The sequence below is a fragment of the Callionymus lyra genome, chromosome 12 (assembly GCF_982586985.1).
Source record: "Callionymus lyra chromosome 12, fCalLyr1.hap1.1, whole genome shotgun sequence".
Lineage (NCBI taxonomy): Eukaryota > Metazoa > Chordata > Actinopteri > Syngnathiformes > Callionymidae > Callionymus > Callionymus lyra.
The window spans coordinates 23271106-23559463 of NC_141829.1; the positions used below are offsets into that span (position 1 = coordinate 23271106).

General features: G+C 38.7%; 10 protein-coding genes across 15 annotated transcripts in view; 4 read left to right on the plus strand and 6 right to left on the minus strand.

Moving 5' to 3' along the window:
- Positions 1 to 694: 694 nt before the first annotated feature.
- On the minus strand, positions 695 to 62024 carry hs6st3b (heparan sulfate 6-O-sulfotransferase 3b). The gene is made up of 2 exons (XM_087804137.1): positions 61355 to 62024; positions 695 to 2520 (listed from the first exon to the last, which is right to left on the minus strand). Exons 1-2 carry the CDS (start codon positions 61903 to 61905, stop codon positions 1761 to 1763), a joined length of 1311 nt encoding a protein of 436 aa, XP_087660263.1. The 5' UTR covers positions 61906 to 62024; the 3' UTR covers positions 695 to 1760.
- Positions 62025 to 66732: 4708 nt separating this feature from the next.
- uggt2 (UDP-glucose glycoprotein glucosyltransferase 2) lies at positions 66733 to 102778 on the plus strand. 5 transcript variants are annotated; one of them, XM_087804134.1, is made up of 41 exons: positions 66733 to 67248; positions 68687 to 68769; positions 68882 to 69012; positions 70260 to 70372; positions 70489 to 70666; positions 72451 to 72547; positions 72614 to 72686; positions 72828 to 72928; positions 73540 to 73639; positions 73954 to 74014; positions 74242 to 74333; positions 74498 to 74648; positions 76120 to 76239; positions 77923 to 78008; positions 78096 to 78231; positions 78402 to 78533; positions 78606 to 78770; positions 79525 to 79648; positions 79713 to 79811; positions 80928 to 81022; positions 81201 to 81407; positions 83948 to 84079; positions 84510 to 84640; positions 85134 to 85229; positions 85677 to 85779; positions 86747 to 86826; positions 87799 to 87988; positions 88080 to 88238; positions 89837 to 89922; positions 91998 to 92082; positions 92163 to 92245; positions 92371 to 92451; positions 92525 to 92548; positions 97025 to 97123; positions 97185 to 97269; positions 97333 to 97515; positions 98856 to 99016; positions 99388 to 99502; positions 99564 to 99680; positions 101420 to 101558; positions 101621 to 102778. In XM_087804134.1, the coding sequence occupies exons 1-41, from the start codon at positions 67130 to 67132 to the stop codon at positions 101641 to 101643; spliced, it is 4635 nt and encodes a 1544-aa protein (XP_087660260.1). In that variant the 5' UTR covers positions 66733 to 67129; the 3' UTR covers positions 101644 to 102778. The 5 variants fall into 5 exon arrangements, with proteins under 5 accessions (XP_087660260.1, XP_087660258.1, XP_087660256.1 ...); XM_087804132.1 differs by lacking the exon at positions 92371 to 92451; XM_087804130.1 differs by lacking the exon at positions 92371 to 92451 and having other exon boundaries at positions 72451 to 72686.
- A 31-nt stretch (positions 102779 to 102809) lies between these two features.
- dnajc3a (DnaJ (Hsp40) homolog, subfamily C, member 3a) lies at positions 102810 to 111524 on the minus strand. Its single transcript, XM_087804136.1, has 12 exons — positions 111359 to 111524; positions 111026 to 111136; positions 109918 to 110042; positions 109415 to 109489; positions 107528 to 107680; positions 107279 to 107460; positions 106652 to 106771; positions 106474 to 106579; positions 106292 to 106412; positions 103883 to 104015; positions 103184 to 103332; positions 102810 to 103106 (listed from the first exon to the last, which is right to left on the minus strand). The coding sequence occupies exons 1-12, from the start codon at positions 111438 to 111440 to the stop codon at positions 102961 to 102963; spliced, it is 1503 nt and encodes a 500-aa protein (XP_087660262.1). The 5' UTR covers positions 111441 to 111524; the 3' UTR covers positions 102810 to 102960.
- Positions 111525 to 112760: 1236 nt separating this feature from the next.
- On the minus strand, positions 112761 to 114173 carry LOC148068722 (claudin-10-like). The gene is made up of 5 exons (XM_087803817.1): positions 113911 to 114173; positions 113574 to 113735; positions 113317 to 113398; positions 113147 to 113254; positions 112761 to 113072 (listed from the first exon to the last, which is right to left on the minus strand). Exons 1-5 carry the CDS (start codon positions 114140 to 114142, stop codon positions 112877 to 112879), a joined length of 780 nt encoding a protein of 259 aa, XP_087659943.1. The 5' UTR covers positions 114143 to 114173; the 3' UTR covers positions 112761 to 112876.
- A 579-nt stretch (positions 114174 to 114752) lies between these two features.
- Positions 114753 to 117294, minus strand: LOC148068723 (claudin-10-like). The gene is made up of 5 exons (XM_087803816.1): positions 116999 to 117294; positions 115949 to 116110; positions 115782 to 115869; positions 115149 to 115256; positions 114753 to 115074 (listed from the first exon to the last, which is right to left on the minus strand). Exons 1-5 carry the CDS (start codon positions 117228 to 117230, stop codon positions 114879 to 114881), a joined length of 786 nt encoding a protein of 261 aa, XP_087659942.1. The 5' UTR covers positions 117231 to 117294; the 3' UTR covers positions 114753 to 114878.
- Positions 117295 to 119548: 2254 nt separating this feature from the next.
- Positions 119549 to 124419, minus strand: LOC148068724 (claudin-10-like). Of its 2 annotated transcripts, none has more exons than XM_087803818.1 (5): positions 124181 to 124419; positions 121199 to 121360; positions 120583 to 120664; positions 120416 to 120520; positions 119549 to 120354 (listed from the first exon to the last, which is right to left on the minus strand). In XM_087803818.1, exons 1-5 carry the CDS (start codon positions 124392 to 124394, stop codon positions 120204 to 120206), a joined length of 714 nt encoding a protein of 237 aa, XP_087659944.1. In that variant the 5' UTR covers positions 124395 to 124419; the 3' UTR covers positions 119549 to 120203. The 2 variants fall into 2 exon arrangements, with proteins under 2 accessions (XP_087659944.1, XP_087659945.1); XM_087803819.1 differs by lacking the exon at positions 124181 to 124419 and adding an exon at positions 121778 to 122090.
- Positions 124420 to 125366: 947 nt separating this feature from the next.
- LOC148068725 (ATP-binding cassette sub-family C member 4-like) lies at positions 125367 to 162767 on the plus strand. Its single transcript, XM_087803810.1, has 31 exons — positions 125367 to 125872; positions 126175 to 126285; positions 127052 to 127172; positions 127245 to 127463; positions 127525 to 127614; positions 127674 to 127837; positions 127925 to 128050; positions 129676 to 129925; positions 130000 to 130107; positions 130178 to 130267; positions 131501 to 131692; positions 131760 to 131854; positions 131915 to 132001; positions 132064 to 132160; positions 133137 to 133343; positions 133476 to 133607; positions 133700 to 133737; positions 134160 to 134254; positions 134642 to 134788; positions 139866 to 139945; positions 146591 to 146741; positions 147319 to 147438; positions 147521 to 147631; positions 147698 to 147798; positions 148845 to 149036; positions 151178 to 151333; positions 156015 to 156104; positions 156564 to 156736; positions 157274 to 157379; positions 159862 to 159996; positions 162347 to 162767. The coding sequence occupies exons 1-31, from the start codon at positions 125799 to 125801 to the stop codon at positions 162413 to 162415; spliced, it is 3927 nt and encodes a 1308-aa protein (XP_087659936.1). The 5' UTR covers positions 125367 to 125798; the 3' UTR covers positions 162416 to 162767.
- Positions 162768 to 201855: 39088 nt separating this feature from the next.
- On the plus strand, positions 201856 to 204841 carry sox21b (SRY-box transcription factor 21b). The gene is made up of 2 exons (XM_087804023.1): positions 201856 to 202571; positions 202662 to 204841. Exon 2 carries the CDS (start codon positions 202681 to 202683, stop codon positions 203410 to 203412), a length of 732 nt encoding a protein of 243 aa, XP_087660149.1. The 5' UTR covers positions 201856 to 202571; positions 202662 to 202680; the 3' UTR covers positions 203413 to 204841.
- Positions 204842 to 224877: 20036 nt separating this feature from the next.
- On the plus strand, positions 224878 to 229900 carry dct (dopachrome tautomerase). Its single transcript, XM_087803851.1, has 8 exons — positions 224878 to 225383; positions 225446 to 225745; positions 226644 to 226744; positions 226807 to 226973; positions 227038 to 227217; positions 228652 to 228787; positions 228862 to 229063; positions 229369 to 229900. Exons 1-8 carry the CDS (start codon positions 225098 to 225100, stop codon positions 229539 to 229541), a joined length of 1545 nt encoding a protein of 514 aa, XP_087659977.1. The 5' UTR covers positions 224878 to 225097; the 3' UTR covers positions 229542 to 229900.
- A 2274-nt stretch (positions 229901 to 232174) lies between these two features.
- The window catches only part of gpc6b (glypican 6b), a 102051-nt gene continuing 45867 nt past the window's right edge, over positions 232175 to 288358 (minus strand). Inside the window, exons 4-10 of the mRNA XM_087804420.1 lie at positions 285045 to 285210; positions 266701 to 266831; positions 264716 to 264859; positions 262660 to 262689; positions 234695 to 234831; positions 234008 to 234183; positions 232175 to 232417 (exon numbers count right to left, since the gene is read on the minus strand). Of these exons, the coding sequence (XP_087660546.1) occupies positions 232224 to 232417; positions 234008 to 234183; positions 234695 to 234831; positions 262660 to 262689; positions 264716 to 264859; positions 266701 to 266831; positions 285045 to 285210 (978 nt within the window). The 3' untranslated portion in view covers positions 232175 to 232223. The remainder of the gene's footprint in view (positions 232418 to 234007; positions 234184 to 234694; positions 234832 to 262659; positions 262690 to 264715; positions 264860 to 266700; positions 266832 to 285044; positions 285211 to 288358) is intronic.

The window sequence follows — 288358 nt, forward strand, 5'->3', positions numbered from 1 at the left end:
ACTTTTGTATTACTGTTGTATTTTTCACTGTTGTTTTTCAATCTGTCTGTATGGAGTCCTTGTGTGTTTTTTAAGTGCGCCTTACGAATACAATTAATTTTATTATTTATCAACGTGTACAACCTTTTTATAGTCGTAGTCGAACTAAGTAGAAATTTTTGTATTCTGTCAAATTTGTGAAGCGGTATTAATCTGTCCATCATAAAGTATCTTTGAATTTACCATTGATAAAATGTAAAACTACTTTAATATTTTATACTCATCTGATTTTTCCCCCTCACTACTTTTTATAAATTATCCATTAAAATGATCATTTATCTTTTCCTTCCTTTGCCTAATTCAAAATCTTGAGTTAAAATATATTTTCTGTACTTTAATTACTACTCACTACTTTTGATAATCATAATATGTCATTTCATAATACATTATTCTTTTAGCTCCCGTTTTTAATAGCATTATAATAATCCATTTCCTTACAAATACTAAACATTATAATACAATTTGTATTGTCTGTATTTCTTTACTTTTTTATCATGTTCTTTGATAGTAATTACAGATAATAATCAGAATTTGTGTATTTATTGAATGGACCCTCATGACACTCCTAATATATAATGTCAAGACTGATGTGAAAAAAAGTTTATTTCAGCCGGAAAACGTGGTTGTCAGCAAAAAAACAGCCTCAAGATCAAACTGGTCATCTTTGACATCTTTACTTGCAGGATAACAGACAAACAGCTTAGAGAACTTCAACGTTGACATCGCGCTCATGTTCACTCGCATAGCAAAAAGGATTTGCGAAAAGGTCAGATGAATGCGGCACAACAACAAAAAGATTTGCATCATTGTGTATTCCTGCCTCGACTGGATATCTGGAACAATTTCGCGGAGTAGTTTCTGCAGCGTCAGAGTCTTCTCTTCTGTCCCGTAGAAGCTCCACAAAAACATGTCAATGAAATTAAAAACAAAAACACATTGATCATTGATTTAATTGAAACATTCTGCCAAAATGTGTTAAGAACACAAGCTGATACTTTTAAGGACTCAATCACGTAAGGGTGCAAATCATAAACATTTATTTTTAAATTCAAAATATATTCTTGTGCCAAAAACAATCCATAGACATTTTCCTTGAAGCAAAACATACATTTGTCATCTTTGTCAAATTCATTTACATCCATAAAGATTTATTTTTTTGTAGTTGAAAGAACATTTTACGGTAATCTCTGCCTGCTATTTCAGTTGAACCCTTGTGTTGTCTCTGGGTCAAGACGAACAACCTCCCTGACTTTGGGTCACTTTGACCCTGAGACAATACAAAGGGTTAAACACTGGGATCTTCATCAGTCACAATATCCACATTGAGTTCAATAGAATCCTCTCACAGGCAACATAACATGACAAGAATGAATTGATAATTAACTTTAATACATGATTTGGTCAAATGTTTGGCTACATGCATATAATCTGCAGAAGGTTAAGTAGCAGACGATGAATCAACTCATAAATCTTTTGCTTTGGCAATCACTGCTTGGACTTCGACGTGGTCATGTGACATGCAACCATCAGCTCATCTACATCTACTGCTCTCAGAACAAACATGTTTCTACAACAAAGACATTCAGGTTTGCAGTGAATGTGAAACAAAGTCCACGGCAGGTTTTTTTTTTTTTTTTTTTTAATCCATTCAGTGGCAGAAGTTAAACGGTCAAGAGAGTTTAAGACAACGACGTGCGCTCCAAGGCCCCGAACTGAGAGTCTCACCAACGGGCGACCTGACTCGTGTAGTCTTCCGTGGTGGTGGGGAAATCACCGTCTTTCTGAAGCTTGGCGTCCGCCTTCCCGTCTCTCTGCTCCCCTCTGTGTTTGGGCGACCACGGCCAGGTCTGCTCCCGCTGCTCCTTCAGCCAGCGCCGCTCCTCGCGCCTCTTTAGCCGGACCTCCTGGTGCTCCCTCTGGCGGCTGGCCTGGAAGCGCTGCAGGAAGAGATCCTTGGCGTACTCGTAGAGCTGCACGTCCAGGAAGTTGAGCTCCTCGATGCGCCGGCGTATGGCCTCGCTCAGGTCCACGTTGGCCGCCCGCGTGCTATTGATCTGCGTGAAGGCGGAGATGAAGCGAAGGCTGAACGTCCGCTCGAACAGGTACTGGGTTTTCCGCTGGAACTCGGTCAGGCCGTAGAAGGCCATGTTCTTGAGGTTGTTCATGGCGCTGCTGAGGAGGATGTGGTTGCGCTGGCTCTGGTTCATGGAGGACATGTTGTAGCAGCCCACCAGGCTGAGGTCGGACAGCATGCGCACCTGCCGGTTATTGGCCAGGTTCGACGGGCAGTTCATGAAGTCCGTCAGGGTGACCCCGGACCAGTCGTCGCCGCTGTAGCAGGTGGGCAGTTCGTCCTGGGTCGGCGAGCGTCCGTCACACATGTGGAGGGCTGTCTTCCACGTGGCCCCTCGCTGGACGTGCTTCCACTCGCTCAGGTAGCGAGAGACGGGGTCACGCAGCATCGTGATGTAGTAGAAGTTTCTGCAGCCAAAACAAAAGACAGATGGTGACTTTGAGTAACTTAAGTGAGGGTGACAGCTTCAACCGCTTTTCTGCCCTCTTGTAAAAATAAGGAATTATAAGAGAATCTTTTTCAGTAATAAAATGTAAAGATATGCAATATTTAGACAAGAGGTTTAAATGAATAAATACATAAGTATATACACTTAAACATTTTTTCATCTTTATGTTGTATAACTTTTTAAATGAACAATTAACATGTAAATATTCACTTCATTTAGCTTGCATTTCTTCTCTTGTAAAAAACAAATACAGATCCTTCTGTTTCAATTTAGTAAACTGATGTTAAGCATTTAACAGTATAGTATATTTTATTATTATTATTATTTCCTACAATTAAATTGTTGTTCTAACAGTATTGCTGTGTATTAGCAATACGTTTAATTGCCAATACACAACCCTAAAACAAACACAAAAAATAATGGTGTTTATCGTGTGACTAACAGACACAAACTGAAAAGCACTATCACAGCTATTTATGTAGGAACTGAAGTGATTTTTTTTTGTTATTTAGAAAACAGAAAATAGATAGAATAGATATCAGCTCCTAAATTAAAGCTTTTAGAGATATTTTTTATTTTATTTGTCCAAGCGAATGCACCTTTAATATTATCAGCCATTGAAATGAACACGATAGTATAGTATCTAGATTCCCTAATTTATTCTGAAACTTCCCGCATTCAACAAAATCCACAAAGTTGTAAATATTAAGATGTTCTCTTGTTTAACTTAACATCATAAATCTGACAACATGCATTTTAATTTGCAAACTTAACATCGGTTCCATCCCTCTCAGTAAAAGTGACCTGTAAAGACAAACAATCACAGCTGTCGTTCTTTACGTAGCTTTAACGTAACTTTAACTTAGCTACATAGATGTAGAATTTAAATGAATTATTGCTGTGACTATCTGTCATTAAATAGAGGATTGTGTAGAAAGGCATCATAGGAGTTCACAGCTTTGTTGGCTCGATAAGTTTAGTGTGTGCAGTAGTTATTCTGCTGCTTAAATAAATCACCTATAGGGGGGAACAATGACAAGGAGCTTGATACAACAGTTTTGAAAATGAAAAAAGAATCCATGAAACAGCCAGACCGCTTAATGTAAAGCGTGCTATGGCGAGGGACGACTGCATATGTGACCTTTACCCATTTAAATCTGCTTTTTACTTTGCGCGCTATTACCTTCCCTGTTTGCTGCACTTTCAACACTTTGGTGGTTCAGATTCTCTTCACACTCAGCTGCCTCTGCTGGAGAGTTTGTCATTGCAAGAGGACGATGAATGGGCAGGATCGCTGCCATTAATCATTTCTTTCTGGGGCCTCAGCATCGACAAGTTGACATAAAAAAAGCGACAAAACTCCACTTAGAGTGAAGCCTCACATCTTGTCCACATGAAACCCTTTTGCTATCTTTTCTTTCCCCCCTCATGTTGTAAGTGAATGTGTCCACCTTGCTGTTCCCCTAATTTAAAGTCCACAGGCGGCTATGATAAGAGTTCTAGTGGCATCAGCTGCATCCTGGCACAAGTTCCCGGAGTTGACAGCCTGCAGATTCATGCGGGTTCGGACCGTCTCTGGGACGTATACACATGCAGGGAGTGTTGTCTGAGAGCACTCGGCAGCCCAAAGGTCAGATGTGTGCACCATCAGTGTCAGGAAGCATCAAGATCAGCGGATCAGCACAACTGTCGAGGAGAGACTTTCCCTGAGTGATTAAGATCTCTGGGGGGGTCCGCCGGTGCAGGGAGAGGTTGGGGTGGACTCCTTTATATTAGCAGAGACCTCCACTATCATTACAGTCAAGCTATAAAAGCCATTTCCTATCCATTAATGTTTAAATACACCATTAAAAATACTCAAAAGCAGAAGAGAGAGCGCAGTTATTAACTTTCTGATGACTCCATTTTGTAGCTGAATGCTGCAACAAGCCTTGACCAGCACTTGTTAGCGGCGGGAACCCCGCTGAAATCAAGTTAATCACAGATCAATAATGGATAAGGCCGCACGTCGCAGCGGCAGAATTCTCCATATTTAAAGCAGACGTCGATGAATCACTAAGCAGCTATTAAGAGAAGATGGAGAGTGATTAAAGGAACATATGATCTGTGGTAGTTGGAGTTAGCCGAATGGAAAGAAGGACGCTGTTCATAATGAAATGTTAAAGTGAAATCCAGCTGCTCGGGGGTCAGATCGCATGACTCCAACATTATTCTTCGACCACTGGGACCTTACAATTTCTCATACTAATGAACGTCTACATTATACTGTTATTAACATTCTTGAAGTTCAACTCATTCCAAAACGCTTTGTATGTAAAACAAAACCTTGAGGAGATCAAATAAATAATGTAAGTTTCATCTTTCAAGGATGAAACCAAAACAGGTGAAAATTAAAAAAAAGTACTGGGGACAAGAGACCTCCTCCAAGCCTTCATAAACCATTAATACTTTTGATTAATATTGTTTATTATTATTGTTTATTGTATATATATATTAGAAATTAATAGCAATGTGTTGAATAAATGGATAAATTGTAATGATCACACGACATTCTTGGCTGATGTAACCATGACATGGTTCTTGGCATCCTGCTGTTAAGAGTATCAGGTCAAGGGGATCAAGAATTCTTTTGGTCTTACTCCAAGATTTCTATCCTTTTTTCTTTTCCCTGTTGCAATTGGGGTTCGATCTTACCACTGAACTCAAACGCCTACACCAAACCACAACATATATCCTCGTAGTTTCCTTCCACTTATACAAAGTCTGGTTGTGGGTGCAACACATTCATCAAGGTCCAGACACTCCCCTCCTAATCTATATCTTTCAGGAGAATTTCGAGGTACGCTGGGTCTCGCTGTGGCCTCCTACCATTGCCCGGGACACATCACTAGTGAGGCTATAAGGAGGCATACGAATGACTGAGCTCATAAAATGATGATGCTGAAAAACTCATCAACTGTTTTATTAAACATCATCCACCCATTATTACAGTATCTCTAACCTTTACACTGACTCCCTTACCCCATCTGAAGTCTAACCTTCAACAACCAAGCCACAGACCCTAGCACTAATACTTTACTCTAACCCTAATAAACAAACCCTGAACCTGTTTTTAACCCGAACGTTAACCCGACCACAGCTTTCACCTCAAACTGTAAATCCTAAACCTAGCCGAGCACATACACTTAAATGATCTGAGCTTCGCCTTGTTAATTCTTATAACCCTGACTCCCAAACACCACCATCGCCCCAGCTCACCCTTTTCCTGCCCGACCCTAACTCCATTAACTGTAAATCTCCAAACGTAACCCATAATTCTGTATATTCCCCTCAGTAGGAGGAAATGATTGTTCTGCTTCCAAATTAAGAGCATCGTATCAGCTGCGTCTTCCTTGTAATCCTTTAATATCTCAGTCATACTCTATACTGTTTAAAACCCACGTTTGCTAATCCTTTTAAAATTATTTAATAGTTAATTATTTTTTTCTATATCTATAATTTAGATTTATACTTCCAGCCAATTGAAAGGTCTCAGATCATTGAATATGGTTAAATATTTTGAAAATAGAATTTTGAATAAATTGATAATTAAAACATAATATTTGAGCCATGACACTCATGTCAATGCAATACATGACATGAAGCTATAAATCAATATTTATCCACAAACGATGACTGCCGTAGATGTAGATCTAGTAATGTCGACTAACATCCCACAAAATATCACAACAATTCAATATTGACTTGTTGTGAAATTATTAGTTAAATCATATTTATTTTAAACAATCGTAGTCATATGATATTGTCAAAGATGACAGATGTATGCTATAACTGACTGAAATTTTTACCCAAAACCATGCTTGTGCGTGTGTGTGTGCATGTGTGTGTGAAGTATGCTGTCGAGATATGAACTAACCAGTAGCCAATTGGATAAGTTACCCTTTTGCTTTAATACACTTTTAAATGTGAGACACTAAAGGAGTCAGTGCCTCACCAACCATGAACCTCACCGCAGTTACTGCCATGCACACTTTTCTAAGGTTCAAAGTCAAAAGTTTGAAGGTAAAAAACGACAAAAATACATTCCCGAGGGACTGAAGACAAAGAACTTGAACTTGAATCATGTCAGAAAATGAACAAGTTAAAGTTAAGTGATGATTTGCTTATAATTATCCATGTTGTTTGTATTTTGGGTCAAGGTGTCACATTGAGGAGAGGAAGTCAAAGTCAAAGTTTCTCGGTCAACTATGGAAGAGATTCGATGATTCAGCCGTTCGAGCAGAATAACTCACCGAAATAATAACCTTGAATTCAAGCGTTGTCTCTTATCTCTGATTTGTAGCGCTGCTGTGTCTGTGACTCAAAGAAAACACTTCACTAAGTGGAAATTATTATGGAAAATAAATAATAATAACTGCACCCCTGATGGAAAATGGCGATATCATTTCCCCAAACAAGACGCTAAGAACTTTCTCAGCTCATTAAAAGGACGGTGATACATCTGTGTTAGCGGCTCTAAGTGGCCTCAAATGACAAGCACTGAAGTGACACATTTTTAATTACCTAATTGCTTCTTTCCTGTCTCTGTAGGTCAAGTGGCATCCTTATTACTCAGTGCTGGTCAAGTGTCACTGAAAGGGGGAGATCTGGCTGAGATGGGAGGAAACTGTCTCAGTTTGTAATGAAATTATCGTTTACAAACTTTCGAGAACTAGAGATGCACATGAACGTAGACCACACATACCTCCACCAAGGAGCTCATGTCACATGACTTCATATAAAAAAACAAAATAAGCATTCAGGTTAAAAAAATAACTCCTGATTCTAAAATTGTTCTGGGTTTCGGAAAGTTTCACATCGTCTTTTCCAGTTCACCAGCGTGTAGTTTGTTCAGCTGTATGCTTGAGTTTCATATGATAAGATAAAATAAGATAAGATGTTCTTTTATTCTTCCCACATTGGGTAAAGTCAGGTTCCAAAAAAAAAGATTAACCATACAACACGAATACGATACATTTACACATGTTAAAAATTATAAGAAAAACGGTTATGAATCAAAAATAACAAACAATAACAATAGCAAAAATAATAAACAAAAGTGGCAATAATAATGAATAATAATAATCACACTAAATAGATAATGATGAAGATAATAATAATCAATAATAAAAGGAAATGAATCAATCAAAATAAGCTAAATAATGAATATAGTAATAATACATATATAAACAACAATAAACATTAGAACCATTTTAGCAAACAGATTGTCCACTTGACTTACAATATTTTGTTTACAAGGAATTTTTCCTTTCACTCCTCCTCTAAAAGAACTACTAAAACATGACTTATTTTGATGCAACAGGATGTCTTTCCTCCTCCAGTATGGCTCAGAGCTGTAAGAACCCACATTAGACAGACTCACAGATCCTCCACTGAAACATGGGAGGTGGAAGGACCTCGCGTGGTCCAAGGCCAACTACCCAGAAAACACACCTTCAGGTGGGAATTCTGCTGGATTTGGTGTCTCACTCTAGTCGTGCCCTTTGCTCTCTCCCATGTCTCCTCCATGTTCTACAGACATGAGTGCTCCCCCCGGATCCATAACCTTTCCTTAAAGGATGTCACGTTAATAACGCTGATGATTTCACAAGTCAAGCTCCATGTCCTGCGTTGTCTCTCGCTGCCTGGTGTCTCACTCGTGTGTCTCACTCATGTGCACCCCTCATCTTCAACTTGAGTTTGAGGGCCTTTCCCGGTACTTTTCCTTCACAAGGCTTCAACACTGAACTCTGTTGAGGAAGTGTGTCACATGAATATCGTTCATCACACAATTATTCAAACATAGATGAGTGATTAGAGAGTTTAACTAAACAACCTGGTTTGAATCCACAGTCTAATAACAAACAGAGGTTATTTGATGCCTGTCCACGGTGTCCCTCCCCCGTTTCCCTATGTAGCTGGGATTAACTCACTGAACCAATAAAAGGTACATTAGAAAATAGTTAGAAAATCAATAAATTTGTTTCCTTTCTTTGTGTTTAATTTCAATTTTTGTTGTCATTGTTTTTACTTTTTTAAATATTTATCATTGTGTTCTTTGCTCTGTTCTATAATCACATATTGTGTTTCTACTTTAAATGGAATTACCATTTTTATGCATGTACAAAAAATATCTAAACGTTGAAATAAATATATAACACAATTAAAAAACTTTATCACCCAGGAAGAAAAAAAGTGCGTAAATAATTTAAGACTAATAAACTATACGATACATCAGATGAAAAGATGTTAAAAATATTTATTGTTCCTCTCATTCTAGGCATTTCTTTAAATAATATTTCAAATTATAATTTTTCAAAATTCAAGATGTCATTGTGCACTTAGCAAATAATTGTATTGCTCATTCTCTTTTATTTATTTAAATTTGTTAATATTGATCTTATTAAAATGCATTTAGGTGTACGCCTCACAACAAGAAGGTCAACTTGTTACCTTTCTGTGTGGAGTTTTTATGTTCTCCCTGTGTTGTGTGGGTTTACTCTGGGAACTCTGGTTTCCTCCCACAGTCCAAAACCATACAGAGGAATGGGAACAATGGGAAATTGTCTGTAGGCATAAGTGTGTGTGTGTGAATGGTTGTCTGTCTTTGTGTGACCTGTTACAGACTGGCGACCTGTCCAGGGTGTGCCCTGCCTCTAGCCTGTGGAATTTATGATAAGCTTCGATTTGAAATATATGTTTGTATTCATTTTTTAAATCATATCTTTGCAGCCATTTACAAATAAAAAGGTTGAATAATACTTTTACCGACTCAAAGAGAGAACAAAAGTGTCTCCCACAGAACCACATAAAAAACTTCACGCAGTAATAACGACTGATATATATTGATTCATGAAGGCGGTTGTAACTATGCGCTGTTAAACATTCGTGAAAAGGCTGACAGTTAACTTTAAAACTTCCCAAGGCTATGTTATATATTGCATATCCTCATTCAGACTAACTGCCGCCTCTTATTCCTGCGAGACAAGAGAAACCAGGCGGATTCTTTAAATTACAGCCACCTTTGTGTGAAATCTTCTCCGGTTCGTCCTCGCTGCGGCAAGTTTTTTCAGGTCAGAACACAGCAAAGATAATAACTTCTCTTAAAATAAAACGGCATGACTCCGACTCTGACTCTATGAAAGGTCTCCCGACGCTTACATCAGAATCACTTTTTACAGTCTGACTCATAAAGATGCAGCAGGAAAACACAATATAATGGCCAATCAGTGGGTCTGAGAAAAAACTGCAGGGTTAGATTGTTTACGGTCCGGTCATGTTCCGGAAGTAGTGATGTTCTTATCATCGTTAACCATGGTTGTGGTGTTGCTATGGGAACCATTTCAGACCATCGTTTTAACCCGTTTCCTGGAACCAGAGGACCAAATGTTCATCTTCAATCTTTTTTAGTTGGTACCTATTTTTATTGGTTATAATTTAAAGCAGCAATATGTAACATTTGGACCATATTGTTTTTGTTTTATATGTGCAATTATTGTTATTGTTATTCGTTTAATTTTGAACTTGTGACTCATAGAAGTACAACTTTTTTAACAAACCTCTTCAACTTTGTCTGAATGTCACATGACTGACAGTACAGCAGTAGGTCAAAAAAAAGTTGTATCCAATTTTTTCTATTTTTACTTTTTTTTTTATTGAAAAACATTTTCTTGATTGATTTCTTTATTGGGATTGATTAATTAAAAATGTTCTACCGAAGTAACTTAAAAAATGATTAATGAAGGAAAATATGTTGTATATTTTGCCCTCCACAAAAAAGTTCTCAAAAAGAAGCAAGGAAGTTTTTTTTCTCTTAATATCATACTAAGTTTTTTCTCTTCTGTTACGTCATTAATATTCCTGAATATTCTATTAATTTAATTTTGGTTTGTTTTTTGCATGTGATGGTTGTTTTGTTTTTTTCATTTTTTATTAAGATACCTTCACCAGTGACAAACAGACAAAAGAAAAATACAATCACAGAGAAAATGATTTCGTATAATTTAAAAATTTGATTTAACAAAAAATGTAAATTTCATGAGCTTCAGTTGAGGAGATGCACTGTAACTGGAACATTTAATTATGTTACCAAGGCTGATACAAAATGTGAATGTCTGGTTATAATATTCAATTAGCAAGGACAGTTTTCATGTCTTGTGCTGTGATTTAATGTGTCATGTTTAACTGAAAAAATATTTTGTTTTTAACTTTTCTAACACAAAGATAAATGAAACGAAAATGCACATTTGCGTCCTAATGAAAATTTGGCGGCAGAATTTTTGCTACATCCCTACTGGTTATGACAAAAAAGAAACAAAAAGTTGTCTGGTTTTTCTTGTCAGAATACATCATGGGTGTCTCATTGTGGTGCTACTGGATGGAAGCCCCGGGGCAGACCCAGAACACCATTAAAGTCTATCATTAAGTCAACAGTTTGGTGGAGGAGGTATCTGAGTGAGGAGGAAGAACATAGAGATTCACTTGCTAAACACACGGCATCATTAGAATCCCAAAGGTCACTCCAGCTGTAAAATAAACTTAGAAGTGTTATTTTTAACTTAATAAGTCCCAAATAGCAGCATTTGTAAAGGTGGTGACACCTAAAAATTATACTTTCCTCCCTATTGCACTTCAAATGTCATGCTTGTTACTGTCTTCACTCCCTGAGCTGCTCCACAAACAACTGAGGGCACCAATCTGAACAAAAATGAAGTAGCGAAGATTTAACAATTTATACATTCACATATTAGTGAGCCAAGATTTGAAGTCAACATGAGTGTTAATGGGATTTTTGCGACATCCATTATAATAAAAAAAGAATTAAATTTGAATTTCTTGAAGAACAGCCTGCTTCCATACGCGAGTGGAAACTCTGTGACTCACAATATTCCACAGAAACATTAAGTCGTCTGGTCGCCATCCATCGTCTGCGGTTTAATTTGCACAAAATCATTGAATTTCAGGCAATTAAGTTTTCTCATTAAAAAGACATGAGTGCTCCAGAGTTTAATGACGTCTCTCGATGAACGATGGAGCCTTTAGAGTGTGCAGATCCTGAACGCTCACGAGACGACACAAGCTGACGAGAGTCTTCTCTGAAGAAGGAATAATCTTTTGAGATGTTGTTTGTTCTGCTCGTGGACTTCACGAAAGTGTTTCTGACTGAAACTAGAAAACTATTAGGAATAACAATCAACTGTACAAACAACATGTATCAATGATAGTCTGTGTTGTTCCAGGTGAAGAAGAGAGTGCAGGCGAGGAGGGAGAACACTGTGGCTTTCATAAGTGATGAAGATAAATGAGATTAAATATAGATCACAATGACTACATAAGAAAAACAAACAAAATTAAATAATTAAGTAAATATGGGTTTTTACTCTTATTTTTCAGTGAAAACCGGATTATGTTATTCATTCTGTTTTTTTACTGATGATTCATCACATGGTCTGGACCCTTTCCCAGCTGCCTAGGGCAAGAGGCAGGGGATAGAAATACAAACAAACATTCAAACCATACGACAATTTGAAGAACTAAGTTGAGTCGAAAACTAGACAGGTATCATGAAAAACAATGGATAAACTAAAGTGTCTTTGTGATTATATTTCTGAATTAATTTGATCTCAATATAAGGAGAAAATAAATGATTTCTAGAACAATAACTTTACCTATAACCCAGTAGCTAAATTAAAGTCCTAAATAAAGTCCATGTAAATTCAAAACTAAAAATAATTTCACCAAACATTCTACCAAACAAAAAGCATAGCATTAGTGTCAAAAATGTTTTGTTAGTAATTCAAGGAGTACTTTTCCTATTGTATTTTAGGTGTTTTTATGTTCTCCATTTTAACGACCATTAAACATACCAATGATTTGTAGTGCAACATAAAAGTGTATACATTTTTTACACAATATTTCCTATATGTCATTCATTTTTGTGTGCGGAATGTGTGCATCAGAGATGGACAAATAGTGTTCAAAAGTTATTTTAACTATATAAATGAACTGCAAATTGACGATGTCTTCACACAAATTGCAACACAAACCTTTGATGTAGTAAACGTGAAAACATGTCAGACTTTGCTGGAGCATATCCCAGCTACAAAGGGTCATAGGCAGAGGACACCTCTCAAGTCTGTTGATGGACACCTTCAGACCTTCATTATGAACCACATCAACCTACAGAAGAGGAAACTAGAGTACCTCTTTCCCTTTGTAGCGGCAAAAGACTGCAGAGCACCTACAAAACTGTTTGTGGATAAATAAAACAGAATGAACGATAGAACCAGAAATGTGTTTCTTCTCTCTCCGTCATATTTCCTGCACAAACCATGGTGGTCCCTCCCAACATCTCCACAACTCCCAGTTTCTCGCAGACGAGACGCAAACGAGACTGCAGACATGCATTATTCGTAACCGATACCATCCCTTAATGGCATCTTCGCTCCCCACGGCAGACCATAATGGACCGTTTTTGAGGAACTCAGCATCTTCTTCGGCTCTTTGACGGAATGGGGACAGCGGGTGTCACCTGGGGAACGACACGAAGAACGAGGGGACCTTTTATTTACTTGTCAAGAAGCTGGCACTTCACATGGTGAGCAAACACAAGGTGCTCGTCGCCGGAGTGCTAGAAAACAAGAGGAGAAACTGTTCTTCTATCCAAAGTGTTTCGGCGTCAGACACGCAGCACTTCATGGACTCCAGGCAGGTACTCTGCGGCTGTCTCCAACAATAATTGTGAGGAACGTGGAGAATCACATCCGACACTTAACAGCTACGACATCATTACACCGTCCACAAGAAACCACTTCATGCCTTACGAAGGGCAGGACGGTTCACCTTTGAATTACTTTGAGATAACCTGAACAAAAATGTTCTTTCTCTCCCTGGTGTTGGAACTAAACATGAAAACTGAAGCTGTGTATCTTCCATTGTAATACCAGTTTCAACTGTTGCACTGCATTATGAGACTTAAATAGTATTAGTGATGGTATACAATATGATCGAAACTAGCTTGTGGGTCTTGAATCGGAACATTCCCTCTGAGTGTATTCACATACTACATACATGGGTTATTTCCTGGATTGCTGTCAATTTTCCTTTCCAGGATGTCCTTCTCTGATATACCCTATGTTGCTGGGAAGGACCTCAGATGGAGAATAAGTACCAGCAAATTAATAACTATAGATCAATGCATCTATCTGGCTTCTAAAAACGTCCAAGTCTTCCTCCAAAAAACTTGACTGGACTGGATTGCAACTTTGGTTGTGTCATGTTCACTTATCCTGGTGTTTTTTGGTGTCTTTGACAACAACTTAATCGATGAACACCAGACTCTTCTGGCAGGCGTGTGATATTTTGCCCAAAGAAAATCAAGCAACCTTCCACATCCAGTGAATCCAATTGACTGACAAAGTTTCAGCCACATCAATGAGCATCGATGAGACAGATGACTGCTTGTTGATCTAGATCGTTAATGATCATTTTTAGCATAGCACCCCCAGCTGGCCAGTGTGACAGGTTAAAAAAAAGCTCTGCACTTCAATGAGTCAAACCAAAAAATATTCTTGAGGCATGACCTGACACCCACTTGTGGACTCTGATTGAAATTTGAAATAGAATAGTCAACTTCCAGAGCTTTGGCTGATCATTTTAGGGGCAAAGGGTTTTGCACAAGTGAGGCCATATGTTTCTAAATCCTGGGCTTACAAACAGCAGTTATTGCATACATTGTCAAAAGGCAGACAAGAATCATTCATTCATTTTATGAGAGTTATTCGTTCATTTTCTGCCAGTTATTCCTTGATTCCTTGATTAATGAGGGTTGCTGGTAGCTAACCCTAACCCTAACCCTAACCCTAACCCCTATCTTCGGACCAGAGGCGGGGGACACCCTGGACAAGAGGCCAGTATGTCACAGGAGAAGAAGTTCCCAATCAACCTCTGTATGTTTTTGGACTGTGGGAGGAAACCGGAGTGCCCGGAGTAAACCCACGCGACACGGGGAGAACATATAAACTCCAAATACATGTAACCAGAAACATTTATTGCCACTGTTCTATACACAACATGTGATTTTCTTCGTGGTGACAGTACAAAATAAAACTTAAATAAACATGGACACAAACAATGCTAATTGCGATGCTATTCCCTAAACGCTAAAATCTTGTCTGTTCCTTTTTGTGTGTATCAGACCCGAAAGTTTTTCCGAAGGCGATAATGAGTTGGAAATAAAGCTGAGATGTATATGCAACTTCCCGGGAGTTTAATTTGCTCCTCTGAAGGAACAGCTGGGAAGCATGAGTGTACCTCTGGTGGTCTCTGACAGCGGCGGGGAGGGTCCGCCGTAAATAAAGCCTGTCATCTCCTCTCAGGAAGTTGGATGAGGTGAACAAACATGTTCCCAGAAAATTGATCAGTGTGTATAGATATCGTTGTTTGTATGAAGCAGCTACTTTTCAGCAGACAAACGAGAGGATTTGACAGCACGACGTCAATTACTTGGAAACACACACTCGCAGTCTAATTATACCGTCTTCCTCGCATCTCCTCGGACATCTCTCCGAGTGACAGTGAAGGAGGAGACAACACTGAATTAATAAAACACCCAGGGATGAGAAACACAAGTACACAAGCCGGCAGGAGAAAATCACAGGACGTGTCACATCACATCAAGTCTAGCCCACGACACTGAGAGCTTTTGTCTGCTGCCATGAGACCCCCACGTCTCGGCCCGGGACCTCCGCCACATTCAACATCCAGCATGCAGCAGGAAAATAGAACGAAACGAAGGTTGAGTTCGAAAAGTTCTCTTAGAACCTGATAAAAGCAGTTTTCTCCAAGAAGAAATGACCAGACTAGATACACAAATATTCCACTACTACTAATTATTGATCATAACTAAGTAGCTATAATAAGATTTTTAACCTCTGGGTCAAGGTGAAAAACGTATAATTATAAATTAATTAATCTTCAAATGAAGGACTTGAGCATAGCTACTACCAAATGGAAATGTATACTAAAAAGACAATACTTTTGAGTCTTATTTCTTCTAAGCTTCTCGTCCGCTATTAATCAAGATAACAGTCATAATAATTAAATAATTTGTTAATATAACTCGGTAGGTATGATATGATTTTTGAAGAACTTCTTTATAAATGAATGACACTTTAAATTTAGGATACTTTCTACCACACATATAAATTATATGTATAACAAAGGAAAAATCTTTGTCAGTTCTTTTGTCGGGCCTACTTCCTGGTCCATAATCAATCGCAAATATCAAATTATTCATTTACTCATCTATTCATTTTCACCATTCTTCTATTCACCCTCATCAAGTCAATTAAGGGTAAGGATTATTTTAGGAGTAATCCGTGTGTTTTTGGAATTAAAGGCAAAAAGGTGTGTCCTTGCTAATGGAGCGACCAAGGCTATTTTATTTGTTAAAAAACAAACTAAAAAAAACAACCAAAAACGGTGTCATTCAACCCAGGAAACTGTATCACAACACAATCTGGAGCTTCTAATCCATGCGGGTTTTAATTTATTGGCATTGTTTAGGCCCAACTCCACAGTAGCACGAAAAGTTCATTGGCACTTTCACCAGGTTTCCACCGTGTCCTAATACTAGCAAGCGGCTGCTGACGATGTCACCCCATCAATCATATGTACATCACACAAGACCAGGAGGTCAACAAGCTGCCCACCCATTTCAGAGGAAGAAATAGTGATATCTGGGAAAGTACAAGGCAGACCGACAAGCATCACAACATCATTGCGTTCTCCAAAAAAAACAAACATTTACAGTATCTTATTGCAATTTATCTTAGTTTTTCCAGTGGATTTGAAGTACTTGACCTCCACTTGTATTTTTGTACATACAGAGTAACATGTCTTTTTTTTTTAACCCTGTGAAACAAGCTATTTCTCTGTTCTTCTTCTTGAATCTCTGAGGATTATTTGTTTTTTAAATTAACTGTTTGGATTAAACAGTACAATTTTTTAAACTACCTTATTCCTCCTTGTGTTTACTTTGGCTTCTGGGTCTCCTGTAACGTAGTATTTAAAAATAAGGTTGTTTGAAGTTAGCAGAAGAGGTTGTTATTTTAGTGAATGGTAAATATGACGGAATGGTAAGGAGATGAGCTGCTTGGTGGAGGTCTGCGATCCCTTAGTGCTTTTCTAGTTTTATATTTATTCAGTTAAGCAATAGTTATTATCAAACAACTTAAAGTTGATTCATTTTAGACAGAAATATGAGCATTTACATGGGAATCCTCAAAAATATTCAATAGTTTATCATGTCATTAGGTTATAATAATTTAAATTTGCAGCGTTTCCAACATGGATTACAATAAATATTAATTATATTAATTAAAAATAGAACGGAGGGTTTTATCTGATTGTTTGTGGGACTGATTCCTCTCTTGTCAAATGTATTTTACCTGGTAAAATAAAGGTTATTGATTGATTGATTCATACAGTAGTTGAAATATTCAACAGTCACTATCTTGTCACAAAAGACAAAAGTGAAAGATGCAGAAACAGACAGTTCAGTCTCAGGACAATTCATTCAATATCATCTACACAGACTTGAAATAGATCTTTTTCATCAAAGATCTGCTGCTGCTTTATGAAAATAAATAGAAATAGAAATACATATATTTTATTGCAATATTCTTCACAGATATCAGGCACCTCCACACTGTTCATTCCACTTCCGTCAGGTTCCTCCAGGTTTCTGAGAAAACAACTGGAGGTCCTGATCCCAGCCGAGCGCGTGGCACTGGGGGCGAGCGTGTCATGTGTTTTATTAAGGAGCTCTGAGCCATGAGCGTCCTGTGGTTGTCATCTGTCACAGTAAAGTGGAGCACAGCAGCAGCATCTGTAATCACGGATACAGCCGCTAATCTAATGAGCGCCGGCGTCGATGAGATAGTGGAGTCGCTGCCGTACATCACTGCCATGCTAACCCGGGTCCCCAGCAGTGGCTTCATGGTTCATGCCATCGTTGCTTCGCTCTCAATAACGGTGCGGCTGCTGCGGGGATGATTCACGGAAGCAGCCGGTGTCTTTGATTGAGCTGTGATGATGGCAGGATGTGGAGCGAGTGTCGATGCAAATGTTCGCTCCAGAATCAAATGACGGCCTGACCTTCGCCTCGTTCCACTTCTGCTGATGGGTCAGAGGTGAGAAAAATATATTTTCTGTAGAGGATTAAAAGCTTTAATTCAAACTAGAAACATTTTTATTTCGGTTGTATTTTTTATCCTCTATTTATTCAGGTTTCAATATTTTACACATTTAAAACTACTCTTTTTCACCATTTTCCCCCCACACAGTATTACACATTTTTCTAGTGAGAAATTTTTAACTTCTTGTAGATTTTATTGAATTCATTTCTTTCTACTATATTTAACCCTTGTGTGGTCTCTGGGTCAAAGTGACCCACAGGCCCGAAAACAGGTTAAAACATGTGGGTTTTTTGGGCAACATCCAAGATTGTAACAGATACTTTCTTCAAATTTTCTTCAAACACAGGTAGAGTTTTACACCTTGGATAGATGATTGTTTTTTTCTTTTCTTTTTCTTGTAGAGGATTAACCCAAGGGTTAAACGCTTTTTATTCAGATTTCATTTTGATTTTGTTTCTCATTTTTTTAGGTTAAGAACTTCCATGGAATTTAAATTACTCTTTATCATTTCATTTTCCATTCATTTTTACACTCATATTTACAATATGTTTTATTGGGGGGTGGGGTGGGATTCTAAACCTTTTCTGTATTAACATTTTTTAATAAATTAATATCTTAGATTTATTTTATTTCTCTTTCTCTTTCTCTAATTTCTGATCAAAATAGTTTTTCCGATCAAAAACCTTTTTTTTTTTGTTTATTGAAAAGCTTTTTAAACTTTTCTTTCTGATTCTGAGACACTTTAATACACAATTATTCTACTGGCTCTGTGTGAGTTTCCATCATGGGAGTGATCTTGAGCAAAAGAGATGTTGGTGTGTTGGAAGGCAAGACAAACATTTTGGGCCCAGTATCAACACACCGGATCTGAACGTCAACTCAAACAGGACACGACTTGCGCTGGAAGTGGGAAATTGAAGAATGAATTATAAATGGTGAACATCAGCGTTAGTTTCGTGTTTATCTTGGGTAGATGAGATCCCTGCAGCGTAGCTTCTAAATAAAAACTCCTGCAGGAAACGAGTAAGAAAAGCAACAAAAGTGACCAGAAGTCTGAAACGGGTAACTAAGGTGACACAGGCTTTCATTGATAGAAGGTCTAGTCCTGATGTAAATCACGTTGAATCTCAAGACATTCAAGAGCCAGAGTGGAGGTTTATTAATCTGCTAAACATACGCTTTGGTCACATCAAAGACGAGAACCTACACAGGGGGCGCTATAGAGGTTGAGATCCAGGTCATATCATTTAGTGAAAGTAAAAGAAGTCTGTTGTCAGACACAAGAAGGTGCTGCATTAAAGAATGAATCAAATGAAGGAACTTTAATTTAAGTTTATTAAAGCAGAAGATTATATCAATATTTTTTAAAAACTTGTTTTTAATTGGATCTTGGATTTAACTATTCATCCAATTTCGTTTGGAGTCAATGTTGTTTTTTTATGTACTGTGTTTCAATAACATGCATTTATTTTTATTCAACAGCGCAAATTTGTATTCCAAACATTTTTCTCGTTAAAATAATTGTTTTTTTTAGACGTCAAACCATTCTTCTGATTTGTAACTTTTTTTTTCTCTTGAGTTTAAATTGAATTTTTTAATATGTTTGGATATTTATTTTCGCATTTCAATGTGCAAACTTTCTTCCAGCTGTCAGCGTCTCCAGAAGATGACAGTCGGCAGAACCTTCAACCATTTAGAGCTGAATTTTAATCAGCGTCTGAGTGACGGCGCGAAGAAGCTCGTGCAAAAAGTTGCTCCTTAAATTGAGAAGAGCTTTCTGCACTGGATCTCTTTGATAGGTCATTTGTTAAAGCAGAAACGCTGATCTTGACAACTTCTGCCACATTAGGCAATTATTCACATCGCAGGTTGACATGCGGTGTCAAGTCTTTTCCTGCAGCAATCCTCAGCTCACCAGCCTTGAGTGTTCGACAGAGGCAAGATATGAGCTGCTGCAACCATTTATGTTTGAAAACACTTGAAGTACGACAAGAATTGACCAGTTCCAGAAAGTTTCATTGCTACAGGTAACCACATCAAATACTGGGAGAGTTTCGTGGCTCAGAAAAACATCTGAAGTTAAAGCCAACGTCGAAAAAAATGTTGGTAATGTTAAAATACTTGTTAATCTCAGGGAATATTCCAAAGGTGAGGATTTTTTAAATATATATCTCAGAAAAAAAAAAGTATTTTGCATATTATAAGTTGTAAAATGAATTAATATGGAAGAATTGTTAATGAAAAAGAACAGATTCAATTTATTATTTATTTTAAAGATAAATAAACCTTATAAAGAAACTTGTAATTTGAAGTGTAATTTGTAAAAAGAAGAAATAAATAAATTGTAGTTTAATTATTAATAAATGTTCCATTAAACCTTGTCCGAAAACAAATTTGTTTGTGGTATCCCTCATGTTGTCTCTGGGTCAAGGTGGACGACCTCCCTGGGTCCATAAATACATATGAAGTGAATTAACACATTTGTTTTTGGGACTTCGGGTCACCTTGACCCAGATATAATACAAGGTTTGAATAGCTATAAAACAATAATATTGAGTCACAATGAGGCATAGTTGAATTCTCAACTCTTATTTTGATTTGATTCCATTCATTTTAAAGATGTTTCCCGTCATCTTTTCTTTCTCCAAATAATGAAAGAAACAACTTCATTGAAACTATTCAGCAGAATTCTTAACGTGGACATTTATTTGCATCACATTTGTTCGTCTGCTTAATGAAAAGCTCAGGTACGACGAAAAGGTTGAACACGACAAAATGGCTTCGTCAACAATTACATAAAAGTCTTTGTATTCAATTGAAGGTCTTAATTAACACGCACACGCTTTCTGCTGCTGCCGACGGTAAAATGAGTCTAAATGAGAGGAATTAATATCAGTCAGCCGTGCTAATGCTGCCAAAGACTGAATTAATTTTAGACACTTGAGAGGGATTTACAAATGGGCTTCATTAAAATGGGCTTTGGTGAGTGAGCCGGCTGTTTTCATGTGCACGCGTAATAAGATATTTCTGAGTGCAAATGAGCCACTTATTGATCCATCAATTACAGGAAGAAGTGGAAATATTGACAAATAATGATAGAAAACGTATCAGTTTGCAGGAATCCTCCTCTATCCTCTTATCGTATCCTCCCTCACTTCTTCTTTATGCTTGAGCTGCTCTTTTTTATTTAAAATATTAGGTTGGAATATTGATTAAAGAGAAAATTCTACACTAAAATAATAGCATAAATATAGTAAGCAAAAATAGGTTAATGTATAGATTTTTTTTATTTTATCTAAAGATTTCCTGCATCAGTTTAATCATCATAATAAAAAAAACACTTAACTTAAATAATTAATTTAAAAATAAAAAGAATAAATGAAAGAAAGACAATTTTCAGTAATGTTCTCATATGTGATTTTGGCTAATTTAAAATATTTTTTAATAAATATATTTAAATAAATAAAGCAAATTAAGTAAGTAAGTAAGTAAGTAAGTAAGTAATATTTATTTATATAGCGCTTTTCGAGACCAGGGTCACAAAGCGCTTTAACAATCAAAACAATACTCAAAACAGTACATACTTCAAAGATCAAGATAATACTGAGAACAACACAGGAGTTCGAGAAATTCAAGGAAAAGCCTGAACAAATAGAAACGTCTTAAGATGTTTCTTAAAGGAGTCAGTAGACTCCATCAAGCGCAAAGAGAGAGGAAGATTGTTCCAAAGCTTAGGAGCAACAGCCTGAAAAGATTTCTCTCCTCTGGTCCTGAGCCGTGTGCGTGGAACCATAAGTAGATTCTGATCCACAGACCTCAGAGACCGAGCTGGGGTGTAAGGCTGGATCAGATCAGTGATGTAAGGAGGAGCCTGACCATGAATAGCTCTGAAAGTAAGAACCAGAATTTTAAAGTTGATCCTGAAAGAAACTGGAAGCCAGTGAAGAGTTTTAAGGATCGGAGAAATGTGAGTTCTCCTACTTGAGCGGGTCAGAATTCTCGCTGCAGAGTTCTGAATCAACTGCAGACGAGACAACTCCTTCTTGTTAAGACATGAAAACAAACTGTTACAAAAGTCCAGACGAGAAGAAACAAACGCATGGATTACAAGCTCCAGATCATGTTGTGACAACATTTTCCTAAGTTTAGAGATTTTTCTCAGTTGAAGGAAACAGTTTCTGGTCAGTTTTCTGCAGTGTTGAACTAGAGACATGTCTTTATCAAATACAACACCCAGGTTTCTCAGGCTCAGTTTGACAGACTGACCTAAGTCACCCAAGTACTGACTCAACCCTGGAATCTTATCATCAGGAGCAATCACCAGAGTTTCAGTTTTGTCCACATTTAGCTGTAGAGTGTTTTCACTCAGCCATTGTTTGATTTCTAGCAAACAATTGACTAAGCTGTTCAGCCTTTGGGGCTCAGTTGGGTCAAAAGAGCAGTAGAGCTGGATGTCATCAGCAAAAATGTGATAAGAAACATCTGGAAATCTCTGAATGATTTTACCAAGGGGAATCAAGTACAGCAAAAACAATAAAGGACCCAGAACAGAACCTTGAGGGACTCCACACAACAGATCTGCCGATTCCGACCTCATTTGATTGGCAGATACACTAAAACTGCGCCCAGAAAGGTAAGATGAGAACCATTCTAACACAGACCCAGACAGTCCCACTTCATCCCTTAGTCTTCTCAGCAGGATCTGGTGATCAACTGTGTCAAAGGCTGAGGACAGATCCAAGAGAACCAGAACAGTGAATTTACCAGAGTCAGCCGACATCATGATGTCACTGGACACTTTCAATAAAGCTGTCTCCGTAGAGTGATGTTTACGGAAGCCAGACTGAAACTTCTCATGGATGTCGCTCTGATCCAGGAACAAAGACAGCTGCTCGGACACCACCTTCTCCAAGATCTTGGACAAGAAAGGGAGCTTAGAAATAGGCCTGAAATTACTGAGGTCAGTTGGGTCTAAGCCTGTTTTTTTGAGCAGAGGCTCCACAATGGCATGTTTAAATGCATTGGGAAAAACCCCCGTGGAAAGGGAGAGGTTCACCGTATTGGTAACCCAGGGGCCAATTACATCAAAAAATTAAAATTAAAATTAAAACATTATTATGAATTCAAAACATATAATTTAATGAAAATTATAACAAAAATCATAATCCTGACTTTAATTTTTTTTTTAGAAAGAATAAATATTCTTGATTATTGCATCTAAAAGACAAAAAGAAAATAACGGAATATAAAATGATAAAATGATTGATTTTATAATGGTCAATGTTGTAAAAAACATACATATTAAAGATAGAAAAAAATGGTTACTTTGGATTCTAAGGGGCTTTTTAATCAGTAAACTAAAATATTTAAAATATTGGAGAAAGACGATTTATTATTTCTATTACACATGTAAAATATGAGTTTAAAAATGAATAGAAAATAGGAAAAAAAAAAATTTTTTAAATCTATTAAAATATTTTTTTTAAAATAAAACTGATTTTAATCTGAATAAAAATCTTAGAATCCTTCTTTTAATTAAAGAAAGAAATTGCATCTGTAACACAAAATATTCTGATATTCTAAATTAATAACAGCTAAAAGCAAAGAGACTCATTGAACTAGTATTGAATTATACATTTATTCAAAAATAAATATGTTCTGGTGGTTGGTCCAGATGTTGCAGCTCGTTCTGGCTGCAGCGGAAGAAAGACTGGGAGCAGCAGCAGGTACGACCCCTCACAGAGGAACAGGTTGCCGGGTTCGCACTATAATGAGAGTTGATGAGTCCAATAAGCCGGCGCCGACTCGCTTCTCGCTGTTTCACTGATGTCACGAAGATAGTTCCGACATGGTGCGACTTAACAAGCCACGTGAGACTCTTGTCACAGCACAGCTTCCCAAGAGTCGGTCTCATCAAGCGGCGGCAGATTGAAGCCAGTAAGAACCATCTCCATTCCTCAAACTCTACTCTAATCTCATTTTACTTCTCGTAAAAGGTGTGAAACATGCCACGACTTCAGATGGATCAATACAAAACAAGCTGCTGCATGACATCGGCAAAACGAGGTGAACCAAGAGGTGCGAGGGAAATGTGTAAATTGCACTTATCTGAGTGTGAGATTGGAGAATTGGAAAATTGTATACGTTCGGTGTCATATAGGCTGCTTCACCCGCATAAAGAGGTGCCAGCTTTGTTGTGGCAGCCACATCATATTTCTGTCTTTTGCAAAAAAGTTGTTGCTTGAATGTGAAAGTACAAGATTGCCAGCTACTATGTTTAACACTTGTGGTTATAGCAATTAGTGGGTTCAATAGAAGGAAAGTTGGCTCTTTTACCGTGTTATCATATGCAGGGTCCATAGTCAATGTCCACCTTGCCTTGAACTGTAGTAGAACCAGCCTCTGCTACTTTTCCATCCATGTCAAGCCAACTGCCAAACTGGAACTTTACAAATGAACGACAAAATTCCAGATGTTCTACACGTTCACGGACCTGTGTAAAGTTTTTTTTTTTTTTTACATTCAATACACATATATAAAAATAACTTGGGCACAGAAATGTCTAGTTAAGAACACCCAATAGAGTCAAGATTCAAGAGTCAAGAGTCAAGAGTCAAGAGTCAAGAGTCAAGAGTCAAGATTTAAGATTTAAGCTTTAAGATTTAAGATTTAAGATTTAAGATTTTAAATTTAAGATTACTTAAGATTACATTACTTATATTTTTTCGTGGCTGCTGATGTCTTCAGAATTGGTTGAACAAAAATTAGAAGAGGATTATAGATAAGGAAGAAAAAAAACACAGTAAACCCCCCCCCCCCTGTCAAACCAGTGCAATAAATGGAGTATAAATGGCATGTTCATGAGTGAGACTGCAGAGGGGAAAGACGTTAATGTTATCTGGAGACTGTTGGTGAAGGGTCATCTTCTTCGTTATGACCACAGAAAACAATTGTGTGAAATGCCAAAATGACCAAGAGAACAGCAAGGGGAGAGATGTGAAGTGACCCTGTGGACTGATATACTGTAGCTTCTGGGCCTGGAGTATGAAAGTGGTCTAAAGCCATGAGGCAAACCAGTGTCTCACTGAATCCCAATGAAATGGAGGTTCAACCCCTCAATTTCATTTACCACACACACCCTTTCTCATTTTTGTGATATCTTTACTTAATCCAAAGCCAGTGTCTGTTTTTTCACTGCCAGATAATGTGTTGCGAGAAGTGAAACCACACCTGCAAATATAGCAACTGGTAATAGATGTGACAACAAGTCCCCTGAATCTATCATACACTGGGAAGATGAAAAACTTACAGCCATTCTGGGATGCTTTAGATTTTAGATGGTTATATGTCTTTCAAAAGCCTCTTTAACGCCATCTTCCATCAGGGTGGTCAACCATTCGTAGCTGAGGGTGAAGGAGCTCAGATGAGGATTAAAACCCAACTCAAGGTATCTCAGGATCTCTCTGCCTGGCTGTCTTGTCAGGACGTCTCCTGGACTAGGTGAGGATCTCAATTAGAAGGGAAACTTTCGAAAATCTTTCAGTACAGTCTCGATATATCTGGTTTGACTTTATATAAATAGAAGATCTTGTGAAACTGTTGAGCGTCTATGAATCCTTAGGGATTTGACAGTCACTTCGAAGGATACATTTGTGTCGTGGAATTCTATGTTACTGTGACAGAAAAGCATTTACATATATCCATGAGCATGAATAAATGAAACTGTGTGTATGAATTAATGAACTAAGGAAATGTCTGTATGCAATAGTAACTAGGAGGGCGTGGTGTGTGACCTAAATATCCATCTTTATTTCCCACTGTAATTTCAAGGATCATTTGTTGGTTCTCCCTGACATTGAAACCTTTTGGGAGTGTTTCAAAGTGAAGATGTTTGGTTTACCTTCAAGTCGTTTTATTTCTCAGGTGAGTTTAAATATTGAGAAGAACAGATTAAAATTAAATTACCTCATAAATGAGACAGTCTAGACGACACTTAATAGCTCAAAGAAAGAGACACAGAAAGAGTGGCCGCAGTTGCACTTCTACTATTCACAGATTCAATATGTCAGGCCGTAAAGAAAAGAACATGGGGTTCAGGTCTTAAGAGACTCGCTGGGATTTGGATGAGTCACAGAGTCCAAACTAGGGAAACAACAACCTAATGCATTTGAAATGGTCGTTAAACAATTTGTCGATCAATGCAAATTGAATTGACCTTATGTTTGCATTTAATAAAAGACTCAACATTGTGGCGACTCAAAACAGGCTGCACGATATTTGTGGAGGTCTGATTTTGTTAGGACCATTTCTTTACTATTTTTGAAAATAATTAATTATATATTTATACATTGAGCCCAAATTAATCAATTGTTCCTCAACTTGAGTGTCCCTTTAAAATCCTGCACTTTTCTTGAAATTGGTGTTTAGAGTCAGTACCAATTACTTTACTGTGGTGATATTTTTTTTGGTGCATACAGTGGTTTATGTCACATGTTGCCTCCTGGTCCAATAGGAAAACTTTTACAATCTAACATGGCTGGAGCCAAGATGCCGACTATGAGCAGTTCTGAGGAGGTAAAAACTAAAATAAGTTAGATCTAAACATGCTATATTCACCTGGTATCTGGGACGAAGGAACGTATAGAGGATGTTTCGGAAAATGATGCCTGAAATCTTCATGTCTTTCATCCCTTACATAACCCTGTTTGCAACACTGAGCTAATTGTTAAAGACAAGTGGACTGTCCAACTAAAAAAAGGAAATGGATGTATTAACATTGCTTGTAACCAAGAGCAAACTTCAACAGAGCTTCTAAAAGAAAAGAAGTCGAACAGGGATAACACAATTTCAAGCTGCATTGTCTTTATTTTATCAAAAGATGAACTGGCTGCCGTAACAAGCTAATGTGAATCCATGGCAGGTAAATCATAAGAACGAAAAGACCTTGAAAAACCATAGATTCAGGCTGATGAAAAGGTTCCGACCGGAGCAGTGTTCACCATTGAGTCTATGCTGAACTCTGACACACACCATGATGGCAGCTCAGAAAGAATCTTATCTGAAGAAATAAAAAAAGCATTTGCTCAGAGGTTCAGAAAAGGTTTGTAATCACAGTCTTTTGACATATTCACCCCCATTAAGGCACAAATACTGTTGACCTTCAGTGACCAAAGAAAACCAAAGACTAAACCTGCAGCAGGGAATTATTTGTCAAATTGTCAAAGTAGACAATTAGACCTGTGCTACTTCCTGATAACAGTTTTATACCTTTAGCCTGTACGGAAAAAATGAAAAAAAATGTTTTATATAGTTTGTCCTTGTTCACTGCTATGGTTATGTTATGTTATGGTTGAAAATAAAGTCTTCTTAAAGGGCAACTAATGTGAAAACCCAACTCTCCTGACTTACTCGCTTGTTTCAAAATGTGTGTCAAAAGTTTTCCTCTCCAAAGGTTATTACTTTATAAAGTTCTCCCCCGTCTGAAATCTCGGCAAACAAGTTACGAGAGTGGAGTCCATTATTTCGTAGCAATGGTCTTGACTCTACCTCAAGCCAGCTCTAATCACGGCAGCTTTGTTTATATAACGAGTCCCTTGGAGGTGGAGACTTCCGGGATTGATGACGTTGCATGACAAATGCCAATGTTTGACCAATCACAGCAGAGTGGGTTGGCTATGGTAAACAAAATGGTAGATAATAGTTAGAAAGAGTTAGTATGCAAACATAGAAATGCATAAATTATCTTTATATTAGAGTTAAATTTTGTCTCATTTAAAAAAAATAATGTCCAGCTATAGAACGGCATCATTTTAAAATCTGTGGATTAAGTTTTTGAGTGAACAATTTGTTGATGATTCTTCGTTGTATCTCCAGAGATGGAGAAATGCCATGTTTTTGAACGGCCCAACACTTTTCTGTTGTTGTCAACGGACGGCTTTCATTTCAGATCCAGATTTTCAGTATTTGGCTAAGACTCATTAGCCATCGCCACCAGTGACCTAAAAAAAAAAAGAGAAATCACTTTCATATTCTTCTTTTTGATCCATCCAAATCTATTCTGGGACTTCATAAATGAAATTTCGCTTCTTTTTTTTTTTTACTTCGGATTACGAACAAAGATTGGGCTGAAAAAAAGTGGGTCAACCTGTTGAGTTGAAAGGAAACACACACGGCTGCGGTTTTATAGGAACTGAAAGGATGCGTCGGAGACGCTTCACAGTGCAGACGAGCGTCTGATGAAAAAAAAAGGCCAAATCTGGCAAAAAAACTACTCTGGTCCAATTCACAGCTTCAAGCCTCTGACCACAATGGGATAAGAGGCAGTGGCGGCTGGATATCTCTGATTCAGTCTTTTTCCTCTATCTGTTTCCCGCCCCGGCCGAGCTGAACCCCAGCAGCTCTCGGAAAGCTCCACTTTGCCACGAATTAAGCCTTAATGCGACTCTTCTGTCTATTGATTTGTTAGCCGTGCGTTTCCTGTCCCGCTTTGATGTCATTGTGGTGTCAGTGTGTGGAAGATTCCAGATAAAATTATAGAAGGGTTTTAGCTTTTAAGCTTGTTATTTCAGGGGATTATTCGGCCGCAGTTGAATTAACATTTTTATTCTTTTTTTGGCCACAAACTGGATTATGTGACTCTGCTCAGCAGAGGCGATATCTAATGCCCATCACTGATATGCCGCTGCCATGAATCTCTCTGTGCAGAGGATTTCAGCCGCTTGGCTTACCCGCTCTGCAGGACAGCACTGGAGAAAGTGCCCATTAGAGGCAGGGATCGGAACAACATAAAGCATGCTCACTAAATGCAGTACAAAAGGATCATGGTGCATTAAAACGGGGAATATTAACTGACGATCTCCTGCTCTCTGGCTAATACAACCCGAATATGTTGTTTTGTTTAATTTCCTCGGTGATAATTGTGATCACAAAAGACTCACAGAAATTATGAGAAAAAACTCAAACTGCTTCTCTGGTGTGTTCAGATCTCCGGTGTCTCGGCAGACTTGATAGATTTCATGGAAACAATGAGCTTTGTAGGAAACAAAAGGCAGATGAATGGCTGTTGTGATGTTCACTTGGAGACGTGCCACAACACTTTGAGAAGTTCAGGAGAGGACTAGTGAAGATGAGGGAGGAAGACAAAGTGAAATAAGTGCATGTTGTTAATCATTCAAGAGCAGGGGTGCCCAAACTTTTCCCTTCTCTGACGGGGGGGGCGGTCAGTTTGTCCATCCATCCCTCGTCATCTGCCGGGTCGCGGGCACAGCAGCTAGAACTGGGAGCACCAAACGCCCTTCTCCCGAGCAACATCTGCCAGCTCTGACTGGGAGATCCCAAGACGCTCCCATGCCAGTGAAGAGATATAATCTCTCCACCTGGTCCTGGTTCTACCCCTTGGTCTCCTCCCAGCTGGACGCTCCAGGAACACCTCCAAAGGAAGGCGCCCAGGGGGCATCCTCAAGAGATGCCTGAACCACCTCATTTGACTCCTTTCATGCAGAGAAGTAGCGGCTCTACTCGGAGTCTCTCCCAAGTTACAGAACTTCTCACCCTATCTCTAAGGGAGATGCCCGCCACCCGTTGAAGAAAACTAATTTCAGTCGCTTGTATCTGAGATCTCGTTCTCTCCATCATGACCCAAAGCTCATGACCGTAGGTGTCCGGAAATCAAAAGTAAAACTATTAATGAAATAAAAGAATAAGGAAATACCCTTTCTGGCTTATTAAAGGAAAAGGTAAGGAAATAAACAATTATTTATAAAATCAATAATAATCAAATTACCCTTTCCGGGTCCTTCACAGAAAATAAAAGTCAGGAAATGAAAAACAACAATATTAATGGAATGCATAATAACCTAATAACCCTCTCTGGGTTCTTCAGGTACATTTTGATATCTTTCAGAACAGATCTTCTTCCTTAATTCTTGTGTTATCTCAGGGTCAAGGTGATCCGAAGGCCCGAAAACAAGTATAATTGATTCATCCCTTGGGTTGACTCTGGGTCAACGCCTCTCTGGCGTCCATAAATGAATATGCAGTGGTGGTCTTTCATCTTCATCCAAAAGCAACACAAGGGATAAAACACATCACATACTGTATTTAAAAAAGATAGACAATCAAAACGCGGTTCTGGTGTTGTGCAGGGGGCCAGGCCAAATGTGGAGGCAGGCCATATCCGGCTCACAATAGTTTGAGGACCACTGATTCAAAATGATGGATGGAGATGAAGAAGAGAGTAAATAAAGGGTGGAATGGTTGGAGATAATACTTTGGCATCAGGAGCAAAAGTGAACAAGAAGCTTGAAACGACAGTAGTCTTCACTGGTGTAGTTAAGTAGTATTATCTCTATCGGAAAGAAGTGCCATGCTTTAGTTTTCAAACTCTAGTTGAGTAGGCAGCTCGGTCAACTTCCCGACATTATAGGGATTTTTTTCTTGACCTGGGACCACCTTCTTGATTTCCCAGAAGAGCTGTAAGATGGTTTGAGGGAGAAGAACATTCTTGATGTGGTTCAAATATTTTTTACAAAAAAAAAAAAAAATCCCTTCCAGATGAATCTTGTAAAAAGAGATCACCAGAGGAAAGATAACATATCAGGACACATTTACAAATGTATTTTCATCTTGAAGAACAGATGAGGAAGGGCGGGAAAAGAGTTACCATATTTTTTGGATTAAAAAGAGTAATATCAATAAACGGGTCTGTTTTCATACATAAGGCATAGCTTATCAAAGTAGTACCACAACATTTTTGACAGATTTTGAGCGTCTTGTATGGCTTGAATTGGGTTTGAGGTAAGTAAGCAGAACCAGGATTAAAACGGATGAATCCTGTCAATGTGCAAGTCCTGATATATGAGTTATTCCTCTGGTGATCTCTTTGAATTAAAGCTGCCATAATAACCAGCTCTAAATTTTATCACACAAAAGTTTATATATCAAATTAATTCTCTAAGAATTTTTTTTTCATCTATTTTTCTATTTTCGTCCACCCATGAAAGTGTCATTACGCTCTGTGTAACAATGTTTTTCTGTACTTTTGAAAAAAATAATTTTGAGCGTGTGGTGTTAAGGGTCGTTCAGTGAAAATATGTGCATGCCAAAGTGACCTTTTCCCCAAAACTCGCAAGGACTTCTCTAATTGGCACTTTTTATTGTCATCTGCAGAGGCAAAATAATCCCCCTGCGAGCAGCCATCTGCGAGTAAAAATATCTTAAAGATGGAACGTAATATTCCGAGTATTGATTCAGTGATAAAAATCGGAGTATTCGGTGCTAAGCTGTGATCAATACTGAGGGGGGAAATTCATGAAATCCAATGTGTGGAGAAGTAATCAATGACATCATGCAACATTATATGTGAGGTCATACCTGGAAGCGCAGAGGCTTCTCCGCGATGACTGGATCAATGCAGACACATTATCCACAGAAGTCACGTCTGAGGCTTTCAGAGTGTTTATCACAGGTTAGGGATGGAAAACACACTTAGGGCTTACAACTCAATCATTGCCACCATGTTTACGACCCATGTTTCTCCGTTGAAGGGTTCTACTCTATGCTGAAGCACATGTTCAGCAATGAAGCTAAATTTGTGGTAGTTTGGAAGATGAATTCAACACAAGGATCTAATCCAGCGCTATTCAATTTACGTGCCATATATCTGATTTGAGCAATTTGGAAGCCGATAAGAGCAACAAATGTGTTGATTTTAGTGTCACTTTTAATTGAAATATAAACATTAGAAAATGTGTTTAAGCCCCACCCACTGTAAATGCTTCATTTTTCTGGAGCTAAAATCTTGTTCACCATAACCACACTCACTCTAGTGTGAATCACCACACAATCAAGGTTTGTCACACAGCATCATCAATCCAGAAAATCTAATAATGGACTTCTCTCTCGTAACTTCTGGTTTCGACAACATTTCAGACGGGGGAGAACTTTATAAAGTAATTACTTTTAAACATCGTCATGATGAGAGACTTACTGCACCTTGGAGAGGGAGAGTAAGTCAAGAGAGTTAGAGTTTCACATTAGTTGCCTTTTAATAAAGAATGGACTGAAAAATATATACTCAGAGATCAGGCCAAAGAACGTGACACAAGACTTGATTCTTGAATACTAATATCCGCATGAAAAGTTTTATATTTTATGTTATTATTTATGAGCATCAATCACAACTTCGTCTTCTTTACCACTTTTAATTGAATTCATGGATATCATTTGTGGATGTTTACAATGTTATCTTTCCAGAAAAAAAGCCTGGTCGAACTCTAATTTCCTCCTTATAAAATCAGTTGGCAGGCAGGATTTGGGCCCCAGGATTTAAGTTAGACACATCTCTTTTAAAAACAAGAGACTAAATTTCTTCTGAATAGTGTTCTCTGGCGATGTCATTTACGTAAACTGAGTTTTCAGGTTAGATTTTTTTCATTAGGATAACGACATTGAGCTTAGCAGCGACAGAACCACCAGATGGACCCCCAGATGGACAGAGGGATGTACCATTCGTCCTCCAGCAACCAGCAGTCTATCATGGCTCTTAAATTAGATTTTCATTTTCATCTGCATATCACATATTAAACGCAATTTGAATTATGAAAGTAGCGGAGATGAGAGGCTGCTGTGATGCGCAGCAGATGTCCGACACTGTCGGCACGGAGCGCAACAGCCACGCACAGATCCTTGTTTGGAAGCTTCAGCTTGTTAGTGGAGGACGTCAAGAGCTCTGACAGGGTCAGGCAGATCTGCCTCGTGGCTTTGTTTGAAGCGATGCCGGTGTCAGACCCCCTCGTGTTTTCAACAGCACGTCGGACATTTGGCATCCCTCTGAATGACTCAAGAAACACTCCCCTTTTTTCCCCGTCGAGGGCTGAATAATTGCGGCGAAGGTGCAGACTTGCATATCAGCGGCTAATGTATTCTCCTGGTTATCAGTTAGAGGCATCTCTGGAGAGACGAGCTGTTCGACTTCCCTGATCACCATGAGAGCCGAGGAGCTCTGGCAAAGCTCTGAATCTTAACCTGATAACATCTGTGATTTATCTTCTTTGTGTCAAGCTGCTGGAAACACTGTCCGGTGGGAAAGCCCGGAGGCCGACAGCCCAGTGGCGCTGCCGGGTGATTGAGCCCCGAAGAGCATCGTGGACATGTAACCGACACGGCTTGACATGGAAATCTTAGCCTTTACACTTGAACTTTCACTTCGTGGAATCAATATCAGGAATAATTTATTGGGTTCTAAACAAGGAGAAATTATCTCGGTATCAGGTGCTGGGAGGGACAATAACCGGAGATGCCTTTATCTTGGAGAAGTCCTCTAACAGAACATTTGATATTTCTGTTTAATACCCCCTCCTTTTGTCTTGACAGGTAGGAATTCATGAATTACAACACGTTCATTTTTATTCACCTTTAAGAACAGAGGAGGAAGGGAGGGTATTATTAGGATTATAAAGCGTAATATCAATGATAGACTCTATTTTCCTACACAGGGCGCATCAGATGCACGAAGCACTACAACATATTGACACGTTTTTATCGTGTACGACATAAATTTGGTTCAAGGTCAGTCAGCTCAACCAGAATTAAAAAGAAAGGTGCACATAATATGGACTGCTGTCGATTTTTTAGTGAAAATATTTTATGGTTCCTTATAGTCCATCAAATATAGTAAACTATTTTTGGTCAGTGGTCTGCAAAAGATGGAAGCGAAGAATAAAGTGCAGGCAGGATGGAGACGAGAGCAGCAAGACTGACCGTGGAGCTTCACAGGACGGTTCAACATGATGTATGTCGGTAAGCGGAAGAGTCATAGATAAAGACACTGACATTGGAAGTGACTGGAAAGGACAAGATCAGAGGGGCAGCTCATGTAGAGACTGACAAAAGTACCATTAACATAACTTTTAAATGTATTTGAGGATCAACAGATGCATTAAAATAACGTTGAATTATTCATTTGTCACATCAATGGAGTTAAAGAGATTCATGCTCCGGCTGTCATGATTCTACGATCATCTTATAATCCATCATTCCGTCACATGACACAGTGAAAGTCATCCCTCTTGAGGAAATGAGTTGTTCCCAACCACTGGTTTCTCCTCTGCGCTGAAGAATGTCCTGAGCGCGTCATGATGGAAGGGAACTGACAACAACACCGTGTTTATTACCACTACTGCGCTCGTTTTCTTAATCTTCTGCTCGGTTCATCGTCCACCCGCTTGCTAACCTTTAAAAGGAAAATGTCGCGTAATCACACCGACTCTTCCAAAGTTCAAATCAAATATATGTATCTTAGTAGCTCTGCTGGCCCAGCACCATCAGTCACACCCAACGTCTCCTGAATATGAAACAGGCGGCCTCTCACTATCGTACAGGCGATGGATGAGGCCACTTTTTCTCCGACTCGCTCACACAGTGAGTATGTTCACATGCACGCAGAGTGGCACTAACTCGATATCGTCTGTTGCTCCGGTTCCCATCTTGTGTCTAAATATACAGTACATGAGTGATGTCATGTCGCCCCGTGATGTCGTCAGTGTCACTCTTTTATTCCTGCAGATGAGACTGACCATGTGTCTTGATGCATGAAGAAGTACAAGAAAGAACTTTAACTTTTTATTTTGGGCGAAAAATAAGAATCCTACTGTTTGTATAACTAAATGCAAACCTGAAGCTAATATTGCTAATGGAGGTTTTGTGAAATAAATGCTTTTTTTATTAACCTTTGTGCTGCCCAGGGATCAAGATAAAAACAAAAGTGTTTGTGGTATCCCTTGTGTTGTCTCTCAGTCAAGGTGAACAACCTCCACTCACATATGTATTAATGGAAGCCGGGGAGGTCGTTCACCTAGAGACAACACAAGGGATATCACAAACGCATTTGTTTTACGGCAAATGGGTCACCTTGACCCACAGGCCGCAAAAAGGTTCAACCAATACACCAATTCTATATTATGGTTATCAGAAGTGTTACCTAAAAATTTGACTTTGAGAGGGTACTGGAAGCCGCCGATTCCATTCTGCTAAAACTCGACATTCACCCAATGACCAAAGCTAGTTATACACATACTACTTTTCTACTATATATACAGTTATTCGATCTTGTTTGGTACTTCCTTTTGAAGTTGAAACTTCTTAGTTTACTTCAGTTATGCTGCAGACGATTGCGCTAATGCAGAATGACTTTTCCAACTATCGAGTAAGAGGTGCGCTCAGGCCAGGCGTGACTCCACAGAACTTGTACTACTGTTGATGGGTACCAGGAGAAAAGAAGGATGGAAAACAAGAAGCTGAAACTGCTTGGGGGTCTAGGGCTGGTGGGATGTGAAAATGACAGGCAGTATTGTACCTTTATCCAATGAAGTAGTATCATGCTTTTCCAGAACACAGTTCTAGCTCCACACGACTCGGCACGACTCGACTTGACTTGGCTCAACATTAGTCGTGTTGTGATCACACCGGTCCATACCATAGGGCTGCAAACTTGGGAGCCAAAGGTGAACTTTCCAGACACAAAAAGGTTTGGATCTTGTCCACGGACCAAGGAAACCTTTCGGATAGACATACATTGATTTTAAAACGTTGATCTTTGTCAATCAATCTGTTTTTCTGAGCTCTCTTGTAACTGTAGTCCATATTTAACTGCCAAGTCGAATTACCAGCTGAGAAGCTGCTCACGAGGCCGCGAGGACAAGGCTCAGGAGCAGAGAACAATAAAAAGAGAAGGGTGTGAAATATGGCCGGCTGATGGGACTTTGTCAGCGCCATCATAAGAGTCGATGTCTTTTTGTGAGAGCGGCGAGGGAACACTGACACTGGTTATATCAGCGCCATCACACGGCCGTCTCCACGCCTCCGCTGTAAACTTCTTGTTGTTCCATGTGAAGCCCAGAAGTCAGATGTGTGCCCGAGAGTGCAGAACAAACTGCCAGACTGACAGAAACGCTGCTGCAGAGGGGGCATCAAATCATCTTTGTAGCTGTGACACACACAGAGCCGGATCAACTCTGCCTCACCGAGATTTCTTGTCCTCCCTGGTTTATCTCCTCACTGAGAGCATAAACAAGAATCACCACAACCTGCGGTGAAATTTAATCAAAAATATTCACATGTTGCACCTTTATTACTCTCATATGCTTTTCCTGCGACTCAGCGAAAAACTGCTTTTTTTTACTAGTCCACTATGTGCCGCTGATAAAAGTGCGAGCAGAAAGGATGAGCTCCGGCTTCCCTGCAGAGTTGTGACTACAGAGAAAATTGTTGCATCGAGAAGATCATACACATGGGAAAATCAAAAGTCTCTCCAAGTGCACCCTGGTATAAAATCACTGTCCTTTCTCAAGAGTCACACTTTTGTGTTTCTCTTATTCACAAAAAATATATATATTTTATAACTAATTTTAACATTTATTTGATCAAAAAAGTCCTTTCATTAAAAAAGTTTGGCTTTTTTTTATTTAGGTAACTAAATAAGTCAATGTCTGCTGGCAGCTCTATTGATCTTTCTATTGATTACTTATTTTGGAAAATTGCTTTGTTTTACATTTACTTATATTTACTTGTTTGCTATATATATAATTATTCAATAACTGATGACGCACAAACATTACATTCTTTAATAATTATTATTATAATAATTGGGTTTTTTTTCAGGTTGCCTTTTATTTTTATTTTATTGATTTGTACATATAAATAATCAATAGATAGATAGATAGAACTTTATTGATCCCTCAGGAGGTCCCCTTCGGGAAATTGTTTACATTTTTTAATTAAAATTTTGTTAAAGTAATATGTAGTGTGCTCGATATTAACTCACCATCCTTTGTCAAGATCCACACTTCTCTTCATAAACATCATATATTCCCACATTTTCCTCACAAAGGCAGACAAAAAATATGTACAATAAATAAATATATCTTGCAGAACCATTTTCATTTTGTATAATTTATTTTAATTTTAATAGTTAAATTCAAGTTGAATTGAACTATAAGAAGGTGAAATTGTTATCTAAAATAAACTATTCAATATGCAGTGACGCATAGACATTAAAGTCTAAGTAAAATGATTTAAAGAAAAGACAATTTGATTCGATTATTTCATTACCAGGTTAACTTAATTGAACTAATCCTGTCTTTATTGTATTGATTTGTTCATAATACGATTCAGTGATAATAGATGTGTCACAGATATTAAATGAATGAAAGCATAAAAAGGTTAAATAAAAGAAAGATTAAAGTTATTCAAACGTTGAGATCAGAGGTTGGTTAATTCTTGTTAAAGTCGTTCCCATGTTGTCCGGAATATACTGTTTTTGGCATATTCTTGGTCTTTTTTCCCCTAAAAAAATCTGAATCAGGCTGCAGAATACATCAAATGAAGGCACTCCAATTATTAATGCACATTTGTCAATGTCATAATTTTCATTACAGAGCTCTGTACAGGCATTTCCTCCCATTCTTGACTTTTACTTTCAGGTTAGCGATTATTGACAACCTTTTGCTCCTCGTAGATCAGGGAAATTAAACCTCCGACTGGCTGCGAGTCACAACACTACAGGCTCAGAGGAGGTGAACTTGTGGACAGTGAGAGTCAGATTTACTGTAGTACACTAGTCTCCCGCCGTTCGTCCATGTCTCCAGCGTCAGACAGCAAGGCCCGGCTGCTCCGACAACAACGGCGTCAGTAATAGCTCAGCGGGGCGTGAAATTGATTTTGTATTAGCAAACAAGAGGGTCCGTCACTGCTGCGCCGTTAATCAAATTATTTGGAGGAATGAGGGGACGATGAGAGTCAAATCATTCGGTTGCAACAGTAAATCAGGTTCACGGCCAACCTGTTGTCCCATTTACCCTAAAACCTGTTCAATAGCTAATGAAAGCAATTACTTCAGCCATGACACGCCAGTTAATCACCACAGCAGCGGTGCTTGTTGCTGTGGCTTCATTAGCAGTGACAGTCCTCATTGATGGTCAGCTGAACACACGTGTGGAGGTGCACACACACACACACACACACACACACACACACACACACACACACTAAACACACACCTACCACCCCACTCACACACGTAGCCTCACAGTAGTATTGGCAATACTTCTACAAAAAATATTACTTCTACCGCAACACTTCTAGGAAACTATTACTTTTACTTTCACTAATACTACTACAACAACTATTACTTTTACCGCGAGCAGTACTTCTTCAACAACTATTGCTTTTACTCTCACAAATACTTATACGAAGCTATTACTTTTAATTTCACTAATACTGCTGCAACAACTATTGCTTCTACTGTTACTAATACTTCTAGAACAGCAAATACTTTTACTTTCACTAATACTGCTACAACAACTATTGCTCCTACTGCTACTAATACTTCTAGAACAGCTAATACTTTTACTTTCACTAATACTGCTTCAACAACTATTGCTCCTACTGCTAGCAACACTTCAACAATTATTACTTCTACTGCTACCAATACTTCTACAATAACTATGACTTTTAATTTTACTAATAGCGCTACAACAACTATTATTTCTACTGCTACTATTTCTACTACTACTGCAAACAATAAGATGACTTCCATTAGTTGCAATCACTGCTACTAATAGGGCTTAAAAAAACTACTACTACTACTGCAGCTATTACAACTCCTGTTATCATTTTGTTGACTATTAATACTACAAATATAATTTTTACTTCACAGTACAAAAAAAGTTTACTTTCAGTTCAACTACTTCAACTAATACTGCTGCAATGTTTTTTAATAATACTAAAATAACCAATACGATTTTCAATACAGCTGCAGCTTTTACTACAATTACTTTTATAAATATTGCCTTTACTACTATAAACACAGTTAATCCTGTTACAACAGTTCAACTTATACAATACTAATCACTTTTACGAAAGGGATTATTACTATAACAGAACAACTACTATTACTAAATCAAATACCAGAACTGCAACCTCATTCGTACTATGACTACAACTACATCTACTTACCCCACTGCCAAAAACTACTACTTTGACACTTATAGCGACCAATACTGCAGCAACAAAAACAACCACTAAAAAGTTGTTATGTTGTTTGAGCCGTATGATTAAATAACAGTAAACATATTCATAACCAAGTGAGTGAAAAAGTCGTTATGCTGCAGAATAATAGAATAACACAGAACAAAATCCCAGGAGATAGCGAGTGTAATACAAACTTCTCTGACAAGACTGGAGAATCATTTTAGGTTGTAGTTATTTCAATAAAATGTGAGCCGTATTAGTGTATTAAATGTCTAACACAAAGCTCAGAGTGTTTCAGGGCTGCAGCACTGGATGATAAAAACACTCATTATTCTCTCATTAGTTGCTGGAAATTGACCTTGTACAGCAGAGTGGATCAATTGAAGTGACCCGGTGCTCTTGTGTCCTTATAAAGGGACGGTCCGTCTGGTTGACGTCTGGAACAGTCAAGCTGCAATATGACTGACGGGAGCTGTCGGACGAACAACTCTTCTCTACTTCTGGTTCTGTCTGAGGTGCTGAACATGGGATGTTTACTCAGAGTGACTAGTGCGACCTGACACATCAGAGGCGTCCACCTCGATGCCGTGATGGACAGAACGCTGGTTCTGAACTCAATGGACTGTCGGTGTTATTACACACTCTATGCTTTGTAATGTGGTTTGAATTATTTAGCAGCAGCTCACAACATCTTTAGTGTTACTTTTTCTTTCTTACATGTCAATGTTTATTTTATTGATTAAAGTATTTTTTTTATAAATGTGTTTTTTTAATCGTTCCTTTGTGATTAAATTCAGATTTTTTTTGTTTAAATATTGAGAAAAAACAACAACTTCAATCTTTTCTTTACTTCAATTAATTGCATTTAGAAGAATATGACAGCAAGAGCTTTCTTTAATTAGTTGGAGAAAATACTAATAACATCCTTAAATCCTAATTATAACACCATAACTACATAAATAATTTTACATTTTTACTCTCAGGATTTTTTACTCGCAATGTTGACGATTATTTTCAATTATTTCCTTTCTTTTCTGTTGAATATATTGTTTTGTCATGTCATTGTAATGTAATTGGGATTTCATTTTTATGCCAAAAAAGTTCCTTAACAACCATTTACTTTTAACTTTCCAGGTATTTCTTCTACTTAATGCAGACTTACTTTTCCCCTCAGTTCCGATTTCTCTCTTGACTGATCTCATATCTTTGTGCTGTGAAGCATCCATGGTCACTCGGGTAAATGTCACACTGCCCTTACCTCACATCAAGCCTCACACTCACCTAGTTTGTTGCCGCGTGCTCTTTCTAGAATATATATTTCTGGATGACCTGTCCTGACTTGTCGGGCGAGTCATTCGCGGATCCTTCAAACAGTGTTCGGCTGCAGGAGAAGGGAAAACGTGACTCGCCGCCAGAGAGAAACAGTATTCAGAGGTTGCCGGTGCTCACGCACACCTCTGACATGTGAGGATTTATTTTCAGAGCCGTGGACGAGTCTAAAGACAGAATGCATGGTAACAATGAAGGCAGTTGTCACCTTCAGTGTTTGTCTGGTTAACAAGCCAAAACGAAAGAGAAGGCATTGAACACAACTGGAACTGTTCTACAAGGGAACACAAAATCAATCTTTCTTTTGATTACTTAAACGAAAATCTCTATTTTTGCTGTCCAATATTTCAGTTGTCCTCCTCCAACACTGGGTCTTGAAATCCACAAGGAGAGACCCAATAATCCATAACAACCAGAACCCGGAACCAGGATGTAGACATCCAAATACACAGGACTTCGGGTTGTTGACTCTGAACACAAAGCACATACACACATAAAAAAGGACCAAGAAACTCTGAGAAGAACAAGAAAACTAGGAATCAAATGACCCAGTGCCTTGGGGTTAGGACCTAAGAACCAGAAAATCAGGACCCTGGATAACATTAACCCAGACATCAAGGAACAAGGAATCAGGAGGTAGACATCTAGATACACATGAAAACAGAACAGACACAAACATGAAAAATGACCAAGAAACCTTGAGAAGGAGCTAGAAAATCTTGGAACCAAGCGAACAAAAACTCCCTCGATCGCAAATTGAGGCAACAATAACCAGGACTAAAAATCTCCTTAACCTAGGAGACGGACTCCAACACATTAAGCAACATGAAATCCAGGTCCCTGGGCTGTAGACCTGGGACCAAGCCCAGCAACAAATGGTAAATGTAAACATAGGATTGAGAAAAAGCTTGAGCTCAGAACTTGAGAGGCCCTTAACCTAAAGTTTAGGCCAAGAACTAGGACTGAGGCAGGAACCAGATACTTTTACCCAGACATCCATAATCTAGGACCAAGAAACCCAGGACCAAGGACTGGGAACTATAGGAACCCAGGACACAATTTTAACCAAGACCAAGTAACACAGGATCACTCTACACTCTCTAAACACTGCCATCTAATGGCAGGAGGCCATCATTCTGTGTGTAAAATGTTTTGTTACATGGCTTTACTATAACAAATGTAAGATTTTTTTTAGGGTTAAAAGGATCCTGGTTTAGGGGCTGCAACAACAATTGGCTTTTACATTTCTCCTCTAGTGGAAACACTTATTCCGTGATTAATCCAGAAAAGACGACTCAGCAGAAGTCACCTCTTCATCCAACACAAACATTTGATCAAGCATAATCCGAATCAAAGACTTTTTTAAAAGTAAGGCGAAATAAACTCAAACGCCATCGCTTTGATCTGAGACACGATTATAAAATTAACATCTGACACCTCTTCAAAGAGAATACACAGATGAACGTTATCTCACAGCCTTAAAAAGCCCCATCCCTCCCTCCATGCTGCGAAAACCATTATCAAGGCTAATGTCAGGGTGTGAGTGCAGATGGTACACTCGCGTCCTGTAGAGCTCAGCTGAGGAGGACTGTGGAGCTCAGCTCAGGATCTTCTGCTGTGTTCTTTTTATAAATATAGATTAATGATGGCCCCAGGAAAACTGACAGCCAGGATTAAAGATGCATACATTGTAGTTGAATCAATAGACAGTTTGTACAGTTAGAATTACACTTTACATCATCAAAGCGGATTGAAAACACCATTTTAGCTAGCCGTCAATGTCCGGCTAGTTATTCGTCATCCTTTAGTTCACGATGATTAAAGTAGATAGCTAACATGCTATCCACTCAAAGTAGTATGCTAAATACACCTCATGATACATGAACATGAAACAGAGGGGCTCAAATGCACCAACATTGAAGTTTTTGAGAGCAGTTTTTGTCCGCTCCAATAAATCATCCATGAAAAAATGTAAAAGCAACAACAATCAACCAATCAAATAAATAAACAAATAAAATCAAATAAATACATACAAATGTTATAAAAAGACATGAACAAATCATTCAAAAGTTGCAAAAGCATGAGGGAGAGATCTGTTGTGGCACCTTATGGCAGAAGGAACTATGGCCGTCTTAAAGCGTTCCTTTCTGCAGTGCATGGAAAGGAGCCTGTTGCATGTTTACTGATATGGTAGAGTGGTTGACTCGTGGTCTGAGAGGTTGCGGGTACAATCCCAGTTCCGGACGAGATTGTGGCGTTGTGTCCCTGAGCAAGACACTTTACCCTGATTGCTCCTGATGGTTGAGCTGGTGCGCTGCGTCGCATCCTACTCCCATCAGTGTGTGATTGTGTGTGTGAATGGGTGAATTTGTAATTTAGTGTAAAGCGCTTTGAGTGCAGAATAAGCATAGAAAGCGCTATATAAGTAAGAGCCATTTACCATTTACCATTCACAAAATAAACTACTGAATTAAAGTACACAGGATAAAAAGACCAGATTTCACTAAGAACAGATCCACTCTTGGTGTGCACATCTGCAATCGTGACTGCTTTTGGTGTGAGTCGGTAGTTAGTTTTTCTTATTTTATTTGAACAGGACTACACATGAAAATATACTATAATTGATCACCTGCCCAGCATCAACAGACCGCACAAAAGAAGCCGAGGACTAGTTGGAACACAACCTGAGGGATAGGAGATATAAAGGTGTGTCCTTGCAAAGTGATTTTTAGGTTATTCCGGGTTACTAGAGCTCAGCCATTGTTCCTACGGGCACTCGGTTGTTATTGGTCTGAACAGATGCTCTTTTAATTTCATCATGTGCATCACTGGGATGAGTGCGATGAGTGATTCTCACAGTTAGTAGCAGCCGAGGAAAAGCAATGAAAATGTAGTCAAGTGGTTTTTAGACAAACACCTTGATATCATCTATGGAAAACTCATGTTCTGAAAGCATGTGAAAACAAAAAGCGCATCTACAATGGTCTTTTTTTGCTGGATGGCCTCCACCATTCATTATGAAGTACGTCCTTTTCCCAGCTAAATAATGCAGTCGACTAATTATGTGCAACACACTGCTGTTGTGGTGCCTAACAAACCCGCGTGCCCCACCCTGCTGTGACTTACACACCAAGTTGTGACGCTGGGAAGGGTAAAAATAGGACTATCCCAAGTCAACCCACTTTCTACATTCTCTACTTTAGATTTTCAGAGCCCCTCCTCTCTCTCTCTTTTTCTCTTTCTTTCAGCAGATGAATGAGCGAGCGCTCACTAATGCTGGTTTTTTCGAGGAGCAGGATGAATTTCATGTAAGCGACGAGATTGGTTCCAGTGTTTCCTCAGCCTTTGGTGTTGGTGATAAATGCGTCCTGTGTGGGAATACAGTGTGATTAACGGACACAGCCCGGAGCCTGATCCCTCCCTTCCCTCCTCTCCTCACCTGAATCAATCATCTGCATTGAAAGGCCACCGTCTCACACTGGAACAGCTGCTCAGAGCTCCACGCTCGCCTTTCTCAACTCGAGCCGAAAACGACTTGCTTTGTTAGGCACTAAATATTAATGAACGGAACAGAAATGAGCTTCCCGTGGAGCCGAGTACTTAACTGGAGAACAAGGAGTCCACACTATTTTAATAAAAATACAGCCACAGATTTTAATAATCATTTCGTTTTTTTGTTTGATGTTTTCTACCCTTTACTAATGAGGAGTTGTTAATTGCAAAGTTGCCGGGCAGCAGCTTGAATAGAGAGGTCCAGACTTAATCATTCCAGTGTGTACAGGGTCTGCTTCAGGTCCTCCTTCCAGTTGCCTGTAACACTTTCCTAAGGAGGCACCTGAAATATACTGAAATGTTGGCCTAACAAGCTGGTTTGGTTTCAATTAGCCTTGCAGTGATTCACACCAAAGGCACCCAAGTGGTCACTAGACCTTTGTCAAAAACGATAAGCCATTATCCCTTAAAATTACATCGTAGAAAGTAGGTAAACCTGCTAGGAGGTCTAAAGTTAGAGGAATTTTACCTTTATGTAATGTGAAAGTATGAAAAAAATGATGTCTCAGCTACATCAGACGAGCACCTGGTGTAAATGTTAAATACGTGGTTATTAATGAGAATACTAGTATCCTCGGATGAAGTTTAACTTTAATAAAACTGTAAATAAAAAATGAATCATCACATCATTATCACTACTGAGTGCTTTGTCTGATCATTTCTGAGCGTCATTAGAATTTGCGGCTCACCTGCACAACACAAGTGCATATTCTTATCATATTCATAGGATAAAAACTTTCTTTTGTTTACAAAAAGATTTCAAGTGATCAAACGGGCATGATTTTATTACTTATATTATGAAAACAAGCTAATAATTCCTTCTCGTTTATTGAAATTGCAACCGGTAGATCAACGATCAACGTATCGGCACCCCTGCTTACAGCAATGGTTCCTAACCCCTTGGTTAGTCAATCCCAGTTTGTTCTGGGGCGAGGCAGGGGACACCCTGGACAGGACCCCAGTCTCAGGGCACACAAAGACAACCATTCAAACTAAACACTCATACCTACGGACAATTTCCCAAAGTTAACCCACGCAACATGGGGAGAACATACAAACTCCACATAGCAATTCACAAGTCACCTCACTCCCATCCGGAAAGCGAACCAGCGACCTTCTTGCTAACCACTGCGTCACTGTGCACCCCTGTCCTCCGCCCTTCTCCCAAGGTGCAGAGGGATAGACTGCAGACCCCCATGAGCCCATCAGGGACTAAGTGGAAGCAAATGGATGAGCAGACATCTTATTAAAGAAAGAAAGTGAGCTCCACATTTTCATTTATCTTCATTCCACAAGTAAACTGCTTTAAAAGACGCCTCGAGGCAATCGCAGCATTTGAGGTAACATGCCCCGAAAAACAGGTCACCGGGTGCAGTTAAGAAGTCAATGAAAGTGTGCGGAATATTACAGTGGCATAAGCAATCATTTTGCACCTCGAGTATTTCTGTGTGCAAGTCGATAGAGGATCCTGGTTGGACTCATTAGTCATGTTGGCACCTCCCTCTCCACTCCCAGGCCTAAAATGACCCTGCCATGGTCTGAGCACAATGCTGCTCCGACTCCTCCTGGTGTCGTGCCGGCCATTACAGCTGACTACCAGGAATAAAGCATCATTATAAATGCTTTTGACATTAATAGGCAAACGTGCATTCTCAATATTTAATGACTCAAAACAGAGTTATGTAGATTCATTGGCTTTAAAAATCAATTTGCATTTTCTTCCACACATAGGCAGACATGACTGGCATAGCAAGGAGCCTAAAGTAGCTCCATGGCGAGGACGATTTACACCCGCCACCCGCAACACTATGTAAACAAACTCACGTTTGAGATTCTAAACATGAGATGGAGGCTGACGCAGAATGATGAATGAAGTCTTGCTCTCTCCCGCAGAAGGTGCGCCGAGGAGCGCCGGGCCGATCCCGGGATGTCTGAGTGGGCTCTAAAGCTTTTTTTGCAGACTGAAAACTTTGTCTCACGAACCAGCGGTTAGGGGTCGGACTCACACGGCGAGCAGAGAGTCAGCAGTCACAGAAACAGTTTGTAGCGTCGCCGTTTTCTTCTGCTGCCACCGAGTCACTGGATTAAAGCAGGTGGGTGAAGAAACCCATGACGAGATTAAACGCGGGCAGAAAACTGGTCTTAAAACCTTCTCTCAATTCTGGTTCACATATGTCCTCGCAATTTTGAACGTTGAGCTAGGAATGTTTAATCAAAAATACGAATTTACAGTTGAATAGTTTGGCCTTGCCTGCTTTAAGAACATCATATATTGCAGTGCATTATTGAACTTTTAGTGTGACTGCTTGGAGAGCCCGTAGCAGTGGATAATAATGACACACTCTAAATATACTAATGTTAAATCAGATTGATAAACCCTATTATTTCTAACTTGTCACTGTAATAATGGCTCCACATCTCCTCCAGGCAACTGTAATAATATCCTGCTTTGTTCCTACAACGAGTCTCTTGGAGGTCGAGACTTTTGGGATTGAGGTGAAAAAGTTTGATGTTTGACCAATCACAGCAGAGTGGATGTGGTTATGGTAAGCAAGATTTAATCTCTAGAAATAACAAGTGGTTTCAGTGGGCGGGGCTTAAGCACATTTTCTAATATCAATATTCCAATGAGAAAAGAGTTTTGTACAAACAGACACATACTGAGTCTGAGTACATCTATTTAAGAAACACTTAAATTAACATATTAGTTTTAAAGTTCAAGTTAGAAGTGAGCCTGAAAGTGATTATATTTGAGTTATAAGACTCAGTACTGTTTTTTACAAGTTTGAGTCTCACTCAAAACCCTCATAAAGAAATTTTTGTTTATTTTCAGTTCAGGAAGTTATACCACTGCAGCTAAACACTGACTTTTCACCAAGAGAATAATTAAAGTTCATGAGGAAAATTTTCTTTTATTGTTAAAATGTCATATAGTTAAAATGTTTTAGCTCAGTTGTGTTTTTTTTTGTTGTTTTTTTTCACTATATAGGAATGTTATACAAGTGAACTCACCCAACGTTCATAATGATATTCATATGTCATTACTATCTAATATTAAAAGATATTAAAAATGTGACTTTTGTGGAACCAGAGAAAAAACACTTGTTTTAAAATGAATCCTGACATAGAATCAAAGTCAACTCAGGCTGACAGTCCTTCCACAAACTCAACAAAGTAGTAGAAGCACGTACGACAAGCAGCTCTACTCGCTGCGGGACAGATTGTGATGGATAGGCAGGAGGTGACAAGGCCGAGGATGTGTGTGTGTGTGTGTGTGTGCAGTTTGTTGCAGTGGTGGACCTTGAGCTGTTGTTTACCAACAGCGATGTTTAAAAAAAAAAAAAAGAATTCCACTGACTTGATCTGAACTTTTGTCCACAACTAATGTCCACTCATAGACCAACATTCACTTCATCAACCCTTCTGTGAGAAAAATACAGTGACCAAGTGTCAACACAACACAGGAAGGAAACTTTAAGCAAAACATAAAATGCGCTGCGTAAACATCACACTCCTCTCTGACACCGTAATATAGTCTAAGGGGAAGGACGTGTGAAGAGATTGGCAGGGAAAGTACTTTTCCAGAGGGAAATAATGGCTTTCCTTCCCTGTCGGAGTCATCTGTCAGCCAAGAATATTACCTCACAAAAAAACTCTATAACACCTGACAGGGGACATAAAGATGTGTATGAATGAAGGAGTGTATAATTATGTCATCTTTATCTTTAGAACTGTATTTATATCTTCATAAGCAGCAAAAGAAATCCTCCAGAACAAGACGCTTATTCATCATATATTACTTTATAGTGTCCTGAAATCACGTCAGTGGACACAGCTTCTGTCCAAAACCAAACTTAAGTGTACCTGCTGGGGGTTAGTAGAGAGTCAAAATGGTGGATCAGAGGTAGATTTTTACCTTCATGGAAATAAGGAAAAAAAAGATGGATCGTATCCACACTGAGACTCTGTTATCACCATCTACAGATCATAACACAAGCGATACTCTTGGTGTTAAAAAATATTGAATAGGAATCCCCTTTTATTCTATCACAGTATTATGTTGTTTTATATTCGGAGGAAAAAATATTTGTTTTTCATGTATATTTACTTGATTAAAGACATGTCTGTGTCAGGATTTGGGTTATTATTTAGAGGTGATGGTTTTTAACCCAGTTTTAGATAATGTAGTCAGAGTATACTTGGACAGCTGAAATTGCCAAAGCAAACATATTCAACAAGATGTCTGAACTGAGCTTAGTATAAGAACACTTCCGCACATCGGGTGTTGAGGACATGCAAGGACAATGGTCTTTTAAATGCCTTTCCCTGTGAGTAACTTTCTGGCTGGAGAAATGTCTCTGATACAGCGTCGTATTGGCCCATGATCGCTGCGCATATAAAGGTGACTTTGTGCCTAAGTGTACTCGGTCATTGCTCAGTCAACCAGAATCCAAAGTGGGATCGCCTTTCGTAGACTAGAATTACCCACGTCAGCTTCCGACAGTCTACACAACGCCTCACTGCAAACTCTTTTTTAACCGTAACCAAGGCAACACGTTCAGCAGGAAGTCTTGAAAGAGCTTACGACTCGGCGGAATAAGAGACCCTCCGTGGTGGTTGTACAATCCCTTCACCCGAGACTCAGAGTGGCTGGCCACATCACATCGAGATGAAAAGTACATTTATTCAGAACATTTTTTCAACTGAAGACTCTTGAGTTCACTTCATAATAACAGGTTGATATTGTTGCCCTTTATCTATTTACAGATCAAAGGGAGCGAATCGGAGCACAGTGACTCATAAAATTACCCAAAGACTCTTGTCGTTGAAATATAAAATGTCATATATATTAAAAGCTGAATAACCCGACTGCTCGAATATAAAGAAGAAGTGCCTCGCTTTGTTCTCCCTTACATAGTTTTGTCATACATGTGGTTTAAATCTCATCAAATTGGATACATTTAAATTCCCATGGAGGTCTTCTTATTTTCCCTGAACCTGATAGAGTTGCCCCCCGACTCCTAAAACCATCACTGAGAGGCCAATAAATGCAGATTTTTGAGATTTGTTGAGCAGTGTGGGAGAATAAAAGACATTAAGATCAGGGGGAAAAAACACCAGAAAGTATTAATTCAAAGACATATTTCTGGTTTATGAAATGACAAATATTCTTATATATTAATTCATATAATTAAAAGGTTTTACAATATAAATGGCATCAGAAAAAAAAGGGAAATTAATTTGGCTTTTCTGTTCAATTTACAAACGATCACCACAGTCACCTCATAACTCACTAAATTAAAGCTGAATAGCTTAATAATAAGTGTATCAATATCAAAACATGGCAGGAACACCAACTGTCTCACTGTCTTGCCTCCAGTCAAGATCCTTAGAATGTTGCTTTTCTTTGAATTTATTTAAAACATTGTAACTTTCCTATACATATTTATTTGACTGTGCTTTATGTCGTTACTACAATAATAATTGCTTACCGGAAATCAAATTATTTTACATCTTATAAACTATTTCATACTTGTTTATTCATATAGTTTTTGAGTATATTGAGTCTGAGAAAATATTTTCATCTTTAGACTACTTAACAATGAAATGTACAGATCTTGGTTTAATCTTTTTTTCATTTCTAACTTACATTTTTTTTCTACTCATTGATTGATCATTTTGATTTGTCCCTTTAAAAAAAAAAAAAACATACTAAGTGAACATTTATAATAAGTTCCAGGAGAAGGAGGCTGAATCAGCACATTTTAAGGGGGAATATATTCACAAGAGACTTTCCATCAAGAGTTTTCTAATTAAAGTCATACATTCTTTGAGTACGAGATGAAAACGTTCCTCCCTCAATTAGAGGGCGAACACAGCCGCGATTAATTGGCCGTCTGATAATCACAGCGTTTGAGCGGTTGAGCCAGGAAAGAGACTTCACAGGGACATTAAACACAGATTTCCTCTCCGCAACAGCCGACTCGCTCTCCTCTCTCAGATGACCGCGGTTAACTAGATCAGCTCATTGTAGCGTCGTTACTGCTCCACGGCCATACCATCTGATCAGAACTTGTTTCCATCTGGAGAACGAACACACCAGACATCCATCTACACGCCATTAAATCCCAATCACCGCTCCTCAAAGACCTGGATTCTGCGTACGATTCTCTGAGTGTGACATCTGAGTGCAGCCACTCCACCACGTGCCACCTTTTTTAATCACACTATAAGAGCTGAATCAGACTGCTGGAGATGTGTATTTGCCTGAGCAGCAAATATTTGACAGCGGCATGAGAGGGGCTGCAGGCCATATCTGGCAAACGGCCCCACTTTCATTACCGAGAGTGGCTTTTAGAGGAAGCCCGCCAGCTCCGGCCAAACGGCACCTCAAAGTAAGCCAAATGGTCCCTGACGAGTAATATCCATAACACACCTGCACAGCTCTTCAATTTCCCTCGATGCTGAAACTGTAACTGACTCTGAAACAGTTTGATCTATGGAGACACACAAAACTATGTATATCTGGTTGGAAAATTGAATTAATAGATCGCCTTACAATTTAGAGCAGTGGTTACTTTTTGTAAAGCAAAAATGTACTGAATTTGTGGCAAAAAATACATTTTCAGAAAGTTGAAGCTTAGGGAGAAACAACTGTGTTGTGTTTAAAGACATTCAACAGCTAAGTCACAAATCATGGTTCATCACTTTTCATTCACATGATATATACGAGGATTATTACTGATGGAAAATGACGGAGCTACAGTGTGTTAAGTGTTTTCAACCACAGGTACTAACATGTTAATCAATGCTTGTGTTTTAAAGCATTACCTGGTTTGACTTGGGAATGGAATGTGTGTGATTGTCTCAAAAATACATATTCCAGGTTTACTTAGATAAGCCATCAGGAAATAACACAAACTTTGTTTTATTTAAGACCGGCTTTAATTACTTTTACCTTTTCAGCCAAATAACTTAAGATATAAAGGCGAGACCACAACAGTTCTTTCTTCAGAGTGAAATCGGACATTCAATGAGAAGGTTCTGTATTTTATCTCCTTTGTTGCAAGTAAAATTGTTGTGACTTCAAGCTCTAAGTCAGATTCCTGACCTGTTATTTCAGGGGCATGTTTTATTTAGCTGGCTAAATGTTGCCAATTATTTTCTTCTATTTCACGTCCACCATTGTTATCAGCACGCAATTCACATCGGAGCACAGACCACCTCGGGAACCACTAAGTTATGGCGCCTAAATTTGTGCCGTCTCTTTCATGCCTCTGTTATTGAGATGGTTTGTCAACTAGGGGGTGGGTCTCCGTCTGTCTCACAGTGTCTTTGAGACACATTTTTTTTAAATTTTGGGTCATAAAGCATCAGGTTACTGGCAACTATGAGGTTAACATCAATTTCAAATGTACCCTCTGTGCATATGTAAGTACATTCATAACTACAAGGCCCCTGATGTGACGTTTGTCAAGATCCTGCTTTAATGAATATAATCTTTTTGTGCCATAAGGTCTGTCCATTAAGTTTGAGCACTCAAATATTTCATTGGCTCAGCAGCTGTCAATTAAAGCGGCTAATTTAGTTTTCTGAAACTCTGGACTAATTCAATAAAATGTTCTGATTTCACCGAACACAGATGTGCAACTTCCAACCTGGCATTCACGCTAGTATTGTTGGGTTGATGGGGCCTCATGAAACAGCTTTTTAGTGAAACACTGTATCGTGATATAGTGTCTTTTTTTGAAAGGCCTCTAGATGGCACTTGAAAATGATGCCATGTTTCATTAAGTCAGTAGTTCAGATTATAAGCAGGGAGAGTATCATGATACAGCTGATAGTCAGCTGTTTCATGAGGCCTCATCAACCCACCACTAGCCTTTCATAACCAGCCCGAGTGCATACCAGTACCAGTACCAATAGTGTTTCATATAAGAAATTGAACCGCGAAACATCCTACAATCCACATCTGCACAGTGATGTGACGCGATGATGCCAAAAGATTAATAACTTGAACCCAAGGAACTCATATTTCCAATTTGTAATCATCATTTAAAATAAAATGACTTTTAATTGTACGTATTAGTGCAATTACCCAGCAATTATCGTTACATCATAATGCATACTTATTTTTATGGGGGGGCTTCTAGAACTTTTAACACATGAATGAACAAACTTCTCCACTTAAAGCAGAGACTGAGTAATCATTCAGTGAACATAATTCTTCCTTCACAGATTTAATCAGATGTATTAAGACCAATCCGGCATTAAGAATTCATGTCCACGCAGTAATAAATTACATCTTGTCAAACTCTCTCGAAGCTATGATAAAGGAAATAAATATTAGGAGTTTTTACTGCAGAACCTTCTGACTTATATTCAAATGGGAAAGCTGGGAAACTTTGTCTTAAACTTTAAAATAAAAATTAGTATGTAAAATACTGTTCTAAATCACTCCTTCGACTTTGCATTGTCATGACGGTTTACAAGAGTCGGACATATGCTGTTGCACTCCCTGCAGACATAACACGTAATTATCAGACCGACCGGATTACTGCTCGGGCTTGTCAGTGATGAAGACTTGAATTAATGACACATGAAAGCAATCTCCGCTCCCTGAAAGTCCACAGCCTGCAAGGACAATCTGAGCGTAATAAACATCCAGCGAACGGCTCTTCCTCCTACAACTAAAGACACCGCATTAATCTGTAAATCTGCCCGCTCATCTTTGTGTGTACGGCACAAGAATTCCTTAGATTTCCTGACCCAGTTGACTCCGTGGAAAGAGATTGATGACCTGAAGTAAACATATATGGCAAATTTTCTCATGGCAGGTTTGTATCTTGCTTTTAGTTGAGATTTTTGATTGTTTAGGCCTGTTAAGACCGAGATGGCCCCAAAAATGTAGCGTCCAAATCATGTTTTACTCTTTCTTTAATTGCTTTCATTATCGTAGTTTCAGACAATCATACTCATCACATCTGCCTCCTTACGTTCTTAAATCCCTGAAAGGGGTATCCAGATTATCTAATATACTTGCACTTTTTTCTGGTCGTCTTTCCTCGTCCTGTCTCTGAGCTATTCAGACTTCAAATTTTTTTTAAACTTTGTTTAATGTTCTTGTGAAGATGTTAATTTTCATCACTGTTTTTTTTTTTCTTTTTTTTTTTTTTTTTTAAAAAGCAGCTTAGTCAGGTTTTCTACCCTCTTTGTCCAGGTTCTGATTCATCTGTAGTGTTTAAAGAGTTATATTTTGTATGTCAATCATTTTCTGTAATAACAATAATAATAATAAGAAGAATATGAAGAATACGAAGAAGAAGAAAGATAAGAAGAAGACGACGAAGAAGAAGAAAGAGGAGAAAAAGAAGAAGAGGATAGAGAAAAAGATGAAGATGAAGACAAAGACGAAGGTTATTTAAAGGTGCCGCTTAAGTAACCTGACATTAAACAACAAGAATAAGCAGGCTTAAAAAAGCAATAAGATACACAAGAGTGATAAACGATTAAACCAATCAGATAAAACACAAAGAGTGTAATGGTAAAATAACAATACAAATAAAATAAAAAAAGTAATTAAGCAGAAGCTACTGTGACAGTGCATACCTTACCAAAGACATTACATATTATTTAGAGCTGGGAATGGCCTTGCTGTAAGAGAAACATTCATGTATTCATAAAATAAAGAACAAATACTTTTTTTTTTAAACAAAATTGTTATCTTGCGTTGTGAACTAAATTTAGGATCTTGGGAAATATTTCAAAGCTCAAAGAAATGTAATTTTCCCTCGTCACATGTTCATGTGCATCCTTGTGTGACAGTCAAAACACTCGGAGGATTTCACAGGTAGGCAGGATATCGGAAAAGGCATTCACGGTTCACGGGTTAGAGCAGTAAGTCGAAACAACGACACGGTAATTGCAGCTATCTCTTCCATCAATTATTATGAATAAAATATGACGTGGGATGTTATTTAGACAAAGATCAGGGCATGACATTGCCGCTCTGTGTTAGTAAAATGAGTCTATCAGCAATCAGGAACAATTATGACAGAGGAAGGTCACGCTAAAATGAAGTTTCTTCATCAAACTATGAATATTGATATTTATTTCAGACACAAATGTAATGTATATGTTAATTTATGAATCCTTAGCATTGATGGCATGAAGGACACTTAGCGATTTTTTAAAAACACAAAAGTCTCTTCAGCGTTGTTTTTTTCCTCTCACTCTTTGTTCCCACAGAAAAAAAAAACATTCATTATGCATAAGCGACAAGAAAACGGATAATTAAGATTTTATAATTGATCAAATTTGCAGCATCAGCAAATGCTCGAAGTGTCTTGAGGCTAGTGTGGGAGGAGGAAGTGAATTAATTCATAGATAAAGAAAAACACTTAACAAAACTAAATTTCAATTTTTACTCTGAAAAATGTTTGTCAAAATAATGCTTCAACATTAACTTGCTCTGAGCCAAAAATTACTAATACATGCCGTGTCCTAATGTGAGTGAAACATGGAAAAATTAGATTTAATATGAGTGGACATGAAGAGGAATTAAAAGAGAATAATTCATTGAAAAAATGTACTGATCCTCATTTGTTCTTAAACTTCAATAAAGGAATTCAACAGACGTGTTGTTCCCTTGAGCATGTCTTATTCCTGTTAAGTTAGCAACACAGTGATAAAGAGCTCGGTAATGCAGACTCACTGTGTCGTGAGTTTGATTCCAGGGTTTGGAGAAAACATTACCGCTCCAGCGAATGGGTACATATTCTACTGGCACTCTGGTTTCCTCCCGATATCCAAACACATAAATAAATGTAGGTGTGAGTTATTGTCTGGCTTTGTGACTGCTAGCCTTTCCAGTGTGTCCCCTAATTTTCAAACCAAGAAGCTCGGACTAGATGAATTCATCACCAACTTTAATTTACCTTATTTCTCTCAAAAAGTTTGATTTGGGTTATGTTTGTTCTATATATCACATTTGTCAAACTCAAGGCTCTGGGAGGAAATTTTTCCGGCTAAGCTACATTGTTTAGTCACCTGATGGTTGGCTCATACTATTCTAGTACAATGTTCACAATGTTGGTTTTCATGACCATTAAAGATTCCAGTGTTTAGGATAATAAATGTTACTGAGGTTGCTGATGTCAAAAACACAGGGAAAAACACAGAGATAATTGAAATAAATCAGCTAATTAGAGACAATATTGCAATCAGACTCATACTATTCAATTTCCCTTAAAAAAACAATTTCCCGAAGGAGACCTCCTGAAGGATCAATAAAGTTCTACCTAAACTACCTGGTAAATAATCCCTTTTTTTCAGCCCACAACTTCGACATCTAAAGAGTTTTGTTCCTGTCTTTGATTGGGTTTAACACCCTTGATATGTATTGTAAATATGTCGAAATCGGTTTCTATGTCGCCTTTTTTGTACTTCTTTTTGGTGAATTTAACACATCCTGAATTATTCTTTAAAAAAAAAAATCAAAATTCATAACCAGATACGGCCATTCAAGTCATTTCCTGTGCTCCGTAAGAGGTTTGAATGTCTTAATCTGGCTTTAATTAAATTAAGCACTGATTGAATCCAACACACCTGCAATATATGTTGACAACAATCTGCTATCTTGCTAACAGGGATATTAAATGTCAACTGGATTTGGATCTATGTTTGTGCTCCATTGAAAGTGTGAAGTTGTCTTACACATGCAGGAGCATGTCAGTTAAAACTAAATAGAAAATGATGTTGATGCTACACTTATTTGCTTCTTGAGTGTCAGCAAACTCAAATTAAATGGAGGTTTTATTCATATGTGTTAAGATGTGCTTTTTCCTCAGACTTCAAAGCCATATGTGTCTAAAAATAATGCAGAACTAATGAATATTTCCAACATTTTTTCCTGTAGAATTTTACTGAGACTGAAAAATTCAAATTTCGTCCGAATTCCTATGTTATCTTTGTGCACATTTATAAGCTTTCCACGTCAAAGATGTAAATACAGATATAAGAAATCAATCCACTAGCTGTCACATAGCTGTTGACAGGAAAAAACATTTTCCACAAAATAAATTATTCTGTTGGCCAAACATGACTTATAGAATCTTCAAACATTTCAACTGTTGATAGAAAAATAAGGAAGCAATATTTATGGGACTCTCTGAAAAAATGTTAAAAAATGCATTATGTCACTTTTTGTACAATGAATGTGGAGGTTAGAAATGTAACCTGCTTCAAATTCATACTAGTTGAGTTCAATACAAATATGTATCATTGAACTCTTAGTGGTAAAACCTTTGCTGTATGCATTCATTGTTCTTTCCTTTGTCAATAAAAGTATAATATGTTCCTTCTAAGGGTGACAAACAGGGAGAAGCGCCACAAACTGTAAGTGCTTGTATTATTCCTCCACCAGCCTCTGCAGAAAAACAGAGCAGTTGTTTTATTGCACTGACAGATGTCCTGACTGAACCCGGATTGAAACTGATGGCACAGTGTTTCAGATGAGCTTAAGTTTGACTCACTTGTGTCAGTCGTGTGCTGCACTGCTTTGTTGTCTGACAATCGTAAAGGAAAGAAAATAAAGAAAGAAAACAAGGAGTGACGATACTGGAATATTTTTTTAAATACATCTGAAGCATGATCGACATCTGGGTCATTCTTTCAAGTGGGAAAATGTGTAAAAAAAAGTGTAAAACTACGTATATATCTTAGCCTTTTTTACCAAAAACATGGAAAACTTCTCCATATCTGGAAAGTCCCAAATATATTATAAATATTTTATTTTAAACTTTAATGTAAAATGAATTTACTTGCTATCTTATCTTAAATTGCAACAGATTTTCATTCTGGAATTATATTGACTGTCCCTTTACACTTTAAAAAACCTTTAAATTAATTCTGAAATTAGTTTTAAGTTCCTATAAAATTTGTAATAATTGCATGCACTCTTGGTTTAATATGAAAGGGCAACAAATGTAAGTTTTTATTCAAGTGTCTATTTAATAGATCTTGGACTCTATTGTACTGATCAGTATGTGTCTGTTCGTACAAGACTCTCTTTTCATTGAAATATTTACAGTAGAAAATGTGCTTTAACCCCGCCCACTGAAAACACCTCGCATTATCAATCCAGGAAGTCTCCACCATGTAGGGACTCATTGTATAAACAAAGCAGGATATGAATACAGCTGGCTGGAGGAGGAGTGAATCCTATTATTACGTGATAATGGACGCCGCACTTGTAACTTCTCTTTGCCGAGATTTCAGACGGGGCAGAACTTTATAAAGTAATAAATTGCAGTGATTGTAAAGCTGAATGAATTTGCTCTATGAAAAAAAGACACCTGGGTCACACTATAAAAGGGAATAATGTTGGAGGTGAGACTTTTTTTTTTTGTCCTACTAAATGTGAATGCGTGTCCTCAATAATACAATGGGGAAATGGTACCGGCTTCATAGGATGATCCATCACTTGTCGACAAAATCTTCTCCACAGAAGTGAATTGCCCGTTCCGTTCCCTGTCCGACTTCTAGGACGACGCTGCAGGACAGGCTCTCTGATCTGCTCTGACTCGCTTGACCTTTTCGTGGGCCACCCAGCTAGATGATCCCGCAGTCAACGCTGTCGGCCCGGCTGAAAAGGCCATATGGTAGCACACAGGTCGAGCCAATGCCGCCGATTTTTCAACCTCAGGTAAACTTCAAAAGTGCAATCTGACAACCACTCAAACTAAAAACAAGGGCATCTGAAGCTGGCACTGTTGAACAACCGGGATTCCTTTGGGGAAAATATAAATGTCGATCGCTCAAGGTTGTTCTTCCATTTTTGTTATTTTTGACATCATATTACTTTTGATATTATAATTAAGACTCCTGCTCAGAATGATTACACTAATTTACATAACACCATTAGTCACTTCAGTCTGGGAATGTGGCGTCTCCGGTGTCTGGAGGTCTAACCCGGCGTCTTTGGTGGAGGCAGAACAATCTCAGAATAGATGCTGCAGGAGCCCATTAAAAAACAAGAGCTGCTAGGACTGTAAGTGCAGAATAGATGCTGCAACTGTGAAATGAAGAGCTGTCGCATCCAGTGAGCACTTTTCTGGGTAAAGGAAACACTTGGCACAGCAGAAATAAATCATGTGTTCATGTTCTTGTACTTCAGAGGACGGCTCTGCCTTTCAAAACAGTGAAGGGAATTCTCTGTTTCAATATTCATCAGCTACAAACACCATTGGTCAGTGTTAATATCAAGTATTCATATCACATGAATTACACAGCTGATGCGCTATTTAAAGACGCTAAAAGGGATCTTTATGTTCCAATAGGAGGTTTATTACATGAGCCTTCTGGCTGATAGTACTGTGTCTCTGGTGTGTAACGTTGATCTTCAACAGTGGAACTTTAACCTTGTCCACCAGAAAATATGTTTTCTATTCTACCTTTTCTCCGGTGCTCTGTTAAGACGGAGCCGCTTCACTTTTTCAAACACAACCACTGCAATTTATGTGCTACAGATGCCAGTTTTATATGTGACGCTGTAATTCTCCTGTCATAATGAAAGAGGAGAACAAGTTTTTCCGATGTTTGCGATAAATTATTATAACAGACTGAGCGCTACACTGTAGTCCCGCCAATGTTGGGACGTGACGTCTTTCGGAAATGAACGTGACACAGTGACTACACAGCTGTATCATTAGGCGTCATCAACCCATTATTACTTTCACAAGCTCATCACTACAAAGACACTGTTTTTTAACTTCCCACAGAATTTTTAAAAGGAATTAAGACTAAGGTTAAGCTTTTCAGCTGTAATGTTAATTGAATATACTTGCTACCTTAGCTAGTCGCTAAAGGTTTTAGCAACAGTCACACTTTAACTAGAAATTTTACTCCCTGTAAAACTTTCTGTAAATCTGTAAATCTTCAGTTAAATGTCTTAACAAGAAGGAGCTGTCTCGCCTGCAGTTGATACAGAACTCTGCAGCGAAAATTCTGACCCGCTCCACTAGAAGAACTCACATTTCTCCGATCTTTAAAACTCTTCACTGGCTTCCAGTTTCTTTCAGGATCAACTATATTTCTGGTTCTTACTTTCAGATCTATTCATGGTCAGGCTCCTCCTTCCATCAGTGATCTGATCCAGCCTTACACCCCAGCTCGGGCTCTGAGGTCTGTGGATCAGAATCTACTGATGGTTCCTGAACACGGTTCAGGATCAGAGGAGAGAAATCCTTCCAGACTGTTGCTCCTAAGTTTTTGGAACGATCTTCCTCTCCTTCTGTGTTTGATGGATCTACTGACTCCTTTAAGAAACATCTTAAGACACATTTTTTTGTGCTGGGTTTTCCTTTATTTTCTGGAACTCCTGTGTTGTTCTCGGTGTTATCTAAGTATATATTTGATTAAGTATTGTTTTGATTGTTTAAGCGCTTTGTGACCCTAGTCTGGAAAAGCGCTCTATAAATATAAATTACTTACATACTTAAATAATGGGTTGACATGTATTTTTGTTGTTTCTCTATGTTTAAATATGTTAGTTAAAGTCATGCATATGGATTCCTTGATGATTCGTCATAAGGATCACTAGTGAGTCGTTCTCTAGTCTTGAGGACTGGTGAAGAAAGAGTTGAGCCAACAGACAAAGTTCTGACAGGAAGAAAAATATGTCTACATCCAGCAGGGGAGCGATTTTACGGTGTAAAATGTGCTTTTGAAATAGGAGCGAAGCTTGTTCATCCAGGAGGGATTCATAGTAAAACAGAAGCTACTCCCTTGAGATGGCTCGTGCATCTTAATCTAATGTCTCCTGGATGTTTTTGCAGTGTGTTGGTCAACTGGGAGGAGGCCACTGGATACCATGGATTGATAACATCCCCAAGTTGATTGGAAAATATCTGTGTTTACCACAGAAGGGTTGGAAAAAGGTAACCATGTGACCTGAACTCTAGATAGGCAGTTGAAGGTGATGGAAAGCAACAAATAAAAAAGATTTTAGACTATTCCGGGTGTGTGTAAGGCTGCAGAGCAGAGCCCAGTTGAAGGAATACAGCAGTAAGACACCAATAACATCTTCCCCCTACAGACATAAGATGAAAAGGCAGCTATAGGTGCATGATGTGGTCGGAACGTTGGATGGACAAGAGATACAGTGTTTTTTTATTAGATCTATTACAGGTCGAAATAAAACCAACAGCAGCAATGAATACATTTGTCAATATTCCTTTACATGATCGATCAGAGTCTGAATGAAAATACGACAACAAAAGGTCCATGTGGCCCTTTCATTCAGCCTCAACAGATCGACTGTGGGAGCAGAGGGACAGGCGAGTAAAGAAAATCAGCAGGCGGTATTGAACCGCCAGTAATACTATGACTACAATAAGACATGATAAGAATAGTGACAGAAAAAGACAAAGATTCTTGTAAGGATTAGCTGTTCGAGCGAAATTAGTTAGTTGGACAATGAGTTTTGTTCCTTTAAAGATTGATGAAAGTTTAATTCTGTCGTCATTGAGAACAAGAAGGATGATGATGTCAGGTTCATGACAGCAGGAAGAAAAGAGAGACAGTATCTATGACACATGGATGCACCAGTCTGTTGCTGAAAGAGCTGCTCAGTGATGAAGAGGGTGAGCAGGTTCTCCGACATGGAACAGAACTTCTTCATTATGGCTTCCAAATACATATTATTAGATGCTGTATGATTCAATTATTTCTGGAACTCCTGTTGTGTTATCAGTTTTATCTTGATAATCTTTAAAATATATACTTTATTGAATATTGTTTTGATTGTTTAAGCGCTTTGTGACCCTGGTCTGGAAAAGCGCTATACAAATAAAAATTACTTACTTACTTACTTACTTTTTGTAGAGACCAAGAAACCAAATCACTGAGTCTGACTTTAAAACAATCTTAAATAGTTTTTATTTAAGTTATAAATGCCAGGAAATAATTAACAGTAATAAGTTTGAGTGAAAAGAAATGTTAGATAACGTTTACATTATTCATTCATATTATAAATTGCACATTTAAGAGAATTAACAGCAGTGTATTTTACGCTAAAGCTGAACACAACTATCAAGCAGGTTGTTTGAGAATGATCTCCAAACTTAGAAACTTATTTCTTTGAGGCTCCAAAATAAACAAAGAGACCTACACAGATGTAAAATAAATAAATAAATGAATACATGTTGCGATGATAAAGATCCAAACCTTAATTTCAAACAGATTTTAATGACAAAAGTAAACAATTGAAAACCTTTTCTTTCACTTTATTTGAAGTAAACAAATCTTTAGGATCTGTAAAATAAATTGTTGGCAATCCGTCCAGGGTATCCACTTCCACTTGCAACCCTTGCTTACTGGGATGGAATAAGCGAATGACTATATCAATATTTAAATGTTAATAAAAATATAATCATAAAGAAAAACGCTTTTTTCATACGTTTGCGGTTTTAATAGTACTAACAGTATTTATTTTTTATTTCAACTGAAGATGTTATTTTAGAAATTGGAGAGTTGATAATTATATTAGTTAATTCTACTTAACAATGGAGTTACTATTATATTAACTTTTATCGCTGAACCCAAACGAGATGTTTTGGGTTCCACTTCGGTGCTTGAGTTTTTTACCTTTTATTCCTCTGCGTCTCCTTCTTCCCCATGACGACCGGAACACAGTTCGTCAGCTCGGTCCAGTCCGCGTGGAGCCCGCAACTCCATCCCGTCGAGAACCGGGAGAAGAGCCAGGACTCTTCCTTGCCCGGCCGGTGACAGGTGCACTTCTTCTGGCCGGGCTTGCAGTCGCACGGCTGCTCCAGGCGGATATTCCTGACCAGGTGCCGTCCGAAAGTGGTCCCGCCGGTCTTCTGGATGTGCAGGAACACGATCACGTCGTCCCCCTTGATGTTGAACTCCACGTGTCGGTCCAGGTCTCTCTGGGTGAAGTTGAACTTGGAGGGCAGCTTGGCCGGACCGTCGTCCTCCTCCTCCAGGTCCTGGTCCCGGTAGTCGTCGTCGTCGCCCTCCTCCAAGTCCGAGAGGAGACTCACGCCCCGGACCGTGTCCTCGGTCCGGAGGAGGCAGGAGTTGCTGCCCGCCGGACAGATGTACTGGTACCCGATCATAACAAAAAGCACAGCCAGAACCGGAACCAAGATGAGCTTGCTGGATTTTTCATCCATTATTGTGTCTTTCAGTCCATCACCGGGAGGAACAGATGCCGTCAGAGGGACACATGTTGAGCTGTGGACCCTCCATCTCTGCCCGAGTACCGCCGGGTCTGCGAGTCCTCAAAGTGGAGCCATTCGGAACGCGCCTGGAACTTCTTTGGAGCCGCATCCGGAGCAAGTTATCGCGCCCGAGTCTCACTTCTCCGGGACTCCCGGTGTCATGACTGTCGCAGTGGTCCGTCCGGATCATCCGGCAGCATCATCGAGTGGTCCAGCAGCAGCAGCAGCAGCAGAAGCAGCAGCAGCAGCAGCAGCAGACCCGAGAGAGGAGAGGAGATGCTGCTGCATCCAAGCATCACACTGACGCTCCTGCTGTGGCTGGGCTGTGACTGTGAGAGCATCCCAGTCCCATCCCATGATCCTGTTCCACAACCCGCGCAGAAGACTGCAAAAAACGCGACTCACCCCAAGCTCTGGGTTATAATACCATATGTAGAATTTTCAACAATAAAGTTGTTTAACACCATAAACATTTTACATATTCAAGTAAATCTGAAAAAAATATGAATAAATCACTATTTTGAAACAACGAAATCAGTTTTTGTCAGTGGTCACAATTAAATATTTGTTAAAACATTTGAGTGTCTTACTTAAATAAAATATTTCATTTTCAGTATTTCAATCAAATATTAAATAGTTAAACCAGATTTGATGTACATCACTTATTTATCAAATTAGTTTTCAAAAGATATGAAAGAAAACCGATCATAAATTGTATCACGAACATCATTTTTTAATTAGCTGGACAAGATATTTTTTTCAATGAAGAAAAACACATGAAATCTTTCTCATTTGTTAATAAATAATTTACAAAAAAGTTATAAAACAAAACTGAAAAATAATTAATGGATCACATATATTTGTGAACAAACTCTTTCTTAGTAGTCGATAAATACATTAAAAAAATGATTAGAAAGGATGTTTATATATATATATATATATAATTAACATATATATATATATGTATATAATATATATATATATTATATATATATATAATATGTATATATAACATATATATATATACATATATAATATGTATATATACGGTGGGGCAAAAAAGTATTTAGTCAGCCACCGATTGTGCAAGTTCTCCCACTTAAAATGATGACAGAGGTCTGTAATTTTCATCATAGGTACACTTCAACTGTGAGAGACAGAATGTGAAAAATCCAGGAATCCACATTGTAGGATTTTTAAAGAATTTATTTGTAAATTATGGTGGAAAATAAGTATTTGGTCACTTCAAACAAGGAAGATCTCTGGCTCTCACAGACCTGTAACGTCTTCTTTAAGAAGCTCTTCTGTCCTCCACTACTTACCTGTATTAATGGCACCTGTTTGAAGTCGTTATCTGTATAAAAGACACCTGTCCACAGCCTCAAACAGTCAGACTCCAAACTCCACTATGGCCAAGACCAAAGAGCTGTCGAAGGACACCAGGAAAAGAATTGTAGACCTGCACCAGACTGGGAAGAGTGAATCTACAATAGGCAAGCAGCTTTGTGTGAAAAAATCAACTGTGGGAGCAATTATCAGAAAATGGAAGACATACAAGACCACTGATAATCTCCCCCGATCTGGGGCTCCACGCAAGATCTCATCCCGTGGGGTCAAAATGATCATAAGAACGGTGAGCAAAAATCCCAGAACCACACGGGGGGACCTGGTGAATGACCTGCAGAGAGCTGGGACCAAAGTAACAAAGGTTACCATCAGTAACACACTATAACGACAGGGAATCAAATCCTGCAGTGCCAGATGTGTCCCCCTGCTTAAGCCAGTGCATGTCCAGGCCCGTCTGAAGTTTGCCAGAGGGCACATGGATGATACAGCAGAGGATTGGGAGAATGTCATGTGGTCAGATGAAACCAAAGTAGAACTTTTTGGTATAAACTCAACTCGTCGTGTTTGGAGGATGAAGAATACTGAGTTGCATCCCAAGAACACCATACCTACTGTGAAGCATGGGGGTGGAAACATCATGCTTTGGGGCTGTTTTTCTGCTAAGGGGACAGGACGACTGATCCGTGTTAAGGAAAGAATGAATGGGGCCATGTATCGTGAGATTTTGAGCCAAAACGTCCTTCCATCAGTGAGAGCTTTGAAGATGAAACGTGGCTGGGTCTTCCAGCAGGACAATGATCCCAAACACACCGCCCGGGCAACGAAGGAGTGGCTCCGTAAGAAGCATTTGAAAGTCCTGGAGTGGCCTAGCCAGTCTCCAGACCTCAACCCCATAGAAAATCTGTGGAGGGAGTTGAAAGTCTGTGTTGCTCGGCGACAGCCCCAAAACATCACTGCTCTCGAGAAGATGAGAAGAGGAATGGGCCAAAATACCAGCTACTGTGTGTGCAAACCTGGTAAAGACCTATAGTAATCGTTTGACCTCTGTTATTGCCAACAAAGGTTATATTACAAAGTATTGAGTTTAATTTTTGTTATTGACCAAATACTTATTTTCCACCATAATTTACAAATAAATTCTTTAAAAATCCTACAATGTGAATTCCTGGATTTTTTTTTTCACATTCTGTCTTTTAAGTGGGAGAACTTGCACAATTGGTGGCTGACTAAATACTTTTTTGCCCCACTGTATATTATATATATAATAAACAATTTCCCGAAGGAGACCTCCTATGGGATCAATAAAGTTCTACCTATATACAGTATATATATATATATAATCTCGAGATATATATATACTCATAATTTAGAGCAGGAAATACATAAATACAAAAACACAAAATAGCCATTTGCTTTTATTCATGTTAATTATAATGGCTATGTAATCAATAAAAGGTTTATTTTACATGTTTGTGTTCCATCATAAATACATTCTCACTGATGGATTTAATATCTCAAGGCAACTAAACATAGTTTTTTAAAGCACTCACCGATTAATGTATTGAACACGCTAGCTTCCTGAAATGATGTGTTGACAGAGAAATAAAAGAAAAGCCAGCCTTCTACGAGTCTTCTCTTTAAACAACCTTGAGCTGTTTCAAACATCTTGTCAATATGCTTTTTCCACACGACAGCATTTTTATTCCTTGGGTCCATATGTCTTGATGCTTCCGATTGTGTGTTGTACGAAGACTTGCTGGTGAGCTTAAACAAAATGGATCCAGTGCACGGTGAGATCTTAGATATCACAATAAAAGACTTGTTGTTTAAGTGGCATTAGCATGTTTGTTAACAGTCTTCTAGTACAATGCACTCTTGGAGCTCAAATTACACTGACCTCGGCACATATGTACCCACTCAATCCACAGTTAAGCAAATGTTGCAACGAGTCTCTCTGAGCCCTGCTTATGTTCAAATACTTTTATCAAAGCATTAAGAGGTTGATTTAATATATGTAGCATTTTAATGATGTATTTTTCAACTTTGTTATACTTTCATATAAAATAATTGATAAATCTAACTTAAATGATAACTTATGTGAAAACCAAACTCTCCTGACTCTCCAGAAAAACCAAGTGTTTTCAGTGGGCGGGGCTTAAGCACATTTTCTAATGTAAATGTTTAAATGAAAAGAGAGTTTTGCACAAACAGACACATACTGATGAGTACAATAGAGTCCAAGATCTATTTAAGACACACTTAAATCAACATATTAGTTGCCCTGCAATAGAATAGTCCATGGCATTGTTATAAAAATTGTATTACTAATAATACTGATGTTTTTGTGACATAGATACAAAATATGGATTGCGTTGGAGCCAGTTAGAAAGTAATTTTGAAAACAAAAATGAATTAAATTTATAATTAAAAATAAGATTACAAATGGAATACAACCTTAATTTGACAAAGTGCATGTTTAAAAAAAAAGAAAATGTAAATATAGATAAACAAAGATGAGGTTCTCAGAGTTTGAGCAAAAATCATTTGGCATTTGAGAATATTTTGTGTATATTTTGCTACGTGTGTTATCGATCAGTTATTTTGTTAACCGTAACTTGGAGCATCAAAGATTTTGCCTTCTGACCAAGTGACCAAGTGTCAAAGCAACCCTGTCAATCATGTGTTGTGATCAGTACATAGTCCAAAAGTTTATTGAATAATAAAATTGGTATCTTCATCCAGCTTCTTCACCAAATGAATGATTCAAAGACTAATCAGGAACAAATGAACAAGTCAACCTTGTCATTTAGTCCTTTCCCATGTTCTCTACCCAATTTCAAAGCTAGTTATGCCCAGAAAAAGTTAAGGATATTTTGGCATTTTTTAATCACTGTTCACTTTTTGCTGAGTATTTAGCAGATGACAAAGAACACGTATAGTGAATTTATTTTCAAGTGAATTATTTGACCATAAATACAAAATATTACTTTACTTTTAGTATATTTTGCAAATGTGATGCTTAAATCATGATTTCACTGTTGTGAAATGTGTGTACTCGGATCCTTAGTAAAAAACACAGTAGTACTTACTAAGCCCTGCCAATGGAACTAATAATTAACCAACCATTTCAGTCAAAAGTTAATAACAGCCCAGATTTGATTTTAACTACTGGTGGGAAAACAGTTGAGCTGCAGCGTCAGGCTGATTAGGTGCCCCCCTAAATGCCTGAATAAATCCATTCAAACATGTTCTCTTATCTTTATTTCTTTGAATGTACATAAAGTAACATCCTGCCTACAACAACCACAGAAGGTAATGATAAATAAGGCGCATCTCGTTCTCCGGGATAACGGTTTGAACGAGCAGAACCCGTTAGGCAACTCGCTGGCCACTTCTGTTGCTAGCGACACAGTCGGTTGTTAGCCCCGCTGCTCTCTATGGAAGCATCCGAATCAAGATTGTTATAAATGGTAACAACGACTTCATGACATATGTTTTCCTGACTCCAACACGAGTCGCAATATTACGATAGTTTTATTCCTTCTCTCGTAATGCATCATTTTTGACTTTGTCAGAATAGCGCCGGACTTTAACTTTTATTTGAGGAATTGACGGTTTGCTATGGTGTTTAATATCAATGGCAGGGAACAGTTCATTATTACATGTTATGTTTCTATGAAAATTCAAGTGTTTTAGCTTTTTTTTTGTGCGACAATTGTTGTCAACAAAGAGTCTCACCGCAACTACGTGGCACTTGTCAAGCACCTCTGAGAGGGAATTGGGCTAAAATTAGCGACTGTGTCCTTGTGGGTCAATACCTCTGAAGAAAATGAAGTCTGTTATTGTTCTGCTGCTGCTATTTGCCCCACACTTCACACATGCGTCTAAAAGTGTAACAGCCAGCCTTAAAGCCAAGTGGGACATGACCCCCTTTCTTCTTGAAACAAGGTAAGTGTCGAGCTTCTTAAGTTCTATGACAAACATATATTTTGCACGATTTACACCACAAGTGATCCTGTCCTATTTAAAGTTGTATATATCCATGTTCTGTGAGGCAGGGTTTTGAACAGTAGAACACCTTTAAAATAACACGTGTAAGAATATAACAAGGTGTGATTCTGCCATGAAATCATAGATAGAAATAGAAAGCTTAAACTGTACATCATTTTCTCAAAGGGCAACTAATGTGTTGATTTAAGTGTTTCTTAAATAGACTTGGACTCTATTGTACTCATCAGTATGTGTCTGGTTGTACAAAACTCTCTTTTCATTTAAATATTTAAATGCACTTAAGCCCTACCCATGAAAACACTTTTTTTTTCTGGAGATTTAATCTTGTTTGGAGTAAGGAAGTAAAGAAACTGTAAAGAAACATTTGTTTGCCGAGGCACGACAGGGCACAACTTTATAAAGTAATATAATGTCGATACATCAACCTGATAAGAGACTTACTGCATCTTTGAAAGGAAGACTTTAATGTTTCAATTATGTGAGTGAGTCAGGAGAGTTGGGTTTTCAAACCTCACTCATTTTCTACTCACCCTTATCTCAACTAAGGGTTCGGATTATTTTCAGATTAATGCGTTCCTTATTAGAGGCAAAGATGTAGGTCCATTTTATTGAAGCGACTTTTGCTCAGTTGTAGTCGTCTTCATCTTTATCCAAAAAGACACACTTAAAATCATCTTGTCTGTAATGACCATCTTGTATTGAAGCCTTGAGGAATTGCTAACAAGGAAATAAATAAGTCTGTTGTTTTAAGTTTGTTTGAATCGGAAGTTATCAGTCTCTCTGGTTAAGTTTATCCTCAATTCAAACACATTTCCAGTGTCAGTGTGCATACGCAAGATCTACTCTGATGGCCTTGTAGCTTCTGCTATATAGTCTTATATACATATACTGTATATGACTGTATATTTAGATTCATCAAGGGCATGATTATGCTGAAGGTTTCATCTGTATTCAAGAGGCTGAAGAAGCTTTACTGTGACCTCAAGAGGGCCACTTAAATAGAGTAAAAGTCCAGCATGTGAATGCATATTTGCACAGGTCTGGTTGAGAGACTCATGGGCAGCATTATAAGAAACAGAGATTATGGTACGGAAAAAGTCATTGAGAGTAGATCAGAAATGAGGAGAGCATTTCAAAATGTGGAGTGCATTTTAAAAGTTAGGAGACAAGAACCAATGACTTTCATGGAAGTGGTGAATGAGGATTTATAAAAGTGTGATGACTGGAGAAGGTGAAGGCTGGGGAAGGTGAAGGACTTGTTGTGGCAATTCCTGATGGGAAATTATTGAAGAAGATGGACATCAATAAACGAGTCAATCCTCTTTTAGGAGTCTATGTACACATGCTTGAATTAATATGGTTTCTTTCTTATCAGTGAATTTATAGGAGAAGATGGGAATGAGAAATTCTGGCAATTTGTGGACACAGTCAAAGAACTCACCGTATACAAGCATGGAGGTGAGTCATTAGATGGTTCTACAATATACATCATACTGTTTTTTTTTATTAACTTCTCTTTGTTATTTCCCCCTCTTCACACCCCACTTCTTATTATTGATTTTCACTGTAGAGTCGGTCCGCTCATACTACAACCTGGTCATTAAGAAGGCTGGACAATTCCTCACAGATCTTCAAGTAAATCTGCTGAAATTTGCACTGGGCCTGCGGTTCTATTCCCCAGCTGTCCACGCATCCCAGCAGGTTGGTTTCAACTAACACGAAGCCTCTCCCACATCATCAGGTTCCATTCACATCAAGGTCTCGTTCTGTTAGCAAGTTGACGTGTAAAATGTTTTGCATACCTTGATGACCTTGACTAAGCAAACTAATAGAATTCTCCACTTTTCTGGGATACTTTGTAGTCCATTTGCTGCTGAGTAAGATGTTCTGTTTTATGCTTTTATTTCGTCGATGGCTCCTGTAGTGAAGGATCATCATTAGTTTTGAGCGATGAGTAAAATGAGAGTGTGTCGGCCAAAAGTCCATTTAGAGCCAGTATCAGTCCAGTTTTTTCTTCATTAATTACAGCTGCTCTGGACCCCTTTAACATGCTCCTCTTGTTAAAAAAATACTACTTTAGAATTGATCGCAATAGCTCAGTCTGCAAATGTAGATTAGTATGACTAGAAACAAAAAATACCCTGACAAGACAACTACAATGAAATCCTGCAAACAGAGTATATTAACTCATTTCTTTCTGACAAACTGAAACTATCACTAATCAGGGAGGAAAGCTTAAAACCCTTTTATTCGTGTGTTTGTCTTGGTGGTGTCTTGACCTTTTAAGTATATATTTTATCGGGTATTGTTTTAATTGTTTAAGTGCTTTGTGACCCTGGTCTAAAAAAGCGCTCTACAAATATTACTTACTTACTTACCTAAGATACACAACTATCGACAAACAACAGAATCACACCGGTGTTTGAGACGAACAAACTTCCTAAATAACTCTCAATACACAGACACTAATGCTACTCAATGGCAAAAGGGACACATCTGCGTCATCAACAATTGACTTGCTGAAATATAAAACCGTTTTCTAAATTGAATGTGAGCTGTCTTCTTCTCCTGCTGATTGCGATGCACTTGTTTTTCATGGCCCCCTGCAGTAGTGGAGGAAGCATTGCATGAACAAGCTTCCCCAGTTAGTTGGGGGATGTTTAAAAGGCCATTTAAAAATCAGAGCCCTGATATACAAAAATTATGCAATTTTAGAATTTTAATTTTGTAATGTAATTTTTCAGATACATCTGAAAAGCAATGTAAATACCTTTGTCTAGAGAATAACACCATATCATGAACAAGGCATGACGCATACAAGTAATTAGAAATCGTAATAATTTGTAATAATAACGTAAAAATTAACCTGAACAAAAGAAGGATAACAGAGAGTATTGAATATGTTTTTATCTAAATATAGAATATAATTCAGCTCCTGATCTTTACAGATTGCCACTGATGAACCTCCACCTGAGGATTGTCCTGCGTTTATCTCCATCCATGGCCAACATAGCTGCAGTACAAAAAACATGAAGAAGCTTTTGAAGGCAGCTGCAGACAAGTATGTTTGCAACTTACACTGCTTGATTCATGTTCTTAAAATTGATATTGCTATGAGCAGGAACCTAAAAAGACATGTGATGCATTTACTAACTTCATGTTTTTAATTGCCCACAGGCCAAAACCTTATCTATTCAAGAATGAACACGTGTATCCTGGTTCTAATAAATCGGACGTCCCGGTCGTGATCCTGTATGCAGAGATCGGAACCAAGAAGTTCACGTCTTTCCATAAGTTGCTGTCGGAGAAAGCAGCGGCTGGCTCTCTTACGTATGTCCTACGCCATTATGTAGCGGTGAGTTAGCACATTTCATATTTTAATATTTGGATCAGGTGCAGTTTTCATAAGTGAAGTTTTAAAATGTTTTTTTTTCCATGACTTGTTTTCATAATTTTCCTCCTGACGTGTTGGAACGAGTGTGGGTGAGAAAAGTCTCTGACTGTACCTGTGAGAGGCTGTTGCGGAGGCTTGAATATTGATATTAGGGTCAAATTTCAATACTGATGATTCACAGAAAATGCCAAAGCAAGTGGGCTTTGCTACAACTTGGAACTATTTAATATTCGGTGAAAACACTATGAGACGCATTTAAAGCATTCTACAGCTTCAGACATTTTCACCAAAATACTCAAAATGTTTTTAAGAAAGTTAAAGGTATCATTAATAAAACAGTGTTTTGAAAAACAACATCTAAACATGTATTTTACTTTTTATTTTGGATATCATCATACATGTCTTCCATCATTCATGTTACCTAATCGTTCAGAGGAGTGATTTTCAAACCTAAATTAAAAAGGGGTTTTGGCTGAATACATCCCATTGGATTCACTATTTTGCTTCTTTCTTAATAAAGAAATCTCTCTTTGCTATTTTCACTTAGTAATCTTGGCCTAATGGTTACACCAGAAAAGCATATAAGAGAGCTGCTTGGGAGTGAAGTAAAGTGTTTTATAAAGACGGTTACATACTTCAGTATGCATTAGTAATAATGTTCTAATTATAGGTATAACCTCACATTCATTTAGATAAATGTCATTCATTGATTTACTATAGTTATTGAATGGAAAAAAGACCCAGGATTCCCTTTGCTGTTCTACACTCTCCTGGGAAAATACTGAGGCACTGTACATTATCAACCGACTCCAGCTTTCCTTTCTCTGACTGTGGGCTTCATACAATTAGGTCAGCACCAGAATATATACATGTTCCAATCCTTATGACAGAAAAGTAAAGATGCCAGATCTTCAGAAGAGTTTAGTTATTTAAAAAGAACCAATTAAGAGTTTTTAAACTCTCCTAAGAATAACATTGTTCATAGTTTGGATCTGGGATGTCAAACTCACCCCATCATTGGGAATAAAATACCACCACAATCTAAATAAAGTATTCGGTATAAGTTACCTCTTTTTCTTCTTGGCTAATTCATCTATGTACTTATTTTTTAAGGGGGGAAATTAATCATAATTAATGCTTGATCTAAATATCTTTGATAAAAACGACTTACATTTTTCCATTTCTACAATTTATTATTTAGTTTTCTTTCTGGCGGATAAATTGTTAACATTTATAATCATCACTTGTTGAAGCAGATACACCATAATTAGATTAAACTAAAGTATTAAATATTTAATTGCCTGCTAGCCTCAAAATTATGTAATCGGCAAAATTTGGCTCTGGGATCTTGAGTTTAAATTTGGGAGTATATTACATTTAAGCCAGTACTAAAGCTTATCACAATGTACACTTAAACAAGAAGGTTGCAGTTAGGTCATTGTTTTCCATTTTCACAGTGCAGCAGTGCATGTGACCAACGTTTTCCTCAGTCGAAGAAGCCGTAACGGAACATTTTGCTGCAGTGCAGTTTAGAGTTGGATTGTGGAAGATGTTCATTAAACAATAATTGTAATGAATTTTACATGAAGGAAATTTAGTTGACAAAGCAATTGTCAGAAGAAAAGTATATCTTAAATAGAAGTCTGTTTAAAATATCGTAGTAAACTATTGAACAGTCTATGTTTAATGAAAAAAACAGCTCAGACTTGTTTTTCATTTCAAATGATGTGCTTTGGATTTAACAGAAACCAAAGCCACAAAAGATGCATTTATCTGGCTTTGGAGTGGAGTTAGCCATCAAAAGCACGGAATACAAAGCAGTGGATGACACTATAGTAAAAGGTCAGTTGGTTTCTTTATCTATTATGCTGCGTTTAATCTCACCAAAACAAGTTATTGGCTTTACAGACTCCAAGACGGCAGTAAATAAAGAAGTTGAAGATGCTGATGAAGTTCAAGGATTCTTCTTTGGAAAGTTAAAGTATGTACCCAAATCTCAATAAGAAGAGTGTCTCATTATTGGGGGGTATTTGCTGGTACTTCTCCGGGGCGCCGTGGACTCAGATGTGTTTTGGAGTGTGAAATAACTTGACTTGAAGCATTTTCTTTCTCTCCTGTCAAGGAAATCTCACCCCGAGCTCAAGAATCAACTGGTGGAGCTGAGGAAGTATCTAATTGAGAGCACCAATGACATGGCTCCTCTCAAAGTGTGGGAGCTACAAGGTACTTTTGAGAAAATATCATTATAAAGTAGGCAAAAAAAGAATAGACTTAGAGAGGTTCAGGCATGGTGGAACAGATGGATAAAAATGACGAGATTTAAAAGATTAAAAATACGCTTTAAGGGACCCTAGTGACCCCTTCCAAAAATATAAAATAATCTAAACAGGTTGGTAGAATCCGAGAAGTATGTGAGGTTAGTTTTACATATGATCAAAGACAGTGTAATTGATCTAGTCTAGAAGACTATTTTATCATTTCTTATTAATTAAGTTGTGTTGGAGATAATATTAAATCTGTAGCTAACATGATAACAGAATAATAAAATAAAAATGATAAAATGTAAATAAGTATGTGATGAACAATCATTATCTCATCTTAATAATGGACTGCAACATCATCATTCATGTAGTTACACTATAAAACAGACTTTAGAATGTACTAAATCTCCATTAGGAAGACTCCACTGGACCGACACCACGGGAACCACAGGCATAGATATAAACTGAGGACACAAAACTTGGCCTCATCTGAGCGAAGAGATCATTACACGGAATGTCTTTAGCAGCCATTTCATTCTCAATTAATTTCTTCTGCACCGTTGACGCCCACAGATCTTAGCTTCCAAGCAGCCGCCAGAATCTTGTCTGTGCCAAAGTTTGATGCTCTGAAGCTCATGCGGGACCTCAGTCAAAACTTCCCCGCCAGAGCCAGGTGAGATCTGTAAGGTGCTCTTATCGTTCTGTCCAATGGTCAGACATCATCATCTAGTTGCTTGGACAATGTGATTTGCCTCATGTTATCGAGGCAAACCTAATATAGTCTCCTGAAGGTTACTCCTTTTCACTCGGGCAGCATGCAATAACTGGAAAACTGCAGAGTAAGCATGGAATGTTTACAGGGAATAGACCACTAACATACCATCTCGAGAGCCCCTCCGGTTTTGGAGATTAAAACTGACATTTCACTGCTGACCAGGGACGCGGTAAAAGCTGATGGTGACTGTATGTGTTTTACTGTTCCCACAGATCACTGACAAGAGTGGCTGTAAAGCAGGAAATGAGAAAAGAAATTGAGGAGAACCAAAAGGTGAGATATCATTTTGTGGCGAACGAAAGGTGAGATTTCATCAGACTGATGTCACCAAGAGGCAACTGATGAGGAAAAAAGATAAAGTTGATCATGTTATTTTATAGAATGAGCTTCAAACCCATGTCTGACATTTTTTTAACCAATTTTAACTTATTAGTATATATATTATTAGTATTAGTGTAACAGATTTGACATTCAACTGAGCCGTGCATCTGCCCTTTCAGCGTCTCAGTGAGACGATCGGCGTCCAACCTGGCGACGGAGAGCTCTTCATCAATGGCGTGCACATTGATCTTGATACTCACAATCCTTTCAGGTAAGAACACAGCTGGGGTGGCGGTTTCCTGCTTGTACCCGCCACAGGAAGCTTCTCTCCAGCTGACTCGCACAGAGATTTGAATGCATTTAGAGCCAACTCTCTCAAGTTAAAAGACCAGCTATAATTGATGTCCTGTCCCCCGCGGTTCTGTTTGTTGGCAGTATCTTGGAGATCCTCAGAGGGGAGGCCAGGATTTTAGAGGGTCTTCACAACCTTGGAATTAAAGGAGAACATCAGAGCAATCTGTTAAGGTTACAAGTGAACCCAGCAACTGACAGCTATGCCTTGGATATCAGACATCCTGCAATAATGGTGAGATTTGTTTCCATCAATCAGCCTCTCACTAAATATCTGTTTTCACCATTATATTAACATCATCTATATACCACAGAAATAAAGTTCATGCCTGAGAATATAATTTGTAGTTATATGACTTAAACCCCTGTGGTATCTCAGTGTCAAGGTGACCTGAAGGCTCAAAGAACACATTTTTTTTGGAAGGTATATCTTTTGTTTGTCTCCGAGACAAGTTGATCAAGGGGGTGAAGTACCTTATCCTATCCCAAGATAACACAGTTAAGGTGTTCCGACCTTCCGTAGATCAGAAATTCTTCTTTTTTTTCTCTGTACGGTCCAGGAACATTTGCTACATGAACCGGTACCGCAGGTTGGGGACTACTGCTAAATAAATATTTAGAAAGTTCAAAAATAACTTGTAACCATAGCAAAAACTATGCTGCATAGAAACAACTGCATATTTATTAATCCGAGGTTGTTCACCTCGACCCAGAACCATCACAAGGGATACAACAAAGACATTTGTTTTCGTGCCTTCAGGTCACTTTGACCCAGAGATAGCATAAGGGTTAAAGGTTGCTTTGTTGCTAATCATTGATAGTCTTCTCAAATCAATTTGACTACTTCAATAGTATTGATAAGGGTTTTACATCTTAAATCCAATTACAAAGAATATCCTGAAGCTTTCATTAAAAAATGGACCAATGTAATCACAATGGCATTTGAATTATTAAACGCATAGTTTGCCCAATATTGGATAGGACTGGTTCTATTCAATTCTGAAAGAAAGATTTTTACGTCTGCTTTAAATCTTAACTTTAATTATCTTTCTATGAAACTCCTGAAGTCAGATTCACGGACAAACCAGTTTCTAAATTAACATAATTAAAAATTAATGTGCTCATTATGCACGCTGATCCTCGTAACGACTTGAATACCTCCATTTTGCTTTTATGTTCTAACAAGCATGAAATATTGAGACAGAAATGGTGCCTTCACTCATCCAAGACAGCTGCCTCATCGACTGCTCTCCAGAATGGAGTGTGCAAATTGAGTCAGAGAGATAATTGATGGATGACAGTCAGATGACTGTACGTGCGAAATGATCTGCAGACGGAATCCCTCAAAGCTGCACCATTGTGACGTTAACTTTAATAATAGAACAGGTTGAGGTTCAGTGTGTGAAAGATTTTATGGACTAAATGGAGTGTTTTATTAATGTATTTAATTAATCGATCAATCTTTCTCTTGTCGAATGAGGTTGTTTCAATAAAAAGTTTGAAGAAATAACAGTTGTGAATAAATTCCATCATAGTGTGTTGTTGAACACACTTTTCATTCATGGTTATATCTTTTCTGATTTATCTGGCAACATGTAATATCTTTTCAACAATAATTTTTACATTATTTTAAGATCTCAAAAGAAAATTGTACTGTCCAGAATTTTTCGGATGGTTGTTGTTGATGTTTGTTGTTCTGTTTTCAGTGGATGAACGACATTGAAAATGACCCGCAGTACAGCGGCTGGCCTGCAGGCCTGCAGGAGCTGCTCAGAGCGACTTTTCCTGGTGTAATTCGACAGATAAGGCGCAATCTCTTCAGCTTGGTGAGTAAAAACAGACCTCAAAAATGAAGCTCTGGAGCAAACCAACTATAGCTAGTGTTCATTAATGAATTTGAGTTGTACTTACAAAGATTTTACAAATTCAAAGACAAACCTAACTTTGCCTCTTCAGAACAAACAGAACACAAAATACTAGTCTGGGCTAGTAAGCAACACTGGACAACCTATTGAAATGTTATATTTAATTATCTAATGTCATCAACAGCTGTACAGTTGCCGGTTATTTTGGGACTTTCAATTAAATTTCCGTGATGAAAATGAAGGGTGTGTATTGGCAAGAATCTAACGATATGTTGCGATACTGTAGGAACAACCATATTTTTGTAGTATAATAGTCTCTTACTCTGGAATCGCAGAATTTACAGGCTGCATGAATATTGACGAAGCTGTAACTGCTTTAATTAGATTTGAAAGCAAAATATTCCCAAACATCAGCTTTCAAATCTTCTGGAGTTAATTATATCCCAGTCATTGCAGATTTCAATGTTTAATTAGCTGCAGAGAAGGTAATGACTGCTCCCATCATGATGATTCTCCGTTTTGAAGATATTACTTTATTAAGTTTTTCTCTGTCTAATTTATTGTCGAACAAGAGGTTACAAGCCCATTATGATGTAAAAGTGGGTTTACTTCTCCAGCCAGCTGTAATCATGCCCTTCTTTGCTACAACCAGTCCCTTGGAGGTTGAGACTTTCGGGATTGATGCTACGTGGTGACAAACCTTGATGCTTGACCAATCACAGCAGAGTGGATGTGATTATGGTTAATAAGATTTCATCTCAGAAAAAAACGTACCCTTTTTTGGTTTGTTGACAAAAACAAAAGAATGAAACAGGAAAATGAAAATAATGAAAAAGCTTCTTGATGTTAAATAGAATAATAAAGTCTGTTAGACTTTTGAAATTCTTCTTATGTAGACTGTAGGATAACCGAGTTCAAGCTAGTTTGTATAGTTTATGTATTAAAAAAATGAAACCTTGATTCTCTGAATAAATGTGTGAGAATCCCCTGTTATGTTCAAATCCCATGAGCATTAACCCTTTATTGACTATCTTGTCGTTAACTGAAAGCTATCGCTAGATTAATTATTGCAGTAGAAACAAGTGCAGGACCACCCAAGTGTTACACAGGCTTATCTGTGGAAAAACTCCTGGAGAATCTGTGCCATTGAAATAATGTAAAAAAAACCCATTGAAGGCGTGAGCGACAAGTTCACTGAGAGGGAGTGAGACAATTAGAGGTTTCATAGGGTGTTTATTTTATTACATTTTTATCATACGTAATTTAGAAGGCTGCTTGTAGTAATTCTTTCATACTTTTGAGCTTAAATTTCAAAGCAAAAAGAATATCCAGGTTGCTCAAAACCACAGCTGCAGCTAAAAGCACTTTAAATGGAATAGTAACAATTTGTTATTTTTATTATGCTAAATTTGTATTTATCACTTCAATTTAACAGGTTTTAATGAAAAATCATATCATAAACATAAATAACCATCATAATGTTATATTTCCAGATAAAGTGAGGTTTTACTTGGGGAAGAGAACAAAAGTACTCCCTCAGGCTACATTTTTACACAATTCTAAAGCCAAGAATAAACTAGAAAAGAGAGAAACAGATGACTTGCAAATCTCAACACCCTTGGTGGCAATTTTCTGCTTTGTTAGGTGTTCTTCCTCGATCCGGTCCAAGAGGAGACTGTTGGTCTGGTGAAACTGGCGGCTTTATTCTACAAACATAAAATCCCCCTCAGGTAATGTCCCTCTTTCTCCTGCTTTTGGCTGCTGTTTTTATCAGAGCGTCTCATTTCAACTTCATTTGTTTCTTCCACTTTTTACAGAATTGGATTTGTGTTTGTTGTCAACACCGAGGAGGAGATTGATGGATTCACAGATGCGGGGGTTGGGTTTTACCGACTGCTGAATTACATCGCAGACGAGTATGATCTGTCCCAGGCTCTGGTGTCGATGGTCTCGGTGAGTAGATAAGTCTTATCTGATAGCTCACGTCTGCTCGTGCCACAGACGTCTATTGTTTCATTAGCCAGCTGTGCCAGACGATGAATGTGTGGTCATCAGGGTTTCATGTGTAGTTCAAATTACTACACAGAATCTTAAATCTGATCTAACATGAATCACTCCTTCAGTTCTACAACAGAGTAGATGTCGGGGAGACGCTGTCTGCCGACACAGTCCTCGCCTACCTCAAGAGAAACTTCCCCAGAGCGAGCGCCGAGAGGATTCTCGGCGTGGAATCAGAGTATGACGAGAAAAGAAAGGTGCATAGACACAGTCTAACTTAAATCCATTGCCACCGTGCAGCAAAGTACTGAAGCTCATTTTATCTGCAGGATGGTGAAGCCTTCTACAAAAAGAGTGGCCTGGGTGCTCTGCCTCTCGCTTTATTTAATGGAGTGCCTCTGAGTCCAGATGAGATGGATCCTGATGAGCTTGAGAGCATCATCTTGCAGCGTATAATGGACACCACCACCTCGTTTCAGAAGGCCGTTTTTATGGTATGATATGGCTTCTCCAACACCCAAGCTGATACTTCCTTTCTGGGCCACTGAGTGGAACATTAGAGTGAATATTTAAGCGTGAATGGATGCAATAAAACACAAGAGGAGGACCAACCATGTAGCTGTTCTTCCATTATCAATGATGGTCAGGATAAAAATTCACTTCATACTTAGTTGTGTACTTAGGTTGTTTTATTACCACCCATTTAACACTTTATTTTTAAACCTGGTTTTCCGCTGACAGGATATGACATGCACATTTCTAATGAAGATTTATTTGATAGTATTTATATTCCAAGTATAACTCATGTGGAAGCAGAGAACTGGAGCTTTTAGCTTTTTAATGCTCACTTCTCAAACACAGACCAGATTCACCTACACATTCATTAAGAGCAATGCAGGCTTTTCAGTATAATAACTCCAAAATGATTTTTGGAATTAAGAAAATATAAACTAAATAAACTTCTTATACGCTTATGAGTTTTTCTGATATGTTTTTTGTCATTTCTTCCATTTTAAATATTATTACGCAGTCAAAAATATTATTTAGACAAGCAGAATAAGGGAACATTCACTCAAGACACATTTTAACAATTCCTCATCCATAATGTCAAGATAAAAACATGCTACCAGCATATAAGTGTATTAGTAAAGTTGTATTATCTAACTTAAGGAATAAGTTGTTTAAAAAAAGTCACTTTTAGTTAAATTGAAGGCACTGTTTTTATGCACTGTTTGGATTCCGTCACAGGGTCAGTTGACTGAAGGCACAGACGTGGTGGATTACTTGATGGATCAGGACAACGTTGTTCCAAGAATGAATTCCCTCATTCTCAGCACGGATCGGAAGTTCCTTGACTTCACTGCCTCTCCAAGTAACTTATTTCCAAATTTGGAGCGTTTATTAATTCCTCCTTCACCTTTAGTTTTTTCCTTCAGTTGTAGATGACTGGGAGGACACAACTATGTTTTCATACCTGGAATCCAGAGACAAAACTGCGGTGATGGGAAAGAGAATGAAGTACTTAACAAATAATGGTGAGACACAATTTCATTATAGACTAAACTGTGTGGAATGTATAGAGATTGGTAGCACCAAGACACACCTCTTAGTCACTGGGATGAAAACACTATCAGAAAAGAATAGCAGCCTTCTTTTAAAAAAGACCTTTGGACAAATATACTTCCAATTATGCCAGAAATAAAAAGCTTTAAAGGGTTTCCTATACAAATGGTTACAAACACATTTGACCCTCGGGGCCTGAGGGGGAAAATCGTAATGCATGTTGCTCAGACTCAGTATGACATTCTTCAAATCCTGGGTCACTTCCTGTGCATGTATAACCTATGACCTATTGAGATTAAAGTAATGTGATTGTCATTTGATGGGTTGTTTGGCAACACGCTTCAACAGAAATAATTAATTTGGAAAATTTCCAAACATGTTGCAGATGGACTTTCATTGAATATGGAAATATAGATGTATATTATTACCCTTTATGTCAAAGTTTGTTTAAAATGATTGAAAGGGAAATTTTTGTTTTGTTTATAATCCAAGTCTAATCTTAGTTGTTTTCACTTTAGTAGCCAAACTTGTTTCAAAATATGTAGCATTTGTAAATTCCTATTATAATGTCATTATCCTTTAGATGTAATTTAGGATACCACTAGCATGTAAACTGCTGCTAAACCTATGAATAGGAAATGATGCTGTTGTTTAAACAGCTTACAAAATAGTGTTTAAAGAATGGAAAACATTTTTTCTTTTCTTTTTTTTTTTTCCTGTTAATAAAAACGATTCCAAACAGCACTTATTCTATTATAAAATTGCCTTTGTTTTGTTTATGGCATAATTTAGGGCATAATTGTGTGTGACAATGTATAAGATTTTCATTGGACACATTTTTTTTCCAAAATCAAAATGAGACACTGAAATGTGTGCTGCCTTTTTGATTTTGGGGAAGGTAACAACTATCAAGAACCGGTGCAATTATGGAATGTCCACATCATTACAACATATACATGTGTCAGCCCCATCTTGATTCTCAATTCTGAATTTTCATTTTTCTTCATTGTTACTGACTTGATTCTATAATGTCAATATCGCTGCCAGACTGCAAAACTGCAAAAGGTTTTTTTCATTTGAATTCTCAGATGAGGACGGGTTGAGTGCAGTAACTTTGTGGATAGCAGCAGATTTTGACAAAGTTTCTGGAAGAAAGTTGCTCTCAAATGCTCTAAAATATATGGTGAGTTTCGTTTAAAATATTTCCATTGTGTCGCAAGTTTGTAATGGAATGCTTTTGTATCGAACATATACATATTTAGAATACACAAACAAAGCTTATTTTGCAACAACACAAATTCAGAGTGTGTATTTATTTATTTCCTGTGGTGAGGCTGCAATATTTGTGTGCGTGTTTGCAGAAGGCCAACCGTGGAGTACGTGTGGGGGTGATAGATAATCCCGGCAGCAAACCTCAGGAAGATAATACCGTGCTGTACCGGGCTATCTGGGCCTCTCTGCTCACACAGAAGAATAAGGCTGCAGCTGAGTTTGTGCAAAAACTACTGAAAGAGCAGAGCAGCCAGCTCCTTCAACAGGGGACCAAGATGAAGGACTTATTGATGCAGGTAAAGAAGGGATTAGAGACTGCTCGGCTGTTTTGTGGACGACGACAGATAAGAACATTTCATTTGCATTTATTTAATTTCTCTCTATTCACAATTTGGCATCTCTTAGCTATTATAATTCAGACAAAATGTTTGTTTAAATCCTCTCAATAGAGTTTTCAACGGCTTTTTTGTGGTCTTATCAGATTCATTTATCTTTAATTGGAGTTTTTCTTAGTGTGATGTCACACCGCGAAGAATGCAGTTATAATAGGATACACTTAAACTCACAGTTTATATGTAGTGATAGTATTAAAAATGACCATTTTCCTTCTGATAATCTGTTTTTATTTATGATGAACACAAGGAAATGTCTTATGGTCAAGGGTGATGGTGAAGATGTCTTCACAAGCAAAGCTACATCACAAGCTTTAGCCAGTAACCAAAGGAACAAGTTAGCAGATAGTCAATGAAGATAGTTTTCCTTCCTTGGTTTTCGGACTCTCTTAACGCTTCATTGATCCAGCTGCTGCTCACGTGATTCATAATCCTGTAGCTCCTTAAACCTACAAGCAGAGAACTTTGGCGTTGTGCACAACAGTAAACTATTTTCACTTAAACCCATAGAGAGCATCTGCAGCAGAACCAAACAATATGATTGATTCCCTCTTATTGGACATCATGCATCAAGAGTTATGCTTGCTTCTCAGTTAGGGCTGGCAATTCTGCAACATGAATTATAAACATTTTCTATCCCCAGAAAGTATTGCAATAAAAAAAAGCAAATGTTTTCGAAAGATCTTAGAGACGGGGTTTGCGATCTTCCTTGTGATAGGCAAAAATGTAAGCTGTGTGGTTTCAATTTTTACAGAATAAAACTCAAATATCTAAATCAAACTATTTATATTTTTACGCTACGCAACAAATGCTCCTTCTGATGTGGATTTAAATATATTAATTGAGTTTTTGAACAATCATTAAAAGGTCCCAAAAACGATTAGTAAAAAAGTCAAAGTGTACGGAATTCATTGACATTAACTAAATATATATTCATTAGTTATAAAAATGTTTTATAATTCAACTTTTTTTTATTTCTGTCAACACTTACCATGTTATAAGTCAAAACATTTTTCCATTTAGATGGTTTTGCCACAGTTTACCGCATGGTAATGTTAGATATTGAAAACGTTTTTTATCTGTCCAGCTTGGCCACCCACCACATGTTATCTTGGTCTTTAAGAGAATCTTAGCCATGCAGGAGAGACAGATATTTGAGTTAAAGCTCCTCCATAGAAGCCAGCTGAGGGACCTTTTGGACCACTCCATGATCAGGTGTTTCGGGGTCATCCAACTGGGTGATTATGTTTGGCCTAGGAAGAGAAGTCTTTCCTGTGGAAAAGGAAGTCAAACACATTTTTTTCACCCTAAAGCAGTCGTTGCATTTTTACAGTATTAACCTTCAAACAAAAGTCGATCAACTCTATCTAAGCTGTAGCATCGAACTTGATTAAATAGTTCTATCGCTCGCTGACGGCTCAAAGCAAAAGAATCATCTGCAAGCACTTTCTTGATTTAAGTGCAACTGTCTGAAGGAATGATGATTGATGAGCCCATTCTTCTCCTTCTCCATCTGAACAGAACACATTTAGAGCACGCATGATGCTCCCCAGCCTGTGGATGTTGAGGCGAACACCACTGGCTGTCAGTTTCCCTTGATGTATCACAGAGGCCAGCTCAAGCCGGCCTCCACATGCTGCGTCTTTAATTTTAAATTGTTGGTGGATACCAGGTGTGCAGCACTGGATGAGCGACCAAGCATCTCTTTCGTGATCATAAGAAGAAGCGTTTGGGCACAGCCAAGCGTGGCCGTCAAGTAGAAGCTGTCCGCGCACATCTGTGCGAGCGCCTGCACCGTGTAACCACGTCACAACACAAATTAAAAAGTTGATTGTTCACCTGTGAATCGGTTACTTTAAAACACGCTCTCCTCACTCACGTATGGCCCAAACAATGGCAAGGAAAATGGTCTGGAAATCGTGAAGAAAGATTGCGAGTTGTGCGAGCTGAGACCCAGAGTCATGGGACTTGAGTTTATTATTGGCTGCCAGACAGAGTTGCTGACTGGATTGTGCTGACATTATTGGTATTTCACCTGTTCTCTAGAGGAGATAAATGTTGGAGAAACTAATAACCTGACTCCACAAGCGCTTCTCACTCCCTCGCCTAATTTGTTATGGGCAAAATGGCTGCTGTTTAATTAGACGCCTCCTGTATTAATTACAAATTGATTAGCCTCATGTTCACACGTGTGATTTCAGCCTTATTTTCTCGGTGCCATATTTTATGTTCGGACCGGAGCAGTCATTTCAATAATATTGTAGATAACTAATTATCGTTTTTCTTGAGTCATTACTCATTTTTCCTACAGCCAGGACATCGTTTTGTTCTGGACGTGACAGCAAAGGACTGAAAAATCCTGTCGAAATCTTTTCACAACACCGAATGAGCCAACTATTCATCCTTTTGTTTGTGCTAAACAAACATTTTTGTGTTCACTCCAGGGCATGGACAGAGATGCATTTGAGAAGAAGTTCAACACAATGGAGGTGGATTTTATCCGCAGTCAGCAGCTTTTCTGTCGCGAGGCGCTAAGGCTGAAGCCCGGCGAGCGAGCCGTGGTCAGCAACGGCAGGGTGAGTGCCACGTTCGCGCTGGCTTTTTATAATTAAATTACGAGCCCAACAATGATGCATGTCAGAGGAGAGTGTCACTGTTTTCATCTGCTGCGCTCACCAGAGCTCGCTCTGGTCACTGGTGGCACTAGCTCCATTGTGTGGGTGTGAGACAGTGAATGTGTGTACAAGGCTGATGTCAGATATTCTAACAGTAACCACCGCTAAAGAGGCTATTTCCAAGATATCACTCGCAATTAATATCATTTTGCTGCAGCGGAAGAAGTTCTTTTCCTGAAATAGAAACAAGAGAAAACCCAGATGCCCCGGCAGAGCAATCCAAAGTAGATAAAAGACTGTCGGAGTGACCACATTTTACTCCACTCGTGTTTGCTGTTGAGATAAGAACAGCCGGAATCAGGATCTAACTAAATCATTTTCTCTGTTTTAGATCATCGGCCCCTTCGAAGAGCAAGAGGAATTTACTCTGGAGGACTTTCAGTTGCTGGGGAAAATTGCACACCAAAGTGCTGCAGAGAAAGTCAAAGCTAAAGTTAAAATGATGGGGAGGAAGCCTCAACAGTATGATAATTTTTAATCATGATAGATCTTGCAAAATGCACTTTTTATTTACATATCTGAAATAAGAGCTACACATCTTAGGGAGCATTAACACACATTCTGGATCATAATCTCATCACAAATTCTTCCTCTTCTTCAACATTCTTAGTCAAATATTTTCATGAAAAGTAGATATATTACTTACTTAAGGGTAAAAATATACCATGTTTAATATAACTGTTGAAGTTGAATAGAAGGAAATTCAGACACACAAAATAGAAAGTATTCAAATAGAAAAAACGGAATGTTTTAAGTATTTTTTGGAATTGAAATGGTACTGAAAAAGTAAAATTTCCACATTATCATTAAAATTGTTTTATTGTTTCCCTTTCACACATGTCAATTCTCCCTCCACCCATTCCATCCTGCCCGCACTCTACTCTTTACCTCCCTCACACAAAAGAACAAAGTGGCATTGGTCCTAGTCTAACTGTTTAAACTTGTCTTGTCTCAGAGCCAGTGATTTGATCATGAAAGTTGACGCCTTATTAGCTGCAGCCCCCAAAGGAGAACCCAGAAAAGATGTCCATTTCCCCAAAGTCAACCACAGGTGAGATAAGTTTGTTATTTGACAAGTGTTAACATTTTTGGGTTTATAATTATGATAATGGGTTTGTTTGGAAGGAATAGAACCCGCACTTCCATTCAGAACAACAAATATATGGTAAACCTTACTTGACAAAACAAAGAATACAATTAAATCACTAACCCTGAACAACTTTGGTGACAATTGTTGAATTCAATACTGTTTGCAATTTGCTAGCTAATGTCATTTACAAAGGCCTGGTGAGGAAACAAATTATTTTTTTGCTGTGAGCCAAAACAATTATTGAATCATTAAAGTTGGTTTATTGATTTGATTGTACGCAGTGTCATGTTAAATGAGATCCTTAACAGAGCTACGCACTTTCCCTGTGATTTTTTCCAAATTGTTTTTACCAAGATTTTCCATTTCCGATTTCTAAAAGTGTCTTCATTTTGGTTCTGCTTCCGTCAGCGTGCTCCATCTGTCACCGCGGGAGAACGAAGTGTATTATGATGTGGTTGCCATCATGGACCCTCTCACAAGACAGGCACAGAAAATGTCCCAACTCCTGATAGTGAGTGTTACTATTTTATTGTCGTCTCTCATAAGTCTCAAAAACCTTTGAATATCTTTTCTGACTCTGTCTTTAATACATTTGAGAAAGTTACTGTGGTGCAACTCTGACGCAACATAATTGCAATTTAGTAACAGTGACACCATCTCATTACAGTGATCCCTCGGTTATGGCGGGGGATACGTTCTAAAAATAACCTGCAATAGACGAAATCCTTGAAGTAATCACATTTATTTTTTACAATTATGTTTTAAGGACGTAAAACCCCTAACCACACGCTTTTATTCACTTTTCTCAGATAACCATTAACATTTTCTCACAGTTCTCTCCTATTTAAACACTCAAAGTTCAAACTCTTGCAGATTTATAAGTACAATATTAGTAAATGAAACCAAAAATGAAAACCTTTTTTCAAGCAATACATTGAATTTTAATAATCAATCCACGAGTTTCGAGACCTTGACCAGTCTTTCTGGCGTCTTGACCGTAGTTAGACCCGCTTCCTTTCAGAAAATAAGTTCCAAAACTAAGCTGGCTCGTTCCTAGGCTTGGTAACTCGCTGTCCGGATAGTTTCACAGGACTTCTCGAACTTCTCAAAATCAAAACAACTGCAAGTGCACACGCCCTGTCTATGCCACATCCACAACTCACAATACCACCTAATTAACACTGGCTGGTAACACTTAACCAATCAGGACGCCAAACACATATGTTGTTCTCCCTTAGCCAATCACAATGGGCGTTCATACTGTATGCTGTAAAAAAAAAAAAGCAAAATGACACACACAAAAAATCCGCGAAACAGCGATGCCACGATGGGTGAACCACGATATAGCGAGGGACCACTGTATATTAAAAAAGAAAAAAGTTGGTTTACTTAACAACACATGCTTGCTGGTGGTTACTGAGAATAAGTGTGTATGTTGCATCAGCAGTTACTGAGCTCTCTTTTTGTGATACCTCCAGGTGCTCAATGAGGTGGTTAATGTGAGGCTGCAGATATTCATGAATTGCAGGGGCAAGTTGTCGGAGATGCCCCTCCAGAGGTAAGTTCTTCCTGCAGCCGTAATTAAATTTTCCAGTTTGGGTTGTTTGTATCTCCTCTGACCATTGACGGAGAGTTTCTGCCTCGCTTTGCCCCCCTTGTAAATTTTGACTGTGCTGATGGAATCTACTTAATAACACCACCTTATTGCTCTGAGCCTCCACTCGGATCCCTGGCTCCGCTGCCGTTTTAAAGAAAAACAATGGAACACGGAGCAAAAAATAAATGAAACGGAAAATATTATGAATCTAGAAGTTTATTATGAACACTTTAAAATGTTTTCTTGCCCTTATGGATTAATTTGTCCCCTATTTATAGAAGCGACCCTCAGCCTGGCTGAAGGAAATACAAAAACGAATGTCTTAAAGAACATATGACAAACTGGAGGCCCTGAGCCCTTTAATGTGGCACACTGAAAGTTTGGTTATAAGTCAAAGTCAATGTCAATGTACAACATAAAAACAGATGGACATGTTTGGTAAAAGAGGACAGACAAAGAGATAGGTTGAGCCTCCAAAAAATATAAAGACATGTCATCGTACATGAATAGGCAGTGGTTTTCGTAGAATGACCCACATTTCATAAAGCAGCCAACATCTTTTGTTTTACTTCTATTGCTGTGTTTGTCTTTCTCTCGGTTTTGATGTCATTAACAGCTTTATAGTGTGATTTTCATTAATGTTTTATTAATCAGTGGGATAAATTATTAACTGGCTATGAAGTTATTAAGAACTTTTACTAGTAATGGAAGTTTTACTTTGAAGGGATTGTACTTGCCGAGCTGTCACAACATCTCACATCTCCACTGCCCCAGAAAGGAGACTATTGTGCAACACATCAACATTTCCCCGCTTTTCCAAAAGTACTAATGCTTCTGTTGGATGGGGATTGTCGGGCCATTATTATTTGGGACAGACCATATTTTCATTGAGTTGACAGACGAGCACTTTGATCTTCATCTCTGTGTTTGCAGCTTTTATTCTTTTGTGCTGGAGTCTGATGTGGCGTTCTTAGGCAACGACAGCGTGTCACCAGGACCGGTGGCCCGTTTCACGGAGCTGCCAGAGTCCCCGCTACTCACCCTGAACATGATCACACCAGAGGGCTGGATGGTGCAGGCTGTGAGCAGCCCACATGACCTAGACAACATCCACCTCCAGGATGTAGGTTCCCTACCTGCCATCACTGCCTCGTCCAAATTCCATCATCCCTCGTTATCCTAATCCTCCCGCTCGTGATGCTGATCCATTATAGGTCAGCGGGGTCGTGACGGCAGAGTATGAGCTGGAGCACCTTTTACTGGAAGGCCACTGCTTCGACCTGTCCAGCGGTCAGCCTCCTCGAGGACTGCAGTTCACTTTGGGCACCAGTCAGGAACCTTTGATGTATGACACCATCGTCATGGCCAACCTGGTAGGTAACCTGACCAAGAGTTAGTCGCAGCACACCTTACAAGACGAGATAAGATATTCTTCTATAAGTCCCACAGCCGGGAATACTGTGTTTTCATGGCAGCAAGTTGCAAGCTGGAATAGTCACAGGGTGATGATCATTTAAAAACATGGCCAACTGTCTTGTGGCTAGGATGCGCTTATTATCATTTTTAATTCTATTTACTTTTTTTATTTCATTCTTTCTTCAAGTGGAGATTATGTTGTAATGTGTCTTGTTTTGTTTATATAATAATTATTTTAAAAAAGACCATGCATTTTTTAAAGTATAAAAATATCATAAACTCAAAAGAATATAAATATTTTACTATTATTACAATTAGCCAATATACAGTAGTAGTAGTGCAACACAGTACAGAGGTACCCAAGTGTGGGGGAGGGAGTTTAAATGACACATTCAGAAGTTGAAGTGCATCTTAAACTGCTTTGATCAGCTCTTGCATATTCTTTAGTGAGTCGGCTCAGGGGAGCGATTAAGATATCTCTGCCAATATTTGTTTACCCAGTGGTGTCACGATTCTTTTTTTCTTTTTTTTTAAGATTTTGTATTCTGTACATATTGATGAACTGTGCTTTTCTCCTATTTCACTCATTCCTCAGGCTCCTGATCCAAGTCTGTGTTGTTCTTTTTTTACCTTGTTCCCTATCCCTAACCTGCTCACTCGTTCATTCATCCCTCATGCTGTTTCTTCATTCAACAGTTCTTCTTGCTTTTTTCCCCATGTCTCTGATGGTCACTTGTGGGTCAAGATGAACGACCCCCCCAGCTTCCATAAATACATATGCAGTGGTGGAGGTTGTTCATCTTGACCCAGAGACAACACAAAGGATAAAATAAACACATTTGTTTTCGGGCCTTTGGGTCACCTTGACCCAGACATAACACAAGGGTCAAAGGGATACTCATGTGTTTATTTTAGTATCTTCTTAATACATCTTGGACCTCTATTGTATCATCAGTATGTGTCTGTTTGTACAAAAATCATTTATTTAAATAATCTGAACACACAGTGGACATTAAATATTGGAGAGGCAGACTTCAACATTTGAAAAGTGTATGTAAGTCAGGAGGGTGGTGTTAAACCATTAGTTGCCCTCTAATCACTTTTTCTTCTGGCTACTCTTGTATAAGTAGTCAACATTTGGACCGTAGAAAACTGGTGTGTGTGTGTGTTGAGTTTAGAAGTTATCTATAATATAATAATAATTAAAGTCCATTTATCCATTTTATAACATTATTATTCATAACGTGATAATCTTATATATATATATACACATATATTTGCTTTTACTGTCGTTTGTTGCCCTGGGTAGCTGGGATAAGCTGCAGAAACCCTGTAGCAGAAATGATCAGTAGAAAGTGAATAAGTGAATAGTTGCTGGAGAGACAAATGATCAGATTAACCAGAAGACAGTAATCATAGGGAAAAAATGGCACCACCCAAAAAAACAAACAGTATAACAGCTGATCTTGCTAACTAAGTTTGGCTTGTTTCTATCACTTGTCCTTGTGGTGGACCAAGCTTGTGTTTTTTTAATGTGTATTTGTTTTGTTTTCAGGGCTACTTTCAGTTGAAAGCAAACCCTGGTGCCTGGTCGCTGAGATTACGTAAAGGAAGGTCGGAGGAAATCTACGACATTCTCTCGTGAGTAACGGCACCATTTTCATTCTTTAAATATTCACTGTCGGCATCGTCCTCGGGCTTGTTTCAGCTACAGAGCTGCAGGTTTTGCAAAGGTGTGAGTAGAAAGACGGCGTTCTATTAAAGAGACTCCAGCGGGTCGCCGTGCCACATCTTCTCCCTGAGACTGCAGTATCGCAGTCAGACCAGCGTAGGTGTCAGAAGTTATGTGTACTCAGCAGCCTGCGTCTGTGTCGTCTCATCTTCACAGATAAACTGAGATCCTTCTGAACTCATAAACAGTTTTCAGAAACTTCGGGATTTCATTTGGTCACTTTAATTGCAGACTGCCCAAGCTGATATCCCTCACGTGCCGGCACCACGGAGCTTGGTGCTGAATGCTCCCCTAATCACAGATATTGTCCTCGCTGGCGTTTTGCACATAAGATTTAGGACACATACAGCCCATGGTTCCTTTGGAATCATATCAGACAAGCCAAGATTTATTCCCCAATCCTCCTGGTGAAGCTAAGAGGTGATGTCATTTTTCACCTTGGCAGTGTCATTATTCTTGTGGTTAGCGGCACTCTGCTCCGGTTAGGTGGCCGATCAGAGCCTGTTGGGAAGTGTCTGTGCAGTCCAGTCCCTCGAGCCTGCATTTTCCTGTTTCGTCCAGCTCTACCCCGTCACCTCCTCGCGCTGACAGCGATGAATGAGACGGGCCAGTTCTTCCCTTTCACAGTAGGGATACAGATTGATCTCTGCCTCTTTCCAACACAAACCTTTAAGCCTGAGTGGTACCGGGGATATCAGAGAGGGGGGAACACAAACTGCATTTGAGCAATTGGGGAAAATGCACTCTCTACCCTCCAAGTAGGGGGCATTCATCTTTGTGATACGCTGAGCTTTTTGTCTTTAGTAAGCAGCAGGGTTGTAATGGCTCGCGGTTACATGGCCTATTGCTCATCTCTGTCTAAAGATGCTCTCTTGTGTTTCACCCCGGGTCTCCTCCTGCCAAAACACATTCTGCACTCAGCCAGAACACAATTACAGGGAACAGCTAGTGTTGCACAATCAATGCTGCAAAGACTTTCTCATTAAAACTACAAGTATTCGCAGTCCAGATGGAAAGTAGTCGCAGCGAAAATAATGGTGATAATGATGAAGAGGAATGAATGTGGTCGGCGTGAACCTGGCGTCCGCACAACAGCCAATTTTAATGTTGGTGCTCAGTTGCCTACCTAAGTGATGCAAAACCATTAGTGGCCTTTAGTGCAACCCTTTAATTGCTACAGTTGTATACAGGTTTCCTGGATTTCTGTAAAGTTTGTGGCTATAGAAAATATTGTGAGTTTGACAATGACGAGCTTTCACTCTGGACTTTTATTATTCACATGTTGACACCTTTGAACTTAAACTTCACTAATATTTCTTCATGATGAGACTCAAACATGCGAAACAAAACTGAACAACTAGTCTTCTAACTCAAATAGAATTACTTTCAGACTTATTTTTTCATGTTATGCAGAAATAGTTTTTTCAATATTGCTCTCTTTTTTGTCTCACTCCCTCATAGTGAACTCATTGGTGCGCCTGCATGCGGGTAGTGGATTTAACCATTACGGGATAATACATTTTTTTGCCATTTAGTAGAATTTAGTAGGCTTCTAGATGTTTTGTTTTGGTGTTTATTTGAGACTGAAATGTTCTGACTTGTTATTGAGATCCAGGTGTTTAATTTGAGTTGGAATATATTTACTTGTATTTATATTTAATTATTTGTTATATTGTTATTAAAGGTTTTCATTTTTACAGTTCAAACATTTTATTAAATATTACATTTCAAATCAATGTACATACCAATCAATTGATTCCATTATAATATACAGGCCCAGCCTTCAGGGAGGGAGTGTTAAATGTTGATCAAATGTTGTGTTAATCATACTTTACAATGACTGCTTTATATGTATATAGATCTTCTAATTAAATGGCATTTAAGCTCAGAACCTTTTAGCTTAACGCTCTGAGCGACAACTACATAAAATGATCAAAATATGAAGCTAAAATATCGACAATCTTTCTACCTTCTACTCCTGCAGACATGACGGCACAGACTCGCCCGAGGACGCGAGTGATGTTGTTGTTCTGCTGAAGAGCTTCCACAGCAAGATCATCAAAGTCAGGGTGAGTTTGTCGAACCTCGGCTTCAGCAGACGTTTAGATTCTGAGAATGTATTCTGATCAACTGCCTTGTCTCACTGCAGGTCCAGAAAAAGGCTGATAAGATGAATGAAGATCTTTTAAGCGAGACGAGCGAAAGCAAAGGATTGTGGGATTCCCTCTCCAGGTACGGTGTTGTCGTTCACCTGAAATGTCTTTTCGTCTCCCGTGCTGAACTGAATCAAGAGCCGGCGACTGCTAGAGCACCGTCGCACCTTCTGTTGTCAATTATTATGACATTATGGTTTCCAGGAGCTCTCACTCCTCCACAGGATCCAGAGTGCAGTATTACGCTGTCAGATCTAGTCTCGCCAGAAATATGTGTTTCTGTAGGTACGTGTCTGCTGCATCTGTGTGTGTCTCCCTAACTGTGTGATCCTGTCTTCTCAATGCTCACGCTGTCAAGTGTTTGGAGCACTTTTGAGAGAAGGTAGGCAGCGTTGCAGCAAACCTTTTAACACCACGAACAAGTGCCTCATATTTATCTGCATGCAGCGTGATCAGGTGCTTTGCTATTCCAGTCTTCTCCATTTTGCAGTGAATATCAATTTTTCACACTTTTTGTATGTGTGCTTGTGAGTGTGTGTGATGGCTGTTGCAGCCCATGTGCTTGTGTGTCCTGATACCCTCACCAAAACGTACCATTCACCCATTTTAATTTTCTCTACCTTAAAGAAATTTGTTTGGTGACCTCACTATTCATTTTTGTAGATCTTACTGTAGTATTCTGAAAAAGGATCAAAGTTTGCAATTTCCTGCTTGTTAGGAATTATTGCCAGAAGGAGGATTTGAAGTGATTTTAAGACCTACTTTTCGGTTAATTTATTGTATCAAAATTATGTTAAATATAGTATGTGTGCTTTTTATGAAAATCTACATTATATTCAAATTTTGCTGAAGTTAAAATTGGTATTTTTCAGACGACCCCCCTGGTCTAAAAAAAAAAATGCCCGTGGTAATCATGTGAAGTTGTCACTTGCCAGCGTCATCTCATTGAAATGCATTGTAAAAATATAGCTAAATAAGTGTTGATCTGAACATTTCTTCACTATGTATGGGTATAGGATGATGAAACAAAAAGCGCTGATGATCAGAAAGAACTGCAGCTCAAAGCAAATGAACCCTATATTGATGAAACTCCTGAAACAGAAACAGAAATCCATGAGTATTTATTAAAAAATTGGTTTTGTAATTGTCATAAAGGATTTTGATGGAATATTTAAGACACACTCATTCAGATATGCTGTAATACAACAGAATGAAGTTTAGTGTTGTTTTTGCCCTGGCTCTCACTATTTTCATACTGCATTGATATGATTGGCACGTAGGAGACTATTATATAAATATACGCTGATACCAAAAATTAAAAACAATAACTCAAGATGCAGATATTTGTCTCATCAGAGTCATCAGGCTGTCATAAGCCGTCATTATCCAAATAAAGAATTTAACAGCAAATAAACATCTTTAATTACCACCAAACATGCTTGTATATGTATAAATGCTTAACTTACAATTAGTCAAGTAGTGCAGTGAACTTTTCAATGAACTTCACGGTGATATTAAAATGCAGATCATATATAGCATGATCATAGTAGAACCGTGTCTGTCAACACGCAACAGCTGATGATATATGAAGATTATTATCTAGAGAAGTAATTGAAGGACATACATAGTCTCTGACTTCTAATATGACAGTAATGCACCATAGCTCATGTCAAGTGTGCTCATACCTGAAGCAGGTGGTCTCAAAGAATCTATCAAGTGTCTTTAAAGCAGAGTTTCAGAATTTTCGAGGCATCAAAACAAACCACTGTGAAATGTTAAAAGACCACCTTGCTCCACGCAGCTTAGAACGAGCAAATATCAGTGTTTTATTAATCCTTATATGAAGATAGGACCATTAAAAACACCCTGGTGGAAATGTATTATAAATCAAATGTTGTGTCCTCATTCACATCAGGATCCATGAATCTTTAGAAGGATTTATCACTGTCGTGTACTGATGAAGCGATTGTTCAAATGCCAAAACATGTTAAAATAATATTTATAGAAGAAAAGAGGCACATTAGTGGAAATGAGTCACTTCAATTCATTTATATTTGAACTTTGTTATTTCTTGACACATTTTATGATCAACAAGCGCAACGCTGACAATTACTAAACATGACGACCAACGTGATGGATCACTGAGAACAACATCACAAAATAATAATCACAAAATAAATCCAGTGCGAGACGCACAGTTATTGTGTTTGTCTGATTGATTGTTGCGATCGTGAAAACCACTTTTCATCATCTTCATCGAGGGAGAGGAGTACGAGGGAGAAATCTGTTGCCTGATAGATGGTGAGATAGAAAAGCTCTAAAACTCTTTCCCTTTATTTGTTTAGACATAAATCCATAAGACTCCTGGACTCCCCCAAAGTGTTAGAAATGATTATGACCAGACTGAGAAATCAAATCCTTATTCTCCAAACGGGTCCCTGGTGCTTCATCCCCGCTTTATGGTTTTCCTCAACGTACATTATTTTTCTTTTAAGCCCCAGATGTTAGCAGAATGCTAATGCCTCCCAATAACTAAGAGTTTCGCCTCCAGACTTGATCAATATTCTGGAGGGTCTCTTAAGTGCACCGCGGCGCTGGTAATAATCCAGCCTTCTGTCAGCATCAGCACCACCCGTGAATGTGGCCGCTCCAAACTTTAAAAAAAAAGGAAACCTTTTAAATTCAAGGCTCAGCGAGAAGACGCTGGAGCGTGGGGTTGACCTGGCGAGTGACGGAGCTTCTCGTGCGGCTCGCAGAGAGTTGGTTTTAGTGGAGACAAACAATCTCTCTCAATGCTCTCAGCCGTCGCACCTCCCTCACACTCACGGGTGTCGCTGCAGCGCCTCGGGCCACAGGATGTGATGGAGTGTGGGAGAGAAACTCCCTCCCTCATTGGCAGTCTGTTACAGACAAGGACACACAGTTTGACTGCAGACACTTCTCGCCTGCAGCCCGCTCCTTGATTTGTGTTCGCTTAAGTGTTCATGCATCATGAGCTACGGCTCTTTAATGGATGTTAGTCTCTGCTCTCGCATTAAGTATCGGGGTGGCTTCTTCCATCACGTTCATTGAACCGCCGCTACTCAACTCAAATAAAAATCATACTTACAGTTGGACAAGTTAGAGGAAACTAAAAACTCATGTCTTTTAAATCACGAGTGTTAAACTCAAGCCGGCATTAAGCAAAGTTGTTGAACTCACTCTATGTCTCAGGCCAAAACAATGATTATGGTGTTTCAAAGAAGGGACAGAAGAATAAATATTAACTAAAGTATATTATTGCAATAACTTTATGCTCTGAATTTATTTGTTCTTAATTTTAAAAAACAAAAAAAGACTACTAAGGTACTAAGGTACTATTTAAACTTCTCATTTTTTTTAAATAAAAATAAAAGGGAAAACGTTGTGATGAAACAAGGAAAACTTTACTTCTATTTTAAAATAATGTCAAGAATATAAAAACGTGGAGATTAATTTGTACAAAAAATATTATACAATTTATCAAATAGATTTACCAAAAATATTTCTACATCTGTTTTATAGTTTAACTCTTTCTTCCAAATGACCATAACATTAGTCAAACATTACTTCCCAAGATTACAGTGGGACCTGAAAATGATGTTAAAGTTTTTTTTAATTTTATAATTTGAAACCAAATCTGTGGATCATCACTGTCATGAGGGGATCTGGTTAGTTCTAAACCTTCAATAACTTGAACAAAACTATAAATATTTGCAGAGGCGGACATAAAACAACGTGACAGGCTTGACTCCTTGTCTCATGTTGAATTGGTCTTAATGTACATTTCCTGATCGTTTATCTTCCGTTAAGAGAGTGTTGGAGGTAAAAAAGATCGTCTGACAATTTTTAAAATTGTGTAATATTGTGTTTAATATTTAGGAAAGACCAGAACAGATATTATAATACATGTATATATACTGTACATACAATAATTGTCTAGGTTGTAATGAGATGATAAAACATTTTTTATATTGATCATACACATCATACATAAATAATGTATAGAAAAATAGATCGCTTAATCGATCACTAACGTGAGAGAGAAGGAAAGGTGAGAGTTAAAGAACGACAAGAGATTCATGGAGGATCATTTAAAAATAAATGTTTATAAAAAACAAAACAATTATAAAGTGCAATTTGGTTTCATGAGTAAAACATGTTGAGGGTTTGTTTCACAGTTCAAGTCAGTACAGTAAAAACAACTTATTCACATTTAATTAATCTAAAGCAAATATATTTAGTTGAAAAAAATAATACTCACACAATTTACAAACTCTAAGACATGTAAAAAAAAAAAAGAAACTCTTGTGTATATATTCAACAAGTTTTTTTAATATGTTTTGTTCTTTCCAGCCATTTTACATTTAGGATTCAGCCAACGTAATACTTTAAAATTATTATATTACACAATGATCAGGGTTGAGTATAATAGATTAATAACATTTGATTCTTTAAATATAGAAATCATATATTTTACTAAGTTGTTAGAAAGTAAAAAGTATGTATTTCAATCGCAGGAAATAAAGTTGGACAATAAAATAAAATAAATAAACAACACAACATAGCCAAATAAAAAAAAAAAATCTATCCAGAAATAACCGTTTCATTTGGCCCCAAAGCCAAACAATCAATGCCCGTTGACCGAGTCGTTTAACTTCCTCCATAGAGAACACAAACGCGGAGCACCGTAAGATTGCTGCCACAGTGCTGGAGACGAAGGCTGGGTTCCATCCATATTCAACAACTCACGCACTTTACAAAAGCATGGTGTCCTCTGCCCCACTTGTTATCAACGTCTCCGCATCAATAAATAAACAGTGTTGTGAATGTGTGGCAGCATCGCGGGGGGCAAGAAGAAGGAGGCGGCGCAGAAGAAAGACGACGTGCTGAACATCTTCTCGGTGGCGTCCGGTCATCTTTACGAACGCTTCTTGAGGTTGGTTCCTCGCGCCTCACCCTCTCACGATGATGTTCACTGGAATGTTCTGTGTTCACAGGATAATGATGCTGTCGGTGCTGCGGCACACCAAGACACCCGTCAAGTTCTGGTTTCTGAAGAACTACCTGTCGCCTTCATTCAAGGTCGGTTCTCTTTTCACCTCATGAGAAGAGAAACATGAGGTTTAAAATCAAACATTTTCTCAGGAGACCATCCCTCACATGGCCGACGCCTACGGCTTCCAGTACGAGCTGGTCCAGTACAACTGGCCGCGGTGGCTCCACCAGCAGACCGAGAAGCAGCGCATCATCTGGGGCTACAAGATTCTCTTCCTGGACGTTCTCTTCCCGCTGGCGGTCGACAAGATCATCTTCGTGGACGCAGATCAGGTGAGAGCAGACGTACAAGTGTCTCACCTCGTTGTAGGAAAGGACGGCTTCGACCACAGACTGGATTTACCTGCACACGAGTAAAGAGTTTTTCTTATCTCAGAAACAATCAGTGCGATTAAAAAAAAGCTTCTCAAAGATGGATGACCTGCAAAGTCTCTGTGAAGCTGCTGCTCCTGGCTCATGAGAGGGAAGTGTTTATTGAGGTAGAGAGCAGGAGTGTAAGGAAATATAAATACGCTTAAATATTGCAATCTTTTTTAACGATATGTTTAACAAAATTGACAACGTTTTTTTTTACAATAAAAATTCACAACATTGCAATTGCATTTTCATGTTGCAATCAAACCTCCAGCCACTAGATGGCAGCAGTCATTACATCCTCCACAGCCAGACATTTATCATGTATTTTATGGTTTGTATTTCAATTAAGTGTTTATTAAATCAATTAAATAATGCATTTTCAAAAAATACATTTAACATGCTAATATTCACAGCCTTTGTTTGTTTTTGTGTTGCAATTAAAGTTCTGGACACTAGATGGCAGCAGTCATTACATCCTCCACAGCCAGACATTTATTATGTATTTTATGGTTATATTATAATTAAGTGTTTATTAAATAAATTAAATAATCTATTTAAACACATTACATTTAACATGCTAATATTAACAGCCTTTGTTTGTTTTTGTGTTGCAATTAAACTTCTGGCCACGAGATGGCAGCAGTCATTACATCCTCCACAGCCAGACATTTATCATGTATTTTATGGTTTGTATTTCAATTAAGTGTTTATTAAATCAATTAAATAATGGATTTCAAAAAATACATTTAACATGCTAATATTCACAGCCTTTGTTTGTTTTTGTGTTGCAATTAAACTTCTGGCCACTAGATGGCAGCAGTCATTAAATCCTCCACAGCCAAACATTTATCATGTATTTTATGGTTTATATTTCAATTAAGTGTTTATTAAATAAATCAAATAATGTATTTAAAAACATTACATTTAACATGCTAATATTAACAACCTTTGTTTGTTTTTGTGTTGCAATTAAACTTCCGGCCACTAGATGGAAGCGGTCATTAAATCTTTCGCAGCCAAAAGACAGATCCTAGCAATGACTGAGGACAAGAGGATACAGTCGAGTCAAGCAGCCTGTAAAGCTGATATTTGAACATATTGTGGTTTCAAAACAAATGAAAGAAGTAACGAATCAAGAACTCGAGCAATACTACAAATATATAGTTGTTCCTACTGTATCGCAATACATCAAACTATAGTGTATCGTTGCCCCTGTATCGTGAAAAAACGTGTTTCATTCCGACTTCTTACCACAGATAGTTCGTGCTGATCTGAAGGAGTTGAGGGAGCTGGATCTGGAGGGCGCCCCCTATGGGTACACTCCCTTCTGTGACAGCCGCAAAGAGATGGACGGCTATCGCTTCTGGAAAAGCGGCTACTGGGCGTCGCACCTGGCACACAGGAAGTACCACATCAGGTATGAACCACAGTCACCAAAACATCCCTGGAATGTTTTATTAATCATTTAGCAGGAATATATACCGGGTTTCAGAGGCACAGTAAAAGCTCCGGTAGTCTAGAGAATAAATTCACCTTTTTTTAATAAAAATATTAGCATTCTGAACGCTGGGCTTCCCCAGACAAGCTCCTGCTCGCTCTCACAGAAAGTGGGACAACTTTTTTATTTCATTGCCGAACAGAGGAAGTTTTAAATAGATTAGATTCTGAATTTTAAGACAGTTTTTCTGCCTTGTGTTCTTATGGATTTACATCGACGCACGTCGCTTCAGGGAAGAAATCGAGGTGAAATCCGATCAGTAAAGTGATTCATTCCTGCATCTCCTCCAGCGCTCTGTACGTGGTGGACCTCAAGAAGTTCCGCAAGATCGCGGCCGGAGACCGACTGCGAGGCCAGTACCAAGCTCTGAGCCAGGACCCCAACAGTCTGTCCAACCTGGACCAGGTGAGCCAGTCACACCTGAGGATGAAGGTTCAGACGTGTGATTCCTGTCGTGGTCCTTCAGGACCTTCCCAACAACATGATCCACCAAGTGGCCATCAAGTCTCTGCCGCAGGAGTGGCTCTGGTGCGAGACCTGGTGCGACGACGCGTCCAAGCTCACGGCGAAGACCGTCGACCTGGTGAGTCTGGAGGCCTCCAGGTCTGGAATGAAAAGAATGATTTGTTTCCCGCCTTTTCTGTCCCAGCTCGGTGGTCCAACGATCATTTCTAAACCATTAGGTTTTCCATCTTGTATGATATATCTTAGTTGTGTCTGTCTTCTTATTGAAGGTTTAAGGTTTTTTTCAGACCAGATGTGTAGTTTGTCCTCAACAAACCTTAGTTAGGACAGAGGTCAGTCGGCCTGCTTTCCATTATGTAGAAAGAGCTCAGTTGAGAACAGCTCTGTCTCATACTTATTGAATACTTCGAGTATAGGAGAAAAGGATACATGGATTTATACAGTATCAATATTCATCCCTTTACACATATTTTTTACTTTAAATGTTTTCTTTCTTTCTTTTTTCGGGGCCAACAAATCACATTTTATTTTGTACCATATTTAGTTCATGGTTTATATTTCAATAACGTGTTTAGTCAAAACATGAATTATTTATTTTATTTTAAGTTACTATAGACATACAAATATTTGTTCATTCTTGTGTTGCATTTAAACTTCCAGCCACAAGATGGGAGCGCTCATTACAACCTTCTCACTTAAAGCAGCAATGGAATCCTGCGCGATCCAGGCGCCGACTTAGGATGAGAGGATACAGTCATCACCAGCTTATTTTGAAGTTGATGTACTTGTCTTCCTTTTCGATTTTATTAATCAAACCAAAAAGAGGAAGAACGTTGCTACTAAGATTCAGTGTCCGTGTAAATCCTTCTGAGAATTATGCAAGTATATCAAAATATAAGGTGTTTTGAGCTGAATATAGATTGTATTGTATCATATCTTGGGATAAATGTGTCGCTACAGCCATAACTTTGATATAGAAATGAGATTTGACCTTCAACCTTTTTGCGGAGACACTAACCCAAATGTGGGCCCAAGCAAATCGCAACTCACACCAAACACATCGAGGCCTGAAAGACTAGCAGCAGCACTTTAACAATCACACGAGAATAGCATTACTGCGATCGTTAACGTATTGAAACTGAACAATGTTCCAGGGATTTACATTCTCACACACTAACTCACACGAAAAGCAGCCAAATTTTTAGGATCAAAAAGGCAGATCCTGAAAGTGACAACAATATCTAGAGCGCTCCATCTGGTGGGGAAATGTGGAAACTGCAGGAGTCATTTCTAATGATATAGTTTGGTAGTTATAGAGCGAGTCTTTGCAGAAACTGCTTTCACAGTGTGTAGGGTTTTCCTAGAGAGAGGCTTTGCTTGAACACGTTTATTTTCTTAGCTGCTCTTGATCCGACCTTTCGCCTCCGATTCCGACTCCTTCGACATGTCAGTAAGAAAGAATCTCGGATGAATCACTCGGATGCATCTGAGATGAGTTTCCGATAAACGCTGTCAACCCGGGCGGTGCCGGACTGATGCTCTCCTGAAAGACGCGGACGATATAAATGTCATGATTGGATTATTTGGGCGGGCGAGCGTGTGCCGCAGCATGTGGAAGCAGCAGATTATCTCCAGCCGCTAATGCCCATGATGCACTTGGCATTTTCGCAGTCTCTAAACTAATTTTAGGAGCGGCTGGCAAGGCTCCAGACACGTGGAACGAGACCTGACTCGGCAGCCGAGACGCTGGACGCGAGCTAATGTCCTCTTAACACAATTGGAAGTGGAATTAGACGGAGGCGCGGCCACGCTTGTCGCGGCGCTGAGTGATGGCGGCGTCTGCTCCTCTCCCCGCAGTGCAACAACCCCAGGACCAAGGAGCCCAAGCTGACGGCCGCCGCCCGGATCGTGCCCGAGTGGGTCCAGTACGATGGCGAGATCAAGGAGCTGCTGGGGCGAGTCCGGGAGACGTCGTCGCGGAAACCGTCAAGAGAAGGTAAAGCCGAGAACCGATGCTGACGTCCCTGCGACCCCTGACCTTCTCCTTTCTTCCGTCAGTTTCTCGCCGCGATGAACTCTGAGCTCCAGGTGGAGGTGAGACGGTCTGAGATGCTGCTCCCGGATCAGCACGTGTGGACCGCGAGCGACCTCTGAGGTCGTGACGAGGGGCAACAATCATGTGATCGCCTTTACCTTCGATCAGCAGCTAGCTAAGCCCCGCCCCCCACAAACATGGCCGCCACCTCCTGCTGCTGCAGAAATGAAGGACTTGAATTCAGTTTATAGGAAAGTGTTTACAAAAGGCAGCTAGAAAATCAAGATGGAAAACCAAAATGTATATTTTTGTACAGTTTAAATCAATGTTTTCTTTTTTTATAATTCATGAATAATTTCCATGAATTATCTGAAAATATCTGAAACAAAAATATTATATTAAATTTAACCTAAACATTTTTTTTTATCAACTTATACATTTTATTTGACATTTTGCTTTGGTTTACATTATTTTCCCTTCTACCATTGAAATAAATAACTAGTTGATTACAATTATCTTTTTTTTTTCATATATATTTTATGAAAACAATGAAATGATTAAATTAACTTACAATTGAACGTAGCAGTGAAAATAATTATCTCAAATTTTAAAAGTATATATTATTTTACAAAAGGCTGTTAAAATATCACTTTTAGTTTTAATCTAGAATTAAATAGAAATATTCAAATCCAAAGCGAATGAATTAAGAAAAGTTTTGCCAAAGGTATAGTAAATAATTTAACTTCTATTTGAATAAATCCATTAATATTAAGAAGAGCCGCTAAATATTTCTATCGATTATTGTTCAGTTTGAGGGATTTTGTGTCAAATTAACAAGTTATTTGAGTAAAGAAACAAGAAAACGGTCTGAAATTTAATTGTTTACATGAGATGTTTTGGAAACATAAATAATTTCCACTTTGTTTATATCCTCGATCAGCAGGTCTGAAGGTTCTAGTCACTTTTAATCCATTGAAAAGGGGGCGGGGCTTAGCAGGGCTCACTTGCTCCTCTGGTCATGTGACACGTTTCTACTCACCTGTGCACCGCGGTCTTAATTTATTGACGTCTGTGTCTTGTTCAACGAGTATTTTGTCTCAGGTCAAAAAGTTGTGTCTTGAAAGTGTCTTTCACACGTTTGTACGTTCGGACGAAATAAAGTGTTTTATAACAAACTGACGTTTGTCTGGAAAGATTCCACTGAAGCACGAATTTACATAAATAGTTTTTATTTACATGTTGGCCACGTTCCATTCCTATAAAAATAAGACATTTGTCAACATCTGGAAATCGGCAAAGGAACATCTTTCAAGCGACGTTTCCAAAGAAACCACGTCCCAGTTCGTGCTCCTGCAGGAAGACTTCAATTGAAGTTGAACTTGAAGTTGAACGGTCCCGACCCGAACGGGTTGAAGTTGCTGCTCTCGTGGAAGTGGTGGTGGTGGTGGTGAGCCTGCTGGCTCTCCGGGTCCATCGGGTCTTCTCCCTGGTCGAACTTGCTCCTCATCTCTGGGGAAAGGAGGAGAAGAAAAGATTCAGAACCGAGGCCGGCGGGGGAACCAGAGGACAAGCTGCAGGCGTCTCACCCGGGTCGGTCAGAACCTCCTTGGCCTGAGCGATGTCGATGAACTTCTTCTCGGCAGATTTCTTCTCATCGGCGTCCATGAAGTTGTCCGGGTGCCACTGTTGGGCCAGTTTCCTGTACGCTTTGATGATCTCCTTCTTCTGGGCCGTCCTGACGCCACACAGACCAGAACCAGAACCGTTCACCTTCACATTTATTTCACACTTTTTTTCTAAACTTTATTTTTGTCTATTTCATACATTTAGTATTTCAAATGTTTATTTAATTTTCGTAAACCAATATTTTACTGAAATATTTATTTTAAATAAATATCATTAACACTTTTTTCCCACAATAAACACATTTTAAATGTTTTTACACTTTGACTTCAAAGAAAAAGATTGAAAATGTGTCTCATATGAGTGTCGGTGCAAAAAACATTTCCAATTCTCATTAAAAAATATTGTATTTCTCATTTCCTTTCTTTACTTTCTTTCCAGTCTGATGTTTTGAACCTGAAATAGCGATTTTTCTTTTTCTGAATTAAAATAAACATTTTTGCCGGCAATATATAATACATCTTATTTCATTGTTTGACATTTACAAACTGAAACAATGCTTTAATAAATAAAGTTTTTGTTAATTTTAACTTAAATGTGCTCAATTCAAGTCTCAGTCTTTCCAGATGTGATCGATGATCCCAACATGTCTCCTCACTCACCTCTTCACTCCCAGGATCTTGTAGTAATCTCTCTTCTGAGACTGTTTGAGGAGCCGCTGCGCTCGCTCCAGCCCTTCTTTAATCTGACGGTCGTTCTCGCTGTTCTTGCCGGCGCTCTCGTAATCCCGGATGGCTGGAACGAGAGGAGGAAGATCTCAGTGGGAGGTGGAGGCTCCGCCGCGGGGGGGCCCACCAACGGTGACCTCAGAAGGTCATGAAACGGATCGTCCGTCGCGAGCGGCGCCGCCGTGTGATCGACTGACGGTGAACTTTGAAACCACTTTGGCTGCTGCTGCTGCTGCTGCTGCTGCTGCTGCTGCTGCTGCGGGCTGTTGGTGTTTGAGGTTTGTTTACCTGCTGAGGTGCAGGGAGTGAAGCTCGGGAGTGAAGCTCGGGGCCGCGGGCGCTCTGACCTGCTGCTGCCGTGATGACAGCGTGAAGCCTCGAGGGGGGGGGGGGGGGGGGGCACAGGACGCAGAGCGACCAGTGCAACTCAACTCAGTTCCAACACAATCTTTCCATGTTCGACAGGAGCCGAGAGTCTAGAATACGCTGGTTTCGTCCGCCTTTTTATTTTAGTTCCAACGTAATGTTGTGAATAACATATGTTTTTGAATTCAATATATACTGAACAATTGAATGCACCACATCTATTCCTACAGTATTGAACGCACCACTTTCACGTTCTTTTGAGATATTACATCCACATCTTGTTTTCGTTATGTTATACGTTAAAAAATTAATAAATAGATCTTACATGACAAGCTTCCCGTCCTGTTCTCCTCTCAAGATTTTGTTATTGGAAGAAACTAGTCTGAGGCTAACATTAGCATCTTTTTTTTTTAATTCATAAACTACATTACAACCAATTTTTCTCCTTCAGGGGTAAACAAACGTCGATCAGATGATTCTAGATAAATTGTTGCTGCGCTTTGATAAAGAATTTACTTATTTCAAGCTCTTAAGGTGAAAGTAATGTGTAGATTTAAGTGTGTCTTAAATAGATCTTGAACCTATTTTATCATCAATTTGTGTCTGTTTGTCTCCATTTTCATTGAAATATTTACATTAGAAAAGGTCATTAAGCCCCGCCCATTGTTTTTCTGGTTATTTAATCTTGTTGACCATAACCACACCCACTCTTCTGTAATTGGTCCAAATTGATTTGTAACTATGTTACTTCATTGAGAACCAAAACCTTTACTGTGGTAACCCACATCATGTAGGCCACATCATCATCATCATCATCATCTCCGATGATCAGAACCAGGTTAAATTAGGTTTCACTTCATCGAGTCCATTTCCAAACATCTAACAAGTGCCTCTTGAACCTCCTGATGACACAGTTACGATCTCTTCTCCACATAGATGTGATGAAAGAACACGTGGCTTCTACCATGTGTATGTTCTGGTCAGTCACGACACGTCCCCGGCAGGCAGGAGGGACGTGTCTCCTCTTCTGCAGGAGCCCTTTCTTAAATGTCAAAGCTAATTTGGTATCATGGAAGAAGGTGAGGCGAGCGGCGGACACCACCTGGGGATTTCACCATCTGCCATCCATGAACTTTGTGCTGGTGTACGACTGACATGCGACTCCTGTGTTGGTTCTGGAAATGCCACCTGCAGCCTGAGAAGGCTTAACAGCGTCCATGAGTGTGTTTGTTTTGTGGGTTTTTACTCGACAAGCAAAAGAACTGAACACACAACACAAGCAGCAGGATCCACACTAGAGCTTCCACTTCACAACATAATCACTGGTATGACTAAATATTCTCATGCGTCAGAAAACAGTTGATATCATTTAGAGAGAAGCAGCTGTTCAAGCAGGGAGTGAAAAATACTTCAATTGAATTATCATAGAGAAGCTGATGATCAATTGGTTCTAAATTATTAAAAATACAACCAATCACTTGTTCATAGTTTTTAAAATATGATACATAAAGAATACATAAGAAGAAAAAAACATTAAATTATCAATATACCTTTTTTACATATTTATTTTCTAAATACACGAGTTTGGTTACATTTTTCAAATGAAAAGTTTTCTACAGAGTAGAATTGCAAATGGAAGATTAAACTACACATGACAATAGCAGCCATTTTCTTTGATTACATCATCATATATGATGTCACCATTTATTTCTATTACAGATCAAATCACTAATTAAACTTACAACTTTTTGTCATTTATTGGCCATTAGACTTTTGTACTTCTTGTTTTGAGCTCGGATTTTGACGAATTTCAAACTAAATAAGTTTTATTTTTATTCACCAAAGCTGCGTTTTTAAAATGTACTTTTATTCTTCGTTTGGGCTTCAAATGAACGTTAAACTGATGACTGCTTGAAGGTTTGACCAACAGGGACCCCTTGTGTCAGGATCTTGTAATAACACCTTCTGCTCGCTCACCTTCTTCAAACCGCTCGTCCAGCACCAAGGCTTCTGCTCTGTCCTTCAGCACGTTGACGTTCTCAGGGTCGTGCTCCAGGACCTCGCTGCACACCTTGATCGCCCTGCTCACCTTCTGGTCCTGCTCAACACATCAGGGGTGAGACGATGCGCCGGAGGTGACGGGCGGAGACGGGTCTCACCTGAGCGAGCGCGTGGCAGATCCTCTCCTTGGCGAGCAGCGTGAACTGATGGACGTTGGGCTCCGTCTTCATCACTGCCTCGTACTTGCCCACTGCCTCTTCGTACCTACAGGTGGCGCGTTGAGACTTTACAACGCGCTTGTGTATGTTGTATGTTGTGTGTTTGGAGATCACTAACCTCTTCTCCTCAATGAGCGACTCTGCGGAATGGATCTGCTTGTTGAGCTTCTTCACTTGTTTGTAGTGGCTGTAGCACTGTTTGTGATCAGGATCCAACTTTAAACACTCGCGCACCTCACTGCAACAAAGTTGACACACAACTGTGAGTCTTGATAGACACACACAGACACACTAAACTGACAAGATCATTATCACTGTAACACTGTCGGAACCTTTTGAGCTAATGGATTAGTTGCTACGGAAACTTTTGAGTGTGTATTCCTCAAATTAATCTACTTTATAGCTGCACTTCGAGGAAAGGGGGGCTTGATTTCTCCACCACAGTAGCAGGTTTAGCTCACACAATTGTCCACAGTTATGCAGTTTTCACAGGTGTGTACACTTTCAAATTAGAAGGTATACATCCAAATACTTTAAACAACACATCAGCATCCTGTATGAGGATTTTTTACTGTGGACTTAAGATGTTGTGGGAGGCACACACTGATGTTTTACTCTGACAAGAATACAACAAAATTAAATTAATTAATATTTAATTAAAATACTCGACTGCACGTGTTGGCGACTATTTTTGTCCTCACATTATGCATTCAGGAGCAACAAGCATGCTTAAGTGGGCCCTTACTTGAGGGACATCTCGTGGTCTCCGAGGCTGTAATAGATGGTGCTGAGTTTGTAGAAAGCCGGGGTGTTGTCACTCTTCAACTTTGAGGTGGCTTTGAGGTCACTGATGGCTTTGCCCAACTCTCCCATCTGAATAAAGCACTCAGCTCGCATCTCACGTGAGGCCACGTCCCAAACACACGTCTGGAAGGAGATGCGTTTTCACTTTCTAGTCAAGGAGACAAGTCGTGCCGGCGGAGGAGCCTCTTACCTCGATGACCGTGTCCAGATGTCCCGCAGCTGTCACGTAGTCATGGTCGTCGAAACTCGTCTGCGCCTGCGTCACCTCCCTCTGGATTTGGTCCGCCTGGGTCAGCTGACTTTGGGCTTCTCTTTCTTCTTTGTCACCGGGACTGGACTTCAGCTTTGAGGATGAAAAGCAACATCAAGAACCTGCTTGAAGACTGTCAGTCCAGTCCAAGTCTATTCTAGTCCCCATGGGAAATTAAACAGATTCTGTGGTCTCTTCTCGTCTCCTTCGAGGCCTGGACCTTTAATCTATTCTGGGTCATCTGACAACTTATTTATGTTAACATTTTCATGAAACCTGTGCCATCAGGACATCATGCAGAACTGAACAGGGCTAAAGTGGTTTTAAATTCTGTGAGTGAAATTGATGCATTTATTAACTCAAAGGGGATTAAAACATATTTTAAAGACAGAATTAAGTTCAAAGGGACACAGCATGTTATATTTTCTTGCCACTTTCATTTTCCTTTTTAACACCTGTATTTCACCCTTGTTTTTGGGTGTTGGCCGTCAGCTCAGTTTCGGTTTAGGAAGTTGTCCTGACCATGTGACTTTTGGAGAACAGGTTTCAAATCCGAAATAGCTTTTACAATTATAACAAAAGAACAAAAGTTAAAAATACATGATTCATTGGCTCTACCCGTGTGCTGATGTAGCAAAAGAAGAACATAACAAAACAGGTCCAACTTGCTCACATGAGATCTTGGTCTCTCCTAACAGGGATAGTGCTTCAGACTCAAACTATAAATCCTCAGCAGGAAGCATATTAATGTCTTCCACGAGACCCTTGAGGCTCTGCCCTAATAAAAAGGCATCAACAACGATGGTCGGGCGAGAGACCATAAACATCATGATGCCGTTCTTGTAATAAAAGTCAAATCTAACGTCGTGGAAGAAACCAACGATGTGTCCTTGAACATCTGCGATCCCATCATTTAGTGTAGGGGCCTCACCTGAGACTAGTGCGAATATAGAAGCATCATTTAAAGCGAGATATAAAGGACATCCATGTCCTCTGGCAGTGTTGGCAAACCTGCCTTGTTCAATCATATTCAAATGCAAATACAGACACTTAGAAAAAAATGATGCCTGGAGGCCTGAGAACATTCACTCCCTTTAAATGATGGTTCAAGAAAGAATCTTCTCTGACACTGCAGCAGATTTACTGATATCCAAGTGCAACAAACTAGAGACTGTCACTCATCAACTGAGCTCACTAACAATTTTTGTACATTGTACTATGACAACACCTCTACACAGTTGGCCAGAGTTTTATTTAGATTAAACACCTATGGTGTCAAAACCTGGAAATGGAAAAGGAACTAGATTTTTTACATTAACAACATGGTGAGAAGCTCAAACAGACATGGTTACACTTTAATTCCTGGACTTTTATTATCACAACTGAAACTCAACTAAACTAATTACTTGAGTGAGACTTAAACTTGTTAATCAAAATCTCAGCAACTTGTCTTATAATTTAAAAATTAAATAAAACAAATCCCTTAAACACTTGTTTTCTCCCTTGGACTCACTCCCCCTCAGTGAACTCACACAATTTTCTGGTTTTAGTTTTTTTTTTTATAATTTGAATCTATTGTGCAGGATTTATTGTGCCAAGAAGCATGTGTCGCTCTTCATGCTTGTGTAGTTGATCCTGTTCTAAGTATTACTGCAAACAACAGCTTTAGAAGAGATAAAGACCTGTTATTGTTTTCAAATGATCTAAAGAGTAACATATTACTCTTGAAAATGATCTCAACCCTCAGATGACATGAGGGTGAATGGAAATGAGTGAATTTTGAAATTTGGGTGAACTATCATTTTAAGTAAAAAAAAAGGGTTTTACCACTTTCTTGAAGTCACTCTCCGCTTCATCCAGCCTGCCTTGCTTCAGCAGTAGTTTACCTCTCTGCAGTCGAGCCTGAGGAGAGAGAGAAAACATTCATATTGTGAAAGGAATGAAAAATATCCACACAGCTGGTGAAACGTCATTCTTTCTCACAGGGTCATAGTAGTGGATTCTTTAAAAGGAAGAAAAAACGACAATCTTATGCCAAACGGTTAATAGACTAGCCAGAGTTGTGACTCATCATGTTTGTCAACTTTTGTGGTACAACATAGTTATCTTTGAATGCCAGCTGTTCACACCTACAAGCACATCCTCACTTTCTATATTTAACATTGAAGCCATAAATGTCAAGTAGGTGTAGTGACAGTAATTAAGTTCACTTGTTTAATGACTGATTTATCTATTCATTAATTTTTTACTGATAATATGTGAAAGGTTGCACATTATACAGGTGAACAGAAAAACAACAATGTCCCAAACTGTCTGATCAGTAAACTTACGGATGTGAAGTCTGGTTTGAGTTCGATGACTTTGCTTAAATCCGGCAACGCTGATTTTGACTTTCCCATGGCGAGAAAGACTGTTGCTCTTCTGTAGTATGCCAAGTAGTTCTTCGAATCTCCATCTTAAAACACAAAAATATAGATCAAACTTCACAATCATAAAACTAGAATTTTTTTTGCATGTGTGGATTGGATGGTGGAAAAAAAGCTATTTATAATAAGCATTAGATTTAAAAAAAACAAAACAAGTTAGAATATTAAAACGAGAATATGAAGATTGTTTGACACATTTTACTTTTATGGTCCACAAAACACTGTATTTTTTGCCAAGATAATTTTTTTTAATCCAAATCTAAGATAATTAACAGGTTCAATTTAAATTTGTGGGTGGATTTATCATTTTAATAAGAATTCTTTCAGCAAATATTTCACCATGTCAATTTTGGATTCCTTTGCTTCCCAAATCAATCCATTCCGTCTTATTTAAACAAGGCAAACAGATTTATTGAAGGACCTGGGTGAACGACAACCTACACAAGCATAAAGTCTTATTAGTTTCCATGTTTTTCAAGTGTATAAAGGACCATTCTTCTATTAGTCTTTCCGTTAATGGGGTGGGAAAGTGACTCTTTGAGAACAAAATAGGTAGTCAAAGGGATTGACAGAGTTGAGCAATTGATCCAATGAAATCCATTCTTCCACCTGCACACACACACACACACACACAATGAAGGAAGTAGAATGTAATACCGCCCTCTACAGAAAGTCCCTTTACAAAAAGCCATTGGACACACAACAGAATCATGTCAGGATCTATTTTCCAACAGAATAATCATTTAAGTTTGCTAAATTCAGAAGTTTAAATGTGCATTTTAAATCTCATGGGCAGTGATAGCAACTGAATTTATTGAGTTAGAAGAAAAACACGTATTAGTTTCTGAAGTCTGGGAAAGACCGGTCTATTGGTTTAGAAAATCTCATTGTATAATTATTTGTGGCACATACTCTTATCAAGAATGTCTGGTTAATGTCCAGTAAGGATCCTGTTGACCTTAAAAAAGACGAGCTGACATTTCTGTGGAGGCAAGCGTCAGACTGGACTCACCCACGACTGCATGGAAGTGGGACAGAGCATCGGCGAGCTGACCAGCTGCAAGGAGTTTCTTCCCCATCTCCATGTGATGGTCCACGCTGGCCTCTCGTCCACACTGAACCCCTGGAAGCATGTACAGCTGTCACCTCACTCACTCGAGGCTGAACCCCAGTGTATGTTTGACAGGTCGAAGAAAACATGGAATTCAGTACAACGTCTAAAACACTCTCATAAAGTACATCCGGGTTGAATTAATACAACTTTCGAGAGTTTCAGCTCAACTTCAGATGCTGTCAAAAAGTTAAGCTAACATTAGCTTTTTCAATTTCGTGATGCTTTTCTTACCTTCATATCGCATATCCATCAAAACGAGGACGTAGGGGACATAGGTGAGTATTCTCTGCGCTACATGGTCGATGGAAACCATTGTTGACCTCCGTCCGAGTCGTTAGAACCGCGTTCTGTCACCGGCGCAGAAGACTGTTGACAGCTAGCATCGCTGCTACTCTCGCTGGCTGAGTCGCTGTGGCCGGTCGTGGGGCGCGCTGATTGGCTGGTGCTCCGCGCGTGGCCCCGCCCCCTGCCTTCTGTTCAACAGAGAGGAGCCACGGCAGCACAAGGAGACGAGGCGTGCGTGCGCCTGCGTGACGTCACAAAGCCCCCCCCTCTACACTTTTTAATTATTAAAACGACTCATATTTAAATCATTTCAAAGTGAGAACATGTTTCCGTTGAACAGGATACGATTTAAAATATAAATATAAACGCAGTTTCAATGGAGTTTATTCACATTATTGTTGTTGGACGATGAGTCATAAATGTTGTATGTTTGCGTCATATGTTGTGTCAGCACGCTGAAGATTCGGGTTGTTCCTGCTTTATGTTGTTCTTAGTGTTCTCTTTATTACTCTACGAGGGAATAAAAAAAGTTCAGGAAAGTAGTTCCTCGCAGCGCACCTCAATAAAGCACTATAACACACTAAATAACATGATTTTTTATGGCCAGTGCTGTAAACACTACACTGGAATTTGTTTTGATGGTATTATAGAATATACAAATAGAATAACACGAATTAAATGAAAATAAATGGAATAAATAATGAATACAAATTAAAAAAAACAAACACATTACATTCATTTCGTTATGCGTTTTAATGCGTATAACAACTATTTACACTAGGCCACAGTCAACCCAAAATTTCTATAGGGGGCGCTATCACAATGTCTACCAACTTACATTGTGCTTTTGTTTGTAAAATGTTGTGTGTGTTAGTGGAATAATCGATATCATTGGACATTATCACGTTTCTTTGTTTTCACCAGCAACTGTTGAATGAATAAAAATCTATTCCTTCCACATTAATTGTTTTGATCAAGATTATGTCCGTGAAAAAAAGCCTTTTAAAAAGCATTATTGCTATTGAATATGTTCTTTTACGTAGAACAAATCCCTTCAACATCCTGCAGTTTCTCATATCACAGTTTCGACTTTTATGAAAACAACAGTTGGCATCATTCAAACCCCTACAGGAGCCAAGGCTTTTTTCTTTCGGTTGTTTCAAAGGCTCTTACAAAAAAGTGTTATGTACAATGAAGGGCAAAATAAAAAATGTATTAGCAGCTAAATGTAGCTTTAACAATGCTAGCTGTGGATAAAGAGATAGTAGGCCCGATTTGGCCCCCAAATGTTGTAGTGAGAGAATGCTGAAGTTCACATTAGTAAACTTACTGAAAGTCTGCTTCTCAATTGAAACTGTTCAAAATTTATCACTTTATTGACACAAAATCATGTATTTACAATCCCAAAACATCAGTAGATGCGTGTCTGACAGATCAGCTCCTGGGTTTTCCTCCAAACTGTAATCATACGTAGGAGTAAGTTGACGCGGTCCTGGTGATGCTGCTGATCCCAGAGATGGTTGACGTCGTCCCGCTGACGGTGTTTGACTTGCGGCTCTCGCTCCTCTCTGTGGCAGAAGGAGAGACGAGGCTCTTCTGTGTGGGGGCCACTGTGTAGGCAGCAGGGACCTGGTAGGCCGGGTATCTTTCTCGTTTCGAACTGAGAGGTGAAGGTTTAAGGTTAAAGAGCATGGTTCAAGTAATCTTTCAATTAAGCAATACTTTGGGACTCACGTTGAACGGCAGCCTTCCCTCCCGGCAAATATGCTGAGAATGAGTCCCCCCACGACAAGCAGCGTGGACCCGCCCCAGCCGATGAACACACCCACTCCTATTTCAAACCTGGTGGAAAATGCAAATAAATGAGCTCTAATGTTACCGTGTAAGCTAGAAAATAAACTCACTTCTGCTCTCTGAAATTTTGGTCCTGGAATTCAGATCTGATTTTGTTCCCAAAAAATGAGAAGGAAACCATTGAGCACATTCCTTAGTGGGACACACAATAATATACAATTTAATGGCATTCTTATTAAATCTTGATTCAGTATAAAAAATCCCCCCCTATTAGCATCGGTTCTTCTTGAAAAGCATTGCCTTCCCAACCTTTTTGTTCTACTGTAAATATAACACATCCTCCCCTCACACTCATAGATCGTCTCACCTCCTATCAAGTAGTTCATCCCGCCGGCGAACGTGACTCGGGCATTGGCGATTTCCGACCCACCGAGCTTTGTGCACTTCATGCCCACCAGCACCAGGATGGAGCCAAAAAAAGCCAAAATGATGGCGATGATGATCAGAGCGCGGCACATGTGGATGTCCCCTGTTCAGAGTCCAGCACATAGCCGAATAAATATAGTATTTAGGCATAAAAATGTTCTGTGATATTTCTAGCAACTCCCCTATTTATAATTGCTGTTGAGGTGGAGAATATTCTCACATAATAATAAACCAGCAATGAACAAAGAAAATCACAATTACAGTTATGTTCAACTCACAGTTGAGCGCCAGCAAGGATGGGATCCCTTTGCAATCGGAGACTCCAGTGGAATCGGAGATACAGTCCTTCCATAGGTTGGAGAAGTAGTTTGAAGTGGTCAGAACGATGCTGCCCACCTCGGACCAGGTCCAGATCTCAGTGGGCATCGTGGAGCAGACCAGGATCCAGCCGGCCACACAAATCACGAAGCAGCCGATCTCCATGTACATCACCACGGTGCGGTAGCCCATCTTTGCCTCTCTAGGCTGGAGCTCCAGGGCGTCTGGTCACACGTCCTGAAGTGAGGTTCAGCTTGGTGATGCTGCTTGTGTTGACCAATAACATCCATTGTTTTTGCTCAAAACACTGGCATGCCTTCAGTGTTCATGACACAAGCCAACCAGATCAGGTTCTGTTTGTTTCTTCTCACAGTGAATGAGGGCAGGGGACTCAACATTAAACACTCCCTGTAAGTACACCGATGATACGATGAGTTTTCTATGTGGTTTCTGAGGTGTAGGATTTTCCAATAGTTTGTTTCCAATTGAGTTATTGCAGTCAAAGCCTCTGTTTCCTTGGGTATTCCTCGAGGAATGCTTTAGGCTTTCTGGGTCGAGGGATGTATATTCCTTTTAACTAAGAGTTCTGCCGCTGTGAACTTCAGAGAAGCTGAGTACAATATGAGGATACTAATACTACTAATTTAATTTCTACTTTGACCTTGACCTCAAGAGGGTTTGCATGGGCCGTATTTGGCCCAAATAACTAACAAGTGCTATTGTGTACAAACATTTTCAAAAGGAATACATTGTGATAGTACTTTTTTACACGATTTAAGATCAGAAGACTTTGGTACAAAAGTTTTATTATATGGGAGTAAACAGACGACATGATCAATTCAATCATTTCAAAAGAGCAAAAAGTGGATTGGTGCACAGCATCACATGTCTCTAACCTTAACATGGGATGTAACAAACACACAGGGAGTCAGACAAAAGCGTCTCTTTCAGATATCTTTGCTGGCGAGGTGAGAGAAAGCTTGGAAATCCTGGAGCTGCTGGATCTTTTGGAATCCATGTAATAGTCGTACTGCCTAGAGGATCTGTAGTAGCCAGAGTACAAGGGTCTTCCTCTGGTGCGAGGGGACATGTATGTGCGTGTTCCATAGGCGTAGACAACTTTACTGTGAAAACATACTCGTATGAATCATGATGCAATTTGAGTTAGGAAGAAGCAGAGCGTGTGAATGATTTATACCTTTTAGGGATGACAACTCGATAGACAGTGATGGCGTACATAATCGCGCCGAGATAGATGAGGAAACACCCGACAATTCCAAGGAAGATGGGAGGTCCAAGATCATACCTTTTGAAAGTATTAGAATTAGTTTAGACAAGTACATGTTGAACGTGAGCCATGCAAAGTGAGGTTCAGCCAACAGAATAGCAACGGACTTTAGGCAAGTGTTGATCAATGGGGACAAAAATTTAAAACTTGAAACAGTTAATGGCCAAAGGGGACTCTGGAAAGGATGTTTCCCCAACAGTATTGATTATGCCATTCACTTCCAATTTTCCGGGGCACTGCTATAACACCACACCTTCATGAAACCTAGTTGATACTCATATGTCTTCTATAAGGAGATACTCTCCTGGGGTGATTTGGAAATTTGGTCAATTACTGCCTTTTTTGCCCAAGTATGCCTTGTCCTTCTCTATATTCTGTGTATGCATTACTTTACCATCATCTCCTTTTGTTTCTGGCCGAGATCTCTTGTGCATTCCCCATTTTAATTTGGGCTTCCCTTTTGTTCACTCATGAAGTTGAGCAGTAATGAAAAACTCTACAACCAAAATTAAATGGATTAAACTATGTGTGTTTTACTTGTACCTTAAAAGTCCCGGTGCAAGATTCTGAGAAAACGCATTTCTGGCCACTCTGTTGATGTATAAGCAGTAGCCAGCGATGTCTGCGATCCCTGAGTGGTTTCGTTGAGAGTGAAAGTCAATGAGGGCAAAACATTTTTGACATTTGTACAAAGAGTTTCGTTTGCTTACCTCCAGCAACATGAAAGACAGCTCCTGCGAACAGCAGCCTGTCCTTGGTTTGTTCCCCACCGCCGATGAAGGTACACTCCATCCCCAAGAAGCAGAAGACGACAGCGAAAAAGCCAAAAGTCAAGCCGCACATTAGCAAACCTCGCACACCCTGGACGAACGCTGGAAGAGAGAGACATGTATCGCTGCTTATTGGAGGTCGTCCATTTCTTTCCACTGTCTCTTGCAAAAAAAACCCAGCAAGAAAGGAGACAGCTTAACTTGACAAAGTTTGGTGTCTTACTCTCAACCTTCATTTTTACTTTTAGCCTTTCCTAAACTTAGATTTACGAGAGGGAAATAATTACAAAATGTTCTGTTATTAGATGAAGAGGAGCCCTTAGGATAATAATGAACTTTTATGGGAATTATTTTGATTTGAGTTGTTCATACGACCAAACTATCTTTCCCACTATGTATTTAAAATGAACATTCATTAGGTAGAAGCCATTTTTAAGACACTCACATTATGTATCACATTATGAAAGACATGTATCCGATTTAATTTTATCTTTTAGGGGAGGCTGTGACTGCGAATCAGTTCATCAGTTCCAACCTGTACAAGGATCTCCATTTTAGACATAATTGCTGAATGTTTTATCGTCATTTGATGTTAAAAATTAAATAGAATTTTAACTATTATGAAAATATACGAAGATACAAATTGTTACAGGTTGGTAAATCGTGTGTTTGAGGTGGCCAGAACATGTTCGTGTTATGGGGTGGTATGTTAAAAAAAGATGAAAGATGAATTCTCAAATAGTAAAACATTATTTAAATTTAAAAAAAGATAGGATCAAGAGCTATTACTCGAAAAATTAAATGAACAATTCCTTAGTTTAAAGTTAGTCACCTGCTAGTTATTTTAATGCCTTTCTAGACTTGTTGTAGATAGTAGTTTAATAACAATAACATTAAATACACTTAGACTTATAATGTTTATATTCATTTTCCAGAACTCATTAAATGGACCGGACACAAGAAGTTTCACCAAATGTCCTGAATACTCACGAGTGACGCTCCAGAGCACAGGGAAGTCCCGGCAGTTGGTGACGGCAGTGGAGTCGGTGAAACAGTCCTTCCAGAGGTTGGACCAGTACCAGGCCACCTTGATGATGAACGATCCTCCCTGGCCTCCTAGTTGGCTGATCCTCCAGAAGTCCATAGCCATGGTGCAGAGGATGAACAGCCATCCCAGCGAAGTGATCAAAAAGCCGAACACCTGAACCAGTCTTTTATTCATGTTGTACGAGTCTTTCTGCGATCACTGTCAGTGTTGAGTTGCTCCTCAGTCCATATCAGCAGGAGTCCAGTGTTTGTGTGGGTTTGGCCGGCGCTGTGTCAGTGTTTGGTGTAAACACAGAGGAGTGTGCCACCATCACCACTCCCATCCAGTCTTCCTCTGGGTTCTACTAGCTAGTAGAGACCCACCCCTACCACCAAATATGGGTCTGTATGAAAACTTTGATGTAAATGATGGTAATACGATCAATATGTGACAAATAACTCTTAATAAACCATATCTTTATTTACATTAGCTACCAGCACTACCATTACAATATAAATAAGAAACAATAAAGAAGCGTTTAAGGAATTTAAAATGATGTGTAGCATGTGCAAGTCAAGGATTAGTTTACAGAGAGGGACCGAGTGGATATGACATATGCAAAGCAAGTGCGGCTTGAACTGTGTTTTCGAGTTGAGAAAGTGAATTTATTTGAGTAAGAAAATGAGTTGTGTTGTTTCACAAGACCTACCACAGCAGCTGCAAACACACTTAAAAGTGACCTTTCAACAAGGTCACTTTTAAGTGTGAGCAATTTCAATGACTAAAAACCCCAAAAGAATACCTAGAAAATCCCCAACACGTAACAGTAAAGTGACAAGGATAGTCCAGTGAGGAGAGAGATGCAGTACTAGCTCCCTCTAGTGGAGAACAGGGTAACACATCCTCGTTTCATTGTATTCACGATCACTCAAACAAACATATCAGTCAATAAGTGAAAACACAAATTATGAAAAAAATATTAAAATTGATAAAATTAATGCGCATGGAAGTAGATCAGTGACATCAGAATATTGAACGGTTGATCTTTTTTTCTTGAAAAAATTGAAAAAAAAATTCGAACGTTTTATAAAATGAATTACATTTTTTATCAAGACATAGAGTTTGATATTTTCTTCTTTTCCTTTTGGCTGCTCCCTTCAGGGGTCGCCTTAGTGAATCAACCTCCTCCATCTAACCCTGTTCTCTGTATCCCCCTCTCTCACACCAACCAACTTCATGTCCTCTTTCACTCCATCCATAAACCTTCTCTTCGGTCTTCCTCTAGACCTCCTGCCTGGCAGTTCCAACCCCAGCATCCTTCTACCGATATACTCACTATACCTCCTCTGTACATGACCAAACCATCTCATTCTGGCATCTCTGATCTTATCTCCAAAACATGTTCCTCTGATCAACTCATTCCCAATCCTATCCATCTTCGTCACTCCAGCTCTGATACCTCCAGCTCTGCTTCCTGCCTTTTATCCTCAGTGCCACTGTCTCTAAAACATACAGCATGGCTGTATATTGTCTTGTATATCTTTCCTTTCATTCTGGCTGATACTCTTTTATCACACATTACCCCTGACTCTTTTCACCACACATTCCACCCAGCTTGAACACGTTTGATATTTTAATTGGAATATTTAAAAAATAAATATTAGATTATAAGATATATAGATTATTTTTATTTATTTATTATAAAAAAAAAACAGTGCTAACAGACAAAACCAAAAGAGTATCGAGCTACCTGATCGTACTTCCAATCATGGACGCATTGATGATCAGGTGAGTGCATCGAATCACTGCCACGTCAATTAAGGTATTTCTGGGGTCTTAAAAATCTTACACGACATCTCACGTTCACTCACTGGTCTCTGATGTCAAAAGATTCAAGCAGGAACTGTGTTGTACACGTGTTAGCTGAGAGACCCATCCACTAAATCTTTTTAGCCCACTCACTTTATGAGTGATGTGTTTGTGGTATCACTTGTGTTGTCTCAGGGCTCAAGGTGAACGACCTCCGCCACTGTATATGTATTTATGGCAGCCAAGTAAAAAGGTTGTTAGATTCAAGGTATGATATGTTAAAGCACAACCGTCTACTTACGTCTTTTTAGAGGAAGTACTAAGTGAGTAATGGTTATTTGTGCAACAAACAAGGGGTCGAAGATTCTGATGTTATCCCGTGTGCATTGACATTTGGTTATTTCATTATGTTTTCATTCGTGGCCTTTTAAATTCATAACTTTAAATTTGAAGCCCTTTTAATTCAATATAAAATGTAATAATAGAGCCGCCAGACAATAAGCTGCGCCCCTCACCAAAGTAGGCGTACAAAAAAAATGGACCAGGCACCTGCAGAAAAATCCTGAGAGTCCACCTGCTTCAAGCTCTGCTTTTCTTTCTCAAAAGATGCTTTACATATACAAATTACTTACTTACTCATTTACTTTCTACATGACTGAAGACGCGACACTGATCCATCAGTTGTCAACAAGAACCCACAGTACTTGATCTCCACCTGAACTTTATTTGCAGTAGATATTTATGTAAAAACACTAACTTGCAATAAACATATACAAACATTGACATTACCGTGAGAGTACAAAGTGATAAAAAATACACAGAAAAGGTGTAAAACAGGCATATCCAAAGTCAGGGTCGGGGGCCATTTGCAGCCCTTGAATACATCTAATGTGGCCCATGGCCTCCATTGTATTATTCAAAACATCATACTGTGTCACAGAACCTTTTCATGACAAGATCACAACAAAGTAGAGCTCGATATTGATGCTAATGCATAAATACCTCACATGTCGGTCCTCCCTGAAAAGGTTATCAATGTAGATTAAACTTGCTAAAGATAGAAGAGCTTTTATTTGAACTTCTGAATGAAATAACTCTTGATGGAAAATTCCATTTCATTCAAATTGTACCCTGCCCGGAATATAATAAATAAAATCATCATATTTAAGAGAATTTATAGTTTGTAGGGACAAAGGCAGACTTCAGGTTTCAGTCCATCCTTTCGTTAGGTATGGGCTGTAATTGCTCAAATGGGCGTGAATTGACCTGACCTTTCATCTGGCCCCTTGCCTGAGTGTCACGATGGTTTAACCACACCTGTTTAGTACATAGTTGAATGACAAACACTGGAGCGCATTCTTATACGTATGCATTCTTATCAAAGTGCGGAGCCCTGGAGGCGTTGCTGTAGTCCGGAGGAGGCCTCTGGCCATTTGGTTTTGGATGTCCTCTGTGGTACGAGGAGATGTGAGAAGGTGAAGCAGCACCTCTGTAGATGTAGTTCACGCGACTGTTGAGGAAAAGGTTGTTAGCTCTGAGGTATGATGTGATCAAGCGCAGTCTCTACATACGTCTTTGTAGAGGAGCAGGAGATAGAAAAGCAGAGCATGATTCCTCCAAGGATGCAGAGGACCGAGCCGGCCCAGCCGATGAAGAGCGCCGCTCCCAACTCATACCTGTAGAAATAAGACGGTCAGTTTCATATGCTTCGGTGTTTACAATCGGAGGTGAGTCTTACTTCTGGGCCACAAACATCGGATCGAAAAAATCTGATGTTATCCGGTGTGCGTACAGAGAGCATGCCGAGAGTGAGCAGAGGCCTGGAAAGCAAAAAAACAGTATGTGATATAACAGGTAGACAGAAAGTAACATGTACATTACGATTACAGGAAACTTCTACCTTATAAAGTTAATGACAAAGCATCTATTTCTCAGAGCCCAACAGATGTCGTATGTCCTACCACTTATTCCCTTTTCAGAAGAATCAGAAGTCGTCTTTCTGTAAGGCGCTTTTGCCACTTACTAGTGATGGGTTATGTTTTTGTGTCTTCATTTAAAAAAAGCCACTAGATGGCGTTCTCTGGTGTATTATCTTTGGCTTTGCGCTACCTTTTACCCTGGAAACTGGGTTTAAGTGTCATCTAGTGTCTTTCAAACTGAATCATGATACAGCATCAGTTGCCATATCAGCCCCCTTTAACACATCACTATACCAAAATGACACTTTTTGGTCACCTAATTTTTAGGTACAAATATAATCACTAACTTAACGTCCTTGTCGAAGTTTAGGTAAAATAAATTGTCTCCCACATGGGTCAGAAATCAATACATTAAAGAGACAAACATTCACTTACCACTTAGAATAAAGTTTGCGCCAGCGAAGCATGCGATCTTAGCTTTACTGTTGTCTGTGCCACCAATTTTGGTGCATTTCATCCCGACTAGAGCGAAGGCGGTTCCAAAGAATCCCAGACAGACGGCTGCAATCATCAACCCTCTGCACGCTTGAATGTAACCTGCAAAAATGCAAATAGAAACAAAACAAAAAAAGGTCAACCCGGCTGGAGTGTTTGGCATTTGCAAGGTCAGTAAGTCATTGTCAAGTGACGGCTTAACAACCAAACCATGGAAAACAATTTGTCAGGAGAGCCAGAAATTAATTTGCTTCGTGTAAGTTTACGGTTCTTTTGAGTGAAAGGTGAGCGCATTACCTTGTGAGTTAACCTCTGAGAGAGTGGACCGTGACAGAAACCGCCTGAGGGTCCATTTAAATCTAATTTATTGCGGTCGAGCTGTGAACACCGGAGCTAAACATTGACACCTTCAAAGTAAGGACTCAAGTAACGACTTTCACTTCCAAATTAAGATCCACATAATCACTCATTTAAATCAACAATGAAACAGAAAGAATTCAGAAAGAATCAAACGCTGACCATCCAACGCCAGCATCGAGGGAAAGTCCTTGCAGTTTGAGACCCCCGTTGAGTCGGTCACACAGGTCTTCCACAGGTTAGACCAGTAGGTTGCGGTCGTGATGACCGTCCCGTCAAGAGAAGACACCTTCCAGTAGTCCGTGGGTATGGTGGAGGACACCAGCACCCATCCAGAGGTGGCTAAGATAAAGGCTAGTATCTGCTGAAACATTGTGCTCCAACCGCAGGGTCGACACGTTCGCGCAACTGTGGCTGTTAATTAAGTTGGTGGGACTGAAATAGATTAATGTTTCTACGGCTCCATGAAAATGTGGTCGGGCTCTGCTCGGGCGAGTTCAATGGATTGCAGGTGATGCTAATTTTCTTCGGACTTTGTGTTTCTGAAGGAGGGGTCTGGTCATGTGTCACACTTTGGCAAGTTAAAGACCAAATCTAATGTTAAATCTTTGAAGAAAAACAAGCAACTCTGGTTACTCTTTAAACTGTATCTGATTCCATGACACTGTGTTTACTCTCAATGACATTGAGTTTCACTGTCCTTTATGGGTTTTGATTGTTCCATATAGTGAGCTTCAAGTCACAGAATGCAGTTTTCAGATCACAGTAGGTGGCAGTTAAAAATGATCAGGTTTTATTCAAATAGTTGTGAGAAATCTTTAAGAGAATCTAGTTGGCGACAAGACACTGTTTCATGAGGCGTCATAATCATTAGTAGGTCATTTTCAGAATTCAGTGGATGGCAAAAATAATGTGAGGTATTGTAGAAATGACCAAATATTATAGATAAGAGAGTGTCATATTTCTGCCTCAGAAATGTTAGATGAAACCTCATCTGTCTATCAGTCTCATTCAGATCAGAATCAAAAAGCAGCCCATATTCCATACTTGCATATGTCATACATGTTTCCGGGAGCTTATGATCGAGACCTTTTATGTTTACCTTTTTAATCACCAGGTACGCTTAGGAAGTAAAATATGATAACTTGGTTATGTCTGACGGTGATAAAAGATGACAAAAAGAAGGAAAGATAGATGGTAAGAGTATTTTTTGCAAATCTTTTCCAGAATTTAAATCTTTTTTGGATTTTAAAAATGGCAATTAAAACAATGGACGATGATGTTTGCTGATGACTCAAAGTTTTTAAGAAGCAGTTCAGAAGGGGAGTGAAAGTCAGTAGTAGCAGGAAAGGTGGAGAAATAGGTCAAACAGGGATATTTAAAGCAGCAATATGTAAAATGTTTGTTTTTACATTTGCTGTGATGATTGGTTTGGTAAAGTTTGAAGACCTATGACTCATGTATTAAAACTGTGAGTATGTGATTTAAACATGAGTATTTTTTAATTACCAGTAAGATAAAACAAGAAACGGGCCCACTTCTTATAATTTATTGCCACATTTAACACACAAATATTTACATATTCAGCCCAAAGCATCTTAGACTGGTGTCACAATAAAGAAAGAAAAAAACATATGTGGTTGTCTTGATACTTCCTTTCTGGTGTTAACAAAGTGTTAACCCAGGGGTGTTGTGTGTGTTTAATGTCACCTGCTCTCGTCATAAATTACTCACAAGAAACTTTATTACTAATTAACAGCATCCTGTGTTTCATGACCAAAAAGTCCCTAATTATATCATCGGCAAATCTCTGGAGGTCACACTCGTGTATGAATGTTGGTGATATGATAACATTGTAGCGCCATCTAACGGTCTAACATCTTCAACGTTAAATAGATAATAATCGATATTATTTCAGGAAATAAATATTTTAAAAAAAATCTTGATTTTTCTAAAGATCTACGTAAAGATATCATTTGATGGTACATACAAAATGTATATATTAAGTTTTACCTAAATAATATTCTTTTAAACATTAGAAACTCAATTTCACAAAATAAAAAATGGATGCATTATTAAAACCACATTTTAATTGTAATATATGTATCTCTAAACAGATGTATAGCTTGATTAGGAACAATCATGAAATATACTACATGATTAAACATTTAAAACTTTAACCTGCAACATTTTAAATAAATATAATTTAAAGAGGAATATTATTAACAATATTATACACTATTAGAAAACTATTAAAGATTATTTAAGATTCAATAATGACATTTAGCATTTCACATAATGTAGTAATTTCTATTTGTGAAAACATATCTTTTGACAAAGTAGGGCTCAGCAATGTCACCCCTTTAACAGAACACGTGTGCGATCCCTAATAAGAAATAGTACGTTCATATTTAGGTAGGTAAGTAAGTAAGTAAGTAAGTAAGTAATATTTATTTATATAGCGGGTAGTAGGTTTTTCAGTTTTTATTTGTTAATTGATTCTTGAAAAATTCATCGTGTCATTTATATCCATATACTCGCACACCTACGTTAATGTTCCCTTACCTTCTAGTGCGAAGATCGTGTGATGTGGTCGGCAATGCAGCGCTCCGATGGCGTTCCCGGCACAGTTGTTCCACAGGCCCTGAAGGATCCAAGTGGCCGTGATGACCGATGAGGCCCGACTGGTGGCCCTCCATTCGTTCGACACTGTGGCAGCAATGGTGGCTCCCAGTCCGCCCAGGCCCCCCAGGAAGGCCACGATCTGCAGGCCAGACATCAGATCCCGACGTTTAAGATAAAAGAGAAGGAATAAAAATCCATCCAGAAACGCCAATTACACTGAGGACATGTGTTTCACTGAGATCATTTACAGAGCGAACATCTCTCACGGTCAAGGATGAGCAGCGGTGAAATAGTCAAGGTGTAACGTGTGTGGTTAGTGATTACATCTTTGTTGTTTTAGAAAAAAAGAAAAGCCTTCTCAAAAACAAGACCAGGTATCGGTAATAAATCATCCTTCAGAGCTTTGGTCAAAGTCCATAAAGAAGTGCACTAATTGTTTCCAACAAAAAATGGAAGAAATCATTGACCGAAGTTTTGACTCAGAGAGGATGACTAAAAACTAAAAATGACGAGACCAACCTTGTTTTATTCAATTTATTTATGTATCTGAATGTCTGGTGCAACTAAAGGTACATTTGTCAGCACAAATATAGTGATAACATCCAAAATAGTTTCATTTAAGATTGGATATGTACACGTCCTTCATGTTTTCTTGATAGGGAAACCATGTAAGGTAAGGTAAGGTAAGGTAGAACTATATGTATACTTTCTGTTAGTTCTGTTATTCTAATGATACACACAGGAGTTACTACTCATACATTTTTAATCCAAGTATCCCAGCTTCTCGGTTAGGGGAGACACATATGAGCAAACCAGAAGAAGAGCCACAACGCAAAGGCCTTCTATAAATCTACAAAACATATGTTTAGAACATAAACACAACCCATACTTAAGAATGAATCGTGGTATGTGAAGTTGCTTTATATCAGAGCCTCAGAAAGCAGGTGCTATAAAAGGCTTTGATACTCGTACCAGAACCCTTTCCTATAAACCACATAAAAGGCCAGAATGTAGCTTAAAGAGGGAGTGTGCACAATAACAGTGATACGTGATAAGATAAAACAACCAAAACTGACAATTCCATGGATTCAGTAGATCTATGAGCCTGTGAAGCGTCATGAAATCAGCCAAACCACCCTTGAAACACTCAAACCCTTCTGTTTCCAAGCAATGCACCTGAAACATGCCCCGGACAGATGATACATCCATGTCCGGTGTGACTATTTGGTGCTGGAGGAGGGGTCCTCCACTTCGAGCCTGACACTTATAAAGCTGGCAGTTGAAGTCAGAAGTGAACGGATTAGTCGTCCCTTTCAAGATGGCCTACAAGCTCGGTGGCTCGTCTATCTTAAGAGAAGATGGTGTATGTTCCTACTTTAGCGAACAGAGGGCGGCATTATGTCACTCACCTTGAAGCAAATCTCCCATCATCCTCTCCTGGATTTGAGAGTGGATTGAGAGTTGACATTGATTGTGCCGTTGCTATGTGTGGTGTGTGTACTTCACCGAAACATCACCGCCGTGTCTGGAGAGGACGCGTTGCTCCACTGTTCAGGGCATGGAACCTTTGCACAAAGACGAGAAGGATAATCCGTTGGCCAGGGCTAATCTCTTCTCAAAGATTTTCTTCTGGTAAGGAAACCTTCCTGCAGTGAGTGCAGAGTTTGGCACCACGTGAATAGAGCGCTGTGTGCGACATGGTGGCTGTTTGTTGGATGTGATAAAAGGAGCATCCATACTTCAGTGAAAGCAACTTGGCAGCCAGTTAACCTGACAAGTTGTCAACGAGAATTAAAATTAGAAAACAGAAATGGACGCCTGTGTCAGTGTTTTTCATTCTGATTGGCTGCTGTAAAAAACCTCTTTGACAATCAAAGCTCAATATAGATGAATGTAAAGAAGGTTAATACTTCTTCATTTCTATTCACCCACAGTTGGCTGAATCCCTTGTTTAGGATTGGGTTCAAGAGGCGTTTGGAAGAAAATGACATGTACAAAGTGCTTCCGGAAGATGCTTCCGAGAGACTCGGGAAAGAGTTGCAATGGTAAGTCCATTTTTGTTCATGTATGTCGAACTCAATTCACAAAGCCATTGATCAATTATGCGTCCAAAGGAACATATTAAAATAGCTAAAATACACATGTATCGTTTTTAAACAATATACAGGCTCATGTACAGTAAGTTTGGGTTGGACTTTTCTCTCTCCAGGCGTGTTTCCAGGTCAACTTAAGAAACTTTAAGTATGAAATAAACGGAACGTCTCAATTGGCTCATTAAGAAGACAAAGTGGTTCCACTCTGAGGAGGTCATGAGCGGATATTTGAACTCTTCTTCTTTAGATGAGACTCAATTTCAAAGCAGACCCTTTCCAATGCTTTCTATTCAAGGCACCTTTTATTATTTTGCCGCTCCACACATGCAAGGACTGTGTTCCAGGCAGTGAATATTGGCATTCTATTGCAAAGGACAGGACTACATATACTGAAAAAGACCCTTGAATAGACATACACTTGGAGTGCTTAGTATCTTTCTTTATTTCTTCTTTGTAATAGTATGATGGATGAAATAGAAAGACAGATGGACGGGGAAACATGAATGGATTATTTTGGTCAATTTACCTGTGTATTTTTAAATGAGTACCTGAGTCTAAAAGGTCGTGTAGCTTATGAGGAATGACCCCCCTCTTTAACCTGCCGTCCACAGATGACTCTCTTGTGTTCAATCTGTCAGAAGCAAACTTCACTTTAAATGAAGACAAAGGGATTGGTAGGGTAGTGTGTAGGTGTTGTTTAATGGTGTGTTTCTTTAAGGTTCTGGACCCAGGAGATTGAGCTGGCGGCCAAAGATTCACGCTCACCACAACTGTCCAAAGCTCTTATATTGTGCTACTGGAGGTCCTACTTGCCTATTGGGGTTTTCATCTTTGCAGAGGTATGGCAGAATTTTTCTAAACACAACACACTCCAAGCACATAATAATCAATGTTTCCCATTCATCATGCAGGAGGTCATCCGGGTCATTCAACCACTTTTTCTCGGGAAGCTAATACGGTACTTTGAAGTTCATGATGTGGGCAGCAAAGTCACAGATGCCTATCTCTACGCTGCCGGAGTGTCCCTGTCCGCCGTCTCCATGGCACTCCTGCATCATATTTACTTCTTCCATGTGCAAAGAGCCGGCATGAAGATTCGAGTTGCCATGTGTCACATGATCTATCATAAGGTAAGAAACAAGAACATGAAATGCAAACATGTTCCATTTAAAAAAGCTTCTTTTTCCGTAGGGTCTGTGTCTGAACACGTCATCGCTAACACAAACCACGACTGGACAAATCGTAAATCTGTTATCCAACGACGTCATCAGGTTTGATGAGGTAACTGTCAAAATAAGATTATAGACTTCATCTCAGTCTAACAAACGTTCCTGTTACAGGTGACGTTGTACTTGCACTTTTTGTGGATCGGGCCCATCCAAGTAGCATCGGTGATAGCACTGCTGCTGTATGAAATCGGTGCCTCATGCCTGGCTGGAATGTCTCTTTTCCTTATCCTGCTGCCAGTGCAGACCATGTTTGGCCAAATGTTTTCCACTTTCAGGTCAGCCAGAACTACACAGAGCTAAAAAAAAACAACATTAATATCATTTTTCATTTTATTTTTAACCAATGTTGACATGTGTTTCAGGGCTCAGACTGCGATCTTAACAGACGAGAGGATACGTTTGATGAATGAGGTCATCTCAGGGATTCGCGTCATTAAGATGTCAGGCTGGGAGGAGCCTTTTGGTGCTTTAGTGGACAGTGTCCGGAGGTACAATACTAAATCTGCATTAAAGTTCTCTATTTTTTATTATTTAAAGAAGCAATTTCATAATCTTTTATTGGAACAAGCCACACACTTTATACATAGCAATGTTATTAAACCATACAAAAATAGATGAACATTCTATTAGTAAAATAAATTAGTTTACAAACAGAAATACCAGATTATCATCTGGGGAAAGGGGAAATAACCGTTGGACAAGGAAAAATAAATAGTTTTTTAATAAAGTAGGTAGATTTACAAGTGTATCAAACAGGTAGCAACTCAGCTAGGAGGATGTTATTACCAAATAAAAATACAGAAATCTATACAAAATAGGAATAACGCCTCTCTAATACCATATTTTCAACTATTAACTCAAGTAGCGGCTAGCAGCCTTTGTAAGTAACATTTCGGTTCGGCCTACTATTTGAGTCTGGGCACGAAAACAGTTTAAAAGTATTGAGTACTTGTAAGTTTATTAAGTGGCATGGGACAAGGTTCAGCCAATCAACGTCATCGTCATATAATAGCACAATCCGTTGGGATGAAAGTCAAATGTGTCTTTTGTGAATATAAATGTTTATGCCTGGTACAAAGTGTCTTTGTAATGATTAGTTGAAGTTGAATTCACACAAAAAGATTTTATTAAGACGTTAGCTTGTGATGTCATCACGTAGGCAGGGAGGAATGGTACTTACATAGTCAAAAGATTCGAAAACACAGTCAAGCAAAACAGCAAACAACGTTGTGTTATTAAAAAATAAGTTACCTCAGTGCTAACAATGTCAAACAAAAATGATGACATACATTACACAAGAATTAACTCACAGGTGTTTCGCAAGAGGCAACAAGAAGTCGCAAAAAGTCAAAGCGGACAAATGCTCAAACCAAACAGTGATAGCTGCTGATCAAGATATTAACAATAGAGTCTAATGACATAAGCTAATAGACTAGTGTTAGTGCTATTTGTTTAGACATACAGTCAAAGCTAGATACTGAGAGCTAATAACCTGGTCAATTTAGCTAACAAGTTGACATATGAGCAAAACATTACAAAAGCTAGCAAGCTAATAGTTCACACTAAGCCGTTAGAATACAGCCAACAGTTCAGTAATACACTGTAGAAGCTAACATATATTGCTAAGAGTTTACAAACATAGTTGACGTCTGTTAAAGAAGGCTAACAGGCTAGTCCGTCAAGCCAACAGTTTAAAGAAAGCAGACAGAAAAGCTAGTACATTTTTCTAGATTTCAGACTTGGTAACATCTCGAGATGTTATCTACTAAGTAGGCTAACATGGTAGAAAATAGTTCAGTCTTGCAAGGAATGCTTTGGGGCTTTAAGAAACGTTAAGCGATATTAATAGAGAGTTAAAAGTGTAGCAAAAAATGTTTATAAACTCAACTACTAATATATTAAAAAGGGATAACAAACAGCCCTAGACAGATACTTCAGTTGACACAACAGTGTTTTTGTTTCATGCATTTATTTTTATTATCAAGCAACTTTTATCTGTTAAGAAATGAGAATAAAATAAATTAAATGAATAAAACTAAACTCTCATTTATATAAATACTTTGTCTAAAGTATTCTTAAGTGTTTACTCTTACTCATATTTTTTTTGTTTTAGGTTAGAAATCTCCAAGATCATGAAGAGCTCCTATCTGCGAGGCCTGAACATGGCGTCTTTCTTCGTGGCCAGTAAAATCATCATCTTCATCACAGTGTGTGTTTACGTTTCTATTGGGAACCAATTGTCTGCGAGCAAAATGTTCGTGACGCTCTCGTTCTACGGGGCGGTCCGCTTCACCATCACGTTCTTCTTTCCTCTGGCTATTGAGAAGGTGTCTGAAGCTCTGGTCAGCATCCGCAGAATTCAAGTAAATACAGAACAGATCAGTCACAAATTAAAAAACAGTAAACAGTACATTTTGATGATATTTTTGTTAAATAGACATTTCTTCTCCTGGATGAAGTTTCACTGAGGCATCTTGGGATTCCTGAAGCAGATCCGAAAAACTGTTTACTGGTGGTCAGAGATTTAAAATGTTCCTGGGATATGGTGAGAACATTTTTCAGAAATTCTACTGAATGTTAAAATCTAAGTTTCATTGTTTGATTCTCGCCTGCAGAGGCATGAAGCAACTACCTTGAAGAATGTGTCCTTCACAGTGAAACCGGAGCAGCTCCTGGCAGTAATCGGCCAAGTCGGAGCTGGAAAGGTTTGTTTCCCTTTTGTTAAGATACCATTTGAGTAAAATGTTATTTGGGGAAGAAGGCAATTTCACTCAAACAATGGGTAGAAGGTTGCCAATTAAACTTATTTTTTCAATAGTACAACAAAAGCAAAAATAAATCAGTTTACACTGATTGTTATTCTAGGTGGTAAAACTTGTTTTTATTTGGTTTTCTAAAATGCAGAAGAAACTGTGAAATAAAATCAGATTTTTTAAAATGAAGACATTTCTAATGGTCTAAAAACAAGACCATTAGAAATGTGTTCTCTGCATAAATATACCATTTAAATCAATTGGTTCATCACATGTTAAAATAAAGACAACTAAAAAATACATTGTTTTTGGCAACTGTTAATGTTAAACAAAGTTTATTTTCACTCCCTGATTTCTAAATAAAGGTAAAATGGACAAATAAGGATCACACAATGGGTTTATTTCTAACAAAAATGATTAAAAATCTAAAAGAATAAAATAAAATAGAATTAAATGCTTTCGTACATGTTGGAGGCTAACATTCGCATAAAGCATCACATTAAAGACTCTGGTTGTCTGCTTAAAGCACAAACAAACACACTTTAATACTCTAATTATTAATTTACATTCATCTACATTATTTTTTCAGAATTAGAATCCAAATCCAAATCCCTTTTATTGCCATCATTATTGGATGGTTGCACGAATTAGGAATTTGCTCAAGAACTAGGTGCAACATTAAACTTAAAAAAATACACTTGAACTATTTAAAGAGTACAGAGTACAAATAGAAAAATGTGTAAATTATTTTATGTATGCTATATTAATGGTTAACATGTGGGATATATGCTTTTGAATGTTAATGATAGTCCCTCAAGGGAAACAAGTTAATTTTAATGTAGCGACTGGGGCTCAGTTGTCTTCGTCTTCATCGTCGTCCAAAAAACATCCAAATACCTCTGTGGTGCTTGTTTCTAACGTCCATCTTTTGAATTGTCAATGGTAATGGAAAAACTTAAATAAGTTCTGCCTATAACTCTGAAAATGAATTGATTACTACTGAATAAACCTCAAAAACCCTTAGTCGACATGAGGGTGAGTAGAAAATGAGTGAATTTTGTATTTTGTAACTATTACCTAAAGGGGCCACATAAAGTGCATTGGCGGCCTGAATTTGGTCCCTGGGTCTTGAGTTTGTTTGGCCCCTGGGTCTGTAAATGTGTAAGTGGTTTTCTTTTCTGCTAGTCATCACTTCTTTGCGCCATCCTGGGGGAGCTGAGCAACAAAAGTGGAGTGATAAAAGTCAAAGGAGAGCTCACCTACGCCTGCCAGCAGCCCTGGATTTTCTCCGGCACCATTCAAAGCAACATTCTTTTCGGCAAAGGCCTCGACCCTGACAAGTACGAGAGGGTCCTGCAAGCTTGTGCGCTGCAGAGGGTGAGAACCACATCTTCTTAAAAAGGTTTTCAAGTATTTCATTTTTTTTTTTAAACTGTCATCGTAGGACTTTGAGCTGCTGCAGGATGGCGACCTCACCTTTGTGGGAGACAGAGGAGCCAACCTTAGCGGCGGACAGAGGGCCAGGATCAGCTTAGCAAGGTAAGCAGTCTGACGGAACATAATAATGACAGCATGTGCTGAGAAAAAGGGTGTTTTCAGGGCGGTTTACCAGGATGCCGAAATCTACTTACTGGACGACCCTCTCAGTGCTGTGGATGCTGAGGTCGGCAGATACCTGCTGGAAGAGTGAGTGTTAGCATTGCTGCATCTCATGGGTTGAATGTAAACTAAAAGTAATTTTTCTTTAGGTGCATTTGTGGAGTTTTGAGGAAGAAACTTGTGGTTCTTGTTACTCACCAGCTGCAGTATTTGAAGTTTGCAGATCAAATCATGGTCCTGAAAGATGTGAGTTTGCAGTTCATGATGATCGTTAAATGAGACTGGTATAGTTTTGAGAAGGAAAAGACACTTTTAGTTCAATAATAGTAAGACATTCAGCCATATTCGCGTGTATTGCAACAGTTTGCACCTTAAAAAAAATCTACCTTTTTAAAAAAAAATAATAACCACTGACTTAGCAATGGTTAGTAATATTTGAAACTAGAATCTACTGAATTGATGTAATAATGAACTCAAGACTTTCAGAAATGTTGAACATTTGAACTCTTAACAAATGTATTCACTAGTTCACATATGCAAAACAGCAATATCACTCGACAACTAAGAATACCAATAAAATGTTGAAAGTATAACCACATGAAGAACTCAACTTATATCACTCATACAGCAATGCATGTTGGGAGCCCCAGTCAATGAATCACTAACATTTTGTCTTACAATAATACATTTTATCCTCAAATTTTTTGAGGTTGGAAAAGTAAAAAAGCAAAACGTGAAGCTTTTTTTAAATATTTAAATATAAATATTTACCTAGAACTAAGGCATTGAATTTCAGTTAAGTTAACTTTAAAATCAATGCATTTTATTAAGTTATGATTGAGAATAAGGTGACCTACTTCTTTTTTCGTAAAGAAACCATGTTTTTTTTTAGAGGCCATTCATCTTCACACTCACAAATAAATTGACTTGGTCTTAAAAAAACAAAAAATAAATCAATAAATAATGTTTTTCTTTTTAGTAACTAGGTCAAAATTAAACAACGTGAAATTATGCATTTCAATTAATCATATAAATAGGGCTGTATTTTTATAGTTTAGTATAATTTGCTCAGTTAAGTAGAGAAAGCACACTTTATTTTTTATGAATATAAGCATTAGCAACATATTATCTTTAGAGCTTATTTGACACATTCAAAACAAAAAAACAAAAATCTTTAAATGTACATATATTAAAGCAGAAACAATTGTTTTGTGTCTTTCAGGGTCAAGTGGTGGCACATGGCACTTACGCTGAACTGGAGAGCTCTGGCTTCGACTTCTCCTCCTTGCTGGAAGCAGAAGAAGAGTCTGATGATGGCAACATCCCGACAACTTCCACCCCTGCACTTGGCGACTGCTCCGTGACCCCCATGCCCTCCCTGTCGTCCTCCTGGAGCTCTCTGGCTGAGGCGGTCGACCCTTTCACAGCGGTGGGAGATTTGTTTTTTTTTGTTGCGTGATCTTACAAGATGTGGCCACTAGAGGGAGGTCTACATCCATCTTCTCCTCTTCGGCTGCCTGACTCTGGTGATGCCTGGTGACAGCTGTTGACTCTCGTGCAGGCTGGAACACCACTGGAGGAGGAGAGACGCTCAGATGGAAACGTCCCCTTCCTAACATACGTGAAATACTTCAAAGCCGGTGCAAACTTCCTGCTCCTGTCCGTCCTCGTGTTACTCAATGTTTTGGCACATGTGAGTTCACTTTACCTCTTTCCACTAACACAGCATCTCCAAGACATATGTTCATTTAAGTTTTCGTTATCATTTCTTTCATGTTTCTTCAGATTACATTTGTGCTACAGGACTGGTGGCTGGCTCACTGGTGAGACTTTTGTGATATTAATTTGAGTTAATTTGCTCCATAGTTAGAAGTAAACTTATATATCAATATTTTAACTAATTCCACTAAAATGCACATTTTTTTCAACTGATATTTCAATGAACCAACTTAAACAAACGTAAATGATGTTTTATTTCTCTGCTGTAAACATTTCCATTCATTTTTATTAAGAAAAAAAATCTGTAAATCTTCTCACTAAGCTTGTCGGTCTTGAATGACAATTACTCTCTTCATTAGCTGCCTTTAAAACGAGCAACTATATTTATTCATACATTACAGAGCAACTGCCGGGAGCACAAAAGCGTCAAAGGCTGGAGTTTAACGCCTTCATATTGTATCCCTTTTTTCTCCTTGTGTGTACGTGTCCTTGTGGTTTATGGTTCTTTTGTGGCTGGTTTTCACAGGGCCTCCAAACAGGAGCTCATCAATGCGACGGGACACCTCAATGGCAGCTTTCCTCAGCAGATAGACCTTGACCTGTACCTAGGTGTTTACGCAGGTGAAGCGTACATTGCTTTTTTTTGTACTCTTGAAGCTCTGAATACAGAAGCCATTCAATGAACAGATCAACAGTTCTTTGGATGAAACCCAAGGCCTTCAAGGCCAAGTATGTACCGGGCCTCAGCTGTACACAGAGATAGCAGTTCCTGTCTTGTTGTCTGCTGTTGGATTGCTCTGATTGTTTCCCTGTGACTCCAAGCCTCTTCACTCGTCCTTCTTTTGTGTCATCAGTGATGGAAGAAAAATTGTGTCAACAAAACATAAAAGAAGGAAAACTTGTTTTTTCCCCTATCGTGATTAATAAGTACCAGAGAACGGCCGTCTTTGGAATCTGACAATTCCATTTCATTGTGCACTGATGATGGCTGTTTCTGTGTTTGCTCAGGTTTAACAGTCACTTCGGTGGTGTTCGGCTTCCTACGCTGTCTCATCTTCTTTAACGTCCTTGTGAGCTCTGCCGGGTCTCTACACAACCACATGTTTCACGCCATCCTTCGTACCCCGGTGAAGTTTTTTGATATAAATCCAACTGGTAAGTGGCTCCCTCTTCACAGACAAATCACCAATATTTCTTTTTATTATAAACAAGTGGAAAAGTGGATGGTTAGTTACATTCTCACCACTAGAGAGCAGACTGTTACTGATGTGGTTTTTTACCGTCAGCGACAGTGTGGCTTTAAGACTAAATAAACTTTACTTAATCATCTTGGTCAATTTAATTATAAGTTTTTTTAATTATCAGTCAAAATAAAATGATTAAATTTCCTCAAATAAATTAAAAACAATAAGCAGTAAATAGAAATAACAAAATGACCTTAAAAGTTTTATAAATTGCAAGTGCAGGTTTAAAATGTTAAATATATTTCAAACGTATCAAAAATCAACAGCTATAAAATATGTTTGACTGATATAAATAAAATGTGTCAGGTGATATTATTATCAGAAGAAAAATGTTTTAACTAAATAAATCAAAAGTAAATGAAGAAATATTGTCATGATGATCACTTAACCAATATAATTATTTTACTTTAAAGTTGAATCCCTCTTAAAAGCAACTATCCATTCCTCCCACTGTTCACCTGTCTGCGGATAATTACGCAGCCTAATCTCCTCATAGCTACATGCGTGTTCGACACAATCCGCTCGGCTGGGAATTCTCCACAACAGGCAAACTTGTACTGGAATAATGACATTATAATGAGCCTTAATAAAACTAATGACAGTTGTAAATTACATTTAAGGGGCTTTCAGAAATCATTTTGAATAGATGTGTTTTCATTGCTACCCATTGCAGTGTAGCACGATCATGTAAAACTTGCTAAATAATGTGATAATTTCACTTATAGCACAGCAAAGAAGAGGTTCTACACACTGTGTTATCTGGTAGGTGTCGTCCTGCTATCAGTTACTGTTGTATGAGCAATCATTATGGCCTCCGGGCATGCAAACAACCCTCACTTTATCACACTGAAATGACAGACTCCTTCAAATCTCTTCTTATTTACTCCTACATGAACAGAAAGATCAGCTCCATCAGCCGTAATGATAAGTATTTGACTGTATGCACGACAGCCGCTCGCTCTCCCCGTCACAAAACGTTGGAGTGTTACTTTAGTGCTGATGTGCTGTTAAAGACCTGACAACTGTTTACATACCTGGCTGATAGGTGAGCTGCTGCTGCACGACTTGATTGTCATTCCCGGAGTTAAAGGTGACCATTTCATGCCTCGCTGCACAAAGGTCTTTTTTGTTATTCTGTCAACCTGCTTTGTAACAACTCAGCACGGCACTTCTGATTCACCCCTCAACACGTTCAAGGCGTTTGAATTTGTCACTTTTTTTTAAGCCTCTGGTTTGAGTCTCATTTAAAATCAAACTTACTCAGCCTGGGATGAGATTCATTTGCGGATCGACGGTGATGCAAAGCAAAATGAAGTCAAAAGTCCCATGCATATTCTAATACTCTATCTCCTTTATTACGTTTTTTATGCTTTTCATTTCAACAAGATTTAATGCCCATTTTGCAAAAGTATAATTCAATATTTTGCCCATGATTGTTCACTCTAATATTAATCAATTTATTTATTTATCATCCACTCATAGTTGAATTACTATATTGAAATTAGGGTTTGAAAATGATTCCTAAATACATAAAACATAATTAGACATAATGTAATAGCCAATTCAACATAACATTTGGAAATACACTCACATTAAATATAGATTTTAAATTCACAGCCTCTGAATAAATCCCAGCAAAAGGACTTTTGAATACAAGATATGATGATATTTCAGAGGTTTTAAGGCAATTTTATCATCGTATTGTATCAATACTGCAGCCTTGGATAGGAAATGCTTTTGTGAAGAATCTTTTTGTGACCATTTTCAGAAAAGGTAATTAATTAAATAAAGGAGATAATAACATAATTGTATTCCATATTTAATTTAAGAATTCCACCTTCAATTATTCTTATTAATTGGCTATTTTTCCAATGTTTCACTGAGTATTCCTCCTCCTCTGCCTTTGCTCAAACAAGGCCAGACAAAGTAAAATACTAATCATGCATTAATAAGTTCATAATTTGAGGAAGATGTTTGAGGATTATTACGGCTTTCCATTCAAATGGGATCCAGCCAGAGCAGCACAGACAGAGGTGGATGTGTTGAGCTGATGTTGATCCCTGTAATTTAGTGTCATTGAGTGGGTTAATCCCCTCTGAGACTGCCGACCAGGACCGCGGCTCGTCAGCACAGTAGAGGAGTGGAGTTTCAGTCGACACCCACCCACCCGCACACTTTTGACATCGGCGCGGCGAGGCCATCCCGGCGCCGCGTGTCATCGAGCTTCTGTTGACGCAGGAAAAACATTTGATCGATCCTAATTGTGTGGACAAGAAGCTCCGTCTTTCGACGTCTGTATTTCAGCTCTGGCCAGGCCGGGGAGGAAGAACTGCAGAGAGGGCGATGATATCGAAGTGTGTAAATTGAATGTGGAGATGGGGAAGTGTTGCACGTGTGCAGTGCGGCTGATAGAGCTCCCCCTCGCTCTGCACTTCCACTATTTAATTGCATGAAAGGGAAGGAGAGGAGATTGCAGGAACCTGGCGGTGAGAGCGAAGAGAATGGATTTAGAATGTATTAGTATTGGCAGCAAGGTGCCGGCGGTGAGAGGCTGCTCCGGGGCCGGTGGGCCCTCCGTGGAGGCGCAGGTGAGCTGTGCCACCTCCAGCATTGGCAGGCCCCCCCACCCCCACGGTTCCTCCATTATGTCCCCGCTTTGCTGAATGGACCCGGTGACTTTGGTGGGGCCCACACATGAAGCGGCTCTGAGCCGTCCCGTTATCTTGATATTTACAGGGAACAGTGATTTGCCACACACCCTGCTCTCGCCCACTGTTCCACTTCTCTAGGTCCAATTGGGGGCACCTAATATCTCCACCTGAGGGCTCATCTCATTTGGCGTGGTGTTACCGGGGTTTCTAAAAAAGTGGTGCAAATCACCGCTGGAGTCTGGAAGCATTTTTGGATACAAACACCACTGAGAAACGTCTCAACCCCGCGTACACAATAGCTGATATTGTTGACAACTACCCAAAGTGATAGAAGGCATTGTCCCGTGCCGATCTTACCTCATAGCGGAGGTCTTTGTGTAACTGCATCGCTGTAACGTATCCCCTCCATGGTCTTTTGCAGGATGGAGAAAAGGTCTTCACTCCATTCCCTGGTAACTGAGCTGCTTGTCAAACAGCTGATAGCTGACTGATGTTTTCTGCTTTAATGCCCTCCAACCACGGCATGATGTAACCCAAAGAAACAGATCCTCGTCTTATTGGCATTGTTTGGCGTGAATTTGGGTCATCTGAGGCTTAGCCTGTAAAATTACATAAATATTATTGGATATTCCACAAACAGTGTTCGACAAACACCCCCACTCCTGTGTAAATAATGGAGATTCTGCTTCTCCCCTTTCGCTTGAACCCTCCCCTCAGGATGTCTCTATGCTAAAGGGGCACTCACACTGTGAATAAGATTAGTCTGCCCCCAAATGCACAACATGCTTACGCCACTTGACTTTGAATCAACGCTGATTTGGAGCATTTCTGAGTTGTTGCGGGGAATAATGCTCTGGTGGGGTTTATGCAATGGCTGTTATGGGGAGCCCGGCCTCGTCTGCATGCATGTTTCAGACGGGAGCGGCACTTTGGATAAAGATGTAAGCTGCTTATGGCTGTGGCGGGAGGTGATTACCGGGCCCACCTCCATAAGACTGACTGGGAGGCAATTTTAGGCCAGCGGCGCCGTAGCGGAGACGTCCATCGCCTCGTTTCCTCAAGAAATAGGGATCAATGATCCCAGGTTTTACTTATTGTAGTTGGCTGTAATCTGGACACTTAAGACGAGCACTCTGGTCACTTCAGTCACTGTCACTGTTAGCATAAAATACTTTAGAGTAATAGCTTTGAATTGTATTTCTCTAGTTCAGGGCCAGTGTGACCTGATGAGGTTGGAGATAATTATGATACTTATTCCCATCATCATACTACTATTTCATAGTATATAATTAATATTTTACTCTGCACAAGTTCTTTGTTTAAGAACTTAGTTTTCCCTTTTTTCTTTGTTGCTTTGCCCATTTTTTTCAGAGGTGGGTTTGATGGTCCTCAAAACCGTAAGGATGCATTTTTATGCAAAGTTACACGAAATGTTCCCTGAAATCACGGTATAATAAAGTTGAGTTTGATTGACACATCAGCATCCAATCGTTTTGAACCGGCTGCTTACACAAACAATACAGTATGTTCCATAGGTGACTGAGGTTTTATTTTTTGTGGTAAAATGTTAAATGACCCAACAAAAGTTAAGGTGTAATGCGATATTAAAACTAATACCTTTAACAATCAAATGTAAAGATGACTTTTCAGAAGTAATATCTTTTTGCTAAGACTGTTTTGTGAATATGTCTTCTCTCTGTCCCTCGACAAAAACTAAAACTTGGGTTAATGTTGTTAGTTATTTACAAGATCTGAACCAATCATTATGTACTGTATTTCTCTTAGAGCATGTAAACAGATCAAAGTGCAAAGAGATAACAAAGTACAAATATAAAGAGATGGATCAAAGAAAAAAACACCTAAAAGACCTAAGAGGATACAAAAATAGAATAACATCATCCCTTCGGCCTGCTCCTTTTCACAAGTTTTCCAATGACTTTAAAACTTTTTTTTTTTACTTTGATTCATCTTTCTTTTGATTTATCACGTACCCTGATATAATGTGACCTCACATGGAATCCATTTGACCACCCCTTAATTGTACACATTTTATTTTGTTTTTCACTTTACTTTTATAATGTGAAACGCACTCTTGTGTGCTGCCTCAATGCTTTTTTATTTCTCCATCTTTCTTATTATTATCTTATTGTCTGGTGGAACAGTTGTTCCCCACTCACGCTATTCTCTTATTCTTAATAGATAAATACACAAAAAGATCCACAAGTCATATTGTTTCTGGATTATTACCAATGTAACATTCCATCAAAAGCATTGAATTCATTTATACGTATATCATTTAACTTAATCTCCCCCTTTGTGTTGTCTTTTGTTCTCCAGGGCGAATCCTCAATAGGTTTTCCAAAGACATTGGCTACCTTGACTCGCTGCTTCCATGGACGTTTGTGGACTTTATCCAGGTGAGTCTCACCTCGGCGGGTTGGTTGCTGGCGCTGCAGCATGGGAGGCCATTTCATGCCTGGCTAAACCTGCTTTGTGGCCCGGGTCCCCTAATCTGAAAACAATTACTGTGGGATTACCTGCTAGCGCGGCCCAGCGCCTGCACAGATTTAATAAAAGTGTGCACACAGGATGAGGGCGTGGCGTTTTATGGGGTGACACAACAGGAGCGGCATCTTCAGAGAAAGTGTCTAAATACTAAGCAATATATTTGGACAGAGAGCATCATAGTGGAAATAAAGGGCACATGATGATGGGGAGAGGACATCAGCTGGGAGGGGATGACAAGGATGATGAGTGGAGTGGGGAAGGCAAGAGTGAGCAGCAACTTGTTCTCTGGCTTTATTTGACAGTAAAACGGGGATTGAGCAGTCAGGTTTGAACACATACGGGTGACCTGCCTCACTCAGGTGCAATTCACCTAATGCTGCTACGGGTCCGGTAGCCAAGGGCCACCGCGACACGTATCCAGGTTAGGTTACCAATTGCCGCACCAACCACCATGACAGCAATCTCCCACGAAAGCCTGCGGAGATGCGCCAGCTCATGCACCTAGTGCCACAAAGAAGGGAATGTTCAGTGCACAATTCAAGTTAGCGGAGCAGGCGTGGCTCCTTGGTTTGGGCCAGAGAATGGAACAAAGGCGGGCTGAAAACGAATCCCCCGTTTACAATGCCTGAGTGATGTTTGTGGCAGATACCCATCTCATGGTAGACAAAAGCCATCTTAAATGCTGAAAGCACAAAAGATCATAGGCACAATAGCTTTTTGTGCACCATAGCTCTCTTCATTTTAATGATAAGGTGAATAATAGCCAAAGTGAAATAATAACTTTGTAGAAGTCCCCAACGGTCCAACTGAAAACAGTGAAAGTGTTCTAGGTCAGAAAAAAACTTTCACACAATTCCGATCACATATGACACAAGTAGTATTGAAGGATTACTGCTGTTCTAAAAGTTACACCGTGATGGGGACTTTCCGATGCTCTGCATGGTTAGAGCTCAAATAGCTTTGGACAAAGTGGCATCTTCTGGACAAAACACTTTTGAAAAGGCCGCTTTATGCTCTTGTTTGCAGGTGTCTTTCATTGAGCATTCATTAATGCTTTCAGGAAGGACCATTTTCACCCCTTTTATCGAAGAATTAACGCCACAGAAAAGCGGCTGATCCTGACTATTGTTGCTCATTCCAGAAGGGACATTTCCCCATAGTCATTGTTCAAATGGTTGTCAGGGCGGGATAAAGTGAAACTTCATAAACAATGCCCTAACTGGTTTATCTCTTTCTATGGGGAGAGGCCGTTTCTGTGTGGGGATTTGTGCAAGAGCCGTCCCTTTATAGTGGAATAAGCACTTCACCGCCCCTCAGCAGTGCCCCCTTTACCAGCCTGACCGGGGGATTCCCTCTACCAGGTTACACCCAGGGGCCTTATTTTGTTGTTATTTAGTACAGAGGGAGTTTGAATCTCCCTCTTTGTCCTGTGTGGTTAGAAGACAAAGGCAGACGGGCCCATCAAAAACACCTCTGGTGTTAGTCAGCTTTTGTGTGTGGACTTGACCTTTAAATCCCAGGTTGCCTCTGTTTTCGGGTCAAGCTTTTAGTTGATGAAATTCTCACCGAATTGACACATAAAGTTATGTGTATAAAACCGTTAAACCAAAACAAAAAAAGCATTTTGTCAGGAAAAACAACTGGACTTTGACACATAGCACCTGCTTGTGAACTTTAATAAGGGAAATAATAGGTTGTGATTATATTACACAAATACCCTAGCAGTACCTTTTCCGACTGTTCTTTGACAATCTTAACTTCATCAATGTCTGTCTCCATCCTTTAGCTGGTGGACTAAATGGGACATGAAAAATATTGTGGGTAAAGTTATATTTGGTCAAGAACCACACAGTGTTCTGAGGGTTTGGACTCAGTTCTAAATAATTGTAAGTAAGTAAGTAAGTAAGTAATGGTTATTTGTAAAGTGCCTTTCTAGACCAGGGTCACTAAGCGCTTTAACAATCAAAAACAATACAAAAAACGGAACTGGTGAAAGGACCGGGTCTTAATACACAGTGGGACCCAGCATGAGGTATGGTTCAAATACAGTAAACTCTAAAGTAGAGTTAAAATGCTCAGGTTTTTAAGTTAGATGAAAGACAAGATGTTTATAGAAAGGGATAGTACATGTACAAATGTCAAAGTTAGAGGGGCCAGTAAGTCTGGAGACATAGAAAAGGGGGCCAAGGTACACACTAGACTAAGAAGTTTATACAAGAAATGATAGGGTAGATTAAGAAGGGTAAGACATTCAGCAAGCTTTCATGGTAAAAGAGGGAAAGAAGACGGCTGGTGCGACAAGGGAGGATGATCAACATGGTTAAGGTTAATGTGGCAACCACAGATGGGAAATGCTGAAAGAGAAAGTTATTGATCAATTTATTTACAAACGGGAATTCAAAAGTAAAGATGAACTTTAATCCATCCTTTAGTGGCTCATTGAAGATACAATACAAAAGACATTAGCTCTTTACTCACTCAACACAAAGGCCCATCATCATTAGAGAGAATGTATGTGTGTGTCTCTCTCTAAACTACAAATTGAACACACACACAGTTTCAAAGAAAAAGTGTCTATTGTTAAGCAACACTGGCGGGTGGATCTTTTCTGCGAGAGTCTATATTGTGTCACATTGTGTGTCAAGCTTCTTCAGTGGCTTTGTGGGATATGAGAACTGCTGACGTAATTGTGAGCGCGGGAGGATGGGATTTCACCGGCTTTCTCTACCACTCCGGTGACAGATGAAGTGAAGAATGCACTTGCTCCGGGCATCGCTCAAGTTATTTTGAGGCTGTATGGGCTGCACCACAAAATCCCCACAATTTCACTGAAATGTTGTATTATTTTACAACAAAGCGTCTGTTGAACTTACAAAAGAAATGAGACAGAAGATGATAGAATTGGGTATCTGTAGATCACTCCTTGGCAACACATGGTGACTACATGGGAAACATTAGCGGCCTCCGACTGTGTGTATGTGTGGTCTGTGATGCTGCGGTCCAGCACCTCCCCTGCCCTGTCTCAGGCCAGGTCATGCGTGGGGTCCTGTTAGCCTGGGAACAAACTTTTTAACACCCCTTTAAACCTAAAAGTCAAATAAATGAAGATGAGAAATTTTGTTAGTTTGCGCCGGTGCATTGCTGTCCTATCATGCTTTCAAAAAGCGTTTTGTGCTCAGAAGAAAAGGAGGAATGAGTAAGTGAGTTTCTGGACACAAATGATTTATAGGGAGTGCGAGAGACCACAACTCAAAGCCTTTCTCTTATTCCTAAAATGGGGTTGGAAATCAACAGCTTGACTGAGCCCAAATAAGTGACTTCTTTTACCTTTTCATGGCACACAAAGGCCTAATCCAAGGACTACTTGAGCCACCAATGTAGACAGCGACTGAGACCACCATAGTATGTGTCAGACTCTTCTCACCACACACAAAACACATTGACTGCAGCTTTATGAAGTGAAAATGGCGCAGAATGGGAAAATGTGAAGGGGGCGTCCACAGTCATTTTGCCCTAAGAAAGGCAGCTGCATCTGGGCATTTAATGTTAAAATAAAGCCTGAAGACGGAGTAGAATGGATTGGGTCACTGCTATTGTTCCTGGGCCCAAGTGGAACAGACCGGTTTTGTTTCAATACCACTGACCCTTGGAGCTTATTGTGGGACTCTGTCACAGAAAGTGTGGTGTAAAAAAAAATTCCAGGCAATGACAAGGAGACGTCGTTTGAGGAATTTCTTTCACAATGTGCTCCCTTAATTTCCTGTTTTGTTAGCACTTTAGTTCCCTTGTGGCAAAAGTACAACACTATGAGTTAATAAAAGGAGGATGAAAACGAATTGTAGAAAATTCCTCGTGTCCGGAGGGATGTTTAATTAAAGTATTTATTTTCCACCGAGGAGCGAGAGTCACTATCATCGCAGAACACAAATATAGCAATTAACTTCAATTTTCTGCATTTATTTGGACTTCAAAGCGCTGATGGAATCACCGAGAAAATAAAGCAATTAGGGTCAGCAGTGATCTGAATGGTCTTTGGACACAGCAGTGCATCCCCTTTGCTCCACTGATTCAGTCACATGCGTGCCGTGCTTTTCTTTTCTTGCAAAGAGCAATTAGCGGTAATTCTTTATTTAAACTGTTTGTATACAAACTCTTTCATCCCTTTATACACTTTTATGTGCAGCGGGACGTGGCTTGGGGAGTTTTCAATTCCTGTTTGGTTTGGTAGGAGATATGGATGTGGCTGGGGAGGGTGAGGTGTATGCTTGCCGCCTGACTTATCACAGTCATCTGTGTGTAGTGTGGGTGGGGGCCACGGTGTTTCCGATTTTGACATGATAAGGCGGCAGACCACGCAAATGGATCACATCAAACAGGCTCTAGTGACCCTTGGGACCAGGAGGAAGCACGGCTCCTATCTAATGGTTCCTGTTTCTGTACCCGTAGACGACCTTAGTGCCAGATAAAATGTCTTGACTGAGCAATCCTGGCTAATTGGAAATGATCCTGTTAGAAATAAAAATTCATTCAACTCCAGCTGAAAAATCTGAGAACAGTAAAAATGTTTTAGTTAATATCCACTGTGCCCGAGGGGAGACTAGATAACATGCACTAATGGCACCATCTCAGTTTGCAGTCTGGTAGCCTTCCATCAAGGCGAAGATTGAAACTTATGTACTGTGAAATTCTCAGGATCAGTTGTGCTCAGTAGCCTTCGCTTACCGTTTGTTTGTACGGGTTCCACAACAGCAGTGGTAATACCTTCTTATCGCAACTGCAAATGGAATTGAGTGTCTTTTAGCTCAAAAACCACAACAGAAGTGACCATGCTTATAATGTGTGCAAAAAAAGAAGATAACATCCGTAATTGAGATGAGGAATGTGATTTTTCCTTCTTCCTTGGTTAGTCTGTGACCAGAAATGGAAACAAAATGATTCTAATCCGTCTTCTCTTAGAGTCATCCTTTGAATAATTAAAATCTTTTATAATCATTGAAGTGTGTTATATTTTCATCTAGAAAAGTTTGTTTATCCATTAATGTTCTACATGTCATTTTCTGTAGTGTCAGATGTTGCCTTTATATTGAGCAAAGTTTTGAAAAGGGCACAGAAAAAGATAATTATTACATATGTTCTCGCTAATGTTGCTCATGATTGCAAAATGCTGCTCCTGCTAATTTAATTAAGATTTGAATCTAAAATTTGATTGCAAATATGATTAAATATATATAACAAATAATATATATATATAATATAACAAAACTTATTTTAGTCTGTATTCACGGATGTCTTAACTTTTCTTGAAAGAAAACAATGTGATTGAACCAAACATGACCTGTATATATTAGAGAGAAAACATTTTTAGTATACCTGTTATTTCCTTTTACTTAGGAATTTTGTTCCCCAAAAAACTGGCCCTGGAACATTTGGGAACTACTGATTAGTATCTTATATTATTTGGTGATCAAATGTGAATCATACTAACACAACATCATAATTTACTGACCACACAACATCTACTATGTAAAGCATAATTTGCTTGCTACAGTATGATTTTATACACCTTTATTTTTTCGAGCATTCTTAAGTAATTGTTTTATGGTTGCATCAGGGAAATATCAAATGGAAAATGTTAATGATAAAAGAAAAATCAGGAAATATAATTTTTTAGAAATATAACATTTTGGTGTTTGATATCAGACCTTTAAGAGAGCGAAAATGTAGGCTACAACAGCAAAATACATTTATTTTTAAAAATAATGTACCCCCTAAAAATGGGTGGTCCTATATTTTTGTCACGCACCGTATATGAAAAACAGAAAACAAAATGATTCTATGGTATTGTTCATAGGGCCAGGCCAAATGTCGCGGTGACCGTAGTTTGGGGACCACTGAGATAAGGAGTCCCCATAAACCAAAGCAAGAATACTATTCTGAACACAGTACACATTATTCTCTGACGATGACATTCTCCAAGATATTTGTTGCTTTTACCTTGACTACATATGTCAGATTGTGTCATTAAATGTGATTGTTTCCAACTTTCCCTTTGCTTTGGTTGTATTCAGAGTGTGTTTGTATTGTTGTTGTGAGCTCCTGGACAGCCCAGCCTTGTAACTTGGTCTCCACCATAAGTGACGTGTCACTCCACTCTGTGGTTTAAGGGTGATGTATCAGACACCCACAGTGTTTTTCCCAGAGCCCTTTGCCAGTCACTGTGGCCAGCCTCGCTGGCTGCCAGACAAAAAGTGTTGAAGTGAAAGCCCAGGGGAGTGAGGGATATGAGCTGCGGTGGCCAAGAGGCAAATTCTCACCTGCTACTAAGTGAGAATTAGTGATGTGATCGTTTTCCCCTTCACGCTGTGAGTCACATACACTCAATCCCACAACCTGCTGCTACCTCACTGTTTGGCAGTGATGGTCCTGCACAAACACAACTGAGAGTTTCTCTTCAGACTTAAATGTCTCTGTGCGGTGGTGCTAGACCACACAGCAGGTGTAGTTTTTCAATCAGTCTCTGTTTGGTTAATATTCCCACTCCTCTTGTGTTCCAGGTATTTCTTCAGGTCCTTGGCGTCCTCGCAGTTGCTGCCATCACCATCCCCTGGGTCCTGATTCCAGTTGTTCCTCTCGTTGCCGGGTTCCTGTATGTGAGATTCTACTTCCTGCGGACCTCCAGGGACATCAAGCGCTTAGAATCTACAAGTACATTTTTTATCCACTGACAGGGGTGAGGGTAGGGAGGTGGGCATGTCCATTTGTGTTGATAGACAAAAGCGGACCACAGGAATGCTAATAGACCATTGAGTAAAGCCACGGTCATTAGCATAAAGGCTAAAGGTGGCAGTGGCCTATGGCTTGGCCACACGCAGTTTCCTCAAGAGACGGGAGTTCATGACATCCCCTACAATGGGAAAAATGCCAAGTGGGCAGGACGGGGCTATTGCAGGCTTTAGTTCATCTATTTTGTCCTGGGCTGAAAGCTCAAATGCACACTGGCCAACAGGTTCTGTCATCTTACAGAATGAAGCCTCTATTAAAATGTCCAGCGGAAACATTTAGGTTTTGTCTTTGCTTTTGTGAGCCTGACAAATAGGAAGAAAAGACCCTTAAATGGAACCTTTCCCTTATACAAAACAGCCTCCTGTGTTTTTGTCTCTGCCACACAATATACCAACTTAACTATTGATCAGTAAATCATTCTCTTTATCTGGAGTTGATCACAAGGAAAATCACTGAGAGCGATAAAAGACTGGTTTCTGTATTTCCGTGTTTCCGACAGCTCGGAGTCCGGTCTTCTCTCACTTGTCCGCCACCATCCAAGGCCTCAGCACGATCAGAGCATTCAAAGCTCAGCACAGGTTTCAAAAAATGTTTGATGATTATCAGGACGTTCACACAGGTGAGCATCATCAAATAGGCTGAATAGATGCTCTCTCTGAACTTGAATAAAACATTTTTTTGTACACTCTTGTCAATCACAGAGGCTTGGTTCTTGTTCCTGACCACGTCTCGCTGGTTGGCCGTTCGTCTGGATGGTATCTGCTCTATTTTTGTGGCCATTACTGCTTTTGGTTGCATTATGCTAGATGACGGTAGGCTCCTTTTTTATTTGCATTCACCAAATGTAGTTGTACTTTCTTAATATACGTGTGCTGCAGGACTGGATGCGGGTGCCGTGGGTCTGGCCTTATCCTATGCTCTGACGCTAACAGGCATGTTTCAGTGGAGTGTGAGGCAAAGCGCGGAGATTGAGAACATGGTAAATGTGATTCATAAGCATTCATAAGCATTTGGCAATGATGGCTAGAGCTACATTGACTTTGGCCTTGTCTACACAATCTTGCTCAAGTTGCTTGTAGATGTGTAAATGAGCCTTTTGTCCAAGTCAGGATATTTGTCATCACTAGCCAACTGGTGTCCAAATCTTTCCCCAAAAAGGCCTTACAATCTGTATGGACTAAGCATTCTTTAAACCATATATATGCAGTAATAAAAAGGAAAAAGAGACACTTAATAGCCAGAAGGTATTGTTTGGGTATTATGGGATACTGATGCCAAACTGGTACTTTTGAAACATCCCTTTAACCCTGCTTGTATAATAATTCGGCAAATGGAAAATATTTATATTTTCTCACTGCTTTAAACATTAATTTAGATTAGATAACTTTATTGATCCCTCTGGAGGTCTCCTTCGGGAAATTGTTTTTTCCAGTACTCAGTAACACAGATGATAGATTCATAAAACAAGAACAAGAACAAGAACAAAGTGCAACAAAAATAAAGTGCAAGATGACACAATCAATATCTAAAGATAAAGAACATAGATCAAAGAAAAATTATACAAATATTAACATGGGAAATAATCATCTTTTCACTCCACTCCTGCCCCCAAACTCAGAAATAAACAGTCCCTGAGTCTATTAGTGTTTGTGCATCTAGGAAGGAGTATTCATGCACTCCATCTGCTTCTCTGCTCACTGATGACAGTGTTCAGAGGATGACTGTCATCATACATGATGGACAGTAGTTTGTTGAGTGATCTCCTCTCAGCAACTGTCACCAGTGAGTCCAACATGATTTCCATTGTAACATACTCATTTGTAAGACATTTTTTGAGGGGCTCTGCCAGGTGAGAGTGGGTTCTCTGAATCACCTATTCTGATGACTATTTCTAAATGTGTGTCAAATGTCTATACATCTAGATGAAACCAAATGTAATTACCAAAATCCACGTTTTAGCAATGCTAATGCATAACTAAGGACATTTTCTTTCTGCTGCTGAGACACTGTTTGCTCTTGTTGTAGATGATATCCGTTGAGAGAGTATTGGAATATGCTGATTTGGAAAGCGAACCACCCTGGGAGACGGACGTAACGCCTCCACTCGATTGGCCCGAGGCAGGATCCATCACCATGGACAGAGTCAACTTCTCATACAGTGCCAACGAGCTTCCCGTCCTACAGAACCTGACAATCTCCTTCCCAGCCAAAGCCAAGGTTTTTGTCTTTATTACCACCTGTGCATGCTCACTGAGGTGTGCAATGCATGGCTTGCACCTCCTGGAGACGATTGGATATGATCCTTTTCCTACATGCCGTTATTTTCGAATCAATTATTAAAGGGGCATCATATTGTGCGAGCAATTCTTCAGGACTATAGCATTTGTGATTCATGGAATACACATCTTGTAATTAAGACTGTTCAAGTGGATCCATTTGTTCCATATTTGCATTTTGAGCTACCTGATAGTTACAACAGTTTATTCACTCTGAGAGAGGACCAGGGTGAGGAGAGCTAGTTGGGAGGCAGAGAGAGATGGTTGAGGATGATTGAAATTGTGTTTAATGCAGGGGGTGTATTTTGCATGGCTATGGTTGGCCAGGGCGGCTGATTTCACAATGGCTGCGTTGATAAGTGGAGAGGTTCTGGCTCTGACAGCCAATGGGAGGCATATTTGATGTGTGCTCTGGGGGTGCAAATCCTTGTGTATGCTAACAATTACTCTAGTATACTAGTAAAGGAAAACCTGGCTCTGACCCACACTACAAAATCTATATATAGCTGCAAACACTAACAAATTAAATCTAAATTTAGCATATATATGTGCAGAAGAGGAAAAATAATATAATAATATCATCGATGCTGCTGCCCTGTGTGTTGGCATGCTACACAAAAGCTTCTTTTCATGGAAATGTCGGTAAACCTTTTGTCTAAACAAAAGGTTACTCATTGGCGATGTAATGGCGTATAACAAGCCTGTTTGTTGGCAGTCAGTGGAGTGTGGCATCCACAAGAGTGTACTTCTGTAGAACAAGTCATGATCTGCCAGCTAGTGCCGCTGCTGATGACAAATGATGTAATGAGCTGTCCTGGCTGGGTTGTAATCACAAAGGCGCACAAGTCCGTCGGCGAATATTGTTGATGATTTCTAATATCCTCCCGAAAACAGAATATGTTGCCATAAATCTGAGTTTCATCAAGAAATATAATTTTTTTTCTTTGCTACCTGAGCTAGTCCAGGATCTCGTCTCAGGTTCTGTGTCTGCCCCACAGCCCTGTACCGAGTTTCAGAGAGAATGCTTGAGATGGCTCATAGTGTCAAACCGTCGATCTTCGATATCTAACCTATCCACTGCAGAATAACAGAAAAAATAACTACATCATCTCGTCTGCCTTAAAATTGTGGGACCTCAATTTGAGCCCTGTTTTCACGGCCAGGTCGTCGGGCATGTGTGCCACATTGTCTTTGTTCATTTTCCGTGGTTGATGGGGGCTTCTAAAACGATTCGCTATTGAACATTGGAAATTGGAGTTTTCGTGTTTGCAAGGCCTTCGTCCTCTCAGTGTCGAGTGGGTGGCATGGATAAGGATTCAAATTTTAGACTCACTTGAGACACTTCTTTTTCAAATAAACAAATCATTGGCCATCAAGGTAAGGATAGAAACAGGAGTGGGTTGGATAAAGGGAGCTTTTCATCCAGCTGACACGTGTATTAACTAGTATAAAAAGAAAATGTAATCCTCCAAAAGACCACTGTTAAATTCTACAAAACTTGAGGTTATAATTTAAACTGGAGCTGTCGCTTATGTGGATTTAGAGATGTAAACCAAAACTAATTTACAGGCGACAGGTGCTTTATCATGACCAGTTCACTTTCTGTAAGAAAAGCTTTCTTAAACTTAAAGATGAATGCAGACGGTGTTACAAGACTTGGCCCTGACACATTGATTAAACGTCCAAATATGCTGATATATCATAGATCTTGCTTTGACAAATGGGCCACGTTTTTTTTCACAGTGTTGTGAAATGCAGCTGAAAGTTGAACAAGTGTGTGAATATTCCTATGTAGCTGAGGGGAAGATTAAGTTTTTTTCCTTAAAGAAAGTTGCTGTCAAAAGATCAGACAAACAAAACCATGAAAATCTAATTTGTTTCCTCTGCTTGTTGTTGATTCTTCCCTCATCCCTCTTCCTTTTCTACCCACGATAGGTTTTGTTCCATTGTGGTTTTACTGGGTCTCGAAGTGACGTGACATTTATTCAATGCCTGCCTGTGTTATTAATGTTCCCAAGAAGAATTATCATAACGGTTATTTATTTATTTGGGACTTACAAAACTTATCATCTTGCCTCGTAGGTTGGCATCGTTGGGCGCACTGGAGCTGGGAAAAGCTCGTTGATCTCCGCCTTGTTCCGCCTGGCAGAGCCTGACGGACGAATCATCATCGATGGCTTTCTAACTTCTGAGATTGGCCTCCACGCCCTTCGGAAGAAAATGTCAATCATCCCTCAGGTGCCAATTTCATTAATCTGCTTAAGCATATGAGCTTATATTTTGCACCATTAGAAGGATCAATCACACTGAATACACCAGACAGGGTTGTGTAGGAATCTTTTTGGAACACTACGGCACAAATAAAGCCATTATGTGTCTAGAATTGCCAACTTTGAAGCCAATAATAGCAGCCAGTATAAAAAAATACTCCATATTGTTCAGCAGAATATAAGAAGCTCAGCGAATGTTATGTGCCAATACAGTGTTAATAGGAAAGTAATCCACAACAATTAATCTTATAGAACAGGAGCTCCTTTACCTTTTATTTCCAGGTGCCCCCACATATGCTTGTCTTTGTGTCTGTGTGTGTCCATTTTTTTTCAAGGGGAAATTATTTAAATGGAATCCTTGTCTGTTGTGTTTATCGGTCTTTGTCATTATAGACGTGAGATGGACCATAAAATAACACAGAAAAATGTTTTAATCTTATTCATCTTCAAGGAAAAAAGTAAACAATTATTGAACTGCTTCCTATTAAGGGTCAAGAATTGTCAAGAATGTTTTGATTAAGAGACATTTATACTTCTTAAATAATTGACTTCTCTGAGTCACACCAAATGCGGGACATATTTTTATTTCAATTTATTTCAGTTGACCACTCTTGACCATGCTCTCGCTTTATACTGCCTAAATGTATGTTTGGATGGTTTGTTTTTTCCCCTTGTTGTTGTGATCATAATTTCACAAAACGCTGTTTAAGATGACAGTGGTACACCCCTAAATCAAAGACTTACTGGCAACTACGTTGTGACGGGTCGCAGAATGTCTGATGCTACTTAACTTGAGGGTAACAGGCTAGACTTCTTGTAGATAGGCTTTGTTTAAAGTAAGGCATCTAACGGCTCTTTGTAGGACTCCAAAATGATAGTCTCCTGATGGCCGTAGTAAATACCAACATAGACCTAGTGTTGTTTATAGCTGGAGATTGAAATAATGTAGCCCTTAGTGGCACCGTCATCAGAGAACCTCAGTTCCAGTTGAACCTGAAACCAGAAGTTTCTACAAAGGAAAGGGAAGACAGAACAGAACCCAAGGGCATCCCAATACAACTTAATATAACTTGTATTACATCTTTAATCCAAGTATTTTTTTGGTTATATGCTAATCATGGATTATTATTATGACAACTTCTTACACTCTCAGTTCATTTAAGATGTCATTGAAACCACATTCTTAAGTGGATAGCTTTGCTGACATTGCAAAGAGTTAAAAACCAGCCCCGTTCCTCTCCCCAATTTTTAAAACCCCTTACCTTAGCTAAATGTAAAACAAGTGAGGAGAATTACAGTCGTCACTCAGGGGATTTCTGAAAGTGAGACAAACCAATGCCTTGAGACAATTTAACTTTATTTCCGCTTGTTGAAACTGATACGGCATTAAGAAAATGCCAGCCTGCGGGTGAGTGTCAACCGAGTAGAGGGAGGGGAGAAGACTCCCACGGCCTGCACTGTGAAGAGAGCAGTTCGCCATCCCTGACAGAGGATTAGCCTTTTACCCCCCAAAACATGGGAAAGCAGCTTAGATGAACTCTCCCCCCATCCTACTGTCAGTCTCCCATGTACTCCGTCACTTCGCCCCAGTTGTAAACACTTCTAGGGTTCAGCCAAGACGCCCAAAAACAATTTCACTAATGTGGATTTGATGCTTTTTTGGCACAGCAACTCCTTTAGATAAAGTTTTGCTTTCCCTCCTCAACTAGTTGGAGATGGTTGTGATGAGTGTTTGATTGGATTTGTTCATTCTGTCCTAAAGGGGATCTGTTACTGTGCAAGTCAACATTTTGAATGCTTCAGTGATGCCAGCTTTCACTTTCAGTGTAACTGTTTACCAGCTCGTCTACAGAGTTGTTTCTTTATCAACTGACATTCAGGTCAATCAAGCCTTGCATCATTTAACTTCACCAATCAGTATTGGCTTTTAAAATGTAAATATTGTTTGCTATTTTTAGGACAAAGTCCCTGACTTATCCACATGTCCCTCTGATATCCTCATTTATGATTTAGCCAATCCCAATGACAGCGTTAGTATCTTAATCCCTGAATCATAATTTAGTCTTGTTTGCTGGACCTGAAAAAATGTAGATTTAATTCTCTTCAGTGTCACAATTGTATGAAAACAAAATCTACTTGAAATACAAATTTACTGATTATCTCCGCATCAATATTTCTGTTTTTGCTAGGTAAAATATCTCTAGTTAGTTTGCTAGCTTAGCTTGAATGGATCTTGATGCGTCATCCAATCAACATCTAAACATATTTTTTAGCTAACATCACGGCAACCGTATTTGTATCCATGTCTAGAGTTTGGCACAAATACTCTAAATCAAGGGTCCTCAACCTTTTCTACACCGAGGAATGATTTAGTGCTAGCATTTATTTTCAAGGACAAGGATGTAATAAAAACTGCAAAAATTAAATCAGAAGGAGCAACAACATTTTATAGGGGGTTTCTTAATTTTATCCAACTGGTTTAAAGGGCTTATTTTCTTGAGTAAAAATAAAACACTTTCAGATAGCAATAATCCTTTTTTTCATCATGTGCGGCCCCGTAACAAATGCACTAACCTGTACCAATCCACTACCTGGTGGTTGGGGCCCACTGCTCTACACCAAACATTATGGCAATGGCCATTTCACTCCTATAAAGTTTCCATTCATTCCACTTCTCACCCCAGAAAGTCTCCACCCTTCCTGCACTCTCTTCTTCACCTCCTTTAGTTTCTGACCTTAGAATATAGAATTTTGACAGATGTTATATACATTATATACTGTATAATATACTGAATAAGCTTATTAAAGACTGATCTATTTTGGGGGATGATTCCTTAACGCTTTATAGTTTTCTGTCTTAGCACTCAATCCTAAATTCCAGTGTGTCAGTCAGCCACTTTCAGGAAGACTCTAATCTGCCACCGGCATTTCAGTGACCTCTAGAATCACCTAAATGTTCCTCGTTTCTCCTGCATGAAGCTCAATCATTGGCCTAACAAAGTGATTATGATTTGCACCTACATCTTATGCATATGTTGGATGAATAAATCTTTGTGCCAGCACACATGATCGCACCCAACAAAGCCACCTTTGACAGTGAACGATGAATAAGATAAGAAGTGTTGCATTCAAACAGAGAAAGCCGGAGCTTTAACCTTAACACAAGACAGTCATCCTTGTAAACCCTGGTCTCATGATAAATCTGCCGGAGGAACAATGCCACGTCAGATTCACATCTGAGCCGGAATATGGCTGTAGTTATTAACTGTTATGTAGATGCAAGTGTCGTCGGTTTGTGAGCACAAAGGGAGTTATCGCTGCATGAGAAGATGTCAGATATGAACATTTCGTAAGAACACAGTTACTCAGTGTACACTGTGTGTGTAGATGACAGAACATGATTGACATTTATAAAATAAAATTGCATTAACTGGAGCTTTTGAAGCGTAGAGTTCTTTTAGGTTTTATAAGAATATTTTCATTAATGACTTCACATATCTGATTGTAAATACATGACTACGGTACTAAAGCTTATTTTTGCATGAAAAACTAGTGCAAAGGTTTGCATTATTTTATATGGATCAGACAGATAAATAATGTTATGCATTAGTCACATCCTAAATATTGTCGTGGCATGTCATCGGGCAGCTTGCTCATGTGTATCAGGGTTACCACAAATGTTGCTGACTTTGACTGTGGCCTCGATCCTCCGCACTGTAATAACAAGCTTTATTCACTCCCTTAAGCGTGACAGCGTGGATGAACCTCAGTCCAGGCATGTGGCTCGCCATAAATACATGCTGCGACTTCTTAATCGTGCCAGGTCTGAGGCCGACCACTCGTGATCGTAGGAAACTAATGTCACAACAAAAGACAAAAATTAGCATGTGACCCATTTCTTGACCAATGGCAACAGAAAGAAGTACACAAGTGTCATGAACATTTGAGGCACAGTCATATGCACCTATGATACAGCAAAATAGATGATTACAATTTTATTTGTTTCTGTTATTATCTCAGCTAAGGAGGTCATGTGGTTATCATTTTAATATGCAATCTGTTAGCAAAATGTCTCAAGAAATTGAAAAAAAGAGTGATAGTTATATCCTTATTGAAACTGCCACTATTCCAGAGAAATCAACATCCATCAACCATTTTGTGTTCATTTTACTGCTCTTTCTGTAAATGATGGTTATGAATGAATATAAATGGTAAAGTTAAAATAGTAAAATATACATTGCAAATAAAACAGAGTAAGATGGACTCAAATGAACGACTCTTAGAATGCTTTTAAAAAATATATTTTTTCTCATTTTTCATCATTCATTTTATTTAGTTCTCATTTTATTTTTTTAAACAAAACATATTTGACTTTTTGTGTCATGTTACTTCTTTGAAGATGAATCACTTTCTGGTTATAGTTTTGATGTTCACAGGTATTATTTTCACTCCGAAGTCAAAGATGAATTTCTTGAAAATGAAAAAGATCAACTTATTGAAGCCTTTTAAAAAGATGAATGAGCGTCTTCCCCTCTCATGCAGACCTACCGGTGCTCTATAAAGTCCATCTTAACCCTTTCATGCATCCTTCCCCTTGTCATTATCTTAACTGGCCATGCCCTTCTCTTTCTATATCCATCTATCCACAGGAACCGTTTCTCTTTACGGGCACCATGAGGAAGAATCTGGACCCTTTCAGGCAGCACACAGATGAGGACCTGTGGAATGCACTCCAAGAGGTACTCCAGTTTGGTTCTGAATGATTCCCCCTTGCCGGCCCAGGGGGGATCCCTCTGTCCTTGTGTACAATGCTGCCATTCAGCCTCCCTGCTCGCCACAAGTCATGGGGGGAAATCCCATTAGGGCCATGGGGCCCAGTTCAATGTGCGGCTTGTAACTGGGAACCATTGAAAGTGCTGGGGGAGATGTGTTTGGGCAGTCAGGCCAATCAGGATGAAGGCTCCCCCCACAGTGAAGGGCTTCAGCTCCTGGTCCTGCCTCTGAATGGGTTTGGTGGCCTGGATTAAAGCTAGAGGGCTGGCCACAAGAGAGCACTGGCCAAGGTCATCAGTGGACCTGGCCCTGCATTGTGCCAGGCGGTTAATGGGTGTGTTGGGATGGTTCTTAAAAGACGTCCCCGCAGGAAGCCTTTGTGTTGGCGTAATGAAGGGTTGAGGCTCTGATCTCCCTCTCTGCAGGTGCAGATGAAGGTCGTGGTGGAGGAGCTGCCCAATAAACTAGAGACAGTGCTGGCAGAGTCAGGCTCCAACTTCAGCGTGGGTCAGAGGCAGCTGCTATGTCTGGCCCGGGCCATCCTCCTCCAAAACAGAATCCTCATCATCGACGAGGCCACAGCCAACGTGGACCCCAGGTCAGAGAACAGTTACCTGATATTATGGCATACACCGATTTCTTCTTTATAATCTGACATCTTTTTAGCATTTGAAATTTCCTTGATAGCAATTAACTGATGGCAGGCAAGTTCCACACGTCACCTGCACAACACATATTTCAGTAAACTATGTAAAAAGGGAGACACAAAACCTTTTTTTTTAATTTGCTCCAGTCATTTCTTGAAAATGTAATTGAAAACCAATTTGTTTTGTAACCTTTTAATAGGCAATAACATAAGCTACTTGGTAGAGGCAACAATACACTTGGCCATGATACACAGATAGAGTATCCAGTACATAGATAATAAACAAAAATGTTGGGACACCATTCATTTGAAAGAGGGCGATATCAGTCCATAATACCTACGTTGTCCTTGTAACTCTATATCTACTCTCTTGTGTGTCCGCACATACCTCACTGATGATCGGCTATTGTTTGTGTTGAGTAAAATCCCTGCCCAAGGCTGTGGAGGAAGACTTTTTGTGCTTAGGTGTTGTGTTCTATCCCGCTTTAGAACTGATGGCCTCATCCAGCAGACAATCCGGGAAAAGTTTCAAGAGTGTACCGTCCTCACCATCGCTCACAGGCTCAACACTATCATCGACTGTGACAGAATACTGGTGAGTATAGGAAGTCGTAACTGAGTAGTTCTCGGTCTTACCTCAACACAGGTCTTTACAATGAATAATCATGTCAACATTGGCCTTTCTAAACTCCACTCACCCACCATATGTCGTACATTCACGATCAACACGAACTCTTTGACACCCCTTTCCTGTCTTTTCAATGGGCCAACAACACGTTCTCTATAGTTTCAATTAACGTGGCCGTTTTTGGAACAGCTGGGCTGTTTTCTCCCTCACAGCATTTCCTCTCATTGAACCTGCACTTGAGCCACTTGATCTTTGGCCCTTTCCTGCTACTGCCTGCAGAGGTGCCAATTAGTGCCGTTAGTGGCAGCGTTTGCTGAGGGTCTGTGGAGGGCAGAGCACGACCTGCTGGCAGCCCGGTCGCGGAGAGGACTCCAGCCAAATATCAAACAGCAGGGACCGTTTCACACCTGCACTTGTGTTAAACACTTACCGACAAGGACACATTTTCTCTGTCCATCATCTGACCAGGAGCAAGACTCAAGGCTACAGAGAAATTGTCCATAGACATTTATCCCACTACAAAACTTTTTGCTTTTGTAGACCGAAGTTATTCAATTTCTATGTCACTTCTATGTAATTTGCTAGCCCATTCCATATTAGTCAGCTGAGTTGTTAAAGGTATTGTAAATCTAAAATTCAAAGTTCACTAATATACTACCCCCCTCGACTGAAGACTAAGATTTGGGAGTAATTTGTTCCTCTTTTTCTTGTCCTTGTCAAAAATGTGTGTCGATGCTAATGTTCGTCTTCATCTTTGACCAAAATAAACTTAATAAATCTTTATATTTTACGTTTGTTTGTAGCGGAAGCTCCCAGTTTCTCAGCTCAAGGCTCCAAGCAAGATTTACGCTGATAGCCTGGTATCTTCTGCTACAAACAAGCTAAAAATAGAAAGACTTATTGAAGTTTTTTTTGGTCAAATATGAAGACATTTTAATGCTGTTTGCTACATTATCATGGGCACACATTTTTGACAAGGATATATAACTAAGTTGTGCGTATGCAACTCCAAAACACAAGCAATGAAAAGTTAAACGGTTGCATGTTTGATACCTACTTTAATTATAATTATGAGCTTTATGGGTCTCAAGATTTACATTCTTGGAAATAAGATTCATAAGATGGGAAAACACACTCACTCAAACACACACTCTTAACTAAAACATGATGCTTCAGTAAAGGTGATTAAAGTACCAAAAGCACTAGGACAGCACATATACAGTATCTGCCAATGACCAAATTCACATGACTGTATAACATCTCAGACAAAAGAATTAATAAAACAACTTCCATGATTCAACAACTGTCTTAGCTATTAGCAAAGCTAACTTAGCAAGGAAGCTAGTTCGCGCGCAGCCTTCGACCACCTTGGTCCTTTCTGTGGGAGGTTGTATGTTCTTGTGCTTCTTGGGGTTTACTCTCTTTAACCAATGGACTTAAATAAGTAGCACCTGACTGAGTAGAGTTGTCAGACACCTGATTAGTTCAACTATATGTGCTGACTGGTTGGATCCATAACCTGCACCATCTAGGCCGTTTGAGACCCCTCCAGTAGTTTACTCAACAGTCCAATTGATTAGTAAGTAAGTAATTGTGACTGATTTTCCTTAAGCTATTGATTGGTGCAACTTTATGTAGGGAGCTTGTTTTGGTTTACCTGACACAGGTTAATTGATGACTCGAACAGTTCCTTGGGTCGAGTAAATATCTGGGTGGTTGTATGTGTGGTTGTACCACATCACCTTTCCAGGGTGTCCCTTCTTCTCCCTCTTTGTTACAACTTACTAATGTCAGCATCCATTGATAATACATACTTTATATGTATTATAATTATACTCTGATGTCATCGGTTTTAGTTTTATGGTTGACTTCTTTATTTTACCTTCCACACAGACAGAATTTTTGAAAAGTCTTCCACCACTGCAGCTAATGCTGCCTCCCATCATCAATCTTAAGAAGAAGCTGACAGTAGTTCCATTAAAAGTCTATTAAGCAAGGATTAGGGGCAAACAAACTATCTTTGAACAAAGTGATTGAGCTAGTTAAAATTTGTCTGCAGTATAATTGCAGTTCTTTGCCAAACCCGTGAATTGGCACTATTCTTTGTTTGAGAAATGATGGTAATTTTCCCGAGAGCCTTAAAGGTGTGATTGTTGGATTTGAGCGAAGGACCACCTTAGAGCTGCTGGAGCACCAAGATAAATACACGGATGAATCCCTGATCTTTAGTCTGTCGGCGTCAGCACGCTAGACTTTCACCCTGCTAACAGGCGACACTCTTTGTCCGAGACCCTGTCGCGGAGAAGCAGGGGCGAGTGTTTGCTGTCAGCATGAGTCATGGAGAAAATGGATGGTCTGGAAGTTCACAGAGCTACTGTTTCTCGATGCATCACTCAGGGAAACAGCTGAATGTTAGCTTTTCCTCTAACACCTCTTCTTGTGATTGCAGGTTCTAGATGCGGGGAGGATTGAGGAATACGACGAACCGTATGCGCTCCTACAGAACCAAGATGGATTCTTCTATGAGATGGTCCAGCAGACGGGCAGAGCCGAGGCCGCCTCGCTCATAAACTCGGCAAAACAGGTAACCACGCCTCTCTTTGGACATGATGATGTCATCACTCCACTCTTGATTCCTGACAATGCAAAGACACTTGATTTCCATTTTAATTTCAGGCGCCCGCACATCAACACACTAACACCAAGTGAAATTGCCCCTTTGTAGATTTACATCCTACGATTTTATCTCTAAAGCTTCCAGTATAATCTTTTATTTCTCCTCGAATGTAATTTTGAGATCATTTGAAAGATGATTCTAGAAAAGCAGCTTTCTTTGCTGTGCTATCTATATTTAAAATATTCACTTTAACTTCATGGCGATTTGGGATAAACTTTCTATGGGGATTACTGTAATAGAGAACGTCCATATTTTTCCCTGTGAAATTCATTTGTGATGTATTTCCCCCCTCAGACACTGGGCTGATAAGAGGCGGCTATTCATTGTTCAATTCCATTTTGTGTGCATCTGTCTGGGACCTCAGATACCATATTGCAACTTCAAACAGGTCTTTGTGAAATAAGAAAAAGTGGGCATCATTTCATTTTCTTTCTGTCCCCCGCACAAATTTATCAGCGGAACTGTATCTCCTCCGCCAGAGGAGTGAAATGAGTAAAATACTGATTTCAAAGACTCTGCACACTGTGGTATTATTTGGCATCGTCTTACCCAGCACACTGGTGGATCGCTGCTGACAATGTCCAAGCCCTTACACTTCTCTTTCTTCATTGTCGCCCGCTGTCCTCGGATCAGATTACGGCAGCATCCATAACTGTCTAGCACCACTTATTAAATACTGCGGTGCTGCACATGTTGTGTGTCAAGTTTCTATAGTTGTCAGTCAAGTTTAAATACATTCAATAATCTGATATCAACCTTCTGCTCCTTTGTCACCCTTGAAAGAGAAACCTAGGCCAGGCGGTGAATCTCACACTGTGGCCTTTCTCCTGTTTTTTTTTTGGGTCCACAAGCTTCCAGTCGTCAGAATCTCTTCATATAAAAACGTCAACCTTTCACACTTGTGTGTAGACGTGATGTCAGATATCTGGAACGGCAACAAAAAACAAGTATATCACACCACAACAGCTTGTGAGATACATCCTGTTTGTATGGGAGAATCCTTTTTTCTGAATATGATTGTGACCCCAATCATGAGTAGCAGTTGTTTAAGCAGTCTTGCACAAACAAAGTTTTCATTAATCATGAGGTGTCCGGGGGGGGTCGACCTGTTTATAAGGGTGACATCATGTCCTTTTTTCAACCGAGATGTCCTTTTTTGAACCTTCATCTATTTAATTTATTCAATGTTCACGTTGTTTTGCATTTTGTCTCTCTGTATCTTACAGAAAATATGCTATTATTGACTTCATCTCGCTTTCACTTCTACTGTAAGAGTGGTGGTCTGACTATAAGGAAACGTTTGAGTAATCATGCCATCTGTTGATCTGGATCTCTTCATGATTTGTAAGATAATGTGGTGAAGACAATGTAAATTTGGGGAAAACCTCAAAAGAAATAGAATTGTTAGTGCCTTATGAACACAAAATTCTATGGCCAAAAACACAAGCTAACTTCTCTTAGCGAAGACAGAGAGTTTGTTCTGAATCATTCTCGCAGCTATTTATGTGGATGCCGAATTAAAAAAAAAAAAGCCAATTGAAACCTTTAATATATTGGCTGATGTGTGAAGCTGTATTTGTTAAAATTACTTGGCAAAATTTGAATAAAATACGATAATTTTCCATTACAAGTACCGGTATGTGGCGCACCTTCCTGTAGTCACGTTATTATTGAAAGAATGTCAAGGTAACTACCTTATCTCACAACATTAAAATAATAATAACAAGACTCAGAGGTTTAGAGGGTTCATGCACAATATTTCACAGGTTACGAGGTTCCTGCTCCCCATTCAAAGTAAACATTTTAGAAATATTACATTTCTTTTGACGAAACTCTGTGATTCAAATTTTTACTGCTACGCACGTTGTTAAATCAAAATTAACAGAGCGATGAAGCAAAGTGAATTTTAAGTAACCATTACTGTCCCTTAACAACATGTTTGCATCATCAGGAAGACTAATATCTCTCTCCAGATTATGTTTATGATTTAAATGACCAAACTGACACTATTCTTTTATTCATTCACTCATATAAACAACCTATAGGGGTTAGAATATCAACAAATCCTGTTTTTGTTCAGAAGTCTATTTTCCTTTGGATGCTGCGTTCATGAAGCTGAACAAGTCATGGTTCAACAGTCGACAAATCCCATTAGCCCTGCTCTGACTGGATCTGTCAAAAGACCAAACCTTTATCTGATGGCAGCTCAGATTAAATGTTTGTTCTCTGCGACATCACCTTACCGTTCTGCTTCCAGGTTTACATGAAGAAAAGGGAGCCGGCGGACATCGAGGACGTGTACATCATCCCCGAGACTTCATTGTGACAACAACGCTCCCGGTGAGATTCATTTTGAGCTACAATTTGGAATGTACTGGAGCTGAGAACGGAAGCTTTTCGCTCGTACTTTGTGGGCCTTTCTCTGTCAGTGTATTGATCACATGCTGATATGTGCGCGTCGGCCTCTGGGGGCACTTCAATCTTACATCGGTGCTCAAAACAGTGCAGATATTGACTGTGGTCATCCCGGTGCAATAAACTATATCTTGCTTAAATTATCATTTTAATGAGACTAGAGTCAACAACGAGCTGACTCCAGGTGTACAGTTATTTTCAACGACATATCAACTGAATCAAGAAGTGATCATGTTTCTACCTCAGCTTTGTATTATTTTGATCAAAACAAACATGTTACTGGCTGTCAATCATACGTCTCACAGTTCATGTATTCCTGTTTAATTCCTTCATAATAAAATAACACTTGTCTCAGACTCTGATTTGTTTTTGAAGAACCCTCACACATGACTCACCAACAATTTCCCTCAGCCTTTACTCATCCTGTGTCTTAGCCTCAGGTCGGCGGTTCCGACCAGTTCTGAATGTTTTGACAAATTGGGTCGTGGTGGGGAAAATACAAAGTCATTGTGACGCAGAACCTGCGTACACACAAGGAAAATATTGGAAATTTTATTCAGCCTTTTCATTTGAAAATAGAGAAGGCAAAGGTCACAAAGTCTGATGAAATATTTCCTTTGACCATATTAATCTCATAAAAGGTCTATATATCCAAGAACAGAAAGCTCCAGTGAATCCAGTTATATGATCAGTGGTGCCTTGGTCTACGACTATTTCCTACTGAAATCATAACAGATGTTCCCTGGCTTTACAGGTGAATCAATGTGTTAGATGTATGTTAAAGGCAATTCACCTTTGGCATATCGAACCAACACAAATTAGTCTACTTAAGCGTTGAAAGTTCAGATGCTAACTTCTATTAAACCAGTCACATCAGCTGTCCTTTAACTCCACCTTCCCAAGTCGCTGCAAAGCTCCTCCAAGTGTAAGTACCATTTGGGACTGCTATTTTGGTCCTGGCACTACGTGATAACACGCAGAAAACTTTTTTTGGGGGGAACAGAACTTCAACAGAGCGATTGAAGGACACGTCCTACCACACATTCAATATTGATACTAATATAATTATTCTCCAAGCATCAGTCCATCTGGTCTGACGACACAACGTTACTTTCACCTCAACGGAACTTGTCCGGGCTACAAGTGACGATACCGCTGATTGGCTGAACCGTGTTTGACTAAAATAACACACTTGTACAATAACACAATTTAACATTCAAGTGACAGACAGGAATGACCAAATAAATAGATGTTTTAATTATAAAACATAAACTGTAGAAATGTCTTAATTTATCGTATGTTTAAAAAGTGACGTGGGACACGGTCCTTCCACAGACATATTCCATTGGGTTGAAAATCAAATGCGTCTTTTTGATAATATGAATGTTATTTTGTTGTACAAAGTGTTTTCTAATCGCTCATTTATAATTTCATTCACTCATAAAAAAGCTTTTAAAATGACTTTGTGGTCTTTGACGTCATGACGTAGGAAGTGCCCGGACCGAAATAGCAGGACGGACCGATATGGTACTCACACCGGCCCAACTCAATGCTACAGCTAACAAGGCTCTAGCTTCCTCACTCTCTTTTCAGTACTGGTTCTATAACGGAATCAGTTCAATAATTGTGACCAGAGTGAAAAGCAACTCAGAATTCATTCTTCTCCCTCAGGAAAAACCTTATCTAGAATACAGACATTCAACATTCCAAATTATACTGACACAGGACAAAATCGGTTGCAATAGAAACATGTAGAAAGCCAAAACATAACTTTTATTTGTGGAGCAAAAGGCACTTGGGTTGAACCAATGGGTTACTAGTGTAACATAATAATAGATAATTATATTTTCTTGTATGTATCTCTAGTATCTCTCCTCCAATTGGGCAACCCTTAACCATACGATCTGTTGATGAGATTCTTCCTCAGTCTGCTAACCGTGAAGCTTCCGTTATGGAGCACAACTACTTCCAAACATGAAAAAGAAACGTGTCGACATGCTAAATCGCAGTCATAATTTGAATCATTTACAACGTTAGTCGTGAAATATGATAATGTCGCCGCAATTAAAATGTAATTTTGTCATCAGCGGCTCAATTAGAAAAAAACAAATCTGCCTAAGCCGCCTTCCAAAGAGCAGAGCGGGTGATTACACACCCAGAGATGGTTGTCGGTAAACACCCCGCTCAAACACACCCGGATTTGAGCCATGAACTGTGGGGACAGCACTTCCTTTAGAAGCCGAGTGATTTACACAATTCATTAAAGCCAGTGAATCTTGAGCCAGCGTCATATTAAATGGTTACTTACTCTCAAATGGCCCCTCGGGAGCCGGATTGTTGGCTCGCAAATAGATTAAAGTTTACGTTGAAAAGAGAAATTGAATTCAGAGGTAATCAATAGCATAATGGGCCAGTGAGAGGAGCCGGCTGCCTGAAATGAAATTACCATATTTTTAATCTTAATTTTCCACTCTGTTTATCTGACAGTGTGGATGTGCAATCCAAACAGATAATGAGAGAGTGGGATATTGACAGTGGCTCCTCTGGAGTGCTTGTTTCAGTGATTAAACGCTGTGATCTGTGATTACTTTGTGTCGGGTGTCAGGCTGGTGGCCAGGGCCCGTGGAGACTCCGGCACGCGGCAGCTGGAACATCTCGGGTCTCCGAGGTGCTAATGCACCTGACGCAGCATTGACAGCATTCACAAGTGCTATCGGGGAGCACAGCAGCTGCCACAATAGGAATACTCGCAGCACTATCTGCATCAGAGTCAGCACAATATTTCCTCTGCCGTCCCCTCGATAACAGCAGAATGAGGACGACAAAGTTTGCACAATGAGCATTATTAAGCAGATATGTCCTCGTGTTATAATGCCATTTTTAAGAAGCTTCTGAATAGCAAACAGCCAAACATAGTGCTGATATAGCTTAAATACATACATGCGGAATAATACCTGGCCGTCCACAACAATGAGGTTTAATCCCAAAGTAATAAAATAAGAGTCAGCACTATGTGGCGCTGTGAATGAAACGACAAACAGTGGTCCGTCCACACTTTTAAGAGAGACGTGATATGTTGATTTAAGGGCATTGTTCGCTGGCGAGAGAATAATAAAGTCAAGATAAAGCCGGTAAAAGTGTGACGGCCGGGGGAATATCAAGACTGTTTATTTGATAGCAGAGACACAAACTTTCCGTTGTGCCAGCGATTCTTTTGTGATGGATACTCCTGTTTGACAAATGGAAACAAATTGCACGGCGGCGCATGTGAAAGGCGGTGAGTGTCAAACCTGAGAGACGATGAAGCCTCAGGTTTTTTTTTGTGGGCGACTCAGACCTGACTGATCCCGACATAAAGTACTTGTTGACGAGATGGAGAAAAGGAGAACAGGATTTCGACAGGCTGCGGTGAAATTAGGAGAATTGACTATGGCGGCTTTGTTCCCGGGCTGGCGACGTGGGGTGGGGGAACGGGGGGGAGATGGGGAGACTGGAGCGAGTCCCCAGAGACTTTGTGCTCTGTCTTTCTAAAGTGACTACAAAGTAAATGTGTGACAAGTTCCCAAGGCCTGACATGACTCCGAGAGGCGCTCAGAAAAACAAACAACAAATAGCGCCTTTTTAAGACACATTTGCTGACACTGGATGCAGTGTGTTAGAAATTTACTTTTCATGGTGTCAAAAATAGGCCCTCCATTCGGAACACGCCAATTTATTTAATATTACTTCACGCAAAAGTTAGACCTAGTTTCGCTTCTTGACAGGTACTGGAATCAAACATGTGAAAATGTCAAAGTTGGATAAGGAACTTTGACAAACTCTGGCGAGACTCAAGGATGCCAATTTTCTTTACAGCGATTGTGATTTCTCTCTGCTACTTTTGTGTTCGCCAGTCTGTACGTCAACTTTGGATTTCTTTTACCCTGTGCTACTCTTTTATCTTACAACAGTCATGACAACAAGGAAACTTCAGCATTCCCAAACTTTCTTTCCCCATAGAAATGCCTTAAACCTGCTCTTGTCCTCTGCCACCTATTTCTAGTTTACCTACTTGACTTTCCCCATAGATATTCCCAAACTTTTTTTCTTGTGTGTCTGCCTAGTACCACCTTGCTTAAGAAACATATAATCTAGGGATCGACACTTTCTGGACGATCTTTGTTTCTAACAACACTTTTTAAGTGAGTCTCTGGGGACCATTCAACACCCCTTTAGCCAAAACGTGTACCTGAAAGGGCAACTAATGGTAAAACCGAACTCTCCTGACTCACTGACATGTTTCAAATGTTGAAGTCTTCCTCTCCAAGATGCAGTAAGTCTCTCATCATGACCATTTTTTAACTTTTTACTTCATAATGTCCACCCCCGTCTGAAATCTTAGCGAACAAGAGGTTACGAGAGCAGAGTCCATTAGGACGTAATGATAGCTTCACTCCTCCTCCAGCCAGCTGTAATGACACTCCGCTTTGTTTATGCAACAAGTCCTTTGGAGGTGGAGACTCCCTGGAATGACAATGCGTGGCGACAAACTAAGATGCTTGACAAATCCCAGCGAAGTGTGTGTGGTTATGGTACATGGTTTTAATCACATTTTCTAATGTAAATATTTCTATGAAAAGAGAGTTTTGTACAAATAGACAAATACTGATGAGTACAATAGAGTCCAAGATCTATTTAAGACTCACTTAAATCAACACATTAGTTGCTCTTAAAGGTTATACAATGTCATAAATGGCAAATAGTTCTTACTTATATAGCACTTTCTTTGCTCTAAACACTCAAAGCTCTTACTAAGTGAGCCACACAATCCCACAATAATTGATCAGGGGCATACAAGGTTAAGTGTCTTGCTCAGGGACACAACAACAGCTGTGGATTGGAACCACAGTTTCTTAACAACTAGCCGACCACTATACCTTCTGAGCTAACATGCAGGAACAAAAAACATTTTCAGTAGATCCTGGAGCATGACTGTGATGTCCGTGGGTCATTTGCTGCCCATTATTATGAAGAGGAATATTATGTCTTAAATGTATCATTAAACATCCATTGAAAAAAATAGGACTAATGTTTATAGTCTTTGTCAAAAGAAAAGGAGGGAGGAAGGATTACATCATTGTTCCTAAATAGTGGTTTTCAGGACCAGGATTTAGTTACTAAAGAAACTGCCTGATACCGAACTTGTAGAAATATGACACATTTTTTCACTCAAAATGTTAATTTTAGTGCAAAAATAGAGTAAAAGACAAGATATATAAGAGTCAAGACTACGATAGACGGTGAAACATGCCTGGCTAAATCTAAAGATAATATATTGAGCTTAAATCTGACATGACAAGAGACCACACATTATTTCTTAAATCCCAAACACGACTGCAAAACCCTCAATCTAAAATGTCTGGTTGAATCATGTGGCCTCGGCGTTTGAGGGACAGTCAGGGAATCGCCTGATGCTGCAAACAGTTATTACCCCTGATGACTCCACGGGGAGCAGGTTCGTCACGAGTCTGAATCACGTTTACTTTTCCTAATCCACTGCCAGGTCGGGTCGAGTCAAAGCTTGGTCATCATCTCTTGTGTACTTCAGCTTAACTCAATAACCAGGGGGAAAATCTTCCCAGCCGTGTTATTTAATGTGCCCTGCGAGTGCATCAAACATGTACTGTAGTCAGTTCAGGATTAGGCTTAAACCTTGCGTCTTCTCAGGGTCAAAGTGACCCGATGGCCTGAAAACAAATGTGTTTGAGGTATCCCTTTTGTTTTCCCTGGGTAAAAGTCAAAATTAGTTTTCGGGGTCACCTTCCCCCCAAGATAACACAAGGGTTAATACTCATTTATTCAATTTTTCAAATGGTCAGGGTGCTTTTTCGGTTTCTACACATTATAATGAAATGTTTTTTTTTTTTAAATGCAGTTGACGTTTGTTTTTCATTCTTTTCTATTTTAGCTGTTTTTATTTCAAAATTGGTTTGTGAATATAATTCCCCCACCCTGAACTACTTTCATGTTATATGAAGGTACAATTCCCTAATCTGTAATTTTGACTTTCCACTTCCTTTGGACCTCCCGGCAGATTGACCTACCATTTTTTTTATATTCGATCGGAGATATGGCGGGAAGTTGATTTGTAGTTTAAAACCAATGACCACTTAGATGAAAGAACATGATTACGAACTAATAACTAAGTCGTGATACTTTCTTTCAAGGTTTTGTTCTCGCAGTATTTGATTGCTTTTAAAAAAAAAAAAAAAAAATTCTTTAGACTTAGATTGTATCATTTTGTTCTTTCTCTTTGTTTCCTGTTTGTTCTTGTTCTTATTATTATTTTTTTAATGAATAATTGCTGTATTGCTGTGTCTAATTGGAAAAAAACAATTTCCCGAAGGCGACCTCCTGAGGGATCAATAAAGTTCTACCTAACCTAACCTAACCTAAAAACCAGGATCTCCATCTTGAGTTCATGAAGTGTGTCATTAGTACTAGAGTTGTGTACTAGTCTGTCGATCTATTGGGTATAAATGTTTGGAAGTTGTTTAAATTAAATCTGAATTAAAGTGGTCAATGGTCTCTGGAACAAATTTGGCTTACACTATAGTGGCTCTTTGTGTGTCCTCCAAATCCTCTGCATGTTCTATCCTTGTTGATTCCTTAACTAAGGATAAGAAGACATAGCCAATAGTGAGGGTGTTATCACATCAATAAATGAGGGTTATTGCATTTATATTGATGCCACCCACTTGTGTGTGCGCACAAGTGTGCGTCCACTCCAACTTTTCTAACTTCATCCCCTGGAGAGTTTGATGGAATTTAAAATGTATGACATATTTTAACTGGCGCTGCACTCCAGTTGGTGGTAAACTGGCTCAAATGCACTTCAAAGTTCAATCTGGCCGGGGGGGCTTTTATCCCCGGCCATGAGAGCGGTTGATGTTCTGTGCATGTAAACGTGGAGCTCCGGGTAAAGGTGGAGGACAGCTTGTGTCCCCCATTATTGTCTGCTCGCATTTACGCGGGTCCAAGGGCCAACTGTGTCTTTTGGGGTTACTTTCTCATCATTTCTCCTAATGTAGAGACCCACAGGGTTGGTGGCAAGCGCACAATGCGTCTGTTGTATGGTTACTGTCAGCTCTCTCAAATAAGGCTTCCTGTTCATTAGACTTCTTTTCACCTCTGCACAATACGCCGGCTTTGCAGCAATAGCGGGTCGACGCCCATCTCTTCAATGCCGTGTGAATAGTTCTAAATAGTGTTTATGCAAGCCATTGTTGTCTATTGTGCGCTCGCTCTTAATGCACAGCCTGCTTTTGTAGCCGTGGATACATTATCTCGCCCATGTGGCTTAAGATGCGAGCCAGGCAGCGTCGCTGGAAAACACTTTAAAAAAAAGTGAACTTACACAGATAAAGAGGAGGGTGATTGTTAGCTTCATGTTACTTCCATCACTAAACACTTAGTGCGGCTCCTGCCTGTACTCATGCGACCCTCATGAGATCAGGGTGATAAGGACAATGTATTTCTGACAGTTTGTTTTCAAATATTTGAAACACAATGTTTTGTACTTTGTATTATTCAACAGCATTCTAATAACATTTATTTAAAAAATACTTTTCACCCATTCAACAGTACTGTTGCAGTTTTAACATGTTCATCAATTTATGATTATCTTGGACAAGATTTTTTTTTTCTAAGATTCACATTAGGTAGGCAAGTATGACCTGCAAAAATATCAGCCCAACATACACTATCAATATGACTTTTTGCTGTGACCCAGTTATTTTTTTCTGATAAAAACTACTCACCTTTACATATCTTTGGTTCACATCAGGGGTCTCAAACTTGTGTCCTGTGGGCTATTTGAAGCCTGTGAGATTCGTTCTTTAGCCCATAACATTTGATGTAAGAGTTTTTATGAGTGTTGGCCGAGCGAGGGACTCCATCTTTGCACAATGTCAAATTGTCAAGGTAAATATAGACCATTAGATCTTATGTTAGCATTTGTATAGCTCTGACTATATAGTTAAGATGGAACGGATAAAAAAACTTAAATAGATAAACATTTCTGCAAAGTTAAACCATACAGAATTGCACAGAACATTTAAGAAAGTAAGTAAGTAAGTAAAGGTTATTTTTAAAGTGCCTTTCTAGACCAGGGTCACAAAGCGCTTAAACAATCAAAACAATACACACCAAAAATACACACAATAGAGGTATAATAATAATAATATAATAAAGGCAAAGACACATAAGACAAACACAGGAGTCCCAGAAAATCCGGGAAAAGCCTGAACAAATAAGAATGTCTTAAGATTTTTCTTGAAGCAACACCCTGGAAGGATTTCTCTCCTCTGGTCTGGAAGCGTGTTCAGGAACCATCAGTAGATTCTGATCCACAGACCTCAGAGCCCGAGCTGGGGTGTAAGGCTGGATCAGATCAGTGATGTAAGGAGGAGCCTGACCATGAATATCTCTGAAAGTAAGAACCAGAATTTTAAAATTGATCCTGAAAGAAACTGGAAGCCAGTGAAGAGTTTTAAGGATTGGGGAAATGTGAGTTCTTCTACTAGATCGGGTCAGAATTCCTGCGGCAGAGTTTTGTATTAACTGCAGGCGAGACAGCTGCTTCAATTAACAAAGAGATATAAATCCAATAATGCAGACACTGCTGAGAGAACCCCCCAAATCTAGCCAGTTAAATATAAGACCCTTGATTTACATTCAGACCCTTAATAAAATTAAAGAAAAAGTAAAGACATTTGAAATTGAAAATGAATGAACCAACTAATGTTTCTACATCATTTAGAATACACAACTAACTTTTGTTTCAATTTCATTTCTTTTCGACAACAGAATCTAAATCCGTCAGTGTGCGTTCAAGCTGTGAGATGTTATTCTTCAGAATATAAATCAGATTGACTTCCCGGCTGATAAGCTGGTTTGCGTTGCAGTTCCAAGAATGAAAACTTTACAATGTAGAAGATAATGTCAAACGTGTCATCTCAAAAGGTAAAGTCTGTGTGAGTTAGTTTTGTTACAATTATTTTTTTAAACTAAACATAAACAGGAAGTAACTTAAATTTAATGAACTCACATTTCCCCATTCCTTTGTAACATTTTAAGACAACTTTCTTCCAACCATTTCCATTAACACCAGATGAACCCGAGTCACCTGCCACTATCTAAACTTTCATCCGCTGTAGCACTGTTTTTACACATATTCCATTTTATTTTCTATTTTAATTTTATTTTCATTCTATATTCAGTGTGAACAAACAATTCCTGAAGGAGTCACTAACAGCCCGGAGAAAAATTCAGAGTGTATTGTCAATAAATAGTTCTGGGCTCACAGGGTTTCAGCGTTCCCTCGGTGAGCGTTGGTTACTTTCAAGTGTTGTCAAGACACACTCAACAAATAAAATCTAAAGTTCCTGGCTTCTGTTTAAACTGTGTTTCCTCCTCGATAGTTTCATCTGAATTGTGGCATTCACATGAACCATCATGTTTATACAGTAGTTTTACTCTTGAGTCAGTCTCTATATCCTTGTCTTACTATGTACACTCTTGTCCCTAACTTAATAATAATTAAGTTAAATTGATCATTATTAGAAGGAGTCTTAACCCATCAGAAACCAGCGATTGTTAGAAACATTCTGTAGTTATCTCAAATCCAGGAATCATAAAACAACTTGGTATGGGTAGTTATGACAGGAAGTTCTGACAAAAAAACAAAAAATTTTGATTGATTGATTACCTAATGATTAAAAAAAAAAAAATCAGCCATTCATGAGCTGAACTCACCTGGAAAAAAATGTCTCACTCACAATTTATCCCCAAAATTGGAATCAAAACGTCACGCACCATTTTGGATACAGTACAAGTTTGACAACATCTAAATCCTTTGCGATACATTTTCTCTCTCAAAACATAAAGAATAGCAACATATTTAAATTTTGATTGTTTTTATTTCAATAATCATAGGAATGTTGTATGCTGTGTTTTAAAAAGTTGCATTTTTTATTTTCTTTCTAGTTCTGGATGGACTTGGGTATGTGAGTAAAAGCTATAAGTGGATTAAAAAACCTTTTTTTTTAAGCCAAATGATCATCTTAAACACTAAAGAAAGACATATTTCTTCTCTTCTTCTCCCTTTACCCTCCCAGCTGGTCACAGCAGGAGGCCATTATCATTGAGTCTGGTTCTGCCCGAGGTTTCTGCCTTCTAAAAAGGAAGTTTTTCCTCGCCACTGTTGGGAACTGTTTTTCTTTTCTCCACTATTGTAAAGTGTCTTGCGATAACTTTGTTATGATTTAAGACTTAATATAAACAATGACCAAAAGTTTCCTTGACAAAACCTGTTTTAACATGATGCTATTTCTCCATCACCTATCAGGACGACGTTCACCCGGGCGCCGAAGAAGCACGATGTCCTGAAACGCAAGGCAAACGATGACTTCATTGTTTTCCTCATAAAAAGTCGTGTCAACAACACCAGCCTGAAAGCGGAGAGAGCTGCGACGCGCCGCCTGCCGTAGCCTTCATGTGTTTGTATCATTGTTCTCCCGGCCGTACACATCACCTCCAGAGAGTAACTGATAGGCCTCACCATTCACCGCTCGGATAGATGCACAAAAGCCCAAGATATGTGCGGCGCAGATTACATTATCCTCCTTTCAAAAGCATTCACAGTCAAGTATGAAGAGCAGGGAAGAGAGATGCTTTTAATGCAGGCCAATGATTACAGGGGAGAGATGTAACTGATATTTGGTCCATTATTGTTCGCCGTGTTTGACCTCCTGAAGCATTCCTGCAGACGCCAATTAAAAATGAATTCAGGGACTCCTCCAGGTGAAGATCCCAAGTTTTCGCAGCAACACTAAAAACGTTTGATTAACTCTTCTGATTCGGCTTTTGTCTCTGATTGCCACATCCTCACGTTTGACCTCCATTAGCCTGCCAGGTGCGTCTCACATTTCCTTTAATAACTCCTCTCGTGAGGTGATTCACCGCCAGAAACTCTTCTCCTCCAAGCACTTTTTCCCCTTTGTGTCTCAACGGCGCTGTTGACTTCCACCACTGCCGGCTGATATTTTCATTAACCATCGTCTTATCAAATAATGAAATAAAGATTTCTTCTTTTTTTTTTTTTAGCTATTCCTCTCATGACTCTAAAGAGTTCAAGTGCACTCTCTCCGCCGGTTAATTACAGAGCGCGGAGGCTCATACTAATGCTGCTTTCATGAGACAATAAACTCGTCGTCATTGTGTCCTTCTGCAAGCCCTCTTAATTAATAACAGAAAACACAAACCACAGTTAATTGAAATTTGAACAGCCAGTTGTGTATTATGAAACAATGGCTGTTTGTTTTGTCGGGGAACAACTGTAATAACCGTATTTGGTTCATTGATTCGAAGAGGAAGAGAAACGATAAAAGAAAGTCAGAGCGGGGACGACAATATATACAACCTCCCGCATTGATCTGCATTAATATTCACACGACTTGGGATAATCACGGCGAGGTGTGCATGATTTGCGCCCATTGATTAAGTGACATTGGCTCGGCGGGTTATTAATATACTTTGCATTGATATTATTTTTGCATTAACATCAATTTTTTAGATGATGCAAAAGAGGAGCGTCTCCGCGGCTGGATGCTTTAATCAGACCCGGTCTGATACAAAATCTTTACAAATTTAATCAATCTCTATGGACAAGCTTTGCTTGGCAACTTTGAATAGCGCCATTTTAAAGAGCGCCCGTAACCCCGGTGTCACGCGAGCTGATGCGCTTTGCAAATTATAAATCAGATCCCCTTCAATTGACGGAGACCAATGTGTGTCTCACACTCGGAAACAAGGCTCGTTTTTTTATTTCCTATATTCTCAACAGTCTTTTGTCGCAATGGCCTAAAAACCTCAAAAACAAAATAAAAAAACAGATAAACAGTGGGCTGTCTTTATTGCTTTTATGCCGCCACATTCACGAGCCAAGAACATTTCTCAAGTTAACTCAATTCATGCTGGTCACACTCTGTCAAGCGGGATTTGCATCTGCATGTCCGATTAACAAATATGACATGTTCCTAAGATCAGGCTTCGAGCACTCCAACCACCCACCACGGCAATTAACTGTCAACTCAGCTAACAAGCGGAACACACATGCCTGACGCAAGCCAGTTGAATATCAAGCCTGCCTCGCTGACGTCTCCTTGTTTACCCCTCTGTGCTGCTGGAACACAAAACCAGTGCATTTCATTTCAATGTTGATGAAACGAAAGGAAGCAGATTTCACAGGTTTATATTGAAATAGGAAGCAACATTGAGGAAATGATTTTACTTTTATTTCCTCTTTGTTTGGGTCAAAACAGTTTTAAATGATCGTTCTAATTGTATTCGGTGGACTGTAAGTCCTGGAATATTTTTATGTAATGGATTTGTCTATTTCATAAGCTCAAAAATAATTCCAACTGTAGAAATAAGTGTTCCAATTTTGTTGTTGATGTCATTTACTTTTTTTTTTATATTCTTAATTGATCATGTATACCAGGAACATGAACAATTTCTACATAAAAAACAGCACAATTATTTATTTATTAAACTTATGATTACTACTCAAAGATGTGGACCATGGTGATAACCTAACAGGGGTGGTTAGTTCAGTTTTCCAAGGGGGCAAAGTGACTGTTGTTAGGGGCCGTCAAGAAAGAACAGATGAAAAAAAAGGGGAAAATATTTTTATTGATAGATGTCCTGTCCAGGGTGTCCCCTGGCTAACGCCCGAAGAAACTGGGATAGGCTCCAGCCCCTCCGCGACCCCCATTATGGATTAGGTGATAAAAGAAAATGAATTAATGAATATATTATTTCTATTCCATTTACATTGTTTCAAACCATTAACCCCTAAAAAAATATACCAAATAATTTAAATGTTATATTTCATTATTTCATTCTGTACTGCCACCAAAAAATGTACCATGTTGTGTCTACAACACTATAAATAAAAGTTTCTGATTCTGATTCTGAAATCACTTTTCTTTAAGGATGTTTTTTTTAACTATTCTTTTTTGTTTTACATTTATGAGAGGGATAAAAACAATGAAAAAAAGGACTGAAAAAGAAAACTCAATCCTAAAACAAAGAGTCACCTAGTTTTATATTGAACTAGTAATGGAAAATACAATAAACAGCCAATGAACTCATAAGGGCCACACAAGTTCAGTCATAAGGCTGCAGGTGGCCCCCGAGCCACTTTTGCCATGTCGCATTTAGCAATACGCATGTATAGCTTTTTTTCTTTTAGATCAGCCCTTTTTGAGCCAGAACATTATCGCTTGCAATACCCGAACAAAGTAAGAGCTGTTCCACTATTAACCATTTCCTAAATGGATTGATTATATAGTTAAGTGGACTTTTAAATCAACATTAAAGTCACTTTCTTATGCGATATTGTTAAGATATTTTTATACCTTGGATACAATGTGCCATCTTGCTTCTCCTGACCTGTCCACGAGTCTTTTCCGCCGGGATACAAGTGTCTTCTGTCATCTTGAGAAGGAGACGCCTGTCAGAAGAACCCAGAAGTGAGTACAGAGCTGTGAGAGATATTATCGAACATTAAATTGAACGAGTCTAGTGGTCAATCCACGAGCTAACCAATAGATGTCGCTAGATGTCACACACTGCAACTTGAAAAAACCATGTTGACAAACTCACTGTTGCTTTTAGTTAAATACTTTTATCCGTCGCAGCATCTTCTGTAGCGGATAAATCTCTAAATCCATTCATTAATAAAGCGATTGGCACCAAACTAAACAATCTCTCTGGCCGTCGGGGCGTAGCCAATATGGAGGTTAATCCATTCTAGTGTCTATATACTGTGCTGCTTATGGAGGCATATTTGCTTAGAGCAGCCAAGCAAATTATTACTTACTGCCCTGTAAGCTGATAACACAAATTAGATACCCATTAAAGTTGAACAATGTATAGAGAAACGAGAACAGATTGCAAGTGATACCTGAAGGGATGCTTAAGTCGGATGGCACTAAAATATGCCTCGTGCTGGCAAACTTCAAAAGTGGGGAGATGTTTATCCTTGGGATTGGAAGATGCATAATGGTAATCTCACACACACAGAGGCAGCTGCCAGGTGGAGGGGAGCACACTGCATGTTTATGAATAGAAATCATTACAGGGACCGAGGAGCACGGCGGCAGGGACCAGACACACACAACTTTTTTTTTTCTCTCTCCTGCGTTCAAGAGTTGCTAGAATGCTCGGTTGTTTAGAAATGAAAATGTGTTTGAAATGTCTGACGGTTTGATGTAAATGTGACAAAAACAAGGTCAATGTAGCCAGTTCCTATCCCGGGAGGGCAGGCATGTCCAATGTGTGGCCCGAGGTGCCATTTGCATCACTTGAGTGGAAATAATGCGGCTCATGGCATCCACTGTGTTATTCAAACACAGAATTTAAAATGTCAGAAAAATGTTTTATGAAAAACAAAATCCCACAGCAAGAAGTTAGGGGTTAATGCTTATTCCTAAGTACTTAAAATACTTACCTGTATTCATTTCTTAATGTTGATTTGAAATAGTAGGTATTTAATTCTGAATGTAATAACTCTTGTGGTAGGGTAAACTGTGTGGGGCCCCAGGACAGGTTATTCCTGATGATCCAACATGCATTTCTTACCTGAAAGAAGTGTTTTTTTAACCCAAAATTGTTTGGCATTTTCAGTCAATAATTTCTTAATAAGTTTTTGAAGCAGATGGTGTCATAGTCCTGTCTCTATGTTATCTTGGATTTACTTGATTCCCAGTTAATTTGTCCAGCACCTAGTGGAGGGTTATCGCATTTCTCTCGTATGAATGTTCCAAACTTTTCCAGCCATGACCTCGATGAATGAGAATCTATATAGACATAGTTAGAGAAAAGTAAAACATTAGCCTAAGCAGTTAATCTACATTCTAATGCTGAGATTTGAATGAGGCAGAAGATTAGCAGGTGAACGTGACCGGCAGAAAATGCATTGCTTTGGAATAAATAAAAATTCCATGAAGAACAAGAAGTCCAATTAAAAGTCCAAAGCAAGAGTCCAATATCTCCCAAAACCAAAATGTCCACCGGGAAAGAAAATGGAATAATAACAAGAAAAGAAACCAACAGCCCACGAAGAAAAATCCCCAAATCAAAGTCTAAGATGAGAATATCCAAACAAGACACGGGATAACAACTACCAGTACGAGTGCAGGAGTCAGGTGTTTAAAATAGGTTGAATTGCTGATGTGCCATTAGTCAAAACATGGTAAAAAAAAAACCAACAGGAAGTGAGGGAACAAATTAAAACCAATAAATTAGTGGGTCATGACACACAAGCTTTGATGTAAAAACCAAAGTCAATTATTGCAGATAAAGTGATTTTTTTTAACTGAGGGCGGAGTTACATGCATCTTATCCTAGCTACACCGGAAGAGAGTTAAGGACACCCTGGAAAGGTCACCGGTCAAAAACCCCTACATTGATCCAAACAGACAGCTAAAGACGTAAAAACAGGTTTGAGCGGAGAGGAAGTGCTTCTGGGCTGTTTTTGGGAACCCCTCAATAAAACTACCCTTCAATGTTGTCTTAAAGCCCCTTTTTACCCCTTTTCCCAGCTCCTCTGGCCGGCTGATAGGGATTCATCCGAGAAAAAACTCCCCTTTTGTCCGCCGGAGCGCGGAGTCAGCAGTTATTCTTCAGCTGACTACTTTCAATGCCTAGTGGTGAAAGAGATGAAGCCCAAACACAATGGCAAATTAAGGGTACAAAAACACTGGCCATTGTCCCATTGTCGGGGGTCACAAATCATCAAGTAAAAGCAACACAGCGTGGTTGAAACGTATTTGCATCCATCCCTTTCCCCCCCCTCCTTCCCCTCGCCTCTCTTTATATTCATTAGATTCATTACAGGCCACAAAGGACTGCCAACAAAACAGCTTGTGATTTTGAGTTGAATTCATCCCCCTCTGAGGCCTGCAGGGAAATTAAAGTAGGTGACTATCGCAGGAGGGGGAGCGGGTTTGACACATCTGAAGTGCTCAGTGATGCTAATAGCCAAGCGTATCCAAAATACACAGGAGCTGACCTCAAACAGATTGTGGGGGTTTAAAATCATTAGTTTGCAAATGAAGCAAAAGTACATTGGTTCTTTGGTGAAATCAACCCACTCGCCACCTTTGATTAGTGTTTGTCAACTCCCCTTTTCTCGCCAGACTCCCCCGCCCACTTAGACTCCCCAAATTAATAAAGGAGACACAGCAGCACTCTGAGTGAAGCGCTTGTATCTCCAGCACCTGTTAGACAAATGCACTTAAGGCAGGAATCAAATCACAGGCATGTTTAAATTGGTGTAAAATCTTCATTTAGCTGATGTCCCCGGGGCCTGCTTATTACTTGAGATTTATATAGCATTAGTTCTGCCTCGCAAATGTGGCGCTCTATTCCACCTCAATATGAAGAGGCTTGATAAAAAAGCTACAACAGATCCTTCGCACGGAGGGAAAAAAAACTAAACCTTTTAAAGATTCATTAATTTAACTTGTGGCACGCAGCTCCGACATGAGTTCTATCCTCGTGCCCTTGAGCCACGAGGATGGCGTAAGATGTCGCTTGTCGGCAAAGGTTAGCGCCGGTGTGAATTAAAATACCTGCTATGTTGAGTGCTCAAAGATGCAGATGTTCAGTTTTCTTTGCTTGACGGGCGAGTGTTTTTCTTCACGTTTGTCACAGCTAGCGTCACGACTCAAGGTAAACAACCACAAAAACGTTTTCATTTCTTTGAGTCGGTGTATGTCTTTGACTTGCTCGTCTGTTTTGTTCTCCGACCTTTTCACTGTGTTTACACTCCAAGAGTCGACAGTCCATTGATTTGTTGTTTACCGAGAGCAACTTGTGAAGTGAACCTTTCCTCGAGCTCTTTTTTTTACTCAAAAAAAACAAAAAACAAACATCCAATCTTCACTTGTAGGATGGTTGTACCTTAATACTCCTTTTATGTGCCTTTATATTTTAAGATTTTGTCAATAAAACATTAATATTTTCTTAAAAATAACACATGGCCATGATATACATATTTTAAATCAGTCCTATTATTATTTTACATACATGTGACAATTGGGAATTAAATTGACTTCAAAATGCAATAAACTGTATGAAATGTCTTGTTTTTTATTAAAAAATTATTTAGAAGCAAAACTTGTTGTGTATTTTTGTTGTGTTTTCATAGAATTGACTGGTAAATGTTTTATTGCTGACACTAACACCTGACCATATTTTAGTTGATTGATTCACTTTTTGTCTGTTTTTTTTCTAAATCATGTAACCAAATAAATATTATTTATAAACATTTTTGTCATAAACATTTTGATAAAGACACGCTTTTTAAATAGTCAACACAAAACACAAATGTAATTTAGCACCTTGGATATTATTAAATGTGTTTACAGAAACTGTAAACTAGTGAATTAACAGCAATTGATTAAAAGCAAAATTAAATTGTGCTTTCAAAATATTCAATAACCTTGTCAAACACAAAAGTCATTTTCACTTCCTCAAATAGCTGCAATTGTCTCTAGAAAAAGTGCTTGTGTGTGTGTGTGTGAGAGAGAAAAAGCGAGCGCGAGAACACACACGCCCACAGACTCCTCTCCGTCAGGGTGGTTTGCATTCGCGCTTTTGTGACATCTCCTTTTTGCAGATTGAATTTTAGAACGCGTCGCCTGAATTTCTACAGAACAATTTCTAAAAGTGCAAAGAATCATTTCAGATGAAAGTTGAAAACGCTTTTGTAAAATGGCCTCTTCCCTTCTCCCGAGGGGAGATAAACAATTTCCCATGCATATACGGCCGGGGCCTCCCTATCTATCAGGGAAATCAGGATGCGTCCCATACTGAGCCTATTGTAGTCCATTAAAAGAAATCCTTCCCTCTGGCAGCCGTTTTGCAGGTTTTCAAGTAGATAAATGCCTTCCGAGAGGGATAAGAATGCATTTCTACAAAACTGCATTAAAGAGTAATGTTTGTCAACTACAGCGATAAAAACTTCACAATTCTTTTTCCGGCCGCAGAATACATTAGGAGCGTGTGAAGCTGAGTCGGCTGCCTACAGGTAAGCGGCCCTCATTTTCAATCCGACAGCAATATGTGTGGACGGGGGCTGGTGTTGAACACAAGCCGTGGTCACTCTATATATGGAAATCTCTGTCTTCAGGAAATAAAATTAAAAAAAGGATGAGATTGGCACTTTAACCTCTGTGGCCCTGCGGAAATATGTTTTAGTCGGATACATTATACTCCTGCGAATTATTTATCGAGAAGATACAAGCTTGATATTTGACAGAAATAATGAGATGTTGAGGTGGCAGCTGGAAAGGTTCTGGCTCAGTGAGCAGCGTCTATGAATCGGGAAATGAAGTAAATACGGCGATCTGGGTCTCAGCGAGGAGCCCGGTGACCAGATTCAATCGGTGGTTGGATTGAGACTCCTTTGGATTCTTAAGATGAAAGAATTCTATTGTTAAGATTCAATGCATCTTCTAGGTCCAAATGGTCAGGTCTTTATCTATGACCGTACCATCAGTTAGGAACCAACTTCAGAAAATTAGGTGGCCCAGTAACTAAGAACTTGTAAAGCGCCTTTCTAGACCAGGGTCACAAAGCGCTTGAACAATCAAAAGCAATACACAGTTAAAAAAATACAGATTTAAAACTCTATAAGGCCAAGACATAAGAAAAAAGAAAAAGCCTGCACAAGTAAGAATGTCTTAAGATGCTTCTTGAAGGAGTCAGTAGATCCATCAAACACAGAGGGAGAGGAAAATCTTAGGAGAATAGCCTGGAAGGATTTCTCTCCTCTGGTCCGGACAATCAGTAGATTCTGATCCACAGACCTAAGAGCCCAAGCTGGGGTGTAAGACTGGATCAGATAACTAATGTAAGGAGGAGTCTGGCCATGAATAGCTCTGAAAGTAAGAACCAGAATTTTAAAATTGATCCTGAAAGAAACTGGCAGCCAGTGAAGAGTTTTAAGGATCTGGTAAATGTGAGTTCTTCTACTAGAGTTTTGTATTAACTGCAATCGAGACGGCTCTTTCTTTTTAAGGCAAGGTTCGATTGACAAATGTTTGAGCCCATATTTTTGCATAACATATTGCTAAAGGTCTTTTATCTTAAGGTTTTTATCTTTTTTCATATAGTCCTCAGTGGGAAAAATGTGGTCCATGGAGGAAATACCTTCTCCTAGCTAAAGAAATTCATTTATCTTGGGTTTTCTTTACTAGTGAGGGGAAGAGTAAGCATGAGATTGGCAGATTGCAGGTGAGATGAGGTTTCGGAATCTGTGAAGGTGAAGAAAGAGCTGAGCCAAAGGCAAAGCTCACAATTTGCTGGTCGATCTACGTTCTTGCTATAACTTCAAAAACTTGGTTGGTGAGTGAAAGAACAGAATCATGGATACAAGGGTCAAAATGAATCTCCTCTGCAAGGAGACTGAACTGCTCCTACACTGAAAGATAAGCTGTTGGAGGTGTATCTGGCTTAACAGGAAGTGTTCCATGCATTCTCTGGAGGAGACCTCGGAACCGAACACTTATGTTATATTTTCCATAATAGATTGAAAGAGAATCTAAAAAAAAAGTGTAAAGTTATTGAGCGCACACACCATTTGTGTCGCGAAACCAAAGTGCTCGTGTTGATTCAAGACCACAAACCCTTCAGCCGTCACCATTCACTAGCTTTGAATTCAGCTGGAGTACGGCACTCGTGAGATAACTGTTACTTGAGAGAACAAAACAGAGACAGGTTGTGTATCAGTGCCACACAGAGCTGACAGCGTCGGCCAACCATGACCTCTCTTTGTAGCCGTCCTCACTCGAAAGTTGTTTTCATAACTTTTGGAGTTTTATACGTGTACAGATTCTGCTGGTTTTTGTTTGGATGGATGATGGGTATTTAACGTTTTCTTCAGTGTAGATTTATAAAATATTGGGTGGAAAATAAGTTTTCTGTGAGGATAAGAGTATTTTGTTTAATTCAATAGAAGTTACCATGCAATGGAAAAATGGGGGACACCCTGGAAAGGTCACCAGTCAATCAAACGCACCTAACAGGCTCACTTGAGTTTTGTTATCCCATGACAATGAATTATGGTTACCTCTAACCCTTCTTGGTCCCTGAGCTCATCCTTATTGTTGTTTCTTCAAGATCAACTGACAATAAACATCAGTTTTACACTGTTGTAACAAAAGGTTGTTGTCAAATGAGCATAAAAATAGTGCCTGGATATAGTTCATGAAAGTTCATATCTCCTAACTATAGTGCTGCTTTCTCAACTTTCCTTTAATTATTTTATTTTTTGTATCAATTTAAATAAATCATAATTTAATTTCTATAGTAACTTATTTATAACAATATGTATGTACTGTATGGTGTTATACCGTATATTTTGGGCCTAATATTGTTGATCAAAAGCATCAAATATGACAATAAGTTTGTTATGTTTCCTCTGTACTTCCAAGAAGAAAATAAATCTCTTCCATCACACACTTCATTTATCTCTGCACCTGACTCCAGAGATGATGACAAGCTTTTAAACGAGCCGCAGTGTTTTTCTATTGTGCGTCCTCGTGCGCTTTTCAAAGCACATTAATTAACATGATACAAAAATAGGTGGAACGCAAAAAAGATGGCGGCCTCAAGTCGAGCCACGGGAATCCCATTGTTCTCCCTTATTGTAGCAAATTATTTAATTGGGTCTCTCCGATTGTGCCGAGACACAAGAAGAAACACAGGCCTTTGTCGGCTTCCGCACAAGCCACAATACGGTATCAAATTCAATTCTCATCAAAACGTCAGGCGGCTTTTTTTTTTCTTCCAGAACGCGCCGTGGCCTCGGAGATTAATGAAGATCTGCGGCAAGGCTAGTCTGAGATTTTTTTTTTTTTCCCAAATAAAAGGAGCCCTTTGCCAAGAACAAAGGGGGCCCTGCGAAGCAGCGGGATGTTCTGAACAGATGAAATAACTCAAAACAAAGTGCAGAGTTTGAGACGGGGTGAAGAGATGTGGGGGGATTTGGTCCAACTCATTCAGAAGACTTGGAACTCAGACTAGAAGCTCTTAAAAAAGATGTTCTTATCTTTAAACGTATGTTTGAACAAGTCAGCGGTGTCCAAACTATAAGAGCCATGTATAGTGAAGTGAAAACAATAGGGGGCATAATATGAACCCAAGATATTTAATCTCATTCAGAAGTTTAGAATAAAAGTTCCTATATTCATCTATTCAACACAAAAGGTCTAACTTCTTCATGGAAAGAGAAAATAATTTAGGAATTAACAATGACACTTAGCATTGCTTTACTTTGTTTTCCTTCCATTTGACTTGATAACTACTGTTATTTAAATCATTCCTTTTTTCAAATATTAAAAATGTCTCAGTTTGTAATGAACCCCTCAGGAAAATCTTCTCTCTAATTGCCTCCCAATATTTATTTGCTTCATAAACAGAGATTATTCAAAGAGTCAAAACTGTCCTTACTAGTGTCTGATTGGTTGTCACACATGTCATGTGATGTGGACTGTTGACCTGTGGATTATTTCTTCAATTGTGAACATTTGATTGACAGCTGTGACCCTTTGTTGTTCTTGAAAAAAAAACATCAGGATTTCGTAATACCTTCAAACCTTTTCAATCCATGATTTTTCATTTGGGGCCAGTGCACGGGGGCGTGTCACGTCCAATGAGGGCCGAATGAATTATCCCCGAGTGGATGGGACACATATGGAGCTGTCAGTATCCCACTGGTGGGCTCTCCGCGTCCAGCCGCTGTAATTGAAAGAAATGAGGCATGGAGCCGACACATTAGCAGTCTCCCCAGAGGTGGACCACACAGACACACATTTACAAACCAGTCCACACCTCTTGGTACGAAGCGCGCTGGCACGGAGCTCACTGTAAATGAGACAGGGTGTAAGATTGGGTGGGTCTTGCTCCGGGTTCAGGGAATAATGAGAAACTGCCCTGCAGTGAGTTAATCAGCTCATTGCTCTCCCTGCACTGCCGTTTATTTGTCGTTTATTTCCCGACACAGTGCCCCCGGGGGAGGCCTGTCTGCCGAGCGGCTCCTGCAGCTTCCCCGACTCCTGATTTGTGGATGCTGCTCGTGGGCCAGATTGCACCGGACAGTCATCAAAACTTATTCGCTCTGTGATTGGTTGAACTGCTCTTTGCTCCGGCCACTGCAGCAATTCTCTGTCAGTGCATTGATACGGATGGTGTTCGAATGATTTGCTCCGTCTGCTTGGACATCTACACCTTTCACAGAGATTGAAAAAACAACCGCACAACTTTAGGTTGTTTAAGTTTCTAGTGTTACTATTAAGATCATATGTGTCAAACTTTGAGATCGAATGGCTCTCTAGAATTCTTTATTTCTGCTTGTATGTACATGTTCTCTTCACAGTCAGTTGTAAATGAAGATAGATAGATAAAATATGGGAACTGAACATGATCATAACCCACTGGGATATCAAGAGACATTAGCCTTGATACTGAGAAAAATGATTTCTCAAAACCTTTTTGTTAACCTTTTTAAAGAGTTACTCACTTAACAAAACCTATTGGGCTGATTTAAATGCAATATTATTTCAGTAGTTTCCACCCTATTTAATTTTCAAGGACTAAGGTATCAACATATACAAATCTGAGTGAAAGCTCTGTTCAGATGAATGAATTTAACTACTTTTCTGAACTATTTTTATAATAAAATGCACCAAAAAGTCCTTTGTCTACTCACAAAAGGGTGTGAGCAGACTTTGAGAAAATAGAAACGGAACACAAGTATTTAAAAATACAGCTGTACATGTGAACTTATAGCCATACACTTATGATGAGGAATAAGGAATGTCAAGAGTGGGAAGAAGTCCGAACTGACATTGGATGTCAAGGCACATTAGCAAGGTCAAGAGTCGTGACCCACCACTAGGCAGGACCGGAACAGACTCTATCATAATTAAATCTTGTTTCCCATAACCACGCCCACTCCGCTGTGATTGGTCAGCGCATCAAGGTATGTCAATCCCGGAAGTCTCCACCTCCAAGGGACCCATATGTAAAGTAATAATTTCAAAACATGGTCATGATGAGGGACTTACTGCATCTTGGAGAGGAAAACTTCAACATTTGAAACAAGTGAGTGAGTCAGGGCAGTTGGGTTTTCACATAAGTTGCCCTTTGAATTAAAGTGACACCAAATTGTCCCAAAAAGCAATGTCTCAGAACCAACTTGCTGTCAATTGGAGTTTAGAACATAGTATAATTATGTAAATAGTTACACATTGAAGTAAAGTGCTGTAATAGTCATAGTTTTTTACTGGTATGCAGTTTTTATCTACATTTAAACAAAGAAACAATCATCTGCCATTGTTTTCTATCTGATGCTATATATACAAAAACACAAATATGCCATGACCTGCCATTTTGTTGTACGGGGTGAGCCAACATTTACATAAGGAAGGACACTACAATGTCCGTGAAAGATGAGTGTTTTCATTTCTAACCTTATCGCTCGTTAATATGGCCAAATATTGAAATCCGTTCTCAAGAACCATCGCATTAGAGACAATGGCGCTAGTCTATAAAGCCGACACAATGACACCTAAATATCCGAGATAAACTAAGATTATGGTAGGAATACTGCAGTGTCCTTGGTAAGTCATGTTTGTGCCTTATTTTTATTTCTTTGTCCCTCAAACACACAAACATGCTGACAAACACACCCTTCCAAGAGCCAATATATCCTGCAACCTTCAAACATATTGTGTGTTTTTGTTTAGTCCACAGTTGCATTGAGAGTGGAAGGCACTCCATTTTGGTCATTGTGCGAGGTTTTCATCCCTTTAGTGTGACACAAAAGCTGCTCTTTCCACCAAATGATCGGGCCCATCTTAAACGTTTACACAATGCACCGAGATTGAATTGGTCCACTGGCAAGGTCTTCTTTCTTTCAGCTCCTCATGAACAGAGGCTAGCGGAGTTTTAATGGCGCTTATTTTTTTTTACCATCACTGTGATCTTCCAGTGATCTTCCAGCATTTACTGTATTACCTAAACCATGATGCAAGGCCCATTTGTGTGGGAGAAGCATGCAAACTTATCAAGGCAATTGTGAAAAAACAGCTGAAAAAGAATAGAGGGCGCTCTCATAATGGAAACTGAAAGCTCCTCTTTCACTAAACAACCTTCCTTTTCTCTGCTTTCAGCTCACACTTCTCAGGGAGAAAATGAAATGCATTCATGCTTTTAATTTTGAGAGTGGCTCAAACAAAAAGGTAGAAGAGCTAAGGCCGGCCTACGTATGACTCAATATTTATAACCTTGCCCTGCATAATTCAGAAAAAAAGCTTGAGAAATGCATTCATTCTGTCTTTTGGTTCCATGTTGCTAAATTGATGTGTCCTGGTGTTCTGGAATAATTAAACTCAAGTGCTGGATTTTCCGTTGAATTGAGATGGGTAGTTGCTGATAGATCTTCTTCCTAATGTCCTCTTGAAACAGCCTTGTGTTTTGAAGTGTGTTTTTTTTCTTCCAAGTATGCTGTCGTGACAACAAACGGTGGTTTAAGCCCCAACCACAAACATGGCAACAGATTAAGAAGAAGGAACTGGTGTCATTACCTCTACCAAGGACGTTGTGTTATCATCCGTGCTTGTCTGTTGGAAATAAATAGTGAAAAATCCGAGATAATATTCAGTATTTAAAACTCAATCCAACAAAGGCTGGATGTTTTGAGTCAAAGTTGAACTGTTAGATTATTATTATTATTAAGAAGCTTACATTTTAATCAACACTTACTTAACTTGAACAGTGAGCTATTCAACATTAATGAAATAAAATTAAGAAAATACTTTTACCAACAACTTTCTTTTTGGTGTGAACAACAAATATTTGAGCAAAATATTTACAAAAAGGAAAAACACATATTTAACTTGTGTTGTTAATATATTAGCAATAGTTTCATTCAAAAACAAAATGAAAGTAGCACATAGCATAGACTAGAAACAATTTATTCTACTAGCATTAGCTGTAGCATCACTTCAACTTTGTTAGAATTGAATGTTTAAAAATGTTTATTAATTAATATTTTTTATCACTCATACATCTTTATAGTTTAGTACATTAAGCAACACGATTAGCAAAACACTGTAAGCAAAATGACATTTTCTAACATATTAGCATTGTCTTTAGCAACATTAAACTAAAAACTTAACCAAAACTCTTTTAAGCATTTTGTGAAGCAAAGTTTTTAAAATTCAAGCAAAAGATTCACTTTAAAGCTCCTGCGGGCCAAATACAACAACATGACGGGCCATATTTGGCTCCCGGGTCTGAGTTGAACGCATGTGATTTAAAAGTACTTTGAGCAGATGTTGATTATTTGACAAGGATGTTTGAATTTTTTATTCAATTATAAAGTAGGTGCTTCAGAACTACCCCCTAAAACTAGTCTCGAAATAAGACTTTTGACAATCACAAACACCTGATTTTTTTTGTGAATCAGCTCAATTCTTGACCGGAATTACAGTGAAATAATTTTCTTGGCAGAGGTATGCAGTCCCTCAGTGTTTTTTAAATAACACACTCAGGTACATGTGAGTGACCGAGCTATTCTCTTCTTCGTCTATTCATCGGATAAAAGGATGAGCCATAGAAGAAGTGAGGTCGAGCCTCCGTGGCAACATCCGTATTTACTGTGAGCTGTTTGTATAAGAACCAGTGAAAAACAATTTTTACAAATTCTTTCAATCATTTTCCGATGTATTTTCCTGGAATTCCAGGGTTAATGAATGTCTCGCTGTGAGGCAATAACCTCAACACGGCTGCTGCTTTCTTTTTGAATGCTGCTGTGATAATAGTCCTGAGATGAAGTCATGGTTTGCTTTTCCCTTACGATCTACATCTATTCGTCTTCGTCAGTCTCCTCAGAAACATGGGGACGAATGCGGTCGACATTATTCCTCTAGTCCTGTGTGTCCCCTTTGGTTTCCTCACATTTGCTTGGAACACAAGACATCCTGACCTGACTCTTCGGGCCACCTCGACAGGCATCGATTGGAGAAGCAAATTTTAAACCTAAAGCCTTTTTTGGAGAATTAGATTGTGGGTGCCTTGTGTTGTTCAAAAGTCCTTTTGCTGCCCATTATAATGAATGGGAAGCCAACATTAAAGCGCCTTTATTTTTCAAATGTGTCCAAACGTTTGTGATCCAATCCAATCTTGTTGTGGACCGAGACTAAAGTAAATCTAAGAGCTTTGTTCTTAAAGGATTAAATGTTCCTCCCAGATTGGAAGCACCGGAGTTCTACTACCTCAAAGTCATGTTTTCGAGTGATATAAGGATGGGATGAGGAAATTACTGAGCCAAAGCAAAGAGCTCTTCCTTTACTGGTTGATCTCCTTGAAAAGGTTTTTGTTGGTAGACGTCATGGTGATTATGATACTCTGTAATTCTGACATGAGCGGCTGTAACTATACTGAAAAGCGAAGTATATTTCACTGCCTCATTACGGTTTTGGTGTCATTTTCCCCAAATACTTCTTTTCATATTAAGTGCAAACATTCCCCATTTATTTATTAATATACTAATGACACCTTGCAGCTAGTGACAGAACGTAAGTCAGTAGTTACTATTGACAAAATGAAGTCCCAAATATAATAGTTGCAAAACAAAGTGTATTTATTTATAGACTTTATTTTATTACTTTTAGAAATATGCTATATTGTTTTACTTATTTCACGTCCATTCTTTAAACTGCCTGTTTCAAAAGTACCGGTATTGGATAAAACCTCCACGATAACCATCCCTGGAAGAGACTGGTTTAGCTAGTGGAGGTTTCTGGGAAGTCTGGGCTGGGACTGCTAGACCAAATCCAGATAAGCGGTGGAGGGTGGTGGACTATGTTCTTAAGTCTTCAATGTTAAGCTTCCCTGAAAGTAAAACATTTCTCACAGTGATGTTATTCCATCCTTATTGATACTTAATTGATATGTATCTGGATGATGAATGTACTCCACCTCGTACAAAGACTATTTTACTCCCCCTGTCAGCACCCTCCCACCCTTCCTTTCTTCATTTTGCTAACTGCTGCTCAAAGCCTCTCCGCTGACCAAGCATCGGCTTCCTCGTGCTGATAAATGGGCGTCTTTGAATTGATGGCGAGCTGGAGGAAAAAGAGATAATCCCAGATAATGTGGACACAGTTTTCATTTCTTGTCACCCAATTAAAGTGCAATTATCCCAAGTGCAGAAGAGGAGAAAAGTGAAAAGAATGGTCAAAGAATGGGAGAAGCGAGGCTCCCTGGGACACTCTCTAGTAGACACATTAGCCCAGATTTGCTCCGTCCTGATAAAAGAGGCCCATTTCTTATACTTGGCAGTGCACAGTGAGTGGCAGACCAGCTGCAACCAGGGACTTCAGAGAAGAATGCCTCGACAATGTCTGTGCCATGCCTCAAAGTGGCTGGGAAAAGGGGCGGGGGGATAACAATGTACACAGGTTGTCGCCATAGTGTGGCGTTGGTCTGGCGCTCCGTGAGTCTTTAGCTTCTGACAACAAGGTTTTATCCTTGAACAGCCCGTATAGGTTCTTCTGGTCCTTGTCATGCTAATGTTCGCTGAAACATTCCAATCAAAACAAAAGTGTATATTTTCTCAAACAGTTCATTGGTAAATATAAGAACAACTGGGATTCAAACCATCCACTCTTGTGGAGTGTATTTTTGGTAAGAGATTCCTGGACTTAAAAAGAGGTAAAAAAGGTTTCCTCTGTGGACTGTGGTCGAATTCCTTCTGGCACAAAATCTAAGAAGTAAATAAATGTCTTTTGTAATTACATTTGCTCTTCGTAATTATCACACCGGACCGTTTATGGATTAGCCGATTGATTTGACTTGACCTCTGCCTGAGCTTAATTTGGACTGAGAAGATTTTTTCCGGCTGATAGAGGCAAACAGCCCCAGCGGAGCGTTCACTCTTCCGCCCTGTCACTGCATCTTTAGTCGGAGTCTCACGGGGGTGATGATTTGACACTTTTCCATGCTGGGGAGCTCGCGGCTTCACGCGCACTCTCATTCCAGGCTTTAAGTCAAGATGCGCATTTGTTTAAGTTCTACGACGTGTCTAAAAATGAACAATGTCGAGATTGTCTTTTTTAGTTTAGTTAGTTAGATTTTAGATTTGCTTACCACACATTGTGAATCTTTGGAATAAAACAAAAACACTAACCCAACTTACCAACTTATCTCCATGTCCATCTGGTTGAAGAAGATTTTGGGATCACAAGTGAGGCTGCTCAATCGAAGAACTAGCTCAAAATAACAGAATGCTGGATTCCATATAACAAAGCAAACATTTTAACCACTGAAATAAATCGACTTTCACGTGTCTGTGGTTACAAAAGGTGTGCATTTACCATTGTTTTAAGAGAATCAGTAGATTTGTAAGCACTCTGAAATGCATGATTAGTCATAGTGACAATAGTAATATTGAGTTGAGATCAATAAGGTCATAGTTCATGAGTTGCATAAAACTATTAAACTGCAAATAAGCCATTTTCAACTGTTATTAAATTATTTTGAACTGTAATCAAACAGTTTCCAACTGTAATCTAAATAATTTCAACAGTCATCGCAACATTTTCAATGGTAATTTAACAATTTCCAACTATTCTTTAACAATTTTTAATTGTAATAAAAACAAATTCAACCGTTTCAACAAGATGCTTTGTTGGATTGAATAGCAGCAACCAAATTTTCTTCTGTTCTTATTTTCCTGCCTCTTCATCACACTTTTCTATTTCCCTAAACAGAAGACTTGTTGATGATTATGGTATGCTGAGTTTTTATTAAAGATTGAAAAATAGGTATAGGCTGTCTCAGTGCTTTTCAAACAGAAAGTGAATTACATAGTAATTTTTTTGCTTTATGTTTGCTAGAGTTGTTTTTTAATCCATGTATCTTAAGCTTGATGTTGCCAGAATAATATTTACATAAAATGTTAAACATCTCTATTAACTTGACGATTTTTTTCCTTTCTGTACTTAAAAAACCTCAATTTTTATTTTATTGAGTAAGCAACATCAACTTGCATAAGCTTAATCTGTTTGCTATACAAATCCATTAAAATCTATGATATATATATATATAAACTTATCCACTTCCAGCGAACGCAAAACATGCAAATACTCAGGTGATTGACGGGGGCGATTAGAGCCTCAGATCTGATTCTTTGGCGACATGTTCCTCGCTCCAGCAGCCCTCCCTACGCAGGTAAACACAGAAACTAAGCAGATTAGCTTCAATCAAATTAGAAATGCTGAAGATGTTTAACACCAGACTCTTTTTCTCCCCCCCCCCCCTCCTCATGCAACGGCATCCGTGTCGGTACAGAACCAGAGGCTGATAACACATGGCTGATTGTAGCGAGGTGTGGATACTCTGTCAGAACCAGATCAATACAGGAGCCCCGGCTCTGCATGAGTAATGGTTTGATTAGACACGAGCCGGGTTAGTGTGAATGTAGCTTCTCCACAGCTGTTCATCAAATAATAAAATAAGCAGTGACAGCCGTTCACTGACCGCTCAGTTAGTTACACATTTGCCCATTTTATGTTATTCAAAATAATAAACAATAATTAAGTCCATCTCTTGGATCAATTATTCTTATTTCTGGTGAGTTTTCCCCTCATTTCTATTGAGATATAGTTTGCTATTCAAGCCTTGTGTTATCTCAGGGTCAAGATGACCCGGAAGCCCAAAAACAAATGTAAGTAAGTAAGTAATTTTTATTGGTATATAGCTTTTCCAGACCAGGGTCACAAAGCGCTTAAACAATCAAAACAATACTCAATAAAGTATATACTTTAAAGGTCAAGATAAAACTGATAACACAACAGGAGTTCCAGAAAATCAAGGAAAAGCCTGAACAAATAAAAAAGTCTTAAGATGTTTCTTGAAGGAGTCAATAGACTCCATCAAGCCCAAAGAGATATTTTGTGTTGTCTCTGGGTCAAGGTGACGCATTGGATTTTTGTGCCTTCGGGTCACCTTGACCCTGTAATAACGAAAGGGTTAAAGTTGTTTAGGTGAATAACTAGTCCTTGATTGTGTTTATATAACTAGTACTATCTTTATTTTTTTACAAATAAGCATTTCATTTTCTTTCAGATTTTTCTTCGTGTAATTTTAACTGATTCTTTTTTTGTCTGAAATACACACATTTAATGTCTATTTATAAATACAGTCATTACAGTGACATGCAATACTGTGGATTACAACTTGTCGGGCATAGCCCATCATGCACGTTGTCTTACACATGCACAAATTAGTCACAAAATAATACTGACAGAACTCAGATAAAACGTATCACTATGGAAACACATTGAATTTTTTTTTCTTTTATTCTTAATCCTTGTGTTGTCTCTGGATCAAGGTGAATGACCTCCCTGGCTTCCAGAAATACATATTCAGTGGTTGAGGTTGTGCACCTTGACCCAGAGTCAACACAAGGGAGACCACAAACACATTTGTTTTCAGTCATTTGGGTTCACCTTGACCATGAGATCACACGTGTTAAACAAAACTTCTGGCACGTTTAAAGCACCGGCGCTGTTTCAAAAGTACAAGTTTGGCACCAGTTTTGGGTAAAAAATAGGTGATACAAATCCATTATTGTAACAGGCGTTGTCTGCGTTCTGTCTGTGTAGGAATCCAAGATCCTGAATATAAATTGTGCAAAACACTGTTCATTTATTCATCTTCTTCCGCTAATTGAATTCTCTGGTTCCTCCAACTCTGTGTCCTTCGTCTTCCCACCTCACTCAGGAGAAACTGAGCCACCATCGGCTTCTCTCTCTTCTCTCGATCATGTTGTTCAATCTTGAAGGAGTGAAACTAGAGAGAGAGAGAAAGAGAGAGAGAGAGGTGTCATTGTTCTGCAACAACGAGCCGGCTGCACTGTCATTTCACAAAGTGGGAGTTTTCCTCCTCAATGACACGGTTATTATCTTGGTCACTTAATCCTCCAGAATGAGATTGATTTCTCCTTCCAGGGCCACGTTTGAGTGCCGCTGTCGGGAGATGCTCTGGCCGTGAGAACCTCTCACCAACGCTGGTGCTGGACAGCTCCGGGAGGACTTAGTTATCACAGGAATGTCGGGATGCATTTTAAAACTTTGCATTTGGTCAGAGTGCCTGGTGGTGAAGTGGTATGTCTTCCTTGTGCTTTCTGGGGTGCTCCAGTTCCCTTCAATCTGTTCAGGGTGTCCCCTGCCTCTCGCCCTAGGCAGCTGGGATAGGCTTGAGCGCCTTGTGAGCCGGGAAAAAAGTGTTTCTAATTTTACTTAATGATTTGAAAGACTTGGATGATCTTTTAATTTTTTATTTATGATATAAGCTTTCTAATGAAAAGTAAAATAAGTTTTATTTGACATTTTAATCAGCAATTAAGTTTTATTCCCATTTAAATTGAAAAACAATTTGGCTTAACTGATTTAGTCAATTTATTTGTTTATTTTTTGATTAATGTCATTGTAAAGATACATAAACACAGAATTTGCTTTATTAGCATAGAAAGGGGGAAAAAGGTAATCAAAGAATAAACTAGTTAAAAAAGGAAAAGGAAGGACATTTAGACAAATGAAAATAAAACACCATGTTCTTACATTTTATAGTTTATATTTACTTTTATATTCCCTAAATGCATATGAGTCGAATTATGGACTTATAAATCGAGACATATTCAATCATGGTTCCTCTTCTTCTTGGGTTTATCCAGGTTAACATGTAAAAAACTTAAAAAATGACAAATAAATAAATGAAATATACATTGAATCACAAAAGACCATGAATAAAAAGTTTAAAAAAAATGAGATAATGAAGTGTCTTCTTTAAAAAACACTTCAGTAGCAACATAAGTGGAGATTAACTAACTCTCAGTTTTTCTTTGACTCAGAAACTGTGAATTATGACACTTTTGGGCTTGATTTCAATCCAACCCGACATTAAATTCCTCGGTGAGAAGACTTCGACAAAACCTCGACCTCTACTATCAACTTCTCACCTTATCTCCATTCAGCCAGATATGAACATTAATTCTTTTGACTGGATTCGCTGTGCTTTCATGCCGGGATCTATAGAGTTGGTTAATAAGTTGGGGGCGCACTTTTCATTCGAGTGTCTGATGCTGTGTACAGTATTAAGGTTGAACAAGTCACTCTTTCACTCCCGAAGGACGATGGCGCTCTCTGAAAGCGCACATAGCATGTAGCAGTGCTGCCACGGGTTCAAGGAGATTGGATCACTTTTTGTTTGCGGCGCAGCCTCCATTGAGCCTCCGAATAAAGCCGGGGAGACGTGGCGGGGACTGAGAGAGAGCAGTCTTTGTGGGGTTGAGGCAAAAGGGGAGGATGAAAAATTGCCCTGATGCATCAGTTTTTCTCTGATCCCGACTATAAATGTATCAGAGAGATGAGCTATCTGTGCAGGTTGCGCCACAAGCAGGCCCTTTCTTCCCTCCGTCCCTGTGATGAGTTAGCAAGACCGGCGGTGATAAAGCCGGTGGATGGGCCGCTATCAGGTGGCAGTTTGGGTAATTACAACTCTCTATTTGGGAGCTTTGCGGCGATGCTGTGGCGATAAGAGGGAAATAATGAGGAAGAAAGGCTGGTGATAATGTATCTGCTAAACGGTTCAAACGCGTCCACCATGGGAAAAGTCATCCCGGCGCCCCGGAGGGAGAAGAAGACCATGTAGATCTGCGGAAAGGTTTAAGCTGAACATACAACCAGAGGGGCCTAACGGCAATCAGGTCACTAATCTGACTTCTCTCACACAGGATAGACAATTTATTATGAACCTGGAAGTCCTGTTTTGTTTGGCCCTCAGGAGGTGGAGGGCAAGATTACATATAAACTCTAAATTACCCTTTATCCAGGTAAAAGAAACCTGGGCTTCCATTTTTCAGTTTCGTCGTTGAACATCTTCCTCAGATACCTGGATTGAGCTTGCGTTGCTACTGGTGGAGAGTCTTCTTGTTTTGACACTTTTAAAACATCCCACCAGAACGTCTGGCTTGTCTGACTCATATAAAAAACACCAGCTGAACTAGGAGGACTTAAAAGTCTGAAATTTATTTTTCATTTTTTGATACCTCTTCTACGGTAATCAAGTACTTCAAATACCAAATTAGCTGTCTTGAATTGGAAGAACATCAGCATGTTAACCAAATAAAATCATTATATTAAGACCCAATTCAGGACTTAGCTGAGCCAAAGTTATGAATTTTGGTTAATGTACAACGGAAGTCATTTTAGCAGAGTGGTTAGAGGGGGAGATTTAAATAGCAGAGACGACAGTGACGTTGTCGCTTCCGTAATAGGATCCCCTTTACAAGGCAGCCTACATCTGAAGAAAATTACAAAATAAAAATTCAGAATAAGAGATTAAAGAAAATTTAAAAAAGTTAAAATGGCATCTCTAGCTAGAACATTATCAGCTTTGTTTTGAACAGCTGTTCAGAACAATGGAAAATAGCATAGAGACCGCCATCTAGTGATAATAATGACACTGCTTCATGAAGCTTCATTAGACCATCACTAGTTATTTTTACATGACCATGTTTATACGACCAACTATTTAGCCTTGATGATCTGTGTCCTGAGGTGAATATTGTGTAGGTTTCTTGTTGCAGAGAGTTTGAATGATGTTTGTTTTTTTTGTTAGTTTGAAAGTTTTGTGTGTGGAGCGTATGGCTTGATGCTGTTGAGTCCAAAAGCGTTTATTCTTCTTTGGAGATTAAAAAAACGATGCTTCAAGTGTCGAAATTCTTTGAGCAGTGATATCAGGACTATTGTCCACGCTGTTGCCATGACGACATGAGTGATACATACGACTAAGGCGCAGAGCCTTTCGTCGTATAGTCGAAATTAGGAGCACCAGCAAATGACCAAAAAAAAAGTAATGTTTCCCTGTCATAAGATTCATTTTTTTAGGGAAGCACTCCCCTATAATATTGACATCCATTTTTGTATTCTTATTGTTTATTTAATTTTGAACAGTAATGACTCATAAGGAAGAACTCTTTATTTATCTATTATTTTAACGATGCTTCTCACTATTTAACTTTTCTATATGTATGGTGTAAAGGTTTAGCTAGCAACCCAGTACTGTAGGCTAATAAATTACCAGGCAGGAGGTTCACAAAAGATGGTTTAATTATCACAAGAAACAAGATGAAGATTACAAACAAAACGTCCACAAGATGGTGTCAAGAAAGTTCAGAGTCCAAATCTCAGTCCAACAGAAGTCCAAACTAGGCAAACAACACAAAAGGAAAAAAAATACCACCAAAGCTCAACACAAAAAACAGCCTAGAGGTTAACGTCCAAAATGCAAAGTAGGTTCACTAAACTAACAACTGGGAGCTTTACCGAAGGTCTAGAGAAAATGTGCTGACGTCGGTAGTCGACAGCCGTTGACTTGCCAAACACCGCGATCATCGACTGTCAAGAGAGCAAACGAAAACGCAGGAGACCCAGAAAAATACGAACCCCAGGAAGGTGAACGTGACCAACAAACCTCTTCACAGTCAGAAACTGTTTTTTCATATGAAGTTCTGACCTTCTCAAAATGTGCTTATAGAAGCTGCTACTGAATGGAGCTCTACCCCAAGTCCATGCTGAGTGACAAAGCTCACGACTTTATTGCACCAGCTCATAAGGAAAACGTAAGCTATTAGAATTCATATTATCTGGGAAATTTAGGGAGACAGAGGTTTAATTCCAATTTTATATCATCACAAATTTCTCCACAGGAGGCGGGTTGACGTTTAAAAAACAGAGTGGTTGTTGGATTCTATTTTATTCGCCCTTCAGGAGGTGGATCTCATCAGGAGCCTGAGTTCACATGAAGCAATTTGACAGGCGGTGTAGCTCGAGGACAATACTGTTATCAGTCCACCTACCCAAATGTTTCTTGTGTCTCCCCCCCCACCCCCCACCACCAAGTTTGTCAGCTCCGGTCCCTGAAGATTGAGCTGACAATTGCTCCTCTTTCGCCATCCCCGACTTTGGCTATTTGCCTGAACCCCAATCTTCAACACACACACACCCACAACGCTCGTGTTTTGCACGCTTGTTGTGCCGGATGATGCCTCACTGAGGATCATGACCACCATCAATAGTATTCCCGCTAATGTGATTAAGTTAATACTGCGCTCTATGAGAGGATTATTTCTCAATTCCTCCCTGATATGCGTAATATTTAGGTTGTGCTTGAGTAAACATTCCGTTTTTTTTTCCACCAAAATAATTCCCACTGAGACAAAGACAGCAGAATATGCCCCGGGGAGCAATAAAGACTGTATAATTAGAATGATTAAAGAAGTGCACTGCTCATTTGGCACTTACTGAATGTGTTCTGGGAAAATAGGTCACATATTTAAACCAGGAGAAAATATCAACTTTGTTTGCTGTGGATTTCCTGTTTGTTCCGACATACATTGGAAGTAAAGTCGCATTGTCTGCTTTTGCAAGACGATCATTGTTGAGCGCAGCGATTATTTCTTCTGTCTATTGTCGCGCCTTCGCTCATTAGGGGAAACGACTTCTGATGCAAAAGCAATTATCTTAAGGAGTGATCAATCACATGGTTAAGTACTCAGGTCTGTTAGTCATTTAACGACTTGCTTTGGTTAGGATGACAAATTTGAAGAAAGAATAGCTCTTTGTCCTATGATTTACAGTAGACGTGTTGAGGCTCTTGAGCCACCGCTAGGACGAACAGTTCTCTCGCGTCACTTACACAGGAACTCCCATCATGCACCCCATCGGTAGGAACACTTAACTGTCAATCATTCTTTTGATCAGACAGATATGTGGCCCTTTGCCTGTGTTCAAGCGGCGGGTAGAACTCAAACGTACAGTGTAGGAATGTGACATTGTTTTAATCAAATCTCTGAAGTAATAGTTTTGAATGTGTCACTTTTTTGGGGGACTTCATTTGTTTTTCCAATTTGGATATTAAAATCCATAATTCTAACTTAATTATAGATCTAAAGAAAAAAACAAGGAATTCTTGGTTGTTCTTCCTGTATAAGGCTTATTCAATTTATATTGTCAACCGTAAATGAGTCAATTGAAATACTTCCTGTATCAGTTACCTCACTTCCTGTGATCTGGGATTCCAAACATTTGATTTCCTTTTTCTTTTATGGATTTTCTGAAATAAGAGTTCAGTTGGGCTGTTAGAAAAAAGTGCTAAGAGCTTTGGGAGCTGAAGATAGAAGTGGTTGAAATGAATTTTGAAGCACACAAACTATTAGCGCTGAAAATATTATGGACTTTAAAAGAAATTGGTAAAGAAAAAAAGAGTGATTAATAATTAAAGTTATTTTTCTTTAAGGGTCTTTTTTAATTTGTATTAAGGGCACAAACCTACATCTTCTTACCATATTTCATTGATTCCCTTATTTCTGTGAATATTTTTCTATTCCTAATTACCTTCGATTAACTTCCAGCTTTGAAGTATAACTTCTACTCTGGTGGTTCAAGGATGGTTTCAGGATGTTGTGAAGCTTGCAAATGAAAGTTAATTTGACTTTATAAAGCTTTAACAGAAACAGAGTTGAAGTAATTTCTTCAACATTGTGGAGACATTGTCAAATGAACAGTTAAAAAATATTTTGTCTCCACAGCCACGTATAAGTTGATGTGCTTTATTCATTCAATCACATACTTCTTTTTCATTTATTCAAATTGGCAGTTTTTTTTTGTGAGAAACCACACAAGTGAATGATAAAACCTGAAAACCAGATGGAACTACAGAACAGCACCATCTTCAGAGTGATCCTTATGAATCACACATGGTTACAGATGCACGGTTTTGTTTGTTCAGTAAGAATCAAGCGGAAAAATATAAAATATCCTGGTGCTGGTTTTCTGTTGTCAATCATGTATCCAACAACAGTCCTGGGGGCTTAATCTGGCCCATTATTTTATTTATGAGGTCCTTGAGACTGGCTGTGTTGAATTGGGTGCTGACATTGCACAGAAATGAACTCACCATCGATTTCGTTTTATCCAAATGATGTTCACATCTTGTCCTCCCGCAACTAGGTGGCGATGTTTCCCCTTCTACCATTCTAAAAACAGTACAGGGGATTTTATAGGTGGCCATGACTGTTGTGTTGCAGGAGCAGTTTTCTGCCTTTCATAGATAATCCTCATGATGCGAAAGCAAATTTAATAAAAATATATATATATTTAAAATGTAATAAAGCATGTTAAATAGTATAGCTTAATGATAAATTATTTTCTAGAAAAGAAAAGTGTGATTTAATTGAAAACATATATTAAACAACACTTTTCCATTGTGTTGTCATTTTATCTTATATGCACATTTGTGGTGTGTTTTTTTTCCACCATAATCTTAGATTGACAAAAATAAATATCAAAAAGTCTATTTATCAGTGAATCTCCTGTAATTGGCTTATGTAAAGATAAATAAAGCTAATCGTGGCAGAGATGAAGAAAGACGGGGATTATTTCTTGTGCTCGGCCTAAGAAAGTTGGAGGCAGACAAGCAGAAAGAAATCAGGTACACAATCAGGACCCCTCCTCTGCCGCTTTCTTCTTCATAATGACAGAACTTTCATGTTGCGGTAAACACTCAAAGTTCCCGACAGAAGATACGGTTGTTTATTCCAGATCTGATAAGCGGCGGTCAACTTGTGCTCCATTCAAGGCAGTCAAAGGGAGATTCCGGCTGCATGAAAACAGGGCCTCGTATGCAGTCCAGGGATCTTCATCAACTCTGATTTTCCGTCAAGCTGAATGAAGTGTTTGGTTCGTATCAAGACTCCGGCACCTCAGGGGCTCCTATGTATTTCAGAGTGATGGCTTTAAGAGTGAAATGTGTGAGATCTCTTGGAAAAAAAAACCTCCCCATAGGCTTGTTGTTGCTGCTGTCTGCCTTCTATATTTGCATGATATTTTTCTATTCAGTCTTATCGGCGGAGTGCTGTGAGGTGGGAGTGCTGGCTCCGTCTCAGAGGCTGGACTCGGCCTTTATCGCCAGGTAATTCCCCCACTCTCACCCACTCATCCTGAATTATTGAAGTGTTATTTCCAGAGCCGCCATGACGGAGAGGAAGCAGGTAAAGATGTTATTTCTCCCACAACAGATCCTCCTGTTTGTTTATGAACACGTTTTTTTTTTAACAAAGACAATAAAATACATGAGATTTTCAAGCCTATATATTTGACTGTTGCAGCTATTTAGTGTCAAGACTCATATTTATTCTGAATGAAAATACATAAATGATATTAAATAACCTCTCTGTAATTATTCTTTGTAATGTTTTCATAACATAATGAGTCCATTATTCCATTTTCATCAATACAAATTTGGAAATGGATTTAAAGACCTTTTTTGCGTTACTTTTTCTTGATACATATCATTATAATAATGTTAAAATTGTAATATTTTATTTATTTTACGGATAACTTGTTATTTAAAAAAACATTTTAGCTTGGTTTAGTTTCTTTAACTCTTTTCTACCATCATGTCAAACGTGTCCTTAACGCCATCATCTTAATTTAATTTTCCTGAATTGAAAATTCGTTTGTTTAAAATTTAAACGAAATTGATCATTTCTGATGGAATGAGTTTGAGGTTTTCAATGATCAAATCTACAAGTTGTTCGAATAAAACACGATCATATAATTATGTATTGAGATTATTTCGATTTTTTTTTAAAATATATTCAATAATTTAAATTAACGTATATGTGGAATGGCAGTAATCCAGATTTTTTCATCTGATGCTTTGGGGTTTGGTTAAAACATTTCAATTTAGATAAATATATAAATATCTAATAATAATGCGGAGTCAAAAAAAAAAAGGCAGGATGCATATTTTAATAAATGTCCGTATTTACATTTATTTTATGGATCAAATAAATTGGATCCCGCGCAGGCCGATGAGGATCAGCTGACGCTTCTTTAATGTCCGACAAAACATCCTTTTTTTACTCTTCTTTTCTTTTCTTTTTTTGTGTGCAATAACGAGTGAAGAGGAGCGAGGAGGACGCAGGAATGTTGTCGAGCTGCACTGCGGCGCAAATGGATTTCACACCATTTTAAATTTTTTTTTTTTTTTTTAAACTAAAAAAAAGGATATACATTCTCACTTATTATTTTTTAACTGACACCTTGTTGACTCCATTGACGTCCCAATGGTTGGAAGCCGCCCTTCTTCATTGGCATAGGAGCGCGCGAGGCGCCAGAACAAACCACTTAAACCTGCGATTTACTCAACAAGTCCCGCAGATAAGTGTAATTGCTTAGTTGAATGTGCGACATCCTCATTTTGTGACTGGCTGCCCTTGGGAAGCTCCTTTGAAGTGGAAGTGAATGAGCAGAAATATAAGAAGGGAAAGTAATTAATTTCCGCTCGATTAGAAATAATAAAAAAAAAAGTGAGTTACGACGGAGGGTCCGTGTTTACGGCAAATAATCCCAAACGATGACCAAACAGGTGGATTATTTTGATCGGGGAATAGAATTTAATCAGAGGTGACTCACATCGACGTGCTGTGTGAATGCGGTCCTTTATATGTTTTTCTTTTCAGAGTCAGGATGAGAAAAAAGGGAGAAGGAGAGGAAAAAAAAAAAGGTCCGTCCCAGCGCTTGACGCCGGTGCGCATGCGCGAGCGCCACTTTCACTACCTGCCAGACAAGCGTCTATTTCACACGGAGCGAGTGGGACTGTCATCCACTCGTGTCAATGCAGCAGCCGAGAGTGGGCTGAACGCTTTCCACGGAGGACGAGGACAACGAAAAACGCTGTTTTTTTATTTAAAAAACTTCCACGTTTGTTTCTCTTAATCCAAAGCGGATGGATTTTATTATAGAGACAACAAGTTAACTGAAGTGTCGCCTTTTTCCCAAAGAGAATCAATGAGGAATGAAGAACTAAAGTTTCAAGTAAGTTTGGATTTATTTCTAATAATGTAAAGTTTATTTTATTTGTATTGTTGTGTGTATTCATTTTTGTGTTGTTGTTGTCGTCTCCAGACTAAGTTTTGTGCCAATAATGTCAAAGCCAATGGATCACGTCAAGCGCCCGATGAACGCGTTCATGGTCTGGTCCAGAGCCCAGAGACGGAAGATGGCCCAGGAGAACCCCAAGATGCACAACTCGGAGATCAGCAAGAGACTCGGAGCCGAGTGGAAACTTCTCACCGAGTCCGAGAAGAGGCCCTTCATCGACGAGGCCAAGCGGCTGCGCGCCATGCACATGAAGGAGCACCCCGACTACAAGTACCGGCCCCGGAGGAAGCCCAAGACCCTGATGAAGAAAGACAAGTTTTCCTTCCCCATGCCCTACAACCTCGGGGAGCACGACGCGCTCAAAGTCAGCGGACTAACGGGCTCGCTCGCCGACTCCGTCATGGGGAACCCGGATAAAGCGGCGGCGGCGGCAGCGGCGGCGGCGGCCCGGGTGTTCTTCAACCCGGCCATGACCACGAACCCTTACTCCTTTTTCGACCTGGGATCCAAGATGACGGAGCTTTCTCCGCACTCGTTTCCGTACGCGTCGCCGCTCGGGTACCCGCCCGCGGGCGCCGCGGCGTTCGCCGGGACGGGCGGCGCCGGAGCGCACACCCACACGCACCCGTCCCCGGGCAACCCGGGCTACATGATCCCGTGTAACTGTTCCGCCTGGCCCTCAGCGGGGCTCCAGCCGCCCCTGGCCTACATCCTGCTGCCCGGGATGGGCAAACCACAGCTGGAACCCTATTCCGCGTACGCGGCGGCGTTATGATAAGTGGACTTATCTGAGACTGAGACAATGTGAAAAAGAGTTTTATTATGCATGCACCAACATGTGAAGAAGTGCTCGTCGTCTCACATGTGTTTGTATTTTTTTGAGTAACGGGTCATTCTACTAAACCGGTTTTCTTTTAAATCATCAAGGCCAAGCACTTTGTTTTTTAAAGACGCACAAAGCCAAAACATATTTTCAATTCCAAAATAGTTTTAATGTGACAGTCGCCCCAGAACAAAAAAGACCGTGTTTATTTGAAACAGCCATGTATTTCAAAACATGTCTTAAATATTGCTTATAAGTTTATTACTTGAATGGAGTTGAACACAATTTAGACTCAAAGACACAAACTTTTTACGGTGTGTTACATTTATCCCGAGAATAACATCTATATGTTATTTATAAGTTTAGCAAACAGGTTCACCATTTAGTTTAAAAATATCTTAAAAAAATACATTTAACAATTTCCCTTTATGTTACAGTGGTGGTTAATTAAGTCAACAAATCTATCATATGATCAAACAACATGGAGAACTTGGCTCCCGCGAGGATTTGAGTGATGTCATCTGCTGGACTGTGATGTCACTTAAATAAACAGTGTGTTGGGAAGAGCCAGAGTGTCATGGCGTGGTATGTGAAACTTCTGTTCGTGAGTGAAACATGTTGTTTTTTTTATAGAAGAAATTATACTTTTATTTTTAAGAACATCATCTTGTTCATGAAATAAATCAAAATGTGGATTTTTAATTTGGAATAAATATGTTTCTGGACATGAAATAAATTGTCCATGTTGTCGTAAAACTGTCTCAAATGTGTATTAACAGCATATATTTACAATAACATATTGTCATATATATTATTGACAATGTAAGTCACAATTTATTGATCAACTTTTCAAACACATTTGACCCACTTGTACATTTTAAGGCTGATGAAGTGGCCCCAGTTTGGTAGAATGACCCTCCTGGCTTTTGTCTACAAGGTGAGATCATCTTCAGGACCGAAGCGATGTCATCTTCTCGTGAACACTCATTTTGACTTTCCACCTGTTGAATTTCCAAGGATGCTGAAGGATATCCCCCGCAAATATAATCTCCACCTGTCCCGTGTACAGACTTTTATTTCAAGTGTACAGACTCTAGTTTCATTTAGTGAACAGGTTTTGGTTATTTTTTTGCAATAGATGTCTGTAATATTTATTGTTTAGTGAGCTCCCAGCACAGTATGGGGTGTAATTTATGCCACAATGTATCCCTTGATTTTCCCTCATGTGCAGCAAGGCGGCGACAAAAAAAAAAGAAGACATTTTTCAACTAACTCTTTAAAGAATTTGTATGTTTTTTGTGTTTTTTCTTTAACCTCCAGTTCTGTACTCCAGCCTACTGTTCACCTGTCCGGCAATAAAGAGAAGCGTATTCAGATTTAACTGAATGAATCGCGGCTGTAGTTCTTGATGTGATGAACAAGATTGCTATCGCTTCTGTTCCCCAGTCCAGGTGAGGTGTAAGGTATCCCCCAATGGCCGCTTTTGTCCCACCGCTTGAATGACAACCACGGAGGGGGAAATCTAAATCAAGTCATTGTAATCAAGAACCCATTTATCACAATTTGAAATCGTGAATAGGAAGCGGGATAAGCCGGAGCTTTTCTTTTCCCAGGATCAAGAGAAACAGACGCTTCTTTGATGGCCGAAGAGGCGATTGATTTAGATCGACCAGAGTTTCGTGTAGGATCTCCTCGACTCTTAGATCCATAACGCTTTCGTGAGAGCGATCCAAGCGGAGCGGGCCTTCCTAGATTACACCGGGAGATTAATCCACGAGGACGGAGCGATTATGCAAAACTAATTTGGACAGTCCAGGGATAATTATCTCCGTCACGGTTAATTAAACCCTTTCATGGCTGTGTTCTCCATTGTAACACCCGCGATCTCCTCTCTCCACGGAACTTCCTTCTTGGCCCCGCGAAAAAAAAAAAAGCCCGGGCGCGGGAAACCCCCATGTGTTGCATTTCAATCCCGGATCTCCGAATTTAATTTATGAATTTAAATTTAAAGTTGCGTCACGAGTTGAGTGGCCACCTTTTATTATATTTTCCCTCTCTTGCGGGAGTTCTTTCAGCCTTTGTCGCCCCTTTTTTTCCCCTCAACTCTGGGAGCGTTTAGACGGTCAAGGGCGTTTTGTCTGGGAACAAAACGTGGGTTGGGAGGTTTTGTGAGGGTGTTGTTTGTTGAAGTGGAGCTCAGAAAAAGCGTCTGCTTTCCCTCATTGTGATGAAAGCAATCAGTGGTATTTGGAAAACTGTTAGCATTGTGCACTTCTTCTGTGTCCATTGTGGAGGATTTCTTTTCACAAGGTTTTTTTTATTTTCACCCGATCCAGCTGGCCGGAGTGAATAGCGGTGCAATGTGTACACGCTTTGTCCCTGTGAGCCCTTCAAGTAGCCCACAGTGAATAGAGTGAGTTGACACTGCATGACAGTGAAACAACATAATAAAAAATACATGAGCGTATGAATGGAAGCAGGCGCATAAATAAATAAAATGGGTGGCCAAAACTGGATAAACTGAATGACAAAACGGTGAAGGACGAACAAAAAGATATTTAACACGCTAGATTAGCATTAGAATGCCATCGACAAACCAGAACAATTGATGAATGGGTTTACCGGCCAAGAAAGAAATGGACTAAATGCCTTTTGAATAGATGGCCTGTGTTTTTTTGTGTTTTTGAAAAGGTGGAAGAAACAAGTGGGAGATTTTTTTTTTCTCAATGGTAAATAAAATCTGTTTCTCAGGACATGAATGCAAGACTCTCCTCTCTGAGATGATGACGGACGTCTTCACCTGGACTCTTATTGTTGGCTAGAATATGTTTAACCGGCAGAATTAAAGACGATGAAGAAGCTATTAAGTTACTGACGGATGTTTCTGTCACTTTGAAAAGCTTCTTTAATTGTGATTAATTTTGCATAAGCACTTGACAGACACCCCGGAGGAGCCTTCGCCTCTTATCTTCGCTGCTTTTAGAAGAAAGTTCATTTGTGAAAACACTTCTTCCTCTTCAGACTTCCATTATGGTTTAATAATTATTGTAATACAATGTATTTATAACATTTATATTTTACTGAAAAACAAATTAAATAAAGACACTTAATAAAAAAGGGGGCCCATTAATGTTTAAACTCTAATGTCTGTCATTTTGCTTGATTAAATAAAGTTGTATTCAACCATTTAAAGGTTTCTTAAACAGACATTTTTTTCTTATTAGCGAGTTTCATTATAAAAAAGTGAATATGATTATTGGATTAAAAAAACAAGTCTTGGTTTTGTTTCAGGATAAACTGAAATATAAAAACTCCAATAAAGAAAGATATATATTTAGTTACTGGGGGTTCTGCGACTGTTCATGAAATATCAGGGGTGTTGTTATTTAAAAAAAATTGAAATAAATAGAAAAAGATAAATGGAAATAAAAGTCAATACATTTTACTTACTATTACTTAACTCTTTTCAAATTTTGGTGCTCCATAGCTGAACATTTAGGCCCGTCAAACGTGTTTAACACGCACACACGAAAATGTATATTTAATTTATAATTTAGGAAAGTCACTTCTAGAATTTATACCTTTTTTGCTACTGCGTGAACAAGACAAATGATAAAACGTCCTTGATACTTCATGTGACAGGAAGAAAGTGTTCCATAAGCCCGTCCGCCCGATGCCCCGATATCATTATGTTTGAGCCTTAAATCCTCATATATGCCTGTAAGACATTTGTCGAGGTGAGATTAGGCAAATGAACATCCATATGTATCAGTGGTTGAACCGTTCTGACCTCAGAGGGACGTACAATGGTTCCCTCAATCCTAATTTGCCCCGGGCAGCATGTGGATTATCACTGGCTTCAATAGCCGGAGATGGATCATTTCAGTGTTTTCAGACATGAATAATACATCAATATTTGTCCGTGTTTGTTTGTCTTGGCTCTCACAGACATGCAGCCAGTGCTGTCAAAAACCTCAAAGAGCCTGATCACTGACTTCTCCATCTCATTTTGGGGGTAAATCAAAGTGTGAAAAGTCTCTCCCGAAGCCAAATCTCCACCATCAGTTTGGGATTGAGAGTGTTTATGAAGCCTGTGTGCCACATTACCTGTAATCTCCAGAGTATGAACCATGTATTTTTTACTTCTCTTTGCTCCCAGGAGGGTAAAAAATGCCAAAATTATCTTGCATTGCACCTTTTCCTGATACACCTTAACGTGGCAAATCAAAGCTCGGGCGCCATGTGCATGTCGCTTGTGCCCAAGGTCACCCGGAGAAATGAGAAAAGTGTGTGTGAGTGTGTGTGTGTGTGTGTGTGTACTGTACGTCTACAAACACACAGCCCTCTGAAGTCTGGCTCGCCTCTAACAAGTCCAAGTTTGCTTAATAGCACATAATGCAGTAAGTGGAAGGACTCCTGCAGGAGTTCAGACGGCTGAAGTCTGGGGGGGAGTCACGGGCGGAGGCGGGACTCATCAGGGTTGTTGCAACTATCACACACAGGAGCAGGATGTCGTGTTCAGGTTTTGATACGAATCACTATGTCTCGCTTCACGATCTGCCCGTGTCAAAATCTTGATATTTTCATACAATAAATGAAAAACAAATGAGCTAATAAATACCTTTCGTTAAACTCTCTTATTTATTAATGGAAATCAAGCATCCTTTTATTTATAAAATATATTTCAACCAAAAGAAGATATTCTTAATGCAAAATAGCACAATTTAAATATATTTTAGTCACAACATGAATTTTAAACTTCCAAATGTATAAGGATGATTAATTATTCATTTATTTTAAATATATAAATATACGCTTTTCTCTCATTTTAGTGGATAGTTTCATTATTTCGGTGGCTTCTGAAATCCAATTTTATTCTTATTTCAAAACTTGTAAAGTAAACATGTGGTTACCTAAATATACAACCACCCAACCCAAAGAAAGGGTAAAAAGCCTGTAAAACATTCAAATAAAATTATTTTTTGGTTACATTATCATATACACAACTAAAATATATATATAATATTTTATTACAAAAAAGAAATAAAAGAAAGACATTTAATAATAATGCTCAGTAACCTTTTAATCCTAACTTTCTAAATTTCCCTCACATTTCCTTTTTGTTGTGTAGCACCCTTTCCACCTTTATAGTCATGTTTATAAATTTCTTTTTGCTTTTATCAGACATTTTAATGGCAAAATGCATCAGGGGAAATCCGATAAAACAATCATGATTGAAAAAGAGTAAAATAGAAATATTTTTCCTAATAAATAAAACATACTTCTTGTTGGAAAGAGTGTCAACATCTTCACAAACTGAACCTATCAGAGGACACAGAAGCAAAAACCTTTTCATTGATTGATTTATTCTTGAGAAAACTGTGAACAAGTCAGTGATTTGTAAAGTGCCTTTCGTAGACCAGGTGTGTTCTTATACCAGTATGTTTGGGTGCAACCCTGATGGGTACTAAGATAATTATGCAACATCAAATCAGTTATTCTTTAATAGGTTTGTTCAAAAAATGTTTTTATGCTTATGTATCACAAGTAGAATCTCAACATTATCAAGAAGAGGGTTTTCAAATTTTCATTATTGAACTCAAATCATTCTTTAAAATATAATTCCGCTGCTGTCGACAGAATTTAAATGTAAATACTTTCCTCCATAAAGATCTGTTCGAGTCCCCAAAAATCATTACGTTAATAACCCAAAATGTGGGACATGGGATTATTCTGTGACTCCATCAATAAATTAGAATAATATGGACGAGCAGCCTCCAAATATGTTCTTCAAACTGACAAGACATTTTTTGTTCCACTTCCAAATGACCGCTGGCAGAGATTGCTGGCTCTGGTATTAATTCTCAGGTTTCCGAGGGGAAAAAAAAAAAATCTATCATAAGTAGAAATAATGAAGTTGAAGAGCTGATGCCCCCGAGGAGGCGACGCAAAGAATTATATCTTTCTTTAACACAGGACAGAGGCGAAAGATAAGTACCTGTCAGCTGGCATCCTCTCAGCTACATGTGCCTATCAATGGGTGAGATTAGTCCCCCCAGTTAGAGGAACAAAGATGGAGGGGCTTCATGATTGCACCTTTAATGAGAGAGAATCATTTCCCTCCGAATCCCGAACATAAGTGAGCGGTAATGCCACAAATTCCCCCTCTCCATTTTACAAGAACTTATTAAAATGAAATATAGCCGACATTAATTCACAGAGATTATTTATTACATTTTTAACAGGATTATGCCGCGCGGGATTCGCTCGCCGCATTGTGGCGCCGCGTTTTAACAGTCAAAAAATTCGCCAGACTACTTGTAATTAACGCGGGAAAAATAGATCTTTGCCAATGTGATACGCTGCTTATCTCGTGTTCAAAAATGATGAAATCCTAGAAAATGTGCTCGCTGCATGCTGACATGGATTGTGACGGCTTGTCATCCCACTTTTTTTATTCCTCGAGAGACGACAATGAGGCGCCGTTTATCCTCGTAGATTACTGAAGACTTTATTTTTTTGGAACATTGAGATTTTTAACGGAAACATTTCATTATCACTTTATTTAAAGCAGTATTAAAAGCTTATTCATCAACAATAACTGTGTGTTCAAACTATTGTGCTTTAAGGAAATCAGACTTTTGTTGTTTGACTGACTGTAAATATAGTGTAACACCTATATGTGGAATTATTGGCCAAAAAAGTGAGATTTTATTTGGTTTATCCACTTAAATAAATCCGCCAATCATCTGGCTCTGGGGCCACTTGTTTTATCTCATTTCATAGGCATGCAGCCTCTTTTTTTAGTGATGGTCTGATGAAGCTTAATGAAGCAGTGTCATGTTGTTTAGAGGTCAGTAGGTGGCGCCATTAGTTTAACAATGATGTGATGTTTCATTAGAACAGTTGTTCAAAACAAGGGAAAATAAGTGCAGAGACTGCCATCTAGTGGACTCTGAAAATAATGACACTGTGCCATGAAGCTTCATCTAATGAATATTTTAATAGGACATAGCATTCAGTCAGCAGCAACTATTGATGTTGTAGCCAGGGGTAGCGCCCTCCCAATTCTTAGTCGCATATTTCTCGCCCTTGACACTCCGTTTGAAGGGGTAGCGAAGGGGCGTAGAATTGGGACGCAGCCTTTGAATTTCACTATATATAACAAACTATAGGAGAAACCTTTTCTACCAAAGTGTGGATTTTTTGTTTTTAATTCTCTTTCGGAGATCTTCAAGGAATGTTGGAAATTGAGATATTAGGCAGAAAGGGGGAAAACAGATCATGAACATGAAGGGGAAAGGTGTGACATCACAGATTAAGAATTACATTACGAAAGTGAATAAACTATCATTCGTTTCAAACGTCGAATTAAATAAAGTCAAAGAAACTCTTGAATTTAACATCCAAGTCTGTCTGTTCATCTATCTTACTTAATTTGTACACTAGACTTAAAGTGATAGTGCACCAAAAATAATTAAATTTCACTCATTGTCTATTCACCCTCATATCGACTAAGGATTGGGATTATTATATTATTAATATGGTTTGTTTTTAGAGTTATCGACAAAAATGTATGTTCATTTTAACGTAGCAAATTGAGCTCATCTTTGTACAAAAAGACACACTTGAAATGCACAATGACACTTGCAATGTGTTTGAATGAGACAGGACTTCAGGCAGGAAGTGACATACTGGCTGATTTCAAGTGCGTCATTTTGGACGATGATGAAGACGAAGACAACTGAGCTCCAGTCGCTACATTAGCCAGTACATGTATTTAGGCCTATAAATGGAAAGAGGAACAGATTTCAAATAATAATCCCAACCCTTAGTCGACATGAGAGAGTAGAAAATAAGTGAAGTTTGAATTTCAATCCACCACTTTAAAATGCATTTTAATTAATTTAGGTTTAAAGTCGAGCATAACTACCGATAAAAACGAAAGTTCTCGATAGCAATAGAACTGAATAAGTGAACATACATCTGCTTCAAAATAAATAAATAACTTGAAATAAAAACAGGAATCGTTTTGTTTCGTCAACACCATCAGACGCTTCTTTGTTCTGACAAGATGAACAAATGCAATTCAGTGACTACATATCAAATCCTCACACTCTTCTTATCGAATTATACTCGAGCGGGGAACAGACAATAGACGTGACAAAGCGGTGAAATACAACATTAGTTATACCGATGAACAAGCATGACTTCATACCTCAACACAAGAGTAATGTGATGGTCCTCAGAACAAATCTATTTGGAACGCCTGTGCTGCAAATCACATGCCGAGGTTCTTCAGACATACTTTTGTCCTCGTGCTGTGATCGGGACTTTTTTCACGAGGAACAAAAGGCGGCGGAACAAGGTACGGCCTTCGCTCTTCACCGTGCATGAGTGTTGCACCTGCTGAGAGAAGTAGCTCATCTTTGAGGTGCACAAGAAAACTAGAAAAGCACCCGTTAAGACGCTTATTTTCATCCACATCAAGATTGTTTTAAATGAGTGTGTGTGTGTGTGTGTCTTTGTGTAAGTAAGTAAGTAAGTAAGTAATATATATTTATATAGCGCTTTTCGAGACCAGGGTCACAAAGCGCTTTAACAATCAAAACAATACTCAAAACAGTACATACTTCAAAGATCAAGATAACACCGAGAACAACACAGGAGTTCGAGAAATTCAAGGAAAAGCCTGAACAAATAGAAACGTCTGTGTGTCCTGCAACAGACTGGCGTCCTGTCCAGGGTGTCCCCCGCCTCTCGCCCCAAGAGCATGGGGTAGGCTCAAGCCCCCCCACTACCCCTATATTGGAATAAGCGGCACAGAGAATGAATGAAAAAAAAGAATTATTGATAATTAATTATTGATGGTCAGTTTCAAATGAAGTGATGTGGCCAGTAGGTAGCAGTAGTGTTGCTTGTAGTGATGGTTTGATGAAACTTCATGAAGCAGTGTCATTATTTTCAGAGTCCACTAGATGGCGTCTCTGCACTATTTTCCTTTGTTTAAACTGATGGGCGCCACCTACTGACCTCTAAACAACATGACTTCATGAAGCTTCATCATAGTTCCTGGACACCTATTACCGAAGTAAAGATGCTCTACTATCTTTCCATCAGGCATTAAAAAATAGATGTGCGACGCTTCCTGTTCTATAACAGACTTATGCTCTAGGTTAACGGTCTAGAGTAGAAGAGATCAGATAGAAAGATGATCTCACTCTATAAAGCCCTGCTTAGCCACTTATTTATTCCGAAATTGTGACTTTTTACCCAATACTATTATTCAAATTAATTTTAAATACTGTATAGATGTAGACATCCAAGGTGACAGAATTGTAAAAGTGAGATTCTCCAGTAACTCGTAACGTCGAAAAATAATCCAATGAGGAAATGCTAAAAACTGCAGTTCCTTGTTTGTGCACTTTAGGCAAGAAAGCCAAAAAGTCAAATACACACCCAGTCAATAACAGATTTTACGACATTAAAAAAATTGTTTACAGACTGGTCCAAAAAACAACTTCTTAACCACGGATTTCACTATCGACACACACTTCACGGGGTATCAGTATGTGTCTGTTTGTACAAAACTATCTTTTAATTTAAATATTTACATTAGAACTTAAGCCCCGCCCACTGAAAACGCTTAATTTTTCTGGATATGAAATATTGTTACAACGCCCACTCTGCTATGATTGGTCAAACACAGAGGTTTGTCAGCACAGCGTCATAAAATGTCATGACTGAACTGGATAAAGTGATAACTTTAAAACATTTTCATGATAAGAGATTAACTGCATCTTTGAAACATGTCAGTGAGTCAGGAGAGTTCGCTTTTAACATTAGTTGCCTTTTAATCTTTCTCGGAAGAGATAACAAAAAAAAATCAGCTTAGTTAGAAGATGACAAAAATACAAACTAAATAGAAAAAGGTTAATCATGTAATTCTTTGTGATGCCAAGGTTGATCACTGCTTTCCTGTAGACATTATATTTTTCAACATTGTCTTGTCAAAGCTCTATAACATTCTCACTTCCATCCCCTAACACGTTGATTTTTTGCATGCAGACCTTTTTGTCCTCTTCAGAAAAAAAGTCATTATATCATTAGCGTAAGGTAAGGTAAGGTAAAACTTTATTATTGTAGCATAACGATGCATGGGCCCCCTATTGATACCAATTATCTCCTATCTGTGTCTATATCCGAAAGGTTATCACTAGCTGTTGCTAGTTTATCTTTAAAAAAAAACACCAACTATTCCTTAATGCTGAAATACTTGAGCGAACTGGTGAATCCATTCGTGTTAAACATGTTCTGCACTGGTTTTCCAGGGTGACAGACGAAAATCTTTGTTGTAGCCACGTGTTGTCAGGAAAACAAGTTAGTCTCTATATAAAGTGAAGGTTTCTTCAAATTACTTGTCGATCCAGATAGTAATTCAGAAAACCAAATAAATGTAATAATCTGTTATTAGTGATGGTCGATATATATTTATATATATAGACATATGTCCGAGTACAGATTGAAATCCAGTAGAATTTGGAATACTACTAGTACACATTGGAATTAGTAATTGGTACTAGTACAGATTGAAATCCTACTACTCTATTGGGATCTGAATATTGGAATTCCAATCTGTCCAAGGAAAAATGGGAATTCTACCAGGACAAAGTAAATTCTGATTAAATCAAAATGTTTTGGAAAATAGCCTCTACATGGAATACCAATATGTACTAGTAGGATTCCAGATCCTACTGGATGCCAATCTGTACTGTATACTGTATGAGGATGATTGAAAAATTTCTATTCCGTAATTTTTCTTATATCGTTTCTATAGCTATTTTATCAATTTAAGCTAATATTACCAGTATATGCTAACATTTTCTCAAGAATCAACAACGGTACCAGGTACCAATTTGGTACCAACACACCAAAAATACAATGTTAGCTTGTTTCTGCAGCGCCAGTGGCGGATACTTGACAGATTCTATGGAGCCATGATGTCTTTGAAAATGGCTTCCGCAATTACGAGGGAGAAAGAGACCTTTTCTAATTTATAAAACAGCTGGATAAATGTAGAGTAGTTATTAACCCTTGGAACCGCATTTAATCTGTGTCTCCGCCGTTTGTTTATTTTTATTTTTTTAGGAAACAAAAGTTACCATCACCACTCTTTGAATGTATCGTATTGTTACTTTTGATAGTTATTATAGTTGTGTACTTCATCATAGTAATCATAGTATCCAGATGGTTTCGAAGTATAAAAACACTTTTAACTCCCAACAACATACTTCTAAAATAGTAGGAGAGAAAAAGTAAGCAGTTTCTGTATGTTGAACAGTATATATCTAAACTATATCGTGGTATGTTGTTATCCTGATAAAAAAAGATCATCCATCTCATGCATTTTAATCTCCATGTCCTATTATGAACATTCGGGGAAAATTACTTTGCTAACAGACGTCGCATTGACGTGTTCGTTAGAAATGAGTTCAGCGTTGCCTGCAAGAAAATAAATTAGGTCAAAAGTCTTTTATTTAACAGAAGAAAACTTGGAAATAATCACCGCACACATTCACCACTTGCTAAAAGAGACAAAGTGGATTTTTAAATCAGCTCAGACAGGTGTAAAAATACACACAGGTAAACACAGGCGTATAATAAGGGACGGCGGCGTGTGTGGCGCTTTAGAAACGTCAAGTCGATGTCAGCTGCTGTCAGATCCACTTCCCCTTTACGCCATTCACGGCGCCGAAGCCGCATCAGGTGGCGTGCTCTACCTCCCGAAGCCATCTGATCAACGGCGTATAGGTTAGGAAATAAACACACTCGTAAATCTTCTCTCCTTAATTTGACGCACAATGTTTCCTGACAGCTCATGCATATTTAGGATCCAGTGTCTGTTTGCCGGTTCAACGCCCCGCTTCTATCCGCTCTGTAATATTAGCGCCTGACCCCGGACGACCTCTCACCTGTACAGTCAATAGAGGTGACGCGGGCCGGTGAATGGCGTGTGTGGCGTTGCAGCCGGCAGCGATTACAGACGTAACATGAGGACTTGGAAGCGATACTGAAACAAGGCTTTTTTGTAGCCGTCTAAATCGCTGGACGGCTCCGGGGCTGACATTTAAAACACAACATCTCCAAAACAAAAACACATTAAAGGAGAAAAGCTGAGCAGGTGGCTCGCAGCAAGAGAGAGAGAGAGAGAGAGAGAGGGGAAAAAAAAGAACCTGAAATTCAAGTTTTGGCTACACAACTGACCCAAATTTCCTGCCCCTTCTCTCTCCTTAACATGCTTGTGCAAGCCCGGGCCCCGAGGTGACGTATCCTTTACACAGGGATTGCCAGTGCATTTACATAGCATGCTTAATGAGAGATCAACACCAGCAAAGAGCCTCGAATATAAAGCTTTCTTGTAAAAAAAAATAATGAGCGAGCGATTGATCCATACTCAAACAAGCCGGTTTGCTGAGTTAATACCAAAGGAAGATTATAGCCTGTGCCAAAAGTGCCCTGGCGTGCGACGCCTTTTGCTTAGAGGGACCCCCAAAAACTTGTCATCACATTAGCACATGGTCAAGGAGTACATCCCACCTCGCTCATAATCTGCTTTCCTGCACAATTAGCCCGCTATAATAAGGCTGACAGCGAGCGGGCGGCGAGGAAGAATATCTCTCTGAAGTCACGGAGGGATAATACGAGCCATGTGTTTGCAGATTGTCTTTATTTTAGGACACAAAGTTGTGACAACACGGAGGCTGCCTCCACAAAGCATCAATAAAGCCATACAGGCCATGGAGAGAGAGAGAGGGGGGGTGTCTAGCCAGGCCTGTCGAGATGTGTTTTAGCTCCCGCAATCTGAGGGAATCAGATGGAGGGTGGCAAGTTTTTTTTCTGGAAATAAAATAATAGATAATTTCATCCCGACAAAAGCCAGGAAACCGGGCGAGGGGACAAAATAGCAGGAAGGGATGGAGAAGGGAAGGGCTCTGAAAAGAATAAGAAGAATTCGCTGCTGCCTCTTGCAAGGAAAAGAGAAAAAAAAAAAAACATTGATGACACCCGGTTCCATTCTTCCACTCTCCCCTTTCTCTGCTCCTCGCCTCGCAGCACGGCGGGCTAAGCTGGGAGCTGTAATGTCATTAAATTGCAAATGCTTTTTTTTCATTTTCGACACACACTGTTTACTTATCTGGCAAAAACATATGTTGGAAGGAATCCGTTAAATTCTGCCCATTGCCTTGGGTGAAAGTGCAATAGAAACGGGCCCACTGAGCTCCTTCTGTCGGCTCCTTTTAGCACTTTGCCTTATCTACAAGGCTGCTTAGCAGCAAACTGGCGAGTTCAATGAAAAATGAAGATACAGAGCGAGATTAGGGAAGAACAGTGAGGGGAGAAATGCTTGGAGAGAGGGTCATCCCATTGCAAATGATTTCACTCCTCTCCATCTGCATAAATGACTATTTTTAAGGCATCTCCAGCGTCTGTATATTTTTCTCACTCTGCCACACATTTAATTTCACGCCCCGTGTTCTGAATATGCTTAAATGCATATCTCTGATGCACCTTTAAGCCAGAGGAAAGAGGATGGGGTGGCGGCGGAGGAGGGTGGCGGAGGGGGAGCGGGGAGGGGGGGGAAGGAAAATTAAAGATAAAATGGTGTGATTTGCACTACAAGTCTATTACTTTATGGCATTTACATATAGTTTACCTCTGCAATTCCAAGATTCCCCTCCTTCCTATCAGTATTTGAACTTGTATAAATATGTATAAATCTTTGTCGGGGAAAATAGAAACCCCAGCACTGCACAGGAAAGTTTGAGGGGTGCACTTTCTTGCTTCTGTGGGACTGTCAGCATTTCCTCCGTGGGGTGCGAGCCCCCAACAAAGGCTTCAAGCGTTCCATCCCACCCCCCATGATGCCCTCCCCTCCGAGGGACCCGGGGTCAAGGCTTGGGTATCTTTCTGCCGAGGCCAGAGCTGGATGCAAGTCAGAAGTGTGGGGGGTAACACGGGTGTCACGTAGATTGCCATCGGACCTCAGACCCCCGTCACACTGACACCATGAATAGAGCGCCTCGCTATCAGCCGCTGTTCTACAGCGGCGAGGAAGTTGGAGTGGAAAGCCCGCCCTAACAACACGGAGCCGTGGATTGGCCTGGGAATGAAAAGTGAGAGACTATTCAGAGCACGATTCCTTCTCCCTCATTGTCTGCCCGCTCGGATTTGAATACGCTCACTCAAAGCAGACAAGGAAAACGCTTCAGCCGCTCGCATTGTTGCCTTTTCTCTCTCTTCTTTTCTATTTGCAATTAAATGCATTTCAAATGGAACAACTGTACAGAAAGCATTTTTTTTTTGATAAGACCGGCCTTAGCCTCCTCTCTGATGGCTTTGCAGTTTCTCAACACTCTGGCTATAAAGCGTGCACAATCACAACACAGCGCTGAATGAGGGGTGGGATGGGGTGGTGGGGGGGGGGGCAGCATACAAGTTGAGTGCGGCCTCAATGAAAATTAAATAGCATTCATAAAAAGCTTCTTCTCCTGTTTGTGAGCGCCATTGTTCTCCGACAGGACCCCTGGTGTCCCGAGTGGCGGCGCACATGAGAGGTCCAAGCATGGGATGAGATCAGTCAATTAGAATTAATGTCAGCGGGTCATTTACAGCTAAACACCCTTGCTGTGCATTGTGTTGGCTTTGTGTGCAGAGCATCAACTCTGCGAAAAAAAACCAATCTCATCCCCCAGACATGAAATTTTGAAGGATTTGAACGCTGTAAATAACTCCAAACCCTCTCTTACGAGGTTTACCCCCGGAGCACTTTGTAACTTATCAGGGCCGCCTTGTGCCTCCTCTAATGCTCGCATTATGCTCAAATGTAAATCGGTAAGCTGCCAGAAAAGGTGGGCGGGAATCACCGAAGAAAGAATCACTGAGGGGTCTCGCCAATATTCCGATCGGGGCAGGGTAAACATTTTGATATGTTGGCTCCTCGAAAAACTCTCATTGTGCTCCCACAAAACATTCAGCCAAAAACTTTCAACCCAAGCTGTCAGTAATCCATGAAAGAAAACTTTATCAACACCTTGTAGAAAAAAAAAAGACTGAGAGCGAATGACGCCGGAGGGTTTTGGTTAATTTCCATCTCTAATGGTACAAGACACTGATTAGTAATTAGGACAGACTTGCTTTAAATGCATGTAATGAGCGTTAGAAGTTCCCCGCACACTTCAGAAGATAGTATCGTCTCCAATTTGAACGCATGTTGACCTTTAATGGCAATTAAGCGACGACTCCTGTTCGTCCTGGAGTATCTCTGGATCTCCTGGAGCATGTTTCACACCATTCATCTGATTTTCCACCCAATAATCTGATCAGTTTTCTCCAGAGAGGTGGCGTCGACCGACAACAAACCTCGGGGATGTGTGGCCCCTAGATATTAATTTGGAGACGGATAGGAGTCTTAAAGAGGATTAAAAACTCTATACACCATACTCATCTCACACGAGTGCATACCAGCCGCTCCAGTGTGTCTGCCGTCAGTCACCGCTCGGCATGGTCCAGATTTGAAATGGTGACAGTTAAAGTACAAAGATGTGCAATCCTAGACTATTTCATGGCACATTTGGTCGAGTATCCTGTAAGAAATGCAAAGTGTTCGCGACTTCCCACTTGATTGAGGAGCGCAGGAAGAAGCAACACTGCCACCCATCTGTCATCAGACGACATTGCACCCGCGACGTGTTATTTATATTCACCGTCAAAGTAAAAACTATTCAATTCCAGTTCCCCGTTTGAATTTAAATTTAGTTTTTGACGATGATATTTGTCATAATAATAAGTCGTATTAACATTTTATTATTTATATTTATTTCATAGAACAGTATTACTACTGCTGCTAATTGTGAAAATACGTATGATTTGATTTATTTAATTGAACTGCAACTCTTTTAGGTCAATAACCCCGACAAAATTTCAAATATGTACTCATTTCATGACGATATTTAACCATATACATTACATACAGAAATTTTAACTTTAAATTCCCCCAATTGTAAGGGACACAACGGGAGGGGAAATACCTCCCTACAAATTCAAATATGTTGAATTTGAATATAATTTTTACAATGCTGTCACAACCCATTTTTATTTATTTAAATTAGTAATTATAATTTCTGCAATTGTGAGGTGTTATTTGTTTCTAGTATTTATTTTTACCCAGGCTATTCAACTTGTTCTAATATATTATAATAAACCATAACGATTTTTTAATGTCAATAATTACGTTTTAAACATATTCAGTTTTAGTGGAAGCCAACAATTATACTATCATTATTCCCACAAAAACTTTAAATTATCGTCAGTAAAAAAAAATGTATAGAAATTTAAAATATAATGTTAATAACCTCCCGGAGTATCTTATATAAATAAGATTATAGTATTATATAATACAAATAATACTCTAAAGGTTGCATTATACAAGGTTGAGGAATGCATTTTTTCTTTTTATCATCTCTGCTAACAGTTTTTATTCATTTAATATGAAGAACTAAAATACAATGAAGTTGTAGAACTACACACAGCGTATTCAGCCATAGACATATAGAAACACTTCAACTCAGAATCCATTCACTTTGAACTTACATTAACACCAGTCAAAAAAAAAGACGCCATTAACGATCGTACCACGACCACGTGAATTACTTGCCTCTCTTAGTGGTCACAATGTTATTGTTCTCATGTGATATTTTACATGTCAATAATCTCCTTTTCTCTTTCCATCTTTTTTGTGTGAAGCATTTTGAAAAGGCTCTTTGTGTATCAAGGTGAGACAGTTTAAGAGTAAACCACTTCTCCAACAATGAGCCTTCTTCTCTCCGGCCTTGAAACCCTCTTTCAAAAATATCTCACTGACAAATCTTCTTGCATCAAAGTAGATTTTTAATCTTGAATTTAACTCACAGTATTTCTGATCGGCTGTCTAGCGCCACTCAACGGTCAAGTTGGGAATAACAACTGATTCCTTCGTTTGTGTAAATTATTGAGAAAAAATCAGAAATGTGTTTCAGTTTTATGCCGAATTTTGAAAGAGTTTATCTACCAGTCACTATTACATTAATCTTCCAATAAATATGAGTTAAACTGACGTACATAATTATTCTCGCTCACTACCTTAAGAGTCCACATTAACTTTCATTTTTCATTCTATCTCGACCCCAAAACACAAGATTATTATTTCTCTACACCACTGACTGTGACAGCGGGAAGCTACAATCAACTCATAATTACATTCCTTGTCAAACACTTGTAAAAACATGTGAAGGATTTCCACAAAGGCTGGAATTCTTGTTCCTGCTAATCTTGTGAGTGCACTGACCCTCATGGGGCCTGTTGTGTACACGACTCACACCAGTTTTCCCTGTTGTCTCGTGAGTGAGCTCTTAGTTTCTTCCTTCATTCAATAGGTTCAGTGTTAAAACAAGAATAACAAGATAACAACAACACAACTGTTGATATTAAAAACTAGTTTATATCACAAGTTTGGATCATTTTAAATCATAGTGTTAAATCTCCAAAACAAGCTCTCAAGCTTGAGGGTATGATCAATTTCTTATACTCAAATGTCCTGTAATAAAAACAAAAATATATATTGTATGATTTAAATGAAAACACAATTGTGTGACAAGCTTAAAACTTTTGTCTATCGGAACATCTGAAAAATGAAAAAGTCTTCGTGTTATAATTTTGTCATTCTGTTTTACACTTAATCTGCATTTAAAAACCGTAAAAATATGTATTTTTTTAAACTGAAAAAAAGAGCAATTTTTAAGCCTTTCTGCTAAAGTTTAATTTATTGGACAAATAACTTAACAATTATTTTATTTTATTTTACACAATCTGCAAATAAAAAATGCATGACTATCAATGTCAGGATCCACGTATGTATGTATATGTATTTGCTTTTATTTTGACACCAATAGTGTCCCTTTTGTGTTCACACAAAAGGAAATGAGACCCACAATCAACACCTGTGCAGCCTCTATTTAAGCTCCCTGGTTCCAGTCCGTGGTGTCAGATCATCGTCATTCCTACTGTAAACACTGAGCTTCGAACTGCTCCTATATTTCTCGTTTTCTCTTGTATTTTCCTTGGTTTTTATCCTGTGTACTTTGGGTATTCTCTATTTTTCTTCTTTACTGGTGTACACTATTGTTTTATTTTTGATTAATCTTTGAGAATAATCATTCCTTATTTTGGTTCTCAACCATGTTTAGAGGGATGGATGATAATAACCACTCATATCGGACTCTTCCTGTTTGGATGCATAAGAATATGGTCTGAGTTCATGTTGCTGTGGGTAAAGTTTTCAAATACACATGTCGGATCCAGTTGGTAGAAAACTGCTTGACAATAAAAGATTGATGAAAAGCTTGGACCCCTCGAGATCAACCAAAAAACCTTATGGATGAACAAGAATGTGAAGATGACAAGTGTGACTAGAGTGTGATCGAGATTCATTTTAAGTTTTTATTTATACAGATTATAACAGACATCAGAAGTTTTTTATTTTTTAATCTGTAAAAGCTATATTTTATAGACGATTTGTTATTAAAAGAATCTTATTTCACGTGCTCTCGAAGATTCCCTCTAAGGCAATAGAAGACTCATTGAAGCGTGGTTGGAACAGGGGCCTCTTACTCTTACATTTCCGACTTAAACAACAGTCACATGCTGAGCTGCTGCCTCTGTGCTGCGCGAACCAGCCTCATGACAATGGACAAAGATCTCTCAGATGTTTTTACCACCTCTTAGAAAAAACAACTTTTTTTTCATGTCTTCCAAAAATTAGATTAGATCTCTTCCTTTAACACGCCTCTTGTATGGTTCAAATGTCATTCATATTGATTCATTTTTAGCAATGAATTCTGCTTTTATTCGTCTGTTTATGTTCAATGAACCTGCTAAACTGTTGAAATGTTTTAACTTTATGTTCAAATCATCGAGAAAATGGTAATTAAATCACGTTACATCTGAAAAAAAGGGGCACAGTGGTAGCACTGACAACAATAAAAATACAATAATAAATGTTACAGTGAAATTTTACAACATGCGAAGCTCGGTGTTACCAGAATTGAAATCCTGTTTTCAATAAGCCAAATAAACAGCTCAAATTCCATCTAATAAAAGTGAGATCAAGTCCAAAGTCCTGGAATAATCTGTGCTAAGTCTGTGTTAGTCGGCCCGAATACTAAACCTGAAACACAACAATCAAAGTTTCACCAAAACAGTTCAGGATTGTGTTGTTGACCTAGAAAATGATTGAGGCGATGATGCATTTATGTGTTGACAGTGTGTGAAGGTTGAAGTAACTAGCAGACGGACCCGAATCATGAACCAGTTTCTTTAAGTCACAATGTACTTAGTCTATTGACTAAGACACATTTGTTTTGGAGAGAGAAAAGTGTGGACCCCTTTGCTCCGACTACTACCCCAGCGACCTGATCTTGGATATGCAGTAGAAGATGATTTATTAATATAAACATGACTTCATCCTCTAGCAATAAATTGTAGTTTCTTTTTATGTTCCATTCCCTAAAACATTTGACAAAACTTAATATACTGTACTTACTACATTACTTATTATGATTATTATTACATTATTACAGTTACAGTGACAGTTGCTGAGAGGAGATCATTGAACAAACTACTGTCCATCATGGACGATGACAGTCATCCTCTCAACACTGTCATCAGTGAGCAGAGAAGCAGAATGAGTGAATGAATGCTCCTACCCAGGTGCAAAACAAATAGACTCAAGGACTCATTCATTCCTCTGGCTATTATATTGTACAATTCTGAGTTCGGGGGCAGGAGTGGAGTAAAAGTACCACAATGTTCTGTTCTATGTTAGTCTTTGTATCCTTTGTCTTCGTTATTTTCATTTTATCTATGCTCTTTATCTTTATCTTTAGACTTAGATTGTATCATCTTGTTCTTTCTCTTCATTTCTCTTTGTTCTTGTTCTTATTTTACTTTGATTTATATTTTGTGAAAAATTGCTGTATTTGCTGTGGCTATTGGAAAATTTTTTTTTTCCCGAAGTAAGTAAGTAAGTAAGTAAGTAATATTTATTTATATAGCGCTTTTCCAGACCAGGTAGACCTCCTGAGTTTAGTTCACCTTCAGATCCACGACTAAAATAAAAATAAATCTGATAAAAAAAAAAATTGTTTGTTTCTTAACATTTTTATCATTATCCATAATTTATGTATCCTAAATAGTTTGATCCATTAACTGGAGTGATTTCACCCCATATTGATTTACAAAAAGGCGTGAAAAGGCAAATTGTCTTCGTTCATTCCAAGAAAGGTTTTTTTTTTCACAAAATGTTGCTCAAATATTAAGCAAGTAACAGCCTTTTTTAAATGTCACAAGTTCTGCAAGATTTTTGACGTTATTTTTTAGCTTTTAACAGCTTGGGCGTCATTTTCGGAATCTCACGCGATCCTCCCAGAAAAGGGTGCTAACATCCTTTGATGTCCAAGCAAGCATATTAAAGGGATAATAAAACTAAATTACATGTCCTTTGTTTTGGACCTTTGTATTTTGTATCTTCTAAAAATAACATTAATGTGTAGTATCTTGATGACAATTACACTTATTTAACGCTTGTTGTTTTACCAACACGTTATTTGTAGATTTGAGATCTCCCCACTGTTTCACAAATAGTGCCCAAAGTGTGATTGTCATTTGGTTGGAAGGACTGGAAGCCATAAAATAAAGTTTTTCTGGAGTCAGAGACAAAAAATGAGACTGAAGAAAAGTAGAAATAATTTTATGACCAAAACTTTAAGGAAAAAAAGTATGGTGATGGCAAAATCAGGGAGTAAAACTAAAGAAAGCCATCATTTTAAAATACAATTTAACTGTGTGGTTTAATAAAAACTTAAAACATATTTATTACATACAAATTATAATTTCATTATTATACTTTAGATAATACATAATCATTCATATCATAAACTAGAGGCTAATGTTTTAAATCAGAACTGATTTTCAAAAATGTTGTTTACATAATAGCCACAAATAAACTCCTCATGATGCAATTTCCACTAAAATTAAAGAACATTTTGGAGGCTTTGATCAGTTCCAACTACTTGACTGCCCTCCTGACAAACATGGGTTGTCTTGCATAGACGTCTTTTATCTATTGGTATATATTTTTTCATTTTCTTCGTCAGTGATTTGCAATTCCAGCAAAGTAGCAGGAACCTTTTCTTTCATCCCTGCTGTGTCCCTTCAGGCTGCTCCCTGAGAACATTCGGGTGAAACACTGAACTCTGCCGTCAGCTGATCGTCACAAGACCAGTGACTTAATCCAGGACGGGCTCTACAAAACCCTCTGGAGAAATGAGTAGCTCCCTCAATGTGTGTCTAACTATCTGGAACACAAGATGATTCGGCTGTGAGAGTGTTTAGACAAAAATTACCACTGAGGCGAATCTGAAGACACACCAGCAGAGGACCGTGGCAGCTTCTGATTCCACACATCTCTGGAGGAAATAATTTATCTCATTGATCGACAAATTGATTAATCACCAGCTGGCTGGAGGAGCAAAAAAAAAAAAAGATGAAATTGCTGAGTTTAGGTTTTATTTGTTTGGCTTTTTGGCACAAACCTGCTGAGGCTCAGTTCCCCCGAGCGTGCTGCACAGTGGAGGGGATCCAGACCAAGCAGTGCTGCCCGGCTCTGGGTCCGGATCCTGCCAACGTCTGTGGCTCCCTGTCCGGGAGAGGAAGCTGCACTGCCGTCCGTGTGGACAACAAACCGTGGGGAGGACCGTACCGACTGAGGAACGTAGATGACCGAGAAAGATGGCCGACCAAATTCTTCAACCAGACCTGCAGATGCGTCGGTGAGTAGATTAACGGACAACAGATCACCTCTTTGCTAATAAAAATAACATCCGTTTGGCAGGTAACTTTTCTGGCTTCGACTGTGGCCAGTGCAAGTTCGGGTGGACGGGAGCCAACTGTGACCAGAGGAGGACACCAATCGTCCGGAAGAACCTTCTCGACCTGACCCCGGCCGAGCTCCAGGAGTTCCTGGACACGCTGGAACTGGCTAAAACCTCCGTCCACCCCGACTACGTGATCGCCACGCAGCACTGGCTGGGACTGCTGGGACCCAACGGAACGGAGCCGCAGTTCGCCAACATCTCCGTCTACGACTTCTTCGTGTGGCAGCATTACTACTCCGTGAGAGACACGCTGCTGGGTGAGTGCAGAGATGAACGAGCAGAACTACCTTTGGTTAAAAATAGAAGATAGAAGATAGAAGATAGAATTAAATAATGTTGGCTTGAATGTGTTAATTTGATTTTCTCATCACAGAGAAAATAAGGCTATTTTATCATAATTAAACTTGCTTATGGAAGCTTAAACTTTACATAACTTAAAGTTATATAAACTATTTGAATGCAATTAATTCAGATTAATTAAAATAATGTTTCCTTCTCTTGATCCTCATATCTTCCGACTTTTAAATTATTGTCTTTAATTACAGTTTTTTAAATAACTTTTTCCAGGCGGCATTATTTTAAATCATTATAATAAAGTATTAATTAAAAAATGTAATAAAATGATATGTTATGGTCGAGTATTGGAGTAAGTGTATTAAATAAATAATAACGATAATATTTATTATTTTGTAAATAATGATTAATAGAAAATTACATACAAGGTTTAAAAATGAAAATGAACATTAAATACCTAATATATGTGTTTTATATTTGATTAATTGTCATAGATTACCAAGTAACTAATTAGACTATTATAAAAGTGGTTCCTAATTTAATTGTTATAAATATTGATACATTTTTCTTATAGATTTACAAAAACAAAAAAAAAACGTTTTTCTAAACTTCCAAACTATACCTTTCCAAAAATAAGATAAGTTATAAAAATGATATATAGGAAACACAAAAAATTGGAAATTATTTAAAATGTTTATGACCTTTTAATCTAAACAAGATGATGACCTTTGGCAATTTTGTTTCGCAATAAGAAATGTAATCAATTCCCGTTAAGTAAAAAAAACATGAAATAATATTTTGATCAACATAACAAATTTGTATTTATTTTTCAAAAGGGTCATCATTTTATGTTCCCTGCAGGTCCTGGACGTCCATTCAAAGCCATAGACTTCTCTCATAAAGGACCTGCCTTCATCACCTGGCACAGGTATCACCTGCTCAGCCTGGAGAGGGAGCTGCAGGTATGAGTGACATCAGAGTTCTGTGTCACATGACTAAAAACTAACGACGCTCGCTCTTCCAGAGATTATCAGGAAACGAGAACTTTGCCGTCCCTTACTGGAACTTTGCCACGGGTCAGAGCGAGTGTGACGTGTGCACCGACTCTATGCTGGGAGGCCGGAACCCGGACAACCCCAACCTCATCAGCAACCAGTCCCGGTTCGCCAACTGGGGCGTGGTGTGCAACAGGTGCCGAGTCCGACTCGACCGGACCCCCTCGATGGAGGACTAACCTGAATGTTCTCGCCTCTAGTTTGGACGAATACAACCAGCTGGTGACGCTGTGCAACGGCACCAGCGAGGGCTTCATCCAGAGAGGCGTGATGGGCGGAGCCAACATGTCCCTGCCCACCATGAGCGACGTGAGAGGCTGTCTGGGCATCAGAGACTTCGACAGTCCCCCGTATTTCACCAACTCCTCTTTCAGTTTCAGGTTAGAGCCATTTCTTGGCAAAAACTCCTGTGCAAGTGATTTATATTGATATGTCCGTGTCGAATTTAAGGCCTGTGTCCAAAATCTGACCCTTTAGTTTATTTACGTGCCGAGAGCCTCAAGTCCAAGGGATACCCTGGAAAGGTCTCCACTCCGTCATACACACACCTAGGAGATAATTTTGAGTCATCATTAGCAAACTACTCTGTTGGACAGTGGGAGGAATCTTGACTCGGACAAAACCCTCAGCAAGTACAAGGAGAACGTTAGAACTGTACAAAGAAAGAGACTGAAGTTTGACCCATGATACCTTAACTCCAGGGACCTTCGGAGAAACTCTGGTTTCCTTCCAGAGTTTATTGAGAACCATAAACTCAACTCCCCTGTCCCGGGACTGGTACTGGACTGGTAAAATTATTAATATAATATCTATTCTATTGATAATAACTCTCTTATTTTATTTTGAAAAATAAATTCTATTTCCCACAAATAAGTATTAGGATGTGACTCTTGACACTCATATCAGTCAAGTCTACTCACAATATAAACCCATAGACTAGTGAAAACTGTTTATTTGAACTGTTTTAATCTGAAAGTCAGTTTGTGAATATAATACTGACCTTAAAACGGGCTGACAGGCTGGTGACCTGGTCAGGGTTTTCCTTGTCTCTTGCCCCAGGCAACTGGGAGAGACCCCAGCCCCATGTGAATCTGATAAGAGAAAAATTAGGTAGAAAATGTCAGAAAACACATTGTGTTATCTGAGGGTCATGGTTCAACCAGAGACAATTGATTCAGAACTCGGCAGCAAGAATTCTAACCCGCTCTAGTAGAAGAACTCACATTTCTCCGATCCTTAAATCTCTGGCTTCCAGTTTCTTTAAGGATCAACTTTAAAATTCTGGTTCTTACTTTCAGAGCTATTCATGGTCAGGCTCCTCCTTACATCAGTGATCTGATCCAGCCTTACACCCCAGCTCGGGCTCTGAGGTCTGTGGATCAGAATCTACTGATGGTTCTTCGCACTCGTTTCGAACCAGAGGAGAGAAATCCTTACAGGCTGTTGCTCCTAAGCTTTGGAATGATCTTTCTCTCTCTCTGTGTTTGGTGGATCTACTGATTCCTTCAAGATACATCTTAAGACTTTCTTATTCGTGCAGGCTTTTCCCTGATTTTCTGAAACTCATGTGTTGTTCTCGGTGTTATCTTGACCTTTTAACTATATATTTTATTCGGTATTGTTTTGTTTGTTTAAGCGCTTTGTGACCCTGGTCTGGAAAAGCGCTCTACAAATATAAATAACTTACTAACTTACTTACTTACAATACAAGGGATACCACAAACACATTTGTTTTCGGGTCACTGGGTCACCTTGACCCTGAGATAACACAAGGTTTAAGAAGGTTTTTTTTTTATCTTCTTATTTTAAAACAGAAACGCACTGGAAGGCTTCGAGAAACCAGACGGCGAACTGGACGAGTCGGTCAACAACCTCCACAACCTGGTTCACTCCATGCTGAACGGCACCAGCGCTCTGTCTCACTCGGCTGCCAACGACCCCATTTTCCTGGTCAGTGAGCGACTTCACAGGCAAAATGATCCACACAAGCAGCCTCGCTGAGATTATAATCCCCCCCCCCCCAGGTGCTCCACGCCTTCGTCGACGCCATTTTTGACGAGTGGATGAAGAGGTTCGCTCCGACCAACGCCAGCTTCCCGGATGAGATGGCGCCCATCGGTCACAACAGGGACTATAACATGGTGCCGTTCTTCCCGCCCGTGACCAACGAGGAGCTCTACATCTCCTCGCAGGATCTGGGATACTCCTACTCCATCGCTTTGGAAGGTGAGAAACTGAAAACCTCAATTATATTGGATTTTATTTAATAGTAAGATTGAGCTTTTTGCTTTTTATGTTAGAAACAATACATTAATTAAATGATATTTTTTAAGTTTCTATTAATTAACTAGTCATAATCCAGAAATAATCCAATGTTAAATTAAAAATGTAGTTAATGAGAAAAGAAAAATGTTTACGATCATGTTATGTTGTTTCTTAAACAAAAACAATTATGATTCCAAGAAAACTGTACTGCACTAAAGTCCTGGGAACACCGACAATAACCAGGTTTTCTCTCCTGACACCCGCAGACACGGAAGGCTCGGCTGTGTTCGTTCTGGGCTCCACTCTTGGAGGAGTCTTTGTCGGGGTCCTGGCACTGCTGCTTATTTTCGTGCTTCACGTGCGTCAGAGGAAGAACCGCGGCTTCGAACCTCTGATAAAAGCCGACTTCACCAACAGGAAATATACGGAGGAGGCCTAAAAAAAAGAAGAAAACTGGAAGAGCCTGACATCTCTTAGATAATTCTCAAGTGATTCTTTTGATTCATGTTAAATATCAAATTAAAATCGGGCACCACAAACGCTGAATTTTATTGGAATGTCTTTTTAATAAATATTTATTCCCAAGAACAGTAACAAAACACAATTGCACTGAGAGAACGGTAAGGCATACAGTATCTGCTCCTCTGATCCTCAAAAACCCATCCAATCCATCGTGATGTATAAAAATCTGACTCAACCTGTGTTTTTTTCTCCTTTTACATCAAAAATATCACCAATAAAATGGCATTCAAAAGCATAAAGGGGCATTGTATGGCAATAAAGAATGCTTTCGAACGACAGCGGCTCTGTTTGTTAGCGTGAAGCGAAGTTAACGATTGATGATATACTGTAAAGAAAGACGGAGCTGGCCGGCTGGAGCTGACAGTCTCTCGGAGAACACTGGATGTACCTACAGGCTGGTTTTTTCGACGCCCCCCTCAGCGGCGCCAGGCCTCTCACATTCTCTGCGAGTACGCTCTGCTGAGGAGCTTCGCTGGAGCGTTCAGGCCTGTCCACTCTCCACTCTCCACAGATTCTCATTTCACAGGTGGCTGTGGTCGACTTGAAGCCTGTCTGTGCCGCAGACACGGCGTTCCACCTCTGCAGATAAATTTAGGTCCACTTTTCTTTGCATTTAGAAAAGAAATGGGAAAAATATATAGAGTTTTTTCCTCATAAACAAAAGACAGTGAGTTGCAATATGAATTTAAATGTAATCCTTGTATTAAGAAGGACATGACCGATGTTTTTCTGCGTATCCTGGGTCGACCCCTGGACCTCCCCCTAGGCTTAATGTGGAAACACATCAGTTCATCCGCCACATGACCAAGCTTTCTATCCGTGATCTTTCTGTCAAACCTAAAGGAAATAAGCAGATAAAGAGCGCTTGTCTCTTTGCTCCGCTCTTTCTCCTCATGACTGAACACACTGCTTCCCTCACTCGTGATCTTGATGATGATATTTTATGTCTCGATATGTTTGTCACAATATTCACCTGAAATATACGTTTCTGTTTTGGAAACATTTTAGACATATATCGTTTGTTTTCTTGTTGTCAACTTCCTGTTGGTGAGAATAAAGAACGTTCAGAAGAGCTTTTAAATAGTCAAAAGGAGCTAAAACATTAATTGAAATTGGACCTCTTTGAATTCTAAGGACGGTCTAATGCTCCCCTTACAATTCACTCAAATCGCGCACTTCTCTAAGTGCACTGCTTTTCATTACACTGTAAGACAGCTCTTACTCGCACAGTGTGCAAATTTCAGCAGGGTAGTTCTGTCTTAAATCAAAAACTGCTGCTATGCACTTACAGGAAATCTTTTTCTACTACTTTTTAACGCTAATTATAACCATTTATCGCCAACAAGCTATTACCTTTTTTTCATTGTGTCAATATTGTTGTGTTGTTTTGTGGCAAAATGAGTGTTTTCTCAAGACATTTACTCCGGTATCTGCTCCAAAGACCCGTGGGCACTGACGTAAATTCCATTTAGCCTGATCTATGTCACTAAGATGGCGGCCTTTAAGGGTGGAAAATGTCCATCGATCCTCACTCCATTATCTGGGTATTTTCACACACTGCTCACTGCACACTCAAAATATCGTGTAAGTGCAGAAGTGCGCGATTTGGGACACACTAATGGTTTTTAATTTAATTAGAATTGGATGTATTTATTTGTCTTCTTAGCCTTTCTCTTGACCTCATCAAGTTGCTCCCCTGATATAATCTTTTAATCACTATAATAAATTTTGTTATGTGACTTTACTGGTAAAATATGTTACTTTTAAGAACTGTTTGTCAGTTATTTTTCACCGAGCAATGATCTTGAACCATTTATTTGATGGTTGGTTTGTGAAATGAGCTCCTTGCCAGAGGTATGCACAGTGTAAATGCCCATCTGGTCAGTAATCATATTGTTCGATCTCTTCAATATCACCTACAAAACCTGATGAATCATTTCCCATCCTATCTCTCTCTTTTCTTGTTTCTCGTTCTGTATGTACAGCATGTAATCTTCATTTGTTGGTTATTGTAAAGCGTATTTGTGTACTATGAGCAGGGCTATAGAAAATGTATGTATTGTTATTGATCTGAACTTGATCCTTGTTCTCCTGACGATCAACTCCAGCAGCCGAGCAAGTGTCACACACGTGGATATTGTTTCGCGGATTATTCTCTGGCTGTAAGCAAATAAAAACGTGTCATCAAAAGTGGACAGTGAGACAGATATTCCTGCTGATATGAACCTGGGAGAATATGCTTGAATAGAAAAATAATACTATCGGCATTTAAAGGCAATGGACGTTTTTTTGTTTTTTTTTAAAGAAATCATGTAGATCACCTTCTTCCTGTTTCACATTAAACAACCAATCACGACACCGATCTCCTGTTGCTCATCCTGGACATGATCAAAGTGCATGATTGTGCACTTTTCACGTGCAAAGTAATCCTCGCGGAGAGTTTGTTGGCATTAGTCTAAAGATGGCACAATCTTTGGGAAAAACTTCTGCTTCAGTCTTGTCACAGTTGGAACACGGTTGCACGGACTTGAGCTCCGATCTACAAGAGAAACTGCAAAATGAATTTTAAAAAGTAGTCCTTTGTTGGGTTCCTCCGTCATTATCTCAGCTGCTGGTGGAGGGCCAGCGCCGACAGGAGCAGAGTGAAGGATGGCACGGGGAGCAGAGCGGAGTCCTCCACTGGTCCGCCTCGACCCGCTTCTAGAACCGGAGCCTCGGAGGACGGAGAGTCTGTTTCTGTGGGGCAGGCGTCTGTGCAGCCGCTCCCGCTCCCGGACCCACTGCCCTCGTCACCTGCAGATACAAACCAAAGTCACGGCTGGAACGGTAACAAGAGATGACAAGAAAATCACATTTGTGCAGCCCTCATGATGTTGGTGTGTAGCTACTAAACATGATGAAGCTTCATGAAGCAGTGTCATGTTGTTTAGAGGTCAGTAGTTGGTGCCACCAGTTTAAAAATGATGTGATGTTTTATTAGAACCACTGTTTAAAACAGTAAGATAGTAAAATTGTGCATTTCAATAGAACAGTTTTTCAATACAGATGAAAATAGTGCAGAGACCGCCATCTAGTGGGCTCTGGAAATAATGAAACTGCTTCATGAAGCTTCATCTGACCATCACTGCTTTCTACTATTTATAGATATAGTGATATTTTATGAGGATATTTAATGGTAGTTTAAATATTATTTCTCAGTATTCACACTCATTTTTAAAATTCTATTGACGTTTATCTGTTGCTTTATCAATAAGACAATTTGACTATTAGTAAGCAAAGAGGATACCATTTGTATGTAGTTCTGGATTCTCCATCTCGATCCAGGAAGTTTAAAAAAATTAATCTTTTACTTTTTAGTTTTTGAACCAGATGCTGCTTATGCACCAGAATAACTAAAATCACTAATCATAACCACCACGATTTACAAAAAAATAGGGATCAAGTTTTGGGGATAAAATACGCTTAAACATTGTTTTAGGGTTACTATATAACCAAAAGCAATCCTAGTTATCACCTTGGCGCTGGTATGTAATAGCTTAGTGCTCTCGCAGTGAGTCAAAATATCAACAATTTTAAATTGTCTTTACTAAACTGATTTGAATTTAGAAATAATTTGAGTTATTTCCTCAGTTTTTCTTGTTCCTTTATTACTGTGAAATCCTTCAGTTCTTGTCCCAGGTATGTTCTATCTAATTTTAAATATTAACAATTTTATATAATGTTTCTATGGCTCAATAAAAATCTAACTTTTTTTATTTTTATTTACATATATATTGCCTTCTCACTTAAACATGTATTCTTAATACCTACTGTAAATAATTAAGTATTATGTATTAAGTATTTAATACATTTTATAATTAATTTTAACTTTCCTTTTTATTAAAAGAAAATATATATAAAAAAAATCAGACCCTTTTTATATTCTTACTTCAAGTTTTTGCTTTCCTGTGTGACCCTAAATCCTATGTGGCCCTCATGGGGTCAAAGATCATGTAGAAACTACAAATTTGGTTTTGTATTTCATTATATTATTCATTTCTTGTCTTTAAATATATTACAGTATTTCTATTTTAAAGGTTCTTTGAATTTCATTATTAATTGACACTCATACAATTTTTGGGTTTGATTTTATTACTCTTTTTTTATATACATGTTCTTGTTAATTTCTACTGGATGGCCTTTAACAACAGCCACTGTATAGGATTTGGCCCCTGAGGAAATTGAATTGCCCACCATTGCCTGAACCTGCCACTAAGATTTGTGTTTGTGTTTAATCAGTTTTTCCTTCTAGACAAGTTTAACTATTGAACTTTTTATTAATTCATGTTTCTGTCAGTCCAGACAAAAGTCTAGCAAACGCTAGAGTTATTAGCAAGAGCTTACTTGAGTCCTGAAAGTAGATATCGTTGCCATTGTAGGCGTTTTTCAGCTTGTTGGTCATCACCCTCAGAGCCATGATCTGTTGACGGATGAGGGTGTCTGGCCGAGTGATGTCCACGCTGACTTCTGGGTTGTTCACCTGGTTGGTCAGACCGTCCTTCATCACCTCAGGAAAATATCTTTTGGACAGAGACGTCGACAAAATCAACAATCGTTCTCCATATTATTCAAAAAGAAACTTGCGTAGATCAGAGGTATCGTGACGAACATGAGGTGTTTCTTGAGGGGTGAAAATGTGTCAGCTGAGGTAGTCATGTGAGGCTGTACGACACACTGTCACACAACTGGAATTGTTCCCAGATTAAGGCTTAGGGCGAGAATCGTAAACAGGATGGAGGTGAAAGGAGTCGTAAACTTTACAGTGTGATGTGCAACACAATCACATGAGAAATCATCTCACCAAGTCAGACTTTTAGGCATGTGGAGCAGCCTCAAGTCATTTCATGTAAAAGACTGCAGCGTAGAGGTCTACCACAACTCAACACAGCCCCAAACACGAGAGGTACTCGTGAGAATTCCGACTGTACTATGTTAGAGTCTGGTCGATCTGATCCCGGGATTAGGCGGATTAACGGAGAGCCGGTGGAACGGACTTCTGAGAAATGAGCCTCGAGCTTGACCCCGATTTACCTGCCCTTCGTGTGCCCATTCCAGCATTCCTCGTCGGTAACGTTTCCAAACGAGACCCGGTCGCCCGCGCACACCTCCTCCGGCAGCCCCGACCAGAACCTCTTCGATCGTTTGAGCTTCTCCTTGATGTCGACGACCTGGAGAGACAAAGAAGAACTTTAAGTCAAAGCGCATCGATAAACTGACTTTAGTACACGAGCTGAACATCTCTGATGATCATCTGAGCAATATTCAGACCTGCTGATGTTCTTGGTGATGGTCTGATGAAGCTTCATGACGCAGTGTCATTATTGACAGAGCCCACTAGATGGCGGTCTCTGCATTATTTTCATCTGCATTGAAAAACTGTTCTAATGAAACATCGCATCATTTTTAGATAAATGGCGCCACCTACTGACCTCTTAACAACATGACACTGATTCATGAAGCTTCACTACTGAATTTTGAATTTTCTAGTCTAAAAAACGAAATTGTAAACTAGAAAGTTACAACTGGACTTGGCATATTTGGAAGTCGAAGAATAGGAAGTCTTGAACCACTATTCTAAAAGGCACAATGAGCAGTACACTTATTAAGAGGTTTTGAAAAGGACTACTATGACATCCACAAGATAGTTATTAGTAATTGAAAAAGAACAAAAACAAATACTCCAAAATGTACTTTTTACAACAGGAATACATTTGGTGTCTCAAAGTGTTTGACATAATGGAGATGAGAATTCTAAAAGAGACTTAAGGATATTTGAAAATAAACTTGGCAACCAAGAGAATTTGAAAAAAAGACTTGAGTCCAACGTGAGTTCTAACCGGTCAACCAGGATGCCTTAAGACAGACACATTTTAAACAAGAAAAAAAAAATTGATAAGGCCCAGAAACAGACTTGTTGTATCTCAAAAGTGAAGTAGAAACTTAAGATAGTCTGAAATAGTCTTTGTAAACTTTTCAAAATACACTTTTGCAAATTGGATCCTAAAATGTAGTTGAAACAGTCTTTGGTGGACCAATATTACGAAAAAGACTTGGAAATAACGAATAACACTGAAATAGACCTTTCAAACTAAGGTTAAAATTGAGTGGGAAACTAGAAAAGTCCGAAACAGACGTGGTAAAAAAGCAAGTATGAAGTCAAATTTGTAAACTACCATAAGGAAAAAAAAGAATCAGATAAAGACACGATATCTTTGTTATGGCTCTTGGGGTGCCGGTTACCACCAAGACTGCAACTAACGAAGAAGAAGAAATGTAAATCTGTCAGTCACGCGATAAAAGTCTGAAATAAATCGTAAACGCGTGTCGGTTCAAATCTCTCGCTCCCTCCTTTGAGTTAATGAAGTTTTCTTGCGTCATACGTTTGCAGAGCAACTTTTCTGGCCGCAATCACTCCTCGCCTGAATGTCGTCCGTGCGTCGCGCCATGTGACATGACCAGATACGGTTTCCGGTCCTGAGCCCGTTGAGGTCCAATCTTTCATCAAACACACAGAATTTGACATATTTGACTGAAGCCGAGGAGAAAGCCTGATAGCAGCCGGCTGGCCCCATTATCTTCCCCAGGTCTGAGTTGCTGCTGGCTTACGTGAAATTGTGGTGAACCTGAGCAGAACTTGAAAGGTGCTGCAGCGCCGGTGTGGGCCTCCACGCTGCTTTTGATGTGTTAATCCTGTCACAGAGATGCCGAGCGGCTCTTGAGCGGCTCTGATACTGCCCACAGGGTCGACGCTCAATGCGGCAGATTGACTGGAAATGTTTGACTAAAACTTGGATCAACAAGGCAGCACTTTCGCCTCGTCTCTGCATCGCAGGGGAAATCTGAGCAAGTGTGAATTAGAATCGAGGAAGAATTACTTTTGGGGAGAAAAATAAATCTTGTCCCCAGTCGCTCACGAGGCGTTCTATAGGCTGCTTATTACATAACTTGGTGTTAAAGCGAGGAAGACAAGAAAAATCCAGATCTTTGCATCAAAAATATGAAACCGAGTCTGATTCTCTTCGAGATTTGATTCATCAGCAGCAGAGAAGACTTTTGTAATGATTCAATAGACTTAAAATAAGCCCTTAAAGTCTCTGCTGGCTACCTCATTTTTTAAAAATATATATTTTACTCATTTTACTTATTTTACTTACTTTATAAGACCCTTTAACCCACCAAATAGTACAATTCCTTGTGAGGAATATAAGGAGCAGCCGAAAGGAAAAGAAGAAGATTGTGAGGAATATAGAGGTTTTAATTTTAAATTTTTAAATACATATTTCCTAAATTGTGTATTTATATACATTAATATTTATATATTTCACCTATTTCGTAATATAAATAAGTAATTTATCCAAAAGCATATAAGTTTTATTTTATTGAAATATAACTAATCTAAACAAATATTTTTATTATTTATTTATTCATCAGTGACTTATCGTATATTTTTTAACTATTATAATTTTACTAATATTTTACTAATAAGTTAGAAAATTTGATAAATATAATTTAGTCACTGATATACATGCATACATATAAGTAAGTAAGTAAGTAATTTATATTTGTAGAGCGCTTTTCCAAACCAGGGTCACACAAGCGCTTAAACAATCAATACCCAATAAAATATATACTTAAAAGGTAAATATAATAATATTATTTAATTATTACCTTGTACATCATTATTTTCTTATTGCAGTGGTTGACTGTATCTCTTATTTATTTCCATTACTTTGATGATATAACTTCTAATATAAGTCAATTTGATTTAAAAGGGAGAGAAACTATTAAAATATATGCTTAAATTAGAGTACCATATATATAACTAGTTAGTTTAAATCCATTTAAACAACTCACTTTTACCACATAAAAATGTTGAACATTAAGATCGTAATATATCCATGATTTGATGTTTTTATAAGGAAGCAGAACATCATGAGTTCTCAAGCCTCCTTGTCCACTTTCATCACCGCAACCACTAGATGGCGCACTTTACCGAGTTTAAAAATGACATTCAAAAAATAAAGTAAACAAATAATGCCATCTGTCGGACCCTTGAAGAAATATCATGTATTTAATACTATATTATATTAATGTAGGATATTTTATGGGGGATACATTCAATCAAGCGTCTGTACATAATCCCAGAAACTTTTTGAAAGCCAACGTAAACTACCATATATTATTAAAACATTGCTTTACAAGTCACACTAAAGTGTAACTCAAAACTATGACCACTAGATGTCGCCGTTAAATTTATAGTGACATTAATCACGCCGACATTATTCCACCTTAATTTCAGTCTTTTATGTTGTTGTAAAGACCTAGTTAATGATTAACCACGTGATCAAAAATGTTAAATTTTTATTTGTTTTTTTTAAAAACAATAGTTTTAGTTTAAAAAAAAAAGAAATCAGTATATATTTATGTTTTACTACCTATTGTGTTATTCGTGAATTGCCTGTTATAAGCTACATGTAAATGCAAACTATGTTTTATTTTTATAAACCGAGGTAGTAATCTTTGGCTCTGATCTAATGAGATACTCAATGAAACCTGGCATCATTTTGACCGAGAGCGCCATCTAGTGGCCTTTCAAATAAGATCATGATAAAGGCATCCCTGGCAAATAAATGAATATATTCAAAGCAATTTCACAGGTCATTGTAAATTGTTGAATATTTTGGTTTAAAGTCTGAAATATAAGCATTCTTGTAAAAAAAAATGTGTCATCCTTTTTTGATCAGTGCTGCTCAGACCGGAGCTCATTGCTACAATGGGTTTGGCAAATGAATTCAAATCCTCGTTGAAAGTCGAATTTGTGTGAAGACTCTCGGGGAGCATTCAAGGGAAGGCTTGCGATCTGACTCCATGAGACACAGAGGACGGTTAGCCTTTAAAAGTTCAAGTCTTTCTGGAGATTAATAAAGACGCTGCAGCCTTTCTTCCCTCTCGCTGTAACCTGTCATGAAACATTAACTCATTTGTTTTTTTTCCTCTCTCTGCTTCTGTTCTTCGTGCCTGCTACGACTCCCGCCGTCTCTCTCTGGTCGTTGAACATGTTACATTAGTGGCAGAGAAGGTTTCAATCCTACCTGGCCTGTGGTTCTAAACACAGTCTTCATTCTGAGTCTATATTAGACTGACGGGGCCATCTCTGCCAAACTGTCCGCCCACACCTCCTACTCTTTTAAGATGACAGCGGCAGTAGATCCAGATATCTTTATTTAAACATGTCATGATTTCTACTGCAGGTAACAGACAGCTGTAATTACAGTCACGCCCAGTTACTTTCATTGTTACAGCATAAATCACGTACTTGACGTGATCGTACACATTGTTGTTTCATTAGGCATAAGTGTCTCCAACGTTAGAGTGTTAGTGTAAATATGTGTTAACATATGTTCCATACTATCATCATGTTACATACAGTACATATTATCTCTTTTTATCCTCATTTATTGCATGTTGTATCATTTTAAAGATTAATTAATTTAATAATACAGGTTTATATGAAACCTGTATTATCATAGAGGTCTTGAAACACAATTCAAGTCATAAATATCATTAAAGTTAGGGATGATTAAAATAGTTTATAATGAACCTTCTTAATACTAAATCCATTGGGTTCAATATTTTAGGTATGACTACTTTTTTTTGTTGAATCTGACTTTCGAAATGTCATAACTTGCTAAATATTTACCCCATTTGAAAAAAGTTGGTTTCATTGGAAAGCTTGCTAAACAAAGAAAGAAGAGGTATCATTTTTTTATCCATTCACGTTAAATTAAAACATTTGGCTCTCAAAATATGCATGGGAAAAACGAATTAATAGCCCAGATTGAACGAATAAAACCATACACCCTTACTTTTACAGTAATGGAAACATAAAGCACAGTTACAGAGTATTTTTATATTGTGAGTATTTGATAAAATTCATAAAATTACCAGAAGTGAAATTGCAGTTAACATGTCTGGTTAGACTCAACCAAGCAATTGTTGCAATACATGCATAAACATAAATGAATAAATACCAATTTACTTTTACGTTTATATTTATATTTCAAATGATTATATTGTAAGTGCAAGAGGTCAAGGCAGAGTTGTTCACGGTTTCACTTGTTACCACGTGAAAATGTTGATGCTCACATTCAGATCGTTATCTAACCATGGTTTGATATTTTTATAATATTGAACCCTATACAGCTGTCAGGCCACTATTCATATTTATACATCAAACTTCAAACGAACTGAGTGTCCAATATCCAGGAAGCTGCAACTGCGTACATACCTAATATCCGCCTTTATTTCAATACTGTCAAAATACAGTTTGACAGTATTTAGCTATAATATAAACATCTAATGAAAGATACAGTGGAAAACTACAGTTCATATTGATATAGAGAGAAAATAGGGTAAAATCTAAATGTAATGAGTGTTTAAATTAATATAATTTGACTTATATTCACCATTTTTACTACACTAAAGGTTAATGTCTAGTTTATTTTTAGTTCCAACATGCTAACACTGCTAGCTCACATTTTAGAAGGTAACGATACATTATCCTTAATATACACATATAGCTTCTTGCTTAATAGCAAAAAAAAAACATTCTTTATGAAAGAAATATACCTATTTTTAATAAATGTAGTTCTTTCACATAATAACTTTTTAAAAAGTGAGCTAAAAGAAGCTTAACATAATGCTAAGGCTAACATTAATTAGCCTGTCAGGAATGAAACAGTACCTGCCCAGTTAGAACTTGCAGGACATATTTAAAATCCAGGATAATATTTATCCAGCCGCTCAAACAGACACTAGGAATTGTTTTCAGAGAATAATTACGCTCAGAAATGCAGCCATATGTGAGGAAGAGATAAAGGCTTGTTAGTGTTTACAATGCTAGAAAGTTTTATTTTTATAACATTCATCTGTGTGTGTGTAGTAAGTTCTGCCGTTTAGATCAAAACTTTGAGGGGGAAAAGAGCGCCACCTTTTCCCTGTATTTTTTAAAAACTACTGATGTTTCTGATGCCCTTTCCAATTCTCAGATCCAAAGCTGACGTGTCAACCGCTTTGAAGCAGCTGTCGCACTTCTGGCGGCGGCACAATGTCAGAAGCCTGCGAGGGCTTATCAGGTTATGCTATGATGCAACGGCGGGCTATCGGGCCTTCAATCACTTTATCAAAAGAGGAAATGTGTGGACGGAACTTTAATAACCTCACAGTGCTGCGTCGTCGTTGTCTTTTCTCTCCCAGCAAACACTGACGTCTTTAGAAAAGTAGTCATCAAACACTTCCTGATACAGAGTTTGCAGTTTTTTTTTTTTTTTTAAGTCTAATCATAGAGCAGGCAGCAGGTCTCGCCACCAAACCACCAGGGGCAGAAAACTCCTGGACTTATTTTCTCTGGCATCGGCTGCAGCCGTCTCGTGTTAAAATAGTTTTTCATTTGATTCCGATGCTCTATTCTTCTTGCATCTCAATTTAACGGAGGTCAGCGAGTCGGTCAGGCTCATACCGGACCTCCGCCAGGCCAGAAGTCTCCTCCTGTCCGGTGACCACTTTGAGGACGGAATAGAAAGTTTCTCACAGGGCACCGAGGCCGCGGTATGCTTAACCATAACCTCTTGTGCCGCTTCAGGCGCTCGTGTTGATGGTCTCGCTGATCCCCAAAGCTCACTGTCCACTCAGTGGTCATCCCTCGGTGAATCATCGTATATTTTTAAACCAAAAGTATGTATTTTAGTGGTTATTTTTAGCAAAACCCAGTTCGGTGGAATACAAGACCAGATCTTCACCGCCAAGGGTTTGGACATTTTAGGTCGGAAACCCCTTATCATGTAAAGAAACATTCCACACAAACGTTTAAGACAAAAATATGTGACATTGTAAATATCAGAAGTATAGACTTACTTTCATTAAACAAATATAAAAAACACAATAAATATGATTTTATTCCTCATTTGGAAAACTCAAAACACCAAATATGTTGTTGTTATGGCCACCAATCTGTTGATTTCAGTGTCTCTTAACTTCATCTTGGACCTCTATTGTACTCATCAGTATTCTTAAATATTGTAGTTTTAAAATGTGCTTAAGCTCCGCCCACCGAAAACACTTGGATTTTCTAGAGCTAAATCTTGTTTACCATTACCACACCCTCTCTGCTGTGATTGGTGAAGCATTTAGGTTTGTCACGCAGGGTCATCAATCCAGGAACTCTCCACCTCCAAGTGACTCGTTGTATAAACAAAGCCAGGCATGATTACAGCTGGTTGGAGTGAAGCCCATTAATATGTCATAATGGACTCCACACTTGTAACTTCTTGTTCGCCGAGTCAGTGAGGAGGGTTTTGTTTTTCACATAAGTTGCACTTTTGATAATTATTTTTATCTTTTATTTTCATCTTTTTATGTTGTAGAACGAAGGTCCCCAAAACTGTGTGTCGGGTTCCATTACTGGCCTATGAGGCATTTCTTAACAGGGCCACACGAACAGAAAATAATATTATTATTACTGTTTTACTGATTATTATTGTCCTAAAGCTGTTTTATTTTGAGAAAAAAAGAGTTACTTATTATTAGCCTGTGACTCTTCACACATCAAAACAGGCGATTCTGTTAAATTTACTCAGATATTAAACATGTTAACAAATGGAAATAAGTTCAACACAAACTAGATCATCACAAATTTGGATCATCTTATTGCAGAGAAACTAGCCTGGAGATCCCACTGATTCTGAGTCATCGTGAGATGTAGTTTTTATGCACTTTATGTTCATTTCAGTCAATCATGCTATTTTCCTGCCGAAAATAAACCAGTCTGTGGTTCAAAAAAGGTTGGTGTCCCCTGGTGTAAAACACTTATGATCAGACGTCACCCACAGATTACACCCTTGGACACCGCTGACTTTAAAATGAACATGGCTGTGTTAACAATATAAAAAAAGGATAAAGAAAAGCATTTCAGTGTCAGATCCGATCAAAACCCATCGCTTGTCAGATGCAAATACATCCGCCCTTTGCAGAACAAGTCACCCGTAAATGCGCGTTTCCTAATTTAGAAATATTTGAATGGATCGATGGACGGCCCGGGGTAAGACAAATTTGATGTGACAGTTAAATAGCTGCTTTGTTTTCGTATGTTTTAGCCACGATCCGTCGAGCAGCTCGCTGTTGTCCGACAAGCTGCTGCCCCTCTTGTTTCGCTTGATTACCGCTGGTTATGTTCCATTACCAACAAAAAGACGCGTCCGTGCCATGTGACTTGCTGCCTAAAAGCATCAGATGACAGCTCTTGGATTGAAAGACTGTCTAATGTGGTGCCGCTTTATTTTCAGGTTTTTATTCCACCAGCCACATATATTAATAAAAGTTGAAACTGAATAAGTATGGAGGACCCAGGTACATAAAGAAGCGATTGCATATTCATTGTTTCTCATCGAATTAAGCTTTCTGTCTCAAATAAACTGCAGTATAATGAGTGTTCTTGTGTATTGAACAGAACATCAACCGGAAATGTATTAAATTTGTTTTTATTACATCTTCATCTTCTAAGAAAAAGGAAAAGTAGGTACATTGAAAGTAATTTAAATGGACTTTTTTCATATTTCTGATTCAAAGAGTGATCCCTCCCAATATTACAGCTATTTGTGTTTTGCTTCTTGCTTTGTATATAATCATATATTATAGTGTTCCTGACTGACAAGGCTTGAAGACAGTCTGTGGATTTTATCATTTTATTTTGGAACTGATGCACAGGCTAACATATATCGAGCAACTGCCAAAACACAGGTAGCTCGTCTAGCTCTGTTGAACAACAATGACTTTCTCTCCTTTACCTTTACCCCCGAAACCGAAACACACTTGATTTAAGTGTGTCTTAAATTGATCTTGGACTCTATTGTACTCATCAGTATGTATTTCTTTGTACAAAACTCTCTTTTCATTTACATTAGAAAATCTTTGTAAGCCCCGTCCACTGACAACACTTTGTTTTTCTGAATATGAAATCTTTTTTACCATAACCACGAGTGCGGTCAGAGGAGCTGTAATCTATTTTATTTGAGATATCTCTAACAATTCCATTCAATAATGTACGGTTTTTTGTAGACAATATTAGTGGAACATATTAATGACAGTTTGAAAAAGGTTTATAAAGAGTGAAGGTAGGGATTTTGAGGCCTCAATATTCACTTGAATATAGTGAGGCAGCACATCAATGTAAATAATCCTCATAATGATTATGCTTTACAGTGAAATCCTGTTTATCCTATTTTAAGCCTTTCATTGCTACAATGAGGGATGTCAAGGCTCTATTTTGATTTCACAGCTTTAGATTTGTCAACCAAAAAATGTATGACGATCTAGTTTTGGATAGTTTTAATTGAAAAAAGAAAACTTCGTAACTTGGTAAGAAGTGGAAACAGACAGAGATTTTGCATCTGAACAAGTTGTCAAATTTATAATGACATACTTTCAATTCATGACTTTTATTTTTCATGTGTTGACAAGTCAGTGTCCAGGTGTCTTTAGCTGCTGTGGTACGACTGGAAACATTGAAGTGGACCTAAACTAATACTTCTTTAGGATGGTTTTGAGCGAAAATGCAAAACATAACTGAACAATTGGTCCTCTTACTCAAGTTAAATCACTTTCAGACTCAATAACTGGACCCACTAATAGCTCCACTCACTCACCGGTTATTTATACCGCCATTCTCTTTGTCTCACTCCCTTTTATTTCATTAAAATAAAAAAAGGCCCCTTGGTCTACGCTTTCATATTGATATATGTTAGCATCCTGGGTCAACTGCTCCCCGACTTAAAACAAAATCCAAACTGCGATACCAGTCAAGAGCGCCACAATCTGCTTCATCACGGGTGAACCGAGAACAGATGATCCCGTGGTGCGAGAAAAATGACAGAACATTGATGAAAGAGCGGTGAGTTGGCGCCCGTGGTCGGCCCAGGGCTACTACACGAGAAGTTGGCGAAGGAGCGATGATTAAAGAGAAGCTAGCTCTGTGGAGAATAGAGCAATCATCTGCAGGCTCGCTCTCTCGGCTCCGGCGAGTTCCCCCGAGACCCCGCACCCGGGAGTGTAATGGGGCCAATGTGCCTCATTAACATGTGGACAGATATGAAAAGTAGGAGCCTTTGTGGCAACTATGAGTCTAACGACGGAATTTACTTCAATCACTGACCTTTGTTGTGAGGAACCGTGTCGGGTTCGTAGCTCGAAGAAACGGATCGTTAGGAAAAAAGCGCACGATCAACAACGAACAATGTTCATAAAAGATAATTCTGCGTGTAGTTGAGGTTTTATTTCGTATTAAACTCCAAACATCGCTTACATCTCAGAGTATTAAACTGATATATGGAGACTTATTTAAGATAATCCTGAGTTTCCGACACAGAGCATGGATTTTACAGACAAAACTGTCGCTCATTTTCTACCCATCCTCAACCCAGTGTTGGGATTATTTTCAGAGTAATCTGTTCCTATTTTAGAATTATAGGCAAAAGTCCATTTTAATGTAACACTGATGCTCAGTTGATGTCCTATTCATCTTCGTCCAAAAAGAACAATTTCAGAAACAATTCCTTGTGTTATGTTCTTCAATACAAGATGGACGTTACAGACAAACACCATGGAGGTATTTGGATGTTTTTAAGTGTCTTTTTGGAAAAGATGAAAACGAAGACAATTGAATGTCAGTACATAAATGAACTTACATTTTTGACTATGACTATTAAAAGGAACTGATTACTCTGAAACTCATCCCAACCCTTAGTTGACATGAGGGTGAGTAGAAAATAGGTGTGAATTTTGAGTGAACTATCATCTTAAATGGTCATGAATTAAAACATGGGAAGGCTTTGATACGATTGGTCGAAACAACCTGTATGATGTATACAGAATGAAAAATATGTATGACTCGAAGTGAACTCAGGTAAATGACCAGATGAGATGAAAAAAATAAATAAATATGTATAACAACGGACCCTCGCTGTTGGAGGTTCGGCTCTGAATAAAATCCCTTATGCATCGCTCAATACAAGTAAGTAATGTGCTGAAAAAGCCTCGCCTGCATGGCCTTCTTAAAACCTTCCTCTAGGTTCAACGAGGTGGAAAGTGCTTTTCAAGAACACCTGCCTGTTGTAAATGAATAATAGCGACGGAGGCTGAAATCCGTCGGCAGATGTGGGGAAACAGCAGGGATCGGCTGTGGTCACGCTCGAGGAGATGATGGAGGACGAGGGTCCAGCGTTATTCAGGGATGGTCAACATATTTGAACGATACAATCATCAGTTCAAATGCTGCAAGAATTGACACGCATTGATGTTCAGGAGAAGTTTGTCTCTAAAAGCACCTTGTTGACCAAAACCTGTCAAATGATAACAGCTCATCTTTTATTTGATTCCTGCATGATCGTATCAAATCTTTTATTTGCGGTGTTAAAGGTGGAAGTAAGAGGTTTATGTCACACAACCTGAGCAAATAAAACCTGAAACTATCACAACTGTGAGTCGGTCAGACCCTCAAAATACATCTAAACAGAAGTTCTTAGCAAAAGGTTGTTGGGACCTGAACACACACACACACACTCACCTATACACACATACACACACACTAAAACAAGTTAATCACCATATGTTCTGACAGAAGTGTGGAAGGAAAATCAGCACAAGGACAATTCAACCAACTTCTTTTATCGGAAACTGGACAAAATTCAAACTCAACTGCTACTTTAATGAACCTGCTGCTAAGTAATAAATGCAAAGCCCCCAAATACATTTAACAACGCCCCAGGAGAGACACATTACAAGCCTCTGATGTGCTTTCAACAAAAGTCAAAAGGAAAGTTTTTCAGTAATAAAAAGTCACCATATACAAAGTATGGCAGACAAAGATATAGGAGGCTTAATCAGACAATAAAAAACTTAACTATATCATGAAGACATTTAAAATCACATCATGTATATATATATACACTGTATATATCTATAAAAAGACAAGACCGAGGAGAGAGCAACTGAGTGTGAAAATATTTATCTATTTGTTTATTTTGACTTCTTGTCTTATCAGTCGACATCATTATACATGTTTGATTCTAAAGATCAGGGAGAAAAACATTGATATAATCTCTGCCTCTTATTGGATGAATGGATGGATGGATGGATGGATGGATGGATGGATGGATGGATGGATGGATGGATGGATGGATGGATGGATGGATGGATGGATGGATGGATGGATGGATGGATGGATGGATGGATGGATGGATGGATGGATGGATGGATGGATAAACTTTATTGATCCCTCTGGAGGTCTCATGTTTTGTTTATAACTATAACATTTAATTTTCACGAACGTAAATTAACCCAGAGGATTCAGAGATAACGCCTTTATTATAAGATTTACTCTTCATTTAAAATCATAACATGGTGTCGATGAGTTGAAATACATTTTAGAGACTACTTTGACATTTTAAAATCTCTTCAGATCAAATCTCTCGTGTTTGTCGCGGTGCTTCACTGACGGAACGTTTGAAGACATTATATGCTCAATTCATATTCACATCTTGAACCCGTCCTGTAGAGAGATTTAAAAAAATAAAAAAAACCTTGCTCAGCACCTTCAATGAATATTTACTTTTGTGTGGTTGGAATGAAAAGTTTTTGCTCCGTAAGAATCTGTGGAATCTCCATAATTGTACGGTGTGGGAGAGTCAACAGATGAAACAGATGGAAACGTGGACTTTGCTTCTGTATCCAAAACAAGAATGTCATGCGCCTTAAAAGAAATATAATGCCCGGGTCAAGAATTCGGGAAAGAAAAGGTTGCGCTTTTTCCTGACGACTCACTCGGGAAACCGCACACAGATGTTGAACCAGCTGACCGAGGCTAAAGACTGAGAGGAAATGTACTGTTGTGTCCAGTAAATGTTCAACCATGAACGACACCCACCAGGCTGTCAACAGCAGAGAAAAACAAAGATGATTAAAGAAGGCCACCTCCTAGCAAGCAAAAGTTACACAGACTTACACGGATACATGGGCTGGGATGTTGCTGTTTTTGCTGTCTGTCTGATGGTTGTTGGGGTATTTATTTAAAATGTGAGAGAAGCAAGTGTACTTGGAGTTCATTTCGTCCAAGGTGCTAAATTGCATTTAGTAAAATGGCGCTTGTGAAGTGCAATTAAAACAAATGAGCTGTTGGAGCTAACTAAGATTAAGTCTGGAGAGAATTCTCTTGCTTCATGTGTATAAAGAAGCACAAAGCTGTAGTCAAGGTCTGAGTCTCTCATCAACTCAAAACCATGAAAACGATCTTCTTTTCACGCTGAAAGTGGTCACTTCACAACAACAATGGTGGACTACAGAGAAGTGCTTGTTGGTTGAAGGGTAGAACACCAGACCAGCTCTTTAGGGGTCCAGATAAAGAGCAACTATCTAAGACCTCACAAGGTCCAGAGCTGGAGCTATGCCTGTGGGGGGGTTCTCATGGGTGGGACGCGATGTGGATCTGTCTTCTCATTGGCCTAGTGCCTGCTTGCGGAACCACATCAGCCCTGCTTTTCGAAGCCCTTCAAAACCAGACCTCCCCTGATGTGTGGCTTCAAGCCTTTATGTCCTGATACTTGAGTTGACATGCACATTTAAAATGATTATACATCCCTAAAAGACTTGAAGTTATTATAAAAAAGGATGAACTAAAATTCTTATTGAACTGCAGATGCATCAACATTCACATAGGCTTTTTTATTTGTCTGATAATTATATCTGACAGATGTACCCTTTTTTTGTTTTGTTTATTTGCACATTTATAAGAAAATGAATGAAACCATAACCTTTCTTTGAATTAAAAATGTTTAATTGTGAGTTTCATTATTTTATAAAGATGTGTACTTAAAAGGACAGGGTTCTTTTTTGTTTAATCATGGTATCGAAAGGTAATGAAGTATCAAACATTTGAAATGTTCGCATCATGACAACCCAATATACAGTATATATATATGTATATATATATTTTACATCTGCGAAAATATAATTCCCCTTTTTCTTATAGACATGATCTTCTTTCTTTGATTTTTTTTTTCTTATTGTATCTTTCCATTTCTAAGGAGATGTGCTGTTTTTATTAATCGATGTGGAAACTCAACAAACTTATTAAAAAAATATATATATCAGTAAAAATAACAACTCCTTTTCAATAATGTAGATGCATGATAACAGTAAAAATCTAGAGACATAGAGCTCCATTGAAGAGTTCATTGAGTGGGATTGCGAGGAAGAGAAAGCAGTGTTAGGAAACAATTTGGAGTGTGTTGTAGAATATTTATCAAGTTAGAAAGTCAGTAAGAAAGTGATTTTATTTGAGTTAAATGACTCGTTTTTCAGTGTTGTTCCACATGTTTGCGTTTCACTCAAAATAATAATTGATAAATATTAGTTTAGTTTCAGTTTATGAATGTTTCAAGTCCTACCACAGCAGCTAAAAACACCAACGCACTGACTTGTTAAACGGTTACACAGTCAAACACTCACCGTAATGTTGATGTTTTTTTGGAAAATGGGACAAACACCCTCACTCATTGTATATGTAAACAAATGAAGTCATAAAAGGGTAATTTGGAGTCACTCGGAGATAAAACAACAGTACAAATCACTATTATACATTTTTAAATCCTTTACTTAAAGTTTTCATTTAAAGCAGTTGGTTATTTCTATTACAGTTTGTGAAAAGGCCGTGACACTAGAATAACAATAAGACGTTGCTGCTGGGAACATGATTTAATGATCTACATTCTCTTGACTTGTAGCCATCATCTGGTTCACAAACTAAATAAGATCCACATTCCTTTAACATCTAAACATGACATTCAATGCTCCAATTTAAAATTGACAAGAAGTGGGAGGCAGGACACACGCATCACCTTGACAAGACTATAAATATATTTTTATTTTCTTCGTACGCCTCTGACTGACTTGCAGGACATATCCTCTGCCAGCGCTTTTAAAAATAGGGCGATATAATTTATGAATATAAGCCAGAGGTCAAATGATTCAATCTCTGACAAAGATTGTTCCCCACAGAGTCCTTCCACAGTCTAGACTCGAGTGCCGTCCTCTCATCCTTAATGGCGCAGCACTGATAAAACGTCAAGTGTGTGTAACACAAAGCCGAGCAATAAAACTACACTGAATAAATTGCGCCAAATGTCTTACAATGTCAAATTAAAAGCTCCTCGTCTTATCTTTAATGCCCCTCTGAGTCTGACAGTGTGTTGTGCCTTCATCCGCTCCCCGGATATCCAAATCTCCATTTCGCTGGGAGCTTTGAGGGCGTGTGTATGCTCTGACAGAATGTCAGGCAATTAAAGCGTCATGGCTCATTGAGCCGGAGGTGGACCTTCAGAGATGAACACAGCCACTTCATGCCAGCCCTTCCAGATCTCCTCTACATGAGAAACCAGACGCAAGTTCCCCTTTCGTATCAAAGGACACTTAGAACGCTCACAAGCCTGAGCGGTTTGACTGTCACGGATAATTATTCCTCGCCACAATGTAAACAAAGACAACAAACAGGGAGGCACTCAATTCCCCGCAGCAGCGGCTTCACCTGGTAAATACTGCTACGTGAACGATCGCAGCTGCGAGCCAAATTTGACACCTTCACATTTGTTAGAAGCGACGTATGAAGGAAGAGGTAAACACAAAAGACAGTAGCCGCAAGTAGAAAGACAAAAGCTCTCTTGTAAAAAAAAAGGGAACAACAAAACAGCAGGTGTTTATTCAATTCCACAAATTCATAAAGAGATCAAAACTGTAGCCAGAGCTATTTACCAATAAATGAGGCCCCGGAGGCGACAAATATAACAGACGCATCCCGGAAAAAAGCTTCAACAAAAAATAATTCACGGATCACAAAACATAACTTCCACCTGGAGAGCAAGAATTCATTCTTTTGACATTTCATTCGTTTCTGCACTGGGGTTTTTGAGAGCATTGATGTCCCAGCTACATCGGGTGAGAGGCAACTGTCAACTCATACCTACAAGCAATGAGATTCAGACATTAACTTCTGTATGTTTTTATACTTTGGGAGGAAAAGAGTCCCCACAAAAACAATAATATTCAGTTTAATATGCAACTTCAACAATGAGTGTGTTTTAAAAAAAGGGACGTATTCTGTCGTGCTTGTGGTTGTTGAATTCTACAGCCTCCCAGAAGCTGAGCTTGGGTCAAACATTCTTCATGTATGTATTGTAATTGAAGATCTTCTAGAAAAAGCTATGGATGTTCTAAATATAGCCGCCTGTAATGACCCACTATGGCTGTGGTGATGTTAGCGCAGCAGCTCTGAATGTTCATGGAGTCTAGGGACGGTTCAACAGGTTCATTCCAAAAGTTTTAATGCATAGAAGCCCTCAAACAGGATTCCTTTTCTTACTTTCACACTTCACGATCCAGGTCACCATTCTTGACTGGGAGCCTCACAAACTTTAGCTGATTCGCAGAAGCTGAAGCTGAACTTTAGACCAATTAAAACAGGCTTGAATGCTTGTACTGTACCTCCTTAAATTCACTAAGAATTAGGAAATAGATGAAAAATAGATAAACATTGTTATGAATCATTTAGTATATGTATTGAGCAACAGGGGAGTGTCTCCTCATGTTATACACCTGGTTAACAAAAGGCAAAGGGAATGCCTCGAGTATATTTGTGTAGATATTTATTAGTCCATTTGTCGTGAAATCTTCTACTTCCATGTCCGGCCTTGATGCATTATCTTAACTGGAGCTACTTGTCTTACCATATAACCCACCTTGATGGAGTCTACTGACTCTTTCAAGAAACATCTTAAGACGTTTTTATTTGTTCAGGCTTATTCTTGGAACTCCTATTGTATTATCAGTTTTATCTTGCCCTTTAAAGTATATACTTTATTTAATATTGTTTTGATTGTTTAAGCGCTTTATGACCCTGGTCTGGAAAAGCGCTATATAAATAAAAATTACTTACTTACTTACTTTAGCATGTGACCTGACGGTTGCCTCTTACTTGTTACCGTAAAGTGCTGCAAAGTTCCCTAGATCAGTGAAACTACATATTTTTTTCAGTCAAATTCATTATGGGTGAATAGGTCATCAAAAATAGCTCAAAGGCTTGCAGGACTTAGTAGAGACTTGAATGACTCCTTAAGGACCGGTAGACTCCTGCTTTACCTTTAAACAGATAGTTCACCAATATTCAAACTTCACTAATTTTCTAGTCACCCTCATGTCGACAAAGGGTTGGATTTATTTTCAGAATTATCCGTTCCTTTTTAGTTATAGGCAAAAATCTGTCCATTTTAATGTAACGACTAACGCTAAATTGTTGTTGTCCTCATCTTTGTCCAAAATACACACTTAAAAACATCCAAATACCTTCATGGTGCTCGTCTGTAATGTCCATTTTGTATTGAAGCCTCTACATTAGTGATTCTTCAGGAAAAACTGAACTGTCTTTATACTTTTAAGTTAGTTAGTGGAAGTAGTGGAAGTTTTTTTTTCATTTTATTTTTATTTCTGGGTGTTTTTATTTTTTATATATTGCTGTTTAAACCGAATTTCCCCTCGCGGGACGAATAAAGGATTCTGATTCTGATTCTGATTCTGATAATCAGTCAGGAACTGTCTTTTCCTCATTGAAAATGCCCGATGAAAGGTTTAGCCTTAAAAAAACACCACAAGCTTAAACTATAGATTTTTTTGTTTCTCCGGAACAATTCCTGCTTTCGAGGCTTCAATACAAGGTGGACGTTACAGTCGAGCACCACAGGAGATTTGGATGTTTTTAAATGCAAAATTTTGGACGAAGATGAAGACGACCTAGCAGTTTGACATAGCATCGTCCGCTTAAACGATCTTAAGATAAAGACTTGTTACATTTTCTTTTAAAACAATTCCTCTTATCAAGGCTTCAATAGAGTTGATATATCTTTTGGCGGAAGATAAACCTGAGCACCAGTCGCTTCATTCAAATGAACATACATATTTGTCTATAACTCTTAAAAGGAACAGATTACTCTTAAATAATCCTAACCCTTGGTCGACATGAGGGTGAGTAGAAAATGAGTGATATTATCACTTTAAGTTTGGTCATGCATATCAACAAAGCCCCTTCGGGATCAATAAATGTACAAGAGGGAAAAAAAAGTTTGTAAAACTATTGGAAAATAGGTTTCCTGCAATGACTGACAGTGAAGAGCTGTGGAAAAAGTGATTCCACCCTCGTGTAACAACCAGCCTGCCCTTATGAATGGTTCAAATGTATGATGAAAACGGACATTTAATGCTCTCACAAAATCCGTATCGACTGCTCTTTGAGTCCTTCACACAAGTCCACTTATTCCCGTGGGTTGCTCATGAGCATCAAACACGCTGGGTACAATAGCCTCAGGTTATCACACCACTTCTCACTCCATTTCTAACCAGCAAAAGAATAAAAAATACAATAAAAATAAAGTATTAGTCATGACTGAAGTAATCCAATGTTTTCATGCTTAAAACCTTGACAGATGAATTTTGTTTTCAGCTGTGAACTTCAGCTTGCATCAGCTGCTTCAAAGTCGCAGGTCTGACAGGAAATAGCTGTCGCATTCTCCTGGAGGATATTGAAAATGCTCGTACAGTGATGGTCTGGAATTCTATCTCTGCTGATAATGTTGTACAGCGATTGAAATGCTAATTAGCCACACTAGGGGTTTTTATCAGAGGTGTTGGTTACTAGTATATTCCTAGTTAGTTAAAGCCATCATCATCAGTTGTTAAGCTAAGAGTCCTTTAGGTCCAAACGTTTTATGATCAGCTTCTCTCTCCACATTAACATGTAGCTGCAGGAGAAGACGGACAGGTCTATTGTGGGTCTGTCATTCACTCTCTCTGGCACTCAAGACTTACAAAGGCATCTGATTTAATTCATTTAAGTCCTTTTTTTTAAATGATGTGCCTCATTGTTCATGTGGCATCGACATTTAACCTCATGTTAAAAAAAAACACTTCACACTAATGAATATAAGCTTGATTCTGTCCAACACACATTAAACATGATTAAGTGGGACTAAAATAGTCGAGGAGGCTTCAGTGTGGTTCAGTACAGAAGGTTTTTATGTCAAGTCCAATCATTGCACCACCTACTCCTTTTAAACTCTTCTCAATGCTTGACACTTTTGTTTAGGCATTATTTCAAGAGTTATATTTATCAATCCAAAAATATAATATGGATATCAGCACTGTTGAAGCATCAGATCCATTTCCATCACAGATCACCTCGATCAGAAGCTCGACAAATAAGTAAGTTGTTGTGTCAGTCTGTTCCCTTTTCACCTCAATCTTTCTCATTTTGTCTGTGGTTGTCTGTCTTTGCTGTTCAACACTACAAATGTTCAAAACCATCTGAATTGTCTGATGAAGCTTCATGAAGCAGTGTCATTATTTTCAAAGTCCACTAGATTGCGGTCTCTGCACTATTTTACTTTGCTTGGAACAACTGTTCTAATGAAACGTCACATCATTTTATAACAGATGGCGCCACCTACTGACCTATAGACAACATGACACTGCTTCATGAAGCTTCATCAGCACATCATTAGTAACAACATTTAGTAAAAACGAAATAACCAAACCATAAAGGCAACAGTTCTGGCAGCAATGATAGTAACCAGACTGAAAAGCAATAGCTTTACGTTATCTTGGGAAGCATCTTGTGCATGTTGTGCATTTTAAAGGACAACTAATGTGAAAACCCAACTCTCCTGACTCACTCACATGTTTCAAATGTTCAAGTCTTCCTCTCCAAGATGCACTAAGTCCCTCAACATGATGATGTCTTGAAGTGATTAATTATAAAGTTTTTATTGGTTTGAAATCTCAGCAAAAGCAAGGTTACGAGAAAGTTAGCCTTTTATGATATAATAACTCCTCCTCCTCCAGCCAGCTGTAATCACGTCCCACTTTGATAGTACAACGAGTTCCTTGGAGGTGGAGGGTTCCTGGATTGACGTCATCTTCAGAATAACAAAGTGTTTTCGGTGGGCGTCAGCACATTTTCTAAAGTAAATATTTCAATGAAAAGAGTTTTATACCAACAAAACATACTGATGAGTACAATAGTGTCCAAAATCTATTTAAGAGACACTTAAATCAACACATTAGTTCCCCTTTAAATTATTCCTTAAAAATGTGGACATATTTGGCATTCATTGATTTGGAATGTATCAGTTTGGCCCCAGTATCTGGCCAAACCCTTTATGAGACCCATCCCTACTGAGGACCGGTCGATGCAAGAGGGCTGACAGAACAAGATGAGTGATGATTTAGAAAACACGGGAGGTTGATGCATTAATGTGTCTCAGCTTTGGCTTGGGAGAAAAGAGTCGGACTTTAGAAGTAGCAACTGAATTCTTATATTTGATTCCGAATTTCTTTAAAGGCCAAAAATTTCACAGTCGACTTCACTAGTCTCTCTAGCTGAGGTGTTTTGTCCTGGTCCAGCTGAGAAAAGTGAGACATTGTTAGAGTTGAAACGATCCTCAAGTGCGCTCAGATCATCGTCATTATAAAGCTGGGCGCCTTCGGTGAAAGTGTGAATCCTCTCTATTCCTAGAGGAGGGTGTTAAAATGACAGTGACAAAGATACACTGTGTGGCTCAACAGGGAGTATTTCCTCTGGATAAGAGCTACTTTGGCACTTGGTGGTGAACTTTGAAGCCGAAAATGTGTTCTGTTCTTGTGCATCTTGAAAGTATTATCAATATTGGACTTTAAAATATCTTCACTGGACGAAGATGAACATTCTCTGTCAGTCAACACTTTTTCTCTTGAGGTCACTGATACTATTAAATCGTGAGTGAGCTTCATTGACAGTAGTATGACAGAGTGTTTTATGTTTTAGCAACTCTCGGGAGTACAAAGACATTCTTTTTGGATTTTGTTTGCTTTGAATTTTACCCCGAAAATGTTTTCCCATTGCATATCATCCTCCCTCCTCCCTGCCCATTTTTGATTTATCCATTTTGTTCCAGCCCAAGTCAAGCTGTCCACCGCGCCCTGACTCCATTTTGTTTTTCCTTCTTGTGCATCGCTTTGAGAGTTGTTACATGTACCCGTTACACATCACAAAAATAGAATTAATAATTTGTTAATATTAATTTGAGATTTTTTGCCAAATAACGTTTTTTTTGTCAATGAGATAATAAATAAACAGATGTAAATACATTTGATGACGATGAGATGATAATTAATCACAAAAAATAGTCATAGTTCATTAAACATACATTGGTTTTACCTTTATTTCTTGTTAAATAAGTCATATTTTTATCATTTGTAAAAAGGACTGAACCTTTTTTTTAAATCAAATTATCCAAACAGTAAAAAATGTTTTTTTTTATCATAATTCCTTACCTAACCAGTGTTTGTTATTATGAATACTTGACTTTAATTAGACTCATTAGGACAAAAAACAAAATAACCCAAATTTAAAAAACGCAATTATATGTTTATTTTATGTTGAGTAAGGAATTATTTAGGCTTTTAGGATGATTTGAAAATACAGACTGATGATCGAAAGACAAATGTTTGTGAATTAAGAAATACAATGAAAACAATACTACTAAATATAAGGTAAGGTAAGGTAAGTTAAAACTTTATTGAGCACATATAGATCAATTTATTTATCATCCCCATTTTACATTGTTGCTTATCACTTGATATTTAATATTTATTATTAAAGATTTGGTCCAATTTATCTGCTATTTCATGTATTTTGAATCTTATTTCCACAGATATTTAGCAGAAATCTGCTCTAAAATAGAGTCTGAACTTCATATCTCATTTTACGAAAGATAATCTCACATCAGACCTTCACGTAGCGCCAATAACCAGCCACAGCAGATTCAACGCACGTTGTATTTTATCTGGTAGATAGGAATCGGTTTATTTAACTCACATAAAATCCTCCTGGCATGCGTTTATTGGAGCAGATCCTGCTGACTCATGTGGTGTCACAAATGTACAAACCGCCTTAATGCCACCGACAGCACCTTAATGTCCCCATGTTTCATTGCAACGCTGCTTTAGTTTGCTAATGCCGGCTGCATTTAACACTTCATTTCACAGCTCATTATCGCGGGTATAATGCAGTATATAAAAAAAAAAAACAAGTCTTCACTCTCACTCACTACAGAGTTTAAACTCTTGGTGAACTTGGAAATAGTTGCAGGTAAAACAAATCTATCTCAACAGATGGGAGGTGGCGTTGTTTGCACAATTAAATAATTAAAAACATATTGCTCTCAAGACCAGAGTTTTTGTTGAGATTTAATTTCTATATTTGGGAAATGAAAGACCGAATAATAAGGCAACTGTGTCAAACGTTTTCTGTAAACAGGAGGTTGATTTGCAAAATAATCTATCGCTTGTATTAAAATGACAACTGACTTCGACGATCAGGTTTTTATTGAGTATGAATCTAGAGATGTTATTATACATAGACTGAATTCTGTACAAAAATGTTCGTCATTTGCAGAGGCTTCACAGCTGAGCTCCACAGCTGAGACATCACCTCATCTGTCAACACAAACACAAACATCAATAAAACTGTCCTCAACAAGAAACGTACTCAACATTCACTTCAGAAAACGTACTACTGCCTTAAAGCCAGTCATCTCCAGATAGTGCTGGTAATGTTCTGCCTTTAAATGCTTCTCCACTTACAAAAAACATTTTCTTTATCTACACCTATTATTTCTTCAGTTTTTTCTTAACTGTAATTTCTTGAAAAAGGTTCTGCCAGCAAGCTAGCCGCTACATGACTGTTGTTCACTACCATTTAAATCTCCCCCTCTAATCACTCTGCTGAGATGACGACTTAAGTAGAATGATCAAAATCCTGATACTACTAAATCAAAAATCAACAGTAGGCTTCATTCAAGTATGAAGATGAGGATGATCTATTAAATTTATGTTATTACATTAAGTCGATTTTCTTTCAGGCCTCTTAAAGTGTAGAAGGTTAAGGTTTAACTTTTTATCTAGCTCTTTTTTCTATTGGAGTTCCTCTTCACTTTTTCTTTTTCACTGAGAGTGCCATCTAGTGGCCTAGTATGAAGCCACAAACTGTGCTAATTTTATTGGCTTTCATTTTGATATTGCATCCAACTGGAAAACAATAAATCCATTTGAATAATATAGTCAGTAAGTCTTACTATTCAGTTTATAGGGTAGTTACTTACTGAACTTCTTTCAAGTACCCTCACCATGCCGTGTATGTTATAGTGTAGCGTGCAAATGTGTTGAAACACATCACAATGTGACACATATGGCACTGACCCGATACCAAAAATAATGCAGCCGTGAATGAATTCATGCAAATATTCATTGATAATGTGTTCCCATCACCTTTGGAAAACAGGGGCCACATAAATCTAACAACTGTGAAACAAAACAAAATTAAATTAAGGTTAACTATCTCTTAAATAACAATTAAAAGTGTTTACCCTTGGGTGTGAGGTTTTTCCAGATAAAGCAACATGAACTCTATTACAAAGGCCCAATTTATGTGCTTTCCCTGTAATTATGTATCAAACTACAAATTATGATCCTCATTGCCACAGATCCGCACTTTTCCTCTAAACCACTGTTCATTGTCTCTGCTTCAAAACCTTGAAGATAACTGCTGTAGATGTTCAATCAGGTTTAGCGGAACAAGCTTTCAAGAGACAACCTGTGAAAAACACCTTTGATGGAAACACATTGAAAGTGTGATACAACCTTATTTATCCGTGGAAAACTGTAATGGACGCTCGGTAAGAGATTGCAGGATGAATGTCGGGAGGAAGTAGTTATTCAGGTCTTGCATGAATGTCATGAGAAGGAGACAAAAACCTCAACAACTCAACTGAAGCTTCTCTGCAGTGTGCTTAACTTAAAAACCTATTGACGGTTTTATTTTGTGATTCACATGCTGGAAAGACAGGATAACAAACCGTGCGATACATTTCCAAATTCAATTTTTTTCTCATTCTTTCGGCACTCTCACGTTGACTACAGATTTGGATTACTTCCATATTGATGCCTCTCCTTTTAGTGTTACACGAAGGAATGTATGTCCATTGGACAGTCATGACCAGAGCCCACTTCTTTGTCCAAAGATACTTGCTTAAAAACATCCAAATACCTTCATACTGCTGATCTGTACTTGATTTCTGTTAACTTTCTTTGCACCTCTTTGACATCCATGATGCATTCAATTTCAATAGGATTGCTATGGTGCGTTCAAAAACACGTGATATTTTAAAACTAAACACGAAACACTATAACTGAACAATGTATCACTTCAAAGAAAAAAGTAACACACAGAAAACACAGACATTTTGTCTTTCAGCTGATAAGAAAGTTTGATTTTTTATATATATTTTTTATTTTTTTATTTTTTTAAGTTTATATTGTGACTTTGATTAGTTTAATATTTTCTGCACTTTCTTGTTTTTTGGTTATTTAATTTATTTAACACCTCAAGTTTTGTATTGTTTGTTATTTTCCTTTAAAGGTAGTTATTAATTGAATAGGTTTGTGTAATGAAAAGGAAGCTTTAGGAGGTAAATAAATTGGGTATCGGCCTGTTGAGACTCTCAGAATTGGGCAATCTTTTTTTTTTATTTCAATTATTGTTCTTACCTATTTTCTGAATTGATTAATCACAGCATCCAACCTTTCAAGGGCCCCTTTCTCAAAACAGGTACAATTTCCCTATTAACCGGTTACTTTGAAAGTAATGAGTAACTTAAAGTAACATAGTTACTTTTGAAAGAAGTAACTATATCCTTGATTTTCTGGAATTCCTGTTGTGTTATCAGTTTTATCTTGATCTTTAAAGTATATACTTTATTGAATATTGTTTCGATTGTGTAAGCGCTTTGTGACCCTGGTCTAGAAAAGCGCTATATAAATAAAAATGACTTACTTACTTACTTACTTAATACTATTTAAAATGTACTTACCCAACACTGATAATGTCTGTCCTGTATTGAAGCCTCTGAGTGGGAAATTGTTCTGCAAAAACTTTTCTATGTTTTAATCTTGTTTGTATCAGAAGCTAAAAGGCTAACTTGCGACACAGACAGGAAACACTTAAAGGGGAATTATTGCGAGAGCTCAGAGTGTAGAAAATGGGAGCTTGTATGATATTTACCAGGAGTATCAAAAAGATACTCCGAAAATAATCCCAATCTTAAATCCACATGAGTGTGAGTAGAAAATTGAATTTAATCTTAATTGACATATAAGATCCCCATGTTCGTAACACTGACACAACTCACTGGAAGTTGAGGTAAATTTGGAGAATGACTGAGGTTGACATCACGTCCCTCCACCACTGCTGATTTACTCACCCAGCGCTCGCACCATATAACAGCTGCTGATTGCAAAATCTGCACAGCTGTAGTCTGATATGTTGGTCCTTTGAGAATAATAATCATAATGTCTCTCAGCAATCAGACGACTCGCCAGGACTATGAAAGCAGTTTTGGGCTTCAATGTGTAACGCACAACCTTGGTTGACCTCTCAGCTGTGGTTTTCGCAGACTGCAGTTATTACTTTACTCCGCCCTGCACGGTCTCACTCAGGGGGTAATTGGAGGGTGATGCATCTCAACATAAAGGACGACATTAGTTACGCGCCCGTTGAAAACCAATTCCAGGATAAGCTAGGTTGACTTACTGCAGTCTGTCGCGAGAGCAAAGTTATGAAGTTCATCTAACCACTTTGCAAATTCTTTTTGGCTTTCAAATCAAATGTTATGGTTTATATTTCAATAAAGTGTGTATAAAATAATAACTCTTTTTTTTAAATTTAACAATCAATCTGCATTTTTCACAGTGTTTGATCATTTTTGTGTTGCAATTAAACTTCCAGCTGCTAGGTGGCAGCAGTCATTTTGTCCTCTGCAGCTAAACAAACGATAAAATCCTTCAAGATCCCGGCGATAACTTAAGACGAGAGGATACAGCGACTTTTAAAGATCATGTTTGGACAAATTTTGGTTTCAAAACAAGTGAGAGAAGTTCCGACTTTGTCAAGATTCATGCGGTCTGTAAATCCTGTAACAACATAGTCAAGTACTCGGACAATACTACAAATATATATCCGTGTTTCTAAATTATCGCAATATATTGTATAGTTAACCCTGTATCGTGATACGCATAATTCGTCAAATTCTTCCCAATACGGACCACTAATAACCAAACCAAAAAAGGAATGGTGTTCCAGTGTTCAAAGTTATCGGGATCACAAGGGCTGGAGTCCATCCCAGCTGCTTGGGGCAAGAGGCGGGGGACATCCTGAACAGGCCACACAGAGACAAATAACCACTGACACAACACCTACAGACTATTTATCTAAGCCTGTTTTTGGACTGTGAGAGGAAATGACAGTGCCTGGAATAAATCAACACAAGCACCAGGCGAACATAGAAACTCCACAGTCATGCTGGAAGCGAACAAACAACCTTCTTGCTCTGAGATAGTAGCGTCGACTACTATGCAAACATGCAGCGGGTCCAGTATTTTAAAGAAGATAAGAACAAGATTGTGGGTAACAATATTCCTGCAGTTTTGGGATAAAAGCAGAAGTCAGCCATTTATGTTGGCCTCACGAAAAAAGCTTTCAGATTGGCTAAAATGGCTAAAAGGGTGAAAGTGTCCACTTTTTTTACCCAGACCTGCATCAAGGTTTATTCATTTCATTTAAAATGGCTCTCCTGTTCAGTTTTAGATGGCATTTTCCATAAGGCAGTCTTCTTCAATAGAAAATGTAGAAAAGACAGAATTTAAAGGAAGCAAAAAAGGTGCATAGCAGAAATATAAAGCACAAATTACTTGTTTATGATTTTTTGTTAAATTTACAAATTATGTTATAATAATAATAAATAATAAAACAATAATAACATCTAAACATTTGTTTTTTTTTACCCTACTGGGATATTGTGGATTTTCTCTGTATTAGTGGGTGAAAAGAGAATGTGAATTAAAAATAATTTAAGATAAATAGAATTAAAAATATAAATATGTAAGTACTTGTTGTAGTGGAGGTAGTTTCAGTAGAAGCGGAAATAGAGAATAGGTAATCAAAGGAATAGAAGAAAAGAAGAAAAGTGATGATGGTGAAGTGCTGAAGAAGATGGTAAAAAAACAAACGAAATTGAGCTGTCAAACATGATTACATGACAGAAGAAAAGCAAGAATAAATTCAGAGAGGAGATGGATTAAAAAGAAGAATAAGTGGAAAAGGAGGTTGTAGCAGAGGTGTTGTCAGAATGAAAATAATGCAGAAAAGAAGGGGTAGAAAAATAAGATGGTGAAGAAAATAAGACATAGAAGAGTCATTATCGGATGGAAAGGAGAAGAGAAAATAGCAACATTAGAAGATAAGAAAGAGAAAGAAGGTATACGTGGAAGGGGAAGTATTGTTGAAAGAGAGGCAGAAGTTGCCGCAGTCGTATCATTGCAACGGGAATAAGCAATAAAAGCAGAAACTACAGAAGAGATGTCAAAATGTAATGGCTCACCGGCACTAACATCTTCATGCAGATCATAGAAAAATGTTCATCTGCAATGAAAGCCAAACCATAGAAGACACTTTTGCTTCAACAAGACGATGAGACAATGAAAATTTTGTTCTGATGTAAAGTGGAACTCAACATCCCAGATTAACGTCCTCCATATTTAATGCCGGACGTCTTTTCCGTGGATGTCCTCATCATTAAATCAGGCTTGACCGACACGAGTAGTTCACCAGCGCTTCCGTCCCAAACTTAGCTTCTCACTTTACATCTCACGCGATCTTGCGTCTCCGAAAACCTCGGGAGCACGAGACGAGAGCAAAAACCACACAAAGGCCCGGAAACAGAAACCAGCAGAGAAGAGAATTAAAGTTTAAACCTTACACTGTGTTGCATGTCATTCCAAATAGTCCTCTGGTGAGCAGCAGGAAGACAAGAAGAAGAAAGTCTTAATTAATTCAGTGGAGGTGGAAGAAATAGTTGATGGACACGCCGAGCGCGAGACATCAAGCGCTCGCAGAACATCAGAGCAGAATGGAAAGGAATTAGATGGTGCGGAACATAATTAGTATTGAGTTGAACAATCGGAAAACATTTATTATGGCGGACACCACCGACACAGCTTATCACAAACATTCATTAAGTAAATAAACTTCATTAGTCTGCCTCTCTTAATGAAGGCCACTCACATTGAAGAGAAAAACAAGGAGTGAATAAACACCAGCGAGATACTTTATGACTTGTGTGTCTTGAACTGATAAATGGGCGAGTTGAAAAAATAAAAACAGTTCATAATATAAAGGAAATATCATTGTGACCAAAATTACCGATGAAAGAAAAAGGAAAAAAATGGAAAATAAAGAAGTGTGGTGAGAAGAGGGCAATATATTTGAGCTGCGGGTCTGCTCCTGGGCCTCCTCCCAATTACCCATAACAGCTTACTGGTAACCAAGGAGACCTCTAGAAGCAGAATTTCTACTTTTAGTCTCTCCTGGATGACTGTAGGGGGTGTTAAATCAACTTCTAAATTATCAGCTCAGTCTTCTGGCTCAGCTCTTTTATTCAGTGTGACAAACAGAGAGCCATTGCGACTGAAGCAATTCTGAGATCTAGACAGTGGAATGTTTCCGTTACTTAAATAAACAAACCAAAAAACATAAACAAACACAGAGGGAAAACAAATACTTGTCTCTGAGTCAAGTAGACCCAGTGACCTGAAAACAATTTGTCCTTGTGTTGTCTCTGGTTCAAGGTGAACAACCTCCACCACTACATATGTATTTAGGGAAGCCAGGGAGGTTGTTCACCTTCAACCGGAGATAAGACAAGAGTTTAAAAAAAAGTAATAAATATAAAAATGTAAAAGGTAAAAACCTGTCAAACAACTTCTTTAAAGTAAATTTGATTTATATCAGAGAACAGTTAACACACGTATATATAATAATATGTTACATAAATCGAAATACTGTACATATGAAAATATTATGAAATTATATTATGATAAAATGTGATAGAATTTTTTTTCATGACTAAAACAATGAATAAATAATGACAAAAAGTATGCAGAAGTATTTACTATAAAATGTAAAAGATAAAAGTTATAGTAAGATGATTATTATGTAGAAAAACAGGCCTGAAATGTTGACACTGAGAGGAAACCGGAGGACAAACAAAATTAACATCTGGTCCAAGGACCACACTGTCATGACGAGTGGAATTCAAACCAGTGACCAACGGAAACAAACTGCACGATGATGTGGATGAAATTAACAATTGTACATTTTTTTCTAAAGTCGACTTAAGCTCTCGGGGGCCGAGCGGCGAGACTTCAAGGTCGGACGTGGCCACGTAAAACATGAAAGTATTTTCCCTTGAAACGAAGAATGATAATTAGGGTAAAAGGCAATTGAAACGAGTGGTCGAGCGGCTTCAGAAATGATGTATGGTTTTTATAAAAATAATACCTCAGACTCATGACGAGCAGAGGAAGGTCAGCGACAAGGTAATCCGCCGCGACAAGCGTCCCGTCGCCGAATTGAACTGTCAGCTCGACCCTAACCTTTCGTCTGATGCAGCGTTTTAGCCCCCAAGGTCGCAGGGGATGAAAATCCATGTATCACCATTCAATCCAAGTGCTAATCTGATGGGACATGTACGTCTGATTTACAGCAAACAATTGACGCGGCGCTGCGGAAATAATCTGTCCATCTCCACTTTCTTTTATTTGTTTGGAGAGCGCGCAGACACACCGGAGGGGCCGCGACCTTCCTCCGCTCTCATGAGGTGACGCTGTTGATTTGTTAACACGAATCGATGGAGGGGCTCTGAATGGAGGGGCGAGGAATTAATTCCCGTCTGGAGGGGGAGACCGCTCCACGTTCATCAGCGTCGCCCAAGACAAACGATGTTTACGCCCCAGGAGGAGCAGCCGTTGTCTTACCAGTCGGTCCAGGCTGGTGCCAGATGCGGCGGTGGGCCGCTCCTCTGGGCTGTACGGTCTGAAGCGGGCGTTGAACACATCCGGAACACCGCGGGTCGACCTCGTCATTCCTGAGGGTTTGGGCTGCCCGCAGCCTTGGAAAACCTGCAATTACACCGAGTCAATTGTCAGGGACAGAAATGACTTTGGAGCGGGAGTTTGAGGGAAAACATGATGTTTTGTTAGCGAAGTGCGCCCGGGCTGGGCCGGGCTGGGCCAGGACGGGGCCGCGACGACAGCGCTCGCCATCAGCTCGGGGTAACCACGGCGATGGGTGATTCAGCTCCGCTGCAGCTATTTAAAATGAGGGACCCGGGTTTATGGCTTTGGGGGAAAACACCACATATACTTAAAACCATAAACAAAACAGCATCTGGTGTATCGGGAAAGCCGAAGGGACATTGGACTTGAAATCAGAACTGATTCCGACACTGTGTAGGCAGGAAGAAAAAAATCTTTCTTGACTACCTACACTTTTTTTTTCCGCTCTGACTACAATTCTGTGGGCGACGCAGTAAAACCCAGGAAACACATTAACTAGTCAAACTAAGATTATCTCGCCGGATGGAAACATATAATTGACAAATATAAGAACTAAACTTGGACTTAATGAGTGTGGTGAGTCTCACACCTTAGTCACCGTCTGGAGTCTCGAACCTTCTCACCATCACTTTACACAAGACTTGTCAGACACTGGAGTGAAAGGAGTGTTTGCATATGGAGGCGTTGAGGGTGTTGATAACTTTCGCACGATGTGTATATGAATATATATATATATATATATAATAAACACTTCAACAAGTAACATGAGATTGTATTTTACACTTTTTTAACTGACATTATAATTAGAAATAATTGTTTCGTTAGATTTAATGTAATGTAAAGTACTAAAAATAAATAATTTTTTTCCCATTTTTCTAATTCATATTATATTTTCTTACCTGCAGTTTTTCAACAATACTGTACAATTTGGTTAATACTGTAACTGTTTAAATTGAAAAAAACAAAAATATAACAATGTAAGAAGTCTAAACGGAGATGAAAAATCAAACTTAGATGATGCATTTAAAGTATTTGACATATTTACAATAAAAAACTTTCACTTCTGGACCTTTGTTATCCACGTGTTAACAAATCCATGTCCAGGTGTTTTTAGCTGCTGTTGTAGGACTTGAAACATACCTGAACTGAAACTCATTTTTATTCATGATGGTTTTTGAAGGAGACACAAAAAAAATGAAAAACAAGTGATTTAACTCAAATAAAATCACTTTCAGATTCACTATTTTACTCCAAAAACCATCTACAAGTCACTCCACATTCTATTTGTCTGACCCCCTCCCAGTGAACTTGTCGCTTCAACTATGCGACTTTAGCACAGTTTTGCCATATTGCATAAACCAATCAAAAGTCTCTTTACAATTTTTTGTCTTGTCAATCTTCTCTGCGTTCTACTGTAGAAGCTATTGATGCTACAGTAATGACTGTAATAAAAGCTTTGTCTCTCTGAATGTAGATGGGGTTTGGATTCTATAAGCAGGATAAACTATTTGAAGAGTCAAACTTGAAAGCAAAGTCAATAAAGAGTTTTTAGAAAGGCAGCAAGTTGTGTATTTACTTTAACAACAAATTAAATTCAAGGCCGGTGGACCATTTCTGGGCCTCCACTGTATTTAAAGTGGCCCTAAAGGTAGTGTGGAAGTTCACTAAGAAAAAAATCTATGAAACCAAAATAGACCTAACAATACACTGTGAAGTCTTTAAACCTGACTGATTCTGACAGTCTGACTTTTCATGACTTTGTATTGATCCCAGAAAGACATTTTTGGAATGGAATTGTTTGTGTTCTGTCCTTGAAGTGTGCCATATATAAACATCACTCCAGCTATTAAGGCTCAGCCAACGACGACTAGTGAAGTGGAACTCGAAGGAATTAATTGACGTACCCTGTAGGAAACTTCGGCGCTGCTGTCCTGCATATTCATGATGGCCTCAGAAATCTTGACATCAATGGGGTCCATGACAGATTCAATGTTGAAAGGTCCCTCCAGTCTCTGCGCCACCAGCAGCATGGCATCTGTCAGCAGCAGGAGACGAGAAGAAAGTGAGGACGTGGAGGGCAAAGAGCAGGTGGAACAACTGAGACTTCTCTTAAGAAGCAAATAATGAATCATAATTTCAACACATACACAGATGAGACTAAATCACTCAGGACACATTAACATAATAATGCAGGTCACCCCAGTCCAGCTGAGACAGAAAAACTTTTTTCTACGTGACAAGGATGAACTGGATACTTTTACTTTTTTTTTATCAACTTATCTATTATTAAGACATCCTGGATTTTCTTTGGAACAGTATAGAGAATCAAACTACCTATATTTAAAAGTTATAATACATATTTGACACATATTTATATATAATTATAAAATATACTATGATATTATTGTCCTCCCTTTATTCATCTTTAGAACATTTTTTGTTTTAAATAAATCATTTCAAACGCTACATCCTATTCCAAAAAAAAGTTGAAATTAAAGCAAAAGCTTTCAAACTTTGACTAAGAAAAAATATCAATTTCAAGCACTGTTTTCTTTTCAATGCATAAATAAATTCAGTTTCAAATTGAACATGTAAAAGCAGAAAAAATTGTTAAAATTAATTAAATGTATAATTTAAATTAAATGTTAAACCTTTTTTTTTTTAAATAATTAAATCTAAAATTAAATTTAAGAAAAAAGAAAAGAAAATTATTTTAATGTGTAAAGAAATGTTTAATGTAGAAATTTAACGTAAAAAATGTTAGAAATTCATATTTAACGTCTGATGGCACTACATAGATGTGAGTGTTGTATGGGCAACAGTGTCTCGGTCCAGAACAAACATTTGCTTTACTGAATGAGAATTTTGAACATCTTTTTAATCACCTGCTCTCAGATGGGACAATAGCTCCACAGCAATGATTCTCCCTTTTCCATTATTACCTCGCGCCGTCAATTACGTCCACGTCCCGTCGCACCGGCGCGCAGACATGAACGTTTCCGGCGGCGAATCTAATTTTTATGTAGATCGACTCAATCAAATGAGCGAAATCAAGTTATGCGGCGTGAGACAAGAGCGCCGGTGACTCATTGATTTAATGGAACTTTTGAAAGCCAAGCACTTATTTACATCCACCGCGGGCAGAGAGTAGCATGAGGTCAATGGCTCATTAATTTCATCGTGTGGACACAAGCCAGAAGGCCATGTTAAACAAGAAGCACTTGGCATCGCGTCTCCACGGAGCCCATTTGTTTTCATCACTTTCAATTAGCGCCGCTGATTGCGTTTGAAGAAAAGGTGCTGCGGAAACATGATGTATGTTCGGCTGCAGCTGCAGGTTCTGTGGCGTCTTACGACTCCTAGGAGACCGTTTCAACCACTTCAAGACCTTCGCGGTGATCTGCCTTATGAATGTGCGCCGACTCTTTAATGGAATTTAGAGGCTTTCAATCAGAGCTCCAACACGTAAATAGCCTCGGAATTCTACCAGGAGATTTAAGGAATTGGAGTTTTGGTTATTTCGCCGACTCAATAAAACCATCTTGTAAGTCAGCAGTTGTTATTATTATTTTTTTTCTTTAATAAAAGGTCATTTGACTGCATTCATTTCCAGTTAATTGTCATATAAATGGTCATGTGAGTCACTTTCATCACTGTTGTCAACATGCCTGAGTCACTGCTTTTCGTCTACATCCAGCCCAGACCTCATATTTCCTTTTTTCATTTTCCAGGGAGTCACATGAGTCACACATATTCTCCTCTATCCACATACATCAGGCCAGGACCTCTTTTTTTTCCTCATCACAAACACCTCACCACACAACAATATCCCCCCTTTTCTCTTTCTCTCTCTCTCTCTCTCTCTCTCTCTCTCTCTCTCTCTCTCTCTCTCTCTCTCTCTCTCTCTCTCCTCTTCTCTGGACATCAAATCCAGACTGAGGCTGGAGTTTTGCTTCCACAGACTCACCGGGAACATTGACATGTTTTTTTAATGGTGGAAAAATTTTTAGAACAAAAAATCACATTTTCAATTGAGTGATTCTAGATTCAAAATTGAATCAATATTTTGTGCGATTTGTTTTTAATTTGATTTAATTCTGAGCACTTATTACTATCTTTATTATTAAATTACTCTATATGTTGGAAATTAACAACACCCATCAGAAAAAAAGGCCATTTGACTGTCGTTCCAAGAGACGCTGCATGAAAAGAATAAGAGGGTCTCTATTGATGATGGACACCCGAGGGGGGCTCGAAGAGTTCAGGCAATCACACCGTTGGATAGTGAAACGTTTATCCTGGCACAATTGAAATATGGTGAAAAATATCTACCGTCAAGACTGACCACAAAAGCTCACAAGTGTATTTTGACAGCATATCTGTCCAGCGTTCTCTTCTTCGGGGCCTGAGATCACTAATGGCAGATGAAAATAGCCGAGACACATTAGCTCCGCTCTGGCTTCATTTCCTCCCCACTTATGTCGACAAGGCGGCTTTTGAAGAGCTCTTCTGGCCGTGTTCGCGGCAGATTGCAAAATAGTTTGTAATGCACCTGTGAGATTGCCAGACCACATCAGCAGAGAGTGTTTTTTTGTTATATGAGAAATGCTATCTCTTAGTGTGGACGGATCATTAGGTAGGAGGCTGTTTTGGTTCCTGCATTGTTGGGTCAGTCCAGTGTTTCTTATGCAGATCAAGATGATCTTTGAAAAATGGTACTTTAACAAGTAGATGGGATATGATCATAGCTGATAAGATATTGCATTGAATTGACCACAGATCTAGTGTAGCTGGTCGTTGGATCTATGTCGTCTCGGAGTGAATGCATTTCCTATTATTCCTTTAAATGTCATTAAAATGGCAATCCAAATTCACAACATTGTTTTGCTAATTCTATGAATATAAATGTGTTAAATACAAATATAAACCAACCGGGGTGCAGGACCTTCTAGCTAAAAAAACACAAACTATCACAAACCGCTACACTCACTCACACTTGGAACTGGCTGTCCTTAGGTCGGTGAACTGAGCCCCCTCCTATTTACCCTGCTGACATTAACTGGTTTGTCAGTCAATAAAACAGAGACAATAACCAACAGGAGGGTCCCAAAAATAATCTCTTTGTCTACATGATTAAAGATGATTTTGGATTTAATAATCTTAAAGATACTTCACCCAAAAATTCTAATTTCACTTATTTTCTACTCTCTCATGTCAACTAAGGGTTGGGATTATTTCAGATTAGTCTGTTCCTTTTTAGAGTTTTATCAAAAATGTATTTTCATTTAAATGTAGTGACTGATGCTCAGTTACTGTCACCTTCAACACCTGTCTACTAAAAATATCCAAATACCTCCATGGTGCTCATCTGTAATGTCCATCTTGTATGAAACCTTAAATAATTATGTATATTTTTAGATTGTTTGTTCATTCAAACACATTGCATGTGTAAGTATGCATGCATAATATTTAGGATGTTGGCCAAGCAGCTAGCCTAGCAGCTTCTGCTAAAACAATCTTAAAATATAGAGTTGTTTTAATTTTTTTTTTAACAATTCCTCTTGTCCAGGCTTCAATATAAGATGGATGTTACAGACAAGCAGTATGGAGGTATTTGGATGTTTTTAAGAGTATCACTTTGGAAGAAGATGAAGCCAACAACAATTGAGCGCTAGCCGCTTAATTAAAATGGATACACAATTTTGCCTTTAAAAAGACTGGATTACCCTGAAAATAAGACAAACCATTAGTCGGAATGAGGGTGAGTAGAAAATTATAATTAAAAATTTTGGATGAACTAACCTATTTAGAAAACATGCAACACCATGAATATTTCAGCCTGTTCCACCCATTGTTACACAATTTGTTGTGATCGCTCTAGAAATAGTTTTCATTTTGTAAAGGAAACAGGGTTTCTTCATTATTGATCTGCTGTTCTGTCGTTGATGTTTAAATCAAAGATGATAAATACAACCTAATACAAGTCAATAAAGTAGTGGAAGAAAAAGAAGAACCAGGTCAAACAAAGCAAGAGGGGAACTATGTATTTAGCACCACCTTTATGACGGTCGGCCTGGGAATATCGTCGATTCAGAGATAATGGATTGGAGGCAGAAATAAGAACAGACATTGACCAGGTTTAGTCGTTTAAAAGGAGGGTTCGATCCCAGCGGATGAGGGGCTTGTGAGCAGCATCCGGACGACTCTACCTGCATTACATTATTAATGACTCTCATTTATGGAGCTCAGTCCACTGTGACCCGACTGCCTGTGTGCATTTCCTCTGCATCTTTGGTGTCGCTGCCAAGATCGACCACTTCTGGTCCATGCTACCATGAAGAAGAGACTGTCCTGTCGGTGGCTTTGACTTTGATTTATAACTCAATAAACTTCAATTAATAATAATTCTGCTTGGTTTGCAAATAAGTTTTATATTTTGACCCCCTGTGTGATCAGCCAGAGTCGGAGAGTAGACCATTGGTTCAAACTATCTTCAAATCTAACAGAAACATCTTCCCAGCTGGTAAAAGGTCAATTTAAAAAGAAACTGGTAAACTTTACAAATTTTATCAACTTAACATACAATAAAACAATTTTCCGGACTTCCCTCACTCAGAAACCACCACAAGATCCGAGAAATAATTGTATTCGTCATTCGAGGGCTTAAGGGGGATGTCGTACCACTCCAAGTTTCCGAGATCAAACAAATCAGATTTTTGACACTGACTTGATCCCACTTGTGGAGATAAGATTCTGTCCAGGACTTCTCTGTGATTCACAGCTTGTAGGTGCTATTTTGGCCGGGGCATTTCGGTGTTAGATGCAGAAATGACGAAACCCCCAGATGAGTCAACAAGCCCCGATTGATACAAAACTAACTTGACAAAAAAACAAAATTTGGATCAGTGACCATGAGGCGGGGAATGGAAGACAGTTTCCGATGTAAACCGTTGAGATGGTATCTTCTTTGCTGTAGAATAATTGATCTAAAACAACAGACCGCCCTCAGCAGGCCAGGCTGAGTAGTGATTTAGAAGCTCACTGACTAGAACCCCGTGTAAAGGCATCAATCATCCTAGCTCTTCCCTGGAGAATCAACTGAGATGGACAATCCTGGGATATCCCATTAAGGAGGCATCAAAAAGACAAGTTCATTGAGCCACTAGCTTCTCTCTGGATGACTTAGCGTCTGATCTTATTTCGAGATTGAAGACTTCACAGAGCTGGTTACCACAGGTGAGAGTTTTGGGCTTAGCTCTGTCTTTTCGCCAGACCCCATCCATATGAACAAGACACCAGGGTTCTTGAACTCCAGCACCTTCAGCTCCTGAATTGGCTTCACACAGAGCCAAGTTTAATTCTAACACACATTCCAGTCGTCACCAGCCACTCCCTCAAAATCTCAGTTTTCCTCTCTCTCTCTCTCTCTCTCTCTCTCAGAAGGTTTTTACACTGCACTTCTGCATTTAAAATAAGTTCAAACTTCACATGTTTTTCTCTCTACAAAGTTCTTCCAAGTCTACTTATATCTTGACAACAATTTCATGGCATTACTGATGTCTACAGAAGTCAGAATGTTACATGCATTTAGTCGCAACAGAAACGCGTAATTGGTTTTAGATGGGATTTTAATGCTTCTGCTTATAAAATGAAGCGTTCATATTTGTGCCATCTTGCTAAACATCTAAAAAAATAATCTCAGTGGTAATATTACCCAGCGTTGCGGCCATTTATCGAGATTGATGTCCACTTAAATTCAGGCTATGTCAGCCAGCGGCAACCTCCGGCAGACAAGGACAAATAAGGAGAGTGAGCCGGCCTATCTACAGCTCTCTGCCTGTGAAGAGCTCCGCAGGATGAAAAATAGCTCCGGTGTAATTTGGATTCTCTAAAGCATAGCTCATCTGCGGTTCAGTCAACCTGCTAATGGCTCTGTATGAAACACTCGAAAATGGAATCATAAAAAAAAAACTGAAAACGCGTGATGCTGTCACTCTTTGTCTTGCTTTAGAACATCAGTACATGCACAGGAAAGAAGATACTTGAAACAATCCTACAAACAAGTATTTTTAGTCATCGTTATGATCATGGGAGGATTTTTGAAAATACCCTGAAATAATTGTATAGTTAAGTCTAGGATTGCACTACTGAATAGTACATTATATAAACGGTATATACACAGTATTTGGAATATCAATTTAATGATTTATATGGTCCTTCTATTCAATATAACAATATAAATGTACATTGTTGTACAATGTTACATTTAACTAGCTATACTTTTTTAAGTATTCTGCAATGGGCAACTAAGGTGTTGATTTAAGTGTCTCTTAAATAGATCTTGGACTCTATTGTACTCAGTATGTGTCTGTTTGTACAAAACTCACTTTTCATTGAAGTAATAAAATCAGGAAATTTGCTCAAGCACTGCACACCGCTTTGTTTTTCTGGTGATTATATCTTGTTTACCATAACGACGCCCACTCTGCTGTGATTGGTCAAACACAGAGGTTTGTCACCCCCGTTGTTAATCCCAGATGTCTCTAAGGGACTTGCATAAAAAGCATGCGGTAATTACAGCTGGCTGGAGGAGTGAAGACATTTTACGTCATAGTGGACTCTGGTCTTGTAGCCTCTCCTTTGCTGAGATTTCAGACGAGGAGAAGTTTATTAAGAAATAGCTTCAAAAGATCATGATGAGTATGGAGGTATATCAGTGCCATCAGAATATTGAATGGATGAATTTAACATTTAAAATATTTAAAGGTTGAATTTCTTATATTTTCAATTCAATTATTCAATTTTGTTTAAATTGTTAGCCTTTTAAATTCAATATTAAAGATTGGAGCCTTTAAAATTATCTTCAATTTGCAATTCTTCCATTTTTTAAAATATTTAATTTAAAAGGCTACGAATTGAAAACTATTAAATAATTGCAATTAAAATATGATTAATTTAACCTGTCAATATTTGAAATATTTAATTCAACCATTCAATATTCTGATGGCACTGATATACTTCCATAGATGGGGGTCTTACTGCATCTGGGAGAGGAAGACTTTAACATTTGACTGAGATTTATTTAAATGGTATAACACAAAAACTTGGTCACCAGCGGAACATACAGTACAGTTGAACATTATTCCACAACCCTAGAATTTTGTCATAAGGCGCAATCACCAGAGTTTTAGTTTTGTCCACATTTAGCTGCAAAGTGTTTTTACTCAGCCATTGTTTGATTTCTAGCAAACAATTGACTAAGCTGTTCAGCCTCTGGGGCTCAGTTGGATCAAAAGAGCAGTAGAGCTGGATGTCATCAGCAAAAACGTGGTAAGAAACATCAGGAAATCTCTGAATGACTTTACCCAAGGGAAACAAGTACAGCAAAAACAATAAAGGACCTAGAACAGAACCTTGAGGGACACACAACAGATCAGCTGATTCAGACTTTATTTGATTAGCAGATTGAATTAATTAAGAAAATGGTGTTCGCTGCACACTAAAACTGCGCACAGGAAGGTATGACGAGAACCATTCTAACACAGACCCAGACAGTCCCACTTCATCCCTCAGTCTTCTCAGCAGGATCTGATGATTAACTGTATCAAAGGCTGAGGACAGATCCGAGAGAACCAGAACAGTGAATTTACCCGAATCAGCTGACATCATGATGTCACTGGACACTTTCAGTAAGGCCGTCTCCGTAGAGTGATGTTTGCGGAAGCCAGACTGAAACTTATCATGGATGTCACTCTGATCCAGGAACAATGATATCTGCTAAGAGACCACCTGCTCTAAGATTTTGAAGACTAAGAAGAGTGGAAGCTTAGAAATAGGCCTGAAATGACTGAGGTAAGTCGGGTCTAAGCCTGGCTTTTTTAAGCAAATTGTTATATGTAAATCGGTGGACTGCCAATCAAACTGCCATTAGTCTGAGGGAAAAGTTATCATTGGTGCTATTGAGGTTTTGAAGAAACTTCTGAACTAAGGGAGCCTGCTCACTATGTTTTGAAGGATATATACCCCACCTTTAACAAAATGATCAAGCGCTGTAATAATCAGGCTTTTAGCTGTGAAACTGAAACTCTATAAAACCCAGTCAGGGAGTTGATCGATCTAAAGTTGTATGACAATGTCATTGTTTTTCTATAGAAGTAAACACAGGTGATGTTTACAATGCACCGCATATTCTCAAATCTATGATGTATATATTTGTATACACATTTTATGTGTGTACAGTAACACAACCTATTAGGCTTCTATTGAAAAACATATATTTTGGAAAGTTTGACAAACTATATTCACAAGGATTACAGGCCTTTTGGTGGAAAATTGTTCTTGAAGAGAGAAAAAAATGACCTCTCTCACATCTCTTCACTGAAGCCTAATAGAATGTTTACCATCTTTCCATAGATATCAATTTGTTGAATTGTCACAAACACAATTACGCTCCAGACCCCCGACAACCACTGATCTGTTTTTGCCAGTATCAAGTCGTGATCCAACAAAATGATCATTGCTACATAGAAAATGATGATTATATTGTGGCAATGTGTGGTTCATTTGATTTCATTTTTGTAATCATAACAGCAATGCTGTCCCATATACATTTCAATAGAAATCATTTGTTTAAAATATTGTTTTGATCTATTATGAAAGAATATAATATAATCCTTAGAGATAGACATCAGTGAAGATTCCTGGATGCATGACAATGTCCAAGCATTAATCTTGATTTCATGGAAAAATAAACAGTGTCTTAAAAATGTGAATATAACTGACTAACTAAGCCCTATTTTCTGGTTTTAATTTTTTTGTACTAGCACCTGCTTTAATAAACAGTTGGTGTGTAATTTGGACATTAAATTATACACACAATCAGAGTCTGAATCTTGTATGGCATATTAAGAGAAATCACTTCTCTTGTCAGGCTTTTTTCATTTTTAACAGTGTACGCCCTCGTGCTGGAGATGACAGTTATCATGAAGGAAGGTGGAAGGAAGCGGAACAATGAAGTTGAAATAAATAATAATGAAGCACTTTAACAAGACTGAGTAAAAATAGAAGCTCGCACATGGCTAACTGACACTAATTTAGGCATGACAAAAGAGCCACAAAGAGCACAGACTCTTGAGGCGCATTTCTATTAAACCGGTTTCTACCAGATCCTGATCTGTGTTTACACTTTATTTTTGCTGGTTTCAAGTGGTGTGGGGAGGAGCCAAGAAGGCACGGTATTAAGAACCTTCTTTGAGACTTTACACGGTTAAGAACTTTATAAAGTAATAACTTAAGAACGGAGCATCATCATGATGAGGGAACGACATATCTTGGAGAGGAAGTCAAGATAGAAGAAAATTAGTTGTCCTTTAAAGTAGGAAATATTTACTTATTCTGTAAACACTAATTGTTTTAGAATTGGACTGAAATAGGGTTACCTATTTGTCTTATAAACCCATTTCCAGAGATGTTTCCAAGTCAGAGAAGAGAGATAGTTGTTTTAAAAGAGTCTCCACAAAGGCATTTTCTCGGTTTGAAAACCCTGATTCAACTTATATGTTTTGTTTCAGTGATTCCAGACGCTGATTCACTATTTCAGCTGCACGTGTCTCTGATCTTGTTCTGGATTAGTCAGGCCTAACTGCTCAGCTTGGTCTGAAACAGGGCAGACCAGAACCTTATTCATCTTAAACCGTTCATCCATCACTGAGTTTTCTCTTCTTTTTCCCCAGGTGACTGCCACAGGCAACGATCCTCTCCTGGATGTTCAACCTGCTTCAGAAAACTCTCTAGACGCTTAAGTCCAGGTTTATCGCCGAGACCCAGAGTCTAAAGTACATGAGGGTTGAAAATTGTGTTTCAAATTTGAGCTTTATCTTCTGGAGAAACCGTTTTGTTGCTGACACTGAGAGCTGTTGCTCTAATCAATTTTAACCATTTAAATCAACATTTTAAACTGTCTGTAAAGTAGGACAGAATAAATGACTGGTTTGAATCCCTAAGATGTAAAATTCATTTTCGTATTGATCTTTATATAATTATCAAGGCTGAAGACACAAAAACCTTTTTAATTCCGTTTCCGTTTTGTTTCATTTATTGCCATCTTTTCCTTTGGCGGCACCCTTCAGATGCATCTCTGTTAAAAGCTCATCAGGATTCATGCTGGTGTTCTTCAGGGCGTCCCCGAATGCACCGCTAGAAGATTGTGTCTCTAGATCTGTCACCGGCGTGTCAACTCCTCCAGCTCGTTCACCTTAATCTGAGAACTCTCCAGTTGTAGTTTTCTCTAGTGTCAAGTGCCACCAGTGTGTGAGCCGCCAGCCTCTCGTGTTCCTGTTTTCAACTTTGATCGTCGAGTCAACCAGTTTTAGTTTGTTACATTACATATTGTATTTATTAATTCAAAGAAATGGAACTAAAAGATATTTTAAGACATAATATGACCTCAGAAGGTTGGAAACTGTTGTTCACAAAATGTATATAAAAAAACATTGACAACTCACCTAAGAATATTTTAGATAATAATGTAAATTATTATGAAAGGAAATTTGATACAAATTGATTTAGAAACACTTAAATAATTGCATATATTTTAATGATTTCAGTGCCCTAAAACACGTTAAATTTATTTTATCAAGCAGTAACTACTTCAGAAGACTATCTGACCTACTGTGTCAAGATGTGTGTTTGTATGTGTTCGAAATGAAAGCCACTACAGCCACTAATTGGGCTTCCTGGTTCCAGTCCGTGGTGTCAGATCGTTCTACCTGAGTTGACCTCTTCAGCGTTCTGTCCATTGATTCCGTGGTGCATTCAGCTTAATAGATTTATTTGTAAGTGTTTTTAAACTGGTATGCAAGTTTTTTCATTTGTTTTATTTAGTTTTATTTCATTCATGTTTTTGAACTTCAAAGTTTTTTTTTTAAATTGTTTCTGTTGCTTCTAACGTGTATGTTGACTGCAATGTAATCGTTGGTTTTTCTTACTTTATTCCATCCATTGCGTGTTCTGCTCCAGTTTTATCTCTGTTTCAGGTTCATTCCTATGAATTTGTTGTCTTTGTGTGTTTTCCTTCTTCCTCTGTGATGCCTTTGGTTCTGCTTATCCTCTGTTTTTTAATGGTTTTCTCTGTGTGTGAGTTAATTGCTTACTTGACTCTTGTTGTGTCGAGATGCCTTATATCCAGTAGCGTTGTAATAAAATATTAATACACTTAAATATCAACAGACTGTATCGATATTCAACAGCACTGTGTGGATATAATATTTGTGTTGCAATTTAACTTCTGAATGCTGGATGGGGGGGACCATTTTGCCTCTGTAGCTAAATGAACAATGATATCCTACAAGATGACTAAGGACGAGAGGATACAGTTGATTCCAGCAGCTCTTAAAGCTGATGTTTGAACATATTTTGGTTTTCAAACAAATAAAAGCAGTTACAACTTCGTCAAGAGACATGTGGTCTGTAAATTCTGCAACACCAGCAGAGTCAATTAAGGTAAGGTAAGGTAAGGTAGAACTTTATTGAAATTGTTTTTATCCAATAGCCACAGCAAATAAAGCAATTTTTCATAAAAAATAAATCAAAATAAAATAAGAACAAGAACAAAGAGAAATAAAGAGAAAGAACAAGATGATACAATGTAAGTCTAAAGATAAAGATAAAGAACATAGATCAAAGAAAAAAAAAAAAAACTCAAGTACGACCAAAACTGGTACTTCCAGGCATTTCGGTCTTCTCCTCACATTAACTCGACTAAACGCTCAACCTGATGTTGAGCCAATATGGCTGCCAGATGAAAAATCCAACAGGTAGAACCCCTCAAAAGAACAAGCTTGATTTGAAGGCTTCGGTTAGGTGGCTGTTTTCAAACCATTTAAAATCTACAAAAAAAAATTGAGGACTAACTACCAAGTGAAACCAATGAACTAATTAAGAAAATGGTGTTCGCTGCAGAGGATTTCGCCGGCTCCCAGGAGGAAACAGCAACAGCCTGTAAACAGTAACAGCCTGTAAACAGCAAGGCGATGAGATCATAAATAATGCGGCTGCATCGTGAAACTGAATTTCAGACGGAGAGCGAGGCTCGCTGGTGGAAGTGGGAAGGCGGCTCACCACCAAAGGCGACACGAAGCCGTGGCAGCGAGGTGTGCGCCGTAATCTGAGATTATAAATAATGTGACTGATATTCAAATGACCTCAAAAGAAAGTCGGTTTGTGCAGACGTCCTGATAAGCAACATCCACCTTGCACAACAGAAGGAATAATTAACTTGAAGTAAACACTGTTAACAACAAGGCATCACATCACTTATGCAGCCGGTGTAAATGCTTCGTATCCCAGAAGGCTTTGCGTGCGAACCCTGATTATTTTTGACGCCCGGATCTCAGGTGCTGCATGAGAAGTGACAGCTGTTCATCATCTCCCTCGTTCTGCTAATTAACGTAATTAAAGCCTAATCCCACACTCGGTCACACAGGCTTTTGAAAAACAGCCGTGATTAAGCACACGTCTTATTTTAATAGGCTCTGAACAGAAGAGGCAACAAACAGATTTTAAAAAACACACCGTCGTGTGCTCTTTAATTGCCTGCTATGATAATTAAAGCACTGAGGAAGAGTTGGCCGAATTGACAGGTCAACCGGGATTAGTAGTCCGGAGGGATCAACTGGATTAAAGAGGAGCTGCTAAGCAAAAACTCATTTAATCTACTGTATGATTTATTCACTCTCACTTGCTTCTGTGAAACAGTGATGAAAGCATGCAGGTTACAGTCCTGTTGCTATGAAACGAGCAAGCGTATGATAATATAATTCAGTCAAATTAGCGGTCCGGAACAACTTGACTCCACACACGTGGGAACACAACATGTTTCAAGTAGAATACGAGTACATTTGACAAGTTCGATTTTTTTCAAATTTAATCAACATGTTTATCTATGAAGCGAACCTCAAAGCAGCCTTCAAACCTGAGATACTGTCAACACAAAATGGGCAAAAAGTTCTCAATTCTCCCAAGTTTTTGCAATTTCCCGCTTTGGCTGACCTTCGTTTCTAAGTAGTAATGGTTGTCACTGGTTTCCCTTGATTTATTTTATTGTTTTTTGTCATAATATGAATTCTAACAGTTCTCCAAAAAAGGCTGTCGGCTGTCCAATCTGACTTCCGCACAACACCAGTCCAACTCCGTTAAAAAGTCCACAAAGTAACACGGACAAGACACGCCTGTGAAGTTAAAACCATATCATGTGACCACATATAAATGTGAACACAGAAACCGCCCAATATGGATCTGGTTTAGGCACCAATATTTCTCAGTGTTTTTGGGGTTGAAGATTTCAACTGCGACTTATGATGACATCACAGTAAAACAGTTATGTTTAGCTTTAAATACAATTTTAAGTCTTGAAAACAAAGGATGACATCAAAATTACCAACTAAATACAAAAAAAGACAAAAGCATGTGTACCTTAGACATTCGTACACAGTGAGATGTTTTCTGGTGTAGCAATTTGTTTGTCCATAAATCCACCAAGTTATTTTACCTCTGCTAAAGCTTTATCAATTTTCCAGAAGGAAATTCTGCTGTATTTATCACATTTGTTTAGGCTGTCATTTTAGTTTTCTCTACGTCTTCAATCTTTAAATTTCCTTTTTAGTATTTTGAATAAATGTTCGGATCATCTCTATAGTTAATCCAATTTAATCTGCAAACCTCACATGTATTCTCTTGGACAATAATCTGAATCTATTTGGGACTTTATCTTGGATGATATTTCTTATTATGATGGTTTATTTTAGATCCATCATGACTCATGTAGTGAAACTAGCTGTCATTTCAACAGTGTTTCAACATTTCATACTTTTTTCAGGATGAACCGTAAGTCTCTGAATTTCCATGTAACTACCAAACTAATCTATCAGTATTTTCAAATGAACTACTGAAAAACTTTGTTTTTTAAATTTACCAGGAAAGTAAAACCACAAAAAAATGAAACAGAGGTTCTACGACAGCTAGAACAACCAAAAAAAGGTTTTTGTGAAAAGACTCTCAAAATAAACACATTGCAAAAGACTAAAAAACTGATCTTTGCCTTGGGCAGTGCAAGTTCGACCAGAACTCGCGTCATGGTTAAAGCTACGGTCAATGTCAAGGCGTGTTATTTTCACTCCTCTCACCTGGAGGAATCATTTAATGAGTGGGAGTCATTTCCTGCAAGTGCTCTAAGAAGGTGTTATAGAGAGGAAAAAAAAAATCATTGCTATCGGGGGCATAGCCTCCAGCTTGAAAGGATTTCCCACTCTTTGCTTGGATTAGTTTTCATAGCTCCAATATCTTGTCTCTTCTCTGGTCAGCGGAGCAGGCATATGATGTTGGGCTGAATGGACGCCACAGGAATCAAGATGAATATCTCAGCCTCCAGTCTCTGTCAGTACCAGCAATTTCTCTCCGAGCCTGCAGCGAAAGCTGCTCTCTGCTGTCAGGAGAACAGGAACTAGCTGCTCTTAAATCGACTGAAACGTATAAATAACAGTGAGATGACTAACTGCCAAGAGAACTAATCGTTGACTGTCACAGAGGAGAGCAACACATTTGTATACCGTGATTCATCTCTGAGCGCTGCTGATTTATACGGCAGCGCAGTTAAAAAGTAAGTCTGCTGAATGTGAAAGAGTCTCCACACAGTAAATATACTGGTATTTACTCAAAATGTCGAGTAAAAAAAAAGAGTTAGAAACCAGTTTTATGATGCTCTCTGGAAAATCGGATTTATGGAGCCTTTATGTCAACCATCTTCAGCTTGGTTATCTGAGAACCAATAAATTATGAGTAAAACGTGAAAAGCATTTTCAAACAATTGAGCAAAATCAACAAAGAGTATTTTTGTTCAGTTTATCCTGATCAGTTGCACCCAAAGACCAGATGGTGATTACAGAAAACAACATAAAGATCAAGATGATTAACAAATGTGTTTGTGGTATCCCTTGTGTTGTCTCTGGATCAAGGTGAACAGCCTCCCTTGCTTCCATAAATACATATGCAGTGGTGGAGGTTGTTCACCTTGAAAAAGGCAACACAAGGGATACCACAACAACAATATCACATTTGTTTTCGGGTCACCTTGACCCTGAGATAACACAAGGGTTAAGGTTTCATATACGCCACACTCGCTGATGATGACTTTGGGTCGATGAGTTAAAATTTGTATTTCTGTTTATTTCAGTGATGTTTATATTAAAACACAGAAAGTTCCTCTGTTTCCATCAACTGTTGTTGTAATTTGCCATATTAATATTAAATAATATATTATTATTATTATTATTATTATTAAAGAGCAACTACAACTTCCACTACAAAATGCAGTAAGTCCCTCATCATGACCATGTTTCAAGTTATTACATTACAAAGTTCATCTCTCAGCGAACGAGAGGTTACGAGAGTGGAGTCCATTATGATATAATAATGGTCTTTACTGCTCCTCTAACCAGTTGTAATCACGCCCTACTTTGTTTATACAACAAGTTTCTTGAAAGGTGGTGAGAGAGGGAGATGTACCTTCAGATAAAGAGAATGTTGGGTCACTAGCTTTTAGGGTCATTTGCAACAGCTACTGTTGTGGACTTTCTATTCGCCGAGAATTTTTTTTATATTAAAATGTTTATAACATTTATAACATTCATACTCAATATCACTGTCAGTCATTCTAGGATGCCTGTTTTCAGGTATGTGCTATTACAGTATAATAAGTCAATGTTTAACAATCTATGTATTAAAACAAAAAAAAATATTTTTAATTTTGTCACACAAATGTCATTCAAAATGTCTGATTATTAGATTTATCAGTTTATTATAGTTAATTATTAATGTAAGCGGCCACCTTAACAAAAGTTAGTCTAGGATTGTATTATTTTAGATAATATAATGATAGCAATGACATAATTTTGAATTTGTATTTGTAATTTAATGATAAACAAGAAAAAAATAGGAAAAAAAACAATTTCCCAAAGGAGACCTCCTGAGGGATCAATAAAGTTTTACCTAATGTATCATCGAGATAATGTTCTTTTAATTCTCATCTGACGCAGGAACAACACAGATGATCTCTGACTCTCATAAGTGGTGGTTCAACAGTTACAAAATAGGGTGTGAGCAAACTCAAATATGGATTTGACTCATCCAATTTCCTCCTGAAAAAAAAGGGCTTTCTTGCAGGCGGACACACTCGAGCCGGTCCTCTGACATTTGGAGTTAAAAAGGTCACGTCCAACAAACAGACAGTGGCAGACGAGTATTCGAACATGTGTACAGTGGAACGGCACAAAATATGATGAATTTATTAAGTGACTCCTCAATTATTTATTGAAAGCATGTACCGTGGGGAGCGCTGCCGACGAAACAATAAAAAAGATAAGACGAGGTTGATTTAATTTTCCTGACACTGAGAGAGTTGACGCCCCACCACAAATGCAGGATCTCTGAAGACTTGTTTTTGTTTGTCGTTTTTTTTTCACATCAAACTTAATGATTTAAAGCAAGAAACTCGGTAGGCGCATATCACTAGTTTCTAATGGTTCCATGAAAATAACCTTTATATTTATATAGTATATACTGTACACATTGAGTGATAATAACTTAACCAACAAATTAAAGTACTTCACCTGAAATTCGAATTGTTCATTTTCTACTCACCCTCATGTCGACTAAGGGTTGAAATTATTTTCAGAGTAATCTGATCCTTTTTAGAGTTATAGGCAAAAAAGCATGTTCAATTTAATGAGGCAACTGTAGCTCAGTAGATGTACTTCCTCCAAAAAGACACTTAAAAACATCCAAATACCGCCATGGTGCTCGTCTGTAACGACCATCTTGTATCAAAGCCTCGACTAGAAAAATTGTTACGAATTGTTAAGAATTAAATAAGCCTTTTTTTCTCTAAAAAGGAATGGATTAGTCTGAAAATCCAAACCCTTATTCGACATGAGGGTTAGTAGTAAGTGAAGTTTGAAATAACCCTTTAACACACAGAAAAGATCAATTTGCATGGATAAACAGGAGCTTTGTCTGTCAGAAGAAATTCTCTTTTTAGTGAAGAAACACATGCCCTTTTTGAAGTAATAAATGAAGTTAGCATTGGGGGTTTGATGAGTTTACTGTCTTTTACATTTTTTATTAGTTTTATTGAGTTTTGTAATCTTATTTACTTTCCTTTGAAGGTTGTTGGGTTCATTTTTAATAGTTCAGTTGATCAATAATAAAAAATAGTGACAATTTTGTGTGTATTTAAGTTACCTCCTGTTTAGAAGTAGAAATTGGCTATCAGTTAAAAAAATTAGATCGGTAAACACAGAGTAATCACAACACTGAACACTGTACTAACGGCATCAAGTTACTCATGTTCTTGCTTAACACAAGAAGTTGTTCAAGGACGGCAAAGTTGTTAAGATGCCAGTGGTCACACTAAGGTAGAGAAATGAATGGATTGTCATCTGGATTGTCGATTTCTTATGTGCATTGTATATAAATATGTCACTGGAAGCGCTACGGACGAGTAAATCTAAACAGATAAGAACATTTTAAAGTGGATCTTGTTTTAAAAATGGTTGGGAAACCCTGTTTTACATCATCAACATCCAAATTAGTAAAAAAAAAAAAAACAACGCATTTATCGGTATTTGGTTAAAACTGTTGACCATTGTACACATATAAAACAAATATAAATGAAAACAAATGATAATAAATAAGTAGTAAGTATATTAAAGCCATAATGAGGGTTATAATTTGTCAAAATAATACAAATATATGTAACAAATATGAACAATCTTTATATTTTCATTATTTTGCATAGTAAAAGAAAGGAGAATAATATCACATTAGTGATATTATGCTGGAATAAAAACCTTGATTTATGCTGTGTTTCTTGTGTTTCTCATCTTTTTATTATTCTGTTTAACTGTTGTTTATCACCACAAACGTCTCTTCTGCTGTCATAAAAGGCTTTATCACGTCTACCATACTCTCAGATTGAATGAGCCTGTCGCACATTCCTACAGTTCCCTACGGTCTCGTGAGGAATGAATAAATAACAGCCACATTTCAGAAGATGAAATCTTTCCCATCATGAGGAGCAAACAAATTGTTTGTGTCAGCCAAGACGCTCACATTGTTCACATCCTTCCTGGTTATTTTTTCCCCAGGATTCTCTTTCAAGAGCTGCGAGACAAAAGAATGACATCGATGGACTCACCGATGTACTGGTTCCACTCCAGGTCCAGATCCGCTTGGTTGGCCAGACAACCCTTCATCACGTTGAGGCAGTAGTTCTGGCACGGTTTCAGTGACGGCGTGCCCTGACAGAGCGGGCAGTAGAGCAGCTTTGTCAGAGCTCGGATGCATGATGGAGTACTGCTGACCTGCAACAACACATCAGAACATCATACTCATGGACCAACTAAAACATGGCAAACAAAGGAATAGATTTAAATTTAAGTGGTGTCCCAAATGACCATCTGAATTGGGAAATCCTTTGAAGGATTCACTGCTACAGCAGCTTGAAGGACAGTTTTCAGTAAAAAGTGATGCATGAATTTGTCATAAATAACAAAAAAAAAAACGTGACGCACCACATTACATACAGTACACATTGAAGTTGTTGATACATTTAAAACACAGGTTTTCTTGACATGTCACTTACGCCTCACAAAGGTAAGAATTTCATCATCCACAACTTGTTTTAGTAGCAGTTAAGTTCAGTATGTGAACCCTTGAGTTATTAAGGGAATAATGTAACATTTATGTTATTTTTTTAATGTATAAAATGGTAAGACACAAAGCCCTAGACATGACATTGTAAAAAAAAATGAACATGTTAAGGCCACGAAATACTAGCTCGTGGACACTGCTTTGTTGAGTTGAGCACATTTCTCAGTGTCGACTGTTTTCTATGCTCTTTCAACACTTTCAATTCATATTCTAAATTCCTAAAAACACACTTAAACAGGCCTTAACAACAATCACAAGTCACACTTGTGTGTAAATATTTAGATTTTTAACAAAATACAATGTAATTTCTACTAGTCCAACAAATCGTAGAAATACTAAGGTAGAATAATATAAATAATTTCCAAAAACATCTTAGAACAAGAGTAAAACTATTGTTCAAAGTTTAGTTATTCATCAAAATAAATGATCTTGTTATTAAAAATAAATATATATAATAAAATATAAAAGATTAAAAAAATAATCACTTAAAAATGTCAATACCGAGGCGTGTGCTTTAGCGACGAGCTACCATGGATAAAATAAAGGATTTAAATTGTGGCCACAACCTTATTATAATTTTCTTTTTTTTTACCATGACATGTCTGGGGCTCCATTGTAAGAAGCTTAAACAGACATTAAAAATCAGTCAAAGATGGCGAATCTGAACTATGCGGCACATACATTAAAGACTTTCACTCAGTTTTTAGCTGCTGTGGTAGGACTTGAAACATCCGTGAACTAAAACTTTACCAATAATTATTTATGAAGGGTTTAAGTTACAATTAAATATTAGTCTTTTAACTCAAACAAAAACATTTCTCTCTCAATAAACACCATACACCTCGCTCCATACCCTCAAAGTGAACTCAGAAGGGAACCCGGGAGCCAATCACTTCAGGTTGTGTTTGAAATATCTCGATCGGGGAAAACTTTACCAAGTAATTTTCCCCATCAGACTGCAGAGGCTCCATAAATAAAATGCAGTGACCCACGGGGGAGCACCATCATGACGGGGATGATCAAACAGATGATTAGAAAATGTCAATCACATCAAATAAGCGGGGATAGATATGATGATTATTTAATGATCTCCGATTGTGAGACGCGAGACTCCTGTTGCGAGTCATGAATCTCTCTCTTCATTTCTTGGACTATTAAAATAATATATAGTTAGAAATCAAGTTACGCTCCAGGAGGACTGACGAAGAAAGCCACCTCTTCTGGCCAGACGCCAGCAGCGTGGTGTCTTGTTACATTACGCTCACACACACTTCAGCGACGGCCTGTGCTCTCGGGATCAGCGGGTCTCTGAGCCCTGGACCCGTGTCTCGGACCAGAGGTCTTTTTTCAAATGTCAAGAGGGGACGCGGGGACGTGCCGGCGAAAAATAACTCCGGCTTAATGCTCACCTCTCGTACTCAGCGGACTCTTGTAAATGACCCGACGGCGTGCCGGGGCTACCACGGAGATGGGAAACTATTAGAGGCAACCTGCTAAAGGTTCACCAAGTGCTCCGCCAGTGGGTCAAACCAAAAGTTGATAATGAATATCCCTTGGCTCACTTCCCTGCCGAACGCTCTCCAGCAAGGTTCTATAAATAATTACACCGATAGTCGACTGCAGCTGACATTAACACGGCGGTGAACGACGGGGTCCGTGGTATGCTGCTTATCAGCGCTACCTTCAGAAAACATGCTGTTGTTGTGCCACTGTCTTGACTACATGGCTTGTTGCTTATACTTTAATCTTGCTGTGATGAAAACTGCACACACTCCCAGGGCAACATAGGACCATCAAAGAGAATAGTTAAGCTACATCGTGTTAATGGCCTCTCGGTAGAAGCTTTGAATAAACTATACAGTCAGAAGATGTGGAACGGTGTTTTCGTGGCCGGTCGATGTGCGGCGTGACCTGTTTTCACCATCATTTGTCCCATTACCCTGTGAGTTGCCGCTCCATTAATTCATATTTCACCTCCTATTCTCACAGCAAAACAAGTAGATTAGCAAACTCGTGTCAACAGTACTGATAAAGTCTAAGCTTATGTTTTGGATCATTTTAAACAAACTAATTATTTTTAAATGTAATTATGGTTATTAAGTTAAAGTCACGACTTTTTCCACACACTGTGAACGCTTATTAGGGTATATTTAAGGCTTATTTAACAGATAATGTATTGATTTGTACGGGTTATTAGCCTACAGAAGTGCAAGAGCGAGATATACAGTTGGAAGAAATGACACGCAAAGGAAGATGATAGTTTCCTTGAAAAGCTGGATGCAAACCACTGTTAAAAAAGCAGACAAAGACGACAGTTGGATTTTGTTTTGGACAGTCAGTTCCTCATGATGGAAAACACATGAAGAATCTATGCAATACAGATGATCAATTCGCCTGTTGAAGAATACAGATGCTCTACATGATTTAGGAATTAAAGACCATGCTGAGACGTTGGAGATGGCAGCGTAAAGTACTGATTGAATGCAAAAAGACAACCAGTAAATTGTTTCTTTTTTTTCTTTTTTTTTACTCGCTATTAGAAGCTATTTTCAGGGAAAGAAAACAATTTTCTAATTAGAAATAGAAAAGGTTTCCATGTACCATCCATCTTTCCTAACTATTGTGTTGTCTCTGGGTCACGGTAATTGACCTCCCTGGCTTTCAGAAATACATATACCGCGGTGGAGGTCATTCACTTTGACCCAGAGACAACACAAAGGTCAAAGCTTCATGAAGCAGTGTCCTTATTTTCAGAGCCCACTAGATCTGTGTCCTATTTTCCTTTGTTTTCAAAAACGA

Excerpts from the sequence above, each read along its gene's own strand:
- LOC148068723 (XM_087803816.1), bottom strand. The coding sequence starts at position 117,230 with ATGAATAAAAGACTGGTTCAGGTGTTCGGCTTTTTGATCACTTCGCTG. Across the intron at positions 115,870-115,948 it reads TGTCTTTCATGTTGCTGGAG|GGATCGCAGACATCGCTGGC; the intron begins GTAAGCAAACGA and ends GAAACCACTCAG. Across the intron at positions 115,075-115,148 it reads CGAGTTGTCATCCCTAAAAG|TAAAGTTGTCTACGCCTATG; the intron begins GTATAAATCATT and ends ATGTTTTCACAG.
- uggt2 (XM_087804134.1), top strand. The coding sequence starts at position 67,130 with ATGAAGTCTGTTATTGTTCTGCTGCTGCTATTTGCCCCACACTTCACA. Across the intron at positions 81,023-81,200 it reads CAAATGCTCTAAAATATATG|AAGGCCAACCGTGGAGTACG; the intron begins GTGAGTTTCGTT and ends GCGTGTTTGCAG. Across the intron at positions 92,083-92,162 it reads GCAAGATCATCAAAGTCAGG|GTCCAGAAAAAGGCTGATAA; the intron begins GTGAGTTTGTCG and ends GTCTCACTGCAG.
- dct (XM_087803851.1), top strand. The coding sequence starts at position 225,098 with ATGAAATTGCTGAGTTTAGGTTTTATTTGTTTGGCTTTTTGGCACAAA. Across the intron at positions 226,745-226,806 it reads GCCTGGAGAGGGAGCTGCAG|AGATTATCAGGAAACGAGAA; the intron begins GTATGAGTGACA and ends TCGCTCTTCCAG. Across the intron at positions 227,218-228,651 it reads AACTCCTCTTTCAGTTTCAG|AAACGCACTGGAAGGCTTCG; the intron begins GTTAGAGCCATT and ends ATTTTAAAACAG.
- sox21b (XM_087804023.1), top strand. The coding sequence starts at position 202,681 with ATGTCAAAGCCAATGGATCACGTCAAGCGCCCGATGAACGCGTTCATG.
- LOC148068722 (XM_087803817.1), bottom strand. The coding sequence starts at position 114,142 with ATGGGCTACCGCACCGTGGTGATGTACATGGAGATCGGCTGCTTCGTG. Across the intron at positions 113,736-113,910 it reads ATCCTTGCTGGCGCTCAACT|GGGACATCCACATGTGCCGC; the intron begins GTGAGTTGAACA and ends GACTCTGAACAG. Across the intron at positions 113,073-113,146 it reads AGGGAAGGCTGCCGTTCAAC|TTCGAAACGAGAAAGATACC; the intron begins GTGAGTCCCAAA and ends TTCACCTCTCAG.
- dnajc3a (XM_087804136.1), bottom strand. The coding sequence starts at position 111,440 with ATGGTTTCCATCGACCATGTAGCGCAGAGAATACTCACCTATGTCCCC. Across the intron at positions 106,772-107,278 it reads GACCACGAGATGTCCCTCAA|TGAGGTGCGCGAGTGTTTAA; the intron begins GTAAGGGCCCAC and ends ACTTTGTTGCAG. Across the intron at positions 106,580-106,651 it reads TCGCTCATTGAGGAGAAGAG|GTACGAAGAGGCAGTGGGCA; the intron begins GTTAGTGATCTC and ends CGCCACCTGTAG.
- LOC148068724 (XM_087803818.1), bottom strand. The coding sequence starts at position 124,394 with ATGTCTGGCCTGCAGATCGTGGCCTTCCTGGGGGGCCTGGGCGGACTG. Across the intron at positions 121,361-124,180 it reads CACGATCTTCGCACTAGAAG|GTTACATTCAAGCGTGCAGA; the intron begins GTAAGGGAACAT and ends GCATTTTTGCAG. Across the intron at positions 120,665-121,198 it reads CGCAAACTTTATTCTAAGTG|GCCTCTGCTCACTCTCGGCA; the intron begins GTAAGTGAATGT and ends TTTGCTTTCCAG.
- hs6st3b (XM_087804137.1), bottom strand. The coding sequence starts at position 61,905 with ATGGATGAAAAATCCAGCAAGCTCATCTTGGTTCCGGTTCTGGCTGTG. Across the intron at positions 2,521-61,354 it reads GAGACGCAGAGGAATAAAAG|AAACTTCTACTACATCACGA; the intron begins GTAAAAAACTCA and ends TTTTGGCTGCAG.
- LOC148068725 (XM_087803810.1), top strand. The coding sequence starts at position 125,799 with ATGGAACCTTTGCACAAAGACGAGAAGGATAATCCGTTGGCCAGGGCT. Across the intron at positions 128,051-129,675 it reads TTAGTGGACAGTGTCCGGAG|GTTAGAAATCTCCAAGATCA; the intron begins GTACAATACTAA and ends TTTTTGTTTTAG. Across the intron at positions 132,002-132,063 it reads GGCAGATACCTGCTGGAAGA|GTGCATTTGTGGAGTTTTGA; the intron begins GTGAGTGTTAGC and ends ATTTTTCTTTAG.